Here is a 266,384-nt window from a genome sequence, read left to right on the forward strand (position 1 = left end):
AAGTTCATAAATTTTTTTTGCTTTTAAACCTTTCAAAAAAAAGAATCTAACCACTGTGCGATATTCAATTGTTTCCATATTAAAAAAAATATTCTGATCCGTCAACTTTTAATGGCTTGTTTACAAAGAATTAATTGACAAAACGACTTGTAACTTTACATGTGTTCTCAAGATAGATGTACTAACTTGAGAAAGAAAAGCTTGGAGCTAGTAGTGCTATTTCTTGGTGAGACCAACCAACTTTTCAACCAACCTGTACATACGTGTAAACCAGAGCGCGTACATATTATTACTGATAAGTGATAATATCATGATTTAAATGCATAAAGGTGTACATATGTACATACATGATACATGTGTATATAGGTTTTAAATGACGAAAGGATTTACATAATTACTAATATGTTAAATTTTAAGAGCATTATGATATATAAGAAATTATGTTATATTTTCAAAGATATGAAATCTTTAAAATAGGTCCTATTTTCACATTGACTTCAAATATTGCTTTAAAATAGAATATTAATTTTTAAAATGTAGTCAATTGCACCTGTATTCATATATATACACAAAATAATATTCATATCAATGTATATGATTGCATATACAGGTGTAAAAATATAAGCCAAAAAGCTAACATGCATGCTGCTGTCATATCAAAGTAAGTCTCTGAGCATAATTTTCATATAATGCTCAATTCTGTTCACGCGCCACTGTTAAAATTTCTTTTTTTGAGCTACCTGCATCGTGAACCTACGAAAATCTACGTTCTCTGTTATCTTGCACAATTGCTGACCACTGATATAAATCGAACCTTTCATCTTGTACCATGCACATACATACATATGTATCACATATCACGTATTCAAATCATGCTATCAACTATTTGGATGGATTTATTATTAGCTATTAGTTGCAATGGTTGATTATGGAATAATTTTCATTATCAAGATATTTGCAAATAACCAAGGCATTCTTACGGAACAAAAATTGGAAGTGTTTTTTGCGGACTATAATTCATATATCGATTTCAGCTGAATAAACTCCCGCAAACACCTTACCATGTTGACTATAAGCGTGCAAATATAAAGTATAAGCAGATTTAAAAATAGACGGTAAGGATAAAGAAATTATAGGAACTCTCTCTATTTAATTAAGAAATTCTGATATTCAAATGTTACTGATTTTAGTATGTTGCGCATTGATGTCTATAAAATTGGTATGAATTATTACAAAAATTAATTTCTTGTAATTTTTAAGCTATTGCATAGCTTCTATCGCGGGCTTTGAGCATGGGGACTGAATCAAGAAATTCCGTAACGGAAATAAATCTAACATGATCACAAGTAGGCGTATTTTCGCATTTCTCAAGCGGGACAAATATATTGAAGAGCAGGGTGATTCAAAAATAATAATATTTAAGATACACTTTTTTTAATTGCAAATAAAACTATAAAATTTAATTAATAGAAAAAATTATTTTATATTCGGAGTCATAATATTAGTAACATTATTATTATTTTGGTAAATATCTATCCCACCATTTGGAACAGTATCTCGTTTGACTTGAATAAAACAATTGAAATTAGGTATTTTAATCTGATTATCAATGGTTATAAATTTCTACTTATCTTGGCTGGCGATTTCAACATCACTTCGCTGATAAAATATCAAAGCGGTTGACAACTTTTCTTTCGGAAAAATTGAATTTGAAAACGAATAATGATCCACAACAAAATATGGAACCACCATTGACGCAACATTTTCCAGATATTTAGAGAATGTCAAGTCTAAAACTTATGTTTCCTATTTCAGTTCCCATAAACCTATAGTTTCAATGATAAAAATACCTGAGTAACCTACATGTATTGTAAGATAATAAAAATATTTTAAACAAGTAAGGAAGGGCTAAGTTCGGGTGCAACCGAACATTTTATACTCTCGCAAAGTCAAATGGTATACTCGTTTGAGATTTCTTTGTGGATTGACTGATATTTTCGGTAGAAGGTCAACTATAGGCAATGGGGTCCTTATATTTAGTACTTAGGGGTTTGAACAGTTTTGGTTCGATTTAGACAATTTTTGGCCGCAAGGTGGCATACTTTAATTGCATTATTCACGCAAAGTTTTACCCCGATATAATCATTGTTACCTGATTTGCATAGTGGAAAGTGAAAGAATCAGATGGAATTGAAAATGGTGTTACATGGGAAGCAAGCGTGGTTGTAGTCCGATTTCGCCCATTTTCGCACTATGACATAGAAACATGAAAAGAACGTTATGCACCGAATTTGGTTAAAATCGGTTAAGCAGATCTCAAGATATGGGTTTTCACCTAAAAGTGGGCTGTGCCACGCCCACTGTCTAATTTTGAACGCGGTTCCTATAAAGCCAATTTATATCATCTCAGAGATAAAATTTAATCTCTCTGGCGTGTTTAGTGCTGGATTTATCGCGCTTTTAGTAGTTTTTAACAGTACCGTTATATGGGGAGTGGGCGGAGTTGCCACCCGATTTCAACTATTTTCACACCGTCAATAGAAGTGCTAAAAAAATTTGCTTTTAGTGAATTTTGTTATTATAGCATTAGCGGTTTAGGAGATATGCACATTAAACCTATTAGAGGCGGGACCACGCCCACTTTTTAAAAAAAGTTTTAACTGCAGATGCCCCTCCCTAATGTGATCCTGTGTACCAAATAACAGTCTTGTATCTTATTGCGGAGCTTAGTTATGGCAAGTTATTTGTTTTTGATTAATGGCGTTTTGTGGGCGTGGCAGTGGTCCGATTACGCCCATCTGCAATACCAACCGTCTCACGGTACCAAGAAACATGTCTACCAAGTTTCATAAAGATATCTCAATTTTTACTCAAGTTAGAGCTTGCACGGACGGACGGACGGACAGACGGACGGACGGACAGACGGACGGACGGACAGACAGTCACCCGGATTTCAACTCGTCTCTTCATCCTGATCATTTATATATACATAACCCTATATCTAACTCGATTAGTTTTAGGTGATACAAACAACCGTTAGGTGAACAAAACTATTATACTCTGTAGCAACAGGTTGCGAGAGTATAAAAATATTAACTTCTCATTTATTTAATAAAAGAAAAAAAATTGTTTTCTTATCGATCACCACGCTCAAAAAATATAACTTGAATTAATTTCAAAGAAAAAACGAAAATACTGCATAAAAAATAAATAAATATTTATAATTGCATAAGTTGATAAAAAAATGCTATGCAATAGATTTACCGCGGCAGTCCCCGAGTGCCACACCTACTTTTTTAAATTAAATATATTTATTTCTGTCGCAGGGAACATGTCGTACGGGACATTTTTTCCATCGTAATATTTATGTTGATTCTGCTGTTTTGGTACGGAATTATATAACAACAAGTCTCCAGTAAAAGCTTTTAAAGAAAAAATTCCATACTAATCAAGAGCATTTTAATTGTTTTATAAGATCAACCGGGCTTGCTAATATAAATTTGTTTTTAAACTGAGAGTAGCTTCCATCAGAAAAATAAATATTTTAGAAAAACTCTCATAGGATTTCTTTTTCAGTTAAGAGATTTATCATGAAAGTAAACACGTCGTGTTGGTTATGCTTATCACTTATAACAGCAAACGATTTTGAAACTTCTGCTAAACTGAGCACTCTGTATCTCACTTCGATTTGTATAATTCTAGTCAAAATCTATTTGAATGGCTAGTTCAGTAGAATTTATTTTGCTTTTGTGTTTCTCACAATATCTTTGCTGAGCTCTTTTCTCAAAAAAATTACTTTTAAACGAAAGTAAAGTTTTCTCGACGTCAGCCATTAGGTGAGAAAAAGTCCCAATGGTATTGGTAAGAGCTATATGATTATCTATTTTCCGCTACATATTTACTAAATATATTTCTTGCAATTGCTTGCCATACAGTTTTCATTATTGCAGCAGACATATTTATGAATTTCAATATTTCCTTCAGCCAACGCTTTAATTTTTGCCTAGCTTCGGTGTTCTTTCTTGTTTTTTAATTTATTGTTCTGTAATTTTAATTGATCTTCCTTTAACTTTTCTCTCTACCGCTTGCAACTTTCTTTTTTTTCGATAATGCTTTTGCTCATCTATAAATAAATAAGCAAAAGTATGTATTTAAATACTTAAATCAACTTTGTAATGCAAAAAATAATTTTCCATTTTCAAAATTCCGCACTTACGATGTCGCACGTAACCAATTTTAAGTAGGTACCAAAATCACAAATCTTCAGATTTTTTAACAAGGTTTTTTGTTATTTAAATTGTATAAAAACAAGAAAAAACGTTAACTTCGGTTGCGCCGAAGCCATAATACCCTTCACAAAAACAAAGGCCCCTTACAAGAACTTGATTCCGAACGTTCAATTTGTATGGCAGCTATATGATATAGTGATCTGATCTGACCAATTTCTGTAGAGAATAATTTGTTGCCTTAAGCAATAACTCGTGCCTAATTTCGTGAAGATATCTCGTCAAATAAAAAAATGTTCCATGCAAGCACTTTACTCCGATCGTTCAGTTAATATGGCAGCTATATGCTATAGTCATCCGATCCATACAATTTCTTCGGAGATTAGATTAATGCTTTAAATAATAATACATGCCAAATTTCGTGAAGATACCTCGTCAAATGAAAGAGTTTTCCATACAAGCACTTGATTCCGATTGTTCAGTTTGTATGGCAGCTATATGCTATAGTGGTCCGATATCGGCCGTTCCGACAAATGAGCAGCTTCTTGGGGAGAAAAAGAAGTGTTCAAAATTTCAGATCGATATCTCAAAAACTGAGGGACTAGTTCGCGTATATACAGACGGACAGACAGACGGACATGGCTAAATCAACTCAGCTCGTCACGGTGATCATTTATATATATACTTTATATGGTCTCCGACGTTTCCTTCTGGGTGTTACAAACTTCGTGGCAAAATTAATATACCCTGTTCAGGGTATAATTAATTGATTGTAGTCAATATTTTGCGAGATTTCAGCTTATACTTTCGATGCACTGGTAACAAGTGTTACTTTTTTTAAATTTATGTGCGGTAAATTTGAATATTTTCCTATAGAAATATACAAAATCAATGTACATATATGCATTTATATTGTATTATCAAGCATAAGAAATATTTAAAGATAGGACTTATTTTCACATTGACTTCAAATATTGCTTTGAAATAGAATATTAATTATTAAAATGTAGTCAATTGTACCTGTATTCATATATATTCACAAAATATTCATATCAATGTATACATATACCATATACAGGTATAAAAATATAAGCCAAAAAGCTAACAAGCATGCTGCTGTCATATAGAAGTAAGTCTTCGAGCATAATTTTTATTCAATGCTCAATTCTGTTCACGCGCCACTGTTAAGATTTCTTCTTCCGCGCTACCTGTGGTAAAACACACTCATCGTGCTAGAGTAGCCCTGAAATATTTTTGCGTTCTCTGCATCGTGAACTTTATCTACAATATACGTTCTCTGCTTCACGTTTAGTATAAAAGGGTTGAATAAAATCAGATTTCATCACAAATTGCTTTAGTCTATCGAATTGTCGCAGTAATGAAAGGAATTGCTTTCTTGCTAACATATTTAGTGTATTGTTCGAATATCTATCCGATACGCGCTGATTCGCCGGAGGTATGCTTGGAGGATTCATCCTGTGTGCTCGGAGGATATATGAGTGGCAATGAGATCGATTCATTTGAAGCTTTCTTAGGCATACCATTCGCCAAACCACCCATCGGCGATTTCAGATTTAGCGTAAGTAAGAAGCATATGCCTCGCACAAGCAATGTTTGATTGTAACAGTCTATTTATAATCTAATTAAAGAATCCTGAAGAAGCGGAACTATGGAATGGCACCTTATCAGCTGTATATCCTAAGCCTGTTTGTATACAACGTAATTATCTCAATGTATCCAAACCGATCAGCGGTTCAGAGGATTGTCTGTACTTGAATATATATCGCCCCTTGGTACCTAATATATACTTATATGATTAACGAAATTTTTGTTCCACAATAACACCAATATCTGTTTATTTTTGGCTGCAGCGCGGTGGCGGTGGGGAATTGCCAGTAATGTTCTACATACACGGTGGTGGATTTTTTTACGGCTCACCGAATCCCAACTTTATAGGACCACTATATTTCATGGATACGAGTGACGTAATTCTAGTAGTGGCCGCCTATCGCTTGAATCTATTTGGTAAGTGATAAAGGAGTTTTTAAATACCGGTTTGAAAAAGAGCAGATACCACTTCATTATAAAACAAGTAAAGAACGGCCTCAGTTCGAGTGTAACCGAATATTTTATTCTCTTGCAACTTGCAGGATTAAAGCCGACTAAAACCTTCACTTCCACTTAATTTTGTTAAAATATCACACATTTTGACCAACCTAAGCCGTTTAAAGTCAGGCGACAAGTCGGAAAGCATTATATAAGATATACTGGGGGCAGAGAAATGGAAGGGCTGATTGCATTAGTTTTTAAACTTGCTCATATATACTCGAGAATATATTTTCAATCCATTTTATTAATATATAAATGTAAACATAGAAATATGCGGTGGTAAAGTCAACCGGATGTTGCAAAATCCTAAATACCAGTTATATGAGGGTGGAGGCAAATTTTCGCTCGATTTTATCCATTATATAACAGTGTATCTTGTTATTAAAAAAACATACTCTCTCAGTTTCTTTAAAATTACTAGATTATTAACAAAAATCTTTAAAATAGATATATGGGGGCTAAGGAAAGTATTTACTAGATTCCACCCATTTTCGTTCTTCAGAAATATTATTATCAGGAAAGGGTTCTCTCCGAATTTCAGTTATATATCTCACACATTGACCGATATTTCGCTAAAAAGTTGACTATAGGCACTGGGGTCCACATATTCGGTACCTAAGGACTTGAACAATTATGATTCGATTTGCACAACTATTCGTGCAAAGTTTTGTCCCGTTATATTAATTGGTGCTTTATGTGTATACTGAATATACTGGAAAGTGAAAGAATCAGATGGAATTTAAAATTGTGTTATGTGGGAAGTAGGCATGGTTGTAGCCCGATTGTACCGAATTTGGTTGAGTACGTCCGGAGATATGTGATTCACCTATATATGCTATGCTACAATATATACCACGCTCATCGAACAATTTTTGACCCCGGCTCCAATAAAGCCCCGTTGTATCATCCTGGTTGTAAATTTTAATGTCTCTAAAGTATTTAGTTATTGATTTATCGCATTTTTACTAGTTTTTAACCAAACCGTTAGATGTGGAGAGGGCGGGACATTAATCCGGTTTCATCCATTTTCACACTGTTGATAGATGTTCTTAAAGAATTTGTCCTCAGCGAATTTGGTTATTGTAGCTTCTGTGGTGTAAGAGATATGTACATTAAACATATTAGAGAGCGGGGCGATGCCCACTTTTTTCAAAACTTTTAGTCTAGAGGTGCTCCCTGCAATCTCCCGTACCAAATTACAGTTTTATATTTTAATTTGCAGCTTAGTTAGGGCATTTTATAAGTTTTCGATTATTGGCGTTTTGTGGGCGTGGCAGTAGTCCTATTACGCTCATCTTTTTTCTGCCAAGGAATACGTAGTTTCATTACGAATTTTTACTCATGTTACAGCTTGCACGGACGAACGGACAGACACTCACCCTGATTTCAACTCGCCTCGTCATCGTGGCACTATATGAGTATAGAATCCTATAAAATTTTCGTGATCGACTGAAATATTTTTTAAACAATAGCTATTATTTGAAATTATTTCGAGATATCCAAGAGAATCTTATTATTAATGCCAATCATGCTTTCAACAGGTTTCCTATCTACTAACGATGAAGAGATGACGGGAAATTATGGGCTTAAAGATCAGAAGTTAGCACTCCAATGGGTTGAGAAGTACATTTCGGCTTTTGGCGGTGATCCCGATCGTGTTACAATTTTCGGCCACAGTGCTGGTGCTTCAGCTGTTCATTTACACTTAATGAATAACAATGAAGAGGGTAATTTATAAAGACATAAAGAATGTACGTCATATTTGGAAGTACTGTTATCTGATAAAATTTCCAGGTCTATTCAGTAACGCTATTATGATGAGTGGCACCGCAAACACACCATTCGCTTTGCCATTAAACGATCCAAGAGACCAAGTCGTTAAATTAGCTATAGCTGCTGGTGTAAGAGAAGCTGAGGACCTAAGTTCCGCTGGCCTAGTTCAGGCATTGCGATCAATCGAACCGGAAACTTTGTTAGTAGCTGCTGATGATTTTAAGGTGTGGGCTGACCAACCAGCTGTAATATTCCGTCCGAATTTGGAAAGTGAAACCTGGCCTGGTGCATTCTTAACAAATGATCCATCGGACCCATCCATTCCGTTTGGAGTGGTCACTGATATACCTTGGATCGTTGGTAATGCACCTTCTAAGGGTGAGGGTTTGGTTATTGCACTTCGATTGGCAATCAATACGAGTTTGCAGGAAGAATTAAATGAAAGCTTTAGCAGTAGACTAAGCTTTGTATTGAGTTTGCCTGCTACATGTGACACAGAAGATGTAATAGATACATTAGTAACAGAGTATATGGATGGTAAACACAATTTGAATAATGATACATTAAATGGCTTTTTGGAGGTAAATAAATATGAAATATCCTTGCATGCTGAGGTAGTTATTTTCAATCTTTGTTTCTTTTTTAGCTTTTGGGAGATGCTTATTTCATATACCCAACTTATAAACTTTTAAAATATAACGTCAATTCTAGTCGGAGTGATTTTAAAGGAATAATACATTTTGACTATCGTGGACCCTATTCATTTTCGGGATTATTTACAAATAGCTTAACAGATTTCGGTGTTTCACACTACGATGATACATTGTTTCTGTTTGACGGGTTGTCAAATGGTTATTCAAAGGAGTCTCGTGAGGCAGCTTTGGTGAGACGCTATGTGAGGCTGTATCAGTCTTTTGCCGCAAATGGGTGAGTGGATCTAAATATGTGTCTAAATGTATGTATGTATTAGTGTCATGTTTCCTTTTTTTAGTTATTCAGATGAATTTTCTGACATCGAAGAATGTAATGATTTAAATTTTCCGAATTGTGAATATTTGTCGATCGTAAAAGATGAGAAACCGTTCAAAACTGGTAATACTTGGAATCTTAAACGAATGACAATATGGGAACAAATATATGATATTTGCTAAGTAGTTTTTTTTATTTATATATTATATATATATTAACACAGTCTAATATATGTTAAGTATGACTTTATTTTCAGCGTTATTGCAATATATAGATATATATATAAGTATATATATATGTGTATATTTGCATACACATACTTAAAGTAATAAAGCCGAAAATAAAGTCATACTTATCATATACTTATCTGTCTTAAATCGGATTAGTTACAATAATAATATATATTTTTCGTTCGTAAATAAAAAGATACCCAATTTAGATTTATTTTCACTAGCTTTAAATAGGATTATAAAGGAAGCACTCGAATCATTAGTTTTATAATTGAACTCCGTTCAAATCTATTTATTTAACAAATTATTAATTTTAAAACATTAGTTCCAATTTAATTGAAAATAAAAGTAGTTGTGCTGGACTAGAAGCAAGCCAGCTGATTGTTGTGTTGTGTTGTGCCGTGTGGTGATGTACTGTATGAGTGTGGTGTATTGTAGTGGGTTATACTAGGATGCGCCAGTTTTTACCGAGTTGAATGGTGTGTACATATGTGTAGGGGAGGCTTATCTCACTTAAACATCCTGGGCCCCCTAGGCGAATTTTTTGCCTAGCATTACACATAGTCGGCGTACTGCTGGTGGAGTAGCCTAGGGCGTGGCATACATGCTGTAAACGTTGAAAACGGCTTTGATTTTAAAATTTATTTGGTATGTATTTAGGTGTGCTATCGGTAAGCATTTTTACTGATTTTTAGGAGTTGTCATGTTGATCTACTCTCTACTTGAATTTGTTGTTAATTTTACAACACATGGTATTTGCTCTTTATTTTACATTTTACGGAATTATTAGTAAGGACACAATCTCCAAGGTTTGGCGTTCTTTGGCCTCTTGTTGAGGTCCTTTAAATATTATTTTTTCCATCAGCATCATTAAGGATAGCGATTCCACGACTGGCTCAGGTGTGGCCAAAATGGATGCTCCTTTGAGACCTTAGAAAAGGGATCTTGCGAGAGTTAGATTTGTGATTTTCGCTCACTTTTTTGAAGTGAGATTTACAACTTTTACAAGTGTTTCCCATAAACTACCCGTATGATGAGCGCTTAGATAGTTGCGATAAGTGCGACCTTTGCTTTTTGTAAGCCTGGATGTCTGGGTCACTGTGTCACATTGGAAGTGATCCCTTAACTTTATTTTTGAAGTGTTATATACATAATTATGTAAAATAGAGGTGTCGATTTTTCGACTTTCTTCGGACAATTTTGTTATATGTTATATTAAGTTCGTATGCACTAATTTGGCAAATAGTAGCGCGCCATATAGTTCAAGATTTTTGAAGGGGAATTTTTGTATCATTATTGGCGAAAGCCATCCTGCGGGATCGAAAAGTTATATATGTATGTGTTTTTAATATTAGGGTTGTCAAAGGAAATTCTGACTTTATTTTATATTATTTTTCTGCCAATTCGTGGAGAGTTGGAAAATTGTGGCTTTTGCGGTAGTCGTACGACGTACCGGCCATTATTTGATCGAGTAGTTGTAATTGCTGGGGTTGTAATTGATATGAAGGGGCGTTTTTCTAACTCCCTAAATTTTCTCAATTGTGAATTAACGTATTCTTTTAGGGTTTTCGTCAACTTGAGTTGTTGATGTGGAAACTGGTTCTGTAACTAGTCCACTTAGAATCCAACGAAATATAGTGTTTTGGGCTAGAAGGGTGGTTGACATTTTTTCAACAGCTTCAAGTATTATTTGCGGCATAAAATCGCTGCCTATTAAAATATCTATTTGAGCGGGGGTGTTGCAGTTAGGATCTGCCAGCTTTAGGTGTGAAACCTTTTGCCAATGCTTGCTGTTTGTGTGATAGCTTGGAGGCATGTTAGTAAGTGTAAGACTATAGCTTCTGCTACAATTCGCTTATCCGCTTGGGGGGATATTAGGGTAATGGGGCAGATTTTGTGTGAGTTTTGGACTACTCTTCCGCCTATTTTGATGGCAGTTTTAGCCTATTTTGTGCCCTAGACGATATGAAGGATTTTTGTGATCCTTGGTCTATTAAGGCTCTAAGTTTATAGAGTTCTCCTCGATTTTCGATGGAGACGACTGCTGTGGGTAGTAGTACCCTACTTTGGTTTTCGCTGTGTAGCGTTTGAGTTTTTAACGCCTTTGAGCAACATGGTGTCATTTGGCAATTTTTGGTATTGTGGTTTTCGGGATTTGCAGTTGAAACTAAACCCGTGGTTCTTTTTGTACTAATATATGCGCTCTTTTGGGGTGAGCTGGGAAATGTGCTGTAGTGAAGCATTGTGTGATGTCTTTTTCGACAGTAGATGCAATTGAATTTGCTTTTGCAATTTTTATGAGTATGCGTATGTGACAAGAAAGTTGTACATAATCGTTTTGATCTTACAAAATTGTTTCTTTCGTGAATTTTTTATTTTTTAAATATCTCGCAAGATTTTTGTTTATGCCCTCGCGTACATAGTTCGTATGACGTATGTTTATTCTGCTCGGATGTGAACGATTGCGTTTTGTAAAAGCTTCTGTTTAATTTGTTTTTGCTACTTGCTTGGGGTCTATTGAAGCTTCTTTTTAGGTCGTGTTGAACAATTTTAGTTTTAATTAGTTTTTTATCTACCCTTTCAGCGATTTCTTTCATTTGTTGCCACGTGGGGCATTTCTTTCGTGAAGAGAGCGATTGCTCCCACAAAAGTAACGATTTTTCTGGCAATGCTGCGGTGCATATATTTACCAGAATAGGGTCCCAGCTGTCTGTGGGAATGTTTTGGAAATTAGAAACAGTGGATTGTAGTTTAATAAATTCTTCATTTGTTTCTTTCTGAATTTTAGGCAAGTTTATTAGTGTCGTTACTTGTTTATCGATTAATATTCTTTCATTTTCATATCTTGCTTTTAGAGCTTCCCAAGCCAAATTGAAATTGTCGTCATATTAATAATTTCGGATGGTTGATGTAAACGGCTGTAAACATGTCCCGAAAGGATGGCCTCTTGATTTTGTACTTGTGGCAGCTCTACTCTCGGATGTGGAGTAGATGCAATAGCTTTTATTAGCTTTAACTGATCGGAGATCATAGCTTTTGTAGCTTCGTACTGGTCTAAGCAGTTCTCATAATTGGCGAAAGCCGAGGTTTTAAAATTTTGTGGTAGATCTGATGACTCAGTTTCTACTATGGCGTCATAAGCCGCTTGGAGACGAGCCCAAAAATTGTTAAGATTTTGCTTTTTTATTTCTAATAACGATTCAGAGTTGTCTTGAATCGGTGAAGATGAAAATCGAGTGCAGTATCGTATTAATCTGTCACTCTCAGAACTGAATTTGCAACCTGTTTTGAGCGTGTAGCTGCTGCAGGTGTAGTTTGATTTTCTTCGTCTTTAACCATTTTTGTTATGTTACTTATTACTATGTCAAAGTTGATTAAAATTTTCTCAGTATAAACTGATTTAAACGCAGAGATAAATTATAATTAATACTCTTTTACGTATAGAAGAGTTTTTTTTGGGTTAGATAAATATTTACTTGCGAAATAAATTTTCTAATTTGTTTTTTATTTAAAATATTTTATTGTCAGTGTAATTTTAATTTTCTTAATTCCATTATTAAGAATCGCACTTTTAATTTAACAAAACTTTTTATGTCCTTATGTTGGTGTATTTAGGTACACCCTAATACACGGACTTGAATGTATATATTTATGCGCTCGTGAAATTGAGAGCTCCTTGAAGAGATCAATACACTTTGTACATAAGTATGCACGGACTGTTTGTGTGTATGTGTGTTATTTTCTAATGCAATTGAGAGCTGAGATCAATGTGCTTTTAGTTTTATTTTTGTACGCAACCCTGCTTGTTTTTGTTTGCCAAAGATGCCGTAAGTATATACAATATAAATTGCGCATCTATATTTTTGCAATAGAAAGAGAGCGCGAAAACGAAATTAGTAATATGCAGGTATATCCCGTCTGCACGTATGTATATATATAACACACATATGTACATATAATAATTAAAAGATGAAATGAACACGCTCACTTTGGTTTTCCTCAAAGGGCGTTTATGGAGGATGTATGTACATATGTATGTCTATAAGATCTGTCGCTAATTTTCTTCCTCCTCTCTTTCCCGCTGGTTTTGTCGGTAGTGTTTGTTGTTTGTATTTTTGTGGATAAATTTGTTCGCACGTGAATATGTGTTTTTGTTTAGGTTTTGTTTTAAGGTGCTTTACTTTCGCGCCCAATTTATGTATGTTTTTAGTTTTTAGTTTATTGTTTTTGTATTTTTTTTTGTTTAGGTTCCGCGCCCGTTTGTTTGGGTTTTCGTTTGTTTTTATTACATATCTATATGCATGTAACATATAATGGTAGGTTTGTGTTATTTTTGTATTTGTTTTCACAATTTAAACTTTTTGTTCTTGTTCTTCTTTAGTGCTTTGCTCATTTTTAGTTTTTACTTATTTTTGGTTATTTTACTGTAACTTATATTTTGACTACATATGTATATGTATGTGTGCATTTATTTGTCGAGTTACTGCACTTTCTTTGTTTTACACTCCACTGCTTTAATTTTATTTCTAGGACATAAAATTATAGTGCTTTTCGTTTAGGCTCGAAGGACCATGAATATTTTCGTACACAATTTATTGGGGAGTATACACCACTGGGATATTCACTACACTTACCTCACTTAGAATCGCTTTAATGAGTTAAATGAAAATGCCATTTATTTCGTGCGAAAGATTTTATTTAAAAAAACTAGGTATTATTTTATTAACCAGGTAATTATAAATTATTTAATAAAGGAGGATCGAGTAACTGTCCGAATGGAATCCGCAGTTCTTGTTTTAATTTAGGATTATGGTGGTAGATCCAAGTCTCATCCATAGTTATAAAATGACGCAAGAAATCGGTTTTATTCGGCTTTAAAGGCTCCAAATTATGTTTCGATCCAGTTTTTGTTGAATTGTTAACGGATGCGGCACTAACTTTCCGAACAGCTTTTTTGTATATAATTCTTCATCTACTTCATCTTGTAAAATATGAAGTACTCGTTTGTCTGATGGCATTGGCAATTTCGCCCTTAGTCAAACTGGGATCTTCACTAACAATATTATGAACTTGCTCCTGTTCTTCGCTATTACGGTTTAAATTCACCAGCCCAAAATTCAACGGTGCAATTTGAAGGTGATGACTCCTAGTACACTTCTAACCAAAGTTCATAAATTTTCTTTGCTTTTAAACCTTTCAAAAAAAAGAATCTAACCACTGTGCGATATTCAATTGTTTCCATATTAAAAAAAATATTCTGATCCGTCAACTTTTAATGGCTTGTTTACAAAGAATTAATTGACAAAATGACTTGTAACTTTACATGTGTTCTCAAGATAGATGTACTAACTTGAGAAAAAAAAAGCTTGGAGCTAGTAGTGCTATTTCTTGGTGAGACCAACCAACTTTTCAACCAACCTGTACATACGTGTAAACCAGAGCGCGTACATATTATTACTGATAAGTGATAATATCATGATTTGAATGCATGAAGGTGTACATATGTACATACATGATACATGCGTATATAGGTTTTAAATGATGAAAGGATTTACATAAATTACTATTGTAATATATTAAATTTTAAGAGTATTATGATATATAAGAAATTATGTTATATTTTCAAAGATATGAAATATTTAAAATAGGTCTGATTTTCACATTGGCTTCAAATATTGCTTTAAAATAGAATATTAATTATTAAAATGTAGTCAATTGTACCTGTATTCATATATATTCACAAAATAATATTCATATCAATTTATATGATTGCATATACAGGTGTAAAAATATAAGCCAAAAAGCTAACATGCATGCTGCTTTCATATCAAAGTAAGTCTCTGAGCATAATTTTCATATAATGCTCAATTCTGTTCACGCGCCACTGTTAAAATTTCTTCTTTTGAGCTACCTGCATCGTGAACCTACGAAAATCTACGTTCTCTGTTATCTTGCACAATTGCTGACCACTGATATAAATCGAACCTTTCATCTTGTACCATGCACATACATACATATGTATCACATATCACGTATTCAAATCATGCTATCAACTATTTGGATGGATTTATTATTAGCTATTAGTTGCAATGGTTGATTATGGAATAATTTTCATTATCAAGATATTTGCAAATAACCAAGGCATTCTTACGGAACAAAAATTGCAAGTGTTTTTTGCGGACTGTAATTCATATACCGATTTCAGCTGAATAAACTAACGCAAACACCTTACCATGTTGACTATAAGCATGCAAATATAAAGTATAAGCAGATTTAAAAATAGACGGTAAAGATAAAGAAATTATAGGAACTTAAGACCAACTCATAATTCTATTTAATTAAGAAATTCTGATATTCAAATGTTACTGATTTTAATATGTTGCGCATTGATGTCTATAAATATGGTATGAATTATTCCAAAAATTAATTTCTTGTAATTTTTACGCTATTGCATAGCTTCTATTGAGGGCTTTGAGCGTGGGGACTGAATCAAGAAATTCCGTAACGGAAATAAATCTAACATGATCACAAGTAGGCGTATTTTCGCATTTCTCAAGCGGGACAAATATATTGAAGAGCAGGGTGATTCAAAAATAATAATATTTAAGATACACTTTTTTTAATGGCAAATAAAAATATAAAATTTAATTAATAGAAAAAATTATTTAATATTCGGAGTCATAATATTAGTAACATTATTATTATTTTGGTAAATATCTATGCCACCTTTTGGAACAGTATCTCGTTTGACTTGAATAAAACAATTGAAATTAGGTATTTTAATCTGATTATGAATGGTTATAAATTTCTACTTATCTTGGCTGGCGATTTCAACATCACTTCGCTGATAAAATATCAAAGCGGTTGACAACTTTTCTTTCGGAAAAATTGAATTTGAAAACGAATAATGATCCACAAGAATCCACAACAAAATATGGAACCACCATTAACGCAACATTTTCCAGATATTTAGAGAATGTCAAGTCTAAAACTTATGTTTCCTATTTCAGTTCCCATAAACCTATTGTTTCAATGATAAAAATACCTGAATAACCTACATGTATTGTAAGATAATAAAAATATTTTAAAAAATATTAACTTCTCATTTATTTAATAAAATAAAAAAATTTGTTTTCTTATCGATCACCACGCTCAAAAAATATAACTTGAAATAATTTCAAAGAAAAAACAAAAATACTGCATAAAAAATAAATAAATATTTATAATTGCATAAGTTGATAAAAAATGCTATGCAATAGATTTACCGCGGCAGTCCCCGAGTGCCACACCTACTTTTTTAAATTAAATATATTTATTTCTGTCGCAGGGAACATGTCGTACGGGACATTTTTTCCATCGTAATATTTATGTTGATTCTGCTGTTTTGGTACGGAATTATATAACAACAAGTCTCCAGTAAAAGCGTTTAAAGAAAAAATTCCATACTAATCAAGAGCATTAATTGTTTTTAAACTGAGAGTAGCTTCCATTAGAAAAATAAATATTTTAGAAAAACTCTCATAGGATTTCTTTTTCAGTTAAGAGATTTATCATGAAAGTAAACACGTCGTGTTGGTTATGCTTATCACTTATAACAGCAGACGATTTTGAAAGTTCTGCCAACCAAGCTACACAAGCAAAAATAGTTACTTGGCGATAGCTAAACTGAGCACTTTGTATCTCACTTTTTTGTATGCCTATAATTTTCGGCATAATCTATTTGAATGGCTAGTTCAGTACAATTTAAGTAGCTTTTGGTTTTCCTCAAAAAAGACCCAATGGTATTGGTAAGAGCTATGATTATCAATTTTCCGCCAATGTTGCCACCTATTTCATTTATAAAATATGTTAGAGGAATAAATTGATATTTTGAATCTGTTAAGCATTTCCTGCAATTGTTTAAAATACAGTTTTCATCATTAATATTGCAGCAAACATATTTCCTTCAGCCAACGCTTTCATTTTTGCTAGCTTTCGGTGTTCTTTCCTTGTTTTTTAATTTATTGTTCTGTCATTTTAATTGATCTTCCTTTTAGTTTTCTCTCCACCGTTTGCAACTTTTTTTTTCGATAAGGTTTTTGCTCATCTATAAATAAATAAGCAAAAGTATGTATTTAAATACTTAAAAATTCCGCACTTACGATGTCCCACGTAACAAATTTTAACAACAAATCATTTGATTTTTTAACAAGGTTTTTTTGTTATTTAAATTGTATACAATTGTTATAGTCAATATTCTGCGAGCTTTCTGCCTATACTTTCGACGCACTGGTAACAAGTGTTACTTTTTATAAATTTATGTGCGTTAAATTTGAATAATTTCCAAAAAAATATGCATAAACAATGTACATACATAAGAAATATTTAAAGACAGGACTTATTTTCACATTGACTTCAAATATTGTTTTAAAATAGTATATTAATTATTAAAATATAGTCAATTTTACCTCTATTCATAAATATTCACAAAATAATATTCATAGCATTGCATATACAGGTGTAAAAATATAAGCCAAAAAGTTAACATGCATGCTGCTGTCATATCAAAGTAAGTCTCTGAGCATAATTTTCATTAAATACTCAATTCTGTTCACCCGCCACTGTTAAAATTTCTTCTTCCGCGCTACCTGTGGTAAAACACACTCATCGTGCTAGATTAGCCCTGAAATATTTTTGCGTTCTCTGCATCGTGAACTTTCTCTGTAATATACATTCTCTGCTTCGCATTTAGTATAAAAGAGTTGAATAAAGTCAGATTTCATTCAAATTGCTTTAGTCTATCGAATTGGCGCAGTAATGAAAGGAATTGCTTTCTTGTTAACATATTTAGTGTATTGTTCGAATATCGATCCGATACGCGCTGATTCGCCGGAGGTATGCTTGGAGGATTCATCCTGTGTGCTCGGAGAATATATGAGTGGCAATGAGATCGATTCATTTGAAGCTTTCTTAGGCATACCATTCGCCAAACCACCCATCGGCGATTTGAGATTCAGCGTAAGTAAAAAGCATATGCCTCGCACAAGCAATGTTTGATTGTAACAGTCTATTTGTAATCTAATTAAAGAATCCTGAAGAAGCTGAACTATGGAATGGCACCTTATCAGCTGTATATCCTAAGCCTGTTTGTATACAACGTGATTATCTCAATGTATCCAAACCGATCAGCGGGTCAGAGGATTGTCTGTACTTGAATATATATCGCCCCTTGGTACCTAATATATACTTATATGATTAACGAAATTTTTGTTCCACAATAACAACAATATCTATTTATTTTTGGTTGCAGCGCGGTGGCGGTGGGGAATTGCCAGTAATGTTCTACATACACGGTGGTGGATTTTTCGCCGGCTCACCGAATCCCAGCTTTATAGGACCGCTATATTTTATGGATACGAGTGACGTAATTCTAGTAGTGGCCGCCTATCGCTTGGGTCTATTTGGTAAGTGATAGAGGGATTTTTTAAAAACCGATTTGAAAAAACAAGTAAGGGAGGATATAGTTCGGATGTAACCGAACATTTTATTCTCTAGCAACTTGCAAGGATGAAAGCCGACTAAATGCCTTCACTTCTACTCAATTTTATTAAAATATCACACATTTTTACGCTTGCTCATATATAGTCGATAATATATTTTCAAGCCTGTTTATAAATATTATATGTAAATATAAACATAGGTATATGTGGAGTAAAGTTAGCCGGATGTTTCAAAATCGTGAATACCAGTTATATGAGGGTTGAGCCAAGTTTTCGCCCGATTTGATCCATTATAGCCACAAAGATACACTGTTATTAAAAAATATACTCTCTCAGTTTCATTAAAATTACTAGCGTATTGGCTGGTATACACTGCGGTTCATTAGGTTAGCACATCACGGGTTTAAGCAGTTTTGGTTAATTTTTAGGAAAACTAAAGAAACTATAATTTTAAAATTATTAGCGATTATTAACGCATCAACTATAAAATAACTTAAATAGCATTTAGTGTTTTAATTATTGATTGGACCCTTCCTAATTAAATATTTTTCGTCTGAAAAGGCAACATATCGCCAATCAGACTTTATGACCACTAGTTTTTTTGTGAAAATCAAATACTAATTTTGAATGGGAAAGTAAAAAAAATTTATTTCAAGTATTTACCATTACGAGTCCGATCGATGAAAACAAATGGTAATCGGAAAGTGCCAAGTCTGGTGAATACGGCGGGTGGGGTAGTAGCTCCCAGCAAAGTACTTTGATTATATTCTGAACCAATTTTTCTTTAGTGTATTAACAGTGTTATCAAGTTTTAGAAGGTCATGATATACCACACCCTTCTGATCCTTTGATGCTTTCCGCAAATTATCACTTTCCGGTACAAAATTTGACTCTTTCAACACAATTAAAAAATATGATGTTGTTTGTTCAATAACTGTAAGCTTAACGCTCACTTCATACCGATACATCTGGTATGTGTTCCGGTCTAAAATCGACTCGTGTTTCTTTACGGGGAACCTTAAGTGGTGTTTTTTTCTTTAGTTTTTTAATTGTTTATTAATATGGAGCATATATGGAGCACCCTTTAAATAGTAGATAAGGTTGCTTTAACACCAGCAAATATCCAAATCTTGGCGGTCGAATCATGAGAGGTGTATTCTGTTCTCAAAATTGCTCTCTTGTTACAATGGAAAATCACTTTATTGTTAACGTCTTTATTATTTATTTATAACTTTTCGACTTCTGCCAATTTTTTTTGATATTTCAATTATTGAAAGCTGTAACTCTTCATAAGCTTCGATTATAGCTTTCTTTTTAACCGATAGCGTTTTTCCTTTAGCCATATTATAGAAAATATAGTACTTAAGCAATAAAACAAAATTCGGTGACAATACGTATTCAAATTCGGAAGATAAATGCATATCAAATAGCATGTACTAACCTGATGACGCAAAAATAAAGCATACTTTTCGGCTAAAAAGAACAGAAAAAAGCAAAAATAATATAACGAGATATTTTTATCCCATGTTTTCTTCACCAGTGATTGTTCATACAAAGATGAAAAAATCAAAAAACAAGAAATTGCTGAAATTCCCATTCAAAACAAGTAAGGAAGAGCTAATTTCGGGTGCAACCGAAAATTTTATATATCATATTTTGACCGACCTGAACTTTTTAACATCAGGTGAAAAGACGGAAATCAGAGGGTAGGGATGAGCCAATTACATTAATTTGGAAATTGCTTAGGTATACTAGAGAACATATTACCGATCTATCTACTTTAGGCACACAAATCCCTGCTATTTGTAAAACACACTCACTTATTTTCATTGAGATAACTCATATATTGGCCGATATATGCGGTATAAAGTCACCCGGAAGTTCAAAAATCTTTAAAATAGGTATATGGGGGCTAAGGAAAGTATTTACTAGATTCCACCTATTTTCGTTATTCAGACATACTATTATCAGGAAAGGATTCTCTCCGAATTTCAATTATATATCTCACACATTGACCGATATTTCGCTAAAAAGTTAACTATAGACACTGGGGTCCACATATTCGGTACCTAAGGGCTTGAACAATTATGGTTCGATTTGGACAATTATTGGTCATAAGGTGACACACTTCAAAGGTAATAAAATCCGGTTTCATCCATTTTCACACTGTTGATAGATGTTCTTAAAGGATTTGTCCCCAGCGAATTTGGTTATTGTAACTTCTGTGGTGTAAGAGATATGTACATTAAACATATTAGAGAGCGGGGCGATGCCCACTTTTTTCAAAACTTTTAGCCTAGAGGTGTTCCCTGCAATCTCCCGCACCAAATTACAGTTTTATATTTTAATTTGCAGCTTAGTTAGGACATTTTATAAGTTTTCTATAATTGGTATTTTGTGGGCGTGGCAGTAGTCCATCCTTTTTCTGTCAAGGAATGCATCGTTTCGTTACGATATTTAAGTTTTGACTCATGTTACAGCTTGCACGGACGAACGGACAGACACTCACCCTGATTTCAACTCGCCTCGTCATCGTGACACTGTATGAATATAGAATCCTATTTGTTACTAGATTACTTTTAGGTGATAAAAATAACCATTAAGTGAATAAAACTATTATACTATGTAGCAACATGTTGCAAGAGTATAAATGTATATACGAGTAAACCTTAAACTATAAAGCAACCTTAGTCAAATTGTTATCTTTATATGAACACCTCTTGAAAAATATATTAATAATATTAGTCATCTGATATAAAATCAAGTGCTTCGAATTTTTGTAAATTGGCTCGTTTCCGAAATATTACAAAATTTCGTGATCGGCTGAAATATTTTTTAAACAATAGCTATTATTTGAAATTATTTCGAGATATCCAAGAGAATCTTATTATTAATGCCAATATTATTTTTATTATTGTGTTACTTTCAACAGGTTTCCTATCTACTAACGATGAAGAGATGACGGGAAATTATGGGCTTAAAGATCAGAAATTAGCACTCCAATGGGTTAAGAAGTACATTTCGGCATTTGGCGGTGATCCCGATCGTGTTACAATTTTCGGCCACAGTGCTGGTGCTTCAGCTGTTCATTTACACTTAATGAATAACAATCAAGAGGGTAATTTATAAAGACATAAAGAATATACGTCATATTTGGAAGTACTGTTGTTTGATAAAATTTCCAGGTCTATTCAGTAACGCTATTATGATGAGTGGCACCGCAAACACACCATTCGCTTTGCCAATAAACGATCCAAGAGACCAAGTCGTTAATTTAGCTATAGCTGCTGGTGTAAACGAAGCTGAGGACCTAAGTTCCGCTGACCTAGTTCAGGCATTGCGATCAATCGAACCGGAAGCGTTGTTATTAGCTGCCGATAATCTTAAGCTGTGGGCTGAGCAACCACTTGTAATATTCCATCCAAATATTGAAAGTGAAACCTGGCCTGGTGCATTCTTAACAAATGATCCATCGGACCCATCCATTCCGTTTGGAGGGGTCACTGATATACCTTGGATCATTGGTAATGCACCTTCCAAGGGTGAGGCTTTGGTTATTGCACTTCGATTGGCAAGCAATACGAGTTTGCAGGAAGAATTAAATGAAAGCTTTAGCAGTAGACTAAGCATTGCATTGAGTTTGCCTGCTACATGTGACACAGAAGATGTAATAGATACATTAGTAACAGAGTATATGGATGGTAAACACAATTTGAATAATGATACATTAAATGGCTTTTTGGAGGTAAATAAATATGAAATATCCTTGCATGCTGAGGTAATTATTTTCAATCTTTGTTTTCTTTTTAGCTTTTGGGAGACGCTTATTTCATATACCCAACTTATAAACTTTTAAAATATAACGTCAATTCTAGGCGCAGTGATTTTAAAGGAATAATACATTTTGACTATCGTGGGCCCTATTCATTTTCGGGATATTTTACAAATAGCTTAACAGATTTCGGTGTTTCACACTACGATGATACATTGTTTCTGTTTGACGGCCCCCCCGGATTGTCAAATGGTTATTCAAAGGAGTCTCGTGAGGCAGCTTTAGTGAGACGCTTTGTGAGGGTGTATCAGTCTTTTGCCGCAAATGGGTAAGTGGATCTAAATATGTGTCTAAATGTATGTATGTATTAGTGTCATGTTTTCTTTTTTTTAGTTATTCAGATGAATTTGCTGGCATCGAAGAATGTAATGATTTAAATTTTCCGAATTGTGAATATTTGTCGATCGTAAAAGATGAGAAACCGTTCAAAACTGGTAATACTTGGAATCTTAAACGAATGACAATATGGGAACAAATATATGATATTTGCTAAGTTACCTTTTTTGATTTATATATTATATATAATTTATATATTGTATATATTAACACATACTTGACAGTATATGTTAAGTATGACTTTATTTTCGGCCTATATATATATATACATATAATATATATGTGTATGTTCGAATACACATACTTATTGCAATAAAGACGAAAATAATTTCATACTTAACATATACTTGACTGTGTTCAATCGGATTACTTAGAATAATAATATTTTTTTTTGTCGAATTCTTTTGGGGCTGCAGGGTTGCACATCCTAGCCAGCATAGGTGTGGATTTCTATTCCACTGAATTATTTAAAAGGTAAAAATGTTAATAAGAAGCATAATGTCAAGTTAGAATTAACCAGCTCTTTGTAAATATAATCTCTATCTGAATTAATTTAGGATTCTCCATTATTATATTTTGGTAAAGACAAAAAATTATGACAAAGCAAGTTTAATAAAAAAATAAGTAGTAAAGATATTTAGTTAGATAGTCAGTTATCCGAAAAAATTTCAAAATTGTAATTCTCTATCAATTGTTTTTTAAATGGGAAAAAATTGTATGGAATGTGTCCATTGGCCTTCGCGTGCAATAATTGGAGCTGTTCCTATCCACTTTATTTAAGATTTTGCGAAAGGATCTTGGGTTGCGAGCTTACAAAATCAAACTCGTGTAAAAGTTGAAGCTGAGCGACCTTCAAGTACGTCTCACATTCGGTGAATGGGCCCAAAACAAGATGGCCACCGATCCAGAATTTCAAAAGAAAATTTTGTTCACTGATGAAGCTCACGTTTGGTTGAATGGTTACCTTAATAAAGATAATTGTCGCATTTGCACAAGCCTGTCACTGTTTGGTGTGCTCTATGGACAGATTGAATCATTGGTCCATATTTCTTTAAAATTCAAAAGCCATAAGACCCTAAATGTCGAACGCCGTAGAGCTATGATTAAAGACTTTTCGTGCCTGGATATTGATTTGAACGAAATTTGGTTCCAACAAGTCGGCGCTACATGCCATACAGCCAACGATAGAATCAATCGATTGAAGGAAAAACAAAAAAATCTTGGCTATAATATTAAATTATATATAATTTTTCTTTCTTCCTGGAAAAAACATGCCTAAAAAAACACACTTTACTTCGCAACACGCTATCCGTTGCCGACTCTCAAAATCGGCAGATACTAATAAAAGCTGATAACAATATCACTTACCTTCCTTTATAAATTTTAGAAAAGGTCCGCTGAAAAACTACTCATTTTGCTCTTTATACACGGTGGAGGTTCCAAGTCCCACAGGTCCCGAATATTTGATGGAAACTAATGAGGTTATATTGGTATTACTCGGATATCGTTTGAGTCAATTTTGTATGTGCTTTTTTTAAAGGATTCTGTGTGACAATCTTAATTCTTGATGTCTGTAGATTTTCTTAGTACCAGTAAAGAGCATATGGCTGGTAATTTTGGACTTAAGTACCATAAAATGGCACATAAAAAATATATTGGTGTCTTTGGTGATCCTTCGTATATTACTATTTTTCGCCACAAGGCTGGCAATATTTCTTCGCATTTACACATGTTCAGCCCAGCTTCAAAAGGTATATATGTATTTAATATTTAACCAATTTTTAAGGGTTACGTACTCAAACCACTTTCCCCAGCAAATTTAATGCAAAACTCTGCGCTCTCTAAAGCTTCAGCTTCACTTCGATCACTTCAGAGCGATTATTCGTGAGTGGAATGACTTTCTAGAGGGAATTATGGAGCATAATATATAAGTATACATTAATTTCATCGGATCGGATCGGTGATTGGTTGCTCTGGGTAAAGAAACTCCACACGTGACAATCTAGGCTTTATACCCTCAGCCATCAAATAATACTATATAAAATATTATTATTATTGACATTTCATTATCAGCAATGGCATAGCCTTTAGCAAAATTAGCCCTTGTTCGAAAGATAAGTTTCACCAATCGACGGTTTCCTTTTAAATATCTTGAATATTTGACAGAGATATCAACCTCTCTCGGGCCTTCGTTGCATCTGCTGTGCCTTCTAGGAAAAGCTCGTAACAACACTGAATGAAAACCACAAAAAACTTAAAAAAGATATATTGTATAGAGAAAAAAGAGCTGTTTATAATTGAAAATATAATTTTGAAACTTCCCGTACACGTAGTTGTTTACAAAGCGAGTAATGCTCTTAAAAGGTCACCTTCAACTAAGCAATTAATCATTCCCACAAGCTTTACTTCGGTTTTATACAAATGTCATTAGCTCACAGTTAGCAACCTAACATCAGATATATTGCAACTTCCTGTGAATGTCAAATTGAAATCTGGGAAATATTAATGGAAATATAAAAAAGACTTATCACACCCACAAAACGCCATTAATCGAAAACCAATAAACTACCATAATTAAGCTCCACAATAAGATACAACATTGTTATTTGGTATAATGAATCGCATTACGGAGGGGCAACTGGAGTTTACAAACTTTGTAAAAAGTGGGCGTGCCTCCTCTAATAGGTTTAATATGCATATATCCTAAGCCACTAAAGCTATAATAAGGAAATTCACTCCTATACACTGGGAAACTGGGTGATAACTCCAATTAAGCTTTATAGGAGCCAATACAAGAGTTGGAAAGTGAGGATGACACCGCCCACCTTTAGGAGAAAACCTATATCTTGGTATCTGCTTGACCGATTTCAACCAAATTTGGGAAGTAATATTCCTATTCCTGATATTCCTATATTACAGTGTAAAAATGGATAAAATAGAAAGATTTTCGAACTACCGGCTGACTTTATACCGCATATATGCATAAAATGGATAAAATCAGGTGAAAACTTGCCCCAGCCCCCATATAACTAATATCAGGATTTTCAAACATTCAGTTGACTTTACTCCTTATATATACCATATAAAAATAAAGCTAAGTCAGTCTATGAAACGTAATAAAATAAAAAATTTGATTGAATTCCATTCAGGATTTCGTCGAATAATGAATTTGTAATTCTTTCGCTACAATTTTTAATATTGTCAACACCGGAAGGTATTTAGCCGGCTTTGATCCTTGCAAGTTGCAAGAGTATAAAACAATCGGTAACACCCGAACTTAGCGCTTTCTTACTTGTTCTATTTTAAAAAATGAACTAAACATTTATTATTAATCTATAAATAAAAAATACCAAAAATAAAAACTTATATAAAACTGAAAGTAAAAAAATATGTCTTTAAAAATTTATAAAATGTGGATCAGCTTTGATAATAATGGATAATAACTTAAAAAAGATATTTTAGAAAATAAATGTTTAGGGCACGTACCCTAATGTACAAAATGTGCTCGTTTAGCTAATTTATTTGAAATTATTACGAATATCTGCATAAATTTGTTTATCTGTAACGACGACATATGTATGTTCGAAGAGGCACATGTTTGGAAAATAACACATATAAAATTATGGCCTAATTACTTTTGGTTTAGTATAAAAGTGTTGAATAAAGTTAGATTCACAAAGAAAAGTTAAAGTCTATCGAATTGTCGCAGTAATGAAAGGAATTACTTTGTTGTTGACGTATTTGGTGTATTGTTGGAATATCGATCCGATACGCGCCAATTTGCCGAAGGTATGCCTTGATGATTTATCCTGTGTGCTCGGCAGATATATGAGTGGCTATGAGAGCTATTCATTTGAAGCTTTCTTAGGCATACCATTCGCCAAACCACCCATCGGCGATTTGAGATTTAGCGTAAGTAAGAAGCATATGCCTCGCACAAGCAATGTTTGATTGTAACAGTCTATTTATAATCTAATTAAAGAATCCTGAAGGAGCGGAACTATGGAATGGCACCTTATCAGCAATATATCCTAAGCCTGATTGTGTACAACGTGATTATACCAAAGTATCAAAACCGATCAGCGGTTTAGAGGATTGCTTGTACTTAAACATATATCGTCCTTTGGTACGAATTAGTTTCCCGGAATTTCTGTCCCACATTAACCACAATGTCTGTTTATTTTTGGCTGCAGCACGGTGCCGGTGGGGAATTGCCAGTAATGTTCTATATACACGGTGGTGGATTTTTCGCCGGCTCACCGAGTCCCAAGAGTTTTGGTCCGCAATATTTTATGGATACGAGTGATGTAATTCTAGTAGTGCCCGCTTATCGCTTGGGTCCATTTGGTAAGTGATAACGATGTTTTGGCCAACCGGTTTGAATACAAAGCAGATTATTTTTCATTATAAAATTATATATCTCTATAACTATAAAGCTACATCTGTCAAATTGTTATCTTTATATGAACACCTCTTGAAAAATATATTAATAATATTAAATATCCGATATAAAGTTAAGTGCTTTGAAATTTTGGATCAGCTAATTTCTGAAATATTACAAATTTTCAAGCTCGGCTGAAATATTTTTTAACAATAGCTATTATTTCAAGATATTTCGAGATATCCAAGATAATCTTATTATTAATGCCATTATTATTTCTATTATTGTGTTACTTTCAACAGGTTTCCTATCTACTAACGATGAAGAGATGACGGGAAATTATGGGCTTAAAGATCAGAAATTAGCACTACAATGGGTTAATAAGTACATTTCGGCTTTTGGCGGTGATCCCGATCGTATTACAATTTTCGGCCACAGTGCTGGTGCTTCAGCCGTTCATTTACACTTAATGAATAACAATCAAGAGGGTAATTTATAAAGACATAAAGAATATACGTCATATTTGGAAGTACTGTTGTTTGATAAAATTTCCAGGTCTATTCAGTAACGCTATTATGATGAGTGGCACCGCAAACTCACCATTCGCTTTGCCATTAAGCGATCCGAGAGGCCAAGTCGTTAAATTGGCTAAAGCTGTTGGTGTAAGAGAAGCTGAGTACCTAAGTTCCGCTGGTCTAGTTCACGCATTGCGATCGATCAAACCTAAAACCTTGCTAAGAGCTGTTGATGATTTTAAAATTTTGGCTGAGCAACCAGCTGTAATATTCCGTCCGAATATTGAAAAAGACGACTGGCCTGGTGCATTCTTAAAAAATGACCCAATAGATCCAACCATACCGCTTGGAACAGACATTGATATTCCTTGGTTTATTGGTAATGCACCTTCCAAGGGTGAGGGTTTGGTTATTGCACTTCGATTGACTAATAATAAGAAATTGCGCGAAGAGTTCAATGAAAACTTTAATAAAAGTCTAAACATTACATTGGACTTACCTCTTCAATGCGATAATGAAGAAGTGATAGATACATTGGTAACAGAGTATATGGATGGTAAACACAATTTGAATGATGATACATTAAATGGCTTTTTGGAGGTAAATAAATATGAAATATCCTTGCATGATGAGGTAATTATTTTCAATCTTTGTTTCCTTTTTAGCTTTTGGGTGACGCTCATTTCATATATCCAACTTACAGACTTTTAAAATATAACCTCAATTCTAGTCGCACTGATTTTAAAGGAATCATACATTTTGACTATCGCGGACCCTATTCATATTCGAAAATATTTACAAATAGCTTAAACAATTTTGGCACTGCACACGTTGATGATTCGCTGTTTCTGTTTGAAGGGCCACGCGCGGTGTCGAAAGGTTATTCAAAGAAGTCTCGTGAGGCAGCTTTGGTTAGACGCTATGTGAGGCTGTTTCAGTCTTTTGCCACGAATGAGTAAGTGGATCTAAATATGTGTCTAAATAAGTATATAAATTAGTGTTATGTTTCCTTTTTTTAGTTATTCAGATGAATTTGCTAACATCGAAAAATGTAATAATTCAAATTTTCCGAATTGTGAATATTTGTCGATCGTAAAAGATGAGGAACCGTTCAAAATTGGTAATACTTGGAATATTGAACGAATGAGAATTTGGGAAAAACTATATGATTCGTGCTAAATTGCTTTTTGGTAATAAAGCCAAAAATAAAGTCATACTTATACTTGACTGTGTTAAATCGGAATACAATGTTAATTATTATATACATTGTTCGGATTCATAAGAGCGAGTCATTCATTCAAACCCGCCATCTTTTTGTTCAACCACCGTGCCGTTAGGGTGCTGTGCTATACCATATCTTCATGACAACGAAAATACTTTGTATCTTTGTAACCTTTTTAAGTTATCGCCAAATATTTAACAATTCAAAAAAAAATAATCCATCCATCATATAGTCTTTATTACTTCTGCTCGTAGTATCTGTGGTATGTGGTGATGCCACTTAAATAAAGTCCAAACACTTTCTTGAGGAATATTCAATTGAATTTATTATTGCTTTCAATAAACATATGTTTTTTAATCAATTAAAAATCATATATGGTAAGTCTTTAAACCCCTCTATATTATCTCTTTGCGAAGTTTTTGCTTGTATAAAAATGAGAGATTACTAACAATTAAGTAAACCAAAAATGATACACAAGCAAACTCAAATCTTAAAATTTGGTATTTCCTTGATCCCGTAACCGATTACCAGGAGGACCTCCGGAAAAAACTTTTTGGCGGTGAGGAAGATTTTTCTGCTTAAAATAATCTAAAATCTAAAAACCAAAAATTTTTATTAATATTATTGTAATGATCGCAGAACCAGACAAAATTTTGTTTTTGACAAAATGGCGGTTTCCAAAAAAAAACTCGGGTTTTGTGAAAAAGGTTACACTCCAGAGGCTTCAAAAATTATTATCAAAAACCAGAAAATATTCTCAAATATATGTATGTACATTCGAAATATAATTTACAAGTGGACGTTACATCTCAAGCTACAAACACTTTTAACCTCTAGGGGTGTGGTCTAGCCGCTACCATTAACTTATTAGTCTGACACGTGAATACAAAGATTCACGTTTTTCTCAAAAATAAGGTTGTTAATCAATGCATTCATATGCATATAAATAAGTACATAATTGTACTTTTGACCCATTTATTTAATAGTATTTGTTTGCATTGTAGCCCTTATAGCCACGGTAGTCAAAAGGTGGGCGTTGTAAATAACGTTTCAATGAAATTGCAAATATGGTGTCTTATTTTTACGCATATATGAATATTTATATTATATTCCCTACAAGAACAGGTACAGTCATCTGACCGGTAATATGACAGTCATAGCTGAAAAAATTTTGTAGGCTCGCAGAACAAAGTTTCTATCATTTTCTTAAGAGCCTTGTGCAAAAACTCATGTAAACAAATGTATGTGTGTGAGTTTGCATATCTCTGTAACAGATGTACATACGGATTGATTCACTATACATACCGCCCACTCTCATGTCTTTTTCTGAGTAATTGCTGACCATAAATCGATCATAGCTGAAAGTTTTCAGTTATGACTGTAAATCTATCACAAGTGAAAAATTCTATTCCGCAGTAGATAATATAATTTTTATTTCTTTAATAAATTCAAAACTTGTAATTAAAATTAGTTATAATAATATGCATAAATAAAAAAAATTAGTGCAACATAAATATAATTAAATAATATATTATGGAAAAAAAATTTTCACTTAATTCCATTATTGCTCCTTTTAAAAGCCCTGTTGTACTTGTTTCTCCACTTCGAAAATATTTGGGAATTTAAAAATGACTAAATAAAAATGAAAATTAACTAAGAATATAATTTTATTTGAAACTTACGTATATTATATTTGAAAACAACTCCTTCGTTATTTATTTATTTTTTTTAACACAACAATAGTTATTGCACAGAAGCACGCAACACTTTTGGTTTATCGCACGAAATAACAGCTACATAAGTATTCCACAACTTCTCGAAACCTCTATGGAAATGTATGTTGCCTCTGTTTGACGTATACAGAATTTGCTTTTGGAAGAATAGTTAATATTGACAATTTTTTTACTGTTCATTTGACTGTCAGTACTGACATAATAAATGTGAGTGTATTGGTGAATCCATTAGCAGTTTCTTGTAGGGTTATTAAGAGCATATATACATATGTGTGTATGCGTGAAGCATTTCGGAGTATGTTCAATAAAAATGCGACATTGAAAATTTTCAAGCTCACACGCGCACGCCTTCGAGTAGATTATGCGTGTAAATATAGTATGTATATACTTGTGCATGTCTACGACATTAAGGGCACCAGGCGTTGGAGCATTATCTACAAGAAGGCATTGAAATTTGTATGCACAAAAAAAGGGAAGCCGACAAAATCGCTGTAACACAAATGCACACATGACTACTAAGCTGTGTAACAACGAGTTGATAATCACAGAAGAATCAAAACGAAATAAATAATGTGAAATAAAGTTCATTTAAATGTACAAGTGGTGCAACTGCTTGTGCAGCGATCATTCCGGTTCATATTCAAGGACACGACTTGCTGTTGCACTTGCGATGCGCTTATATTGATGCAATTTTTCATTATTTATATGCTCATGCATTCATCCATACATTCGTCTGTGTAGTAAGATATAATCGGTGATATTATGCGTAGGAGCTATTGAAACTCAGTTATCCGATATGCAAGTTAAGAAGGTGCTTAAATTGAGGTGTCAGAGAATTTGGTCGTGGAGTTTCAAACAAATGTATATACATAAGTACATGTAGGTATATGTACTTATATATGTACGTGCATATACTGCAAAGTAAAAAGGTGTATTCCTGGAAGTATATAACTTTTATTTCAAATAAACCATTGCGACGGCGTCTTGTGAAGACTATTCTGTTGTTTCAATTTTGCACCATTTTCGGTATTATCAGCTTAATTATTAGTTCTCAACTCAGTCTGTAACTGAGTAACTTCTTTTTCAGCATAGTTCATTGACTTTCTCCAGCAGTTATAAGTGTGTAAATAATTATCTAGGTGATCCCACATGCTGTAAAGCTTATTTAACCATTCTCCATGAATTAGCCTTCGATAATTGATATTGAAAACACGAAGACTAATAATGCGTTCGAATAAAAATCCCACCCGACAATAGATTTTTGTGTATGCAAAGGCCCTGGTAAACTACAATCTTGTTCAAAACTATAGCAACTTGTTTACTTTAGTGCTCTTTAAGCTAGAAATGGGTCTCATTGAAGTTAAAAACTAGAGAGGGAACACTCAAACAAGCGTTGTACGTGGAGTTTTAAACCCACATTAAGAAAAGTGCCACGAATATTTTTATTTATGAGTTCTGCTCACCGCCGCCAAACCGCAGACCGAATCAGCTGATACGACCTATCTTATGAGAGCACAATGTAAATGAACACGCACCACCGCATCTACCGTCCGCTTCTACAGACCGTACAGTAGGATAACCACGAAAATTGGATTTTCCCCATAGAAACGAGTGAGCTGATTGCTCTCTTGTTTCCCTAACTTATAAATAAAGCTGTAAATAAAAAAAATAAAATGCTCAAACTTCGGTTGTACCGAAGCTAGCATACTTAAATGAACTTAATTTTGATCGTTCAGTTTGTAGGGTAGCTATATGATATTACCGAATTTCGAGAAGATATTTTGTCAAATAAAAAAGTTTTTCATACAAGAACTTTATTTTTATCGTTCAGTTTGCATGGTAGCTACATGTTATTGTGCTCCGATATCGGCGGTTCCCACAAATGAGCAGTTTTTTTTGGAAAGAAATGGAGGTGCGCAAAATTTTAGAGCAATATCTCAAAAACTAAGGGACGCTAATCATTTATGTTGTATTGTATATATGTCTGTTTTATTGGGTGTTACATACTTCGTTTCAAACTTAATATACCCTGCTTAGGATATAATAATCGTAGCTCCTCCTTACTCAACTAAGTGTTATTTTGTCTCATAAAACGTCGGTTTGGATTGTGCTAGTTATGAAATAATCGCAATATCACAACAGCGGCGTTATCGTATTAGTAGGGAAAGACTAGCATGCTGGTCTAATGATATTACAATAGGAACATTGCTATCTAATTCACTTCTTTCTAATTTCTTTCATTTGGATAATTTTTTCCCACATTGCTAAGCGTTTTATTATTTACTTTATGCATTCCAGCTGAGCACCAAACCTGCATATGTGAAGATAAGACATTTCAAGTAAAATAACCCTACAAGAACAGTGAGAATCATCTGACTGGTCATTTGACAGTCACAGCTGAAAAAATTTGGTCAGCGCGCAGAACAAAGTTTCTATCATTTTCTTAAGAGCCTTGTGCAAAAATTCATGTAAACAAATGTATGTGTGTGAGTTTGCATCACTCTTTAACATATGGGGACTCGGAATTGATTCACTATATATCTATACCGCTTACTATCATGTCTTTTTCTGAGTCATTGCTGACCACAAATCCATCATAGCTGAAAGTTGTCAGCAACAAAAATATAATTAAATAATAAATTATGAAAAGAAATTTTCACCTAATTCCATTATTGCTCCTTTCAAAAGCACTCTTGTACTTGTTTCTCCACTTCAAAAATATTTGGGAATTTAAAAATGCCTAAATAACAATGAAAATTAACTAAGAATATAATTTTATTTGAAACTTACGTATATTATATTTGAAAACTCCTTCGTTATTTATTTATTTTTTTAACACAATAATAGTTATTGCACAGAAGCACGCAACACTTTTGGTTTATCGCACGAAATAACAGGTACATAAGTATTCGACAACTTCTCGAAACTTCTATGGAAATGTATGCTGTCTCCTTTGGACGTATAGAGAATTTGCTTTTGGAAAAATCGTAAACATTGACAGTAATTTTACTGTTCATTTGACTGTCAGTACTGATGTAATAAATGTGAGTGTATTGGTGAACCCATCAGCAGTTTCTTATAGGGAATAGCGCATTTGATAGACCCATATATTTAGAAAAAAAATGTATGTAAAATATATGAACTGTACATATATATGTGCTCATTACAATCTCGTTTATCAAATATTTTGAATTTATAGCGTGTAAATATCTTTAGTGGACATATTTGTGTCAAGCATATGTTGCAGTCAAGTTAGCCAAGGCAACGCTACAATCATCCAAAAAATAGTTCAGATCGAACCACTATATAATATAGTTTCCATATAAACTGAACGATCATAATCACAGTTCTTGTTGTTCTGCAAAAGTTATTGTCCAAAGCAACGCTATAATCTTCGAATAAATGGTTTAGAACGGGCCGATATAGCATATACATAGCTCTCGTACAAACTGAGCGATCAAAATTAAGTTCTTATGTAGAAACTTTTTTATTTATGAAGGGTATTCTACCCAGCAAACGAAGTTAACGTTTTCTTTTATTTTGTCAAGTTTTCCATTTATGATATCGTTCTAGTGTCTTTGAAACTTTTTTCGCTGGTATTTTAAATCATGAACATATGAGTTTTACACTTCTATGATGTTTTTTTGAAAAAGAAAAGAAAAAAAAATGTCATAAGGTACATACTGCCCTAATGAGCATTAATAAGCACCAATATGTATGCTTTGTTTTTGTGCTTAATACGTCACAATTTTTCCATGAGGCAGCTGTTAGAAGTTCGACTTATTCTTATTAAATTTCTCTCCGTAATCTGAACTTTCGACCACAACTCGGAAGTAATGACAATACCATTGAAATTCTACTGATATGACAAAATTCTTTTCTGAGATACTACTGAGCCTCTAAAACATGATCTAAACACTGTTGCAGACATTTGTTGAATCATAACAAAAAAATATTAAGCAAATGTTTCTTTTACAAAATTGTTATCTCGGCATTTTCACAGCTTTTGAAACGCTTATTTTAACAATCCCATAGCTATTGTAGGTCTTAAATTTCATGTTCCCGCAATAGAGGGTTATGCTGAAGAGCACATATGCTCTAACATACGACACATTCATATCTATAGAAAATAGTAACATAAAAAAGTAATCATATGTACAATAAGTAAGAAGATATTAAGAAATTTCTAAAGGCTTTACTACAAGTATCACACTCCTTGTGAGACAGTGCGGTGGCGAGTACTCACAGTTATTGCTACCACTATACCAGAGTATACTCATCTATATGTGCCACAAATGGAGTTTAGCGATAATATGCGCTATGAGTTGGTACTGTCCGATGCCAATGCCTACGTACGTTTCATGCAGACAAGCACACACATGCATAAATCGTTGATCATGATATTCGACTATGCGCTCCAGTGATAAAAGGCCCCAACGAAGCGAACAACTTTTCAGTAGGCAAATTGTGCCCGAATTAACTAGTTTACTTGTTGGAGCAGTTAATGATAACTCGAACTCGTGCCGCTATCGAATGCGCATTGGTTTAAATTTTTCTAATTAATTGGTGAATTGATTTAAGATAAGCACATCTTGAAATTATAGTTGAGTGTGTTAAATTTTGAATTGGATACTAATGTGTATAAATATATTTTTATTTTTATAAAAGTATAAATTACTATCTTCTAATTGTTCAAGAGGTTGTACTTGTGATTTATGTTATGCCTTACTTTTGACCAAAATATCGGCAAAGTGACTTACGAATAACATTGACTTTTTATGATTGTTTATTGAAGTGGAGGCGTTTGCAAAGTGTTAAACAGTGTTGGATTTATTTAAAATTGCACATAAAATGTTCATGTTCTTTAACTTGCAACGCTTAATCCAATTCTCCAAACACTTATATATGTAATATAAGCCTTGGCTGGGATGGCCTTCAGTGCCTGCAGCGAATTTAGGTTTTTGCGGTTTCGGGTCATTTTTACAGCCTCATTCGCTAGATTTTTGGACAATTTCGACATCATTTTCATAAACCCACGTACACACCCCAAAACTCTTCTGTAATAATTTCCCCGATTCGATAGTCGTGATTTCATTGGAAAAGCCAAATGCCAAGCAAACTCCTTGTTAATTTTTTTTCATAGTAAAAATCGCAAGACAGCCTAGCCTAGGTCATTTTTGCTCAAATGGTAGACCATCCTCTATTTGACGTTCGTGTGCAAGCTTAAAGGGTTAGAGATGTATTGCACTTCAAATATTTTCGATTAATGGAATTTTACGGACATGTTAGGGTTTCGATTTTGTCCATTTATATACCTATAATACCAACCTAATTAGATCTATTTATTGTTCGTACTTACTTACGAATAGTATGTATATAATTAAAAATATAAATATTTTTAAAATATTGTATTATGTCATTGCCCAAAAAGCTTTCATGGAATTCCGTTTTCTATATTATGTATAATCCTAGGCTAAATTTTCAACATTTTATCAGACCAATTCCATGTACCAGGGTTTTGAGATGTTAAGACTTTCAAAACTTTTTGAGGTTGGATATTGATTGTTATGATAATCTTTCGTAATGATAAGAATGAACTGGTTTAGATTTTTCTACAAAATTGACGAAACTAACCATTCAGATGTTAAAAACCTCGCAAATAGCTCCTCTACGGTATACAATATACATATCACGAAAACTCTCAACAAAAATACGCTTTAATTTCTCGCGCTAATCTAGAGTGCAATGTCTTACTACTATTTTCAGCTGATTTGACTTTTAGCACTATATTCAGTTATTGTTCTCGGAAACTATGGAGTTAAAGATTCAGAGCTGTTGTCTGTACAGTTTCGGTGAATATTGTAGACTTTTAGTATTCTTCAGGAAAATAACATAACATGTATGATGGAAAGATTGCAAGTGGTATTTCATAACCTATAAATAAGTATAATTAAGAGCTATCGCTTGCTAATATTTTCTCAAACATTCGGTGTTCCGGTGTTCTGCCCGTTAATACTTTCCCGAAAATAACCAACACTTTTTTCATTCGTTTAGTGTGTGAACCTTAAGTTGAAGATCTCCAAAATTAAATGAAAATAGTTTTATGAACATAAAAAAATTATTTAATAAATAATATATAAATTAACATAATTATAATAATAAGTTCAAAAAAATATGTCTTTTCATATAAATACATATGTATATACTTAAGAGTAAATGTTTGCAATAATCACAATAAATTTATGAAAATCATCAAAATTTATTATTTACATGAAATGTATGTAATAATCCGATATATAATTATAGGTATTTAATTTATACCCTTTTATGCTATACGAAATGCACCCTAAAGCCTATTATAGCTTCGGTGCAGCCGAAGTTAATGCTTTTTCCTGTTTAATTTAACAATACTGCCCAAACTGGGGTGCTAACTGTACAAGTAATGAAATTTATTTCAAGATCGATACTTTTTCGTACTAAACGACTTGCAACTCAACTTCGCGTTGAATTTCGCTTCAACACTTGTAAAGTAATGCACGCGCCGACATCCGAGTACATTATTATAACATATCATTACTTTTTACACTAGTAATTCCTCGTTATGTGCATTTCCGCAATAAATTGCCGTAATAAAAATAATTAATAATCCGTAAAATTGAATTATTTAATACTAAGCGCATGCCGCAATTTGTTTACACGTGTTTCCCAGTCGGCATTGCAAGTGAAACTTGATCGATTCTGTCGCACAGTGAGTTTAATTCATAAAAATGCCGATCAATTTTATCTAAAAATTTTGTTGTTTATATTATTATTGATGGAGAATTTGAAGTAATATTGTCTAAACGGAAACAACCGCTTTATATATTGTTATACTATCGATATTTGCAAGATAATATAAATATGGCTATATTTTATTATAAAAATATTGAACTTAACTATTAGTTGTATGACAGCTTAATCTTTGTGATTTGAAAAGATATGGGCCAAAATTTCATATTTGAACAATTAGAGGCTAAAAAGAAACAGATATGTGGGCATAGCTAGACCCACGTAAATTACCTTCCTTAGTGGTTTTGATACAATGTAAAGAAAATCTTATTCCAAGTGCGTAGTCTTTTTAAAAAAATGTAATATATATCTTCTCCTTCCTTATGTAGAATCGAATGAACTTTTATTCTTCGCAGTATAATCTTTACGAATAAGTATAGACCACTATTTGTGAGCAAACGAGGCGAAAGTGACTACTGTTCAAAGAAAGTGCAGCTTTTCGTGCAAGCGGGTGTGAATGATGTATGACTATGAGTTAGAGAGAGGCCTATTCCAAAGCTTAGCACCTAATGAGAGTAGGAAAAAATAATAATTATATTTACTTATAAATCAAACTAATTCCTTTTAAATTGTAATATTATCACCTGATTGTTATAAATAGTAATTTCTTTGTAATATAAATACAAATTACATTAACGCTATAGTATGCGGGTCCGTAGAGCGCTTACGATTATACTAAAAGTAGTAATAAATCTTAGAAAACGACCCCTCGTCAACATTTCATACATACACACAAGTCACACATTTGAACTTACATATACATATACTCACACACATATTAAGTATTCGGCCAATAGCTAAAGGGGCTATTCATTGTTGTCGCCGGTGTTGTTGGTCTATTTTTTTGCTTACTACTGTTGGCGCCTATTAAATACTCAGCAAAATCAGCGAGTTTTTAAATCAGAAGTGTTTGGCTAGCCAGAGTAGACGGTTGCCTTATAAGAGCTACAAGTATAAACATATTCGGTAGAATTGGAGTTGAATCGGTATGAAGGATAACAATATATTGATCTGCAAATTGAACTAAAAGAAGTGCAAACTGTGCTCTGTATACTTTTACTGATAATTTCTTCAAACTATGAAATAGTGCAACAATATTCAACTTACAAGTATATACTTTATAGTACCTGAGCTATAGCTTAACTAGTTTGAATGATGTGAAAAATAACTTCAAGCAGTCAAAAATTAGTTTAAAAAGTAATTATGGAAGGATCATTAATACCAGACGGAGGAAGTAACTCAGCATTCAATACCGACTCTCGAGTATATTTCTCATATGAAAAAACTTATTATGAAATCCATTCAACTAGTGAAGTTTTTCAGATTGCCGGAAAACACTAAGACGGCATCACAAGGGGTAGGGAAGAGAATTGTTTTCTTTCGATTCTATTTCTACTAATGAAGCCTCTTGCGTGGCTCCATATTACATTTCTTAGAGGAAAAGTTACTGACTAAGCTAACTTAACATTTGCAGAGGTTAGATTGATTACTAAGTAAACATAAAAGAAAGTAGAAGCACTATATGTTAGGTTTGATTACGTGACTTAATATTTGAAGCTAGCATACTCAAAAAACTGAAGTGCCATGTGTAATCCCAAAGTGTTATTGTGAAGGATATGGGATACTATATAGAACTTCTTTTAATAGAAACCGACTATTTGTTGAAGCGTTGGCAGTCCTTGAGTTAAGCTGAATTTGAAGCAACTACTTTCGTTAGCAAATTATTTTATTATTGAAATTATTAATATGAAAGCTATATAAGTTATATCGAGTTAAGTAGTAATCCTACTATAATGATTAGAAGTGAGCACTTACACTACGAAAAACCTAGATTCACGACCAATTTTGGTCAATATAAAAGAAGTTTTCTTTAAAGGCGGAGAGACCAGCAGGCATTTTCAAGCTAGTTTGTATATTTCATTCTTGCAGAGTAGGAGCTTTGATATATTGAGTAACTAGCTGTAGCTACGCCCTCAACTAAAATAATTTGAAGGAAAGACATTACACAAAAATTCAATTGATTTTGAATATTTTTATTGAGTTTGTTTATCTATCGAAAATTGATCATACAGATACCTTCTTTGGTTCATACACAACAAAATGATCCAATGCATAGCATACGATTCTATAAAGGACATACAGGCAAACATTCATTAATATAATATATATGTATATAGATACCCAGTCAAAAATAAAGCTGAGATGTAAGCTCAATGAACTATAGCGAAAGTTGTGCAAACAAATAATTGATTGTTTGCAACAAACCAATCCATGTGTTAAGCATATTTCATTCATTCATATTTATATTTATGAATGAGTTCCATAATTAGTTATTTTTCACAAACACCTGTCCATAAATTGTTTCGAGTGCGCACTAATCAATGACGGAAATTTCCGGGTATACCGAGTTGCTAATAATAACAACTAAGTGGGTGTAACGGGTGTAACCGAACATATAATACTCTCACAATTTGTTAGGATCAAAGCCCGGGAAATTGCTTCAGGTGTTGTTGCGTAGGGCGTTCTCTTAATTTCATTGTTATATTTCACAGATTGAGCGGTATTTTCGGTAGAAGGTCAGCCATAGACACTGGGGTTCACATATTTGACATGCGGAAGCTGGAAAAGCGATGATCCGATCTCGACAATATTTAGACGTAAAATGGTATGCCTTGAAGTTATTATTTGTGCAACGTCATTTGCTCCCGATTTAAGTATTAACTGTAAAGTGAGCGATTCAGAGGGGATTAAAAATTGCAATATATGAGAAGTAAACGTGATTGTGATCCCCTTTTCACAATGTAACATAAGAATGCCTAAATAATAAGTCTACTACTTGCTGAGGTATAGGATTTCATCTAAAGGTGGGCGGTGCCATGTCCTTTGTTAAATTTGTACACCGATTTCTTTGAAACCTTTAAGCACCATCTTACTTGTTAAATATAATGCTTCTGATGTATTTATTTAGCGAGTTATGGCGTACTTAGTAGTTTTCAACATAATCGTTACATGCGGATAGTTGTATTATTCAATTTCAACCATTTTCACAATGTCTAAGAAGGCTTCAAAAGAATGGCTTACGAGGTTTTTGCCTAATGCCTATTAGCAGGCGGGGCAAGGCACAATTTTGAAACATTTTCAGCCCACAGGTGTCGCTCACTGCTGCGCTTACCTGTATCAAATTATAACTTTATTTGGAGTTAAGTCATAGCACTTTATAGGTTTTAAATTAATGGCATTGTGTGGGCGTGGCAATGGTCCGATTCCGTCTATCTCCCTCAGTCACATGTGTATCAAGTTCCAGAATGATATCTCTATTTTTATTCAAGTTATCCTTTGCACGGACAGACAGTCAACTGGAATTCAATTCGTCTTTTTATCCTGGTTATTTAATGGATTTCGTAAAAAGCTTGAATATGTTTTTTAATTTTGAAACCGGCACAAAAGTGTATTTGCTAATTTTTCAAAAATATGGGAGGATTTTGAAACATACTTTTTCTGACGTTGAAAACAATCAACTATTTTTAGATCTAAATATTAAAATAGCTCTGGGTAAGCAAATAATATGCGAAGAAAAATGTACTTGTAGGATGCAAAAAGAAAAAAAAATTACTTTAGCTAAACAATAAAAGAGTCTTGAGTGACTTTTTTATAAAATACAATTTTGATTAGTAAGAGATTTGTCTATAAAAATTTGGTGGGCAGATGAGTTAACCACTTTGAAACCATGTAATAGAAAAGAATTTAGCCTGGCTGAACTTTATTTATTGTATGATTTTTTTGCAGCTTGGCGAAAGTGAGACAAAAAGAAGGAACAAAGAGTACATACATATAAATATGGTATAATCCGTTCGGTCAAGACGAACTTGTAGACGCGATCTCGGCGACAATAACGCCTGGCCGAAGTAAAGTGCTGCTGATGCTCAGACGTTTCAAAAACAAAAACCAAAAAAAAATCACATTAAAAAATAAACAGAACATCATGACTGCTTCGTTGGCAGCAGCAGAGGTGTCACTACTACCGAATGCCACCCTGCTACCAACCATACTTCAATCAACGAATTTATGGCAGACAATTTTCATGATCTCCATATTGACAACTATAATATGTAGTCAAACAACAACAACAGTAATGGCGCACACACCACCCACCGAAGCACCGTTGTTTAACCAGAATTCGGCTTTGCCGAAAGTTTGCCTTTACGAAATGGGTTGTATGCAGGGCAAACATATGCCTGGTTTAGGTGCGCACAATTTCGAAGCATTTCTGGGAATACCGTACGCTTTACCGCCAGTGGCTGAGCGGCGCTTTGCGGTGCGTTGAATTAATGCGAGATAAAGAGATGATTATTTTAATGTCGTTGCTTGACTTTTGTAGATACCCAAAGCATTTCCACGCTGGTGGGGTATTTTGGACGCGACCGCGCCGAAGCAGAATTGTGTGCAAAAGAATTACATACTACCGAATCCGGTAGTGGAAGGCGTCGAAGATTGCCTTTACTTGAATATCTACAGACCAATAGTAAGTGAGTGCACCCGAGAAGAGGGACTTTACAGGTTGCGCTGATATTTCATGACAGGGTCTCACATAATTTAGAAACATTGTCGACGAAGTGTTTCAAAAATACGATCGGGGGTTAGAGAAAAATTTCGAAAAATTAGATTTTGATGATTTGGTCGGACTCGAAGTCACGATCAATAGGAATTTTATTTTCAGTCAGTGCAACCTTGTATTGCACCACTTTTGGCTTAAGGAATTTAATTTGAATTAGAAGTTATTCTATAAAATGAAATGTCTTCCCGCTAGCCAGACTCCAAACAGCTGCTGCCGGTTATGGTTTATATGCATGGTGGCGGTTGGTTTAGTGGCACTGCCAGTCCACTATTACATGGTCCTGAATATATTATGGAAACCAAAGAGGTTATCTTAGTCTCGATCGCTTATAGATTAGGACCGTTTGGTGAGTATGGAGCTCTTTTACTTATTAGTAACAGTAGAACTTTCCTTTCTAATATTGACTTTTCTTACTCTAGGCTTTCTCTCTACGGACGATGCTAATATGCCCGGCAATTTGGGTCTTAAAGATCAAAATTTGGCACTTCGTTGGATTAAACGCAATATCGGTGCTTTTGGTGGCGATCCAGAGAAAGTAACCATATTTGGACAAAGCGCTGGTGCCATTTCCGTGCACCTACACATGTTGAGTCGTCAATCCGAAGGTAAGTATGCTCGAAGGCTGCCTACGAGATTATGATCATTATAATATAAGAAAAATCGTTTTTGTTTCAACTTTTAGGTCTATTTCGTAGCGCAATCACAATGAGCGGTACCGCGAATGTACCATTTGCTATTAATGATGCACCGCTGCAACAGACCCGTGACATCGCTAGATTTTGTAATATCAGTAATGTGAAAGAACTGAGCACTGTTAAACTCACGCGCGCTTTACGTGCGTTGGACGCCAAGGACATACTTAATGCGGGAGATAAACTCAAATATTGGAATGTGGATCCCATGACGAATTTCCGTCCAATCGTAGAGAAGCATAGCGACAAGCATGCATTTCTTACACAACACCCGGTGAAAATAATGAATGAGGGTAAATATACGCCTGTGCCATGGCTGAACGGTGGGGTACCGGGTGAGGGGGCAGTTCGTGTGTTCTCAATCTTAGCCAATGAAACGCTAAGACAACAATTCAATGCGAACTTTCATGAGCTGTTCGAAAAGTTGCTCGAATTTCCAGCACAGTTTACGCGTGCGCAGTTAACATTAAAGACGCAGTTGGTCATAAATGAGTACTTTGGTGGACGATCGGTAATCGATAATGCGACCGCGCAGGGTTTTCTTGACGTGAGTATTTGAGATATTCTATGATTTTGAAGTGATCTGAAGAATTTATTTGTGTGTTTGTTACAGTGCATCAGCGATCGCGGCTTTCATCATCCCTACTACAATGCCATCCGCGCTTATGTGCATACAGTCGATGTGAAAAAGTATCCAGTCTATTTGTATAAACTCAGTTACAAAGGTGATCATAGCTTTACGAGCATTTACACGGGTGGCGTGCCAATCGGTGAATTCGATGCGGTACATTGTGATGATCTAATTTATACATTCCGTGCGCCAGTGATATTTGCCGACTTCAAGGAGGACTCGGCAGATGCGGCTCTAGCCGCGCATTTTTCTCGGAATCTTGTTCATTTTGTCAAATATGGGTGAGTTGTACGTTGAATATAATCAAGGTATTTTCAAGTAACGCAGGCAGATCTTGATTTTGGCGTCGCATATAAAATCAATGGTCCATGCTATTGTTACTTGAAGAGATGAGTAAGCTCAAAAGTAAAATGGTTTCACTGCGTTTTCATAAAGTCACCCATAAAAAATTTGATTTCATGAAAATTATGGTAACAGTTATCTTTCGGGGAATCGGTTATATAGGATTGACTTCTTTAAAAACATATTTTTCTGAGATTATAATATTGTTTTTGGATATATGTACCCATCAATTATTACACGCCCCACCTTTTTCTTCCAGCAAACCGTTGAGCGCAGACGCCTTAAAACCTTGCACGGCCACTACATTTGACCAGAAATCGGATGCAATTTGTGATTATCAAGAATTTTCGAACTCTGGCAATGATTCTTTCAGAACTTTCACAAACAACAAGTTTAACGTGAAGCGTGCAAAACTATGGAATGCGATTCTGGAAATAGAGGATTAGTTGAAATTTGCCTGAGGCTCATTAGAGCAATTATTTGTATAGTTTTCACATGTAGTATCTTAAAAAAGTGAGTACACAACTCACGCACGTTGAGATTTCAGTATTAGCATTTAGATTTTTTATTGAACATTTATATATAATATATTTATATAGTTTTTAATGTCATAGTGAACTTTTGTAGAAAAATATGTATTTTCTAATTTAGTTATACTGCATATATCATAAGATAATACATATTTATATACAAATTACATGCACTGATATATACCGTTCTATTGTATTATTAGTTTTTCCTTTGTTTATTTACATATTATAATATGTAAACCCAGTACTCTACTCTAACTACTGATATTTTTTATTGCCATAAGTGTATCTCATAAAAAATTGTTTAAATAAAGCTGCCAAGCTAAGCGTTGGCATGCTTGTATTGACTCGAAAGAAGCCTATTTTGAAGGCGATAATAAATATTTGTATTAAAATACGTAAAAATATATCTTTTTTATCTGACAGGGTCAAATATGATCTTTTCATATTGGTCTCTCTTCTTTTCTCTTCTAACGGCTGATGTGTTATACTTGTATGTTATGGGAAAATTACATTCGGAGTGTAAAACTCATGAGTGCTCCAGTTCTACTACATTACTATCGATAGAAGCATTCACTGAACGAAATAGTTTAAAACTGAAGAATTTTGTTTTTTCATAGAGTTGTATACATTTTCTAACCTCTGTTGTTGTATTCTTAAAGTACACACCGCCAATAGATCCTCTTAAATCATACCTAAATTTAATCGCCAAAGAACCTCTATGCTCTTTAGTAGTCGCATACGTATATGTATATACTTATCTATTAGGACTGATAAAGATTATTACAATCTTACATCTTCTCTTTATCTTCGCTTGATCACTCTATTACTCTCTCTTAAAAGTTTTGTATGTATATTTGAAAGATAAGATATTTCTCGATTTTAATTTTTTATTGGTAATTTTTTCTTATTTTTTATCACTTAAATTAGTTTTAATAAATCTCCTATTTTTGACAATGTTAATTATCCAATATAATTTTACCAATAAATTCTGTTGAATATGCTGCCAAACAGAATACGCCCATGGTTTCACCCTCCCTTGAAAAGCGAATAATAGCAACCATGTACCCCGACAACGACTTACAGGGAGCTTTTTGAATTAAGCGTGTGCTACATTTTAGGAAACGAACATTTATTTCACTGTAGTTTTTTTATCTTACAACCAAATTCGAAAATCGACGTCTTGGTATATACGAAACCACCAAATCAAAGTTTTAAATACATTTTCTTGAATTCTATGTTATGCAAATTAATTGAAATATAGCAAGAAATTCATACAAAATAAAAACCTAATATAAGTATGTTATATGCTATCAATTTCATCGGACAGTTGTGGTATTAATAAAATCTCAAATAAGTCTCTCATTCAATATCAATTTCATCCACACGACTGCGTACGCGATTTTTCTTCTTCGACTTCTTCGTGGGCGACACTGGTGGAACCAGAAAACTTTCTAGAAACTCTATAGTATTCAGGATCGTGTCACGGCTTACATTGCCAATATGATCTCGATCGAAGTAAACTATCGGTTCGTTCGAATTAGCGCAAGTGCAAGGCGTAGAGCGCAGTGGATTAAGCTGCTCAACATCGCTGGTGCTGGTCGTTGCTATGGATGAAATTTTATATTTAATTTTGTGGACAAAAACCAAATAAGGTTTTAGTTTTGTATACTAAGTTAAATTAAGTATTATTATAAATAATTTTGAGTTTTGAAAAAAGAACTAATTAGTGCCTAAATACACTTTTTAAACAAAATATTTAATATTTACCGAAAAGTGGCCGGAAGCACTGCTTAATTTGTATCCACTTTTGGCAGAACTGCTTTATGGCGCTATCGTTTTGTTTGAAAAATGTCCTGGCCGTCGCATCGACGCGTCCTTGCATGAAGGTCGGTATAAATGGCCATTTGCCTTTGGCGGCAAAGAAGCAAACTATATCTGTAGTGATACCTTATTAGCAATAATTTATACTTTTACGTAGCCTTTAAAGCAACCTACACGGTATGTTGAAGAGATGAAAGAAGCCGCGCCGCTGTTCTAGACCAGCTTTCGCTAGTATGCCTCGCTCTTCGGTCTCTAAGCTCGGTCCAAATAAGCGACCTTCCTTTTGACGAGCTTCATCGACGCTTTCTGCCAGGCTAAATGGTATCTCTTCGATGCGAACGCTGCGCAGGTGTGCCTGAGTAAGCGCCAGTTGATAGGAGAGCCAAAGGAGGAAAGTGGGCAACATGCACCAATAAATTTGTTTACCTATTAATTTCATTTTTAAAAAAAATTATTTAAATGTTTTCAAACTTTATTTAAATTCCGTTTTTAAGCGTGATTTGCGTTCGCCTGCAGCGAAATATAAAGTTCAACTGAATGCAGTTATTCGCGAAAGTCCTGTGTTATCCTGCTATACCCTGTTGGTATCTATTGCATGTTATTCACTTTAATTGCAAATGTACGTTGTAGTTATTTACTATGGAAAATGCATGCTTTGCATGTCAGTGACACATTTTTGTTAATTTCTAAGTATGTATAATATACATTGTATACGAGTATATATGTATGTGTGTATGTGAGCAGGGCTTTACATAAATCTCGTTTATGTGCATATAGTTGGAAGGAACAGTCGGGATAAGTTAATGGGACTAAAGAGCAATGAACCGTACGCGGAAATCAGTGTTAGATGTCAAGCATAAATTTGTTATACCCTGAACAGGGCTTGAGCTTGCCACAAAGTTTATAATACCTAAAAGGATACGGCGGAGACCCTATAAACCATATAACCATATATATAACTGATCAGCGTGACGAGTTGATCGATCTAGTCATGGCCGTCTGTCTTTTTCATCTATCTATATATATACAATAACTTAAATTTTTTAGTAATCGATCTGAAATTTTGCACACGTTCTTTTCGCTCCAAGAAGCAGCTCGTTTGTCGGAATCGCCGATATCGGATCACCACAGCATATAGCTATCATACAATCTGTACGATCGGAATCAAGTGCTTGTATGGACAACTTTTTCATTAGACGAGATTTCTTTCCGAGATTTGTTACGGTTCATTATCTTAAGCACTGATGCAATCTGGGAAGATATTGTTCTGATCGGGCTACTATAGCATATAGCTGCCATACAAACTAACCGATCAAAATCATGCTTTTATATGGATTCTTTTGTATTTGTGAGGGGTATTATAGCTTCGGCGCAACCGAGGTTAATGTTTTAACGTTTTTTTGTTTTTTTTTTTAATTTAGCTTATTTTATATAACTAGTGACATTTCGCATTGCAGCGTGTTTGATTATGCATGTGATTCCCATTAAAAGTTAATCATGCGCCCTGTTGCTCCTATTCCAGAACCTGAATTTAGTACATAGTATATATCTGCACAGCACGATACAATTTGTCCATTATCGTAACGCCATGTAATCTATCGTGACAACAAATATTTGAATTTTCTACTAATTTTTCAAATATATGAATATTTCCAAGAGAGTCATCAGATTTATCACTTTTTCGGCTCTCACGAAAATAATGTTCGATAGTAACTAATTAATTTATATTTAGTGTGGAGAAGCAGCAATAAATAAAAAATGCAACGTCTTCCCGAATCATTTCTCTTTAAATTTTCACTAAATAAATATTTTTATAGAATGCCAACTTCACTGGTAAATCTTTTTTTGAAGGAAGTTCGGATCGCTATTGCTATAAATATTTGCTCAAATGACAAAAGTTTACTTGAACCTAAACTTAAAGTAGCATTATATTAATGAAACTTTAGTGGAGCTGAACCTCAATAAGAAGAGACCAGCCTCTTGGTTATCCAGTTTCTATTTTTACTTATTTCTAAAAACCTCAACTAATATATTTAATTATTCTCTGTGTATTTGATTGCATATTTCTTCCTCTTTGTGATGGGTGCTTTGATAATATCCAAACAATGACAGATCCTTCAAGCAAATTTTATAAGACACTTTTTTGTTACAGAAATTCACTCGGTTATTCACATGAGAGACTTTCTATAATAGTATATCATAAATTTTGTCAGCACAGTGATAGATTTTTGAAACCACGAAAATTGACCCGATAACTTTAGGGTGAACTTCAATAAATTCATATACATTTTTTCTAAATAACTCATAGTTTTGCCTAAAATCAAGATAAACCATTTTTAACCCTTAAAAATTCAACCACACGCCACCACTTCCTCTTTCCGACCACAGATCGCTCGTAAATTATTTTTCCTTTCATTTCTGTTAATTTATCTGTCGTTTCCACAGGATTTCAACCTGTTGTGAATATCTTTCACTTTTTACTATAATCAAAGGTTTCTGCAAAAGCAAAAGAATTTTTTTCGAACGCATTTCACATTTATTACAAAAACAATATGATAAGTTTATTATTATCTATATATTACATTTTGCACTTAACATAAATCATAATCATTTAACTTTTAAATTAACATTTCAGTAAATAAATATATTTTGCAGACTTAAATGTTAACCAAAAAAAAAAAAAATAAACTTATTACTTTTTCAAAAAGTAAATAATTTCTGTAAAACTATTTTTTTATTATGTAACTATATATGTATGTAAATGCAGTAATGCAATTAAAGGCACCTTTTCGATTGGCATATTTTGGTTCCAGTTGAAGGAAGCGGTAGTTATTTTTAAATTTTTGGGTTTTTTTCTTTTGCTATTTGTACAGTTATACTTTATATATTTACAAATGTATGTGTAATTTTCTAAACTATCATTTAATTACATATTAATGTACCGTATGTACAAATATTGGCAAATTCACTAAACGAAATGATTTCATATAATATTATTGCATAAAGAAAGAAATTTTACACTAAGCGAAGCTAAGGCTATAACTTTTAATACTTTTATGTTTACACGGTGTGCTAAATGTAAGATGTTCGTAAAAATAACAACAAAATTACATAACTAGGCATGTATGTACATATTATATATATACTTATTCTCAAATGTAGGCACTTGTAGTTTTGGCAAAACGATTTCGCCTTCAGTTCGTTGCAATTCGATATCTAAGTTCGTATTTAGTACGCTTTGGCACCACTTTGCTGTATGGCGAATTTATTTCACAACTAAATTTATTCGAAAGTAAAAGAAAAGAAAGAATTAACTATATGCTACCCGCTCAAAGCGACGCAGCCGTTAAGTAGTTACATATTCAGTGGTTGTTATGGTTGTTGCTGTAGTTGTAAATTAATTGCTATTTATAGAGTTTTTACATCTAAAATTATTCGCTATGTTATTGTTGTAATTAAGCAATTACGCACAATCACAGTCCTGCAGCTTCGTGCGATCGCTTTGACTTTTCAGCGCTAGCGTGGGCGACACTAACGGCTGTTGTTTGGGCGGCAGCGCATTTACTTTAGTTTTAGCCTTCTTCTTCTTCTTTTTCGAATTGCGGCGACAGCAGAACCATGTAAAGACTGTAAATAAAACGGAGGGAAAATTCAATTAATTTAATTGTTTAATAGTTTTTCATTGCTTTTAGATTCGCTTACCGAGTACAGCTAATGCCGCTGCCGCTGCGATCGCCCACCAACGCCAGCTGAGCACTTTGGCAAGTTCAGCCTCTGCCTTACAGCTGTGATATGTCGTTGAGTTCACAGTTTGGTTATATGGATCCGGACATATGCTGTTATCGAGGTCGTCTATAAATAAATGTTGTAAAATTTGAGCAATTAACTGATGGGTTTCGGTTAATAAAGAGAGCCAAAATACATGAAAAATTTACTAATTACGTTAAAAAAGTTTTTAAAAAATTTGTAATTTTATTTTATCGATAATAAAATTAAAAGTAATTATATTGCATTACTGATTACTTTCAACAAAATTGATTTGACTAAATTGCCATTACATATGTATGGGGCGGTAAGTATAAATGCATATGTGTGCTTACACTTCCTTGTGTGAGTGCATATTGTTGAATGGTTGTATGTGTGCGCTTTATTTCGTTTGAAAATTACTCCGCCTAAAAGTATGCAGACCTATAGAGTTGCCAAGATCTGTACGATCAGTAACACAATCAAATCTATTACAATTTGTTGTATGCGTAAGTAATTCGCGCTATTCTGTACCGTACCTTATTTCATATATTTGTTTATTATTATTATTAAGGGGATACCTAGTCTAGCAATAAAAAAAAATTATTTTGTTTATATTCTCAATGTCTAACTATTCAAGAATATGTCTACAAGAGGATTTTTCAAAATTCAAATTATTTTCGGAGAACTGCAACTTTTAACGCGTTTTTCTCGAAACTGTCTTTTTCAAAACGATACCCACGATTTCTCATTTTTTTAGATAGTCTTCTTTATGTTCTGGTCTATGTTTGGAATTATAGATATTCCCACATTTAGGGTTTTTACTAATTTTTTCAAATCAAAACAATCAGATGGTGGTTTATTTTCAGGCAGTCGCCATTTCGTGAAAAAATGTTTCTGACTTTTCCATAGTTCCAGGCAGACATTGCGACATTTTTCTAAATTAATAATTTTGTTTTTTGCTTTCACATTGTTAGGATGGTTTAAATCGTGGATATGGTCATGTGCCAATTTTTTGAGACGCCCCACTTTATCAGTTGCAAATTATACCCTTAACAGGGTATATTAAAATTGCCACAAAGTGTAATTTGAAAATTATTTAATTTTTTTCTTAAAAAAATTTACTGTACATTTTTTAAATATGCTTAAATATGCCCTCAAATTAAAAAGTAATTGATATATTTGCTTATTTTTTAATTCTAAAAGTCGCTTTTTTTAAGCCGTTACACCAGGTGTGCCCCCTAATATATGTGTGTTTTATGTTGACAAGCTTTATGACTTTATGTGCTTTCCAAATGGGGTAGTACATTATACACAACTCTAGTTTTGGACTTCACTGTACTTGCGGTCATAATAAATCGTTGGTGTAAGCGCATGAGTACTCGTATATATATATCAACAACGAAACAAAAACATCTTTATTATTTAGAGCCTTATTAGCAATAGGATTCCAGGAACAAAGCATATGCAGCAAACACAAAGAACATGAAACATTAAAGTTTCGTATAATTTCTTGGTCACCATTACGCAAATCGATAAATTTTTCCGTTATGTTCGGAACCTAATGGAGCTAACTAAAATAAAATGATGAATCTTATGATTCATGGTCTCTTATTTAGCAATTATCAGTTAATATTCTTTTAAGGAAACGCAGGAGATATGAATGTAACTACTTCGGAAACGCAATAATTTACTATATAGTAATTTGAAAAATTACCGGAAGTGTAAGATAGGACAAATTACCAGGTGTAGAAGTTCAGTGCAAAGCTCAACAAACTTAGCGTTTGTTTTTCTTTTTAGGATTATCTTATTTTTTTCCGGTGAACAACTCATAATATTTATTGCTTAGTATTTAATATTTATTTAACTTACCCAAAGATATCGGGACATATTTAGAACTGGCGCCAATATATCGCAAGTATCGATTCACTTGTTGAAGAGCGCATTCACTAATTTCCGTTTTTGTCAGATCCATTGTGCGCAAATTACACATATTGGCTAGTGTTTCCACGGTGAAATCAGTCAGCGGATTGGATGACGCATTAATTTGCCACAGTTCTGAAGATAAAGATGTAAAAAATTGCTTGATAAGTACACGGGTACATTTGATAGATTGATCAAAAGTTGTTTTAAACAATGACTGCAATGCGTATGAGATGATGACTTATTCAAAAAAGAAATAGATGGAGTATGTGCAGATAATTTTGAATCAAAAATAATTTCTATATAATTTATTACAAACTAAAGTTACGAACTAGAACTTATAACATAACTGTCTCCAAAACTGATACTATCGTTAACTGCGATTAACAACGATAAATTTAATTGTGTTTTAAATACGATTGCAGTTTTATCGTGACGCTCTTGATCACCTTCAATCGGCTTATTAAATCATAAGTGAAAATTATTTTGAAATTATATATATACTTTATAACGACATAAAAGTTATACTAGAACTAAGATTTGAAATATTAATTAAACTATTAGTTAAAATTATTTGAACTTGTAAATTATCATATTCATTTTATTAATATTTTGTAAAAATTTTTATTTTGAAACTTTGTAAACCCTAATATATAACAAATTAAAATTTTACTTAATATCGATATTTTCCAGAGCAACTAAAATATACTTGTATATATATATATATATATTAATACTTTTTAATTACTCACTTGGCAAAACACCCAAATCGGGCAGGTTCTCTAAGCCGCAATCGGCTATATTTAAATATTCCAGTGGTGCTTGTATTGGTGTTTCAAGAGCCTAAAGGGAATTATAGGATATTATTTTATTAAACAGTGGCTAAATTGTATATAAATTTTCTGTTGAACCTACATACATATATATAACATTTGGTTAATATCATTAAGAATGTTAAAGAGTATGTACAAACCTGTAGATCGCGGTCCAAATTAAAGAGCTCGTTGCTGTCAACATAAAGATTTCGCAGCGAGGGTAATTGAAAGATTTCCAAAGGTATTGAGACGAGCGCATTATTTGATAGATCGATCTCCTATAAAATTCAACAAAATAAAATAAATAAATATAATTATTTATAAATAATTTATCAATAAATATATTTATAGCCAATATTGTAGATTAAAAAATTAATAAAATCAAATAGATGTCAGAAAGTATATTGTATAAAGTTATTATTGGTTTTGAAATACATATTTATAATAGTTCGATTTTAACTTTAAAAATTCTGCCTCTTTACTTGAAGACGGTTTGAAAAAGTAGACTTTATTTTTCATATTTTTTTCTATATTCTAACGTAGAATTTAAAGATTTACATATGCCACTATATACACGTATATAAATATAAATATCTATAAGTCTAAAAATAAATAATATTCATATATACTTATGTATTTTATTAATACCTATAAATTATAACTAAATTTACTAATTACTAGAACAAAATGTAATCATGCTAATATCACTTATGTACAATAATTAACAGTTACAGCGATGCTACAGTGCACATGCGATGTTGTATGTAAATATACATCTATACAGATGTATATATTTGTAAGTATGTATGTATGCCTGCACTTACCTCCAACGATGTAAGTGGCGCAAATGTGCCCGGCTCCACCGATTGTATCTTATTCTCATAGAGCACTAATATATTAATGCTTGTGTAACGTTCAAATGAATTGTGTTTGAGCTTTTTAATGCGATTGAATGCGAGATCCAGAATCTGTAATTAGGCGGGAAAGCAAATTTAGTTATATGGTAGTTACTGAGCACTGATAAGACGCACAAAATAAGTACACTTCCTGCACGGTTTGCGTGAGCGACGGTACTTAAAAATATGTAGCTGCTCTACTCAGTGTGTGTGCGTATTGCATGTACCTATATATGGAGTTTAATGTAGAGACCCTGATGGAAAAATGTAAAGTCCTGCAAATGAACACTACTTGATTCGAAATCTCTTCTATTTCGATGAACAATTAATCGTATGTATATGAGAATCATTTAAATCAAATTTAAATTTACCAGAACTAAAATATATGTACGTTAAGTTTTTTGTTCAAAGCTGCTTTTGTAGGTTTGTTTTATTAATTTTGTAATAAATTGCTGTATATAAAGATTTAATATATTTTATAGATGTTACTAAATCTTAAACCTACATTCGGTAAGTACTTGTAAGTAATGATCTCGCTTAAGAAACACATCCAAAAGTTTAATATTAATTTTGAGTTGGAATTGATGGTGGATTCTCTACAATTTCATTTGTTCACATTGATCCGAACTGGTCCGTTTACACTGGGCGCGCGAACCGAATTGAAATTTAAGCAGTTGTTTGTTTACGGCGCGAAAAGTTGGTCTGGCGATATTTACGATGGTAAAAATTTAACTATTTTATTTGAAACTTAGTGGAATCATGGCTACCGAATAGTTCAAAATGTCGCCGAAGTGTTTTGGGGAGTCTAAGTTATTACGAATGCAAGTATTTAAGTGGCTCAAGGCATTCAGTGAAGGTCATGAAGTCAACGAAAACTTACCTCATGCGAGTCAACCTCTGTTAATGACGATTACATAGGTAAGGTAAAAGAAACTATGCTTCAAAATCGTGATGTTGGATTGACTTAACCATTTTGATTAATATTTTGAGTATGAAGCGTGTCAATGCTAGACTCGTACCAAAATACCTGAATATTTTGCAAAAACGACGTCGAGTAGCGGTATTATTTTTACCAAGCTTGAAATGCGCAATTTTTCCTACAGGGTACGGTTGCAGGAAGCGCACCTATACTCGTACAAGCACAGCTTAGCAAAAAAGAAAATATAGGTGTATAACAGTACTTGTACATATATATGTATATTTTTTAGGAAATTATCGCGACTTCTTTTGTGCGTTCAATTAAAGTCAATTGAATTTTATTTCGCAGCAGACAGTCACCGCTCGCATACACATGAACACTTGTTGCACTGATGGGAGCAAGTTCCCATGGAAGAAAAAAAACACGCACACACAATTATAATAAATCGGATAAACGGTGACGAATGAGCACTTTATGCGAACCTTATCAAGCTACTTGACACAAATTAACCCTTGCAGATGCACGCCGGCGAATCAGCACAGCAGAATTTGCATTTCAACAAAAGTAAAATGTTGACATTTACAGTTAAACTTATTATATGTTAAATGCTGCAAAGCTAACGGTCGCACTTGAGGTTAATTGATTTCGAATCAACCAATACCTAATCATTATGAATTACTTAAGTAATGTTTTTTATTTAATTTTTCATTTTTTATCACTTTACTCACCTCAACCGATGATTTCAGATACTGCGGCACCTCCCTCAGATTCATTTCGAAGCAACGGATTTTGAGCATGCGCGACGGCCTTAAATACTGACACTTGCGTTCGTCCTGTACGACGCCAACATAACCAAATGGCATCATCATCTTGGTGTTGATTGTGATTAGAACCAATAATGTTATAGCAACCGCATGCAAGTCCATACTAAACGGGAGTGAAACAACGAAAGAGTAGACCAGATTAGTAAAGAGCAAATGCAGAGAACGCGCATGATTGCAAGTTCAAATGAATTAAATAAAAGACAACAACAATGAAATACAAAAACCAATGCAGCGAAAAGAAGAAAGGATTTTTGGTGGAGGACAAAGACCTCAACACTGCCGCGGCTTTGTTTCCACACAAATGATGCAATAATGATTCATTGTGTCGTCTGTGGAGTTCGCGCGAAATTTCATTGATTTACTGAATCTCTGAAATATTTTTGTTGTCATACGATATACTCGCGCGCTCATGTAATTCTATATCTACTAAATTAGTCTGTGCCATTTATTAATCGTAATATGCAATTGTTGTGTGATGTTGATGCGGGTAAATCGGTCAAAGGCTCTGTGAGCATTTTCCGTTGTTAAAGCACTTAATGTCGGACAATTCTTAGATAAATATTCACATATGTATGTAGATAATTAGCGATTAATTGCAAAATAAAGTGGTTCAATGTCTGTTAATGTAGCGTGATATATAATAATAATCCATTTAAATAACAAACAGTCGAAGAGATTTTATAAATGTTCATACACACTAAGTATAAACGAAGTACTAACATGGCTAAACTACATCGAACAGACCATCCCGAAAATATTCTTAACAATGTAACTGAAGAAATGATAAAAAATACTTAAATCAAGTCAAAATCTAAAATCTCATTCAGAATGACTTGCCGATTTTAGTACAGGTCAAAATTTGAAAGACAGCATTTATAAATATTAGATTATAGCAACTGCTTTATTATTTTTATTCACTAAAACTCAAATAAAACTCTTCTCCATTCTCTTACTGTATTCACTGCGTCTTTAATGTATTCTAATCAAACAATATATTCACCAAATAAGCTCCTTGTCATGTACCAGATGATCAAATTTAACCCGGACTGACAAAAAATACAAAATTTTCAAGTATTTTAATACAAATATTTATTATCGCTTTCAAGAAATATTGGGTCCTCAGCTAAGTTGTCAAGCATCTGCATTGGGATCTCTACTCAACGTCATACTTTCAAAAGTTCCAGGTATTTTGGTACGAGTATAGCATTGGCATGCCTCATACCCACAACATTAACCGAAAAGTGTTGAGTCAATTCATACAAGATGTTGAGATCCTCTGCTTTCTCTCTGATGCCAACACCACGATTTTGAAGTATAGTTTCTTTTACTTTATCGATGTTATCGTAATTAACAGAGCTGAATGGACGACTCGCATGAGCCAAGTTTTTGTCGACTTTACGATCTTTACTGAATGCCTTATGCCAGTCAAATACTTGTGTTCGTGATAAAGTAAACTCTCCAAAACACGTCTGCGATATTTTCAATGATTCCGTAGTTGTAATTCCATTAGAAACAAATAATTTAAAGCAAACTCGCTGCCTCATCACATATAAAATTGAAGAACCCAGATGAACGAAGTTTACAATGACCTAAAAAAAATGCTTGAAACTTGAACGCTGAAGATACAAGAGACAACTGCTGCTCTAATTATAGCTTACAACTTTTTTACAGGCGATTTCCATATCGACACCATAAATAATGAAGTTCTGACCAAGACATACGAAATATGTGTCGATATCATTTTGAAGACACGACTTAATCGACATTGAACTATTTTCTTTCTCCATAATTTAAAACGATATAGACTCGGAATGATACAAAGCCCTAGATACGTTTTTATACAATAATCTGTGATCATGCTCAGATGTTTTGAACTGTAAAGCGGATCGCCATCTCAGTAAATGTAGCTGCTAAATAATCTTCACGGCCTATTATATTTCTTTCAGACCTTAACTTGCCGACTTTACTTAAGATTAAGTTTTTGAATTTGTTTATGTTCCACTTGCAGTGGTGGTCGAGACATTCCATCACTCTTGGGCATGACATTCCACAAATATAGCTGGAGGACTAACATTGTGGCTGCCTCCGTTCCGTCAAAGATCTGACCGTTGGTGTGGCAGGTAAAATTTTAAACCTGTACTGAAGGAACTGCTTCGAACGGCCATACAAAGCAAATATTAATTTATGCGATATACAATATATATGCAATAATATTGCACAATATATATGTTAAATTAAATAAAAGCAACAACACAACGATATTATTGTATTATGGGTCTCAAATTGATTAAACAACCAAGAGCATAATATAATGAAATACACTGGCATATAATAAAAATAATTGAAATTTCTATAAACAAATAATTTGAATTCCTAAACAAGATCATTGCCGATGCATTTCGTCACATTTTACAAACATACATACATACATATATGTATGTGTATTTATATGTATCTCTATCGAAAAAGTAAAAATTAAATAAAAATGCATGTTTATAAACAACCGAGCGGCAGAAGCCGGCCATGCGAAGGTGTGACATTCAAACGCCGGATTCCGTCGACATACCCACCCCATGCAGGAGGGTATGCGATAGACAGCTGAGGTCGCCGCGCACAGGTGGGCACGGACGTGCGCAAACAATTGCAATGAAGCGTATCAAATGCGCCCCGGAAAGTTTACTTCACAAAATCACCGCGGCCATTAGCGGCGACGTTGATCGACCAAGTACGAGCGCACGCCACCCACCAAACATTGGCATCATATACACATGTGTGTATGGCTGTGCGTGTGTAAAAGTCAAATAACACTCACATAAACAAACAAACAAGCAAATCAGCCATGAAATGCGCATAAACAATGCTGATCTATTGCTCTTCCTCGTATTATGTCAGCTTAATCGCGCATAAATAAATATAAAAACAAATAAAATGAAACAAAATAAAAGTGATTTTATGTGAAAGCAAAAGGCATATTGAAATCAAATTAACGAAATCATTACAAATGTCAACGTGACAGTTCGTCAAGTGGTACAGCGGTGACAAACTGTCAACTGCCACATGTTTCTATAAACAAATGAAAAGGCGTATGTTTGTTTGTATGTATGTTAATACTCAAATAAGCAGATAATTGCGACAATATTCACTCGCTGAAGCACCGCCGTTGTTTTGCTTGCGGGAAGTGGGCTCGCCAAGCAGGTGTAAGAGCGTGAAACATCAACAATAACTATACATACTCGTACATACGTGCATAGTTTTGTTGCTCTTGTTGTGATTTTGTGTTTTGTTTATGTAAGATCACTTAACTTAAGCTATTAACATAAACAATACGTTTTGTATGTTTGTATATAAGTTGTAAAATAAGCATTCTACTGAAAGTGAATTGACGGCGACAGTCCATTGACTGAAGAAGAACAAAAAAAAAAAATAATAATAACAACAATTGTAAGCTAACCCTGATCTCAAAATGCACTAAATGAATTAGATAAGCTCATCGAGCGTCTAATAAGAGGATAAGCCAGCGAAAAATACAATTTAATACATATATTACGTTAATATGGAAATTAGGTTATGTCAAATAAGACGCATAGATCAACACAATTTGAAACTATGGTTTAAATTAATTTATCCTAGTCAACAAATTTTTAACTGAAAGTTGAAATCCACGATTTTTATTGTAAAAAACGAAGCATTTGGCAATTATTATTTCAAACTGGGTTTCAAGGGTTGAAGACTATCCCTCAGTATTGGTGGATGGAATTTCGAAGTTAAAGCCGTTCGTAACAATTTGGGAGGCAAGATTTAAATTTGCAGTTATTTTGTTAGATAACACAAGACATTGTTCATCATTAGTTATCTGGCCTCTACTTATTTATGAATATGGCAGAGGAGACAGAGTTAACAACGTAAAGTTTTTTTTTTTACATATAATACATATATCGAAGGTACATTGGGTGGGGAAAAAAACGAATAACTTTTTTTAGCTTCGTAGTCTGAAAAATAGCTCTTAGACACCTCTAAGAAAATCTCTCCGAGTATAAGCTATTAAAATTCAAATCTCGCTTCCAACTACTTGAAAAAATATTTCATTTAATAGATTTTGTAGGAAATTGAATGCTCTAGTCTAGTAAAAAAGTCTCATGCGAGTTTTTGGTAAAGCCGACCGTTTAAATATATTAAAAGTTAAGGTTTGACTATTTTAAAGCAAATTTTTTTTTATGAGCTTTATGACTTTACATTGCAAAACACATAATTTTGTAGCAAAGACTCTCTCTCTCTACAAAAATGGTCTCATATAATTTTTCCTTCAAGTTAAGCGTTTTCGAGATATTCATCATCAAACATCAATGCATATCATATATACAAGTATGTACATATATACATATATGTATATTTTTTTATTTTTTTATTTTTTTATTTTTAATTTTTTGAAATTCGAGTAGACCATTTTGTAGTGCAGTATAATATCTTATATTATTTTATAAACGGCTAGGTTTACAAAAAACATCGTATGAGACATTTTTGTAGAGCATTCAACTTCCTACAAAATCTTTGAAACAAAATATTTTTTCAATAGATGGAAGCGAAATTTTAATTTTTTTGATAATAAGAAAAAACAAAAAACTGTAAGGCGGAGAACCTTCCCGCTACACTTAAGAGCTTATACTTGCGGAGACTTTCTTAGAGGCATCTAAGAACCTATTTTTCAGAGTATCAAGCGAAAAAAAATTTTCGTTTTTGACCCACTCTATTATATGTGAATGTGTAAATACATATATATTTATATTTACATATATAAACGTATATAACAAATTTGTTTACTAATGTAGAACAATCTTCAAGTAGTATTAACAGTTTTAGCTTTGTATTGAAAAACTCCACTCACTCACTTCTTTGTAAACATATTCAGAATTAAGTGTATTTTGATTTGCGATTTCGTTTTAATATTTGCAAAAAATACATAAATAATTATTACGAGTACTATTTCACATATCGGAGTTGATTTTGTACAAACTGAAAAAAAAAATCACAAAAATTTAACTCCTAAAATTGACAAAGAAAAACTGCTATATTATGGTACATTGCATTTAAGTATGTATACCTGTAAATAGTTGTACTTTACTTTCCTTCCTCCTTTTTTCTTTATTCTTAGTTTTTTTTTTTTTATACGCGCTCACACATTCACTCTCATATCTTATCAATTAACGCACTTGTAGAGACAGCTTTTATCACTGACACATTTCTTAAACAAGTAGCACTGTTTACTTTTTAACAAAATGATTCGTTTTAATTAAAAACAGCACGTATGTATGTATGTATGTATGTACATACATATGTATGTACAGCAGCACTGCAATGAATTTAGTTCAGGAACCTCCGTATGGAGTTGTAAATTGCCCGCTGACTACTCATATGACTATAAAATGCTGGCAGCACTACCAACCGTACGAGCGCAAGGAATTTGAGCGCACCGCGCAAAAAGCACACCAATAATTGTAACCGTAAATTAAGGAATAGTTGGCTGACATTTAGGTGGGAAAGCGAATTGCAATAAATACCGTTTTCGATGAGTTGGCAGAAAAATTCACTCACTTCATTTATTTGTTTCGAGCTTTTTGGCTTTTAATTTCATATTTTGCAAGCGTTTGACTAGATACTGCATTGTTGAAAATGCATGTCAACAAATTATGCTGACCAACGTTGTCAGCTCGAATATCTGTCCGCGCAGTACTTTTCGCTTTGTTTCTCGTTAAATGATGATGCTCACAGAAGCCGCAGAACAAAAATAAAAATCCCGTGGAAATTAACGATAAATGCAGTGAGCAAATAATTCTCTGATATATAAATATATATATGTATATATATGTTAGCGGATATACATATGTACATATATATGTAGAATTCTCGTGTAAAGTCTAAAGCAATAAAACAACAATAAAACTAACTTCACTTCGCATGCAACAATTTAAATTTCCAAATAAAAGGCGATAATGTCAGTGGGCGGTTTTAGTGTGAAAGAAATTATTAGACAAACATATTAACGGTTTTATGTGTTTGTATGTAGTAATTTGTTGCATGCAATTTTGTATCAATTATGGTTCTTACTTAGTATTTCGTCGGACAAATGGGGCTCTTAGATATTTTTCACTTGTTATTGTACATTACAAAGGGTTAGACACTTTTTGCAAAATACATTTGTGTATATTAGAGCGGGACGATTTTTTCCCTTTAAAATCCCGTATGCGGTAAATGTTCTACGGATCATTCAGAACAATTTTGCCTAAGAGAAAATGGGTCTAAAACCGGTTTCGAGCCAGCGATTTTTAAGTTGAAGTTAAATTTTTCGGGAATAGAAATTTTTCTTCGTCAGTTTTTGATATATCCGAATGCAATTTAATACATAGATATATTTTGATATTCTATTGATCATTTGTCGGAATCAGTCAGATTTTCAGACGTTGAAAAAGATTTAATCAAATAAATATTTTTGCTTAGATATGATATTTTCTATAGCACTTGAAAATTTTCCAGAGGAATATAATAAACATTTACTTCGGCTGCATCGAAGCTATAATTCACAGATGTATTTTTTATAACAACTACATAAACGAGGTGTGTTCAAAGGAAAAGGTGAGTTTTGAATTTTTTTGAAGCTCAGCTCGTCACGTTGATCATTTATATACATACATATATACTTTATAGGTTCTTCGGCGTTTTCTTCTAGCTGTTACAAATTTTGTGAAAAGATCTCTTAACATGCCGCAAAACTCTTCGTTGATGATCTAGAACCTCACTCTTGAGCCTCAAAACATCAAGAAATGGTTAAAACTCAAAGTAGAGATGAAATAATTTTTGTCATTGGTACTGCAGTTGTTGATTTTGCGCAGGAAACATTTTTTAATATATAATATATCGACTTTTTCTGAACCTAAACAAAAATAGTTCTGTTAAAAGAATTCCTCTTCTTAAGTCGCAAATATAGTAAGCGGGTTTTGATACTCCTCTGCTCTCCTTTTATGGAAAGAAGAAAAATAACAACGCAATTTTTTATAGGTTAGCAGAGTTTTCCTGCCTTACAACTTATCGAGAATGTACTGCCCTAGCATGATACAACCGGCCTTTTAAATATTGGCATTCGTTTTAATAAAAAAAAATTACGTAGAATATAACGTATATTTGTGCTGTTGTACTTAAAGCAAATCATGAATTGAATAGTGTATAGGATTTTCAAATAATCTTTATTACTTTATATTATAATTTTATAAATTAGTCATATTAACCGCAAGATAATAAAAATCCACATTTGCGACTTTTCTTTGAATAGATCTTATATAGAATGCTCCACTGTTGTTGGTAAGAGCTTTGGTACGTTCATATACATCTACTACAGCCGAACACTTAAATAACACTAAACAAGAGATCATTGAAGATCTTTGCATAAGGAATTCTATATATATGTCTTTGGTTTATAGTGGAATAAAGTCACCTTGAATCAGAAGTCATATAGAATTGTTCTTTTAATCGAATATTCTAGAGAATACACCACAAACGAGTAACAGCATATACAATAATTTGCTAAGGTTTTAGAGACGGTTGAAACGTATTTTAGACCGCTTGCTTCGAACTTTTTAAAAATCTTTGAAGCAATCTATGGTTAATTTCGTGAACATACATTCCAAGTGAAAAAGTTTCCCATACCAAGACTTGATTTTGATCGGTCAATTTGTATGGCGGCTATATCGTATAGTAGTCTAGAGAAAAAGACATCTGCAAAATTTCAGAACGATACCTCAAAATCTGAAGACTAGTACTTCCTTTGACTTTTTATTGAAAGTTATGATTTGGATACTTTTTTACGCCCAAACACACTGTTTGTTTCATCAACCTCTTGTATATTCAGCCTTTGCAAAGGTTTGACACCACTTCATTTAAACCAACCTCAAACACTTGACATTGAAATTGAAATAAAATATATATATTAATTGATAAAACTTTATGCGCAATAGAAAGTGGAAGTTTGTTATCGGAACCGCTTTTAGAAATGTGCGCACAATGCAAATAACGCTCAAGTCGCAGTTTGCTGTGGCTCTACTTGTCTACTTGTTGCTCCCGTTTCAATGAACGTTTGAATTTCAAAATGTGAAAATTCTTTGAAAACCGCGATTAAAAGTACTTTTTTATAAAATTATGTGATGTATATAAAATACAAAAAAAAAAAAATTTTCGAAGCGAAACCCACTCGTTTTCAAATTGCATATTATGTCACTCCAGCTTGATAAAGACATTTTTATCGCTGTTATTATATATCAATATGTGTATATAAGTATGAATACATAGTGCTGTATATAAATACTTTTGTATATATATATATTTTTTATCATCTTATGCGTCCAACAGCCACACAATTTATTGTTTGTTTTCAAGTTTTATTTTTATATACATAGATAAATGGCAACCATGTTAAGATGGCTTTGTGGCAGCAGGTGCATATGAAATTGATTCATTGCATAAAAACGCTTGCAAATAATTTATTAATGAACAAAAACTTAGAATGTAGGTACTTGTAGTACAACAAGATAAATACCGGCTGCTGATAAGATTTGCAGGCACCTCACTAGGGTGACTAACTTTTATAGAAAGATACATATTCAATGGGAATTTCCGTTGAGTGCAAAAATGAGTGCGACTGAGCGGAAGTACGTAGAATATGATTTGCTAAAAACTTTTCTGGATATATACTTAGTATTTGTGTTCAATTCATGCTCTCTAACAGTTAATCAATAAATATTTTTTTTGTTTGGCATAACCTATATAAAAATATTTTCATGGATTAGGAAAGAGTGTTTGGAAAAAAAGTTTATAGTTACAATTTATAATATTCTAAGTAACTGAAATTCTTATATAATGACCAACAGACGCATCCAAGAAGACCTCAAAAACCTAATTATCGAATATTTTCTTAAGTAAATAATTCAAATTGTCATATTAAAATCAATATTTTGCTAATTGCGAATTACAAATGAAATTGCGCTATTTTCCAAACACTCTACATGACTTATCTGACATGTGGAAGTGTCTTTGTTGACAGATGAAATTTTCAAAATGCACTAACAAATTGACCCCATTTTTCCAAAGGGGAACCAACACCATGACTGCTAGCGCCCATTTATGTGCCTGTATATCTGTATAAATATATATTGTGACAACGACGGGCAGCATTTTCTTTGTGCTAATTTAAATTTCAGTTTTCTAGCCCTTCACACCACGTCAACCTGCTCTATGCACGTACATCTTTCACGCAAATATAGATTTTACCTCAAGACGTAATGCGTTTCGTTCAAATCTGTGGCACCCTTTGGGGCTGACCGGTGATCAAATGCAGTCAGAAACGAATGAAATGGAAAAAAACATAAAACAAGATAAAAATCATATGAACATCAGAATAGTGTACAAACGACAAAGCAGATGTGAAATTGTACAAAATTATGATTTTCTAAAAATAAATCTATAATAATAAACATCGTAAAAGAGGGCCAGTGGTGGTGGGCTGTGATAATAGCGAAAATTTGAAAAATCATTTTCGCTGATTTTTTTAAACAAATTTTCAGTTATTTTAAGTGTTTAATGCCTTTTGTAATTTACGCTTTGGCTGTCGTGAATAACAAAGAAATATATATTGAACACATGTGGTTTCGAATGATTTTTATTAGCACGCAGTTTTACTATTTTTTTATTTATTTAATTTAATATGGAGGTTTTGCAATTTCTTTAAACACATTGTATTGGTTTTATGCTCAGGACTTCTTTTTGATCTCACTTTGAAAACGTGGAACAATTTTAAAGCAACATAGTTGAATTCAGCTAATGTAGAAATTTTCGTTACTAGTGATGATTGGCAGACATTTTTTATCTATATTTTATCGTAATTGGTAGCTTGAAATTCTAGGGTGTTGGGCGAAATGATCCCCTACGTCGTACGTATAAAATAATCTATCAGTATGATACACATTTTTTCCGTTAACTCCATTTGACTTAATTATTTTAACACATTGATAGACATACAGCCCTTACGACTAAATTTTTGAGCAGAACTCCTATTTAGTACGAACGTTCGACAATTGAAAAAGGATCATTCAATATTTCAAGCAGCTATATACAATAGATCTAGAGTACATGAGCATAAAACCAACGTCGAGACTACAGAAGAAACCTCTAAGCTCAGTCAATTTTCATCACTTAATAGAAAAGTATAGTTTTGCTCGTTTGAACCTGATTCCTTTTTTTTCTAGAAACTCGGGATTTCAACAGAAGCCCCATGTGTCGTACATCGACCTAATAAAATTTCAGGTTATAACAAAGATGTTGAATATGAGAGAGTCGTTGAAAGTTGACACCCAAGTTCCTTAAGATTCGTGACTATCTTTCTTTATTCCTTCTAATACTTATCTTTTAATTCATTTTACTCTGCCTACATTAACTTTGCCACGAAGATCAACGTGATCTCCATCCGCCCGCCCGTCTGTATATACGTGAACCTGTTTTTAAGAAATCGATCTGAAATTTTGCACACGTCCTTTTCACCCCAAAGAGCTGCTGATTTGTCGAAATCGCCTATATCGGACCACTATAGTATACAGCTGCTGTATAAACTGGCTGATCAAAATCAATATATGTACAAATCTTTATATACCCTTTTATGCGAAGATTAAAGAGGCACAATATACATATCTCAAATCTTGAGTTTAGTCAAGTCCCTTCACAGAGGTATTGTATTCCTTCGTCGAATTGCTCTATTTTATATACATACATAAGTAAATGTTTGTCTCCAATATGACTGTTATACATTTGCGATTTGTTGGCCAAAAATATACCGAAAGAGAGAGGTAATATAATACTACGTGCCACATGTTGCATGCAAATTCGGTGTGAAGATACATTTTCTTTTTTCTTGTGACTGGTTTGTACGAGTATTTATAAATTTATAGGGGGACAAGCTAGGGCAAAAACCATTTATTGTTCAAGAATTAACCACAATAGTTCCGCATAGCTTCGTAGACATGATTTTAACCCGAAACTCATAAATTCATACGCAAACAGATTTATGTATGTTTTTGTAGCAATCATACAGTATTTTATTATGCTAAGGACAAATGCATATGAGAGATAGTGAAAGGGAGTACCACCAATAATGCGCCGTGAGAGGCAGGAGACATAAAACTGCTTACATACATATTTACAAGCTTAAATATATGCATGTGTACTTATGTATATAACAAAAATATGAATGATTTGCCTTTCTGTGCCCTGTCTGGCTTATTTCATGCCCAGCGTGACCATCTCTTGGCCGATTTTCGAGGATTTATTTGGCGTCCAACCCATAAAAGTGCGTTCTACGAATTATTGATATGCCCAATATTTCATATTTTTTCCAAAAAATACTTTCAATGCATCAGAAGTCATTATTCAATTTGTAATCGAAGTGCTTTGCGTGAGTTTGGCGTCAAAAGTTTAAAATTGTGGTTTCTTTGTTTTTAAAATTCTCATATTTTTTGCTTTTCACAGTTTTCCAAATTTTGGGCTTCACATTTTGGTCAAAAATATTAAAAAAAACTTAAACAAAAAAGCATTAAAAGCCATTTCTCATTCAAAATATGAAATGTTTATAAATCGCCATATGCTCACCGATTCACCGTTTGTTCGCGCAACATTTTCGTAAAGGCGATTTATTTGTTTTGTTTTGGTTTGGTTTTTCATCGCGGTATTTTAATTGATTTGAATCATATGGCATTTTAATGGGTCCCAATGTTGTAATTGCAGTTTATTTATGAATCTATGTTTGTACATATGTATTCACATATTTCATTGTTTATAAGGAGGCACCTTGCTTGCCACTAGCCACCAACGTATTCACCAATCAGCCCATAAATATTGTAAACATCTACAAACAAACAAGTTGATCCATATATTAAGCTAAATGCAAAATTACATTTCCAAATGGATGTGCATGTGGGTGGCTGTGGTATTAGTTTCAAGTATTTTAATCACTTGGTAAATATTTGTGAATGGATTTATGTGCGCTTGTAGTTCGTGGTCGGCATTTGTCAAATTCACAGATTTTGGCAGTGTAATAAATGTCCATTTAACAGGTGCCACTGACAGAGCGAAGATATTGACGCGCGTGCCACAGCTGAGAGGAAAGTGAGCGCGTCTTTCCGGTTGTTCGGAATTGATCATTTAGCGAAACGATGCGCAAGAATGTTGCTTTGTATAATTTATAGAAAAAATGTAATTATGAATTTGTGCATATTATGAAATTTTTAAATTTTTCGAAATCATATACATATATGCAAAATTTCTATATTTTTTCCTTAAATATTATATAAGGTTACGCTAAAAATATTTTGAAAAATTAGTTTTTATACGGAAATTAATATAATTGAAAATATAAAAAAAATTTTACGTGGTTTGCCATTTATATTTCTCAACTTGGATACTTTATATATTATTACAGATGGTGCCTGACAACCATCTGAAGTTTCCTTTAAAATTCGTTTATACCCTGAACATATCTCTGCATGCAACGACGATTGTAATACCCAGAAGGAAATGTCAGGTACATTATAATATATATATAATATACATATATAAATGATCAGCATGACGAGCTGAGTCAATTTAACCATGTCCGTCTGACTGTATATATGCGAATTAAGGTTTTAAAATATCGATCTGAAATTTTGCACACATCCTTTTCTTCCCAAGTTCTTGTATGAAAAACTTTTATATTAGACGAGTTATCTTGCATGCATTATTCCATTCCAATTCCTTTATTCCAAGCAAATTGTTCAGATAGGACCAATAAAGCTTATATATCTTCTCCTTCTGATGAATTTTGTACAGACTGCTGTACTAGATTCTTTATTCAAATTGAGTTGTGCTGCCAGAAAAACTCAATCTCTACGCAATGTGATTGCACTTAATAGTCATGTCACATACAGTGAGAAAAAGCCATCTTTAACTTAATCTAACTGGAAATATATTGTACATTTTATTTATGTAAATAAATTAGTTATTTTCGATTCGTCACGACTTAGATAGTGGCGAATCGAACAAGCAAGTGGTGTCAATCAAGCAGACTGGTATAATCAAATAGGCATTGGAAAGCAGTATGTATGTATATCTTAATAATATTATTTAACTAGCAAACTTTGTTGTTGCTGTCACATATCCATGTTTTTGACAAGAGAACAGAACTCAAACATAGCCGTTATAATAATATGTTTATCGCTATAATTTGGCATTATTTCAATGCAGTACATAATTTTATGCTTTACTTCTAATAAATATCGAAAATTAAAATATAAATATGTATGGACTCGTATGTAGTCTCAAAAACACATTCCTCGAAATATTCAGCTGAACGGAAAAAGAAGATCCATGGATACGAATGAGCATAAGGGCGGATACATTTATCGGACAAACTTATTTCTTATGCAATTAAAAATAATTGTACACATATTTTAAAAATAACAAAATTATCTCCAGTGTTCTTTAAATAAAAAATGTAGGTTTTTCGGAACGGGTCTAGCATTAACGCGCATTATCCTAAAATATTAACCACAAGTTGAGATGCTAATCCATAGATTTGCGATTTTCTTCCCTTGCCGCCTTTTTAGAGGGATATTTTGGCTATCTATGGTATGTTCTAAAAAGAAAAATAACCAAAACACAAGACCCACCCTAATGTAGGCAAAGCGGAGAAACCAACTTAAACAGCGAACGTGTAAACTCATGACTCCGATCGAAAAGAATTTAAGTAGTTTATTTCAATTAAAGCCAATTAAGAGCGCTGCATTCGTAAGCGGCTGCGACGAAGAAACCAAGCAAGTGCCTAAGGAAAGCGCTCCCATATCGTTATATCTTTATATAAAAATACAAATACAAATATGTATGTGCTTTTAAGCAAATGTGTTTGTTGGTATATGAAATTGAATTGAACTAGACTCCAAATTGTAATCGAGCATTGAGTATTCAAACTTGCTGATGAATCAATAGTGGCTATCAGTGAGGCATTAATTTTTATTGAAATTATTTGTATGTGTTTGAATCCTTCTTAAGCTATATTTTAGAGATATGTATATAGTGCATATGAACATGAACATGAAAAATTAAGATTACATAAATACGCATGCACAACGTGTAAATGGGGCATAAGTTGTGACACGGTTGGCCTTGCGCCAGGAACACTCTTAATTCTAAATGCATGTAATCCGAAAAATACAAACAATAAATACATATATAATTAATAAAATCATTGCAAAAAAACGTGTTTTTCTGAAATTTTTTTTTTGAAAACTTTTCAAAAAATAGGGCAGGTTTTGTTTAGTAAAACTAAGGAAGAATTTTAACCATCCATTTTTATAAAAGTTTGATAAAACAACTTATTTCGATTTAGCATGTTTGTGGTATGCTCTCAAATTATGCATCGAACTACTTACAAGGTATAGTAGATTCTATGTACATATCATTTAACGAGCTGTCTTCTAAAAAATCGATTTTAAGAATAATAATTTTTCCTTACTTAATTATATTACTTATAATTTTAAGTTACATAATATTACTTTGATCAAATATTTGTGGTTTCAATTTTTTAATATTAAAAAATATAATATCCTATAGTGTTATAATAATTTTTAATGAAAATACATATACTTTTGTTACTATAAATTAAAATATTTTTATTTGTTTCTTTATAAACTTATTATTTTTCACAAAATATATTTAAAAGTAACATTTTTTAAATCTACTCCAATTACGTTTTTAATACACGTTTAATTTTTTTTTAAATTTTAAATTTTATTCTTTTATTTTCTGTCACAGGTGTCGAAAATGTCTAGTGTACACACAAAAGTATTTTGAACAATTAGTACGATGTCGCAACATTGTGTAGAACATGACATTCCAAGATTTTCTCAACTTTATTTGTGCTTTTAAGAATCAATATTTATTTATATACTTAAACACTGAAAGATATTTATGTGCGCTCTTCCGAAGTGACGTCGCTTCGGAAAAGGCAACAGTTTATCATTTGAGAATATTTTTGTGCTGCTACATTTTTTAACGAATAGAAAAGTTATAGACATAAATTAAATCTTACATTCTACTTTAGTAAATTGTCAAGGCAAAAATAATATAGTAATGCGGTAATGATTTGTAATTGTTATTAGTGATGATTGAAACAAGTGTTTATGTGACGTCATAATATGACAGATGATAGCTGAGATAAGTAATGTTTTCGCTGAGTATCGATGACAGTGATATTTCTAAAGATCACAGCAATCTGAATTTATTTAATAAATATGTATAATTATTATACAAATATATTAGTATTTAACCTCTAGTTTATATTAAATGTGTGTTTTTTTCTTTAAATTTTTTGATAATTACTTACAACTATTCCACCTGCAAGTACCAAAGAAATTTAATTTCTCCAGTCTGAAGTTGTGCGCTAAAAGTATGCATGAAAATAATAGACAAAAAATATTGTTTTAGTCTTTAAATTACTGGTAAAAATGCAATAACACACACCTTTACAACAATCTAAACGATATTAAACATCGATAAGCGGGTTAGAAAATTACAATTAGAAACAAGCATCTAAAATTTTTAAAGCGGAAGTTAGTGCTGCGTTTTACCAAAACTCATTAGTTTCTCAGCTTTTTAAAAGAATGGCTTAAAAGCTTAAATACAGTAGTTGATATTAGTAGGTAATTATCATTTTTGAAAAGAGAAGAAGAACAGTTTTTTAAAACACTTAAGAGCGTAGGTATATCATAGAATTGCCCTGTTTTCCCAAAGCTTTCGACTCAAATAAGGTTCTAAATGAACTATGAAGCCGCACCTAATATTATATGAACTGCCGGCTTCGACTGTTTGAGTACTGATCTCTTGTACAAAAATTTACAAGTGAAGGCAACAAGAAATTTATATGGATACCTTCCCTGAAATTCTATTCCCAGCAAGTTACGCCTACTGAAACTCTAATATATTGATAAAATTTGCATGGCAACTAACACTTACTAACTAAGAAATGTACCGAATTTGACCCGGACTGGTCCATATAAACTGCATATAAACTGTGCGAGCAAACCGACTTAATAAAAATTGTAATTTAAATATTTTTTTAGATGGGCACAAACTTTTTTATGTTCGCCTGAAGTTTGATCTCCTTGTGTCATTTGGTGTGTGTTTGGCAACTGATTGTTTACTACGATTTTAAGGTTTGTCCGGCGTATTTTACCATGAGAAAGAAATTGAACAAGGAGTTTACTTGTAACTTTGTGTTTCCAATGAAATCAAGGTTTTTATGAAAGTGTTTTGGAGAGCCTAATTTATCACGAACACAAGTTTTTTAATGCGTCGAAGCATTCAATGAAGGTTGTGACCACCACGTCTGTTTATGACGATAATTGGCATCAGACACGTAGCAAAGGATCTAAACCTCTCTTATTGATAGACTCAACACATTTTGGTTAATGTTTTGGATATGAAGCGTGTCAATACTAGACTAATACCAAAATGTCTGAATCTTTAGCAAAAACGAAGGTCACAAAAGAGATACAGAGAGGGGACACCGAAATTGTCCAACGATGTAGCGAATAGCGCTCGCAGAATGAGCCGATACCGAAAAAACCAAAACTTGCTGAGGGCTCTGAAGGCCATCCCAGCCAAGGAGTAAGCGTTGACATGCTTATATTGACTTAATAGCCTGTTTTAAAGAAGATGATAAAGATTTGTATTAAAAGACGCGAAAATATTATATTATATTTGTCAGTTATATTATATTATTATTTGTCAGTCCATGTTATATTTGATCAGATGGTATGAACGATCACATGTACACCATAATTTCGATTAAATACGGATACTCAATAAGGCCTTAAGAAACTTATAGAAACTTGAAGATAAATTTTTGGTAGCCTTTTTAGGCAATTAATCAGTAAGTTAGCTTGCAATGTTCCTATTCATAAATGTCTTTCTAAGTCAATTATACCAGTAGCAGTTCGATTCGCCACTCTTAACGGTATGACAAATCAAAAATGTTACTATTTATTATTATATTGTGACTATGTGCACGATGGTATTACATTAATTCGATAATTACAACAAATGCACATAATGATTTATTACTTAACAAAGAAGTGAATTACGTATATAAATTTACATATGTAGATGTATATAAGCATATCATTTTATTGATTATAATATGAATTTCTTTGTGCTGAAATTATTCTTGCTCAATCACTTTGGAAATGCAAAAATTGTGTCAACTACAGGTTATAGGTACTAAGGCAGTACCTAGTACAAGTATAGTAGAGTATCAAAGTACATTCTGTAAGAATCAACTTGCTTAGTAGCAATTATCGCGGAAACTTACTTCATAACGGTAACCAAATATAAAGAAATGTATAAAATAACATTCAGATATTTATAATTACTATTTCTGTATCTGTATCATCTGAGTGGTGAAATTATAAAAATGTTATCGATAACACATTTTTAACCACAAAAATGCTGCGAAATATAAATTACTTGTATGCGTTTTTTAACCGATTACAAAAAGTTGGAGACTACTGTACTATCTGATGATTTTTCCATATTTCATACGCATATTATCAGCTCAACTTGTCCATATAAAGCAACTAAGTTTAGATGGTACTAATTTCTAAAGTAAACAGCAACGTGTAGTCAGAGTTTATAAAATATACAGACATATACATATATCTATTTATCTTGCTATGAGTGTTTAACTTATATATACTTGATTACTAACTTTATTGAAGCTTGTTGTTAGAAATTTATACATCTTATCATTTAAACCAATATACTTATCAAAACACCTTTCGCATTTGTATCTCATGTCGAACAAATTTCAATAGAATCGGCTAAGTCTAACGTCAATGTATAAGGTGACAAATACAATAATATTTGCGTAATTTAGTGCAGCTATTTGAAACTTTCTGGAAACACATCACTAACATTCCAGCCACACGAAAAGGCAATCGCAAAAATACTTGTAAGTGTGTATTTGGTCACAATTTATTATTTTAAGGGGTATTATTGCATAGTTTATGACAACAATAATTCCGGCGGAGTGACAAAAGAACTAACATATGGTTTTTAGGATCATTAATGTGACGGTGTTTGGCCTTCGTTTCTCACCTCTGCCACAAAGGCTCATCATATGTGGCATAACATATCTATAGGGCGCTTATTGTGGCACAACGACGTCGACGACGAATGGAACTTAAGACCGTACAGGTGTATATGTGTTGTTGTACTCGTATATGTATGTATATATGTAAGTAGGCATACTTCTATATCGTGTGTATATTTAGATGCATGATAATTTTAACTATCAAGAGACACTTGTCAATCGAATTTCACTCAGCTGTGCAGCAGATTATCAGCAATAAGAAGAAACTATATATGCTTTCTTGCATTGAATTTGTAGACATTTCGCTAGAAGTACTATAGAAATTAAATATTTGGAGAGCAAAACTAAGAGGAGAAAGGTGAAAATTGATTCACAACTTACTTATAAACGTGCGCCTTTAAAAATTTAAGTCTTTGGGAATAAATTATTATCATAAAAAATATTTAATAATAATCGAAATGACGCACCCATTGTATTTGATGTACTACCGCACTTTTAAGCGAAATTTCGGAGAGCTGGCACTAGAACTACACTAATGATTCACGTCGTTATGCGAATAATGTGAAAAAATTAGCTGGAAGTTTGCAACTCACCTCTATAAGATTCAAAAGAATCTGTAGCCTCAAGTACACTCACCAGTCTGATGCAAGTTTTTCACAAAGAACTCGATTACTACTTTATAAGGTCCAACTGACCGACAATTTTAGGCACATGACAACGAGACTTTCGGTTCGCTCTGTGTGCAGTTAAAAATTAACCTGAATTTGCTTAAAAAATCACCTTTTTGGACGAAGCGTATCATCAACTCGGCAGGTATGACTGAAATGGTAAAACTGCTGATCCCAGAGCTTGGAAAATATTTGCGTATTTATTGGAGGACCATCGAGAATAGTCATTGTATATTGACAAATATTAGCATAATAATGGAAAAGTCAATTTGGTGGTAATAGTAGCTTTTTTATGACACTTGTCAATGTTTTGTTCGCTATAATGCCAACCGCCGTCACCTATACTTGGTTCATTGTACAAGTATATTAATTAATTTTATACCTTATATAGGGTATATTAAGTTTGTAATACTCAGGAGGAGTCCTTATAAAGTATAAAAGTACATATAAAAAATCAGCATAACGATCTGTGGCGATTTAGTCATGTCCCTCTATCTGTCTGTCTGTATAAGTATATACTCGTACTAGTCCCTCAGTTTTTGAGTTATCGTTCTAAAATTTCGCACATGTTCTGTTCTCACCAAAGAGCTGTTCGTTTGTTAAAACCGCCTATATCGGACTACTATAGCATATAGCTGCCATACAAACTGATCGATCAAAATCAAGTCCTTGCATGAAAAACTTTTTTATTTCTCGAGATATCTTCACGAAATTTGGCATGAAGTATTTTCCAAAGCAACGGTACAATCGCCGAAGAAACTGTTATGATCGGACCACTATAGCATACAGCTGCCTTACAAACTGATCAATCAAAATCCACTCCTTGTTTAAAATATTTTGTATTTGTGAAGTGTTCTATAGGTTCGGTGCAATCGAGGTTAAAATTTTTCTTCTTTTAATTTTTTAAAGAAACCACTACATATTAGCGCAACCAGTATATTCTTCATTTATTTTCTCTTTTTATATCAACAAAAGTATGTAAAATTAAAATATTTTTTTGGAATATTTACTTTTCTCGGATTTCCATAAAGTTACGCTCAACTACTATACCCTTTTTAGTTGACCTCTAAGTCAACATTTTACAACCATACAGATAAATGTATTGCATCACACACACATACACATAAATATGTATGACATGAACTTTGTAAACTGCAATGGCGCTCTGCCTTTCATCAAATCAAATTATGTCGTAATCCATTGCAGGCCGACACACGTGGGCCAAAGCCCGAATATTCGTTACAAATAAGCATACACGCACACATGCAGACACCTACATATACATCCGAGCTTATATTGTATGTATGTGTAGCCAAACAAGTATTTGTCTAATGTCGAGCTCCGAATGGCTGGGTATTTGTCCACTTGCTGTGCAAACAAACCGAGCCATTATCTGTGTTTATGCTTTTGTATTGTGCTTATACACACACACACTGACATATGATCACATACACATGTGTACATATTTACATGTTGGTATTGTTATGAGTATGTGTATGTTTGTTTTATGTACGTGCAACATTATTTTAGTGTTTTCATTCATTTACACACACATATATATACATGTAAGTATATGTGTATATAAGTTGACTTTTGTCTGTTTTTTTTCTCCTTTTTGCTTGTATGTTGCCGCTCTTCGCTTTCAATTTAAATCAATTTAACTTATTTTCTTCGTTTGCATTCAACATTCTTTACCCCTGTAGATTTATTCTCCTTACTACGTTGTATTTGTAGAAAATTGTTGACTCTCTCGTGTTTGCTTTGGCAAATGTTATTTATTTTTTATAACAAAAGTCAGAAGATCAAACACAAATATATTATATAGATTTATTGAAATTTTTAGTTTTTTTTCTAGAAAAAAAATTCCGTTTTAGTAGGCATGCTTTTAAATACTTAGCGAGTTCTGTTCTATGATTAGATGTCGGAGATAAAATTTCTTGTATTGAGTTTTGAACATAAATCAAAACATAATTGCATAATTTTTATTTACAATAACATGCCTTGGAGTATATATACCTATGTACATATTTTGGGTAGGTATTCATTTATGACTGTGACTATTCTGCTGATAATATTATCAGTTTGTACTATAACAAATATGAGCTGTGAAATTAAAATTTTTTTTGGGAATGCAATATATTTATGTTTGTATAGCTAGCGTTTAGAAGCTTCTTAAAAAAAATGTTTTAATATGATAATTCACACTCGTTTATTTATTTGGCTGTTGGTTCTGGCTGATTAAACATACGTATGGTATCGCAGGTCAGTAGGTCAATCGTTACGTGATCACGTGTGCTACAAATAAACTTTTGTTAAACGGTTTTAAAAAAGGATGGTATTTGGAATACTCGGTTATTGAACGAATTATAGTAGTAGGGTACTAGAAATTTTCTTCTCAATTAAAACAAGAAAAAACTTAATTTGGTTTGCACCGAATTTTAAACGTTCATATGGCAGCTATATGCTATAGTGAACCGATTTGAATAGTTTGTTCGGATATTGTACGGTTGTCTTGGAAAATAATCCTTGTCAAATTTTGTGTAAATATCTTGCCATACATACATACGTAATAACTTCTTGGCAAGAAAAGACACTGCAAATTTTTAGATTTGATATCTCAAAAGCTGTCTAATATACTACTAAATGGACTTAGCTCGTCACGCTCATCATTTATACTATACACAAATCTTTTATAGGGTCTCCTACGTTTTCTTCTTGGTATTATAAAACTCAGCGTAAAATTAAACTTTCCATAACACCATGACGTTCCCACGACAGTAGGGTCTCCGTAACCGGAACGACCGAAGTTTTTATTCGACAAAACATTGTTAATTAGACAAAAAATTAATATTAATATCCAACAAAATATAAAATCTGTCAAAGTGGCAAGACAAACCAATAGTTACAATATAGAGAATCTTCAGAACTGGAGAGTCGTTTCGATGACACGACTAAGATGACGAAGTAACCTATATCCTATAACCTATATCTAAGACAAGTGTAATATTCTCAAAAAATTTGGTATTACTTAAAATTTGTTACAGATTTATCTAGCCATTCCAGCTATTTAAATCTATTTTGCTTTATATTTTTCCGGTACTATAATTGGTATTCACTGATAATATGCATATGGACGATTTGCTTTAAAATAAATTTCCATAGAAATTGACTAAAATCGAATTGTTCAGAAAAATCTCAGACTAATACTAATTTCTTAAAAGTTGGTTGAGGAAAAAGAGCATAGTTACGTCAGCGAATCTGAACGAAAGCCAAATTAAAATTGTTGCTTAGTAAGTTGCAAAAGCCAGATATTTAGCTATTTCGAAAAAAATATTAAAACTGCTTATTTTTTAATCATAACCTCACAGTTGACACATTGCAAACAAGCATTACTTTGTATGAAAATAGTCAGTTGAATAAATAGTTGGGTTTGTGGTTCACACTATTTATAACAGAACTTATGGCAGGGCTAAGTAGTTAATTTCAGTATATGTTGGCTACTGCCTCTAGCCACCTACCTATATTTCGTTTCTTTGTTCAAACTAACGCTGTTCGCATTGCAAGAGATTAGAGTAAAAGGACATTGAGTTTCTAATACAGGATTGCATACTTACTTCCTACCTAACTGTGGATTTTAGTTGCTGTGAGAGCAAAGTATTAATGTTCCTAAATGAATACAGAATATTATAGAGCATTTTATTCTTTAAATTAATTTAAATATTGAGTTAATCAGCCAACATTTACAAATTTGCTGTAATTAAGTCAAAAATAAAAAAAAATTAGAACGGAACACATTTAAAATTTCTGCAACTCAAACTTTATGCATTTTTATGAATTTAAATACTTTAAAAAATTTAGCTCACCTCTCGCTTATAAGACTGTTTTTATTATATTCCAAGTTAGTACAAGAAATTTCGTCGTTTTCGAAAGTGACATCCTTATCACAAAACTTAAGAACTAAAGACTTTGTCGTGGTTTTGAGTTGCTTTCACTCAATAAACAACTGCACGCACAAAAATATTTTTATACAAGTACAACTAATTATTTCCGAGATTTCAAATTTTTTGATATATTATCACGCTATCATATTTTATTCGAAACACTAATTTAGTTTCACACAATTTTTGTTTGCTGCTTTGTGTTGCCTTCCCTTATTTTATAATTTTAAAACATCAACACTAACTTATTAATTTTCTAAATTTTCCATTTTAGAATTTTCACTTCATTTTTTAGAATTTCTCTCGCAAATGATTCACTAAATATCACTTTTATTTGACTTTAGCGACGGTTTATTCGTGTCGTAAATATTTTTTAATTAAATCCACTTCCCCCACCGACTAGCACTCGCGCCCAAAGCGATCTAATCAAACCGGCAAGTACCGTTTCAAATGTTATATTAAAATGAAAACGCGATCACCGCATCGCATTCGCCACAGACGGCAGAGTCAAAACGATCACGCACACCGAGAATTTTTATTAACCAGTGATATTAACATTCTCCGGCTGAATGAACGAGTAGCCGACAGAGTTGCAGTGAGTGGGTGTGTATGTGTGACGGCAAGCCGAGCGACTGATAAGCATTTGCCGACGAGGAAAAATTACTGTTAGGTCAACTGTTCTTTGGAAAATAAGGAAAATCTCATTGAAGGTTCCGTACACAAACAATAGCTGAATATGTTAGCGTCACTGTTAAGTAGATACGGAATGTTAGCAGAGCATTAGCTTTGGCCAGAGAATGTTAATGAATAGTCATTATCATTTTCATTCATTAACATTCTCTGCTGTTAGTGCTGATAACATAACAGCAGTAGATATGGATAAATATTAGGTGTTAAGCGCTGATAATGGATATGCTTGCGCGGTGTTGCCTCGTTGATCGCATGCCATACGAATCGGCTCACTCTAGCTTACTTGTTCGTAAATAAGTATTCGTTTGTTGTTTTATATAAACATACTGATATGTACATATATTTATATGCAAACATATGCAGTGATTTTGTATTATTTTACGAGAAAACGGTTTCAAATTAAAAATTATTGTCAGTAACGTCATTTGAACTGGTCACGTGTTCAGGTGAAAGTAATAGAATAGGGTACAAATGTGTTGGTAGAGTTATCTTGATACAAAAATTAGTCTGAGTCGGAACAATACTCGACTTTTTCTAAGCAACGCTTTTTTAGACAAAAATGGAATTACATGAGTCAAAACGTCGTCGAAATGAAATAGAGTAGCATGCTCTATTGTTTACAAGGACGAGGATTTGACTAGAATTTGTTGCGTAAAATCGTAAGAGGTACCATGACATAATCAGTAGATAACCAATAAGCTAATCGATCCCACTATAGTCAGAACTTAATACTATCAGACACCTTTTATATATAAAGGATAAGATCTCTCAGCTTTAAATGTCTGACATGATGCATACTGCATAGTTGAGTGTCAATATCGAAAGCGATTAAATCCAGCGTCATAAATGCCGAATTATATTGTTTTAGTTCTGAATGGATAGTCGTCAGCTATTTGCAACGGCTTCCTCAATTTTTTGATATCGGCACTATGTTACAATCATCTTTACGATTGAGTGAATTTTCGCAGATTTTCTCCGAATTTCATATATTTTGAGTACAAACAATGGTAATGCTTAGGTCACGTTTTAAAAATTTCTCGCTTGTTAATGCCTGTTGCAAGATCCACGGAATTGAATTCGCACAATTGCAAAGATAAGTTTTCCTCTTGCGATCACTTACCATAAGCATATAAATATATTTCGAGACTAACCTAGTTACTATAGTACTTCAGTTTCATTGCAATCACTTGCCCAATCAGCATACCATTGTTAAAGCTACATTTTCAATTATCACCGTTATGTTAAGAGAACTTAAAAATTGTACAAAATTTAGAGGCATACTTACACATACTACATATGCATTTGTAGGTAAAATACAATGCACTTATCTCTTTTTATTTCAGGGTATGTGTTTACATATCTATTTTTCTAAAACTTACCTTAATGTTTGGATTCTCTTTGAATTTTTTTTACTGTTTTTATCAGTACGTGTTCATTTTCAAAAGGATATGTAAAAAAAAATAGAAAAGAGAACTGTTTAAATAATCAGAGCACAAGGAGTTCAGAGTTTGGTCGTTGAGTCGTTGTTATTTCGGCTGCTTCGAACCAAAAGGATTACTAGACAGCCCCTTAATTGAGTCAATTAGCCCCTTATATAGTCAATTAGTCACTTAATTGAGCCCATTAGTAAGTTAATATATGTAAGTTGACAATTTATTAAAAGAGTGCTTAAAACTCCTATGACTGGATGAATCTTACGTTTTAATTTGATCCTGAACTTTTTAATAAATTACCAAATTTAATGACTTTGAACCCGAACTTCATATTTTGAAGTAAAAGATGGATTTTGGAGAGGGATGCCGGTCATCTATAATGAAAAAGCATCCCAAAACTGCGATGCACCGAGAATCATTGCATTAGTGAAAACACTTCCCACAAAAATGACCTAACATCGCCAAAAGGATCACTTAATTTCCACCCTGTAAATTTTTGCGGTGATGTCGAAGGTCTAGTATAAAGTCTCCGGGATTGTTCTCTCCCAGCTTTCTGAGGACATTAAAATTGATGAAAAGTTAGTATTAAGCCGAAAAAAGTCTAAATAATCTCCCCAAAATTGTGAATAAAAGCTCTTGTGTCGAAATAAGTATTAAAACTTCGCATAGATAGTGAAAAATCATTGTCTAAAGATCATCACAACGCAATTCTATTTTTAAAAAATATTTAAAATTTATTTATCTAACTATTTTATAAATAGTTTTACCGAGTGCATGCACATGTTACCTCTTGCTTATTCTATTTACTTAGCACTTACATAAATGTCTGCCTGCACACAGGGCTGTCTGCTCGTACCTGTAAAGTAAACATATGCACATGCATCCGCACGTTTACGCCTGCGCAGAACTCTTCTACGCGCTTACGTAAACAAAAAGATTAGCATATTCAAAAACATAAGTTATAGCGGGCTCGAGATACATGTATGTTCGGCAATTGTGAAAGTTAATTCCTTTGTATATGCTTTGAGAATCCGCTCACCGTACCGTCGTTATTTGTTAGAAGCTGATCAATGTGCTAATGCGCTAACCACACAATGGTCGTTATACATATTTAACGCCAACAGCACAATATAAAAAACAAATTATAAAACAAAAATTATACAAAAAAAGTACAAAACAAAGTAAAAAAAAAAAATATATTAAACAATATTGTAATAAAAAATATTAAACAAATATTGTAATAAAAAATATTAAACAAATATTGTAATAAAATATATAAAAAGTAATTAAAAAAATATAAAAAGTCATTAAAAGAATATAAAAAGTAATTAAAAAATATATAAAAAGTAATTTAAAAAATATAAAAAGTAATTTAAAAAAATATAAAAAGTAATTAAAAATAATAATTTAAACATATGTATAATATAAATATTTTTAAAAAAATTCTATTTAACTATTAAATTAAAATAAAACAAATTAATTTAAAAAAATATAAAAAAAAATTAATTTAAAAAAATAAAACAAAAAAAATAATTAAAAAAAAATAATAAAAAAATTATTCAAGATAAATAAAAAAAAAATTAATTCAAAATAAATTTTAAACAATTAATCAAAAAAAAAAATATTTATATTTAAAAAAAAAAAACAATTATTTAAAACAAAAATTAAATAAAAAACAAATTTGTTAAAAAACTTAAAAATAAATAAACAAAAAATCAAAAATAAATTTAAAAAATAGAAATACATAAATGAAAAAACTTAAAAATAAATAAAACATTAATTAAAAATTAAATTAAAAACAAATAAATAATATCTAAAAGTAAATATATAAAATTAAATAAATAAAAATAAATTTAGAAAACTAAAGAAATTTCAAAACAAAAATAAATTAATTTAGTAAAAAAATAAGTTTATTAGTATAAGAAAGTAAAAAAACAATATTAATTGTTAAAAGTAAATTAAAAAAGGTAAAAAAAAATTAAATAAAAGAAATATAAAAATAATATAAAGAAAATTAAACTAAAAATTTTAAATAAAAAATTAAAAGTCCCAAATAAAAATATAAAAGAGTTAAAAAAAAATTAAAAAAGTTAAACATAATTGAATAAAACTTAATAATAATAAAAATAGTTTAAAAAAAGTTGAAATAAATTTAAAAAAAAGTTTTAAAAATATAATAAAAAATGTGTAAAAGTTAAAATATTAAACAAAAGGTAAAAAAAAAAATTAACAATTTTTTAAGCAAAAAAATTAAAAAAGGACAGCAAAAGAATTAATTAAATTAAGAAAATAAGAAATTATGTAAAAACTAAACGTTTAATAAAATAAAAATGAACAGTCGACGTTGATAAAATTTTGAATATATAGCTTAAATGCTCTTCGATCAACGGCAAACCACTTTGCATAAGAATTGATGGTCTCTCATACTTACGTGCGCAAGTAAGGTATTATCCTCACCCTTTCCCCTTCATATAAAACATAGGCATTTTGTTCGTTTTTAGTATAATCGATTTTTTTTGTTTTATTTGCATTTTGTATTTTTTTTTTCAAATTATTTAATTTTTTTTCGCTGAGTTTATATGTATATGATTTTATTATAATTTCAAAGTCACGTATATGTTATAATAAAATCAAATAAATGTTTCTAGAGTTTGGAAGTGTATAAAATTGGTTAATAACTGTCTTAAATGAACATAAGTGAAATATATAAAAAGTGATGCTTGCTTATGGTTTTTTTTTTAGTTTTCTTTGTTTATATAAGAATGCAAGAATTAGAATTGAGGCTACAATAGATTTAAAAAAAATTGCTCAGTTATACATTTTTGCTAAATAATTAAATTAAATATTAATAATTCAAGTGGACGTGAAATTAGGAAATTGAAAAAAGAAAAAAATTCAATTCATTTAGATTAAATATTTTGAAAATAAAAGAAATTAGCAGGCATAAGCAGTTTGAGGCTGCGTATAATAAAATAAAAATAAAATGCATTGCAAAATGTTTGCTGCTCTTAACTTTTTTACCCACCAACACTTTCCTACAAATAAAAATTAAATGGACGCGCTGTGATATTTTTTAAGAATTTTAAAATAATAAAGCGTTTTCACGCCACTCTCGCATTGCAATAGTCGATTTCGCTAGGCGATTAGTAATTATTGCAACGAACTCATACTTCCTCTCTTTTCTTTTCTTTTTTTTGCTGAGCAAATTTTGCTTTTTTCAGCAGTATTGTATTACAACGGTTATACAATGTATTTAGGTGTTTTGCATATAAATTGAGCAAATTCTTCTTTAGTATTATTATTATTATTTATTTGCATGTGTTCATATAAGTATTATATTGCTCGTGTATGTGTCTATGTAATGCATTCTTTATATATTTGTTTATTAATACACTTTGCTTGTTAGCCATTTTTTTTCGTTTAGTTTTTTATCATTATTTTACAATTTTTTTTTTGTTCATTTTCGAGATTTTTATTTTCGTTACAAAATTAACATTGATATTTCTCGCTTGTATTTTGCTTTATTTCTTTTTTGGCTTGAGTTTTACTTTAACAGTATTCCCCATCTCAAGCGCTTTACCTCAACACATCATATAGCTTCTGTCGTAGACTCTACAATGTTCACTATGCGTGCAACATACGCACGTTTACAAAAAAAAAATATGCTTCTTCTATACTTTCAACGATATTTCATTTTTATAAAATTATGAAAATAATAATTCACGTTCTACGTTACTTTTTACGCTCGAAATAAAAGTAATAAAATATCTTGTTTACCGTTTTAATTAATTTTATAAACAATTTCTACTTAAAGGCCTCTTAGAAAAAATATCAAAATTATAAACTCGCTTTTTCCTATTCATTTTACATTTAGAATTTAAATTTCTGCCTAAAATTGACACCTATTTTCTCGGGTTGCCCGCTTTTCTCTCACTCAGTTCGCTTTGTAGCTTAAATATGAGCTATTATCAATTTAGAAAAAATTATTATAATATTTATAGTATATATGTATGTATGTATATCACACAAATGTTGATTTGCTCTCTGCTCACTCTCAATTTCTCGCGAGGTGCAAGTTTTACAATGCTATTCTAGCACCACACCGCTGTTCGGATCCAAACTACGGTTAGTATAGTCAACATCTTGCGTTCGATCGTACGCCAAACGCGTTAGGCAGAAAAAATCAGTTATGTTTCATCTCACTCTGGTTTGCTGGTAAGTCTTGCAGTCGCGCAGCCTGAAACTGTTATGCAAATACCCATGTTACTGTGCCGACTCAACGCCTGTAACGGTGTCTTCAGTCGCTGCATTTTGTTGCACATTCAATACAGCCGAATCCGCTTCGTTTAAGCCATTCGGCAGCGCCGCAGCGGTACCACCGCGACCGTTAGCATCCTTCAACAATTGCAACACTTCGTTGGCTACATTTTTTTCCTGATAAAATAGACGACAGATGACCGGCTCCACGCTCGTTTTGAGCAACTCAACCTGGAATGTTTCGGAGAAACGCGAATCGATGAACTGCGCAAATGCGGCGCTGGCATCCAAATTGCTCGCTAAATTAACATCCAACGAACAGTGTTTGCTGTAGGCCGCCTCATCTAGCATGCTTTCGGGCAGCACACGAAATTGATCGGTCACGGCGTTGTTGCCAAAGTCCAGGTAATGCACCTCACATTTTCCCTCCTTCAACACTTGCACGATTTCCGCGCGGTAGAATGCCAAATCATCGGGAAACTGTGCGGCACATCTGCCGCCTACTTGCAATTCGGTGAATGTTTGAAAATCGGTTTCAGCATCTAAGAGCACATCGGTGATTTTCTCCACGGCGGGCACATTTTCGGCTAATTGTATGTAGAATGATGCCGGCGAGTTGATATGTATGATGGTGCAATTGTGCAGCGTGGGCACAGGTGATAGGGCAGCGGCCGCCTTTTCGGCGTCACCCTTTGACACAGCGTCAGCCAATTCCTCAGCCAAATCCTTGTAGTTCGCCTGCAATTTGACAATGTGTACGCGCTCATTTGTGTCCAGCGCAACTTCGTCCGACTCGATGGTGTAAATCTCACCAAAGTGCGCTTCCAGCAGCGCAGCAAAGCATTCGTTTAGCAGCGTTTCAGGCGCCTCCGGCACGACGTTCAGTTTGCACTTCCACGCCAACGTCGGTATGGCACGCAAATTAGCGGGCAATTCGTGTATAACGGTGGCATTTATGACATTGCCATAGTCGAGCAGGAATACCTCATAGCCTTCTTCGCCGGGCAGCACCTTCTGCACACGACCGCGATAGTAGCAGTCATCCTCAAGCGAATAAGCGCTGCAAACGCTATCCACTTCAACGCTCTGCAGCACCGGCAGCTGTTCGGCATCGGATTTCGTGAGCGCCTTCGACACCAGCTCCATTTGCAGTGAATTGCCCTTCGGTTGTATGTAGAAATGTGTTGGTGAAATCGCGTGCGATATAACGCAGGTATTCTCCGCGATTGGTGGTGTTGCCAGTACGGCTGTCGCGTTTGCGCTAATGGCAGCGATCAGCGAGTGCAAACTTTCGCCGAGATCCTCACCGCCACCGGCTGCATACAACCTGACCAGCAGCGGTATTGTAACTTCCTTGCTTTCGATAAACTCAATTTTCACCAAACCTTCACACTCCTCAATCAGCTGACCGAATGCTTCGATAGCCGCTTGCGCTTTATGCTCGCCAATCTCCTCGGCAACGCCCACCAGTTGACAGTGCCGGGAGAATTCCGGTAGCGCCTGTAAATCATGCGGCAACACGCGTATATCATCTGTGATGGCTTCGTTGCCGAAATCGATGAAGATTACACGATACTGCTGCTTGGCGTCCGATCCAGCAATAGTTTCTAGTATGCGCGCGCGATAGAGCGCATTATCTTCGCAATAGACAGCCGCGCAGAGTTGACCAATCTTCGCATCGGTCAGCGCGTCCATGCCGAGGGCATTCAAACTGCTTGTCATATCTTCCAGACGAATGGTGTCTTTACTAAATTGCACATAGAAGTCGAATGGCGAATTGGCATGCGAAATTATAGCATCGTACACTTTGCCGCTCTCGAAGACCGACGATTGTATAGTCGTACTGAAGCTCATATTTAGTTCGTTTTCGACGGGCTTGTGCTCGCACAGCGGTTCGAGGTCATCGTTGATGTTATGTCCGTCGATTAGCAGATGCACGAGCGCATGATCGCTAGCTGGCTCACATAATTCGACTGTGAAGATGGTTTCACCTTGCGCAGCTATTTCACCGAATTTCTCCTCGGCTGCATCGGACCAAGCCACACAATGCTCGGGCACATGTAGTGCGCACTTCTTCGATAAAGATGGCAACTTGGCAATCTCTTCAGATATCTCACGACATTCGGGACTGATGGATGTGTTGCCATAATCGATGAATAGAACTTCGTAACCACGATTCGGTATGTGTTTCAGTAGTTTAGCGCGATACCACATTTCGTCATCGGGGAAGAGCGCAGCCACAATTTTGGCATATTCGAATTTTTCCAACTTCTTTAATTTCTCGTTTTCGGCCAAATAGATTTCAATCAATTCCAAAGCTTTTGAGTCTTTTTCGTATTGTATATAGAAGTCGGTTATGCTGTTTACATGTGATATGTAACAATTCTCACCGGAATCGACCAATACCAGATGTTTGGCAAAACCATCCTCCACCAGTTTATCGACAATGTTAACGCCATCGATGTAAAGATTTATAAAGCTTCGCTTGTACTTACCACCACGTGTGATGTACTCGAAATTCACCGCTTTGCCGTGTGAATCGCTGAAGATGGCATTGGCTGCGTCGACCCAATCGGCGGTGCCTTTCGGCTTGATCGGCAGTGAGCAGGGCATACAGAACGGTTCGATGTCGTTGCAGCTGCTCATCTCGCGTACGTGCGTCGTGTCGGATACGCAATCCGTATTGCCGTAATCGATGAACTGCAGCACCATAAGCTCGGCATCGATAATCTTGGCGCGATACCATTGCTTGTTAACCGAGTAGTATGAGATGCAGTGCACACCATTCGCCACCACCATTAGTGTGGGCAAAGAGCTGGCGACAATTTGCAAATCCTCTTGCAGCTGACGCAATTCATCCATTTTATCGTAGGGATGCACATAGAATTGGCCGGGATTATCGCAGTATCCAAGTATGGCATGTTCCATGTCAGCGCAGGGATCGATGGATTCAGTTTCGGACTCTGCCACCGATTGCGGCTCAGATGCAATAGCTGCCGGCGGTGGTGTTGGTGTTGGTACTGGTACTGTTTGTGTAAGTGCTGGTTGCGTTGCTGCTGCCTCGATTTTGGTCTCTTGCGGTTGTGGCGGTGTTTGTGGTGGTGTCTCGGCCATTATAGCTGGCGCAGTGACATCAACTGGTTTCTCTTTCTCTACATTTTTAACCACTTCAGGCACATTATTGTTGATTTTAGTCTCCTTTTTCACGATTTTCTCCGCTTGCTTTTTCTTCTTTGGTGAGCTGGAGGTTTTACCCTTACCTGTAGTTTTCTTTTCCGTGTCATCTTCCTCTTCGAGCGTCAAGTCCACCATTTCAATGTATTCAAACATATTTGTTTTGTCCTTCTCCAGTTGCTTACGCATGAAATCCACATCACGTGACTTGATTAGTTGCGTTTGCAGCAGCGCATCCACAATATTTTCACCGCCAGCCAAATTGAGCTCGGCAATCAAATGGTTGTGTTGCACCTCCAGCGCCCGCACATGCACCACTGGTTCGCTCACCAAGACGAGCTGCTTTAATCTATCCACTGCTGCCGCATCAAGATCGGCAGACAGATTTGCTGCTTTCTTCGATTTCGAATTTCGATGTTGCGCATCTGCCGCCAAAGTACGTACTGGTAAATTCAACTCAATGGCGAAAGAGTTGCGATTTAGGTAGAATTTGTCTTCCAATATTTTCAAGTTTTTTTCATTTAATTTTTCCGTGTTTCCATAATCTATATAGTGTACCTCGATGACATCTTTAGTGACTTGCGGTATGATGCGCGCGCGATACCAATTGCCATCACTACCGTGCGCGGCGCAAATTTGTTCCGGCTCAAATGTGCCCAAGGGTGTTCCTAAAATGAGTTAATGAGGCATAAATTGTGATTTCAAACAAAAAAAACATAAAAAAAAGGAATTTTCGAAGCTATAATACACCTCACAGTTGAGTTTCTCATAGCATCAAAGGGTATAAAAAGATATTTATCTTGATTTTGATCGGTCAGTTTGTATGACAGCTTTAAGAAATACTAATCCGATCTGAACAATTTGTTAGGAGATTGTACCGTATCTTCGACAATAATCCATCTCACAACAGTCGCGTCTAAGTAACCGAAACTGACCTGGATTTTTAACCATTCCTCGAAATTACTTCAGAAATATTTTCTGCCACTAAAACAACAACACAATAATAATTTCGTGAATATGTCTTGTGAATATATCTTGTCAAATAAGAAAGTTTCCCATACAAGGACATGATTTTGATTGTTAAGTTTGTATGAAAGCTATATGTCATATTTATCCGATCTAAACAATTTGTTCGGAGATTGTACCGTTTGTCTTTGACAATAATACATGCCAAATTTCTTGAAGATATCTCGATAAATAAAATAGTTTCCCATACAAGGACTTAAGTTGGATCGGTCAGTTTGCATGGCAGCTATATGCTATACTGGGCTGATATCAGCGGTTCCGACAAATGAACAGTTTCTTGGGGAGAAGCGGACGTGTGCAAAATTTCGGATCGATATCTCCAAAACTAAGAGACTAGTTCGCGTATATACAGACATACGAACATGGCTAAATCGACTGACCATTTATATATATTTTTTATAGGGTCTCCGACGTTTCCTTCTGGGTGTTACAAGCTTCGTGGCAAATTTAATTAAATTAAATAAAAAAAAGCGCCACTAACCGTTATGCTCATAGTATTCATACATCTCATTTAGCAGCTCTACCATTTTCGCCTCCATAGCGATCGTATGCACAAACACACGATATGCATTCGCCACATGCACCACACGCGCTTCGAAACGTTCCAGCACAACGGGCTGTTGGCAAATAAACGTCGTCACATCTTCCTTTAACAGCGGCACAAGTGGGCGTAGTAGAATGCTGTAATTGATTTCGTATTATACATTTGCTTACAAAGGGAAATTTCATTAGAAACACATACACTTTGTTGTCATTGACATCCTTTATGTTGACCACACATGATTTGCCTTCGTAAAATTGCTTGAATCTCACCGCTACATCTGGATTGGATTTGACATAGCGCAGATCGTCGTAGGAACTCAACAGTTGTACATGCTCAGGCAAGCCCTCCAACTGTAACTTGAAGTTCAGCATGTCCTTTACGTATGTAATCTTTACACGTATTTGTTGACCTGCTAAAAGGCTCAAGCGTAGCTCTGCAATTGGAAAATAATATTTTGAAGTACATGAAAACCAGTATATGAAAAACATTTTTGTGTTGTTTACCTGGAGCCACCTCGGTAATTATGCCCTCCGATTTTAGCGTCTCCTTAAGCGACACGCCATTCAGTTTGACATTGACATAGTACATCTCCTGCTCACGCTCAATATACTCGCAATTTAAGGTTGCGCCCGCCGGCAAGTATTTCTCCATGCGATCGATTATGTAGAGATGATCATAGTTGGACACAATGCCACTGAAGCTACACAGGTGCGCCATAACGGGCAGTGTGGCGAAACGTTTCTCTACTTGCCAGATATCCTCGGAGGTGACCGTGTACTGATTGCCAATATCGACGAATTGCACTTTGTACTTGCGCAACATCTGATTACAGGCGAGTATGCGCGCGCGATAGAGCAGATTCTCTTTACGATAGCGTGCAATAACGTAGGAGCCGATTTTTAATTGCAGCTGCTGCAGTGATTTCTGCTTATAGAATAGCTGTATTTCGCGCATGAAACGCTCGAATTCCGGGAGACGTGATTTAAGGTGAGTGAAAAATTGATGTGGTGATATCCACCAGCAAATGATGACCTCCTCTCGCGTTGGCGTATCCAAATGTTGTACGGGGAATGCTTGATTCAACGGCACATACTCATCGGGTAACTTGGTGGACGTCGCTTGTACTTGTTGTTCGCTTAGCTCACTACCAGCATTGCTGCTCAGCTCGGAGTGTGTGTCATTGACGCGTGGTGTGTTAGCATTGTTGGCGGCGGCCTTGTTGCGCTGCTGTGAATAACCTTGCGGCGCATTCTGTGGGCGCTGCTGGCGTGGTGGCGTTACGGGCTCCTTCTTCTGTCGTCTAAAAGTGAGAGAGCCAGAAATCGATTAATGACTTTTACAGTTATTATAATAAAAAAATAAAAATATATTTTACCGATTTTCGTTTTGGAAACGTGGCGGTATTTGATTTGCACCGCTACGCGTCTTCTGATTGTGGCTGCTAACGTTGCTGGCGCCACTGCCAACACTACGTCTATCAGCGCCGCCGCTGCTGGAATTACTGACATTCAAGTTCGCTTGCATTGTTGGCGTATGCGGTGCATTGCGTCCTTGTCGTTGTTGTTGCTGGCGTTTACCGTGCTTCAGCTCGCTGGAGCTAGAGCGGGAATCGCGATTATCCATCGAGCTGGCCGAGCTCTGCTTGTCCCACTCCACTGATAGCGTACCTTGTACACTGCTGGTCGGAGCACTGCTTACGGCGTTGCCAGACTTGCTGTTTGTATTGCGTGAATTCGTTTTACGTGGTTGCTGCTGCTGCGGCTGCTGTTGTTGCGGTCTTTGTTGTAGCTGCTCTTCGCTTTGCAATGTGGTGGAGTTGAGTATCGGTGCGGCTTTCTTGCTCGAATGCAGCGATGCGACATCATTTGAGGATGCAATCGATGGTGTTTTATTGCCATTCTCATGACCAGCGCTTTGTCTCTGCTGATGGCCGTTGTGAGAGTGTATATTGAATTCCTCCTTCTCCAATGTTAAGTACTGTTCAAAAGGCATGGATAATTTGTAAAGCTTTTTCATGACGTTCAAATCTTTGGTACACAGGTTCACCAAATGTACACCGTCCGGTTGTATGCGGAAGACTTTGACGGTGAACGAGCGTCGTTGGCGATTCGACTCTTCGGCGAGCATTTCAAATTGATTCGTGGCCAAGTCTTTGCTAAGTTCGTTATTTTCGAAACCCTTCAGGCAGCATTGAATGGCTTGACGGGGCAGTTTTAAATGCTTCTCGGCGATGTTACTCAATAAATTCTTGGTGACTTTCTGTTCGTAACCGAAATCAACGTGGCGCACTATAATGGCGGTCGAGTCGGCACGCATCACTTCAGCACGATACCATTCGTTATCATATTTCACAATGCATGGAGCGCCAAGCGCTAAGTGATTGGGCACAACCTGATTTTTATTATAATACAAGAACATGTCGTCCATGAGCTTCTCGAATTTCGAGATGTTATCCACTTTTTGCACATAGAAATGCTTGGGTGAGTCGATATAACGGATCTCTACAATATCGTTGTTGTTTAAATTCTCCGATTTCGGATATACTAGACGGCACTTTTGTATATCTTTCAGCACATCGAGCACGTTGCTTTTCTGCTGCGTAAAAAAGAAATATAAAAGAAGAGTTCTTGCAACGCTGAATATTAGCACAAGCTTACCTGTAAATATAGCTCGCAATATTGCACTAATGGTGGACCCTCTAATGGCATCACTTTTAGCTGACAATTCTTATACATCATTAAATCCTTGAAAGCCTTCTTCAAGCTCTCGTCGATAGGCTCCAGATCTTTGTGGCCTGAGAGTGTGAAACGTATGGCGAACGCTTTTGCCTCTAGGAACTCATCCGGTATTTCATATAAATCACTGTATTTAACCAACTCTGCATTGCCGTAATCAATATATACCACTTTGCATGCTGTCGTTTGTACGCCGGTGATTAGCGCGCGATAGAATTGTCCGTCTTCGGAGTAGCGCGCAATGCAAGCTGTGCCCAAGACGGGTTTGTCTGCGTATGGCTTCAATTGCACACGCTCAATGCGATTCATCATTTCGGTAAGCTCATCCTGTGCCAGCGCCAACTGCACCGAAAACAAACAGGGTCCATTCTCCACGAAGCTAACGTAAACATCATATGTTTTACCAACAGTTAAATTGTTGGTTTTGAAAGTGGCAGTGGTAATGCGACGCGGTGAAGTGTTCAGCACTTGTTTGCTGCTATTAGAGTTGCTAGCAACAAAATCTTGTTTATGTTGCGATGGATGTGGACGCTGATAGCGCGTATTGTAAGCATTAGTATATGGAAGACCAGACATTGCGTTGGCGACTGTGGGTTGCACAATAATCTTCGATTGAAAACCATTGTAAGCAGCTTGCTGCTGATAGGCTGGCGCAGCATAAGGCACATAAAGCGAACGTAAATTGCCGACGGTGTGTGGCATGCGTGGCTGTATTGGTCGCTGCAAGTTCTGCGCGATCATAAAAAGGGTAGAATAAAATAATATCTAAAAATCGTAAGCTACTTTTCTATATTTACCATTAAAATTTGTGGTTGCATGGCTAAATGCGTTTGCACTTGTTGTTGTTGTTCTAACTGATATTGTTGCAAACGCGCAGCGAGCGAACGTCCAACAGCTGGGTATACACCGCTCACGGCCGCTACATTGTTGTTATGATTAATGGCATAGTAATTGTTGTTGTTGGCATTGCCGCCGACAGCCGGGTACATTGGTAGGGTTTGCTTAAATTGTTGTTGTTGTTGCTTCTGTGACGTTGCTATATGATGACTTTGTGGCTGTTGAGCTGGTAGCGTTGGTGTTTGTTGTTGTTGTTGCTGCTTTTGATTTTGTTGCTTAATAAATTTAGCAAAATTATCACGTAGCAATTCGCTAGCGATAGGTGCACCGATTTTCTTTTGGTGTATTAAAAACTCATCAAAATTGAATTCCTTCCATTTCATTGTAATGAATTTATACTGCTTAAACTGTAAAGTAAAATAAAATAAATTGAACAGTTTTCGCAGCGAAAGTTTCACTTACTTCATGTTCAATGGATATGTCCAGTGTTTGACTCAAAATTATGCGTGAAATCTCCTCCAGCTCTTCTGGTTTGAAATCTTTGCAAATGCCCAATAGGATGTATGGCGCGCATATTGTGGGCATCGAGGACAAAACATCTGGCTGCTTGGGGAAGAGGAGCTACGAATAGAAGAAATGTTACTGAATAATTATTATTTTTATTTAGCATTATACTAATTAAATTAACCAGATTTTAAAACAATCAATAACTACATTAGAGATGACACCACCCACTAACTACCCAACAACACATTACTTTATTTAAGATAGAGCATGACGAATTTGTTAACGAATTTGCATGCATATATTATATTTTAAGTTTCGCTGACGCATACACTTACCTCATAACTGGCTACGAGCGCCTTGCCGCCGAAGTCGACGAATTCCACTTCCACTTTGACCAGCGGTTTTTGTCCCTGCGTCGCATTCTGTTGTCCGCTATTAGTTATAACGTCCAGTATGCGTACGCGCAAAAATTCAAAATCGGCCGGTGCTATACCTTTAGTGCTCTTATAAAGGCATAAAGTGCCAATGCGTAGCGGTACTTGTTGTCGTTGCACCGGCCAAGTCGGATCGATGGCTAGGCATGTGCGTAACACTTCCTGGATTTTATTGCGCAATACAGCCATTGCGTCCGGATTCATTTGGCCGTATATGCGCAAGTACGGACCAAACGCATCGACGTGTGTGATCTGTAGTCGCTTGGTGGTATCTGTGTCCGTAGTTGAGGCGGCTGACCGCGCAGACGCCGCTGAGGAAACAGAACTCATTGTGTTTGTTTTTATAGCAGTTACAGCTTCAGTATTCAAAGCTTTGTATAGTAAGTTGTTTTGTTTCTCTTATGCGTTGTGTTAGATTAGTTTTTATTTGTTTCGTTTCGTTTAATATTTTTTGTGTCGTTATATATATGTTTTTTTTTTTTTTTAAATAGTCACAAAGTCCTTTCGCATTTGTATAAATGCGAAAACTTTTTTAGAAAAAATTTTTTCACTTTTAATAATTGAAAAAATAATTCACTCGTTATTTAAAGCGCCTGATACGGCTTCTGTAATTGAAGAGACAATTAGTTTACACTAACAAAATGAAAAATTAAATAAAATGTAATGAAAGAAGTGAATCGTAAAGACAATATGCAATGTGACACTTGCTAATTTTGGCCTTCACGCTTCATTGAAAGCTAGAATTCCTTATATTTTTGCATTCTTGTAGAGGGTGTAAACATATATATAATATTAGAAAACGCAAAATTAAAGAGTTGCAGCTAAAGAAATTTTATGCAAATGTTCCGTCTTACTTCTCGCGGAAATGGTAAAAAAAAACAACGTTGTCGATAATGTAAACCGTTATTTGCTACGAATTCACTGGCATTTGCAGAAACTGTTAAGCGGCCTCTAACCAACAATGCCCAGCAACATTCGGTTTCTGTGGATCCACAGGCAGCGTAAGGGGAAAAAGTTCGAACATTGCAAAAAAGAAAAACAACAATGGAGAAATTTCGCACAGAAACTAATAAAGACGAAACAAAAACAAATACTTGTGAATTGCCAAAATAAACGAAGACACGTTGAAGAATTTGCAAAGTTTGACAGGGTTGTCGACAGTGTGAATAACTTTGTCTAACTATTATTATAATAAAATATCGACTAAGTTGGAAAAAAAAAACATTTTTGGCTTATATACAAATATTAGTATTAAAAGGGGGAAAACTTTAGTATAACGTCCCACGCTTTCGGGAATAAAATGGGTATGGGCGGATAGAGGAGATCCTCCAGATCAAGAATATATATAGATATAGCCGCGGGAAACTTATAGTTTTCGAGATATTTTTGGGTTTAAAGTTCAAAATTTCGACTATTTAAAGTACGCATTTTTCCCATTTCGAATGAGTTATACACTTATATTTTCCACTTTTATATCCACTAACACTTCACTAATTCGTTTGTACACATTTATTTTACATTATATAGTGCAAAAATAGTTTAATTCAATAATTAAATTATTGTTAAATTCTATTAATTCTGACAATAACAAAAGGGTTGCAAAATTTCAAATAACCAGTGTTACCTTATCGACATCTTTTGTAATTGAACTGAAAGAAATTAAAACAGATAATACCCCAAATACAGGTATCCAAAATCTAGAGAAATAAACTATTACAAAGCATTGATGTTAAGTATTATGTTATACCCTCTATGACAATATTACTTTTTTCTTGTAGAACTTCTTTTTGCGTTGGCGGCCTTCGGCCGCGCTTCAAAAAAATAACCCTGGTCGATCCAACACCGGGGTGTATCAAGGTTTTTTTGCGCAGTACTCCTTTTTGCGTTGGCGGCCTTCGGCCGCGCTTCAAAAAAATAACCCTGGTCGGTCCAACACCGGGGTGTATCAAAATATTTTTCGCGCAGAACTTCTTTTTGCGTTGGCGGCCTTCGGCCGCGCTTCAAAAAAATAACCCTGGTCGATCCAAGACCGGGGTGTATCAAGGTTTTTTTGCGCAGAACTCCTTTTTGCGTTGGCGGCCTTCGGCCGCGCTTCAAAAAAATAACCCTGGTCGGTCCAACACCGGGGTGTATCAAAATATTTTTCGCGCAGAACTTCTTTTTGCGTTGGCGGCCTTCGGCCGCGCTTCAAAAAAATAACCCTGGTCGATCCAAGACCGGGGTGTATCAAGGTTTTTTTGCGCAGAACTCCTTTTTGCGTTGGCGGCCTTCGGCCGCGCTTCAAAAAAATAACCCTGGTCGGTCCAACACCGGGGTGTATCAAGGTTTTTTTGCGCAGAACTCCTTTTTGCGTTGGCGGCCTTCGGCCGCGCTTCAAAAAAATAACCCTGGTCGATCCAACACCGGGGTGTATCAAGGTTTTTTTGCGCAGAACTTATTTTTGCGTTGGCGGCCTTCGGCCGCGCTTCAAACATCGGAGTGTACCAAAGTTTTTACGCGCAGAAATTCTTTTTGCGTTGTTTCCTGTATCTAGGATACAATCTCTCTGTTAATTTTATTTTTCTTCGTTAGCAAAATATATTAGTATGGCAACACTGATGTTTTGACATTCACAACCATTTTGTTATTGTCAAAATTAATAAAATTAAAGAATGATTTAAATATTGAAATAAAGCTATTTTTGCAGCATCTAATATAAAAAAAATTTCTAAAAACGAATTAGTCAAGTGTTAGTGGATATAAAAGTGAAAAATATAAGTGTATAATTCATTTTAACTCGCAAAAATACGTACTTTAAATAGTTGAAATTTTCAACTTTAAACGTAAATATCTCGAAAACTATAAGTTTCCCGCGGCTATATCTATATATATTCTTGATCTGGAGGATCTCCTCTATCCGCCCATACCCGTTTTATCCCCGAAAGCGTGGGACGTTATTCTAAAGCCGACCCTTAAAAGGCATTCATTTCTAATTTTTATCTAACAAAAATGTCTAAATCGAAACAAAACGTTTTTATTTAAATTAAAGAAATATACAAGTAGTGCGTATTAAAATTATTAAATACACGATTTTTGTCTTCTAAAATTCACTTTGTTAACACTTACTTATTCTCAAGCAATACATATGTAAATACTTATACGCCCTCCTGCTGCTTCTTCTCAGTCGTTTTCGCTATCTTGGCAGTCTTGTCTTCAGCGGTCTATTTTTTTGCGTTTCAATTATCTTTTCATTTTTCCTTGTTGCTTTTTTGCTTCAAAGTAGTCATCATCAAATGGATTATCCCCCAGTATTAATATGGAGATTCTTTTCCTTTTTTGTTGTACCTATGTAATTTTCTGCACTTCAATTTCAAGCGAAGTATGTAAGTTTCACCTTTCACGTCGTATTACAAATATATAAACTAAAAAGAATTGCTAATTTTGCTGCCTATGGCTTTTTTTCAGTCTTATAAATTTTCTCTTTCGTACGGGCACGTTATGGCAATATTGATGATGACGATTATGTGGACACAGACGGGCGCTTTCTTCATACAGCACAGCAGCGCACGTTGGCGCAAGAAAGCGCTGGTTTTGCCGCAGAATTTGCACCTATTTCACAGTTACGTATTTTAATAATACTTCTTATGATATTTTTAATATCGTTGCACTTTTCGAAAACCTTTTGCAAGAAACACAAATGGAAAAAACAAAATAAATATTCACCACCCGACTCACACACACGTCTTGCTGCGAATCTCAAATTGGACTGGCGATTTCTAGTCGAATACCTTCGTTGTTGCCGATCATTTCTCCTTGCCGAATAATCGATTTTATGATAACCGTGGTAATATTTGTATAAGCCACTAAAACGGTGCTGAAATCTTATTACTAATAGGATCATAAGCAACAATAGTGTTTTATATTTCAAGTATTAAGAATATGATATTGATGTAATCGTTTAAATCTGATAATTAAAATTCTTAAAATATCTTGAATTGATAATAATCGATATTGCGAATCTCGCTTATAAAATTTGCACATGACTAGAAGGTAGGGTTGCAAAACGCCATATAGTGCATTTGTTATTGTGAATTAAAAATTGTATAAAGAACTTGTTGACAAATATTAAAAACCTTATGAGCTTTTAAATGATTTGAGGCCTACATCAATATATTATATTACTTATATAGATATAAGATAAAGTATACAAGGTAAGAAAAGTTTAAGCATAATTTAAATCTAAACTTATTTCTGGAATAATCTTTGAAGTACGTTTGTATCTTAAACTTGAATATATTCAAATCTGCCTTTTAGAAAAAAAAACTCCAAATATTGTTTTGAAATGTATTACGCTGTTAATTTTTATTAATTTTGTCTTGTGTATTTTTCTTCTTCTTTTTTCTGTCTCAGCTGATGTTAAGCCAACTATCGTAAATTCTCTTTTGCTCAATTTTTTCTTGATTCTTTGTTTTGCTTTCCATATTCCGCTTTAACAATAATTTTCGTCAATATTTACAAATATTTGGAGAAAAGGCGCCCGCAAAATTCCATTGTCATGCGTGAAATAAGGCGTGACATTTACCTGTGTATATACTTACATGTATATTTAGATGAGAGAAGACTGAGCGCAACAAGTGGATTGACTATAGAAATTTTGCACTTACGAAGCGAACTGCTAAGAAATTATTCGAAGATATTGTTGTATTATTGACCTAGTCCCCAGTTTTTTAGATATTGATCTGAAATTTTGCACACATCTTTCTCTCCCCTCCCCAAAAAGCTGCTCATCTGTAGCAACCGCCGATATAGTACCACTATAGCATGTATTATAATTTTTTTCTTTCGATTTTTATGTTCATAAGCAATTTTTTTATGAATTTTATAATTCAACGGTAAAAAAATCATTTTAAATTGCAAAACTCATAACTTTGTAGAAAATTTACTGCTCTGTAAAAATGATCTGTTAGTGCCGTTTCAGACAGGGACTCAAAAGAGTCGCATTTTTTTCAAATTTTCTTTTGGTGTCGCTCTGGGCATTCACACGGCCAAAAAGAGTCCAGCAACTCGAGTCTAGTTTTTCTGCATTCCTTTTCACAAAATGTTCGTAAATATTTGTGCGGTTCAACTGCGCAACACTGCGTGCTGCGTATTTCATTTGTATGTTGAGATGATGGTCACACATTTTGCTTGCAATGAATTACCATGAATATGGTAGAACAATATGCATAATACAAGTACCTACCCGCTAAATAGTTTCAAAAAAATACTAAAAACGGGAATTCCCTAATCCACAAGAATGTATTGAATATCCGCTACTAATATTTTCAAGGCCAAATTTATAATAGGAATTTCCTAATCTTTAAGTATTAAAAACTCATAATTTCTTTACTCCATATTAAAAATTCATAATTTCTTTACTCCATAATCTATATCTTAATTTTCTCCTTATTTACAATTTGTCATAATATTTCTATTATTCTATGCATACGTATTTGCATATTACATACAAAAATAGATAACAGAACTCAAATTTGCGATCGAATTCATTTGAAACCGAGCGCTCTTGCAACCATTCAAAGGATTTGAAAGTGAAAAGGAATGCTGAAAAGGGTAGCAGCGAGCTGTTACGAACAAGAACACAAAGCGTGCCACCCGAACACGAGTGGCACGGTTCCTTCGTCTTTCCTCGTCGTCCCCTCGCCCACAATAAACTGGTATGAGACTCTTTTGCGTCCCTGTCTGAAACGGCACTTATTATTATCTTTGTTTCATTGATGTTTGAAGGTGGATATCTAGGAGAAGCTTAGCTGAAAATTATAAGACTAGATATCTTCATGAAATTTCGAATGGGTTATTGTCCTAGGCAATGCTACAATATCCAAAAAAAATTTTCCGATCGGATCACTGTAGCATATAGCTGCTATACAAACATATCGATCAAAATCAAGTTCTTGTGTGGAAACTTTTTTACTTGTGAAGGATATTCTAGCTTCGGTGCAACCAAAGTTGACGATTTTTCTGTTTTGTTTGTTTCTATGACACTTGTGCATAGTACTCTCCACTGAGAGCAAACGGATGTTTTAAAATATAATAACTGCTATTTATTTCATAGTTTATATGCCTAGCCAAAATCACCTAAAATACCATCACTATAGACAGTTTAAAAACATTACAATAAAATATTTTGAATTTCTTTTTATTAATATTTTTATTGTTTTCATTTTTAATCCATATATGCATGTACATATGTGTAGGTATATGTGTACAATAGTGAAGTCGTTTTTAATTGATCATTCGTAATTGTGGCGTTGGTATACATAATTAACTATAGTCGATATATTCAAATACATATATTTATTTGTTTTTCAAATATGTACATTATATGTACTTATGAATGTACATGTTGTGTCCTGTTTATGTGCTGCATACAAATAAGTGTATATTTGTCTGCCTGTATACAGTTATAACTTTTAATATCTTTCATTAATCACTTTTTTATTACAATATTCACTTTATTTAATAGCGTTATTATGCATAAACTTTAAATAAATCAGCGTTTACATCGAGCGCACAAACAATAGCAATAATAATAATAATATTATTATTATTAATAATATAACCATAAGTTGTCGAGCACGTAATGTTTTCAACATTTTTATTGTATGCATGTATTTATTAGCTGCTATTATATAACATACATATATTTCACAAAATATTTAACTAACTTCACAAAATTTTATTAAAACATTTTTTTTTATTAATTTGCTTCAAGGCTTGTTTTAATTATTACTTGCGTAAACTAGCAAAACAAAATTTGTTTATTTATTTTAATTTTTATATTTTTATGCTGTCTTGCCTCAATCATTAACCTAGAATAAGAAATAAAATACATTTATATATATAGAAGTTAAGTAGAAGATAGTAGTTAAGTCAGCGGAAGAGCAGGAAGAGAACAAATAAGAATTGAAGAATTGTTAGTTTTATACTACGTATATATTTACAAAAAGATATGTAAAAGCTGGATACTTATACACAACAAAAAAAGCAAAGAAAGTACATTGAATGCGCTTTAACAACTAAAATTTAGTTGTTTAAGTATATGTATGTATGTGTGTGTAAGAACACAATAGCAAGGCAAAGCTTATAAGTCTAAATTCACAAAAATGTGTGGTAAATATATTTTTAGTAATTATCTAATATCTTTTTAATGCTCTCAAGCGAATCTGCATATCACCAAGATGTTTTTTATTTTTTATTTTAATTTTGTTATATGTATATACATATTAATATAATTTTTTTCTTCAATTAATTTTAATTAAATTAATCTTTTAAATAAAAATTTTGTTTATTTTGCAAATGCGAAATGTAATTGTATAAGAAAATATGTTTAATTTTAGTCTGGTCAAATTAAATCGAAAATAAGAGGAAGTTACATAAACTTAAAACAAGCTGAAAGTTCTTAAATTTGTTTAAAACATAATTAAAAATAACATGGTAAAAAGGTCAGCGTTTCTGAGAATTTTTTCCTTAATTAATGTTAACCCAATAAATTTTTTAAATAAAAATTTAAATTATTTTGGAAATGTGGAATGTAATTGTAGGTATATATGAAAATATATACGTCTCCTATGAAGTAGTGTACTTGGCGCGTTTTTTATAACTTTTTGAATCATTATATCTAAGTAACGGCTGTACTTAGGAAAAAAGTGCTCATACTTATATTACTTCAAAGTATTATCTAACTTCAAAAACTTATTTAAATTAAAGAAAATTATTAGGAAGCGTTGAAAGGAATACAACATTGTTTACGAGTATACAAAATTTTGGTGGCGAAAATTGGTTATAATCACATTAGGACAGCCTATTTTGTGTTAAAGCGAACTTTAACACATGAAATACGGTTTTAAATTATATTATATATTATGCACGTTAGATCGCGTTCAACTTTTTTATGTCATTGTCATATTTATTTTAAAATAATTATTATTTATATAATTTTAGTTTATTTTTCAATTTTAAATATTTACTTAAAAATTTTTAGTATTTGAAATTATTATTTTTATATTTATTAATTATAGTAATAGATTTAAAATTTTTATAACTATTATTTTGCTATATATTTTTTAAATATTCTACATAATTTTTATTTATTCAGTTAAATTATATTTTTATTACTTTTCATTGTAAATTTATGCTATTCATTATAATTTTTAAGTATTATTTTTAATTATTTACGTGCTTTACTATAATATTTAATTAATCTACTATTAGTATTTCTTCAATTATTTTTAGCATATCATACTTTATTTTATTTTATTATTCATGTGATTTTAATTTTTTATACTACTCTTGAACTTGAATTTCAATTAAAAAATTATTATTTTCTATTACTTTATTCTTACATAAAACAAAAACGAATATATATATAAAGTCTTATAGACTCAGCAATCGGTTACAATAACATAGTTTATATAGACTACAGCACTTAAGTGTTAAAAAAGAGAATCAATATCAAATTCATACTAATGTTCTAGCTTAAATATCTATATACAGTTACGCCTTCAATATAATTCGAAATTTAGACTCACAAAAGTTTCTACTTTTTAATATTACGTTTAGCTACTATATGCATATGTTCTAAAATCGTATAAATATGCTAAGCTCTTAACTTCACATACACATTTACATACATATACGTATGTATGTATGCGTCTTCTGCTGCTTTCGCGGCTAATAGAAAAATTTTAATTTTCAATTGCAAAACTGCCCCCAAAGTTGCAAAATAAGATAACATAATACAACACATTTTACATTTAACGAAGAAAGCTTAAAAGTAATAGTAAGCAAAAACAAAAAAAAAATTTTTTTAAAACAAAAACAAAATGCAATTAGTGCCTACACTGAAGTAACGTGATTGAAAACATTGAAATACAAAAGTGAAGCAGAACAAAAAAGAGAAAAAACTCGAGCAGTTAAAAATAAAACATGAATTATTCATAATAAAGGCAAAAATACAAAAAATATAATTTACATATGAGTACAAAAGTACACAGTAGCAACAAAGTGAACGCAGCAGCTAGCGAACAATTAAAACAACAAAGTAAAAACGCAGTTTAATAACACTTAAGTGAATTTTCGCTTCAAGCGCAAACTATGCAAATATGCGAGCACGTATTGTTTCTATGTATGTGTGTGTGTTTATTTATATTCGTAATTATATCTAACCAAAGTCCAGCAGCCGGTAGACTCGTCGCGCTGATAGTAGCGAGGCCGATTGTCCCGAAACACGGTGATTGCCGGGAATTGATTATCCTGTATGAATTTTATTGTTGCGCGTATCTGTCAGCAAGCAGAAGAAGAAGAAGAAACTATTATATTCATCTTTTCTAGCGATTGATGGCGCTTACCTGCATTGTGAAGTGTGGCGGCTCCACGTCCGGACTCGTTGAGAGGTGTTGCAAGAGGAATTCATCTGTCTGCGATAGCCACAAATCAACACCGCGCAATGGATCATAATTGAAGGGCCCGATACGCAACATGCCCAATGAGGAGTCGTAAATGTCCAAGACCTGTAAGGGTAGAGTAGAATGCAAAGTTATACAGAATATAGAACAAATATGTACATATGTATATGTATGTAACTGAAATAGAGATGATTTAATTAAATGAGATAGTATAATTTTTAAAATTTTGGACGATAAAAAATTAGTTGGCTATCTTCTTTTTAGTTTACTAAAAACATAAATAAACAATTTTTTAGCAAAACAAAAAAATTATATAAATAAAATTAAATAAAAAAAAATTTAGTTATTAACAAACTAACATAACTTATTTGATTAAAATAATATTTTTATGCATGCAGTAAATAAAATACTGTTAAAATAAACTCCATGACATATAGTTATATCAATAATGATATAATTTATTCAAATCTCCAAATATTTTATATTTTTTTTTTATACTCGTATAATATATTATATTTACCGATTGTGCGCCCATGAAATTGCGAGCATCACGCAATTGTCTGTCCGGTCCTCGATCTAGAAAAGTTGCTGGGAATATTTCACCGGTTTTTATGTTAACACCAACACCATATATGATTGGGTAGTTGATATCGCCACGCAGTATGGTGTTTAGCTCACCGACGCAGGCTTGAGTCAAATCGATTTCGAGATGATGTTTATGGAATGATTCTACGGTGAAGAGAAAAATAATAAAATATATGTAGTTTATTATGAAAAATATGTTCATTGCTCGATTAAAAATATAAATAAAATTTAAATATTATATATTAAAAATTTTCATGTGTATATATGTATACCACACATGAAAATATTAATAAAAAAACAATATTATATTACCGAATTTATGTATGGATTATATTATAAAGACATAACTTCACCTACACTCTTGAGATTAATTTCAAAAAAAAAATCCAAAATTAAAATACATCGCTGTTGTCTGCCGTACTCCATTTACCCAAAGAGGTAATGTTCCCATTTTAAGCAACAACCTCCTCGTGAATTATGTTCTAAATGGCCTTTGAACAGTCATTGTTGATGATGAGGTAGAGTTTTTTTTTCCTAAAACTGAGGTAGTCCTTGCCCAATCGCATTTCCAATAGCAGGTTGATATTATATTTACCAAGTATTTGCTCTAAATTTAAAAGAATGCCTTGTAAGCAAAGAATTCTCGTAAAAACTTCCCACAAAAAATATCATTAGAACTTTCTGACCGAAGATCTACTGTTAAACCGGATCGGACCTAACCTCAAAACCACCACTAAAGAGTGTTTAAGTAAGCACTATAACGTCAGCAACTATCAGAAAGTTGTGGTTCATAATAGAAATACCTCCATAACCGAGTCCCGATTTTAACGATTTTCAAGTACTGTTCATTTAGCTTTTAGATGTTATCGTCATTAACAAAGGTGAATGGGCGACTCGCTCACAAGTTTTTGTGGACTTCACGGCCTTGACCGAATGCTTTTTGCCACTCACATACTCGAGTTCGCTTAAGTCTGCGCGCGCAGTTTATGTGGACCAGTCCGGGTCATATTTGTTCAGTTGGTATCTTTTTGTTTGCAAAGAGATACCTTAGGCAAGGTATTACATTCATATATTTTTTCAATGACTAAAAACTTTTATAAAATATCTGTTTACTTAAATGTTTTCAAGGCTTTCTTTGAACACATACACACATTCGTTGAAATATATTCACTAAAAACTGTGTCCGTCTAAGCTCATAGAGATTCAGTTCTTAGTTCAAATAAAGTAAGATATTTTATGTATCAATATGTATGTATGTAAATAAACAATACATGCTTTCTTTATAAAAAATTCCGTCTACTTACGCATTATGCTGTAGAAAACCTCCTCGCCGTATCCTTGTGGATCTCGGTAGCCACCAATTAATTGCAACTCAATACGTCCCTCTGGATAACCTATGGCCAACTCTTGGACGCGTGCAACCATTGTGCAGACAGCCTCGTCTATACCGTTGCCATCGAAGTGCGCCAAAGCCACAGCGCCTGAACCTATGCAACAAAAAGGTACAAGATGTTAAAGGATTAATGATGGCGTCAGCATAAGAAATACTTTTGTTACAAACACAAATGCTACTGCTAAATAAAAGTGCAAGAAAAGTAGTAGCTGATAAAGGAAACGGAACTGGGCATCTTTCATCTTGAGTAAAATGAAGCCAATTTGAACGAAAGCATAAAACTTCTATGTATGTATGCATGTGTGTATTATTACCTGAATGCCTGACCACAACAATAATGCACGTTGTGGCATCGTCGGCGCCAATAATGTTGATGTTCTTGTCGTGCGGCGCAGCAGCGGCCATTTCACGTTGGCCAACATAGAGCAGACCCACTGGGCCCACCGACTTTCTTGGTATGGAGAGTAGTTGTTGGGCATAATCTCTGTAAACGGGATGCTGTAAGAAGAGACTGTTTGTGTCCATTGGACAATCGTCCTGTAAGACACCGTTCAATACCAACACCATTTTGTTGTGTGTTGCTCTTTGATTTTTTTTTTTTTTTTTTGTTATTAGACTCTAAATAGGAGTTCTGATAAGTGCTTTTTGTTTTTGTTGTTGTTTTATTAAGGAAAGGTAGATTCGTATTTCACGTTTCAAAGTGTAAGTAGTAGGTGAGAGAGAGCTTTGTCGGTTTTTGGTCTTGTTCTGGTTTTTAACGATGTTTTAAACCATATTAAATCTGTGAATAAATAAAAAATATGAAAATTTGTGTTAGAATAAGTACCATATTTTTAATAATTTTAAAATTTTTTATTAATATAAGACCTAAACTCATAAAAATATATTTTTTTACTAATATTTAACATAAAGTAATTTGCTCAATATTTTAGAGTTAACACAAAGACCAGAGACCATCATCTGCCAGAGCCGTTTATCCAAATGACATGAAAAAATCGAATTTAATTATTGATGTGGTACACTCGAGAATATTATTGATTTTTATTATTTTCTATGTTTAATAACCGAATGTGACGCGTTGAGTTGATCTGTATTAAGAAACATAACAATTTTAATCTCGGTCAGGTGATTTTTATATGAATTGCGATCAGCTGATTTCAGAGAAACTCAAAATTCAAAAAAGAAGCAGATAGAAAACACTTAACTTCTCATAATTTTAAAAATTCGATAGAAAATATTTTTACTCAATCGGCTTTAATGCCACTTAAAATTGAGAGTTTAAATCACCCAGCTAGGCAGCTATCGATTAAATCACCGGTTAATTATCCAACAGCGCTACCAAAGTTTTTTGTTAAAATTTCTATGAGTTTCATAATGTCAATTGACAATTCTAAACTTTTGTGTACGTGTGATCGTTCATCCTTTGGGTCATATGAGTTGCACGGTGCGTATGTTAGATTCCGTGCTAATTCTTTCAATGTATTGGAGTTTCGGTAGATGTGACTAGGCACCTACCCGACTTTGACAGGTTGAGTCGTGTAGGCTTGACGTTTAGCAATTGCAAAGACTGGAACGTCCAGGTTGACAGTTGACAGATTGAATTCAGTTTATTTAATATTGACAGTTCAAATTTTGGCCGTTTTAATATGCCAAAAAATCACAAAAAAATTTTATACAATAAATTAAATACATAATCATTTTAATCGTAATACATGATGATGAGCCAAAATTACAATTTTGTCTGATCTGGCTACAATGCAAAATGTTGGAATGAGTTCAACAATTTAAAATCAAATTAAAAAAAAAAAAATCAATTTATATGAATAAATGTAACTTTATGAGCTGTCACTACTAAATCCAACACAACACAATTATAAATTCACTCATTCAAGACCCAAGAATAATATTTGAATTGTAGATATATTGTACATACATGCATACATGCAAGAAAGTAGTTTTCAATTTACCTCCTCCAATGGACAACAATGGACACCAACGGTGTAAAAATTGGCTCACACAAGGCACCAGGCAGCAGCGAATTGCTACCGCGAACAAGCGCGCTTTTATGTTAGTGAAATGCCTGAGTATGGTTCACGGCAAAGGATGCGCTGAAGATGAGGCAAGCGCAAAACAGACACAAGAATCCAGGTGCTTATGTAACATAAATTTATTTTCATACTAATGTGCAAACAAACAAAAATACCCGGTAGGAAAAACGTATGTAACTTTTACTAGTAGCATCTGGGATGATTTAAGGGAAGCATTTGAAGATTTTTAAGAGTAAAGCTAAGCTTTGGTATGAATCTCCTCCACCTAAAAACTCGTTAGATATTATAACAGGTTTATATCCGGAAATAGGTTAAATATATAACGTTCAAAAACCTTCCGTATAATTTTAACTTGACTTAAATAACTTTAATTTGTTTTAAAAACGAACAAAATCAATTGGAAATAATCAAATTTCAAAAATACTAATCAACTTAACTTGAAAAAAAATTGAACGACGAATTTGCTTGTAAATTTGTATTTGCAATGGAATCACGACTATGGAATGGAATCGTTGGAAATGTGTCAGAAATGTTTTAGGGAGTTTACTTTATCACGAACACAAGTATTTGATTAGCATAAAGATGTTAGTTAAGGTCGTAAAGTCATAGAAAACTTGCCTTATGCGAATCGTCTATAGTTAAAGAATCAGTGCTTGAAAATTGTCGCGTTGTCATCAGAGAGATAGTAGAGGATCTCAAAATCTCTTATGAATCAACCCAACACATTTTGGTTAATTAGACTCATATCAAAATACATGAATCTTTTGCAAAAACGTTGTTGAGTAGACCACGGAAAAGATATGCTTGAAAAGGTAGCAGAAGACCCTTTACTCATCAAAGAGAGCTCAAAATGTTTGAATTGTTCACAAGTCGAAAATTTGTTGCTCAAAATCTACATAGAGTCTAAAGAGCGAACTGAACCTAATGTTACACCAATTTCTATTTTAAACTTTATAGCATTGGATCAATACCAAGTCATTTTAGGGTATGCATGTAAGTATTAATCTTACAAAATCTCTGTTTTTTTCGCGCTGCAAATAAACAAATACCTATATAATGATTAAACACGGGCACTTGTGTTGAATGTTCTTTGGATTTTTTAAAAATTAAATGGGTACGATTAATGGTAATCAGCTGATCTCAACTGAATTTACAACTCATCAATCAGTGGATGAGGTATAGAAATTCTCTGCAGGGTACGCAGTTCTTCATTTGCATATAAATAATATATATTCTTTTACTTTTATTTCTGCGTTAAGTGCTTGTGTGGTTGTGTGAAAAATTTGTGGCTAGTTGATTCACATGTTTGATAATAATTCCTGCTGCTGTCCATTGTTGCCGCTCTGCGTAGCTGCTGTAGCTTCTGGTAGCTTGTGCCCAGACGTAGTACTTGCAGTTGGGTGTGCATCTAGCTGATTTTGGCGTTCGTATCGTAAATATGTTATGTCTTCATATTAAAAATTTGTCATTGCCTCATATCTTTGTATGGATGCTGCATCTACGGCGTTCATAAACTACTTTGTTGTACAACTCCACTCGGGTTTTGCAATCCAGCTGCACTCCCTCTCTTTCGGAATGCTCATTTCTTTAGCTGAATTATGCCAAATTGAAAACGGCTATGTCCGCAATGGCGAAGTTGGCGTTGAAGATGGTGCGAAAATTTATGTTTTACATGTCGTTGAAATTAAAATTGAATTTATTGTTATATGACAGTAGTATATTGGGTACACACTGGATTCATGTGTACTCGTATGTAAAAAATTATGCTTGTATTTTTTTTTTTTTAATTAAAGAGATAGCGTAGGTGAGGGTTATAACAATTTACACTTTTGGGTTCTGCGAAATATTGCTATTCTTCTTTCTAGGTTTCTTAAGTAAATTAGGTTATGATGTCATTAAAATGCAAATATCTCTCTAAAAGCATAAAAAAACGATTTTGAAGGTCTGAACTCATAGCGTTGAACTTTCAAGAACTTTGGATCTTCACCGATATGGCTCTTGGCATTATATTAGACAAATGTATATAGGTCAATCAAGTATCTGGTTTTTTGTTTGAAGGTCTGAGCTTGAACTTTCAGGAACTCTGGATCTTCAGCGGTAGGGATCTTGAAATTATATTATATTGTAGAAATGTGTAAAGATCAATAAAGTATCTAGTGCTTTGAAGATATTACTTTCTACGAAAGGTAAACTTAATTTTCCTTGGTTATTTTGATGTGATATTCGTTCTCTTAATTCAGCGCTGATGTCATCTATTATCTTACAATTATGTTCGAGTTGTGAGGTGAATAAGAGTCCATCAGTAATAATATATTTTTTTTCAAGAATTATACTTAGTGATTATAAAATATCAAAGACAAAGACAGATCATCAATATTCAAAGCTTTTATATAAGAGCGAACGCCATTTTATTATATAATCTGAGTATGAGCCATCGTGAGCCTTCCTCATGGGTTCGTTATTATACTACATTTAAAAGGGAAGTGAAGTTTCAAGTTGTCCTTCTCTTTTCGAAATGAGTTTAGAAATGATACCAGAACTATGATGTACCGACATTTGTACGAAAGAAAACTCACTCTTCGGGTGTTGATTTCTGATTTTTCAGATAAATGTTCTCTAAATTAGATTGTTACCTACTGTAGGTCAGTATATAACTTTTAAATTTCATGCAGATAATTTTGCCTTCATACAAAGCACTAGTAGGAGTCCAGCTTAGACCAACTTGACATCTCAATTATATTGAAAGTACGTTATTGGAAGCCTAGAGCATAACATAATAGCAAGCTCGAGCGCAATTCGTTCTTCTTTCTAGACATGCTAACTGTGGTACATCTAACACGTGAGTTAGATAAAAAAAAAAAACATTGTCATGATGCAAACAGCCGCAACAAAAGACTCGATAAAAATTTGCAGTGAGCATAGTCAGGCTCATGTCAACAATTTATGGCACAAATGAGCAATAGAAGCACTATATTTACTGCCACTGGAACATCTAACTGCATTTATATATTTAGATATGTAACACCACAGTCTTAGTTGGCATAGAATGTAGAGACAAGTTTGAATATTCGCTCGTCTAGTTCACTCTTATTGCTGCGCGATCAGTTGGCTATGACTGTGCGCCCAACGCAAGCGAGATATGGAGCACGAGCACACGGCGTTTTAATGGGCGCATGTCAGCAGCGACAGACTCATACTTCTCCGCTCTGCATTTGTTCGTTCGTCTATATTGTAAACGCTATATATTGCTTGGGATGTACGTGTGTGTCTGTCTGTCTGTTGGTGGATTCGTGTGTGCCACTGCGCTGCGGTCAATTGTTGCGGTGACATTTTTATTAAATTATTGAAGAAAATTGTTGACTTGTGCTCTTAATTGCTATTAACTGTTCATACGATTGTTGATTTCACCATACACTTATGCATACATACAGACATAGAATTCTACATATGTAGTACAAATAAACATACATATATGCTTGTCTGTTGATTCTTATTCACATTCAGTTCGTGTCACTCGCAGTTGTTGTTGCTTTTTCAATTTTTTGTATGGTGTCATCGATTGACACTTTCATTCATTGATTGTGACAAACATTCGTCCAGTTGGCAGTGCTCTGTAGTGGTCCATCTAAAATGATTAGATGCGTTAATTGGTGATACAATGTGCTAGTTAGCGAAAATCTAATTGAAATTGAGTGTCTACAATGACTGTTATGCCATTTCAATGTATCGCACCCGATAGTTCCCGAGCTCTTAAGATAAACAGTTCGTATTGCTAAGCAAAAATTTTTCGTCGTTTAGACCACTTCGTCTTCGTCTTCGTCTTTACGGAACTGAGCCCGTGTTCGATTCCCTGGACCAGAAGACACGGTTACAAGAGGTAGTCTGATCTCTGCTTTTGACATGTTGTCATAAATGTTAACATGGCTCGACTTCGGTGAGTCGAGACTAGTCTGTAAGAGAATATCTGTTACCGAATCGATTTAGTTCTTATTTAAGGCGAACTTACAATGTCTGGACTCTATGATCCTTCCGTGAGTTCAATATTGACAAAGATCAGTCGTTTCAAAAGTTCAAACTATACAACTATTAAAGCTTTAGTCTCGATAGTTTAGAATATTTTCAATAATATTTGTGAGAATTGAGATTTTATTTTTGAATATATCTCTTCCGAGTGCGATAAGCTGGACCAAAGTACCTTGGCGATCGGGCACAGCAAGTTGTTCTTTTACATTAAATTCTGGCAGACCTAATAAGAGTGTGATCAAAGTTTGTGTCTATAAATTTCTGGAAGGTAGAAGGAAGCGGTTGATGAAGTTAACTCAGCTAAAAGGTTTCGAGCAAAATAATTCGATTTTATTACATTTAGTTAAACGCGCTGAACTAGATTCCTCTTAAAAATATTTAATAATTTAAATTGTAAGCATTAAATACAAACGAGATGGTCTTTGAAGTAAAGGTGCGTTTCTTTTCTGCATTGTGTTAGGCTCATTGGACTTCCTTACTCTTTACTGGGATACAGAAGCAAATCAAATAATTGGGCCTCATTTATCAATCAGCAATCAAATTGAAGAAGAAACAAACCTTACTAAAACCAATATCGGCTGGAGGCAATCTTATATCTATTGGTGACATTTTAACCGCCACCTACTGTTCCAATGCCTACAGCTCACAAAGTTCTCTCAAGCTTCTATTTAAACAATTCTTTGTTCGTGTCTTCCTCACGGATCTGCTTGAAAATTGCATATGACAAGTGCAATTGAATTATTTACTTTGGCGCAGCGTTAAATTGATTGAAATCAAATCGAGTTAAAGTTCAGTGGTAGGCAAAAACAAAATCAAACTAAAATGAGAAAACAAAGACAACAAAAACAAATGCAGAGAAATGTTATATTTTTTTTTAAAGAAAAGGAGATATTTGTGGCGGCTGAAGCAGACAGCATCATGGAGGTTGCAGGTTGGAACCACGAATAAAACCAACTACTTAGCAATTTTCTGCACGTTCGCCTCTTGGCAGATGTGGTGGATTGTGATTGCAACGCTGCGGGACGTGCAGAGCGAGCGATACGCTGATGATGTGGCGTATAGGCTCGAATAAAGGCCCAGTATGAGCGCAGAGTAAATATGGCAATGGCATAAACAACAGTTGGCATCCGCATATGAAGATATTTCTCTACTTATATTTTTATATATAAAAGTGTATTTCATTATTTATGCACGTAGCTGTAAATATGTTAGACGCAGCGATAACTGACGATGCGGAAGAAAAGGAAGGCGGTGTTGGGCCTTCTGAGCTGAGGTGGCGGCGCAGGAGTTGTTGCCGGCAGTAACAAATGCAACAATGTATGACTGCACAATCGCGCGAACGAGTCACAGCAACAGCAACAGCAACATCACCTTCGCCATCAACAGCAGTAACAACATGTTCCCGCAAATGAATTCATATTCGTCCATGCATGAAGAATTGCTGGCAATTGGCGGGTGTGCTGGATGATTCAGCGATGGCTGCTGCCTGCCTGCATAGGAGCGGCACTTTGGCTGAGGTGCTGCCACTCTGTGCGAAACTTGCGGATGGAAGAAGAAGGCGTATAGGCGTATAGGATCCAAGTTAACCCGAGGAACCCAAAGTTAGGAAATTTGTATACGTTTATTCAATTTAAAGTGCCCTTTATTCAATTTAAAGTGGTTCCGATATCAGACTCCTCGGACATGGACATGGATTTTACAAAGATATTTGTAGATACCCAAAATATGTCGTGGATCGATAACATTCATACCTACGAGCATAGGTATGTATATAGAGATTCAGCCTATGAAAGCCGAATAAGTCTTGCGTGCTCGGTATCAAGGATTCCTTAATATCATCTAGTAGCAGATAATTATTGACGGACTTGTAACCTTTTGGTGAATCGAGTGGTATTGGGATCGTTTTCTGAGAGGATGGATTCTGCTTTGATCTTATGAGTTTCCAGGACCTTTATGATACATTCGACCCTGCCTTTCTTGATTGCTTTATCCTAAAGTTACATCACATACGTTTAATAGCCACTTGTTAAGGAATTTTGTAAATATTTATGGGCTTTTAGCTTTATATTACGGACGTTTTAATTAACGTTAATTTAATTCTGTGTATATAATAAATGGTCATACTTCTACCAGATGCTCCGATTTCGACCTTTAATAGAATATATAAAAATAATCCCATAGCAGGCGGTTGTTAGAAGAACTTTTTTGGGATTCTTGCTGGAATTGTGTTTGAACCTATGTCCTTCAAAATGGTAGGCGGAGAGTTTACAGAAAAAACTGTTTAAGAAATTACAATAAGATTTGAAAATTGCGGAATATGCTTAATTTCGAGACATTATGTATTTATAGCAAGTGGAAAAATGAACTTAGAGTTTGGAAAAGGCTGATATTCGAGAGGCCACGAATAATCCCGCTTCGACAGCTAGATGTTGAACTTAGATTAAAATATTCCTTTCTCGTTGTTTAAAGTTTACGTTTAATCTGGCAACACTATCACCAATTAAATCGCCTAAAATCAACAAGCAACAAATCTTCAACCAAATAGAGATGAATTCCTCGAAAATGCAATAGAAATCTAAGGAATTATATGCATACAGCTACAACAACAACGCACATTAAAATATATACGAATATGAAATAGAAGACACGCTTCGCCTTCGGAGGCATGTCAGACAGTTTGCGCCGGCGCACGTACCTTAAAATTCAGACACATAAGTATATATGTATATATGTGTGCATATATATAAGCAAGCCTGTATATTTCTACATATAAGAAGGCAGTGCGGTATCGCACAACACCGTTATAATACCTAGGCTACACAATAAACAATTGTTTAAAGCCCAACAAGTCCGCAATGGACTGATTTCTTCAAAAGTGCAAAAGCAACAACCACTATCAATATACATATGCATGTACATATGTACAACGCCGCAGGCCACAGGCGATCTATGGCAACACAACAATAACATTGGCAATAAAATAACGCGAGTTGGCAACAAAATGTGGCGAGTACACGAATACAACGGCAATAGTTGCAACTGAAGCGGCAGCAACAGCAGTACGACAAGCAGCCGCAGCCGCAACAGCAATAAGCAATAGACAACAACAGCAATTTTGGCCGTGATCATGCATGAATCTCGATTAGATATTCGACGGGAAATAATTTGAAAATGATGACAGTTTGAGATATGAGGACAACAAAAGCGCAAACAAAAACTGACGTAGAGGCTGCAATCAGCAACAACAACAACAATAGGCAACAATAAATAGCGCCGAAAAACCAGCAGCGTACGAGTAAGCTCATAAAAAGTGAAATAAATCTACACGAACGAAGCCAAGTTAAATGGAAGAGACGGCGGCAAGTCGGCAAGAAGGGCTTGGAGAGCAGCAGTGAGGCCTTCAACAACAATATACATGAATAAGTACACACAATAAACCACAAAAATGAAATAATGCCAAATGGTAGCGCAGAGCTCAACGCAAGCGTATAAATGAAATTGAAAAGAGGAAGCAAAAGAGGGCTTGCGCGCATGCGCACAACAATTTGGCATGCAGTCAGCAGCCTGTTGCCAGCAGCCTGTTGCAGCGTTAGATTCTCCATAAAGCAAGCTAGTTGCTGCGCTCACTCCTCAACATCAGTTCATTCCTCCACTATAACCGCAATTGCTTGCTGTTGGAGCAGCGTTTTATCAGTTAGGCATTGGCTTGGTGGTACCTGGAAGCGTTTCGGCATTTCGTTATTACGCCCGCGTGCTACAGTTCGGATCGTGCCACAACAATGGCACTCGTGCAATCAACAAACCACCAATGGCACACGACGTTCGCCATAGCGAAACTTCTCCGAAACAGTGTCATTTTGTGTGGAGAGAAAGATGCATTTGTTTTGATTGCAATAAGCGATGTTGGCGATGACGATTTTTATTTCCTCAAAACAAAAATAATGCAAAATAAAAAACAGAAATCAAATAGTTGAAGGAGGCAAAGATATTTGTGGTCGCCCGCCGTGAACTAGATAAATCGTATTGACAGCCGTCGCGCGGCAAGTTCGTCAGCATTTCGGGCACCCGTTCTGCATGAACAAAGTGAAGTAATCTGAAGCGTAGTCAGCGACGTTTGATAATTGATAGCGCGCTGATGGCGGTCAGAGATTTAATGTAGTTTTTGTGAGTGGGTTTCGAAACTTTTAATGACATCTGCCACGGTAGTTATCTACGGTGCTTTGCTGTTGCAAATTAAGAAAAAAATAAGGTAAGAGCAGTAAATATAAAAATAAACATTGATTTAGGAGTTTTTAGGTTTCTACTTGTATAAAATAATATCCGATCGAATTTGACCCGGACTGGTCTTTTTAAACTGTTACAATACGCTTTCATTCATCAAATGCATCTTTACTGGTGACGAGACGTGGATTTATGAATATGAATTCGAAACTGTCCAAAAATCTAGCGAATGGCGCTCCAAAAATGAAACCGAACCCGAAATAGAAAGCACAAAAATTTCTGAAGGCATTGAGGCCATCCCAGCCGAGGTTTATAATGAGCGAATGAAAAATTGGTATAATCGTTGTATTGGTTCAGAGGCCTATTTCGAAGGTGATAATAAAGATTTGTTTTCAAACAACTGAGAATGTAGTATTAGGCTTTCAGTCAGTCCGGGTTAAATTTGATTAGATGGTTGGCAGTAAGAATTATTGGTGTACACTACAATTCTACAGAACTTAAACTCAAGACCAAGACGAAAAAGTTTCCTCCAATAACTTTAGACCCTAGCGAGGCAATGACAAACTAGTACAATAAAGGCCTCACGGAAGGAAGTTTCTCAGAAAACCAGCAGTCTTTCTGAAGCGGTTTAAAACTTGTAGGACGAGAACGGAAGAATATGCGAAGCTTTGTGAAATACTAGCAAAATATATCTGTTTTCAAGACAGTCTGATGAGGGTCACATTGTGAAGCATGAAACCAACTATAGTTGGATGCCCTGCATCGACATATCACAAATCTTTTGAGGCGTTTTAATTTAAATCCCTCTAGTTCATCCGGGTTCGGGTCTACACAACTAGAAGAAGGATTATTAGATGAATATATACGCTGTCGTATATAATAAGAACCGTACGGATTAGTCATCAAGAAAAAACGAATTCTAAGTAGACTTCGGAACTAACCGTTATTGGATATGTACACATTATATGTTGATTTTTTAAGGTCTCTAAATATTATCAGCTCGAAAATTTTTCTTTCAAATTGGACATACAATATTATTTTGACCTATAAAACAAGGAATTTCTAGAAATCTAAACTGTCCCGTCAAGTTTAGTAAAAAAATCGTTCGTAAACTGTTTAACTGTTTAAGTTTTCTATTACTAAAGTTTTTTTCAGTGGTTATTTGAAGCTGAGTTAAGGATCAGTCTTCAAAACAAAAGTTATAAACTAAAAACATAACGAAAAGCCATACCAAATATAACTACTCCATCGAAGAGCCGAGCAAATATGACGAACTTGGATGTGGACAGCTGAAAATATACCAGAAAAGGCGAATATAAACACGTTTAATGTCTACCTAAGTTCCTCGCTGCACCAGAATTATGCGGAAAACTGATTTCAATTAGTTGCTACTAGAATCAACAGCCTTAGGCTAGAACCATAGTGCATGCAAGGAAGAGCAGGTAATTAAATTGCTGATTCACATAACTTTCTGAACCCAACTCTTGACGCAAGTAAGTACTAATGAAAAATTTGCTATCATCAATAAACAAAAAAATATATCTGACACAAAAATAGACAAATTACATGTGTAGTATCGATGTACTCAACCAGCTAAGGAACAAGTTGAGACAACTAGTTTAACACTAATAGGTACAACAACAAACAAACGCAATTATCTGCCGCAAACCAACCAATCAGCCAGGTGATCAAACGTCAATAAAGCAACGACGATCAACGACAATCAACGACAATCACTTGAGTTGTTGGACAACTTGTGCAAATGATATGTTACTGGCGCTTATGTCTTGTTGATCGAACGCCGATATAACGACAATCGTTACACATCGATCAATTTGTCCGCATCTCGGCAAAAACAAAGGCAGCGGTGGCGATATTTATGCAAGTGAGTTGCGAGTGCACATGCGTGGATGACGACGTTGATCGTACACATGTAATGATCGGCGTACACATGCAGTGATCATAAATTGGCTTAGAGAGGAGCGAAGGCAATTTTTCGCTAGAATTAAATTGTAAATAATTGTAGTAATTTCGGTATGAAATATTTTTTCCAGTATGAAAAAGTCGGTTTCAATTCATTGAGAAAACTACTAGCTGTTTTGTGTCTTCCACGTGCCGTAGTTGCCACACATACTCGTAAATAAATAATCTATTCATATTTACCGACAGCAACTAGCGTTATTAATTAAAATTTGCATGAAATATGCGTACAAAATTGTTTAATAAAGCTTTTCTTATACTCGATATGAATTTATTACATGCTTTGAATTGCCAATTAAAATTAATTTGATGTAAATACTTGTAGTTTCGTATAGATTCGGCGTCTTGACTTAATAAGGAAAATTCACTAGAGTCAATGAAAATTGAGATATTGTGCTCAACTGAATTTTCACTATAATTATTTTATTACTATAATTTATTTTATTATAATTTATTTATTGTCAAAATTGTCACGTAAAAACCCTGAAGGAAGCGTCGGAGACTCTATAAAATGTATATATATTATAGGTATAATTGATCAGCACGACGAGCTGAGTTGATTTAGTCATGTCCGCGTATCTGTATAGATATACAAACTAGTCGCCTAGTTTTTGAGATTTCGATATGAAATTTTGCACTTCAATAGTTGAAACCGCCGATATCGGCTCACAATAGCACATAGCTGCCATGCAAACAGATCGATAAAAATATAGACTAAGATATTGTTATAACCTTTTTTGCTATAAAAAATGCACCTGTAAAGAGTATTATAGTTTCGAAGCAGCCGAAATTAGCGTTGTTTTTTTGTTTTTATTTAAAAAAAATTCGCTTTTTGGAGAGGAAAAATCTTGCTCCCTCATTAATTTCAACAATTCATATTACAAAAACTTAAAAGGAAAGCAATTCCTTCTTTGACCTTGTGCGAATCAAAGTTCCCACAAAAATTAACAAATTAAATATACTCCATGTAGCATGACCATTTAGATTTTTCTCAATTGCTCCACCCCCCATTTTGCTATTACATTCTAGTTGGCAAAATGTTTGGTGGTCGTAAGCGAGGGTATTGGCGTAAAATACACCATTCATTTAAACCTTTCATAAAATTTATAACACGAACTCATAAAGCAGCCACTTAATCAACGACAAGAAATTATTTATTAATATTCGTAATATAAAGTCGAAATGGTGCTATGCTGTGTATAGTACTTGTACTTAGTTATACCAATAGATACCCTGTAGGAAAAATAGTGAGGATTGTCAGGGAAGAATGGGTTATGTTCATATGGAATTTTTGTGTAAGGTAGTAGAAAGTGAAGTAATTAGTTATATTGATTTTAAATACCGGTGAAAAAGGATTGTGATTTTGTGGACTATTTCATAGACTACAAAATTTTAAAACATTTGTATTGATACATATAATGTAAGAAGTAAATATTTTATAAAAAGGAATATTATTCCAGAACATTTTTGACCAAAAGTTTTTGTTATGCATTTGCAATATTTTTTATAACTTTGTTGTTTTTCGAAATTAAGTCTTATTTATATAAATATTATTTTAATTTGGAAAAAAATATTCTTATAGTAATATATAAACACATTTACAGTAAAATGAGGACAAATATTATTTTTCGCGTAAAAATTAGAAAATTATTAAAAACAAACGTTCTTATTGAAATGCGATTTATTGAAGTTGTTGTGAAGAACTTTTACTTCCTTGCCAAAAATTGACTCATTTAAGTATATAAAAAAGTTGCATAACCGTATTTAATAAATTGGTCAATATACCTATGAAATTTTTGAAAAATAATTTTTTTTTCACCCGGTTGCTTATGCAACTCCACATTGATCTGAATTTGTTCAGTTCTTTCAGCATTTAGGTTTAAACCACAGCCACCACAAATCTTCCCAAAGGGCCAAACCCAATGAGCAGATTGGACCGAAATTCAAGGGCTTTCTGCTTTCCGTGGTATTAGGTTAAGACCTTGTAGCCGCAGCTACTGCCAGTTGAGCACCCATCAAACTCAATGACAGGTGATATTTGTCGCTTAAACTTCAAATGTCCTTTCATTAGAAGGAATCTCATACAAAATGTCAATAAAATTTCCTGCAGGGTCTTAATTTTACTCTCACTTTAGCATTTAGCCACCATACCAATCAGCCAGCGAGCTAGCCAACTAGCCACCGCTGACCAATCGTCTCATATTACAACACGGCATTAACTAGCCAACGGCCCGTTGGCTGAACTACTACTATCAATATACACACATACAAGCACATATTTAAATATATAATTATATATATATTTACAATATGTTAATATGTATAGTATAGTAAGCCAGTACGGCCGTAAATAACACCTCAAGTGAAAAATCCAAATCAATTATTCACAGCAACTGCCAGTTTTATTGGCAATTTATGTCAGGCGCTTTTGCATAATTTCTATTAATAATATTGTCAAAAGATTTATTAACTGAGTTATTGAATTGCAATTTTGCATTAACAGCCATACGCACGTACATAAAGCGCACGCTTACATAATATACTACAAATACATATATATTTGCATATATGTATGTATAGTACGGAGACCCATTACAACTAAGAGCGCACCAGAGGACGTCTAATTCCCAGATTAACGAATCACGTTCGGAAGACTTGTAAGTTCGTACATTTTATAAGCGTGGAAAAGGCAAAATGAGATGAATGTTCAAAGCCAACGAGTTTGACTTTAATAGCTTCATTAAAGTGTTCAGAAGGTGGAATAAATGGAAAAGTGTCTAAAGAATTATTGTACATATATTGGTTTCGTATGCGGATTTAGTATGAGTTGGAAATGAGGCTGAGAGTAAAGGGAAATGTGAGGATTTTTACTTAATTTAATATAATACATTTTTGGAACCAATTTAATAACAATTAGTAATAAATAAAAATAAAAAAAATCAGAGAGAGAGGAGAGAGAGAGAGATAGATAGAGTTAGAAATGATGTTCAATCTCACACCATTAATATACAATCGATAGTTATGTAAAGATGTGAGCTTTGGAGAAACCTTTCAGCAACTCTACACATGAACGAGGTGACATGATAACCTTGAAACCCACATCTCATCCAAACTTTCAAGATTATAATTTTTGACTTATTCGGTAGAAACGAAATTCATCATAATACTTTTTTTTCTGTATCGGAACTCCACTGGAGCGTAGAGCCTCAAAAAAGCATTTCCAGTTACTGTTTTTTGCTAGCATTTTTAATTCTTTTCACGATTTTGCGTAGTCATTGATTTATTTTTCTAAGAATTTTCTGAAGTGTGGTCTTACGGTCTTCTCCTCTTTTACGATTTCATTGAGGGCTGCTTGTTGGCAAACTTTTGTAGCTTCTTTTCGCAGTGTATAACCATCCATTGACATTTCCGCAATTTGATATAGTTGGCCGATCCCTCGAGTGGAAATTATTTGGGACCTACCAGCTGCTTGAGTATACCTAACAATATGTATTATATAAAGTTTGCTCTTTTGAAATAGACGAAATAGTCAGGGAGTTGTAAGAACACTGCCCAAACGTATTTGGGCCAATAGAAACCCAGAAATTGGGTGCTGAAAGCAAAAAACCATATAAATATCTGAATATAGCTATAAATAAATACCAATGTATGGAAATAAGTGGCTGTCTATTATATACATAGATGATTTAATAAGCCAACAAAGTATGTATATATATACTTGCTCGCTTGCTCAAAAAATTCCACAATTTTAAAAACAACAAAAAAAAAACGCAAAAAATCTCCTCAATGCATACAGTCATGTGAAAAAACACAACAACAGTAGCAAATGGCAATATTAACATTTTTTTTATAAAAACAACAATCACAAGGTAAAAAACGAATAAATCAGCAATTATACATAACAACCTCTCGACGAATCACAATTGTGATTGCGACATTAAGAATATGATAATTGAAATAACAGAGCAAAAATATGTACAAGTACAACAAAAAGAGCAATATTAAAACAATAACAGGTTTTTTTTTTTGTTTTCTGTAAAAAAAATTAACATACCATATATTTCATATACCCTATCTAATGGAGATTTTTATTAACTTTTTAAATAAAAAAACTGTAATTATGGCTTAAGGTTGGAAAAAAATCATTAATATTTCTTTGTGCTAATATTCTAAATTTTTTTTAAAAATTTAACCATGGAAATAAAAATATTCAATATCCTTACTTACAGCAGATTTTACCAATTATCAAAAAAATCTTAGCAGAATATCAGTATCATATCTAGAAAATAAAAGCATTTTCAAAGGCTTGATCAAGAAATAAACACTTTTTTGTCACAAGAACTTAAGGTCTTGGATCTTTAAAATACGAATGTAGGGTATTAAAGAGCTTAAAAAATCCAAAATGAATAAGCTATTGAAAATACACACGCCGTTTCGCTTATTATCACTTCTCCTGTTTATACCCTGAACAGGGTGTATTAAGTTTGCCACGAAGTTTGTAACACCAAGAAGGAAACGTCGGAGACCCTATAAAATATATATATAAATGATTTAGCCATGTCTGTCTGTCTGTATATATACATACAAACTAGTCCCTCAGTTTTTAAGCTATCGATCTGAAATCGTACACCTGTTCTTTTCTCACTAAGAAGCTGCTCATTTGTCGGAACGGCCGATATCGAATCACTATAGCATATAGCTGCCATACAAACTGAACAATCGAAAACAAGTGCTTGTATGCTCGTATATGATGCTTATCAATACTAAACTCGTATTAAAATATATAAATCTTTTGCAAAAAATTACGTTAAGTAGAGGTCGCAGAGAGATATTTGATAAGGTAACTAAGGACTCTACATTCATTTAAGGCATGATTGCTGGTGACGAGATGTGGGTTTATGAATACTCGTATGACGTCGAAACTGTCCAACAATCGAACGGCGCTCTAAAAATGAGCCAAAACCGAAAAAACAAAATTCGCTGAAGGCACTGAAGACCATCACATCCAAGGCATATAAGCGAATCGAAATTTGGTTTTAGCGTTGGCATGCTTGTTTTGGCTCAGACCCCTAAACTGAAGGCGAAAATAAAGATTTGCATTAAAATACGTGAAAATCTTATTTTTTTTGTTATTCCGAGTCAATTTTGATCCGTAAATGAAAAAAGTGTTGTTATTATCGGATCCCTAAAATTCCGAAAATAACAGCCACTTTTTCGACAACAAACGGAGTGATTGTAAATTATGATCTTTTCATAGTTTCGATTTACGGATATGCTTGATAGCTTCATCAAAGTTTTTGATTTCTGATTAAAGTTTTATGATTTTCGAATGTGATATTACACATAAGGTAATCACTATTTTTCTCAATAGGATAACCAAAAATCCTAACAGATTTATAGGTTGTTAATTACAAAATATTTCATGAGCGGTATATGATGATCTCTCACAATAACAAAAATAAACAAAAACATAAAATCGATATGAAAATGGCGATATGATTGTGACCATTGTTGTAATCTATTAGCTCGTGTTATTGTAGCCTGTTGTTGTACACTTTTTGTATGTGATTTTAATGAATTTAATTTTATTATAAAAATTTGGTTTTAATTCTTTTATTCATATTCTTTTTTTTTTGTACATTGTTGTTGCTTTACTGGCTTTTCTCATTGTTTTGTTGTTTTTCGCTGCTGTGCGTGTATAATTCCAGCTCGTATGAGCCTTTGTTTGCGTTCGTTGGCTGGGAAGCAAGCAGCCATAACGACAATAAAAACAACAAGAGACAACAACTGCAAACCGTTTATGTTAATTAGCTTGACAATCTTTGCATTTGCAAGTCAAATATGTAAATAGTAAATGAAATTCAAATTTCCATCGAACTCAATGAATGCAATGAGTGAACAATTTAAAATTCCTAGAGCACAAAAGGAGGCAAAAAGGAGGAAAAAAAATAAAAGGCTTGCATTTGTATATACACACATATAATGTAAATGGGTAGAATTAAAACAAGCATTACAAATATTCATATATATGTGTGTGTGTGCCTGGGTGTCTCGATTTGCATAAAAAATTCAGGTGAAAAATATCGAGTTTTCTAAACTGTCATTTTCACTTAGAAATCGGCAGAAATGAGCACGCACACACACACTAGCATGTTTTCCATTACAAAGAAATTTCAACCGCCTCACCCTACCCCTTCTGGCCGCCATAACCTCACCCAAAAATGTGGTAACCAGTCGATGAGTAAATAAATTTTACACTGCAACATTTTGGCCATGGCCACGAGCAGCAACAAAAAGAAAATAAAAATTGAATGAAAAATAATCATAAAAAGGAAAAAAAGACAACAACAACAAGAAGAACAGCAGTGGCACCAAAACGTGCCGCTGTTGCTGGTATCAGCAACCGAAAAGGATGTCATCAACCGCCAATTATAAATTGTGTCTTGCGACGATTGTTGTTGCTGTAGTTGTTGTACGTTGATTTTGCATTGCAATGCTGCTGTGTGTTTGGAGTTTTTGGCCAAAGTTTTGTGCGGGAATATACATACATACACACATACGTTTGGTGTGTTGCAGATAGTTGCTTGTAAATGTTTTCGCGGCAAACTTGCATTTGTATGTTAAGCATGCGCAGACTCCTGCTTTGTTGTCGCTGCGATTAGTTTGGGCTTCTCATGAAATTAAAGCTGCGATTTTGTTGCTTTCTTCATTATTTTGATTGTAGTTTCATTTTGTTATTTATTTCTTATTTTATATGTTTGTTGTATTTATATATGTATATACATACATATATCTCTATGTAAGCATGAGCATCCGTGGAATGCAAATTTCACGACGCTTAGTTATTGATAGCTTGTCATCCTACATGATAAGCGTTACAACAACAAGAATATGAAATAATAAATAAATTCAAATGCTACTTCGGCGATTTTATTCGATTTTAATATGAGCTGTTATACATATGTACTTGTAGTTCCTTTTTTTTTAATAGTTTTTTCATTCTCTTTATGTTGACACGATAGAGAAGCTTTTTCTATTCGTTTTCTAGCGTGTTACTTACGAATACAGCACTCAGACTGATTTACTAGAATACACTATATACCACGTTGGAGTGAATTCCGGGTAAAAATTATTTCTTAGAAATTTTTTTGAGCTTGGTTTCATATCCAGGATCAGAGATTTTGTAATTTCTTGATTTTGAACCCATGACTCAACATAAAGATGAATAATAGCTGATTGTAAATAAAAGTAGAAGGTAAGTCCGGATATGGAGGATGGTACGATGATGGAACGCTCTATACACCCGATTTTGATCGTTCAGATTGTATGGCAGCTAGATGCTATAGGGATCCGATTTGAACAATTTTCTCAGAGATTGTCCCGTTACCATGGATAATAATCCATGCCGAATGATATCTCGTCAAATGGAAAAGTTTTCCATACAAGGACTTGGCTTCGATCGGTAAGTTTGTATGACAGCTCTATATTATAGTAGTCCGATATCGGTTCCGACGAATGAGCAACTTCATTTTGTATAGCAGCGATATCTTATAGTGGTCCGATAACGACTATTCCGACAAATGTCTAGCTTCTTGGAGAGAAGAGGACGTGTAGAAAATTTCAGATCGATATCTCAAAAAATTAGGTTTGCGTATATACAGACGAGCAGACAGACAGACGACGTTTCCTGCTGGGTGTAACAAATTTCATGGCAAACTTTATTCACCCTGTTCGGTGTATAAAAATGGGCAACCTGGTTGGGTTAGCCGTAGAAGATCGCGGTCGCTTCTGATGTGGTCAGAATACAAGTTCTTTCATTGTACAAATGTTGCAACTGAAAGTACAGCAGTTGAAGAGTCAAATACTAATAGTGAGTCGAACTTTAATTTGCCTGCAGCGATCAAGATTCTCCAGCACTAAGCCATCATAAATCCTAAAATACTAAATTTGTAGAGAAGAAGTATTTGGAAGCTAAAGGGAACAAAAATCGAACCATTGTGACTAATTTAGGCTTAACCTACAGTTATGGAATATGTAGACGGAGAAAATTTTGCATAGTGGAACCATTACAGTTCACGAATATATTGAAATAAACGTCCAATAAGTCTGATCTCGAGCCTGCAACGCATAAAGACATACGTATCTGGGATTATCAACATGTGTGTTGATACATTTTGTAAGCATTTTAAATGGAACAATTTACGAATTACTTTCAAACATTTTTAGATTGATTTCTAATATTTGCCACTGCAAAAATAGCTATAAATACTTTCGAATCAATAATAAGTAATTATTAAATTTCAATAATAGTTATGTCCCGCTGTTCATTCGAAAAAATTCAAGCTAATATCATTTGCCGGACGTTAACCCATTACGGGTACTACTGAATATTGATGACTACCACGCACACACTTTACTCGTACCTCACTTCACTACAGCTGTGCAACAATGCGATGTATTAGGAACAACAATTTCCGCTGGCTTCCCCCACCCAAATAATTCTCCGGTACAGCTGACTATCCAGTGGAGTTAGAGATAATTTTGAATGAGAGATGAAATAAATAATAAAAAATATTATAAAAAACTATAACAATAACAAAAGTGTGAAGTTTTTATACAAACATCTGCAGAAAATTCTTGACCGCGGCCTTCATTCATAGTTCTAGAGTTATGAGCGCGAATGATCTTGTCAATGTCAACAGTTGAGATTGAACATCATTAATCATGGCAAGGGGCTCTCAATTATGCCATTTTCACGTGCTTTATTGTGTTGAAGACGTTCTTTTTTCATTTTCCATTCAATTTGGAAGCTATTCAAGTAAATAGTTTTTATTGAATTTGTTTGTGTGTCTCTCGTTTGCTGACGAACATAAAAATTAAAAAAGAATATGTTCTTGTAAATGCATTTTACTGTGGAAGATTGAGCTGAGAGCAGAGTTTCTAAGGTAGAACGAATGAAAGTGGTTGAAAAAGGTGGAAAATCGCATGGCTTTGAAAGAAGATTAAAAGAAATAATAATATAAATAAAAGCGCATGTGAAATAAAATGGTAAACATTACACGATCAACACAAATCGCAGATCGCATTCGTAATCAAATGAATTTCCTACAAATTGCAGTCTTACAAATCTTCACCTTCGAGCAAAAGGAGGAAAAAAACAACAACAAGCTACAAGTGAACAGACATGTAACAACACTGAAAGAGTAAAAGAAAAAAAAAAGTAGAAAAGAAATTGCAAATGTTGAGAAGCGTGTTTGCAGCCGCAGTTAACCGATGTTTGAGACAGGGTGACATAAAGAAGTTAAAATTGGAAAAAATTAAAAAAACAAGTTTGAAAAAAAAGTACCTGCTCTAACCGTTTGTATGCAGACATTTTTACAAATAATGTGAAAATCGAAAAAAAATATTATAATTATGTATACAGTGATTTGAAATAGGACAGAAAATTTTATTCGAACTGTTCGGATTAAATTTGTATACCAATATATAGAAACCTAAATCAAAAATCCGAATATGCGAACATAATATTTGCACAATATTTATACGAACAAGTATAAAATGAATAGCTGTAAGATGTTTTGAAATCGATCTATCCTGTATAATTTACAAAAATAGTTATTTATCACACTCGAAAATTATGTTTTTCGAATACCATATCACAAAGGAATATTAATTAGATTATCACTACATTATCCGGATTTTTTCCCAGTTAACGGACGGAATATTCAGCTTTGCATATACGTTCTTATTTAGTTTAGAGTTAAAAACACAAGGATAATGAAAATTCAAATTTTTTACTAATCGAAAATACAGTTTATTACGAACAATTTTAAAAAGATATGTTAATCATATATTCATATTATCCGGATTTTATCCTTGTTTACGTATACTCCTTATAGATATTCGAATATACGGATATATTTCGATTGTGTTATGGACAAAAAAAATATTGGAAATACAGTTTATATTACTGAAAAGTTATATAGTTTTTTTTTGGTTTAGAATTGAACAGAGAATTGTTCTTTAACATCTTTTGAATTAGGTATTAGATTGGTATAGCTTGTTGTTAAATCCCTTTACCTAGCCGTTTTATAATTTCATACTTTTTTTTTTAATTTTTGAAAAAAGATTAAATACTGAAATTTTAAAAACCCTTAACAATTAAATTTTCTGAATTTCAAGGCCAATAAAATTTAACTACTTTTTTTCATAAAGCGCCTCTCAGTTACACACAAACCACAATTATACAACGACAGAGCGTTTAAAACAAGGTACGAGTTAAAGAAAAAATATAATAAAAATACGATCAGCAAATTTAAGACTTTCATTTATTGCAACAACAAGCGTAAACATTGGCAACAAGCAAAGCACAAAGTCAACTGTGACATGCAAAGTATGTAGCAACAACCGAAAAAATCTTACTGGAACATCACGATTCTCAATGATGTTAAAATGGTACTTTCTGGTCAAAACAAAAGGGAAAAATTAACAAAAAATTAAACCAGTTGCTACTACATACATTTTATTGCGCTTCTCTAACACAGTTTTCTTACCTTGTCCCTTCTCTTCTGTATCTGAATTTTCGACTCGATCGCTGTTTAAGGCAAATTCAAATGCGGATCTTTGTTTTCAGACACAAATTGTGTTCAAAGTGTTGGCAGCTTGAGAAATGTGCACATGTGAGTTTTGTTTTGAACAAATGCCTACTTTTCTCTGCATTTTTGCTATTGTTTTTGCGAGCCTCAGTACAAGGTAGCAAGCAAAAAGCAATTCGCATGCGCACAGAAACCCAATTAAAATGTCTGTCTAACTGTCGCCCCGGAGCCATTTGTTTTTCTCGAATGTCTAAATATTTTGTTGATTTGAGTGCGAGTGTGGAAAATTTTGTGTAAAAATTAAACAAACTCAATATACTTCTATGGCAGGAGGCCCATTTTATAGAAAAAAAATGTTATATTATTATTTTTAATAAAAATCTAAAAAAGGCCAATAAAAAAAGTAATAAGTGCAAATGCAGCTGACATCCGGTAAGATGTTCACTTCTACTGTATGAACCCCGATCGGACAGTGTTCAGTTAGAACTCCTACAACCATTAAAAGATAGAATTTGTGGCGAGCGAAGGGTACCCTAGACCTCTACACCTTGCGACTGCACAGCTGCTGGTAGTTGACCAACGCTTGTTGAGCTGGTCTAAGGTCCAATAGTTGTAATAAACCACAAGAAGCCAACTGTGCTCCGACGTGATTCCATTCCGTAGTTATTGAGTCTGAAGTACCTAGCAAGCGCAGCAGCCTTACAGTTTCTTGCAATACCGCTGTGACCAGGTACCCAAACCAGACTAATCATAAAATAACTCGATACTAGAGATAAGGAGTGTAGCCATCCTTTCACTAGTCTTAAGCGCACAGTCAGCGAACTCATGGTTAATATCACAGCCCTAATATCGGAGTGGATAGTCACCACTCTGAAGGAGGCTGCGCTCCGTTGTAGTAGAACTACTGCTAACTTTATGGTAACCATCTCCGTTTGGAAGACGCTGCAGTGGTCAGGAAGCCTAAAACTGGAGCTGATGGAAAGTTACCGACAGTGTTCTCCTCTACCAAAACTTTCCAAAAGCTTTGATCCATGCGTAAAAAAGTTTGACGCCCCTATCCTGTATCGAGTCCTTCTTTTCCATGCCTCCCTTGAAGGTATGTGCGCAGAGAAGCAGCAGCCAGGACTAGGCTCGGCGAACTGGTAATCCAAGTGTTTTGGCACGAAATTAAAGTGTGCGAGGATTACTATTTGTGGAGGAACTTTTTATGGAAATTTTGAGGTTATTTTGCTAGGATAGGTACATATAATTTGAAATAAGTCAGGTCGGAGAAAATGTAAAACCTTAAAATGTAGAAAATAAACTTTTTAAAAAACTCTTAATATATAGTACTGGTTTGTTGATTTTAATAGAGATTCCAAAAAAAATGGAATTTTTAGCTTAGGATAAGGATATATTAAGAAGATACACTTGTTAACCTAGGCTATGTTGGTAGGAATTATCTGAAAGCCATAAATTTGTATGCGAAGAAATATATAAATTAGCGCTCTTAAAGGAGCATTTATCATTTTTACGAAAACTGCCGTGTAACCACTATATTCAAATTTGTTCCGCAGGTCGTATACACAACCTCCGCTATGCTCCACTTTTCGGGCATTATGCAAAGATGCATTTCAACACTATGCTATACACTTACATACATATTTATATATTTATATACGGTGTATATATTTATATTTGAACACGGTGCATGAGTGTTTCGGCACGCACTTCATACATATTTCATAATTTCGCGCTAATTTGCGCTGCCAACACTAATTGCGTAGATATTTTTAAAACAAATTCGAAATTTCCGGAAACACCTTTAAAATAGTTGTAATAGGTAAAGGTGGCATAGCAGCAAAACAAACAAAAACAATTGCCTTAAAAATAAAACAAAGTAAAATAAAAATGGGGAGGATGGCAAAAATGCCAAGCGCGCGAACAGCAGACGGCCCAGTCGTTAAATCAAATAAGCCGAGCGCCCAGGCAGGCATTGCGGCAGGCTGAGTGCCGCTCGTGCGCTTGTGGAACTAAAGGTGTTTGGAAGCGTTTTAAGTGTTCCAGTGGAGGTGGCGTGTACCTCTGCGTGTATATATGAAGAAAATATGTACGATATGAGCTGTAGTTTGTAGCATTTATGGTTTATGAGATTTTCGCCTGCAACACTCCCACTAGCCCAAGTCTTTATGCAACAAGCCAATATAAACGGTTCGGAAAAATTGCTATTTAAAAATAGATACGAAATAGAAATACAAATAGCGCGGAGCACAGTGAGTATTGGGTGAGAAAATGTGACTTTTTAGGTATTTAATTTTTGTAATAAAATTAAAACTTGTAAATTAATATCTTTGAGGTTATGTTAAGTTAGGCAGTCTTAAAAGCCACAGGTTGGATTAAATTTTTAGAAACTCAGTCGCAAAATTATTTTCTAGCCCTGGAGGATATATGTAAACTTATACTAATCAGTACACATTTCAAGAAAAAAAATTTAACGTTAGATTTGTCAGGTAGGGCTGTCTTGTTAGAGCGTAATGGGCCCATTTTACCACCACTTACTACACCAACATAATGTCAAATTTTTTTCTTTTTTTTATATAACTTTTTTCCTTATAACATAAATAAAAAAGAAAGAATTTTGGTCAAATATTTATCAAAACGCTTTTTATGCTATTTTTGAGGTTAGGTTTCCGTGTGAAGTAGCTTTAAAATAAATCGTAAACAACTATTTTCTATTTTTATATCCTGAATTTTCGCAATGTACCTCCTAAAGGCTTAGGTGCCTATAGAATACGTTTTAGTCAGTTTTTGAGATATTGATCTGAAAACTTGCCTAAATTTTTTTCCCCCCGATAATCTGCTCATTTGCTGATACCACCGATATCAGACCACTATACCATATAGCTGCCATACAAATTGACCGATCAAAATCAAGACCTTGTATTAAAAACTTTTTTATTTTACAAGATATCTTCAAGAAATTTCACAAATATTATTGCCCAAGACAACGCTGCAATCTTCAAACATATTGTTCAGATCGAACCACTGTAGCAGATAGTTGTTTCTTCATGCTTGATGTCCATAAAGACTTATAAGTTTTTTAAAAATTAGGAAAGGCGATACCACTGTTCAAACTGCAGGTTAAATGGACCAGGTATCATACTTGTCGTGTTAACAAATATGAATTGTTGAACAAAAATGTTTTAGTTGTCTTACAAATTTGTTGTTGTGAGTAGTATTTCTTTAAATAATAGCGCCTAAAATAGTTGTAATGCGCAAACGCGTTGCCATTTACATTCAATATGCGCACGCAGCAATCATACAAACATCAAAGACGACAACGACAAGAACGACTGTGATAGGTGGGAGCATGTAAGTATGTATGTATTTATGTAAGTGTATGAGAGTAACGACGAAACATATGTGCCGCCAAACGCCTCCTTTTCCATGTAACTGCTCATAATAATTTCTTTTAGCAGCATTTTTTGTGGATATTGTTGTTCAATTTTCCACAGACAAAAGTCGTTCATTGTATGCAACAACGACGTGGTTAGCAACATTTTCTGGCTTTCGCTTACCGATCTCGTCGCAAGCGACGTGGAAGAGTGAAAAGTAAATAACAATAACAACAACAATAATATTGGCAACTTCAAAGAGTGAGTGGTTGTTGTTGTTGGCAATAAGCGCATCCATTTCATGCGGCACATAGCGCACTGTAATAACAACAATAACAACAAAAAAAAACCTTATATCAATAGCAACAACAATAATACGAAGTTAATGTTGGCAACACAGCATCATTCCCTCACAATTATCTGTTTACAAAAAATATTTGCGCATACCGGCACACACACATTTACAATGGCGGCAACCAGTGGTGTGGGCCTGCGCAACCTTACAGCATCTTTAAAGACGCTTGAATACGGTGTATTTACTGTACATAAAATAAAAACCGCAATAAAGCCAAAAAAAAAATTGTTTAAAGTAAACTCACTTGAGCGGGTGGCGATCTCGAGCGAAGAGCAGTCGGCCGCTATGCTGAAACTGTAATTTATATCATTCAGCCACAGCCAACCGCGTCTATGTCTATTGCCACTCAGTTGGTTAGTCAGTTAGTTAGGCGCATTGCAACAGCGCCGCACTATAAAACTTCAAATTTCATTGTATTCACACACAGCGGAGTTAGTCGAGCATGCGCACGCTCGCAGGCTCCAATCGAATTCGAATTCGAATTAGACTTTTTTATGCCAGTTGCTGGCGGTGCAATATAGTGTTTTGTAGCGAACGCCAGAGACACGCCTCTATCGCTGCGCTGCAATCTAGTTCGCCGGTGACGAGCGAGTTTTTATTTGGTGTCTGTCTGCCTAAGTCTATAGCGCACGGTTTTTCGCGTTTGCCTACTTGCCTTTGCAGCCATAGCCATGCACAGAGCCGCTCACAAGCCACGCGATTATTTCGCTTTATTGGTCTACAGCTGATAGCCGGTGGACGTGTGCAGAAGATTCGCCAACATCAATTGCAAAATGCTTACTGATTCTTTTTTTTTTTTTTAATATTTGTTTGGTGAAATTACTTAGAAAATAGATGTGTGTGAGTGATAGGCCTACTAGTGGCGTGTGGATTAGAGAGGAATGCCCTGCGGAGAAAACTTAAATAAGTATGCTCCACTTGTCTGAAGTTTTTGTAATGGTAAGGTACACAAATATGCTAGATGAGTAATCTCAGTGCTGTGAGATCTACTAGATATTAAATAAACCTGTTATACTGACCATTTGTTTTATTATTCAAACTGTATAAAATTTGTAGCTTTCCGCAATCTTCTAAAATTAGTATAAGGGAAAGGTATGATCACTACTTACGCTCACCGCTCCGATGACACCACTATCACAAAAAACATAGTACGTATATCGTGTAGTATATTCTCATACACAGTTACTGTTTCAGCCCAAACGGACCGTCTTAAAGCGAGTTCGAATGCTGATATAAGGTGACTATTCTTTTTCGTTAAAAATTACTTTGAACGTCTGGGTTCTAACATTGACAGACCTCAGATTGAGGGGCGGGAGACAGTAGGCGTGGGTCATGTCCTGTGAGAAATCTCGGGCATATGACAGCCGTTTCGTGACCTTCGGCGAGAATTGATTCAGTAGTATATTCCAAAAATCACGGAACAGTCCAAACAGTTGAGTTTATCCGGCGAACCTGCTCCGAAGAAGGCGAAGACTGGATAATATACACAATTTCTTGGAATTCACATGGTGCGATCTACATCTACTACCAGGAGCAGTGCAAAACGTTCACAGGGCTGTACTATGACGTATTATTGGCGCGTTTTGGCGTGAAATTGCAGAAAAACCGTCTATAGTTGGCTAAGTGCTTTTCCACCATAACAACACACTTTAGATGGGTCGACTGATTAATAGTAGATACTGTTCTTTAAAGTGAAAGATTTTATCTAGATCATTTAAGTATTAAATTTCGAATACACCTATATAAAGATAACAGTGTATCTTGACGCCAATATGTCCGAGTGCTGAATAATTTGAATATATTTTCAATAAATAAGTTATATTACAATATAGAGTGAATTTTCAGCACGAAAAAGAAGAAAGTTTATAAAATTTCGGACATCAAGCGAGCTTTTACCGCCTGGCGTGAGGAATCGCAAAACAGCTAAGAGATTTGACAATCTGACTAATTGTCTCTAATATGCCATTTCAGTATATATTTACAAATACAATATTTTGAAAAATATTTGCTTCTAAGACTATACATATATACTGTTTTAGAACCCTATTCTTCCGTTAGTTATATCAATTCCCCAAATGTATATTTATATATACACTTATTTATGGCCAAAAAATTCCGAATATTTAAATCTTTATCACTAACCTTCCACATCAATTCCGTTTATCGACAGCGGATGTTTCACAACAACACATCCTTCAACTTTTACGCTGCCAAATCTGTTTTGGATATGTCACTGTGTGTTTGCTTGTTGTTGTTTATAGCTGCAAAAAGGATTAAGAAAAGTATGTATGTGGTTAAAACTAAATTTAATTATAAATTCAAAGCACATGTGTTTACACATATACATACAAGATGAAATTTCAAATTTGCTTACAGGAAGCAGGATAATAGTTTGCACGGATTTGAAAACAAAATAAAAATCAATAGTCAATCTGCTTAACAAGAAGTTATTCAATGAATATTTTAACTAATTTCCGGTGGCATATGTACATAAATATGTGGGTGTGTTGTGGCCAACGTGGTGAAAACAGGAAATTAAATTTGATTAAATACAGATGATAACTAAGATGAATAATTTGTAAAAGTAAAGTTAATATTTAGGAGCACAAAGGGGGAAAGAGAACGTGAGAGCTAATGAAGTGGCATTTTCACAATATAACTTTTATAATTTGTTGGAAGTGCCGATATCGGACCACTATAGCATATAGCTGCCATACAAACTGTTATCATCAAAGGATCAAAATCTAGATAAAGATCACTTGTGAAGGGCATTATCGCTACGGTGTAAACGTGTAACGATTTCTTGTTTTAATATTTAATTGCAATTAAAAATAAAAATCTAGGAAAAACTAGAAGAATTTAATTATCTCACTCTTTAATTATCACTAATTTAATTATCTCACTCTTTCTAATCTCATTTTTGCCATCCAACTTGTATGCAAATAAATTTTTAGTCGCTTTGCTGTTAATTACTAATCAAACGGCGCCCATTGTTTGTGCTTAATAAATGTTATTATCATTTATCTACACACACATACAAACAAATTACAGTAAAAATATGCACTTGTTAGTTGCCGCACGTATACAAAGGCAATTATTTAAGCAACAATGCAGTTAGTTTTGTTAATAACGTTGGCTTTATTAGCAATTTGTGGCATTATACGCTTCTATATACTCGTACATATACAAATATATCTAAGCTCGTATCTTTAAGAGTTTGTATGACACTTGTTTGAGCTGCTTCATGTCACCGCTCACTCTATTTACTAGAAAACAATTAGCTGAGCGCTGTCATTGAGAGCTCATTGCGCAAACGCCTGTGATTGGTCGAGCTTTTCGCGGTATACGTACATATTTATGTATGTATGCAATGGATATGTATCCAATCAGATCATTGTAAATATGATAAAGTACTGAGTTAACACAATAGTGTGGTTGTAGAAGCAAAATAAATAAGAACACTGTAGACTATGAACCCAGTGGATTTCCAAAAGAAGTTGTTACGGTTGAAAGAATTTTAAACAAGTATGGAAGGGTTAAGTTTGGGTCTAACCGAACATTTTATACTCTCACAATTCGCAAGAATCAAAGTCTGGGAAATACCTTCAGGTATTGACAAATATATTATTTCTGAATTTCTTTAAGATTACTTACATATTGACCGATAGAAAGGAAATAAAGTCAATCGGAAGTTTAAAAATATTTATATTAGGTATATGGTGGCTAAGGGAAGTATTGGCCAGATTTTAATCATTTTTGGTACAGTGAATGCAGTCATCACAAAAATATTCTCCCCTAATTTTAATACGAGATCTCACAGATTGGTCGAAATGTTCGATAAGAAATCCGCAACATGTACTGAGGTCCACATATTTTATGTCTGGGTCCTTGAAAAGTTATAAGCTGATTTCGACAACTCTTGGACGTGAGGTGAAATACATTGAGGGCACTATTTGTTAATGTTTGATTTGTATAATGTAAAGTGAAAGAATCAGATATATGGAAAGTGGGCTGTCTTCTGATTTCGTCCATTTTCACAGTGCATCATAGGAGTATTTGGGTTACCTCACACACCAAATTTGGTTGAAATTGATCAATTAGTTCCTAAGAATTGGATTTCACCTTATACACCTCTTGTTAAATTTTTACAACCGAACGAATAAAGTCATCTTGGTTGTGAAATTTAATGCTTGTGGTGCATTTATTCAGTGAGTTATCGCACTTATAGTAGTTTTCAACAAAACCGTTATATGGAGAGTGGGCGTGGTCGCTATCTGATTTGAGTCCTTTTTATAGTGTTTGAAGAAATACTAAAGATACTTCTTGTCAGCATGTTTGGTTGATTTAGTTTTAGCGGTTTGGAAGATATGTACATTAAACCATTTAGGTGGCCCACTTTAAAAAATTTTTTAGCCTACAATATATACAAGGTGCGTTCCAAAGGACTTAAAAAAAAAGACAGAACAAATGGTTTTATTGTCAAAATCAATTAATTTTATTCAAAATAGTCTCCTTCTGCTTTAATACAGCTTTTTGCACGGTCCAAAAGCATGTCGAACGAGTGTTTTAGCTCGTTGCCCGGTATGGCCGCCAGTATGCCGGTGCAAGCCTGTTGAATGGACTCCACGTCTGCATAACGCTTTGGAACGCACTTTGTATAACTCTATATCTATCTAGTTTAGTTTTAGGTGATACAAACAACCCTTAGGTAAACAAAACTATTATACTCTGTAGCAATATGTTGCGTGAGTTTAAAAATGAAGCTGATAGAGCTAGCTGATACTCAAACGATATCAAAAGAATGTATTGGACATACCGTTTATAAAAATTTGAATAAGCTCACAATCGATTCATTCAACGTGTTAAAAATCGATGAAAACAGTGGCGAGATTGTTTCGAATTGCTTACGTATCCACCAAATGCTCCAGATCTCGCCAAAAAGCTGTTCTCAGATTTCAAAATGAATTTTGGTCAAGAAATTTAGCGAAATTGACGAGATAATCTTTAAAAACGATATCAAAATCGAATTCTGTCAAAACCGATTTTTTCTCTTTCAACTTTTTAGACACTGCATAATCTGATACAACAGTAAAAAAATTTATTTCAGATAGACCACGCCTTTACTTGATTTAATAACTAACTTATAACCTCTTTTATGCCATTATTTCTGTCTTAACAATGTATGAAAAGCAATCACGAATTTGCCTTTTACGAAGTTAATCGAGTAAAACCAAAAATTAGTTCAAGCAAAGCGCACATTAACACCTTAAGATAACACATACATACTTCAGCATATACCTGTAGGTTCCCACACTAAGTTCGCATATTCTGCAAATACAGTCACGTGTAAAATATTAGAATTGAAACACCTGAGTGATTGCTTCAATATGCTATTCGTTTCCTTGCTGAAATGGTGTTATAAGGGTCCCTTAGGAAAGAAGAAAAAAACAGGGGGTTAGACTGAAAATAACATAGAAAAAACGTTAACTTCAGTTGCTTCGATACCCTTCACAGCTGCATTTATTGTAACATAAAAGGGTATAAAAATATGTTAATCTTGATTTTGATGGGTCAGTTGGTATGTCAGCTATATGCTGTTGTGGTGCGATCTGAACAATATGCTCGGAAATAGTCTATGCCAAATTTCGTGAAGATAGCTTGTCGAATAAAAAAGTTTTCTATACAAGAACTTTATTTTGATAGATCAGTTTGTATGGTAGCTATATCATATAGTGGTTCGATATCGGAGTTTTAACTTACCAAAATCAAACCCAAATATTGGTGCTTTTCTGGTAATGAGAGTTTGTTAAATCTCGAGAACCAAAACTGGTCCGCTATAAATATCGAGTATGGGTACACTTACATGTTCGGTATAACCGAAACTTATAGAAATCAATTTTTTAACTAGGCTGCCATTCCACATAACCGTAATATTGATTTCATTAAATTTGGAACCAATGTACATCTTTTAAGGGGTCTTACAGTCATTTGTAAAAATAAAGAAAACGCAGTACAATAGGATATGTCCATTTCGGATTCATGTCCATTTTCGTATGAATTTAGTAAAATATCCCCAGCTTACCTAGTTTTTACTACAACACTGTACATGTACCAAAATATAATATAAGCCCAACATACACGAGCAACCACTTCTTGACGGCTAACAATCAACACGAGTGCCTTCACGAGTTCTTTTCGCCTCTTTTTGGCGAACAATAATGGTTAGAATGAATGAAAGCGAACAGCATTAATATAGCAAAAAAAAAATATATAATATATATAACATTCATAGAACCATAATAATTTTTTATGATGCGGTTTCAAGCGAAAAAATCGGTAACAAGCTGAAAATGAGTTACTTAGGAAGCTGTGATGTCTTCTTATTGAGCTAGCGAAGGTGAGCTGACGCGAGAAGAAGCTGCGCAAAGCGACGAGCTCTTACGGCCCCAACGTAATTGTTGTAATTACTTGTGCTATTCGCTTTTTTGTTGTGTTAATTTTTGGTTTTACTGCCGAATTAGAAGTGATGCTCGCTTTAATGGATTTTTTAGTTCTAATTTAGTTTGGCGGAGAAATAACACTTTGTTAACGTCTTTACAAAGCTTTTTTGCTTTTATTTTCATATTTTTTTTTTTACTTTTTTTGATTTTTGTTGCAAGTTAATTTTCTATGGCGAAACTTGTCACTGTCGCTTTGAGTCTTTATTACTGTTGTTTAGTAACTATTTATGTTATTGTTGTACGTTTAGTAACTGAATATGTAAGTATTATGGTCTATTGCTACATTCCATCTTGGCTCGTTGACTCATGGAGCATCAAATACTCGGGTGCTACAAATACGTCGGGGTTAAGCAGTGCTACAATTTGTCTTCTTTCTGCCTTATGAAGGTGCCACACACAGCAGTCCGCTATTTAGAAATATAAATTTGTTTGTGCTAACTACATTTTTATGGACCCCCACATAACTGTATTTCATGTAACAGCATCTCTAAGTGCTTGCACCCAGATAAGTTAATAAATTGTATGTCTGTATATTTATTTGGTGCTTTATTGCGTCGTATGCCAAATGTCAGATAAAAATCACCTAAAAACTACTGCTACCTTATTTATTTGACACTCAAAAATTTCATGTAGGGTGCGAGCAATTGTAATAGTCTAATTTATTATGAAGCATACCTGGTTGTCAGTAGTTGAGTTTTTAACTATAAAAATGTTCATGTGTCTGTGTGCGTTTGAGGTTTGGTAATTGGCAAATACACCCCTTTCGAGTAGCTGTCACTCTTATTTCATGCAGTTGCCAAGGTATTTGTAATACAAGTAAAGGTAAATTAATTAAATCGGTTGTAGAGTTGCGTATATAGCCACTTATACACATACATACATATAAGTGCATTTGCTGAACAGAGTTGCCACTTAAACTTTAAAAAATTGCCTTAGAATACGCTTAAAGAAACGTTTCTTGGGTTAAGTTGGAATTAATTGCGAATAAGCGGGATAGACCTCAATGTTAAGATTGAAAGGAGATTTAGAACCGAATAAATAATTTTAAAAAATATCCCAAACTTTGTAACATGTTCGCATGAACCAAAATATAATATAATACTCGACGTACCGAAAAATGTCTCTTATTTCTTTTCTTAAGGGCACACCTAGTTTGAAATTAAATTAACAAAAAAAAAATTAAAATAAAAACTATTTCAAATATATCTTGAGTTACAGCTGTCTAAAGTTTAGCCGCTCAGTTCAATCAGCTCCATCAGTTTGTGTGGAGCGTTTTTCTCGAAGCAGAATTTTTCGAATTTTCTTTCGACTACTATCAATATTTTTTGCATGTTCTCTTCTATATTTCTCCATACAATGACCTTCCAGACAGGGCAAAAACATCCAAAAATTTTATTTCGGACAATATCTTCTAGTTTAACGAGAGTTTTTTATAGATTTTATCCACGGAGAAGACCGGAATTCCTGCAGCATTTTTTTTTAATTCCCAGAAATCTCCTTTAATTAGGCTGACACACTAGGTGTGTCACTTAAAAATATCAAAGTAAGATTGTTCCAGAAATATTGAAAAGGCGACAGCTTGAGTGAAAATTAAACTAAATAAATGTTTCATGACATCTTGTATGCCTTCACAAGCTCTATTTGAGCTCTGTAAATACCAGAAGCTTCGTCGGCTGCTTTCGTGTAGTTGCAACAATTCTGCAATTTACCCGAAGTTCACATTAATCTGTATTAGAACGTCCTGTAAAAATAATTAGTATTCGGCATTATTCTCACGATTTTTGAAACTAATGTTGTCCCTTTATGAGCTTTATAAGTCTGTTTTGAACAAATACAGATTATTATGGCGCGTTTTGGATATTCATTGCCTTCCTAAGTTTTATCGGCAAGTCTGTATAGTTCTTAAACTTACATATTGAGTTTTGAGAGGATTTGAGCCACCTCTGTTTCTAATACAATGTTAGTCTTTTAATAAAAGGCCTTCATTACTACCATAGTTTCTTTAACTAAATGCAAATATCGTACATTGAATAAAATATTTTTTGGTCGAACTGACCTGCAATTATCGGAATTAGTAGATATCACGCTTTCTGACTTTCAGCATCACATTCTAGACGTTGCTTGTCGAAAACCGTCGTTAAAACTTTCCACAAAAATATTTCTCAAGAATTATAGCACTTTCCATCAACTGGCAACTCTAACGTCAGCAATCAAATCCCAAAATCTAATCTTACGAAACTATTGAAATCTCAAACGGCATTTGGCACCCACTCCAAACATCTTGCTATAAAATAGATACTCGTCCATTTGTTGTCCAATTACTTTCAAACTTTAATTTGTCAATGGTCAACGAAGCTATCACACAAGGATACATATGTATATAAGTACGCTGTAGTCAGTGTGTATTTGTTACATCTTGTTCACAGTGATGTCTTCAGGTTGTCTCTCTTAACCCATTCATGTAAACTGTCCTTTATGTAGCTGTCATTCATTTCGCAAGGTAAGGGTGGATGGATGTTTGACTGTTCAGTTTAAGCATATAACATACGAGTACTCGTATTTACAGTTACTTATTAATAGTGTTTGTTGTTGCGGTGAAATTGGTTAGTTTAAAGTTTATTGATGAGCTGGCATTTGTTTGGCTTACCAGCATATGGTTCTCGGTCAATTTAGTCGTGTATTAGAAGAAAAAGATATGGAAGAGGTATAAAGGAGTTTTTTGTAGGTAGATGCTAGTAGACTGAGGATTAATACGAGCAGTAAGAGTGATATATATGAGTGTATATTTTTGGGCATTATGGAGAAATTAGAGAGACGAATAGAGGAATGGACAGTGATATTGTGTTTGTCACCTACCATTGAAAAAAATACGCGCCTTAGAGAACTTATTAGAAATAAAAAATAATCTTTAATGCAGAAAAAGTTTTAAAATTAATACGTTTATCAAAAAATATATTCATGCGTAACTAAATGAACATAATTTATTGTTTTTGAAAATTAAATATATTTTTGTCCTTCCATAAATAAGAAATATATGAAACGAGAACTTATCGAAGAATTGTTATCTTCAAACACGATTTTTAAAAATTTAAAACAATATTAATTAATATTAAAATTAATTACTAAAGAAATTAATTGGCCCAAAACCCCGAAAAAATATCCACAAAATATACATACTTTTTTTTAATACATATGGTACATGTGTATGTATGTTTGCCCTTGCACGGATACCAGACTATTGTTCATAGCAACAATAAAATAATATATACATACAGGTATATTAAAAATATACATATTTATAATTTATGTATGAGCGTGATTTTGCACGAAAATAAACCACTTCCAATGGAAATCAACATTTCGAAAATGATAAGCCTTAAATATTTATAAATTATTAAAACAAAATAATATTTTATATATTGTGCATACATATATGTTTATTTGCTTTACTTATTAAGTATTTATATTTCAATAAAATATATTTATAAGTGCTTGTGTGTAATGATCACATGCTTGATAGGCATTTTAAGCTCATAAAAAGCCGTAGAATAGCTTTGTTAAACGAGCAGATGAAGGGATATACATACATACATATATGAACATTTCTATGTACATGTGTGCTTGTCAATAAACATAAAAATCAAGAAAATGAAAATTTCATAACATTGAATAATGAAAACTCACTGTTAGTGATAACACCAACCGATAGTGGGTGTCTCAATAGTTAATATCAAAACTAAGACACTAAATTACTTCGTCATGATTTTTTGATCCCAGTTTTTGACACATAGAAATATTTTTTTCTCTCTCCGAAGGCTTCTCTGGGAGCACTATAAAACAGCTGAGTACATATGGTATAAGCTATCAGACATTCGGGGACGGCTTAAAATTTGTCGAATATTCTGAAGCCGCACATTACAAAAGATTAAGCAGAGGTTCAACTTCGAAATCTTTATTTTTATTTTAAGCATATTTTTATAATATTTTAATGACGTAGTATAAATCGCAGCGTTTTGCAATTTTGAAGAAAATATAAAAATATGAAACAGTCTGAAAAAAGAGCTTATTTATTCAAAAAAAGTTAGGTTAGGCTGCAATTTTCTGCGATCTGTTGACAAATAAGACACCTATTAAATTTTGGTTGAAACTTCATGAAATTTGCTAAAGGAATTCCGCAATTCTGAACCAATTTTAGGGGCATATCTTGTGTAATAACCTAAAAAAGGCGAGCTTTAGGAATTAAAAAAAATTGTTTGGAAGAAAAAATAATAGTTTTTTGAGTTACACGCGATCTAAAAAACAAAAAAAAAAAAAGTATCACTAGGGTGATAATTTCGGGCATCTCCAGGGATGAAATCTAAGAAAATCTCTACCAAAAATAGTTGAATTTTAACCAAAATTTTGTTATATGCGCCATGCCAAATATGCGCCATGCCATAGTGATCGGATCATTTGTCTCCGACTAATCAATCGAGCAATTTGAAACATGTAATTTTGAGAAAAAAACGCGTTTAAAGATAGACTGATAGTACTGATTAAACTAAGCTGTAACTCAGAAATTATTTGAGATAGCGATTGTTTTTTTTAAGGTATAACCTAAGTAAATATGAGAAAAATCGATTTTTGCAAAGTTACACATTAAGTGCGCTTCTTAAAAGCTATTTACGCGTGTTCAAAAAAAGTTTTCTGGGGAAAAGTTTGTATTTTTTACATTTACGGCTTATATAATATTTAATGGAGGGAGTATAAATAAAGCTAGTTATAAAAGCCTGCATATATATGTTTATATTTTATAATTTATTTAAATATTGATTAAGAAATGTGAATATCACTTTTGTTTTTAAACAGCCAGAAGTGATAAGGATTTTAATGAAAAATTGTTCAACAAAAAATTATTTGATTATTTTTTATATACAAAGGCACATATATACAAACATATGTATGAATATTACATTGTGTATGAACTTCTATACATATGCATGATGAATCTAAACGACTAAACGAGTTTTATAAATCATGGAACTATAAATAATAAAAATGAGTCAATAATTTCATATATAATATTGTAAATAAAAAGTAAATGTTTACATAAAATATGATAAGTAAAATTGTGAAAAACAAGTGGCGCCCGACTAACTCGTTCTAGTCAAAGTTTGGAAAATTCCAACGTCCCGCAAACCCCAACCAAACTTCAGACACTATTTGCACTACTATCAATTAACTCTCCACGATAAGTCGAACAAGTTAATTTTCAAACGATTTGACTTAAGTGAACAAGATTGTCTGCCTTACGCTATGCTCCTCTTTGTGAGCTGCACAGAAATCAAATCAAATCGAGTGAAAAATATTGGAAAAATTGCTAAAAATTATATGAAGCGTGCGACTTGCGATCACAAAATATGATCGCCGCATGATTATCATGATCAGCACAGAGATGATCGACCCTATGCAGCACTTGTAACTATGTAGCGAGTATCTATTGTAGCATCTTCATCAGCGCGCGATCACTTTTGGCGACGAGCAAGGTGCGCGTGCGCACGATCACCTGACTGGCGTACAGCAAACCAATGGAGGAGGACTGGCTAGCAGTACACACATAAACTCGTTCTGAATACTGATAGAGAAAAGCCTGTGCAACAACGCCTGCAACGCTTCATTTCGATCGTAACAAAGTGATTGATCGTCGCGGATAACACATGACGACGCATTACATATTATATGATCGTTGAAAGCTTTTTGTGCGCAAATTGTGGGCTTGCAGAAAAAAATGCAGTTTTTTATTTCGTCACAAAAACAATTGCAATAAAAAACATATTTATTTATATATAAATATAGCTAAGCGCAAAATACAGCGTGTAGAACAAGCTAACTCCGATCATTGTGGCGATCTGCACAATTCGCCAACGCCGATCAACAGACGCAGCAGCAGCATAGCATTTTTTCCGCTACACTGGCAGCAGGAAGACGTGATATTGCTACAGCAGCAGCAGCAAAAAATGGTAAAAGAAAAAGGAAAAATGCGCTCTGCTGATCGCGTAGTGATCGCAAGTTCGACATCGACGATAGCCAGCTGGCTTTGGCTGTTACTACAAAGGCGCATCTCGAGTCCAGATGCTGCAGTTTGCGAAGCAGCCAACTGACCAACCAAAAGTGATCGGTTGATCAATGCTCTCGGCAACATAACAACAAATCTATGTGTATTCGAATTGTGTTGCTGGTGTTGTTGTCGTTGCCGTTGTCTTGGCTGCGGTGGTGGTGGACATTATTGCGTGGTGTCTGCATCATTAATTATCTTAATAACTTGAACATGAGTTTCGTTGCAGGCGAGTGCAGCAACAACGTTGGCCGAGTTGAAGAAAGACAAGGGAATCGAAGAAATTCTTAAAGTTAGTTTTTTTTTTCATATACAAATATGTGAAGGAAGCAGCTTCTTTTAAAGATTATATTATCATAACAATTGTCTGTTGATAAATTTTTATTTAAGGAAAGCAATTGGTATATTGATTTTTATAGTATTGTGATTTGTGGTTATCTGTGGCGTAGAAAATTATAAATTATTTATGGAGAGCTCTAGGAGGACCGTCAAAGCTCCACTAATTTGTAAGTCGTGCTAAAGTTTTGGCATCAAAATGTTATAGATACTGTAGCAGGTTCAACTTTTACTTATGCAGAATCGACTCCGACATACTGAATATATATCCTACGTGCAATGAGTTCCCTTATGCCTCTTTACATGCCATTTGAAACCCACTCATCTAAATCATTTTCCTTCTGGTCCGACCCCGTCGAAATAGCACGTAATAGACCTGAACCATAAATCTAATCTTCAGTGTGGTGGTCGCCCATAAAGAAGTGAGGAAGTAAATCCTCGGAGCCAACATGCTTCATAGATTTTAATAGATAAAGATAAGAACCAGCTATAAAATGGTAGACGATTATTTTTGATATCCGATAACAAATGTATATAATATTCAGAGGGAATTAAAACAGAGTGAATATCGTTTGGGTCTCTGATGGAAGTGGCAAACGATCGATAGCCCATCACATGGATAGTTTTCAAACATTTCCAGAAACATTCTCCATACTACAAATAACTATCGGAACCATTTTAAAATTGCAAGTCCCGGAAAAAGTTATTGCCACAATTTATGGGTAATATTTTCATTTTCTATAAAAGCCTTCAAATTACATGTATTTTAGAGAATACACCTAAAAATGTTTCTCTTTCATGAACTTCGTGAGCATTCCTCTTCATCTTAAAAGATAGTCTCAAGAGTCAAAAAATGCAGATAATCAATCTTAAATAATTTTCTTATAGAATTTGAGTCACAAATTTATAGTAAAATCATATTGTTTAATAAGGGTTAGGGTGGGTGAAAAGGATCAATGAAAGCCTCTGTATAATAAAAAGTATGGCACCAATAAGTAATATTCTTCAAATTAGCTTTCTGGCTACAAAATCTTTGAAACAATATATTATAATAAATTAAATGTGATAACGGTATAACATCAAAGAAATCATGTTAGAAAAAGTTCTAATTTATTACTCAATGAATTTGAAATCTTCGATGAGTGTGTTGCTTCAAAAGCTCGAGTGATTCTCGTGAAATGCTTTATTATCAATGTTTATAATAAATATGTATTTATTTTATATTTATTTATAATGAACATTTTACTTTCCACTGAATATTTTTATTTATTTTTTTTTTTTTTTGGAAAAAACGGTTTTTTTTTGCTATTAAAACTTTTACAGTTACTACATTCGCTGATAAGTGCAGTATTATTTAAGTTCGAAACTAAAAATACATGTGAATGTATAAACAATACATAAAAAAAATTCTATACGCAGAAGGAACACGCTTATCAGTTGATGCTGTGCTGACAATAAAAAAACGCTGAAAATCACGGGTATAAATAAGAAATGTATTGATGTGCAGTAGCCATATAGAGAGACATCCATATGTACATGTATGTATGTACTTATGTGCATATGTGACTACTCATATGCATTATTATCATATGTAAATCACATAAATATTGTGTCAACGCGAGACTTTTTTATGATGGTTCTTTAATGATGCTCAACTGATAAGTTTTATGGGTTCTGTAGGCATATGTTGGTACAAGCACACACATATTAATATATGCAAGATCCATGTACATTTTTAATAAATTTCCATTTATGTACATACTTATATGTATATTGATATATTGCTGTACAATTTCGTTGTCACTTTGAAAATTGGGATTTTTTCCAATTCTACTTTCACCGACTCCTGCTGATGGCTTCGAATGCGGGCATACATAAACAAAGAAGTAGGACGTTGAACTGAGGGAGGTTATTAAGTATGCTAGACGGCGTGGAATTTCCCGAAGAGTGGTTGGGAAAGTGTGTTTAAAATTCATGAATGCGTAAACGATTCAAAAAGCTGAGAAGGTGAAACATAAATGAAATACTTTAGAGGTTTTTGGGTTTAACGGGTTCACTTTGCTACGCAAATACTCAAGAATCTTAATAGGTCCGTATAATATTATAAATATATAGCAGATATTGGCTTTAAGATGAACTAGGAGAAGAAAACAAAAAAAAATTTAAGAAAACAAAAAACACAAACCAGACAACACTTTAACTTTAGGTGTTTTTAGTGAAAAATGCTTTCTAAACCTAAGTGAACTTCGAAATAAATTCGCATGAGAGCTCTCTAAGAAAATTTTACCACAGGATAAAAGAAAGGATCACCTTTTAATGACTCTATATATATGGTAATATATAATACCGTCAAATACTGATGGGGAAAAAGGAGTCTGACTTTACATGGATCAGTTGAAGAATGAAGAACGCTTGAATTAATGGGAATCAAAAAAGAAATTGTGAGAATGCATGTGTTACCATTCCAGAAAGAATGAAAGAAAATAAGGTTTTCAGATGGATTTATCAAAGAAAACTATTATTAAACACTCGTACAACGAAAATTCATAAGAACAAAAAGGGAGTTTTGACAAGATGTTTGGTTCAAGGAATTATATCCACTCGTGAATTTACACAAATAACACGATTTATTTTTATACCCTTAAAAGGTTAAATTGAGTTTGCCACGAAATTTGTAACAGTCAGAAGGAAACGTCGGAGACACTACAAAATATAAAATGATCAGCATGATGAGCTGTGTCAAATTAGCTGTCTGTCTGTATACATATATACAAATTAGTACCTTAGTTTTTGAGATATCGATCCGAAATTTTTCACCTGTCCTTTTCGCACCAAGATGCTGTTCATTTGTCGGAATGACCGATATCGGACCACTATAACACATAGCTGCCACACAAATTGAACAATCGGAATCAAGTGTTTGTATGAAAAACTTTTACATTTGACGAGAAATCATAACGAACTTTGGCATGAATAATTGTCTAAGGCAGTAATGCAATCTCCGAATATACTGCTCAGATCGGATCACTATAGCATATAGCTGACATACAGATTGAACGATCAAGTTCTTGTAAGGAACATTTTATGTTGGTATGGTTATTATAGCTTCGGGGCAACCGAAGTTAACGTTTTGTCTTGTTTTGGCTTCTATATGTACATGTATGTGGTCTCCAAAAATTTAATGTTGATCCGGCAAATAGTTTCGAGGATACTGTGATCGTATTTGTAGGAATTTTTTAAGTTAGAGTAAAAACTCCCAAAATTTTAAACACGATTTTCTCGAGGCTATGTTTTCAGATTATGACAGTAATTTTGAATTTTTAAACTTTTTTACACAAAATCTACTTTTTTTTTTTGGGAAGCCGCCATTGTGTAAAAAACTCCTATTTTGACTAATCTTTCGATCATTGCCTGTATTCATCTATAGCTAATCAAAATTTTTGTGTTTTTATATTTGAAATCATTTTAAGCAGAAAAGTTTTCTATACCGCCAGGCTCCTGTTTCGGAGTTACCTCTGTAGTTCGGCTACAGGAATCCAAATTTTTACAAAATGAAACGCCGATTATTAGAAACCATTTAGATATATCTTTTCTAAGAATTAATAATGATGTATGAACCGTCTACTGTACCGAATAACTGTTTTTTTATGTTGCATAATTGTGCTTGAATACTCACTTAGAACTTTATCGAATTAAAAACAAAGCGCTTCTTTGAGAAAAATATGCCTTACCGGTGTTGTTAACATTATACAAACAACCATAATGTAGGTGTAACGCTGACAAACAATTTACCATATAACACAACAACAACAACAAGACAAATAAAAAATGCAGAAAAACTTGGTTGGGAACAGCGAAAGATATTGAGTGCAGGAAATGGAGAGAACAAACGACAAAAGAGCAGGAGGCGAAGGGGTAGGATGCAACATTTTGTGGCTTCCTTGTTGATGCTGACTTGTTAAATAAATGTTTGTTGCAAATTTTATTTGCATTGTACAACCACGCGTTATTTGCACAACAACAATAACAGTAAAACATATATTTGTTTGCAGTGCAACGTGTTGGCAGCCGCGATGGCCAGTGCAGGAAGAACCGGGAAGAAGGGCCGAAAGAAATCAGCAAAACAGCACAAACTAAGCGCAAACAAATTTGCACTGATCTGCAAAAAGAGCAGCGAACAGGCAGATGGCACGAAAAAAAACAAGGAAAACAAAAGCAACAAAAAAAAAAACAAGACAGATTGGTATAAGAACTGACTAACAGCGAAAGGCTGCGGTGAGGTGAGGAGCAGACTGACGCAGTGCTTGGGAGGCGTGTTGCGCATTCCCAAAGAAATTGCTGCCTTTGTACGGAGTCATGTTGTTGATGAGGAGCTTGTGCAACACTCCAGTTTTGCTTGCCACTTGCTTTTTGTTGTTGTTGCTGTTGAAATTTTTGCGAAACAAACTCTGACAACAGTAATGGAGCGGTAAGAAGAAAGAGACGAAAAATAAAAACAAATTACAACAACTTGTTGCATTCTTTTAGCTGCCTCAGTCGGCTGCAAGAATGAGCTGTTAGAAAAATCTGACAGACTTGCAACATATTTGCAACAACTATAAAAATGCGTGAGCTTCATTAAAGAAGTAGGCGAGCAAAAAAAACTCAAAATATACAACAACAACAATAAGCGCTGTGCACAAATGTGTTGTAAGTTCCACCCACCTCGACAACGCTTCGCACACCAATTGATGAGTTGCGTCGCTGCGGTAGTCATGTGTTGCCACATTCATAATTTCACATACATTTTTACTACATTTCTCTGCTGTTGTTGTTACTTTAGTAACATTCCAGTTGTAATGAGCATGTACTTCTAAGAGCTCATAAATATATATATATCTACACAAGCGCATATATATACATACATATATGGTATCCTCCCTAAATAAATAAATATGAGTTTGTTGTTGTTAATGCATTTTCTACACTTGCTTCGGCCTCTTTTTCCATTTTATACCCTGAACAAGGTATATAAAGTTTACCATGAAGTTTTTAATATTCAGATGGAAACGTCAGAGTCCCAAATTATTCCAATCGGACTACTGTAGCATATAGCTGCCATACAAACTTAGCGATTAAAACCAAGTTTTTGTATGGAAGTTTTTGTATTTGTGAAGGGTATTATAGCTTTTTTCTTGTTTTTGTTGATAATTTTATCAAATTTTTATTAAAAAAAAAATCGGCGCATACTTTTATTGCCTGGCTGCATATGCGCATGAAGGCATACATTGATTGTTGTATGCAACATCACATTTTGTTGTACAATCTTTTAATCTTGCGTTGGTGATCTTTATTACCAGGACATATATCTATAAACATATGTACAAGTATATGCAAATACACATATACACCTATACAGACATACATATATGCATGTCGATCGTTGCTTCTCGGCACTGCCAACTTCTGTCTTCCGTCTTCTGGCTGCCACTGCAGTGGCGGTCAGTCTGTCTGTGCCGGTTTGGCACAATTGCCTCTTGGTTTTGCTTATCCTGCTCGTTCGTTGTCGTTTTTGCATTTTTCGTTGACTTTTATTTTATTTGCTTCTTCATTCATGCATTTTGTTTGTGTGTTGTTGTATTTTTCGCCGCTTGTGGACACATCATTTGCATAATTATTGAGTGAACTGCCGGAACTGTGGGAACAGCGCGCACTAAAGATGAATGAAGTCATTGGACAGTTGTCCAAAAGGCGAAATGCCTTATAAGATATGAGCAGTGAGCGAAGTCTACTGGGCAGACGGAAGCATTTGACAGCGCATAAGCTTGCAATATTTACTAGTTAAGAGGGCGATATTAAATTAACGAAAGTAAGAGTAAGCTATCAACGTGATATGCGTTTGAAGGCTCCGTTGGCATTATCCATGAGAACTCTCGGTTTAATGGCTTCAATTAATTTTGCTTTACAAGATCAATTAAGCTTTGTTTTAAGCCTAAGACATAGAGTCATGATTAAATTAAGATAATTTATTCTACTAATTGACTTACTAAGTTTACAGTGCAGCTCAATAGCTTGGCGATTGGTTCGCCAACGAATCCAATTTCGATGAACTGTTGCCAATATGCGCTAGTTTAGACTGGGAGGCAATTAAGCGATAAAGTTCTCTTCCGACTAACCGATTAGACGGCGCAGGAAATGTATAAATAAAATATTCTGCGACAGTTTTATGTTTATTTTGATATTTGGTTTCACTTAATGTTTCGATCTGGTGATAGTTAAAGAAAAACAAAAAACAAACGAATTGGAACTAATTTTTCATTCCACAGTCGGTTTTATTCGATCGGTTAGCACTGCGTTGTTCCTAAATCGACGATCTGTACTGTCTTTATGTTTCCATTAGGTATAAAAGTTTTTAGAAAACATTTGTTTCGGTACAAAAATCTCGAATAAGAGCTTATGGAATAGCTGGCTGGTAAACGACTCATCTGAGATATCATATGTGATATGAACTCAACCAAAGAGGTTAGCTTTCATATAATGGGTATACCAGAAAAAGGTTAACCAGAAAATCGGAAATTACAATACTTTATAAGGCACATGGGGTTTATACCAAGGTCTAGACCAATTTCAATTCATTTCAGAAAACATGTGAACCTTAAATCATTAAAATATCCTGCGTAATGATGTCGTAGTGTAGTGATAGATTGGGACTAGAAGAAGAACCGATTGTATTAACTTTTCGCACTACTTAAGTATATTCGAGAACATGTTTCCACAATTTTATGAGTATACATAATGCAAACACTTACCGACATATTCGGCATAAAACCTGTCAGAATCATTACACCATATGTAGTACATGGGAGCTGGGGTAATTCATGTACCGGTTTCATACATTTTAGCCATACGTACATTTTAGTATACGTTCACTTAATTTTGCTAAGATATCTTACGTATTGACCGATATAAACATTATAAATCCAACCAGAAGTTTAAACTTCTTATATTAGGTACTTGGGAGCTAGGCCATTTTTGTCACCAATAAATATTATTATCAGAGAAAGCCGTTCTCTGAGTTTAATTAAGATACCTCACAGATTGGCCAATATATATGGTATAAAGTCACTCGAAAGTTCGAAAATATCTAAATTAGATATATGGTGGCTAGAGGAAGTATTGACCCGATTTTACCCATTTTTGATCCACGGGTATATGTTTATGAATGTTGTGAAATCCAAGACAGATTTGCTTAGTAGTCAGAATTACAAACCAATTCCGATTTTCAATGGTGTCACATAACCTAATTAGATTTTCGGTTTTATAGTATATTTTGTTTTGAAATGTTGGGTCATAGCCCCAAGCTTGAGGCCTATTTCCAAATTATTACTGATGATATTATCGGAATTAGCGGGATGGTTGTCGCTCATAGATATTATTAATTTCCTTACACTTTTTCTTTGGCTATAAGCGACTGAAAACCATATAGTCAACATAGGTTAGGTTTTTACGGATAAATACGGTAGGATGATAAAACTGGGAACCGTTGAAACTGAAAAACTAAAGCGGATACCAAAGCTGGTGCATGCTGATTACTTCTATAATGGATGGTAGATAGTTTATTTTTAATGATTATCAATTGCCACCATTATGTCATGGAATGTGAACTTTTCTTGTATGAATTTCGATCCATTAAACCCTTTGGGTATATTGTTAGTGTTAAAAAATTTTGGCTTGAATCGGGTAGGATTGGTGAAGTTAATTTTTTGTTTTTCTAGACACACATGCCAATTTTTTCGGACATTTCGATATTTTGGTAAAACTTTTCCAGTGAAATTTGCTCCAAGCAACATTAAAATAGAAATCTTATAAAAACTTAAGCTGATTTTGCGTTTCTAGGTCAAAATTCATAATAATAACAGTAATATTGCAAAATTTTTGCATAAATTATTTAAAATTTTCACTTACTTTTTTGTCTGAATATTCACACTTAGTAAAATTTAGTTGTTCTATTAAGCTTTCACAGCAACCAGTAAATTTTATATTTTCTGTAATTTATTTTTGCACTTAATTTTTATCAAAAATCTTTTACACAGCGGACACGAAAATTCGCAAACGACGAAAACCCGACGGCTTAACAAGAGTTATCAGCACCGTTTTGGCGCATCAAAAGCTAACTAGTAGTTTTTCCCATAAAATACACGCTTACACTGGACTGCTGCTGGGAGCGTTCAGAGCTACTTAGTCAAAGCCTTAGGAACTTGACGTTTGGTGGAAGAAACTTTTTACATACACACACACACGCGGCTATTAGTTTGTCTTCAAACGTTGCGCTCAGCGACAATTTCAAAACCGGACTGAATTTGAGTGGCGCGCGACTCGAGACTCTGAGCTGGCTACAGCTAAGTGAGCTGACTATGGCTATTGCTGCGGCAACTCAGCGCTTTGGTGTGTGTGTGAGGCTCAGCGCTGAGTCAAGGGACTAGGCGCACGCACACACAGAAGTTGATGAGTTAAATGCATGTGTGTGTATTTGTGGCTTAAGCCAGCAAGCAGTTGTGGGCTCATAATGTTGCAACTGCAACTGTGCGGTGTTTTCAACTGCAACTGCAAAGTCAAAACATACCGGTAGGGATGATAAAACTTTAACACACACGAGCAGTGACAGAGCAGAGCCGAGCGACAATCCAGTGGTCAGCTGGTGGACAGCAGGCGGTTGAATGAAGGAAAACCTGCAGACCAGCGTTAGAAGACGTTGTGTGTGTCCCGAGTGTTGAACGGTTGATTGAGTCACTTTTCTCATAATAATGTATAAGCGTGTGTTAGTGAGCGCTTAGAAAAAGAGTAAGTTTTCACAAGAGACATCATTTGTTCGAAGCCTTCAAGTGCGAGCGAGCCATATAGCTGTGTCTTGGTCTTATCAGTTGAGTAGATTTTCGAGTGTGAGCAGCGTTGATAGCGCGGCATGAGTGTATGATAAAGCGACAGCAGAGACAAGTCGCATACAATCAACAGGCTAACGGATATATCCATTCACTTAATCTCATTTATTGGCTTTTCTCGACGGTAAGGGTTACTACTACTGCGATGTGTCCTTTGGTCAGCAGCAGCACCAGCAGCAACCAGTAATAGACAAGTGTTGCTAAAAGCACAAATACAACAAGCGCTTAAGCGGATAATCAGGATATAGAGGAAAACCGTTGTTGGCTCTCTAAACGAAGAATATAAGTTTTAGTGGGCGTCTATTGGCCCTTTGGAAGCGTTGTAACGGTAAAATAGTATTTTTGATTATTACATACACTTATATATACATATACTAATTCATATATAGATAATACATATTTAGGTATATAAAAGATACACTATTTTGAGTTCACTTTAGGTTAATTAAAATTTGTTGGCAAACTTTTAGCGAAATTTTCAATTTTGTTGATATAATTTTTAACAAAAAATTAAAAATAATGCTTACAAATACAAAATGAAATACTTAAATCTGTTAGCAAAACATTTTTTAATGTTTAATTTTTAAGTGTCGGCATGCGCCGCCTGAAAGTGCGCCACATTTAATCATTAAGCACATTTAATTATGGCGATAATTGCGCACATTAACTGTGGCGACCAATCACAAAAGAAAACAAGAAAAAATGTTAACTTCGGTTGCATGGTCGAAGCCATAATACCCTTCACAAATAAAAAGTTACGAATACAAGAACTTAATTTGCATCGGTCGGTTTGTATGGCAGCTATATGCTATAATGCTTCGATCTGAGCAATTTGTTCGGAGATTGTACCGCTACATAAGACAATAATCTATCCCAAAGTTCATGAAGATATCTTGTCAACTAAAAAAATTGTCCATACAAGAGCTAGATTTGGATCGAACAGTTTGTATATCAGCTATACCCTAAATTGGTCCGATGTCGGCAGTTCTGACAAATGATCAGCTGCTTGGGGAGGTAAGTACATGCGTAAAATTTCAGCACGGTATCTCAAAAACTAAGGGATTTGTTTGCGTAAATACAGAAAGGTAGACAGATGGACATAGCTAAATCGACTCAGCTGTTCAAGGTATAAAAATTAAATAAAATATAATTTACCAACGTGTTTTGGTGCTTGGTCGCGCCATTAAAATTTGGGCGTATGAAACGGGAAACAATAGCGAAAATATGCGCACCAGCTGACGACGCGGAATGCTGCGACGCAAGGAACAAACACAGTCGACTTAGCACATGGCTTTAAAGGTGGTTCTAACATCAAACAAAAAATAATAAAAATAAAATAAATGAACGAAGTTAAAAAAGCAAGCATTCCGCATGACGATCGACCGAATGCCAGAGCGCGCCGCAATATAACCGCGTCGATCTAAAGCGACGTGCGGTCGACCCAGCGTAGACACTTAAAACAGAAAAGAGGAAGATCGTAAAGCTTGCCAAAGCGATAAAACCTCAGTTTTAGCTTTGTTGTGAAGCTGTGGTTAAAACAAATGCGCTCGGCGCACAGTATGGTAGATGGGTGCAAAGATGTATGTAGTAAAAAAATTGAGGATTTTTGTAAGTTGTGTGGGATTTGGAAAAAAGTATAGGAAAGTGAGTCCTTTCAAATTTTATCAGTCAAATTATATATTTTTGCACCAGTTAGTTGTCTTGAGTTCTTATGGAAAATCAATTCAATTAAAGTAAAAAATATTTTTTCACTATACATAATCTAGAGAAAATCGTTAAGTACCAAGGTGTATAAAGTTTTGTATTTTGTTTTATTTGACTATTCAATTGAAACATTATCGGTTTTAATGCTTCCTTAATTAAGAAAATCTTTCGCGTTCTATACATAAATGTAATATTATATTTTATACAAATTTTGCCAATATTCGAGATATAATTTAGTTTATTAGAACATTTTTGGTACATAAATATTCAGATGTAGATAATTTGTTAATTGCCTTAACTAAGGAGCTGTGCTGAAGCCTAAAACTTTAGTTTAGGTTTCTAGGTAATGTTTCTTTTTGTCTCTATTTTTATTATTACAATGACAGGCGTTTGGAATGGTAACTTAATTCAGCCAATTAACACATTTTCTATATAAGCATTAGTATAGATTAGTTAATTGACTAAATATTCGAAAAATTTTCAGAGTTTTTAGGAGTACCGATATATGGGGTTTTCGGTTTTAAATAAAACAATTTTTCTCTAAAAAATAAAGTTTTTGGCTAAAATTTTCGAAAGATGATTTTTTACCACTTTAAGGCTTAAGAGTTGGTTTAGTCGTGAAGATCGTAGATCAGTCAGTGTTGTCCAAGTTACATTAGTGACTAGTGAACTCTTTGCCCGGAACAAAGTGGGACTTTCACTAAGCTGTGGAAGTTTCTTAGACGAACATGGATCGCAGACCTTCAGACAACCAAGTAGTAGGATTATAAATAAAACGCTACCTAAGGCGCTTTCATGTTACACGATCTACAAGTATAGGAATTTTCAAAAAACTGACTTTAGCAGTAAAACTGTGATGCTGATTCAGAGATTAGCCATAAATCTGCGACTTTTGATAATGAATTTAAACTTAGACGTGTTTGACTCATTGATGTATTTAAAGAAAATGCTGCAGAAAACATCCATCTGATACCGTAACATCACTCCAAAACTTAGCAGTCCTGGTCAATAAAGACTACAACCTTTTGTCTATTTGGTAGTTTGTGTTTATTTATATCGCAAAAAATTTGTCGGTCGATTTTCACCTTCAAAAAAAATTTAACAAGTTTGTTAGAAAATCTGTGTTTCTGAAAAAATCACGGCCACGGAATCGTTGAAATTGTTGCTGAGGTGTTTTTGGGGAGTTTAATTTATCACGAACTCAAGTATTTGAGTGTTACAAAGCATTCAGTGAAAGAGAAACACGATAACATTGAAATGGTTAAAAAATAGTGCTTGAAAATATGAAGCGTGTCAATGCTAGCCTCGTTCCAAAATTCCTTGAATATTTTGCACAAAAGTTGTCGAGTAGAGGGTGTAAAAGTGATGCTTGATAGCCTAGCTGAGCACCCTATATTTATCAAATGCATCTTTGCTGGTGGCGAGACTTGGGTTTATGAAAAAGCCGAAATTCGCCGAAGGTACTGAAGGTCATCCCAGCCAAGGCTTACATATACAATACATAAGTGTTTTGAGAATTGGATTAAGCGTTGGCATCCTTGTATTGACGCAGGCGTCTATTTTTATGGCGATAATTTACCTACGTGAAAATGCAGTTTTTTTGTTTTTTTGTGGTCAGTCCGGGTCAATTTTGATCAGATGGTAGGTGTTTCATGAAAGCATCTTATTTGGTGAAGAAACCGCGGCCCATGTATTGTATATGTAACAAAAAATACTTCAATTCGTATCTAATTATTTTAAAATAGGGAAATCCATGCAAAAATGTTCGAAAAATGGTTTAATCGAAAATCAGCCAAAAACATAGACTACAACTATTTGATGGAAAAAAATGCGGAAAAATGCATGCTGTAAAACTGAAAGCTGTGTATTTTGAAAAATAAAAACCTTATTTGTTGTAAATTCTATGTTTTTCTAAAACTATAACAGTTCACAAAATTTGAGATTCAACCGATATATTTCGAAAAATTACCCACTGTAGCACTTAGACTATGAACTGAATTTTTTATAGTCCTTAAACGAATTTTTTAAATGGGGAAATAATTCACCACAGTTTTTTCTATTTCACACATGTTAGTTGTTGTATTGTTTTTGTTTTTGTATTTTGAACATTTGTTGTGAGCCCTTTAAAGCTGAGCGGACACACGTGTTGGTGCGTGCAGAAAATGGCCTCAATGGCAATGCGCGACAGAAACTTACAAAATATAACAACAACAACGTCACACACAAAACCTACAAAGCGGTGTGTTGCAGCAACACCGGCGAGATTTGTGGCATTTAGAGTGTCATAAAATGGCTTAATTGATTTTATTACACCAGGAGACACTAAAGGGAAGAAATTTGTGGAAAATTAGAAAATTTACGACAACGCAACGCAAACTAAAAAAGGAATGATGCAAGCGAAGGCTTGCCCGTGTAGCTACAAATTTACTCGCATTGCAATATGCAATATTTTTAGTGCACTAATATGCACTTACTATACACTTAGTTAGGTGTGTGTGTGTGTGCATTTGGAAATGAGGTTAACGCGCCACGCTGAAGCGCCAATTTCAAACGCCAAGTTGCAGCATCGGGAAAATGTACTGAACTTAACCACAAAAAGGCGATTATGGAGTTATTTTAATGACCTCAGCACTGTGCCACACAATGCCAGCAACAACAACAGCAAATGCAAGCAAAAAACGAATGATAGCAACAGTTTGGCGCTGACTGACAGTTGACAATAGTTGCGACATTCGCCAAGTGGCAGCTTTGCCTTGGCTGTGGTGTTGCCATACAAGGCTCGCCTGAGCGGGTGCACTCCGCCAACCACTGCATTTAACGCCGAAAATTCATACTTGCACACACATCTAAACTTAACTGGTCACTCACCAGCAATCGGCCACTGTCAGCACGTTGCTACGCGGCCCCGTTTTGCCGCAATTCGCGGAGCTCCGCTGACTGACAATCCACGAGTGATGTGAGGGAGTGATTTCCCAAATCGCGTCGCGGCAAACGACGAAGTCAACTTCATATTTGCATATTACTGACTGACTACGCGCTCGTGTGTATTTCGTCGCTTTGTTAGTGTCAAAATTTTGCTGGTTAATGATCGTTTAAACATATCGTTTTGTTGACAGCTGCGTCTGCCGCGAGCGATTGCAGTAGTGATTGTGGAATTTTTGCAAAAGTTTAATTCATAGTTAAACGTACTTAGAAATATATTTACTATTTTCCAATGACTAAAATAGCAAATAATTTCCTATAAAAGTTTATATTGTAGATGAGATAAGAGGAGTTCAGGCATCCCATCTTCGCAGTTTGGGGAAAATCGTGTTACTTCAAGGTTTAGTTTAGTCTGGAAATCTATGATTATTGAAGTAGATAGCCCTTGTAATCTGTATCTCGCTTTGTATATATGGCGAAAACGCAAGCTAGGCGACTGAAAATATCAATAATGCTTATAATTCTAATACTGTAATAGTCAGTCATGCGTAGAACTTATCGGTCTGTCGTGTAAGCATAATAAGGCTAGATTCAAAAAGAAGATTGATGAATGGGTGTCACACGAGGTAACCAAAACAAACCTAATGGATCGAATTCCCATCTGCGAATGACAGCGGAATTGCAAAAAAAAAAGATCTATTTCTGGGGCGCATGGCTTCTGGAAGCGAAAACGGTCGTGGTGAAACCGCGGTGAGCCTGTGGCCAAGTGAAGATTGACTCTTAGGAGGGTTTTACTATGTATTTAGTGGGATTCGCAGGAAATCATCTACTATTAGCTGTTCCCCTACGGTCATAGTTTTAATTCGGAACTGTACTGTCCACAGCTGCTGTCAGCTTTGGCCGATGGAAGAGAAATCATCAGGACACACGTCGAGGGAGACTCGTCTGAAGCTCCTTTAGCTGGTTTGGCGGGTTCTTACAGTGTGGATCTGGCACCAAAAGATTACTACCTGTTACTATATATGGCGAATTAATTTGCTGATGAAAAATTACCCCAAGATGAGCTAGTAAGATTATATTAAAAGGATTCACAAGCCAGTTTATTATTGTAACATCAAGAAAATTTATAGCCGGCAGGACGTACTCAAACTTTGAAGGGATAAATCGATAAAAATCGATATTCATAACTGAGTAAAAAAACGATCCGATTAGAATTTTTTTTAACGATAGTGACAAAACATTTCTTATAGATCAATGTAAATACACTGCAAGATATACCGAAACTGTTTAATTATCTAGGGAATGGCGTTCCAAAAATGAGCCGTAATTGAACCACGTCAAACTCGGTGAAAAATCAAGGTATGTTCATGGTTTTCTTTAATTACCGTAGTGTGTTCTTTGAGAATCACAAATTCGTTAATAATAGGTTAATAAGGAATACTACTGACTTTTTGACCAAACACGAAAGGAGAGTCATCGCTAAGTTACCGTATTCGCCATATTCGGTCCCCTGTGACTTTTTTCTGGTTCCGCTTCGGGGTATGCGCCATAAGTCCACTGAAGTCATTAATATGCATTCGAGGCTTATAATGAGGGAATGGAAAATTGGATTAAGTTTTAGAATGCTTTTATTGGCTCAGAAGTCTATTTTGAAGGCGATAATTAAAACGTAAAAATGTAGTTTTTTGTCTGACCGGGCCAAACTTGATTAGATGGTAAATAGGTATTTTTACAATTTATTTGAACTCAACAAAAGTCTTAAAAAGTATTTAAATTCATACTATAATTTCGTCATGTAATTATGTTATAAGGGTAAATATATTATTTATGAGTTATTGGCTTTGTGAAAGCTCTGTTCAATATGGGTGCCGAGTGAGCTCATTATCGAACGATGCACCGAGTCGCAACTTAATGAAAACGCTGGCAAAATTTCGAGAAGTGAGCTTGAAATTGCTTACATATTCTTATGATCTGGTCACCAGAGACTTTTCACATCTAGATCTCAAAAGAATGATCACTGGAAAAACTCGCCAAGACCGAGGCAAAACACCAATGTTTCCACAAAAATTGTATGAAAAGTTGAATAGCTATAATTTGGAATTTTATATTATCAGACTTAATATATTATTTTATTAATAAAGCAAAATGTTTATATTCTGAACAGGATATAATAAGTTTGCTACGAAGTTTGTAACACCCAGAAGGATATGTCGGAAAACCTATAAAATAAATATATAAATGATCAGCATGACTAACTGAGTGAATTTAGCAATGTCCATATGTCCGTCTTACTGTATATATGCAAACTAGCCCTCAATATCGATCTGAAATTTTGCACACGTCTTTTTCTACCCAAGAAGCTGCTCATTTATCGGAACCGCCGATATCGAACCACTATAGCATATAGCTGTTATACAAACTCACCGATCGGAATCAAGTTGGAAGTTTGTATGGAAAACTTTTCTATTTGACGAGATATCTTCACCAAATTTGGCTTGAATTATTGTCTAAGGTAACGGTGCAATCGCCGAAGAAATTGTTCAGTTCGGATCATTATAGCATATAACTGTGATACAAACAGAACGATCGGAATCGAGTGCTTGTAAGAAATATTTTGTATTTGTAAAGGGTATTATAGCTGTGGTGTAATCGAAGTTAACGTTATTTCTTATAAAAAAAAAATAATCATTATATTATCATTATTTGCATTAGGTAACTTTCATTGAATATTTTGTAGTATAAGCTTTGACTAGTTTAGCATGAGCTTAGTGCTATTTAAAATCTTGTTTATGTGGCACATATTGTATTATTTATTACACATAAAAGCGTTTAATTGCCGTAATCAACAATAAGACGGCAAAAAAGAAAAGAAAAAAAAGAAAAATACCAACTGAAGAAGACCCTCGTGATATTGCAACACAGTAAAATAGTTTTATGCTTTTGGTTTATTAATTTTTTGCATTTTCGTTTAGCAGAGAGACGCCAAACAAAAACAAGAAGATTAATGACGATTCCTACCGTTATTTTTACAGCAAACTCACACACATACATACATATGTGCACACACACAAACACATTGCAATCGCACACTGAACAACAACAATTTTGCATAATAGTTCCGTTTCATGTTTGTTATTGTGGTAAAATGTAAAAAAAAAATTAATGCTAATAATAAAATATCACAAATTGGCATATTTCCGCTGAATGTCGCAAGCCAAAAACAAAAGCAAAAGACGATACGTAAATCAAATTTCCATGGAAATCATAAATGATGAATAAAGCTACTATGTCTATGGATGCGCATTTAATAGGCGAGCTAACTCTCATGAACAGTTACATACAAGAACATAGAAGAATCATATTTATAAATATTAATACATTTTTATAGATTTTGCTGCGCTTCAAGCCGTGCTCGATTGTGCCGTTGTCGCTGGCACAGCATCATCACCCAGGCATGATTTGCTTCAATTAACACGCTTGAACTACATGCTCACAAAACAAACTCGCCATATGTTATACACATACATATATACAGGCACACACATAGCACAAATGAATGAATGAACGTCTGCTAAAGAAATGTATGAATGAAAATGACAATTGTTGAAAGCAATTAGCCGTACGCTAAGTCGTGCAAAATCAAATGACAACTTCCGGTCCACCGACGAGTGGCGATGGAGCGCAACGCGCTGCTCACGTTCGTTGTTTTTGTTGCTTCTACGTACAGTTAGTCGTCGCGTTAATTACACAAACTGGCCGCTGGTTTTACACACACATACATACAAACACTTGTTGCACAGTCCCCGCGGCAATCAGAATTATAATGGAGATGGTGTAGAGATCTAGCCACCAGGCATTGGGTGCCCTCACTTTCCTACCTCCTCACCACTTGCTAATGTTTTTTATGAAAGAAATCTTTAATGCATTGCTCATGCCATCATCACTGGTGCTATTTGCAACAATTAATGCCTATAAAACTTATTGCTGTCAGCTAGCTTCATGCGTCCCCCTTTGGCGCTCAAGAAAATTTTCTAATCAAATTGGCAGCGTTTGTGACATTTGCAATTGCGCACATTGGCGTTGACATCGGAAGTACTTGCGCCCTTAAACAATTGACTTCCATTTAAAAGAAAATCACTATTTTACAGTGGTGAAGGTATAGTGGCACAGTGGATGTCATAAATATTCGGATAGTTTTTTATATGAAAATCATATCATACTCGATAGTTCTAAAAGAAAATCTCTGAAAGTTTCAAGTAAATCGGTATAGTTGATCTCGAGAAATCGTGGATATCGTATTGAAAAAGTCTGGTATGGGAAAAATGCATTTAAAGTTTCACATTAAGTCTTTTGTTCGATTAGACCCAACCGAACTAGTTTGGAGGCCGGGTCAGTAAAATGTCTATATCTCCGAAAATAATTTAAATTTTCAAAAATTCTCTCGTAGATATATTCTTAAATAGTTAAATTTTGAAAATATGAAAAAAAAACCGATTTTATTTTGAAATTCTACACTAGAATACCCCCTTAAATTGTATTCAAACAAGAAAAGAAGTTAACCTAGGCTGCTATAGATAAAAATAAGGCACTTAATAATAAAATAAAATCTCTTATAAAGATCCTTATATTGATTTTTATTATTCAATTTTTATGGCAACTATATGCTATACATAGTGGCCCGATCTGAAAAATTTGTTCGGATATTGTAGCATTGCCTTAGATAATAATCCATGTCAAATTTTGGAAAAAAATTTTGTCAAAAAAAAAAGATTTTCATACAAGGACTTGTTTTTGATCGATTACATTGTATGGGCGCTAGTGTAATAGCGGTCCGATCTGAAATATTTTTTCAGAAATTATAGCATTGTATTGGACTATAATTCATGCTAATTTTCGTGAAGATACCTTTTCAAATAAAAAAGTTTTCTATACAAGAACTAAAATTTGATTGAACTTTTGAACTTTGGTTTGTATGGCAGCTATAGTAGATTTGAACAATATGTTTGGACATTGTAGCGTTGTCTTGGATAGTAATCTACTTGTATGCCAAATATCGTGAATATTTTTTGTCAAATCAAAAATTTTCCATACACAAACTTGAGAGTAGTTCAATATTGGTGTTTCCGAAAAATGAGCAGCTCCTTGAAGAGAAAAGAACATGTGAAAAATTGTAGATCGATATCTCAAAATCTGAGGGACTAGTTCGCGAATATACAGACATACGGACAGGCAAGAGGACATGGCTCATCACACTGATTATTTATAATATATATACATATGTATATGTACTTTATAGGTTCTCCTATGAATTTTTTTGCGCGCCACTGTATGCTTATACAAAGTCAAATACTCTTACATACAAACAAAAAATACATATGTATGTTAGTATATCAAGCAAGTGCAAAATTATTAATTGCTAACTGCCAATTTAATTGTCGGCTGCCATCACCGGAAATTGAGAATGACAAAAGTATACGCAGCTGGCATAGAAAAACTTTGCTTGAAACTTTACAAACAACTTTTCCACATTTGCCAACCAACCAATTTTAATTTGCTACTAAATTCGTGTTGGCGCCAGCGTTGGCATTGCATGCAGAGATTTTTGTTGCCACACTACGTTGCATTGGCAGTTTGTTGGGTTGCATGCTGCTGCCGCTGCTGCGTTTTGCAAATGACCCATCATTTTGCATGTGTTGGCAAATTTATTTTGTGCGAATCTCGGCGTCGGACAACACGCTATGGGCAGTGCACCAAAGTGGCAGCAACAATTCATATTTACGTGTTTCTAATGTCGGTAGGCATCAGCGGTAGGTTGGCCAATACCATCGTCACAGGTATGCATGCGCATAGGTCAGTCCGTCAATTCGGCGAGTGTTTCTCGTCTGTCATTTGTCTTTTTCTATGCATTTGTGAAGATAAATTCACTTCGCAATCGATTTGATCAAAATAATATATATTTTTTTTTTATAACTGGAATGTTTGTGTGTTTGAATATAAGTGGGAGGAACTTTGATTCTTAAGTCTGAAAAAGAGGATATCTAATACAAGGAGATCAATTGATAATTTAGATACATATATGTAGGATCGAAATCTCTGAACTTGCTGGCGATCCAGATTCTGTTGATCATTAGAGTAATTGTCACTTCTACCAACAAAATAAAATTACTTCTGTAAAATTTATGGCCAGAGAGCTCTTAACTTATGTAGGGGACAATTCTGACTCAATGACATCGATGATTTGTTATTTATTACTAAAATATTTAAGATCAACAAAATTGAATATTTTAAGCAATTTTTCATAAGTACTTTAATTACCTCCTTTGTGGTTTTGTGGCGTTTCCCTATAAAGTGTGGTTTAAAATCGATTTTTTTTAACATTTCGATAGTTAATAGAGAGAGGAGACATTACCTTGACGTCTTGGATATTCGGCTTTGCCGTTGACTTGGCTGGTTTCATATATGATTATTTGCGTTTAAGGTTGTTGTAATGGATCCAATTTTCATCACCGGTAAAGCATATCAGAGCATAAAATAACATAACATAAAATATTGGTCATACAAATTCCTTTTTTGTGGTTAGAAGACGCCATCATATTGTGGGTGAAGAAACATCACCAAGTAGCTACTACAAGTATTGTTAAAATTTTCTATTTCTACTCTAATCGAAATTACAAAAATTCTTTCCCAAGTATTTTACCTATATAGAATGGATCAACTGTAAGAAAGTAAACTTGCTTATGCAAATATTTGGAGGAAAGGAAGTGTGAGATAGTTTGGAAGAGAGCTAAAAATGTGCAAAAACATACATACAGACATGATTACTATGATAGTGAAACTAAAAAAGGAAATCAGTTAGGCATGTGCGTACATAACATATATTGATATGTATATATTTTGCATACCTATCCCGGTATCCAGCATAGTCTGCAGTCTGCCTACCGTGCTGCGTCACAGTGTGAGTTTCAATTTGAAAAATGATATTACAAATTATGGACATTAGTCAAATTATGCGTAGCCCTTGGATGGGCACATTGTATTCGGTTACTAATATGTGTGTAGATACAAGTATGTAATTTATGAAATTGTGAGTGAACTTTCGTATAGTGAGATATTAAATTAAATGAAATTAAAATTTTCAATGCTTTTCTTTGAAAAATATTTACAAATAAATTTGTAGAGCGTGGTAGAAGGTCGGAAAGAGAAGTTCTTAAAATTTAAAAGATTCTCGACTGAAAAAAAAATCGAAAATTGGCAACTTTGTTAGAGGAATAATATTATAATATTTAGCAAAGGATAGATAATGAGTTCGAGAAGAAATATAAGTTAGTTGGTGTTTGTTTTTTACTCGTGAGATATCATTGTGATTGGTCGTCTAGTTGGATGTGAGTCTAAGGCAATGACTGGCTGTATCGTTTGGTACATTTTCACTTGTCTTTCGATTTAGTTGCTTAGTCGATGACAGCGTTGAAAAGAGCCGTTTACAATAAATTTCTACGTTAAAATACACTTTACGGTCCCAAAAGCATTATTAAAATTAATGTTAAAAAAATTTCTCTTCTAAATCGCTGTGGTGTCGAAGCGTTCGGGTCCGTCAGCATTTTCAAATCGAACGAAGATAGCACACGAAGACTATTATACGTATTCATTTGGAATATTAACACAGTGATATTATCTAGTAAATATTTTTATAACCTGAACAGAATACACGCAGTCAGTAACACTAAGAAGGAAACATTGGGGATCCTATAAAACATATAAATAAATTATCAGCGTGTCTATCGGTCTGTCTTTATATACGCGAACTTTTCCCTCAGTTTTTGAGATATCGATTTGAAATTTTGTACACATTCTTTTCTCTCCAAGAAGCTGCTCATTTGCTGAAACCACTGAGACCGGGCTACTATAACATTTAGGTGCCATACAAACTGAACGATCAAAATAAAATTAAGTTCTTGTATAGAAAACTTTTTTGTTTTGACGAGATATCTTCACGAAATTTTACATGGGTTTTTGTCTAAAGCAACGATACAACGTACGAACAAATTATTTAGATTAGCCTATTGTAATTATAAGATAAGATTCTAAGCTTTTATGCCATAAAAAATGCACCAGTGAATGGTACTACAAGTATAGCTTCGGTGCAGTCGAGGGTAACTTTTTTTTTGTTTTGACTCGTTTCAGCGAGTGCGAGTTTCTAGAGTCTTCGGTTAGGTCCTCGTAAACAGTACATTTTTTGCTCAATTAAGCTAAAAACAAGAAATTATATTAATTTTCCTTGACTTCTAAAACAAATTTCCAAATTTAGGGCATTTTTGAGGGCTTTACTCTGGCCTAACCCCCTACAATGCATAAATTGGTGATTATTATGTTTCTGCCAAAACTATATACATATATAATATTATAAATACCTATATATATATTAAACCTGTGCACTTAAGCTGTAAACCTATTGACCCATTTTTCGTTCGACAAAGCAATAATTACCATATACATACATATGTATGTTTGTAAATAAATATATTTGTATGTAAATGAGACAACTTAAGTTAATAAAAATTAATTTGTTTTACAAAATTATGATCCATACATGTTATTACTTTTATATAAAGTTTTAGAAATAAAAATAAAATAAACACAAATGCAATCGCAAATGCCGCGAACTTTTCTAAACCCATCATAAACAAGTTTATTTTATAGTTTTATTAATTAAAACGAAGATTTCTTTATTTATTTTATTATTTTTATTTTTTCCTTTTTTTTCAAATGTCAAAAGTTGTTAAATTAACGAGCGACATAAAAGCATTTATTTCTATATTTTCAATTTAAAATTTCATATTTATTTGCCGGTCATGGTATTAAATTACACGCCCCTTTTCAAAAGATACTAATGTATGCCTGCCATTAATTCTTGAAGCTTAGCTAGGCCAAGCCAATGTCGAAGGAGCAGCGACAGCGCTAGAGCTAGCTAGAAGTCGGAGGCTTGACGAGCAAAACGCCAAGAAAATAAAAAGTTTCTATAAAAGTAAAATATCTAGTAGTAAATCCAGTTCTATCATTTCCAAGTAAACGCTTAAAGACGAGCTGAAAAGCTCGTACATATGTATGTACCTCTGTATGTTTGCATGAATAATTTTATTCACCGGCTAATGGGGTAATGGCTGTTTTAACGAAAGCATTAGCCAAAGACACGACAAATAGACGTCCTCAACTCGGACACTCGGACAGACTTATCAATTAGACACAAAGCAATTGGTCAGCCGAGCGAACCAAGTCAAAGTAATTGTTTGTCAACAATATTTATACTGATATGTAAGAGCATCTTACCTCTGGCTTGTGCCATAACATTTAATTAAGTGTAGTAAAACAATTCGGACGAAGGATGTAATACAGTGGACCCAGTAGAGAGGAGCATCTGTGGCCAACTGAGTCTTCGTAAAAGACAACTTACATATGTATGTGTACGGTGAAGAAGCATACTGGGCTGGCCGAGTGACACTATAATTAGCGGCGAAGCAAATTATTTCTCGCACATTAACAACTTTTTCAGTTGGTCGATTGTTGCCACGGAATTGCATCAAATTGAAGAATTAATGCTTGGCAAGCATGCAATAGCCGGAGTTGATGGAGTTGCGAGAGTACAGTGAGAGAATTACTTTTCGGCAATATTCTAAAAAAAATTTAACTTAGAAAAGTTAAATGTGTCGAGATTCGGGCTTTCTAAAGACCAATGAGGCCCTGAGTTTTTTAAATTTGGGGTACTTTGTCAACATAGTCTATTATGATATTTGATGTCTAAAGTATACACCCTAAAGATAACTGGAAGACAGAAATTTGCATATATGTATATACATACATACATTATAGAGGGTTAGACCAAGCTAGTATCAATTTTTGGAATATTAAGAGTTTAATATTTGTATAATATACGACGGAATGCTAAGCGTATTCATCAAACGAAGAGTAGAGAGTCCGCACTATTTGTATATTTATAGTATGGTCAGGAAGAGAGTCCGCAAAAATTCCCAGAGTGTACAGTAACTTTCGAAAAGTGTTATTGGGAGGGCGAACATCGGAGTTGAACCATAAACGAAAAGACATATTGGTGTGATGATCTTGGCCTGGTTAATCTCTCCTTAGCCAAACCGAATGTCGTGAACTATTTCTTGACATCCATATTTACTTCAAGCTTAGTGCGAACGTGAACTGTTCCACAACATGTCATCATACATGTTCCGTACGGATATGCGAGATAAAGCCTGGATAAGTATGAGTTCAAGCTACAACAGTTTTCGAGCGCATTTATGCTTGGGTTAGTAGGGTTTAGCAGAGAACTTAAAACAACAATTCATTTAAGTTTTCTGGTTTTAGTGCCCAAACAGTTACCGACATTCCTCCCTTCCTTACTTACCGCCCGTATCAAACCAAATTTGTCAAAAGTTATGCCCGTAATCAGTTGTTCTCTTTTGTTTTCATTTCACCAATGTTGCCATTGTTTTATTTGTAAACACGATTTCTCACACATTTAAATTTTTAGTTATAATTTTTCATAATGTAAAAGCTCAAAACTAAAATCCAACTATTAAAAATAGTTTATCAATTTATAAATAAGTGTATTCGACTGTGATTTGAGGTTATTTTAAGAACATTTCAAATATATTCAAGTCTATTTTTTTATTACTACAAAATATTGAGACTGGCGACAAGGCGTGGCAAGGGATTGCTCTCTTACTCTCAGCTCACTCGTTTCTACGGAAAAAATCCAATTTTCGCGGCTATCCTACCGTACGGTCTGTTGAAGCGGAAAAGGTGGTGACTGATCATTTACATTGCGCTCTCATAAGATAGGTCGGATAAGCTGATTCGGGACACGGTTTTGCGTCGGTGACTGTTTGAGCCTTTAGTGTTTGACGAGACACCTGTAGTTGTTGTAGCGGCCAAAAACATCCCTGAAGAAATGAGGAGGATTGCTAGATGTGATTTTTTCGAAAGTGACTTAGTTCACATGTAGATAGTGCGGTGTTCGAGGGTGTCTGAAGACTCTTCAACTGCACATTCTTAAAATTTGTACAGTGTATCTACAAAGTAACCATATTCACTTTTTCGCTGCGATCACTTGTGTTAACAAGTTTTATCTTTTATTATTGTAATTTTTGTGGGTCTCAAATATCAGCTTAGAGCCACAATAGTTGGTCAACTAAGTGGGCAGTGGAGACGAAGCAGCAAAGTACGATTATATTGAAATGTTAAATGAATTTTTGATTATATGCGCCTGCGCAGTAATTTATGTTGCATAAGCAAATAGCAACGAAAATGCAATACAAATAAATTACAAATCGCCGAGTAGTTTTCTCGAGGCAAATCAAAAAGTAAAAAAAAAAAAACGTTCTACAAAAGCAATGTGAAAGAGGAACTCTATACAAATCATCAATGAGGTGCAAATCGCAAAATCACAATTTGCACAGCTTAAGGTACAAATGTAATAGCACACATATAAACACATAGTATATATGACAGTAACCGCAAAAAATCATCATCATCAACAACAGAAAGTTGGTTGCCTCGTAGTTACAGGTTCAGGTTCAATTTGCGACCGGCCCGTGAACCCTATCTGCATAATGTCCGTAATGGCTGCAAGGTGCCAGACTCGTACCGCAAATTGTTTAAGCTCGGCCAAAGCACGAGTAGCAATGGGTTCAGGATCAATTCGACTGATGTCAGTTTGGTTGAATACATTTGATTGCCTGGCATTGTGTGGTGGATCAGCGTAGGTTGATGCCGTCTGATCAAAATGTCGGAACGTAGCGCCGCCACGATCACACTGCGATCAATATTTATGCTGCAAACTGTTTATTGTTGCTGTTGTTGATGTTGTTGGTGGTGGTGATGGCACAAATCATTTTGGGGCATATTTCTTCTGTGTAATTGCTTATTATTTGTTAAAGTGGCCAAAGTGCCAAACTGCAAATTGCTTTTTCACTTTGCTGATTTGTTTTTGCGGTTGCGCCCCCAAAACCCGCTCGAAAAGCGACTTGCAACTATCTGCTACAATCGCATAGATCGCGCACAAATACAAAGTGTATATAATCAAAGTATTGACAGACAATTGTAGCGAGCGCCTCCTGTACGGCGTGCCCTTCAGTGCCGTTGGTCGTAGGTAGCTACGCCACGCTCGTTACCGTTGTGTCAATGGGTGCAAGCACTCGAAGGCGCAAAATCAACAATTCATCAGTACGTGTGGTGCACAACGAATGGCCCAGTAAACGCTTGCCACTACTCCACTACACTCGAATCGCTTGCATTTTCCCCCGTTCTTACACAAATTCGCTTAGTCAGCGATCGGTGGGGTGATCGAGTGTCTGAAGGTGTCCCTAAAATGTTAGTTTGTAGCGCTCACCAACTGGGAATGCATTATTTTATGCAGTTTACTAGCGTTATTATGCTCAATGGCTGCATTAATTTTCCTCATTTGTTAATGAGATCGGACAACGATCGCCGCGCGGACGATCGCCTCTTGTTTCAGGCGGCTCATACTTCCGATATACCTATTGCTTTGTTGCAGCGTGTGTATGTGTGTGTGTGCACGGGACCAGGCTGTGTTTTTATGCTTTTCCTTCACTTTTACCCACAAGAATTGTTTGTCTGCGATCGAAGTGGTCTTGGATTTAATGGGTTTAATTAGCATTAAATTAGCTTAATTTAAATATTTCAATTAATCGAATGGGTGAAAGCAAAAGTGACCATGTGAACTGCTACAAGAAGTGGTAAATATAAGAACTGAAGATATATTTGTATTTTTATAAAAAAAAAACATTATCGATATAAAAGTAAATAAATTTTCCATGAAAGCCTAATGTAAATACAAAACTTTTCCCCTTTATAGTAGATTTCTTAAAATTTTTATTCTTCCGGTTCGAGTATAAAAATCAAGTTGGATATTTGATATTTATTATTCCGATGTCGATATTTTCATTTAATGAACAGGAAGCAAATTTTGAGTTGGATGAGCTAGTAGAAAAAGAAATCTGCTGAGACTATATGTATATAAGGTATACTGAAAAAAAGCCATTATTCCATTTAATATACCATCTGCTCAAATATAAACGAGACTTTATCCATAACTCGACAAGGACATGACATATGGCCATACTTTTTTTTGCTTAGGTTGGCAGGACTGTTATATGTTTACATGTCAAATTTGAGCGCGATCTGTCACATAGTTTTTTTTTTACGGCACTATAAACAAGTCAACCTCGAGTGTGTTTTTCGAATTTTACTATGGAAATTAACGTTGAGCAAAGAAAGTTTGTTTGAAATTTTGTTATTCCAATGGAATAAGTGCGACGGACGCAATGAAAATGTTGCAGAAGGCATATGGGGAGTCTTGCCTATCACGTGCACGTATTTTTGATTGGTATAAGTCGTTCAAGGACGGCCGTACATCCCTGGAGAACTTGCCCCATGATCGTCGTCCAGCAACGTCAATAAACGAAAAAACGTCTTTGGTGGGATTGGCTGGGAATCAACTAATCTGTGCTGCTTCTCTACGGCTTAACTCGGAATTCGGACCTGAAGGAACCAAAAGCCCAGAAACGGCCAGCTTTGGCCAATAAGAAAAGAATTGTGATCCATTAGGACAACGCCAGGCTACACACATCAATAGTGACTGGCCAGAAGCTTCGAGAGCTGGTTGGGAAGTTCTTTTGCATCCACTGTAAAGTACGGACCTGGCATGAAGTGATTACAACCGCCTCATGTTTTTGGCGAATGATTTTGCTGGAGAAAAATTTGCTTCAATAGAAGCTTGTACACTCGACTGTCTCAGTGTTTTGACGATAGGGACACGGATTTATGGTCAGGCACAAACCAAACACCACTGTGGGCACGGTACATTGAACGCTACCAACTGGAATCCACAAGGCCGACTCGACCCGCTCTAATCTAGAGAAGAAACTTGGACATCGAATTATCTAAGGTCCAAAAAAATGTTGGAGTCAAATCAAGAGGCATAAGCATAAGAACGAAATATATGTAAGAGTCTCATTGTGGCCCATTGCTCCCCCGCGGAGCTATAGGATACAATATACATATATATTATATATATATACTATAATATATCGTTGACAATTTCGTGTCGGACGTCTTAATATGTATGTATGTAGTTATAGTGTCGAATATTACAAACTTTTTCGATTTCCGTCAGTTGTTCAGGGATAAATCCAACCTGGAAAGTGAATAAATTAGGTTATTTAAGACTAATTTATTGACTTATGTTGAGATTACTTGACTTTTTCACTGAAAATGTCTTTTAATACTTCCGGAATAAGTTTATTTCCAGCAAAACGAAGGTAGCGGATGCATAAAAATAGTTTTCTGGCAAATTATTGTATGAACTAGTATTATTAGCAGATTCAGGCCCAAACAAAGATTTCGAGGATATCAAATATTTTCTTTGGAAAACCTTACCAGAATCGACTTACGCTATTTTATTTTATAACTGGAAAGAGTTTTAACTTTCTTAAACCAAAATTGGTAAGCATTTGGATTGCTTTCGATATATAGTTTCATCTTTGAGTCATTCGCTTATTATCAAATATTTATCAGGATTACCTTTTAAATATGGTCCCTGGTTATTCAAGATATCGCTAAGTTTTAAGAAGATTTTTCGGATAGCCGAAGCTTAGAGTATCCTCAGGTGTTTAATAAGGGTTAAGAAAAATTAATGCAGCGTTTATGGAAATGATAAAAAAAGCTAATAGGTGGCTTAAAACAAGAAAATCTCGATGTTTTTGAAATAGTTTCATTGGCAGAGAATACATTTTTAACGAGTTTACTGAGGTTCTAAATTTGTTGTAGATAGATAGATTGAAGTAGAGTTATGCATCGCGACCTATGGTCAATTGTGTCCTTAAATTTGTTGTAAGAACTTCTGGAATAATTTTAGACTGAATTCACTTCGATATAGTAGTTTCAAACCAAATATCTGAGAGATAATTGTTTTAAGTTCGACAAAATTGGAAACAGAATGATTAGAAAGTATACTAATTACTCGAGTTAGTTAATGGCTCAGAAGCGACGAATACTATATATATAGAACCACAGCAGTCGGTAGATGCGAAGTGAAGAAAGAGTTATGGTAACACTAAAACTTACACATTTTGTCCATATTTTTGAAAATTATGCCCAAATCTTTTCTATTTAATATCCCACAATCCTACAGGTATGGTACCGCACAATTCATTAATACCCGAAAGCAGTGAAATTTTCACCGAAAACAGCACGACGCTCAGCGCCACTGGCTACCACAAGGAAGTCACTGCAAAGCGAATCATCAGCATGCCGATCGCGGCACAGATTCAATCGCAATAGGCATGCGATTTTGTTGCTTTAATGTTGGTTATAGTTGCTGCTGCTAATCATTGTGGAGAAAATACGAAAATTGGCTAAAATAGTTAAAGCGGATCGCTAAAGATTACAGAGAAAATCCGCAGCAAAAGCAAAAGCAATGGGAAGAATTTCCAAAGATAAATAATGCATATCTCACGCACCTTCAGCGAAAAGCCGCTCACACAACAACAACGAAGAAAATAATAATAATGATGCCACATGAAGCCGCACAGTGATCGCAAGGAAATTGGAAAATCAAGAAGAAAATGCTCAATGAATGCCGTTATGTTGTGTATTTATTTACAGCGCAAATATTGCAGACGCGCCGCTGATAAATTTACAAGCTGAATTGTTGCTTTCGTCGGCGTAATGAGCGCAGATACCGAACGAACAATACGGTATTGTACGACAGGAAGGTAGCTGGCTTGGCGTTAGTGAGTCTGTGGGCCAGTCAAGCGGACTGTTGTTGGGTCGGTCGGTTAGTTTGTCCAAAAGCATTGTTCAAATTTGCTGGCTACGGTTAATTTAAGAGTACGAAAAGCGGTTAGAGCGTTCATTAAAATTGAGTTGGCGGAGGCTTACATACATATATACTTATGTACATACTTGTATGTATAAGGTTTAATAAAAAAAAAATTCATTATTTCTCAACAGATGGCTTTAGTTATCTGTATCTCGTGTTGTATAAGTGCGAACGATCGGATTACGCTATACGGTTTTAGAAAGATATGGCCGTGGTCGAATTGCGGTGAGCCGACGCAAAGGGTGGACAATCTAGGTTTGATGGTTAGGAAGGTTTTGAAATGTGTTTTGTGGGACTGGCGGGTTCTCATCTGCTCTGGCCAGTTTTGGCCAATAGCAGAGGAATTGTGTAGCATCAGGACAACGCCAGGCCACACACATCGATAGTGACTCGCCAGAAGCTCCGAGAGCTTGATTGAGAGATTCTTATGCAACCACCTTATAGTCTGGAACTGGTACCAAATGCTACTTTTCCTGTCTGATTTCGAATGATTTTGTTGGTGAAATATTCGCCTCAAGAGAAGCTTATGAAAATCGACTGTTTCAGTTTTTTTGCCAATAGGGATGAGGGACGATGAGATCCGTTCCCATTATCTAAACCAATATGCCTAAACAGCGGAACCTCAGGTAAATGCAAAGCTGGTGAGCTGGCTAGAAAAGTCAATTTAGCTCTGCTATCAATATAGTAGGATCGGGTCGGAGATTGGCTCACCTCATGCGTTCTACTACTAGTTAAGAAGGCTTCGCCGAGGCTTCTCGTACTGTCGTAAGATCCTTTTGGCCCAAAGTGGATCGCAAGCGGTGTAGTGAGCTCTTCGCTTTCATTAAGGCTAACTTTTTCTTAGTTGTAGGGGTTCTAACTGGTCATTGCTTTATCGGTGTTTACACTCTAACTTTGAGAATCTTAATAGCTGCTTGTTGTAGAAACGGTTTGGAAGAAAACGAGGTTGTAATAAGACATTACTTGCTTCTTGATTGTCCACCTAAGCGAGATCAAGGCTAAAACATTTGGGAGTTGAAAGTTTTAGACATTCAGCTAAACTAGTAGGAATAAAAATAAAATGTCTAAGCAAATTTGAAATGGCGTTTTGTAAACTTATAAGGCATAAGACTGTATTAAGTAGTCTAAGTGCGATTCCTGTCTAGACGATCAGTTATCGAAGCTAATCAAACTAACATAGGTGTAAAAAACCTATCCTAGACTCAATTTAAAAGTCTTGCAAGAAATAAATCAGTAAAAAATATATCTATTGATATCGTGACAGGAATATTTGCTAGTTTTTTTTTTTACTGAAATTTTGTTGCCTTCATTTTAAACATACAAAATAAAAACGAGTTTTACTTTATTATTTCTTAATTATTTTTTGCATTTTTATGCCTGCGTATGCGGTTGCACATTTGTTAATTAAAATGCCATAATTCTTCGAGTTGTTAATCGTTAAGTTGCTGCGGCACGCAACATTAACACGAATTAACTGGCAACGGATCTTACAGCTAGACTTAATCTAATCAAATTTTAAGTACTTGTACATACATACGTACAAGTATAAGCAAAATGTGCTAGCGGTCTTGCATTAGACAATTCGAAGGTTGTGACTGTTTACGCAGCAAATGCAATTTGTATTTAAAATATATATGTACATATGTACAAACATGTATATCTATATAGATATTGCATGTAAATATGTGTGTCTCGTAGTGTCTACATAGAAGTCGATGCACTAAGAAACTCACTTCGCCACTTGGTGACTATCATTAAAGTGAGTAGTTGTGCTGAAGTATGGATTTAACCCTATTTGTTGTTTTTGTAACAACTTTTGGACTCATTGCGCTCCTTCGCGCCTCCAGTCTTGTTTAATTGTTTGTACGCATTTGAAGCGTTTTTAATTACTGGTCATTTGTAAGCATTCAAGTGTTGAAATTACAAAACTACACAACATTACCCACACACACACACACACATACAAACAAACTTATTAACACACAAGAAGATTTTAGCTGCACATAACTGCTTGCCGCGTTAATTTAATAATTTAATAAACATTATCATCAAAAGCCATCATTGTGGCAATCAAAAAGGCATCTTGTTAGGGTGACAACAACAGCAGAGTTGCACACACGATATAAACACTTAAGAACTCACAAGCAAGTAATTGCCAGTCAACCTTTTTTCATATTTTAAGAAAAAGTTTTTAAATTTCTAATTGCTTAGAATGCAACTGCAAAGTTTACTTCACTTGTTGTTGTTATTGGTGGGTTTGCGTTCAAATGCGCTGCACACACCACTAATTCGATCTAATTCAGAGAATGCAAAGTGACAGCCTGCAACAACAAAAAACACAATTAATGCTCTTATATTCGTTTGGTGAGTGTTGGTGGGTGCGTTTGACCACAGCCACATCAATTATGATTAGCGCATTGTTAGTGTGATTAATTGCGTGTTAATGCTCAATGAATTACTTGTAGTAAATGCATCTTTACACACATATGTACATACATATATGCATATACATATTTGTTAAATTATGTTGTTTACGGAATCCATTTGCCGCTGAGGATTTCAATCATTTCTTACTTTTATTATAACCTGAACATATCCATCTCTTTATTAATACTCAAAATATTCCTCAACTTCTGAGTTATAAATCTGAAATTTTTTAAACGTCTTCTATTTCTCAAGAAGTTCTCATTTATCGGCTGCTGGACGCTGCTTTTCCATAAGAAGTACTACAACCCTAAGAACAGTTGAAGAAAGGCTCTAGACGACACGTACAATTGTTGCTTTTGTTGCGGATGCAACTGCGTTCGTTGTACCCAATGCACGTGGACCCAAGTGAGTATACAATTTCAAAATGCATGTAATGCTGACGGTGATCCGGCGTATATAATAATATCCTTCCTTAATAACTGCTTGGGATTTCGCAAATTGCTGATATAAATCAACCAAGTTACATATCAACGTTTAGTATCAGCTGCACAAAAACACTAGGTACCTATAACTACCCTGTGTTTTGGTGTAAACATTAGAAATTAAGTATTAATATTTAAACTTCACTAGATTAATGATTTAAAAATAGCAACAATAGATTTTTTTATTAGATTTCTAACCAATTCAACACGATTTTAACAAATTAAACAACATTTTTGACAAAATTACAAAATATACACCGCAACAAAATAATCTTATAAGAGAGTGAGCAAAAGCACACCAATCAATACGTAGTGTTCTAAATTGGATTACCATACAGCTAAATTGGTAATTAAAATTAGTGAAATTGAGTTTACAAATTAGTCACAGTGAATCCTTCTAATCAACATTAACACATATATACACATACATTTGCAAGCATTATACATACATATTTCTTTAATTCACTTATCAACACTTTATATATTCTGTTGTGATTCACTCACCTGGCACCAATAACACACGGAGTGGTCAGTGGGGAGATCAATGAACGAAGCTGGCACCAAATGCCAATTGGATGGACTGGCTAACACGGACGACAGCCATAAGCAGGCAAACAGCTGTCTTATTGTATAGATAATTCTTAGTTTGTGTCCAGTTATGCGACAATACAAATATATTTGTTTATTAACTCAACAAAACGATTTTGTACCAATTATTGTTAATAATTTTGCACTTTTTCGCGACACGGCGCGACAATGTAAATTGGGACGACAATCAAAACACAACAGAGAAAAACTGAGCCAATTTGACAGTTTATTGACAGACTTGTTGATTAAATGAGTGCAGTGAGCAGCACTGTTTGTGCTGTCAAATAGAGTTATTTGCGCGACATCTAACCGTCAAGTATTGATTATGATGGCACAGGGGGCTAATATAAACAAAAATTATATATGTGTGACTCGGGTAGAATGGCTGAAGCAGAGAACGTAAATGAATAGAGAAGGCAGAGAACGTAAATAAATATATATATATATATACGTATATGACTGGTTCAATTACACCACATCAAAAAGGTACCTTCCCCTCATGATAATCGAACTCAACAAACTACACCACTTTAACAAGGAACCAAGTAAATTGTCACCACCTTATAAAGGATCGACTAATATACATATGTATGCGCAGATGTTCTTTGGCATGCGTATTAAAGAAAATTAGAATAACAAAAAGAAATAATATTTTTTAACATTCTCTGCTCTAATGGGATTAAATCTAAATTTTTTTGTGATTTTCAAAAAATCGATTATTTTCACATATAGGTATGTATATATCAAATGTACAGATATCTACGAATATTCTCCGAAAATTTGAATTGATTCGGCAAATAGTTTCGGAGATATGAGCGTATTTGTTCGAATTCTTAAACTTATTGTAATCGGCTATCACAACTTTAAACGCGTTTTTCTCGAAACGCTGTTTTCGGAGCTGTTGAGGAAAATTTCTCTGAAATGGCTAGACCGATTGACTTGAATATTTGTCTGATAATAATTAAAGGATTTTTGATAATAACTTCGATTTTTTAAACCACTCTGAAGTGTTTACACAATAAACGACCTTTTCTGGGTAGCCGAAATTTTGTCTAAAATAAACATTTTGACTATTCCTTCGATCAGTACCGGTTTTTTGAAATTAACAATAGGCTTGTGGGTTAAAAGGGTAAAACTAATTTCGATGATGTTTTTAATAACCAAAACGACAAAATCTACATAGAAACTTTCAAAGAGGCAAACAATTATATTCCAAGGTTTCAACGTGATCACCACACAGCCGTTGTAATGGTGGTAAGTATCCTAAAAAGGTGTTACAATTCTTCATTTCTGTAAAAAAGGGCAGAAATGTACCAGTAGGATGTTTTAGCTAGCTGCAGATGATTGACCGTCTGGAAGTACAGATTTGAAACCATTGGACTACAGTTGGAGAACATGGTCTGTAAAATACCGCACGGAAATTTGGAGAGTATTAAAAAATGCTTAGTTCGAGCATCGTCGTCAATACCAGTAAAACTGTGCGTACTGCTATTGATCAATGGCCAACTCGCTCGAGAGCTTGTGTGAAGGCAAAAGGTGACCACTTTGAATAAAATTACATCGCTCATTTAATATAGGCATTATTAAATAAAGTAAACTTTATTAAAAAATGTATTATAGAGTATATATATAATATAATATATAATATATATATATATTTTTTTTAATGTCAACAATATATATATAATATAAATACAAATTGAGAGGATGATAATACATATGTAAACTGCAAAGATCACTCTGATTTATCAAACTGCTCTCGTAGGTATTTGCTGATATCTGCAAATGCTTATAAGCACTGACGTAAATATATATGTACTATTGCATATTTGTACATATAAATACATATCCATGCATATATGTATGTATTTACCTATGACCGATATTTGTGACCCACTTTACTGTACTTTTTACCACTTTCACTTAAATTTTCCATACGATAATTACTAGCGCTCAATTGTAACAATAAAGAGTCATTATAATTACAGCTTTACATAACTAATTACTTACATACAAACTCATAACCCTTTTCTAAACAATACGCTAAAATATTTGACATTAAATAATAGGCAAGTAATCGACCGCGTTATTGAAAAAAATTTTACTTTTATCTGAAATTTACCTAAAATTATCGCCACCAAAAGAGTAAAAATTTTTTCAAGTTCATTCAACAATAATTACTTTTTGACATTAAAAAAAATACATACAAACTTGCCATGGCATACGATTTTATGAAAATCGTAGAATAAATGAGTAAAATTAACCTTCGCGCATGGCCGCCAATCGCCAATTCGCTGCAGTCAAGAGGCTGTCACTTGCAGCAAACAGCAACGAGCATGTGACACGCAGCAGAAGCAGTGCGGCCACCTGACAGTCAGTGCAGCTAGTGGAGCGTTCTGCGTTGGGGGTTGTAGCTATACTGAGGTTACAGGTTCAACAATATTGGTCATTGGTCATGCGTGGTCGGCGTCGCTAAGTGGTCAAACCGAACTAGTAAAAGCAACAACAAGCAATACAACAAAAAATTGTAGATGATGCGACAGAAAGTCGGTATAGTAATTATTTTAATATTCAGACATAAGTCAATCACGCATTGTTGTTGTTGCGTTAATGCTTTAGCATTTTTTTGTTACTTTTTTTTTCTTTCGATTTCGGTATAAATTTATAACAAATGCGCGCATTTGAATTCAGTCTTCAACAACTTTGTTGCAGTGAGTTTAGATTTTGGGAAACTTAATAAAAAAAAATTAAATAAATAAAATTGTTATTTTGGAAATATATAAAAAATTAAAAAAAAAATTATATAAAAATAAAAAAGTATTTATAATTTATATAAATATAATATTAAATTGTAAGCAATTACATTAAAAAATTAGTTATTACAAATATATATATTTTTTTAACAGAGAATACAAATAAATTTGTTTTTATTTTTAATTATATTTTTTTAAATTAAAAATATATCATTTCGGTAGTGCATCTAACTTATAAAAGCAACAGCGTGTGTTCATTGTTAAATTATTTGCTAAACTCAACAGGTGATGAGCAGTTAATTTTGTGCATTTCGAATATTTTTTAAATAAAAATAATGCTTAAAATCGAATTAGTTTTGCTCTGTGCGTTTTTGTCCTACAGCGTGAGTTCCTTTTTACTTCAAAATTAAATGTTTTTTTAAAAGAAAGTTTACTAAAAGCAATTTTTGTGTTGTTTTTCTCTTTTATATACCGTTAAGTATACGGATGCCGTGGAGATTGACTGCAGTCGACCACCACAATTAGTGGTAAGTCTAAGTGTAAATAAATTCTTATCAAATTCCAATGAAGAAAAAATATGAATTATTTCGAAACTTTTGCATGAATATTTGTTATCTCTCGGCAGGCAATGCGAATGAAATTTTTGTTTTGATGTAAAAAGCCAATTTTGCAATTGATGTTCATTAAAGTAACTAGATTTTTGGTATCTAATCATAATTATTATTTTCTACATCGTTAAAAGCCTTTGGAATTAATTTTTCCTTAAATGGTTCCAAATTACCAATTTTTACTACTCTCGCGTTGTTTGGAGTATCTAAATAGTAACCCTCTTCTATTACGAAATTTTTTTTTTAGCTGTGAGAACTAACAAGCTGTTCCGTTCTAGTGGTTAGGTGAGCTTACTAGCATCATACAGAACCTTGGCTTCATTATTATAACGCCTAATATTTTAAATAAACATATCAACTGTCGGAGCTGGCTTCAAATTTGTCTCCACAGATAGATCGAGGAACGATTGCTCAGATATTTAACAGAGGTCTAAGCGCCAATATATAATAAGAAGTATCCACTCATGATCGACTTTTCTGGGGGTTTGAGTTTACTATAAATTTTAAAGCCATTTTAAAGCTAAGTAGCCACCTAAAACTATGAAACTAAACTATCGATCGGAGGTTTTCTTTTAGGTAACGCCGCCTACTTTGTATACGACCATATTTGTGAGGAGAGATTCCCGCATCTTTCTTCTAAGTCCACATTTACCGAACGAAAAGCCAGACGAAAACTCAGATAAACACTTGATCAGTACATATTTGAAAACCCCAACAACTGACAAAACACGAAGCTTCCTAGAAGAGGACTCCAAATGTCGTTGGTACTCTTCAGTCAGTCAGTTTTTTTGAATCAACTGCAGCCGATTCCTTTGTTTAGTCTCCAGCTATAACGCTGAATGCAATTTGGGCTCTTGGGTTTTAGATCAGCTTGAGTCGAAGAAGGTTGCGATTGGTGGTGGATTAATTCGAAATTTGCAAATAATATAATCGCGGAAACTGAGTAAAATTGAATCTAGCATTGAGAACCTCATTTTTGAAATTTCACTTAGAGAGACTAATTAGCAGTAAGCTGGTAGAATGCAAGTTCTGTAAATGGTGTAACTTTACAACATTTAGGTATAATGGACATTTTTCTTCTCCAAAATTCCAAATTTTTCAAATCCTTTGAATTGTTTATTAATTGCGGTTTCTTTTTCATTAACTCCCCAGCAACCGTCATTTTGTTGTAAAAACGACGAACGTGCAGCAGTCATGGAAACGTGCGCTCAACGATTGGGAATATCTTTTGAGAAACAAAACGGCGCAACGCCTTTGGAGGACGTCACAGTAAGTACTATATAAAGTGAAGTTTTCTACATACACTCTCTCGACTTGCACGACTCTTACCGACAGTGCTTCGCTGAGTGCATCGTTAAAGAGTTGCAGCACTTGTCAGCGCCTGAGGAGATCAACTTTGAAGTTGTGCAAAATTATCTACAAACCAAATCCGGCAATGATACGACCTATGTGAACACTATGATGACAGCCTACAGGAAATGTGAGTCAGTGGCGCAGCAAAGAATGCAATCGATCAAGCAAATGTCGTTCGGTGGTGGCGCGCTCTCGCAACGGCGTTGCAGTCTCTTCTCCGGCATACTGCTCAGTTGTGTCCACATGGAGTACTTCATGAATTGTCCGGCAAATCGTTGGACCGATAATGAAGAGTGCGCTTTGGCGAAACAATTTGTTACGCAGTGTGCTATCGGCACCATATAAATATATCCACCAGTTGTTTATTTATATAATATTTAGTAGGTGTTATGAAAATAACGAAAAATATATATTTTATTTAAGCATATATGTATAGGAACAGGCGTATCACTTGCTAATTTTTGGTAGACAAATAAAAATCAAATCTGTTATAAAACAAAGTATTAAAATATAATTATATATTCAACTTGCTCGATAGATTTAGGTGAAAGTCCTCGGGCAATGCAAACGGGTATATAAAGTCATCGCGATGTTTGCGTAAAAAACGCAGTAAGGTTTTCTCCACCTCATCCGTATGCCCCGCATCGGCCATATACTGTTTCATGAATTGCTTGCGTTTTCGCCGATCCATACCTATGTCCTGTGCACAAAGTATATATTCACGTGTATATGTGTATAACGAAAACGTAATATACTGCCTCCACTAACTCACCAAATTCATAATATCCTTGGCCATTTCCATGCCAAACGTACGAAGCCGGCTGCTCAAACTATCAAAGTTGGGATGCATGATCAGTTCGGTCCAGGGTTCTTCGAAGAATTCAACAAAACTGGTGATGTCCTTGAGATACCAACGCGTGTGTAAATCATTCAGCAATGCCTGATGCTGACCCACAAAATATTGCAGATGATCAAAGCTACGTTTCTATATTAAATAAGAAGGAAATAATTATAAATATTATACAATATAAAATAAAGAATTTCAGTTAAAAAAAAATAATACTTTACTTACATTTCTGGTGACACAGGTGATCTCCTCTACAATGCCATGTTCGTTGATGCGCACGCGCGAGAAATTCCCATCATAAGTGACTAGTGTGAGCATATAATTGTTATCCAAATGATTGGCGATATATCGTTTGGGTAAGATCGCCTTAGCCATATAATGGCCTAATGGTAGTTGCGCTTGAAAGTAAACTGGTTGTAGATATTTCTCAGTGTTTACTGCATCATCATCCTGATGCAGATTAAGGCTTCTAATTAGCTGTGATTTAAAAAAAAGTTTGATTTATAAAAAAGTTTTCATTTGTGCTTTTGAAGTATTAAAAATAATAAAAGTAAGCGTTTTTTTTACAAATGTTTTGTATATTTTTAGTTATCTTAATCATATGATATAAGCTATCACTATGCTATATTACATCATCTCACAGCTACCTTTACATAAAAATTATCCGTAGTTTTTCTTAATAACCAAAAAGATAATTATCTATTCGATTTTTACATAAATATTATCACATGATGTATTATCATAACAAAATACACATGACTGCCTGTTATTATATTGTGGTTACGATTATAAGAATACATATATTTTATAAAAAATTATTACAAAAATATGATGTCATATCATATCATGTGACGTCTCATCACATCATCTCACTTGTCATTTAAGGTACGCATATTCGTTGGATCTTCTTTATACAATTTTATTGCTTAACATCACGTCGAATATATATTATATCACATCTCAACTTCACTTCAAGTCACATCGCATCATTATATCACGTAATCCAACATATAACAGTACATGGTAAAATTTTACCATTAACTAAATCACTTGAAATTGTGTTATAGTAAGTTGAATATTATTTTTTCGGCCACTAGTGAGTAGTTCATAAAGTACCGATTCATCGCCGCTTACCCTGTGCAGAAATAGCAGCTCCAAGGTCGATATAATATCTCAGGGACACTTCCTCAATCATTGCCTTGTTTTGCTCATCTTTGATTACCATAAACTAAAAAACCCATAATTTTTACTTAAATATTATGACTTTGTGTTTTGATGCATCATTTTATAACTGATCACATGATCGTACTAAATCTCAAAATTTTTAAATAACATTAGTATAATTGTTATAGCAAGGGCTCCGTTATTAGTACAAAAGAAAAACATGTTTTTCCTCTTTAATATAATAATTCGACCGCCTGAAGTTAGGGAATAAATATTTATTTCTAACTACCGAAAGAAAATATACCAGATAAACCTAATAGCTTCTGATCATCAACAAGTATTGACAATATCCCCTAAAATATTCTCGATACCAAGATTTTTCTTCTAAATATCATCAATTATAATAATAACTCTTGAAGATAGTAATGTGCACAGAGTCATAGAAACTTAACATCGGATTCCACAAGTAAACTTATATCATTATGGAAGAATTACCATACTAACATATTACTTTAACTCACCTTAGCCGCTTTCTCCTCTTTAGCCACATGAACATATTGATGATTCCGCTTATTTCTCAAACGCGTGCAATTGCCAACGGCATATATATTCGGATCGCTAGTGCGAAAATTTTCATCGACCAACACTAATGAGTCCTCCATATCAATACCGGTGCTCTCCAGTACTAGACAGTGTCAAAATATGTCTATAAATTAATATACTTGTAAGCATTTACAAAGTTCACTCACAATCGACAAGTTCTGTGCTGATAATATGCGGATGAAAGCTGACAAATAGGTCACATGCCATTGTCATTAAGGTACCGTTGGGATAATTTTCGAAAGCTGCATGTGAGATGATCTTTTCATTATAGTAGTATATCCATTTCTTCAATATCCAATGCGCCTCGACCTTGACGCCCAAATCTTCCACCATACCCTGCAATATCATCTCTATATTCATATCCATATTGCTGATGTTATATTTAATGCATGACTCCCGAGACTTAGCGTCCCATGGTATGACCAATGTTATGAATTGAGGCGGTATTTTATGATTAATAAGAAAATTTATAAACTCATAGGTACCCAGATGTGTACCGAATACGATTATATTGATATCATTGGAGTTCTGGTCTTTACGTATGGCTTCAAGTTTGTGATACATTGTGATTTTATCGAAGCGACTGTTGATTTGTATGTAGTTTGTGGCGCGTGGATCGCGTTTGACGGCTGGTGGTTTTCCAAAACGCTGACTCATTGAGAAGATGAGTTTACCATAGTACATTTCACATCCATTGGCTAATACAACTGCTCGATCTTCTCTGCAAAAATTTAGTTTAAACAAAATGTGTGCATTAACTAGTTAAGTTGTGTTAAAGTGTTTTAGCGAATTGTGTGGCGGTTAAGGAGCATTAAATTGATGGCGTTCTTATCATGTTATACTCGTACACTAACTAAAAAGCGGATTATAACAATGCCTCACTAATTTAACCAAGCCTTGTCCGCCGATCGCATAAAAACTACGATCACCACTCATGAGTTTGGGAACAGAGGAAAGGTCTACAAGTATATGGTATATTTGCTTAGTTTTCGTGCCGAAGCTCTTAGCTCAAGCTACCGAGTAGTAAAAACCACCTTATATCTCTATATTATGGGGTTATTCGATATCTCTTTTATGCCGCGCATCAAATCCTAAAGTAATAATTTCTTCTAGAATTTTTGTATTTATAATAAGCAGGTGGTTAAAGAGTATATTACAAGTATATAAATAGAACATCGAAACCACTTACGTTTTGATTTTCTTCACGGTCGAACTGACGAAAGAGGCAAATTTCCGCAGATCCATGCAACGTGTAGTGTCACGTATAAAACTATTGCTGTTCTCGAAATTAACATAACAGTTATTTTGCTCTGTACAGATCTCACAATGAAAATCATTGTCGTAGGCGCTCTCCACCACACCTGCTGCTGCGATGATGACGACGCGTAGGCGTGGCAGGCAACAATGGCAGTTCTTGTCGCTAAGAAGGCAAGAGAAAAATTTAAAGCACTCTATTTACACTTTGCATGGTATAGTATTTATATGCTCACCCAGCATTCTTGAAATTGAAAAGTAATACACGAAGTAAAGCGCGCGTCAAACTATTGAAACCGATTATAATAATTGGCTCTTTATTGCCGAATGCCTTAGATGGCAATAAATTATGATAGTAGAGAGCGACATTTTCATCACCAATACTGGGTATTTGTTGGCTGAGTCGGTCTGATGTTGTCGATTTCGGCTTGTTGTATTTACGGCGATGTAATTGTGCGATGGGTCGCGGTTCAATGGGTTGCATTTGTTTCACCAAATCATTAATTAAGGGTTTGGTATGACTCTGAGTAAATAAAGATATATTTGAAGTCCACATTTTGTCAAGCTCTTTCTCTCTTTTATACTCACCATAGTTGGTGCCACATAATATAGTTCCCAATAACCAGTGGCACAGGATATTTGCCGGAATATTGCATCCGATTCCCAAATGTAATTCGGATGTAACTTTAATAAGACAATTTCACCGGGATTTTGACTCAAAGACACCTCGTGACGCATGAAAACATATTTATACTCCAGTTCATGTTGTCGAATAAAAGGTCTGTTAGGGTGGGATAGTAAAAATCTATGAGTTTTTTTTACTATTTGTATGCGGAAAGGGTTCGCCATACAATGGCCGCTGTAAAAAAGTTTCGAAGAGCAAAGTTCTGACAACCCTAGGGATTGCCGTTTTCTATATTCTGTTGCATCTTTCACATTTGTAGTCGGTTGTTAAGGTATTTCCTCGCCAGTAATATTAATGTTGCTTAAGATCCGACCATAATACTCCACTAGGGTATCCAAATTTTTTGCAAATTACCCACCAAAACTATTTTAGACTAGGGGATAGGGGAGTAGAGGAATATCATTATTCATTTTATAATTACCGTATTATTGCAAACCCCACAATGATATTGTTCTCCATGGCACGCATTGAATCACCACAACGTATTGTTAAGAAATTAAATTCGCTTATGGGATTCTCGAATACGTCCTCTATTATATCACTAATGAGCGTGGATTCGGCTAGTGTTTCGGGTGGTATGAAGAACGATTGCTTCAGTGCGAACAAAGTGTAGGTTGAGGCACGTTTATTAAGCATGGCTCCAGACTTTTTTATGATTTTTTCAATGGTGTAAACATCCTCCGGTATTAAGTTCATTACACCAATATGACCGAAGATTGTGCTGCGATTTATGATATAAACAGTGTCATCGATTCTAGCGCCGGGACGTGGTACAAGGCCCTAAACGAAGAAATAGAAAAATATTTAATATATATATAATATTTAGAACTTTTTTTCCAACTTAACTATTGACCTGAAACCAACCACGTCTGGGGAGAGGGAGAAGTAGTTGTATCGGCAAAGCCGTATGTAAGCTAAGAGGAACTAACACTCATTTCAGGACTTTAAAACACATAGTGAGGAAGACAATTTCCTTAGGTCCAGAATTTAAGATTGAAAACTTTGGTCAAGAAAAAAGGATTCTTGTTCTAAAAAATGGGTCTTAAATTAGTCTTAGATAGGGAAGCAGTTGCCATCTTTTGGAGTTACTTCTGACTTATTTTTAGCGGTCCTATTTTAGGAATCAAGAAGTGCTAATTTGGATTGTGTAGTCAATTAAGAAGTAAAGTCCTCCTTCGACGAACAAATTTCTACTTTTGAAGTTTCTTATTTAGATTGATTGAAGATATAGCGCAGAAAGAATAATGAGGAAGTTCTTCGAGTATCCGGTGAAATATTATGTGAAATTGGCAAAAAGTCTTATCAATAAATCACGATGAACATCCGAAGAGTTGTTTCGTCTACAAGTGACTGCCGATTTTATCGGTCATTCCCCAAGGTATCGTTGTTTAATAGTTTTAGTTCGTAGTGACACTATATCTTCTCTCGAAAATATCATCTTCTAAAATCGTTTAGATAGACTTTATGAAGTATGTTATTTATAGGAAAAAATTTACGAAATACATATGTATATACGATAAAACAACGAAGTAAAAAGCTTTCCAAAAAATGTCCTTATAAAGCCGGAATTAGCCAATGTTTTTATATATTAAGTTAACGCAGTCAAACTCTTGAATCGTACAATTTTCTTTTAAAAAATGTATTGTTAACACTTTTTTAACTCACCACAAACAATCCCAACAACATTTCAACGCTTCTCGATAAACGCATCTTATTCGGTATGGATATAATGCAGTAATCCCGGTCGGGATGTGCCGTAAAAGCAGTCGCAATGAAGCGCGAAGCGAATCGTGTATCCGTCGTTTCACTAATACCCAGTAACTTAATGGCGAACACATTGGAATATGTATCGAAAGGAAATTCACCATCGGTGGCTTCATTATACGATTCCGGTATATTGTAACGGACACGTAACCGTTTACGGAATTGCGTTTGGTAGTGATCGGGACTTTTGAAATCTTTGGGATGACAAGAGGAAGAACAATTAATATCAATAATTACGTGTTGTACCTAAACTTTACATACAAGTATCGATTAGTTCCATTTTGCGATAGAATTCTTCACGTAAGAAGAAATATTTTATGCTCGTTTCGTTTATGCCGTAATTAAAGCTGCCACGCGATGAACGTCGTACTGTCGATATAGTATTGTTGCCCATAACTGTCGGGCATGTAGGACGCATACAGGTTTTATCGCTATTTTATGATTTTATCGACAACTTTAGTGAATACTATTTAGTAAGGCATTTGACATTTACCTCGATTCAGATGCTTTAGCTGCTGAAAGTAGTCTTTCTAATTCTTTTCCGTAAATTTCTTCGACTACTTCGGAGGTGAAAAATTTATAGGCTGGTTTCTTTTCAACGCCCCTAAGGATTTAATAATTCAATTATTTCACATGCTTACTTTTTATCATCATACATTTTTTTTCAACCAAAGATCATACTTACGTTACCGTTAAGCGTTTCTCACCAAAAGGTTTATCTCGTGAGAATCGTATCATATTGCCGAAGCCATCGCATTCGAAATTCTCCACCAGCGTTACTATGCTGACATCATCATTGAGCCAAATGAAACCGACCGTCTGATGTTGTAACTGTAAGTGCATAGAGGAGAACCTAAATTGGTAAATATATTTCATATTAAGACCTGAAAATTTTAAGCAAATCATACCAACGAACGAATTAGCTACAGTTGGATTTCGAAAGCTAAAACGAAAGGCGAAGGCATAACTCAGACTCGAAGAATAAATTTTGCAGACAAATCAAGAAATAAAGCAGATCTGTCAACGGATAACTTTTATTCTATATAAAAACGTAAAAAAGTTAAACTAGAAATCAGAATCCTAAAAAGTTACGAAGCTAAGGTCCTTATATACCATAAAAACCTTTTTAATGAAATTTATATGGTTTAATAATTTTTTGATCTTAATTACTTTTCTCAACCGTTTTAGATTAAATTTTGCAAAGACAAAATTTGTTATCCATAGTTGCACTGAGCTTGAATACAATTGACTGTCTCCGCTATAAAAATACTTTTTCAAGGCTTTAGTTTGAGCTCTACCAGGAATAATCTTCACTCTTTTCTCCAAACTTTATACTCACCTCACAAGCTATAAAGGTGTTGTGTTTATCATCATCATCTATTTCTTTTTGAAGTTCCTCTGCTATATAAAAATCACCATATTCCTCGCGCAAATCTGGACGATCCACATCAATCACTTCTACGATATCATCATTGTCTTCGGGTCTGCAAACAGATTAAATATTTGTAGAGAATTGTAAACAAATTTTTCGTATTGAAGTCGGGGACAATGTGAGTTACATGAGGCAAACAGAAGGTCATTCAATTTGACACCTATGGCTTGAAGCTTTTATAGACTAGTGTGAACAGAAGTTTTCTTTCACCATAGATTAAGTCTAAAAAGACTAAAGCCGATTTCCAATGGTTTAAGACAAAACACCAATCATTTTCTGACATAAAACAACACCCAGAAAAATTTCAATAGGCTACGAACATAGTAAAGTAAAGAACTCGGTAGCGATTAAAAAAAAATAAAGGAATTGATATCAAAACATGTGCTGCCAAGATTCGTGTTACGTTTGAAGTCTGATCAGACTATTTGCTGGTTTTTGATGTTACTTCTTCGCTCCACTGTGTACATAGCCTTATATAATTCGTGTTATTAAGACTATAGATCAGTAAACATATTTTTTTATGAAAATACTCACAAAGCTAACCGGTAACGCATACGTTCTATAACGTTATTTCGGTGTATTATGTGGAGCCGTTGCACATTCCGACATTTTTGAACGCTAAAAGCACGCGGATACAACACTGTGCTGAAGCCTTGCAACATGTCATAACAAGGGGTGTCTGAAAGATATTATTAGTTGAACAAAAATAATTGAAAGAAAGTAATTAAATTTAAAAAGATTATTGACTAAATCAATATAAAACCAAAAACAAAAATTAAAATCATAAGAACGCCTCTAGGCACTCACCTTCCGGTGACAAATTCGGATCGTCCGGCATCTGTACAATCACAATATAACGAATTTTAAATTCACGATGAAAGAATTCAACAAGTATGCGCCGCATTAGCTCGGGATTGTATTTCGGGAAGAACATGAAGCGTGTGAAGAACATTGTATCGCCCCAATTAAGTGGAAATTCCTTGTCCACGCTGTGCAATAACGTATATGAATAAAAATATATGAGAGACAAACCAATTTGCTGCTCACCAAAAGTGATGTTTCAGCCAATGTATCCAACAATCGGGTGGCAAAGCGCTTATCAATGGATAATAACTGAACTCGGCATAACCGATGATGGTTACATCTGCTTGCCGTTTGCGCACCATTATACGTTGCGCCGCATATGTCAAGAAGAAGTCGGCGGCGTGATAAAAACCACGTGGCGATGGACCGAAGAAACGTGTCTCATTCCATCGCAACATTGTCGAAATGTAGCTGAAATCACGTTCGATATCGGTAACACCGCTCATTACGTATAGATTCTCATCCGCTTTGGGGTCCATTTTTGTAGAGCGTTGGCGCGTTTGCATGCAGCTTAATTGCGATTGTAGAAAATATTGATTTTTAGCTTTCAAAAATATGTATACAAAAGAGTTCGTTGGTTTTATTTTTGACTTTCGTAGTGTTTGAAATTCATTCTGCTTTTTGAACTTTTCGATAATTAGATTGGTAATGAAAAAATGGTATGGAATTTTAACGATGAATGCAATCGTTTTTTGCTTCATTTTAATATTGCCTGCATAAGGTAAGCGCTTTATCAAGAGAGAAATGGGACAGAACACTCGCTCAATAATCGCTTGAACTACTATGGGGTGGTCTGAGCATTGCAGTTTATTTCAAGCCGAGGTATCTCAATGCTTTTCTTTTGGTTGACGTATCTAAAATATGATTCTTGTGTTTTAAGATTGAGTAACTATTATTAAAAATATAAATTTTTCAAAAATATAAAGTTTACAAAGTTCGTTAGTTTTACCGCAATCTAATTAAGCACAAAAGTCGGTACAACTCACTTTCTAAGAGTAATTGTGTGGTTTTTGCTTATGATTGGTTTGATTGAGAGAGTCACTTATCCATTTGCAAGCGATTTGCAAGCTCTTAAGCACGTACGAGTATATATTTTCTTTAAAAAAATTAATATAAAATACCCTGTAGGAAAGTAAATAGTTAGATAGGATTGATTCAGTGCTTTGATCCAGAATGAGAGGCTTATTTATTTTAATTCATGAAAACAATAATTAGACCCGAGTAGACTCCGACACTCGGGTCTAATTACACTATTTAACAAATCTGAAGGAAACATTTGCGAGGAGGTCGGGTATTTGAGGTGATCTGATTACGTATTTGAGCTCAAAAATTTTCTATCACGTGCAGCTATTTTTATTATTTTAGTAAATGGTGGTGTTTTGACCACTACACCTCTTGACACAAAAAATCCTACGTGTTAGGAACTTTTGACTATCATTTTCGGTTTAAGCAACCCAAAATTAGCAAGAAACAGCCTCTAACACCACAGTCGCAAAATGACTGTAAACTAGTGTTATTTGCCGCAGCGAAGACTGAATAATATTAGAAATCGATTTTTCTAATTCTTCTTTTTAAGGCAAGCCAAGAAACAGTTTCTCTCAAAAATTTCTTAAAGCTTTTTCTGACATTTGAAAACATGTCAGAACCTTCAGTGGAAGCTTGATAAAGCTTTAAGCGCACGTTATTTGTAATCTCAAGTTATTTTCACTTCCACAATTCCTACACGGCTTTCATATATATCTAAGAACTACATATAACATTTTCATTTAAGATAGTTGCATTAGCATTAAGAACTCATTATGCGGTATTTTAGAGAAAATTTTTGAAGTCATTAAATTGGCCGAAAATCTCTTGCAATTTGGATTTTATTGCAAAGCTGAGAAAAGGTAATTCTCAGAATTGTACAAAACAGTTGTTGCAAATCTACGCTAACTCAATACACACACACACAAGGCTTGTGGCCAGGCGCAATGCACTGCACTCACAGTTGTTGCAATGCTTGTGGTTGTTTTGAGCTGCTTTTGCCTCTTGCAACAAAACATAGTTGCTTGCTTGCCAAGGCCTTAGGTGCTATCCGCCGCTTTGCCAGTAGTTGCCAGTGTTTTGTAGTTTGCATATTTTCAATTTTTTTTTTACTTATTTATTTATTTTATTTTTAATAGTTTATTTTACGTTGCGTTTACCGCCTTTGTTATGTCATTTATTTTGAGTAAATAAAGTAACACAAACGTCGTGACAGCAATAGTGGGAAAAATAAGAAGAAAGAACGAAATAAATTCATAATAATGTCCGCTCATTGTATTGTCAGTGTGACAAAATGACAGACGCGACACTTGTTACGCTTCGCTGGTGAATAGTTGAACTAGTGGAAGGTAAAGGAGTTAAGGGTACAGTGGGTCAATTTGATGGTGCGATTGTATAAAAATAATATCTTGAAATTGAATCTTGAGAACGTTGCTCCACTGAAGTAAATAGTTGCAGGCTACTGTCATTATTATATATTAGATATATGAATATAAAATAATGTGTGCAAATTCAATTGTATTAAGAATTGGAGAATTCAGTGCTTTCTGTAGTCACTTTTTTGTGTCATATTTTTCATTCAAAGCTACTCAAATTATTGGTAACCTTTTGAGTAAGACTTCCTCATGATCATCAAAGATAATTCCGTTCCACTGATAATATTATAGCTTGACCCAAATTTCTCAGAGCATATGGTAAACAGAATTGGAAAAGTAAATTATCTCGCTTATAACAAGTAATAATATCTATATAATATTCAGATAAGTTTTCAAGAATGAATTTATTATTCCTTAGTTACAAGATATAGATAGTTTAAATTAACTGAGTAAGTGTTCACAACGTCTTCTACAAATCGATTAAAAAACATTCGCTAGGCAACTCACACTCTTACGTTTTGAGAAGGAATGAAACATTTTGAGAAAGGAACAAACAAACTTAAAAAAATGTTAAAAAAATAACACACAAATTTAACGGTATTTTTTAAGCTTTTATTTGAAATTAAAAAAAAAATGTACACCGTACACTGTTTTCTGTCCAACGTTTGTAATAAGCATTCCTGTGAAACGCACTTGCAACTTTTTTATTTTGCTTTGAATAGAGATTTAAAGCAAAATTAAAATATATCTTTAAATAGAGACCTTTATTACCTTTATGTTTCCGATGAACTGAGCAATTTGAATAGATCCTTGATAGATAGATCTATCTATCAAAAGTTATAAATATGCAACACCTTTTGGCACTACTGCTCCTTGTAAGATTTGGCCTGCTGCACATGTGACCTCCAGACATCTCGGTCATTTCCGGTTTCTTTGGAATTTTTATGTCAAGCTGGTTAATATCTTCTCCATCTTCTTCATTTTTCTATATACATATGTATAGTTCAAAAATATATTTTTCTAGTACGGATACGAATGAGGATATAGGTATGTAATAGCTTGTAGTTATGTGTCGAATTATGGTTGACCTTGCTTATATTATTTTAGAAATATTTCAACTGAAGGATCTGACTGTAGAGGCTGAGTTCTGGAAAATACTAAAGTTTTTGTACAACACGAATAAATCTTTGTAGCTCTTATTTTAATGTAGATCTTTTTAAGCTCAAATGATGTAGAAGTCTTTTTAAGCTTAAATACCTTCGAAACTATGGATAAGAGGAGAAATATGAATACTGGCACTTTATCTTTAGATGTTATGGTACGGTAATTTAAAAAATGTTATCAAGAACCGATTTCGCATTTTAACTAGAAAGTATACTATTACTAAGTATAATGGTTTTTATTTAATAAAAATAGAAGTGAGAATGATGTCATAATTCTACCATTTTTGCCTTATAATTTCCAACAGATTTGAGAGCGACGACATTTGAAAATGAAATTATTTATAGCTTTCTGTTCTCTTAAGCATGGTATAAAATTATGTTATATTTGAGCTTCAAAGGGAAAAACCTTGATGTGATTTCTTTATTATGTGTGGCATTACGTCAAATTCATTTACAGTCGTAGTCAATCCATTGAAACAGTTGTTATTTGACTTGTTCGCTGCAGATTGTCATTTGAATAATTTTTATCAAAGTAGTAAGACGTTATTAAATTTGACATAATGGAAAACATATAAATGTTTATAAAGCATAATGTATAAATATGTCGTTTGAGGTCCCAATATTCGATTTCATGTTATTTAATGTGTATAAATATAAATCTTAAAATATTCGGTTCTAGCGCTCAGAAAATGGCCTAAGGCTTTTCTAAAAACCGCTTTAAGATGATTCGAACCGAACTAGCAAACATCAAAATTTACATTTTTAAATATTTTAATACAAGTCTTTATTATCGTTCTCAAAATACGTTTAATTTAATTTTCAATACACTTTATAAGCCTCGGCTGGGATGGCCAATTCGGCGGAGTTTTGAAGCATAATTCGATAGATTGTGGTCAGTTTCACCATCATGTTCATAAATCCACGCCTAGTCACCAGCAATGATATGAATGTGGCGGCCTATGCTACGTTGTCAAACATCTCCTTTGTGACCTCTTCTCGACGTAGTTACTTCAAAAGATTCGGGTCTTTTTCTGTTTTCGTAGCATTGACGCGCTTCATAATCAAAACTTGAACCAAAATGTGTTGAGTCGATACAGAAAAGATGTTGTGATTCCCTGCAATCTCGCTGATGCCAACTTAAAGTAGACTTAAAACACTTCTCTGCAACATTTTCAACGATTCCGTGGTGGTGATTTCATTTTAGACACAATCTTTCACGCAAACTTTTTTTTACATTTTTTTTCAAAGTCAACATTTCGTATTATAAACAAACACAAACTGAAAAACACTCAATTTTTAACATACGGATTATTGAACTTCACACGAATATAAGAAAAAATTGCACCAATGTAGGAAAACTCTTTTATCGATTCGGTTTCCAGTTTAAAAGTACAAGCTTGGGTTAAATTTGATCAGATCGTATATAGATTTTAATTTATCGCTTATGTCTTTAACTAAATTCATATAAATTATTTAATATAAAGTTGGAACCGTTTATACCGTAAATATTTTAAAAATAAATATATGCTAATACAAAATTACCAAAATATTTCCGGTGTAGCGGTTTAATATTTGATATGTTCAATTCAAACAGAATAAAATCCTATTAAATGATAAGCAAAATAAATCATAATGTAGAATTGTTTAAATTGCTACTAAAGTGAGTAATAACATATGTACACATACATACATAGTGTATGCAAATACATACTTAACCATTTAGCGTAGTAATTTTTGTATACTAAACGCATGTATAATTGGTGACAACAACATATCAACAGTAGTTAGGCTGTTTGGCGGCAGCTGATGGGCCCTTTGAAGCGCACCTGCCATTGTTGTTGTGGGCGGTTTGTCACTCCTAACTACAAATAAGCCATTAGATTACACTGCTTGCTAACATTTTCAAATGCTTTTCACAAAATATTGTAAATTTTTTATTTTTGAGTTTTGCATGTTTCGCATGTTTGTTGTTTGTATTGTTTTTGTACTTTTGTTGCGTTGGTGATTTGTGACAAATGGTTTTCTACATTTGACATGAATATTCAATGTCGACAGTGTCACAGTAACTGTATAGCTACTACCAGCGATGGTTTACTGGTAGAAAAGCATAAGTCGAGAATATAAAAAAGTGTAGGCAAGCATATTTAATAATTTTGGTTTGGGAAAACTTATGCAGGATAAAAAGTATATGATTTAATATACTACCAGTAGCTTTAAGAAGTACCGTTATTTTATTTTGATACTCTATAAATCATACAAAAGCTGAAAACTGAAATTTTTAGTTTTTTTAGTTACGTCATTATGGTGGTAAATCGAATATAAGTCTGTTCGCCAGTTGGTGCTATCAGCGCGCATATTTTTATTGTTGTTGCCGCGCCAAAAATTAATTTGTTGTCGGTAGTTTTTGTTTTAAAATATTGTTTGACATAGCGTATGAGCAACATTTCAGCAGTCTGACACAGGATAATGTTGTCAATGCATAGTCATGGCTTGCTAGACATATGTACGTACATATATGATGAGTGTACATATAGCGATAGACATAGATATACATTTATTCACATTCGGTATTAAGTACAATACAGCAAATTCTCTCTTTATCTCTTTTTCTCACACACTTGCAACAACTACGAAATAAATTTTAGAATTCTAATTCACAATAATAAAAGGCACAGCGAAATATCAACCAAAAATATGGTAATACCACGTTTTCCGCCGTTTTTGCTCCCGCTATACGCAACACACACACACACGCACGTGTGTACAACAAATTTCTCACGTTCCATGCAAAATTTTCGCAATTTCAATAAATCATTGCCACCAAATTTATGACAGCTCACATTCAGCTGTATATCATCGAGCGGATATATAAAAGGATAACAACTTTTTGATTGAATATTATTATTTTTAGTGTGTTTTTTTTTTTATTAATATTATACACGCTGTCACACAATAATTTATGACAATTTAAACTTTTCCATAAATTACTTGTAAATGTTAACTTATTTAACTGTGGCAAAATTAATTATCCACTTGCGCGGTCATAATTAATGATATGTCAGGCGAGCGGGCAATAAAAAGAAATCATAAAATAATTAAAACCGCACAAACGATTCAATTTTCGCCAGTTTCGGCTTACCGCGTAGCAAACGCGCCGTACGCACGGTGCTGGTGAAGTTCGCCTCGATGCAAGCGGTGAAGGGACGCCGAAAGCTTTTATTGTTGGCGTCACACGGGGTTGTTGAAGTGCGACGCGCTTCGGCTGCGCTGTAACACTTCGTTTGTCGTTGATCTTTGGTTAGATGCTGCTGTTGCACACGATCTACACGCATGCTGCTCGGTCGCTTGGCAAGATAGTCGTTGACATGTAGATTAGAACCGTTGCATAAGTTCAAATTGATCAATAGCTCCTGCAGTTGTGCTTTGAGTTGGGTGTTTTCGATTTCCAGTTTCTTCTTTTGTTGCTTCATGCAGACCACATCGACACGCGCGTTGTTGACACGACGCCAGAAGTTCTCCATCAACATCCAATTGGCATAGTCGTACTACTCGTGCGATGGAATGATAGAAATTTGAGAGGAAAGATAAGAGTTTAGGTTTAATGAGAGAAATATTTGCTATTTTTATATAGACTGGATATACCTCCTACCGAACATCAAAAAAATAGATTAAAGTGAGGGCGTGTTGGGGAAGACTTTTTGGCTTCTTTCAATTTCCGACGTTCCTTCAAATAGCAAGAGCTTTTGTCTAGAATAGAGCTTTTGATACTCGATGTAACACATAATAAAATACATGTGTATACATGAAAATGTTAGTAAAACCAACACCATGTATAGCCTTACTTCGCGATAAATTCATAGCTTAGCTCTTGAGTTACCTTCGTGCTTCTTGGTCAAGTTGATCTCCTTGAAATAACTATATTAAACTTGCAAGAAAGTAGAGAGCTTTTGTTTATCCAAACAGACATAATAATATATTATATTTAAGTTTTACTGAAAACCGAGCCAGTCCACCAAATGACTTGCTAAGCAAATGTGTTATACGAAAACAAAGCGCTAGCGATGTGAGCTTCGGAAATCGACCTATAAGAGTACTAATGGAACGATCTACAGAATTTACATTATGTTCGAATGTTCTTCACGAAAATATACAGACTCTGGATCAGTTCTTCAAAAATTAAAGTTTCTGTAAGGCCATTTTGTTTTAGCGGTTCGATGTGCTCTAGGAATGCTTTCTCATTCGTGGGAATGAAGTTATATTATATCTACAAATTTTCCATCTCTAAGAAGACGGATTAGGAGGTAAAAATTTCGCTTTCACCCGATGTTTGGAATGAAGACAAGCTTATAGAATGAAGAAACAAAATCTACAGAACTATGGACTTGGCTGAACTCAATTCGGAGTTACCAAATCACTACCAAGTTATCTATCCTGGAAGTAAAAAAAAAACTACAAGTTAATTGATCTATGTACTATTCGTCTAGATTTTCGTATACAAGTTATGTTTACCGTATCTTCGACAATTTTTTAAATATATGAAGCTTGAAGCAATATTTAAAGATGTCTGTACGTATAGAATAAATAGAAAGAACAGTAATAACAAACTCACTTCCTTTAACTTGGATGGCTGCTCCGTAACCTTTATCTCTTCTACTTCCTCCTGGGTTTGCGTCTCCTCAAACATCGGCTTGGGAAGCGGTGGCAAGCCCAAAGGCAACAACTGTTCTCGCTCTGTCTCATTTTTGCGACAAACTAATGCCAGTTGTAGAAGAGTTTCACCTTCAGCTGCGATGCCTTTCAAGTGCTGCAATCAGACAGATTTAATTTTGAAGCCCAAAATCATGAAGACAAAATTTCTTCCCCTCACCTTTAGCACATTGTAGCTTACGACGCTCATTAGTTTGAAACGCTGCTCATCGGTTTTCAATTCAGACTCAAAATTTGCTTTCGACTCTGACAAGCGTTGCTGCAGATCATCTCTGAGCTTCACAAAATATATCACCTTAACCTCATTGTTCTCCAAGCTGTCGGCATAGACTAGCTTAAGATGAGCTAACTGATCGCTAGCACGTTCTATTTGATGATAATGATCGCGTATTATATTAGCGCTCTCCTGATCACGTTCCTTTAGATCCATATACTCAGAATAGAAACTCTCGGTGTGGCGCATATAACCGGCGAGCACATCTTGATATTCCTGCCACAGACGTTCGAGTTTCTCCTCGCCACTTTTAGTGATATTTTCAATATAGAGTTGCATCTGCGGGAAAGAAGGAGTTGGAGGGAGGTAGAGGAGAATAATACATAGTGTATGGTAAGCCATTTTTTTTGTTTTATTGTCATAATTTAGTTATGACCTATCTGTTTGACAGCCAAGAGTTTCTGACAGCAAAGCAATTGTGAATACTGCGCAGTTATCGTTTATCGCCGACACTGAGGCGATCGCGTGCCACTTTGATTGACGAGCATCATCTCAAATTGAGCATATATTTTATATAATGCGCGCTCAAAGTGCTTTAAATAGTTGCCTACGTGTGACTTCAGGCAACATGTTGCGCGATCATGTCGACGCGATCGCTTGTTTGCTTATCGTCTGTTCATCTCTGGATTACGGCGCTTTTTCTATACTGTTCTATGTGCTATGCGCTGAAGTGCCGCACGGACGATGGACCCTCCGAATCGGAGCTAAAACGCATTACGCGCAATTGTATGCGTAAGATCGGTGAGAATGTGCATCCGATTGGTGGAGGATCAATGAGTTCCAACAACAATCATAATCATCCTTACGGACCGTTACATCAATCGAATTTCGGGCCACAGCATGGCGGCAATTCACGTTATGATTATAATTATGATTACGACGATAATGTTGATCAATATTATGGTAATGCTAATAATCCAAATAACAACAACTACAATAATAACAATTATAACAACAATAATGGTAATTACGATCGCGATCGTAATGTATTGCAACAACGCAGTCGTGATCGACAGCAAAATAACCGTTCGGATAACAATAGATCGGCTTCTTCAACCTCCTCAAATAATAATGGCGGCCGCTACGATAATAATGATGGCAACGGTAATAGAGGTGGCAGCGGCGGCAATGGCGATGGTGGAAATCGTAATGGTAATAGTGGCGCTAACACTGGTGGTCGCAATTCGGGTGGCAATGGCGGCAGTGGCAACAGTCAACGCGGTTTCAATCAAAATAATTCCAATAATAATAATAATAATAACAACAGAAATGGAAAAAATGACACAGCCGATGTTGCTTGCGTAGTGCATTGCTTCTTGGAAGAGTTGAATATGGTAGGTGGATCAAGAAGTTATGCTAAAAAGGCAGATATATAAATTTTTGTTGGTGTTTTTCATTCTCAAGCTCAACACCGACGACTATCCGGATCGCTATAAGGTGCAGTATGGTCTAACACGTGATCTACGTGATCGTGAGCTGCGCAACTTCTATACCGACACCATACAGGATTGCTTCCACTATTTGGAAACACAGCGTAAACGGGACAAATGCCACTACTCACGTGATCTCATCAATTGCATGACCGAATATGCTAAAGTGAATTGTGACGATTGGCAGGAGTTCAATGTGGTTTTCAATTGAATTATGTTAAGATGATGAAATGTTTAGATGTGGTTAATGTCGGGAAGCTTGTTTTAGAATCAGCAAAGCTATAAAAAGAATTTAGCAAACTCATTTGGATAACTATTTTTCTCTTCTAAAATGTCTTGCCTCGCTAAAAAGTTCTCGAAATTCCATAGAAGATGCCTGAATCAATCATAGAGGGCTTCACGAACTCTTAACTGTTTAGCGTGAAAGCCGAAAATTACTGATTTAGTTCCTTAAATGGTAATGAAGCTGCTTTTATTGTTTACCCAAAACTGTTCTTGTTGTCGTCGAAATATTTAAGCTAATCTTCGTGCACCTCATTATTTTGACATAAGTACTTCGTTAAAACTAAAGTTCTCTCTGCCCCTCTCTTTCGAAGTTGAGGGATGCAAGGAGATGAGGAAATTGTTATTAACATACATAGGGTGCCTTATAAAAGAAGTAATGTTCTCACGATTTTACGAATCAATACAATTTTTTATTAAAATGTTAGACGACGATTAGAGCAAGAATATTCGTAGCTTTGAAATTGACAGTTGTAGTTTCTGCGGGCGATCTGCGGATCTTCCTCAGCTTAAAACTAAGCTGAAGTGAACTAAAAAGTCAATTGGGCCGAAAATATGAATGCTCTGACGGAATTTATGAAATTTTGCCCACTTCCTATAAAAAGTTACGAGTTTGCACAATCGGTTTATTTTTGAAGCAATATTCAAATCTTCACACTCATACAACAATATAAGTGATATCGAGTAGTCAGTGCTCTCAATTTGCGAGATATTCAGAGCTTACAATGAGAGCTTTAAGCTTATAAAGGTTTTTTCTACTTTTCCGTAGAAATGCTTAATAATAATGATAAGTTTTTAAACTCATCATGAACATGATTATTACTCTGAAAAATCATTCAAAGGAAGTAAAACATGAGAATAGCTAGAAACTGCCATCTTGATCAAAACAACATTCTTAATTAAAGATAGTAAATACTTCGCTTTATAGACGGAGACAAATATTATAAATTTCTTACCTCACTCTTCAAGTCGTCCAATTGCTGCAAATGTCTCTCCTCTCTTTCCATTGCGCGCTTTTCACTATCATCTTCCAGTTGATATTTAACACATTCCAATTCATCCAAAGCTTTTAGACGTTTTTCTTGAAACTCGGCAAAATCTTGACTGTATTCTTCAAGAACAGCAGTTTTATTTTGTTCATAAGTATCTTTGAAGAACTGCATACGTTGTTGTTGGATGCCTTTAAAACATAGTTGGGAAAATTTATTATTCAATGATTGGTTTATAATTCAAGAAATCGTATGCCAGTGAAAGTAAAGTTATAAAGTTTTGGGGGGGTCTTTATATACGCTTATTATTTTATTTTATCTATGCACTATTCCTACCAATCATCTTGTTAACATTTTCCATATGTGACTGCTGCAGCGTCGAGTACATGTCCTCAGCTATATCGATATCGTTGAGTAAACGCTTTATGACACCATCTTTACGATCTAGACGCTCTTGAAAGAATTTCTGCAATTCTACCATATCTTTGCGCAGCTCCTGCACTTTCACCTGACGCAAGATGGAACGCCATTCCTGATTGATTTTCGCCATATTCAGGCGACCGAAGGCCTCCTCCTTCTTGAGTTTATTCTACAGCACAAATAATAGCAAGAAAGCATTCAAAAGGGATTATTTACTGTATTGGAAATTTTCAGATTTTCAAATAATTTTTGGGACGCACCTTCATGAAGAGCGATATGAGCTGTACTTTGCGGCGTCGCGCTTCCTCCTCTATATCGGCACGCATTTGCATATAACGCGCCCGCTCCTCCTCCGACATTTTCGCCAATTTATTCGCTTTACTTTTCTTGCCCATTTTATTAAATATTTATATTTTTCAGTGCAAGAAGCTTTTGTTGTAAAATTTTTTGAGTTTTTGGCTGCAAAATTCTCAGCACTACAATTTCTTGTGAATTCTACTGTGCTTTGTTGTCTAAGTTATTTAGCGCTTTGCTATCTTCAACTGCTGCGTTGTTAGGCTGATATTTGTTGATTTCCCCAAAGCAAATAGATGGCAGGATACCATGACATTTTTATTGTGTTACCTTGGTAATATACATACAAATATATGCTATGTCACTTACTTATGTGCATAGTGGCAAAACATAATATTAATTAGTTTTGTAGTTTGAGAAAATATTTAGGAATTATTGATGATTTTGTTTCATTTTTATTCAAAAAAACGGTTTTTCTGAAAATCGACAAAATTAATCATATGTGAAAATTTAAATGATTGGTTGAACGTGAGAATTCGTCATAATACAGGGCAAAGTTTTCTTTAAGATCATGTGTCAGCACTGTAACGTAATAGCCAGTATCATGAGGCCCTACAAAGACTGAGGCCGAATAAGCAACACTGTCACTATATTACTTAGTTGGAATATAGAAAAGGCAGAGAACGACTATTAAACAATTTTTACGACAATGTTATATTACTATTAATGGCGTGCATGTACGTATGATCTAACAACAATTTTTGTTCACAACATAGCTGGAGAATAATTTAATTGTGTACCTATAGCTAGTCAACCGACAATTTCAATACCTGTGGATACAGCAATAATTATTGTAGCTGAGGTAAAATAGGCTTGAGTGTTTATGTCTATTTCTATGCTAATTTTTTGAAACTAACGCCCACATACCCTCTGCAGCCATAAGTATAATTGTGCCTTGCATTGCAATCACATCTCTTTCTCCATCACGGACTTGCCAATATGGTGTCAAGTAATTCAAGGTGTAGAAGGCACTATATAACATATATGTGGAAGATAGGGACAAATTAGACTGAGATCTTTCATTTTCGAATTTTGACCCACTGGACACTAAGTTTCGCTATTTCCACATTGACTTCATCCACAATTTTCAAATACTTATATCGCACTAATTCGGTTTTTCCCAGCTTGAATCAATATCGTCGAAATTGCTTTGGCATACACTTCATGGAAATTCGCTCTGGTGGGGTTTGGATTGACTGCATAAAAAACGGAGCTGCATAATAATGTAACACTGTATGCACTGTCAAGTTGGATTTGTCGAAAACTAAAATTTTTGCTAACTTATCCGATGTTTACTTACCCCTTTAAGTATCTATATAAATGATCAGCGTGCCGATTTGAGTCGCTTTAGCTACGTCCGTCTGCCTGTCCGTCTCTCTGTCTGTCTGTATATAAACAAACTATTCCTTAAGTTTTTGAGATACCAACATATCTAAATTTTTCCATTTTTCTTCTCAAGAAGCTGCTCATTTGTCAGATCAGCTGACATACAAACCGATCGACCAAAATCAACTCCTAGTATAGGAAACTTTGTCATTTGAGAACATATCTTTCCGAAATTTGGCATAGATTGCTGTTCCAGGCAACCCTATAATCTCTGAACATGTTATTTAGATCGGACCACTATAGCATATAGCTGTCATACAAACCGACCGATCCAAAATCAAGTTCTTGTATGCAATCTTCGAAGACAACGTTTTTTGTTTTTTTATTTTTTTACTGTATTTGTCTCGTAACTCAGTTATTTATTTTTTAATACTCTTTAACCCCTCCTACTTCACGATAAAACGAATTGCTGTCTGTCAGCGTAATAGTCGCGGATGTGCACTCAAGCGCAATTGCCAAGGTTAAATTTGTACGCGTCAAGTGCAGCAACAACAACACCACGCTTGTATTGAGTGCGCACACATATGAAGCCATCAAAACTAAGTTGTATAAAAATAAAACTAATTTTTCGAAATTGAAAAACCGACAATATTTTGTTATTTTGCACGCAGCTGTAGAAATGCACACACGAAATACAGCACAACAGATCTTGAAGCCTGCTGCTCGTCATTTCAGCGCAATGTGTTGATTTTGTTTTTGCACATTTCTCGCGCGTGTTGCTGTAGGTGCCGCTGCTTACAAACATATTCAGAGAGAGCGAGTGTTGCCGCAGCCCTTCTCGTCAGCAGCAAAGCAAAGCAGATGAAAAATGTGGGTTGACGCTGCCGTGGACGCTGATAGATGTGCGGACCGTCACTGCCAAGCAAGCGGTTAGGCGCTGCATAGCGCAAAAAGAGCAAAAAGGAGCGAAGTAAACGATATCGAGACGGCAGACGGTGAATCGCTCCGCAGGCTAACTCGGTTTGGCTGACTGATTCTGCTTTGAAGGCAACAACAGTGGCTGCTGTTATTGTGGCACTTGTTGTTATTATTATTGTTGTTGTGACTGTCAAAAGCTTTGCCGTCAAGATTGCTGTCATTTCTCAATGCAACACTTTGCGTGCGAGACGCCCCTCCGTGCGTGTCTACGTGTGCGTAACGTCGACGAGCGCAACGTTTGGCTTGTTTATGCCACACATGATTGCATTGTTGTTGTCTTTATTTTTATTTTTAGCCTCTTTGCCATTTATTGCCCTCATTGCCATGTTGAAGTAAATTGAAAGCGATTTTTTGCGACTTCTTTTGCCAAGAAGAAAGGAAGCCGAAAACATTTACAACGTTTCTGGTGCGTGTACAAGCGCTAAAGGCGGAGGGGTTGGTGTGTGTTTGAAAAATGTTGTTGCTATCTTGTATGCATGTGGGTGACAGCACTCATAAGTGCGCGAAACTCATAACCAATTTTTATTTTGCTTTTCTCATTTACCGTTTCCTTACAACCGTTTGTGCAGTCACCGCCGATTCACGCCCCATCTTGAGTTGTCTTTCTTTCGGAGTTTAATTTTTCTTATTTTCATTTGCCTGATTCCATCATCTTCGCACGTTGTGCTTACTCCGCTTTGTGCGTTGGTGCGAAATCTAATTTTTATGTTGGAAATGATGCGTCGCATATGGGTGTCTGTATATATACATATATTTATATACACCCTCAATCACTCATGTATAAATGTACGCTGTCTCGTTTTGTATTGTCTGCAAATATGTAGCATACTCACAGGCGACTTGCCGTCTGACTGGATAAAAGTCTCTTGATGCTGCCATAATCTAAGGCAATTTAGTTGATTTGATTTGTGCTCGAGGATAATATGGCCAACACTAATGCGCACACTACATGCACTCATACACACACCCTCAAACACCTACGTGTATAACACAGGCACCTACAAGTATGCTTGCTTGCTGACGTATGTTGGTGCTTACGAAAATATCCCTATGCTACAATTTGTGCGGGCACATTCGTTTAGTAAAAGTGGTATTTTTCTAAGCGTATGCTTACGATTTGTGGCATATTGAACATTTTTCTGTCGTAAAGCTTATTCAGGTAGTTTTTTTAGTAACGAAACGAAATGAAAATGAGTGAAAAATATTTTTGGCAGTAATAAAAGTTAAAACTGCTTGGTCTAGAAGTAACATCTATAGACATAAAGAGAAAAAATTTATGCGACATTACGTTTTTCATATGTAAATATAATTAAATTAAAAACGTGAGGGAAATATTTTTTGAATATCATTTTGTTGGCTTAGCAGAGTCTTTTAGCTCTTATATGGATTGACTTTAAAAATTTAGGACTGTCGCCACCGTACTTATACCAAAAAATGTTATTTGCTTTCTAAATGAAGTAATGTATAGATCGGAATAGAGGTGCCTGTCAGCAGCCAGTTCCTGCTTTCACCAGTGTGACTCCCTTTCATTCTTTTAGAGTTGGCCTCAAGCCGTGAAAACAAGTTTTCTAAAGGTAGGCCATCATTGCTGAGACCAAACAAAGTATGTTAACATTGACTTAAACAAGACACATTTAAGGGGCATTAGAAGTTTTCAAAAACGTGGAAGAGATATTTTCAAAAGCCTCGTTCTATAGCATGAAAAAAGTAAGGAAACTGTTGCATATGATTAGGATGATATCAAATAAATTTAAATATAGATAAGAATATATAATATGTATTTAATTTCAATAAGGCGAAGCTATTTTATATGAGTAAGAGAACATAAATAAGCATAAGTCAATTAAAACTAAAAAAAAATCAGATATAAGCTTTCTGTTAAAAAATATTCTTCAAAGTATACATAGATTTAGATATGTTAAAAATAATTAAGAAAGATAAGAAACTAAAATTAAAAGCTATTTTTAAATATGTAGTTTTAAACTTCCGGTTTTGTTTACTTCAGTTAAATAACATCCTAAATGTAGGCAATATTTGGCATAGTAATATAAACTAACAATGAAAAATTTGTATCAAATATTGCCTATATTTTGGTGCAATACTAAAAAAATAAAAAGCAATAACTTTAATTGAAATACTCTAAAAAAATTTATGTATAAATGTTTTAAAATCCTGATATCTAAGGAATTATGGCTGAAATTATACCTAACATTTTCTTATTTAACTATTCCCATACCCTCGCAATAGTTTTGGCTCCACACTCATTTCTCTCGGAAGCGCTCTTACTTATGACTTTTACTTACCAGCAATAAAAAGAAAGAGAGACATACAAATATCCTTCCACAAAAAAACTAAATTGCTGTCTTGGTGCGTTTTAAAGTATTTTCATATTCCCTAATCATCGACTACTCACAAAATGAGTAAAACGCTCCAAGCTCAAGTGCGTTTCTATGTACACTTGATGGCTTGACATTTGTGCAGTAAGCGATAGTATCTTGAAGACGCAAAAGTTTGCAGAAATTATGTGAAAATCTTTGGCAATGCTGTGGAGAGAGATCGACTGGCACTGAGGTGTATTATAAAAGCCATAAAGGCATAACGACGCGTGTGAATTTGAGAAAGGCTTAAAATATGATATATGTTATGTTCTCAGATATAAGTAAATGCGTGAAATGGCTACGGGAAAGAAAATTTACTTTGAATAGGTGACTTTCTGGTGGGTTAAAAAATGTTTGTGAAATTTTTACAGTTTCTTAACCAATTATATTTTTTATATATTTTTATAAAACATTTTTTTTATTTAAACACTTTTTTAATTCATTAAAATATTTTTCGCATACTTGTTTGGTTCAAACAACATAATAGTTGACTAGAATAAATTCTCTGCTAAAATAATAATATCTTTTTGTGGTTTCCGACATGCAATTTTGGTGCCTAAATGTAGGCAACGTTTTTATTTAGATAGTAAGGACAAAAAGAGCGTTGCCTACATTTAAGAGTAATGCTGAGGATCTCAATAGGAAGAGCGGATTTTAAAACTAAATGGTATATTAAAACTGCCAACATATTTCTAAAAATATAATTTTAAAAAAGAATGTTTCCTTAAAAGATAACTAAATCTGCCTATATCTAACCTACCACATCACTTACGTGTCTCAACAAAACAAAAGCAATCAGAGAGTTTCAGACACCATTAAACTATAGATAGCGGCGCTGTTACCACGCTACCATCGCACATTAAACAAGCGTGAGCTTATCAAACAATAAAGAAAGCCATGCAACTGCAATTGCAGGTGTTAACCCACCAACACCGAACATAACGACTGCAGCCAATATATATGGTATATAAACACACAGATATATAAATTTTGGCTTGCCCTAAGACTAACTACTTTCACGCCGGCGATAACCACGACCAAGCGCCATCGTCGGAGGAGCAATCAGCGTAGCGATTACAAGGATTCCAAGAAAATTCGCACCTTTTCCACTTTTCCACAGCTTTGGCGCGCAAATGCACTGTGAGGATGCACAATCATAGAAGCAATTTGAGCGTGTAATCAAAACACAAATAACACACACACTCACAGACGCTTGAATAATAGTGAAAAAGAAAACTAAATATATTGAGTTTGGTACGCACACATCGATGCCCGCCGTTGTCATACAACCGGTATCCCAGCCAGGCCATAAGGTAAAGCATAAATTTCAAGTTTTCAACACATTAATGGCTTTTATGGTCGAAAGCAAGTGGCGGTGAATTGTAAGAAAAAACGTAAGATATTTGTAAAATTATAATGGTAGAAACAAAAAAACAAAAATACGATTTTCGGCTAGACGAGTTTAGGATTACATACCACACACGTAATGGAGGTATTTTAAGGAAAGGTCTGAAGTCATGAATAACGGTACTATTGTCTTAGGTAAACTTGAACTTGAGAGCATAGTTATATTGCCTATATTATATTATATACAATTTCTCATAGCAGTAAAATTTTTTATGTCCAAAATATATCAGTTTATGAAAGCTGACGAAATATTCTGACAGGTACAGATTACAAAGTCTTTGCTAGAATGACGTCAAATCACAAAGTCTTTGCTAGAATGTCCTCTTTTTCTTCTTCAATTTAACTGTTCAGGTCCGCGTTTCTTAACTAATTGTTGGAGTATTAAATTGAAATTATTTTTCATCTGGAATGTCAAATGTCATTGAGGGTATAAAATATTTTGCGAACAGTCGCTACTTTGAAAAATATATTTAAATGTAATCGAAATAGAAACATGGGCGACTCGATAAATTTTCGAAGCTCACACAGATGACAATTCTGCAATCGGAGCTTGTAATTTATAATGCGTACTTTTAAAGATGTTTGAAAATTACGAAAAATATTTTAAATTTGTCTCATAATAGTTCAATTTATTAAAGAAGAAAAAGAAAAAAAAAATGAATTGAATGAAACTCATCTTCATGAAATTAGAGAGTTTTGCAATGGCAAACTTTTTGGAAACTTGATATTTTATTACACTAACGGAGCATTTTTTTTATCCCTAACAACACTTTGGTATTTTTTTGTGCTTAAATGATTTTCGCTTAGTTGATTTCCGAAACAAGTATGTAAGTAGTTTCTCAAGTAATAATTTTAGCATGACAAAAATATTGGGTGCATAAGAGCTTCTAAATTTCACCTGAGTAGTAAGGAGATTTTCCTAAGCTGGGCGTTGGTCACACATTGGGTTGAAATCACGTAAATTTTCCTGGCTTAAAAACACTGTAATACAAAACTAAGGTACCGTTATCGATAAAAAGTATATAACAGCCTGCAAGTGCCATAACAAAATCCAAAAACGTTAAGACACGCTTATGGGTTTTGCTCTCACTTTAAAGTTATTGGCCCTATATAAAAGAAAAATTTGGTAACGTTTCACCAATTTATGAGACAATTCATGTAGAAATGCTGGAAATTTTGTGTTGAAAATGGAATCACAGCTTCTTATTCCGTTGAGAATTTTGCAGAAATATTTTGGGGAGTCTACTTTATCACGAACACAATTATTTGAGAGGTACAAATTATTTGGAAATGTTATTAAGTCGTCGAAAACTTGACTCATGCAAGGCCTCCATCCACCACTGTTAATGATTTTGAGGAGTTAAAGAAATCGTCGTGTTGGTATGAGAGAGACAGTAGATGATCTCAATATTTCTACAAAATTCGCCGAAGGCACTGAAAGGTCATCCCAGCCGAAACTTAGAACAAGTGTATATAAAATTCGTTTAGGCGTTGGCATGCTTGTATTGGCTTAGGAGCCTAGTTTTAAGGCGATTACAAAGAATTGTATTAAAATAGTTGAAAATGTAGTGTTTTTTCGCAGTTTAGCTCATATTTAATATGTTTTATAACTACAAAAGTGATATTTCAAAGTTATGTTGTTCTTCGATATGTGAGGTTAGTTTTGAGTACTAGATCACATTGGATTACGTTAAATTTTTCATAACACATTATATAAATATGTGTATGGAGATTAGAGGGATAGTTATGAAACTAATGTTGATGCATATTTGTCATAATCCTGAGGAATCGACAAGTTTTCACGTTCATAAAAAAAGTTGCTGTGCCGTCAATACTGAGTAGTGTTTTTAATGGCTCCGTTAAGCCATCACTTATCATCATTGTGGGCGAACTTTTGGTGTCCAAATTATATCGATACAGTTTTGGGGATATGTAACGTTAAGTTTAAGACACTCTTTGTAATTAATCGTTTTACGAAATTATGAGTAAATTTTGAAGGTCGAAATCTCTATGTGGAACATTATGATAGCACCTTTAAGCTCTCCCAAAACTATTTTTAAGACTTTCGTTACAAAATCGTCAAAGTAAAGAATACTAAAATTGACCCCAATTGGATTGAGGAACTTGACAATTAGAAAAACTATCCTTAAAACAATCAATCAAAACCTTAATGTCCCAGTACAACTTAAATTCTATCTTTCTTTTATTAGTCATTATGAATAAAAATTGCTGCCTTTCTTCAAATTTAGAAGCAACAAATGAATGCCTTTGGTCAAAATGCACAACACATATCCAATGAGAGATCGCTATGAACAGTGCGGAGCATTGCAGCGCTCTTTATTTGATTAAAATTTCAATTTCGCAAATGTATGATTGCAAGGCGTTGCAAAAGAAATATGAGACAAAGGAAGCAACAGCAAATATTTTTGCTTTTTTTTTGCTTGCATATTCATTTTCTTCTCATTTTTTTTTTGAGGTTAGCATTTCCTAATGCACGAAATCACATGCGTTTGCTGCCCAGACGGTATTTGGCAATTTATACATTTTTTTTGCTGTCTTTTTGCTGCGGCTTTGAGCTGAGAATTCGCACACATAAAGCACTGAAGCTTTAGTTGTGCTGTTGTTGTAAGCAGTGTTGCTGCTTTTGTTAGTATTATTGCTGTTGTTGTTAAAGTGTTGTTGTTGCTGTTAACAGTGTTGTTGTAGTAGCAGTAAACAGCGTTGTGTTGCTGCTTGTTGCCAATGCAATCAACATTTCTTTATGTGCTTTCGTTTGTGTATTTATTTCTTTCGCCGCAGCGTTGCGTTGTTGTTGTGTTTATTATTGCCGCTTGCGGCCATCGCAGCTTGGCTGTGCTTTATGTGCGCTTTTCTCGGGCACAGAGCGCCAAACGAGCGAAGAAATGCACAAACAACCGTTACTCAGTTGCAGCCCCGACTGTTTTATGTTCGGTTGCCTGCTCGGCTGCTGGATGTAGGCAGTTTCGGTTACAGCGGCAGTTTCGGTTAAAGCGGCAGTTTCGGTTACAGCGGCTTGCTTATAAGCCTGGTCTGTGTGTGTGCTTCCTTGTTGGCCTGTGTTGCCGTCTTAGCACTTTCTCAAATTATTACCACTAAATTTGGAATTATTTTTATGGTGCGGCATGAAATTTATTAGGCTTAAGTGCATTTGGCTGTTTACTGGAAGAAGAGCAAAGAAGAAGAAGTAGAAAAAACACAAAAATACTTTACTCTAAATTGAGTGAATTTTTCAAATCGGCCACATCATCAAGTGTGGTCAGCTACTAAATTCCATTTCAATGCCCACTTATTAAGCGTTGCCAGCTGGTGTTTTTTTTTTTGTTTGTTCGCTGCTAAATTTCCTCTTCATTTCACTAACACATTTCTCATTAGCTGCCTTGCTCAGCTTCCAAACCATCTACTGAATATGGTGCTACGTGTGGTATGAGCGACATTTGTACAGCTTGCACCCGCATAGAGAGAACACATCCGCACACAAGCGCAAGCCTTGAACAAGCTTATTATTGTCAGTTGCAGCTGTTCGAAATGCTCCTTAGTTATTGCAGCTGCTTTATTTCCACTTTTGGAATTTGCTTTGCCTTCGCTTTGTTGTTGTTGTTTTTGCTGTTGTTGAAATTATACTCCTTAGCGCTGCAATAATTTTCTTAGAGGAATTCTGCTTCCGGCAGTTTTGCTAACAAATTTCTCTCGCATTTATTTATATGCCGCTGGCTGGATTTTTATTTACCCAACACTCTTGCTATAACAACTAATGTTATTTTTGCTGGTGTTGTTTTGTTGTTCTTCAGCTCATACAGTTCGATATTCGTTACTTGTAAAGTGGGTACTTGTATTTATTTGCTTTAACTTCCGCTTCCGCTTTGTGTGTGTGTGTTTGTAAATTTATGAAGTGTGGCGAATTATTTCAGCAACTTGTTTGGGTATGGGGAGGGACGGTAAGAAGGAAAAGTAAACTGAAATATATTGAATGAATTGATGTAGAATTTCCTTTAGAAAGTGTATGTACAATATACTTGTATATGTACGTGCGTGTGCCTGTTAGTACATACACATGCATACATACAAAAATAAAATCATGCAAAATAAATCTGCATTTCTCTGCTTCCCCACAGCGATGTCTAGCTGTTGCACGTTCTTTTACATACATATTTGTGCCTCACATTCACCTTGGTACCAGCAATTTATTGCCACAATTTTTTGCAACACAACGGAATCTGCAAGGAAATGTCGGTGCAAAGCGCATAAAATAGCATAAAAAACAAAAATAAAAATAAATTTTCACGCTTGCAGTAAATGGCGCTGAAAATTGCAAAATGTGAGCCCTGCAGCTGTGCATGCCGCATGTCTATATGTTAATATTATAAAACATATAAGCGATTTCGGGATCTCGAAAATTCGGCACTACCAAGCTTTTTATAATATAAATATAATTTTAAAATAATAAATATTTCGGGAGCCCGAAATTAAATTTTGCAAATCCTGAAATTTGAAATGTTCATAATTGTCTAAATTGGAATATTGGCAAAATGAGTTCTGAAGTATTTCGGGATCCCGAAATTAAGTTTTGCAAATCCTGAAAATTTTAAACGTTTAAAGTTGAATACCAGCTCAATCAATCCCGAAAATTTCGGGATACCGAAAATGAATTTGGCAATACCTGAAATTTTGAACATATCAAAGTGGTCTATATATGAACAACAGCAGTGTGCATGTGGGTATACATATGAGACAAGTGATCATGACACTTAGATGGAAGTGTATGAAGTTCAAGGAAAATAAAGTTGTAAGTAAATGTATATTCTCATATATGTATGTATGTGTGTTATATTGTTAAATATAATGCATTTCTTTGTAGATACATACATATGCATATGAGAGGTAAACATCTTCAACAAATTACAAATTTACTTTCATCGAAGTTTAAGAATATACTTTATTTATTAAACATATTATTGTAGTATGTATCTAAGCTCTGGACGATAATGCAGGAACATATGACAGTTATGTATGTATTGTCGAAGTGTGTACGGAGGCAGCTGATATCAAGCGTACATTGCCAAAAGCTTTACAATTTAAGGTGACAAGTTTAAATATGGCGAGTTTCCCAATTCAAATGCTTCCCAAACCGAACCGTTGTCACACAAAATAATTAAATTTTTCTAACTGTGCGTCTTACGCTTAAAGCTTTAAACCGTATCAATCAAGATATTAAACTATGGACTTGACTTCGTTAACTTTTAGATGAAGTGTCATTCGAGCCAATGACCTGCTTCCTTCATGGCCTCCAACTTTTGGACACGACCTTAGCTTTCGAAAAGGGACAATAGGTAGGATTAGCTTTTTATAGTTTTCTGTTACATCCCTCGGCTTGTGGTTGCGATGATGGATTTGTGAGAGCAAGGTTTAAGCACTTGGAGCTCACACTTTCAGACATCCCGCTGAGCTGGTGGGAATATAAAAATAAATACCTAAGCTGGTTTGTATTGGCTTCAATGCACCTTGTTTACTTATAAGTTATGATTACAGTGGTTCTATTTTATGGCTTTCAAAGGACTGTATGTAGTAGTACACGTGTGATGCCCATCTTGAGGCTCAGAAATTTATATTAAATGAAAAGATATACAAAGTTACCGTATCTTCAAAACTACTTTACTCGTAACTTCTGTCTTTATAACTTCTGTGTAGAAGTATTGTATAATAAAATATTTTCTGTTATGGGATGAGTGCAGTATTTTTATAAAATCCTAATTAAAGCAAACTCATCCAACACTTATTGGACAACATAACTAAATGCACTGTAACCTTAATTAACATATTTCAACTATAACCTAACCCAACTTACTTCTGTAACCAACTACAGATATAATAGATTCTGTAAATCGTATCTTTTGTCACATTAGAAGTTTGTTTTAATAATTTAAATTGTTCGACGCAGAAAATGAAAAGTGAAAACAAAAATCACGCAACAATAGGACAACTATAAAACTATTAGGTTAACTGCTCATCAGTCATTCATCTGCAGAACCGTGCCCCATACATACATAAGTAGTTGCGGGCAATGTTGCACGAGCCTGCAGTTGTCGTCAGCGCTGACAGTTTGTGATAACATGGAAAAGTTGCGTTTTGTATTCGGTGTATTTGATCGCTTTGTTTCCCACAAAATAACGTCAAAATTAAATTTAACAACTTTGAGTGGTTAAAAAAGTAGTGAAGGCAAAATGAGGAAGATGACGAATGCATGAAACGAAGTCATGAATAGCGTGGGAGATAAAATCACAAACTGCAATTGTAAATATTACTGTTGAGCGACAAAAAGTTTGGCAGCTTTTCAAGTGCTGCTTTTGAATTCGAAATTACTCAACTATCCACAAAACGGAACGGAGCAAAAGAGACAAGAAATAGCATTGCTCCACTGTCAATTGCGATGCGACTTTCCTTGCGGCACAACGGATGGCAAAATCCGAAATCTTTGCTAGGGCAAACACAGATTGTCATTATGCCACAAATTGGAACACAAATTGCCTGCAACAAAGCGCAAAACTAGAAAACTTGTAATTTATTTTTTCTGAAAAAGAGGTGACGAAATAATAAAAGAGGGGGTTTGCAACGAAAGTGGTGACAGTGAATGCAACGGAAATATAATTTAGTTTGAATTAATTTATGTTTTTTAGGGTAGTTAGAAATTTAACATTAGTTGGCAGAGGTGTTTAGGAGGATAGCGCCCTGCCTTCAATTGTCTACCGTTGCATACAATTGGGTGCATGCATTATATAATTTATGCTTTAGCAAAGACACCAACCCTAACAAAGTTGAGAAGAGGTCGCAAAATGAATGCTTGACAAGGTAAGCGAGGAATCTAGTAGATTCACCAAACGCATTATTACTGGTGACGAGACGTAGGTTTATGAATATGACTTCAAAACTGTTTAATAATCTCGCGAATTGCGTTACAAAAATGAGAACCGAAAAAACCTCGTAGATCACCATGGAATCGTTTCATAGCGTCAAATTGTCAATAGGGAATACTAACGGCTATTGTTAGGCATAATCGTAAAGAAATTCTTCACAAATTACTTTTGTGGGTAGAAAATTCATTAAAATCTCACCATCATAAGGCACTTTCACATTCTAGCGTGATTGTGACTAACGTTTTGGCCAAACACGAAACGAAAATTATGGCTCAGGCACCGTATTGGTCAGATTTGGCACTTTGTAACTTATTTCTGTGTTCGAAAATGAAAGGAACGCTCTAGGAAATGTACCATGAGTACATTGGGGCCATTAAAAGTCCTAGCCGAGACTTATAACGAGGGTGTGGAAATTGGATTGAACGTTAGCATGCTTGTAGGAGCATATTTTGGAGGCGATAATAAAAATTGTTATTAAATTAAATTACGTAAAAATGTTGTTTTGTCGGTCCGGTTCAAATTTGATCATATGTATTATAATGAGCGTAGTATTCTTCGATTGAAATCTGTTAAATTTTTCACAGTGTTGTCTAAACTTTCATATTTGGAGGTGAAATTAAACATTATTAAATCGAAAGAGCCAAAACATTTATTAGGGAAGACTCTGATTAAACTAACAGCTATAAAAAAAAAATTGTGTTAGTATTTATATAAATTTCAATCTTTCTGGTATTAAATTTAGAAGTGATTTTACAATTCACTAAACGATCATTTAAATTTTTTACGGTTTCTATTACCATTTGATGTACGAAAGCCGTTTTTTAAATAATAGTCAATGTTTGCTATTTCTTACTGAATCCCAAAAGAGTGTTGCAGTCTTCCGTCTTAACTCAACGATCGGCAGGCCAATTGTAAAATAATTCACGTATTATACAGGCATTTATAACGCCCGGTTTGGGTGCACAGCCAACGCAGAGTGGCTTGGCGGAAGATTGGATCGAACAGAAACTTTGCAGTATTCTCAACTGTTACAAAAGAGAAAGTACTGAAGCAACTTTTTTCAAATCTACCCTACCTTGTACTCACATTTGCCATGACAGTAATCAAATGTGTTTATCATTACTTTTACATACTCTCGATCTACTTTGAATTTGCTTTCGAAGCGTTTGCGTACAGCAGACATATCCAATTTGTCAAAGCGTGTTCCCGTTATGGCATGATCAACCTCGACCATTGCCTCCTCATCGGGTTTGATTTATTTGAAGCCCATCTCCTTGGCACATGTGTCAAAGACCTCCTGATAGCCATCAGGATGCTTGCAGCAATAGTATATGCGAATCTCCCTTATCGTCCCGGGATTGTCGCAATCGAATTTAAGCGAGTTACCAAACTGTGTTCAATTTGCGGTTGCAGGATAGTGATTTTTAGTGAAATTTTATTTTACAAATTGCAAAATAAAATGAAATGTTAGCTTCAATACCAAACCGAAGGACAATATAATCAAAGTCAAATTCTTTATGGCGCAGCTCAGTGGAAAGTCTGATGTCACAATAAATGTTGCCTTCCTTAATTGGCGCAGTTTCGTGAAATTGTTTCATTTTTATAGTGAGCAGTATCCATTTGTTAGCGTTAAACAATGCTAAATCTAGCGAAACTATCTTTATCAAATGAAAGACCAAAGTTTGGTATAAATTTTCCGAAAGCAGTACTTTAAATCTTCCCTTTTATCTACCATAAATAAAGAATCATATCATATGTATTTTGTTACTTCTCTCACGGTAGGGTAATAGTATAGCCGACGGGATAAGTGAAGCTATGCTGAAAGGACTTTCCTGAAATTAAGTAGGAAGCAGAACTAAATTAAAACCTTTTTTGTCCGAACTTATTCTCCGTTTATGATTGCGGTGACAAATTGGTCGCTTCCGACTCCAGCTGACAGAGCTAGTTTTATGACAGGAAACCCTTAGAGGTTTGACATTGCTTACCTCGGCTCGATATTGCTCATATCTAGGGCACAATCACATTCAACTTAGACATACTAGATCTTAGAATCATTGTTACATAAGGTCTGGTAAAATAAATCCATTATTTTTGGATTCAATTCAAGGTTTTATTTGGCAAAGTTAAAATTATCTGGTTTAAGTCAAATATGCATCATTATGTTCGATCACTTGTTGCCATTTTAAATGTTTGTGGTTTTTTAATGCCACTCTCATAGATACCCTTGTCTCTATTAGCAAACAACTGGGACAGTCGATTTTCACATACTTCTTCAATTCACGGGATTTTAACAGGAACAGATAGTAGCTACTTGGTGACAGGTCTGGACTAAAAGGTGGATCTAAGCTCGCGGAGCTTCTGGCAAGTCACTCAGTGTGGCCTAGAGTTTTTGTAATGAAACACAATTCCTTCCAATTGGCTAAAGCTGGCCACTTCTAAGCCATTGCTTACTATAGACGGTCCAACTGTAGACAGTACAGGACGAATTCAATTCGCACGAAATGGATCCATTTTTTTGTGATGCTTGATAACGACCACGATCGTTTTCGCGTGACGTTCACAAAAGTGATAACTAGTAATCCTCCGCTGCAGAAATGGATCCATTTTGTTGCGATTAAGCTTTATCTCATATGGTACCTAAACATTAAGCTTCTTTATGTATCCAGCCTTTTTTAAATGATTCTAAAAGGTTGTTTGTGCTAAGTTTATACTATTTGGCAATCGAAAGAGTGCTTACATAACGACGATTTACATTACTTTTTCGATAAATTTGACAATTGGACTTCAAGAGCGTAGAGCCTTTACTTGAAAATTACTTGAAGGGAATCCACGGAACTTTACGAGTTAATGGCTATTAAAATACTTGGAATATAAATACTATACACATTTTCAGCCGCCTGGCATGCGTTTTCAGCTTTATCGAAGAAAAAATGTAAAATATAACATCTTTTATCTTTACTAGTATCTATCTTTAATTAAGAGACACTATAAAATGGCCACATATGAGGGGTTGTATATAACCCTCTCCAATTCGTTTGAGATTGTAATTTGACTGAAAGCGGTTTCTTGTATGTAACTGAAGATAAGAGCATTTAATTTTTGTACTTAGAATATAAGTAGAGTTTGAGTTTTTAAATAGAAATAATACTAGTTAAGTTCTTCACTATACAATCAAAAAACCTAAATTTACATACATATATGTGGTAGGTATATATGATTAAAAAAAATTATTGTAATAATTCAATTAAAAATACAATGCGGCATACAAATTTATATATATATATATGCTCATATAAAGGCGAATATCCTTGTTTTTTTGTTGTTGTTGATGTTATGACAATTTGTAGCTACAGCATATACCACGTACGATGACCGCTTTGGTAGGCTTTAGCGACAATCTTACTTGAAACAGATGTATACATAAGCCTATAAATGGTTTGCTCTATAAATATATATATTTGCTTACATACTTGTATATACGCATAATGCCCGCTTTAACTATGAGGTGCAGGACTCCAACGTTTTTCTGCTTTACAAATGGCGCGACAAACAATATGATTCAAACACATGCCACCTTAACTGTGTTTATTGAAACGTATGTAGTGTCGGTCTACACGGCGTACAAGCAATGTGTTATGCATTGACAAAGGACACAGTGCCTTCACAGCACACGCGGCATTCCGCTGTTGTCGGCTTGGAGTACTGTCGCGAAAGTGTTAGCGGTGGCATGATAGCATACATACAAATAAACCGAACATACAGGCACATATATATAAATACACATCTGGTGAAGTATAGTCATTGTGGGTACAATCGCACCAAAGTAGGAAATGCCGTTTGTCCTCATATATTTTATATATAACTGAATATTTTACGCAAAAATTTATGTTTGTATAAACATATATAATCTCATACACCATGAAGTAGCGCAGTTCGCTTTTCAACTACACACACACACATACATACAAACATACATACGTGGGCAAATATATTATTTTGCGTGTTAACTGTGGCTAAATGTGCGTGCTTGAGCCGTTGGCCATTCATATTTGTAGGATTGTCTGTGATTGCTTGGCGGTGTGTTGAAATAATTTACAATATTGTGATAAATTTTACTTAATTAACCGCACAGCTCGAAATAAGCTCATTTGCTTGTCGAATGAGTGCCAAGCGACCAACCTAACCCAACCCAGAATTGGCCTGCGGAAAAAAATGGTGTGTTGAATATTTTGTAAAATGAAGCGTGAGCAACACCTTCCTTTATTGAGGTAAGGCAATATATCGAAAATATATATGTACGTGGATGGTATGCGTGTACAAAATATTTACTAAATTGAATTTATAAATATTTCTATGAGTCTTTGCGTTTGAGTTTATAGGAGGAGCTTATCGAAAGCAGCTCAGAATTTTGCTTGTGAAGAGAAGGAGAGATTATATGTTAAATACCGAACAGGTATTCGTTTTATTAATAGACGAAAACGAATATTAAAAGAAGGCTTACGTTAAAATAATTAGAACTTTTGTAAGAAAGGAGTTATGATATTTTTATTAAAAACAAAAAAAAAACTTAAATAATATTAATAAACAAATTTAAAGTTAGGATTATCAGTGGACTTTATATTTTCATTCAAAACTAATTGCATTGCTTTTTGGACCGAAACTTGAGTGAAAAATAATATTTTGTGTAAATGATATAGCCGAGCATGCTTATATCAGTTTTTTGAAGATATTAAGTAAACTAAAAGATTTATCTTACAAATCCTTTTAAATAAACATTAAATATGAAGACCTTATGGATACCAAAATGGCATTGTTCGAGCAATTGTGATTTATAGTAATAACATGGTCAATTCAGAGAGGAAACTCGGATGTAAATTGAAAGCTACTGTCCTGGTGCGTTTTTTTCAGTTTTTGAAGCGTGAACCACAATTTTTTTTCACTGAAATATGTCGAACTTTATGCCTAAAAAAGTTTTTTGTGCGGAATTCTTATTCATTACTTTAATATGAAGAATAGTTCAGACAAAAGTCATCGTATTTGGTTGGAATTTTATTGTGAAAGTGCTTCAGATGAGCGAACTTGCCTAAAGTGCTTTGCGCTTTTTTAAGCTGATGGTTTTGGTTTCGAAAACGAAGAACAATCTGGGCGGTTAAAACAGACTGAAGACGAAGAACTGGAGGCATGACTCGATGAAGATTGCTACCAAACACAAAAAGAGATCGCTGAATCTTTGGCAGTCAGTCAACCAGCTATTTTAAAAAGTAACGAAATTCGGAGCCATATGCATTAGAGCCAAGAGACGTTGAAATAAGATTTTGTCTCATGTAAGAAATGCTGCTTGAACGTCATGAAAATAAATTGTTTTTACATCGGATTGTGACTGGCGATGATAAACTTACCAATTCAATTACGACAATCCTAAACGCAAAAAATCATATATGAATGATCTGAATCTAGGCCAAAACCATCAATTCGGAACGATACCGACAACAACTCATCAAATTGAAGGGAGCGATTGCCATAAAATGTCCACAATTTGCGACGAGATAGCGGAAATAATTTTCCAACGTGACAAAGCTCGGCCTCGTGGCGCAAGGTCAGTTAAAAAGTATTTGGAAAACAGCGGCTGAGAAGTTTTGCCTCACGCGCTTCATAGCCCAAACCTTGTTTCTCTTGAATACCATTTGTTTCGGTCGATGCAGAACGCTCTTACGCGCAGTTCTTTTTGGATGTAATCCAAAAATTACAATGTTATAGGGCAATACTCTTAAAAATACTATTGTACCTGTTTTCTTAAATAAGCGTTAAAATTTAAAAAAGAAATCGCAAGAATATAGTCACAGACTAAATTAATATGAATATTTTTGGTAGATATTTATTTGAAAGAAAATAATTTCTGGAGCACACATTATTAATTTTTTCTCGGGAATATTTTCTATTACACCAACAATAATATGAAGTGAAACTTTTGTTTTGCTTTGTTAGAATCACGTCAGTGATGTTCCAAATATTGTACTTTATAATACAATAGAATACTTGACGAGGAAAATTATTCGTGACTTTTTCAATTTCAATGTTCAGAATTATAGGAGATGCTAAGTCATACAGCGTACCATCACTTTATGCCTGTAAATAAGACAACTAGATCCAGTTATTTAAGTAACTTATAGCGTTTTCTTTACTCGATGAAAATGTGACCTTATTATTTCATTTCCATATTTTATGTGACAAAAGAGCAAAAAATAAATGCCAACCAACTCTTTCGCAATATCCATTATTAAGTTAAACAAAATTGACCGATTCATTATAAATAGCAGAAGAACTTGATTTAAGAAAAATAATTGACAAAAAACATTGCCTGGGCCACTCTCACTTTTGAGTTGTAATATATTGCACTTTGCTTTTTTTTAGAAGGTAACAATCTAAGAAAAGAACACACAACTTTGCAGTCCATGCAGAATAAATTGCAACATTTTTGTGAGAAAATAAAACGCTATTAGACTCTTGGATCGTTATTGGCGAAGTAAGGGTCACTATGCTTGAAAGAGTTAATTGAAACGTCAAGCTGAACTTCGTAAAACGATGTCTCGATGTCCATGTTAACAAAATTCTGTTCACATACTAAATACCTTAAAATGTGCGAGTTAATTATAATAAATCCATAATAAAAGATTGATACCACTAAAGGCGCATCCTTTATGTACCATGATGAAGAACACACCATATGAAATCCTCTTAAAACACTAGAAGTATTCTATGTGCCACAAAGCTGCGTGATATATAAAATGCAAAAGCAAAAGCAAATTAATATATTGCTGAATTTTTATAATCCAGTCAAACCATATGGTTAATTGAAAAAAAGCAGGAGTAAATTTTTGTTGAATAACTAAGGGAACACCATGGAATCTTTTGCTCATTAGTATGAATTCACGATATTTGAAAAGCTTTGAAAGAGTTCAAAAATAAAGAATCCCCTTCCATACATCAATCTTTCGCTACGGAAATACCTTTTATACATTTATAATATTTTCACTAAATTCCGCTTTGAATTTCAACACAAATACCACCCCTGCAGCGCCAACCATCCATTATGCTATCGGCTTCAATTTTTCAACACTGATCGCATTTATTTGCTTATAAATTATTTTTCTATTCATTAGAGTTCAATTTGGGCATTTTGTTTGGAAAAGTTAACTCAAACGCAGAGTAACACACATACAAACACTCACTCTCGCATAGTTACTTGTGAGCCTATAAATATAACCGGTTATAGTATGTATGTATGTGTGCATCTTTTATTCCTCTGGGTAGTTCATCGACATTTATCTTGCCATCCCCCGTTAACTGTATCTTACTGCTGCACTACTACACACCTACATACATATAATAACTACAACCATCTCTCGGGACTTTCGATAAATGAGCAACACACATTTTGCGGTATTTTTCAACTTTTTGTTTTATCTCGCACTACCCCACCTACTCGCCTCTTTTATCTCCTGTCACATGCAATGCTGTCAGTGCTTGATGTTGTTGCTGGTAGCAAGCTGCTGGCTGCAGGCAGTTGACAAATTGTATGAAATTTTTTAACATTGATTATTTTCGATATCTTTCTGCGCCCTTAAGCCTAGTACGGATATTATCAGCTACAGTGGTCGTAGAATAATATTAAAAGTGAGATTATTTCATCAATTGAATTAAAAGATTTTAGAAATTTTTTTCTCTTAGAGTTAGCAATAGGTTCCCCTAATCTTAAGACTCAACATCTGATATCATTTCTTCAGTGAAAACATAACGGAAGTTTGTATTCAGCTTTTTATGGCTCTCCAGTACCTTTTGAGCTCTTCAGAAACTCTCTCAGCAAATGTTAGTGGCGAAAGAATTAGCTGACGCCTGCTAAATGTTTCAATCCCATAAGAATAGATCATTAATATGGGAATTATAAACTACCCAAACCATATGAAATGATGCTAAGATAACAGCTTTCTTTGGTATAAAAACTCAAATCCTTCCTGTTACTTAGATTTATCTTACCTAAAAAAAAGATTTTTAAAAATGATTTCGGACAAGAATAAATCTCAGTCGAGAGGCCTAATTTTCGACCACTTCCAAGGTGTTAATTGTTTCAGGCTTATTTACTGACCGAGCCAACAGAAGTCTCTGTTAGGAACACTTTTTTATTTGACAGGGTATCTTCACGAAATTTAGCATAACTTATTATCCACAAGACAATTTTTGGAGTATTTTTCAAGGCAACGCTGTAATCTTGGAACAAATTAAAAAAATTGCTGTAATGAGGCATTCTTTCAGTTTTGATGTATGAGACCCAAAATAGAATTATCTATTTTCTAGATAACGAGGAATCAGAATTTTTTTTACTTACTTCTTAAGATCCACAAATAATACAAGTTTATTTAGTTTAAATAATTAAATTTTTACAGAATTTTTTTGAATGACTAGATTCAGTTTCTATTAGTATAGTATTATATAGTGTATTCCATATTTATTTTATTATTAGGACTCCCTTTATCATTTTTCTGCAATCGCAATTTTTGAAATCATAATAAAATTTAAGTGCTATTACGTTGCTAAGTAAACCGACACACTGTGCAGTAAAGTACTAAATTTGCTCTTCAAAAACCTAAAAACCCAAAAGCATATTATAGTTTTAGGCGCATTGTGACGTTGCTTTTGCCACAAAATCTATTTTAGTGAAACACTTTGGGGTCCACAAGGAATTGCACACAAAATCGCTTTGGTTCGAACAATCACACCATTGAAAGCATACATACGCTTTATAACTGTATATACACATACATAGGTATATATTGAAAGTGAAAAGTAGAACAAAAACAAAATAAATATGACATTTCCATTGCTAGCAAAGAATAAATTACGAACAACGCCGAAGTGTTGAAGCAGCCGAAACGGTGTGACGAATTTTTGAGAAATGATTTTATTAGCGTGATTTTTATTTGGCCATAATTCATTTGTGGCAGGCATTGTTTGATAATATGCCATAAAAACATGCATATATATCTACTATATACTATATACATACACAGCTAATTCTTTTTTCTACGTGTATTTCCTTCTCCACCAATTATTTATTGTCTATTTTATGTTGTTTGCTCTATTTTTTCGAAATTTGCGCTGAAAAATTACGAAAATATGCAGATGCGATAACGGTATTTTTTCTGTTTCCATTTCAGCGTCTTATCACTCCCTACGCTGCGCTTCATTAATCTGTAATTGATGAAGTGATTCTTATTCGCAGCTTTATCGGCAGTTACTCGAAGAATTTGTGCTATCGACGCCGGAATTAATGTGTTTGCATTGAGAAGCGTACAAAATGACTGAAGACTCGGTGGGTTTAGCTAAGAATTTTAATGTGACCGTCAAATTGGAGCTTAAAATATTATAGGAAATCACTTGAGAATTGTTTGTGTTGTGTCACGACTGAATGGAAGCTGATGATTGAGTCTAAATCTTCTGCTACGTTTAACTTATAAGTATTTCCAGATTTTAGCAATAGATAAACCGTAGTGTGCAGGGATTTTTGGATCCGGTAACTGGCGGATAGTATTAAGACGCATGTGAAAGATACGCCCTATCTCTATCTCTAATGGTGGTCTACACTCTTTCTAAGTAGATTTGTATTATATATGTGCAAACTTGCCAGGAGCTGACAAAAAAAATATATATTTTCACGTATTTAATTACAAATCCATTTTGTCGACTTCAAAATAGGTTCCTGAGCTAATACAGGAATGCCAACGTATAATCCAATTTTCAATAAACATGTTATAAGCCTCGGCTAGGGTGGCCTTCAGTGCCTTCAGTGAACTGTGTTTTTTTTTTGGGTTTCTGTTCATTTTTACAGCGCCATTCGCTTTATTATTGGACAGTTCCGACGTTCCGAGTCTCGTTACCAATAATGAGGTGTTTGATGAATGAAGTGAAATCTGTTACGTTGTCAAACATCTCTTTTGGAACCTCTACTCGTCGACTCAGTGGCTGCTATCTTTAGGTTAGGCTTTTAGGGAACTCTCGGTTGAAAAAGCTGCCTTCCTGTTATTCGTACTCAATGGTTATGTTAACCACAATTTAGTTCCATACTTTCACTCACAGAAGAAGGTTGAGTGTGAAGACATTTGTTGAACTCGCTTTGGTACCGGCACAAGTCTTTTTTTTATCCAATGTTGGTTCGTTCTCGAGTGCTTGAAAATAAACCGAAACTACACTCTAGAGGATGCCACTCGTGCACGAATAGCTTAAAGATCATTATACTGTAGGTTAATAGAACCATAGTGGTGACTTACTTCGATTGGTTAATACGTTAGCCTAATTCAATGATACCGAGAAATGAGTTAAAACATGAACAACAGAGTAAAAAAATTTCCAGTAGTACAAACATTGATAGGAATAATAGGTTAAAGCACCCATTAAAATGTCAGCATAGCGTTTATGGCTTCTTGGTTTTCTGCTAAAGATTTTGGCAACAGTTTTAATAAGAGCCAGGCCTCAGAAATTGGCTTCTACCGATGTTTAGTTGACTAATCTTTTTTTAATTTAATGGTGTGGTTTGAATCGATATGAAGATCTGACAAAATCTCAAAAATATTGAGGCAATTTAGCTTTAGTCGGTCATAGTTTTTATGGGGCTTTACCTGGTATTTTTATATGGAATAGACATTGCTTGTTAGAGAGGGATTTCAAGACTGTCGTGGTTTAACAGATCATCACAGGACCCCTTTTACATTCACACTTGGTTTACTAAGGCTCATGGACTAAAGATAATGCCTTTCGGAGAGGTGAATCTTACCTAATTGTCAATAAAGTGAAGACTATATTTATATTATTATATAATATATTTATAGAAATACTCCAGATAACAACTTATCCGCGCGCAACATGTAAAACAGGGCGTATCCTGACTTCAGATATACCCAGATATGTATTTACTAATATTTATTTGTATGTATCGGACTGATTAATTTCACATATGCAATGCTCGTTGCCACCTGTGTAAAACCTAAAGCCGTTCAATATCAGAAGCTTATTAGGCACATATGTGTATGGATGTCACGGTTACTAAGCAACTTGGGAAATAAAGAAAATGCAATTGATGCTTGTGGCCGTCACATGTGGCAGATAATACTCGTAAAAGTATGTAAGAACTTGTTAGGATACACTACAAGTAAGTGTATATGTATATTTAAAGGTATAAAATATGTGGGGATATGTATGTAAATATGTATTTTGTGCAAAAAATTCACTTAGGCAAAAAACATATGTATGCCCCAGGATTAATTTTCAAAGCCTCCGGCTCATTGTAAATAGAAAAAATGCGCATACGGTATACACGTCTAATGTTCTCCAGAAGGCATTCACACGGTTCAGCTGACAAATCGTGTACTTGATAGTATTCCCAAAATATTTGTTTGCTTGGTTTGGATATCCATAGAAATATGTTATGTATTATATGATTGCATAAGTTTCCATGTTCGAGCCTATTTAAACACTCGCTCGCCAACTTGGTGAGCACTTTGTCTGCTTGCAACATGAGAGCAAATGTCTTGTCAGCTGCTTGCCAGTCTAATCTCCGTTGAGTGTTGCAAACAAAAATTGTCAATTGCCTTCTTACATCTTGGTGATTGCAAATTGTAGAAGTTGGTTGAAATTTTGTTTAGTTTGAAAATTGTTCGTTATTATGTATATTATGTAGCTAGTATGTGAAATTATGAGTACACGAATGCAGACGAAATCAGTAACATATCATAAGTAGAGTATGGTTTTGTAATATCAATTTAATATATATGTATATATACTGAATCATACAAAATTAGTTAAGGGGCACGCCTAGTATGTCAACCTAAAAAATACGATTTTTGGAAATTGAATAAAAAAGAATACTGTATTAAATTATTTTAAAATTTTGAGAGCTTATAAATATTTTAAGAATAAACAGTAATTAAAATTTGTGGTGTTTAAAAAAATGTGTAATTTTACGCAAAAATTTAGCATGCCTATCCAGCTTGATCAGATTAAAAATACTGAAAGCTAATTCTTTGGATTACTATATACAGAACATGCATAAATGCTATTTCGAAAAAAAAATTTTTTAAAAAAATAAACTTATGGGGTAATTGAACTGACAGAGCCATAACTCCAAATCTATTTGAGATGTCGATTTAAAATCGATTTATTTTAATATGTTATTTTTAAAATATCGATTATTTTGGATAGAATTATCGAAAAAGGGTCGTATTAAACCGCTGGAACAGGTCCAACGGACCTGCTTGCTGGGGATTACGGACGCCATGAAAACTACTTCAACAAAAAAGGTTATACTCGACCTCCGACCAATACATATCAAACTTGATCTGGTGAATGAACTCGGGTTAAGCTGGCAATGCGATTGAGAAAAGGAGACCCACGAGGAATTAAATACATAATTTTCATTTCCCAGTAGAGAAGATTGAACCAATGGTGCTGCAATCGACATTTCCAACGGCGATATTTACATATTCAAACTAAATGACTACAACTCAATCTTTCAGGTCAGCGGAGGCCAGGAAATTGTGGGCATAACAGAAGGGGCCAAATGGGGTTTTGCCCTAATAAACAAGTCCATGAGCATCCTAGTGGATGGCCAAGCGCCAATTAAGGCCATACATAAACGCTAATACTAAGTCTTAGTGCAGTAGGTTTTGCAAGCAGGCAACAGCTAGACTTCTAGTAGGTATTTCGGTTAATTTCATCTGCGTATCCGGTCATATAGGAATAGAAGGAAAGTAAAAGGCGGACGAGTTGATCCGCTTGGCAGCAGCTGGAGATACAAATCCCCTAAGCTGTCTCAGGCCATTTAGCGCCTTCAATGGTTGTTTGAAGCAATGGACTTTAGAGGAACATCTCAGGTCTTTGAACACAAGCAACGTAGGGCATTGATGTCATCACAGGGTACCTACCCTTAAGATCCCATCTTCAGAAAATGGAAAAAGTGAACTCGGCGGAATGCAGAGCATGTGCGCAGGATGGTGAGAGGTTGGAATATTATCAATGCAAATGCCAGCCTTCAAGCATAGAAAAAGTACTAAAAATCCTACAACATATGGTATACAAGAAACTTGAAAAACTCCAGCTGTGCCTATGTATCAAAATTATACTTACAGTTTTTTAACCAGTTGCAATAAAATACTATATGTTTGCCTACTTATTCTCATATATAGATACCGCTTGCTGGATTGCCAACTCTGTTATGTAAATTTGTATAAATATTTATGTATGTAGCACTCATGTGCACTGTGTTGCATGATAAAAATAAGAAGGTTAAATAAGGAAGTAAGAAGTGAATTTATACTCAAGATAAATCTACACATATATACATACATACACGATATGCAAGCCTTCATATTATCTTTTCACCAGCAAAAGAGTTGAAATTATAACTTCGGTGTACTTTGTTGTTGTGTATTTATGTACACTGTCACAAACGGCCATTATTTACACATTTATTTCATAATTATGTGTTTACTTGTAGATATGTAAGTTCAAATACTTTCACAGCAAATTTATCCTGTTGAATTTACACTTTACTCAAGTACTTATGCATTTAAGTATATACATAAGTAAATATTTGGTAATACAAATAATACACGAGCACGAGCAAGTCTTCAGTGTTTGTATTCATTTGCTCGGAACAGTGCAAATAATGATTAAAAGTTGCAAGTGAAGATATTTCTATATGTATATAATACATATCTATGTACAAATGTACACACACATATGGGCAAACATTCGAAGTCTGCAAGTAAGTATGTTATTAGCGGAGTTTAGAGCTAATTAGACTGTAAATAGTGTAGATTGAAGCATATAGACATTTTAAGGGAACATAATAATTATTTCGCATCAGCATGGAAAATATATAGTAAATATCTTGATAGTTTTTGTGGATGAAATTATTATTTCTAAAGTTTCGAAAAAATACCTATGTATATACGGTTGTCGCTATATATCGGAATTTGGCAACTTTGGTGTTGCAATCTGGCAACTCACAACTTTAACGTGAATTTCGACATGTTTGATGATATACATACTCAGAACGTTTTAACATACGAGCGCCATTTGTGTTGCTTACAGTAAATAAAAATATTCATCTTGGCCAAAAAATGGAAATAAATCGCGAACATTTTCGAACGAATGATTTTTTGCAACTTTCCACGTGGATTAACTCAGCAACAGTGCATCGTTGAACTTTGTTAAATTTTTGCGCTTAAGCTCCAACAAGGAGCATTGTTTATCGATGGTATGGTGAAAACAATTGAAGTCGTAGGTCACTCCAAATGAAATTTCGTGAAGCTTCTCCAAAATCCGTTGTTGTTCTGGATACTATTGATTACCATGTGACCTAATGTGAGATTGAGAAAACTAAAGACATTCGTGGGACCAGCTAACATTAAATATTGCATGAATATTCGATTGTAAAAATAGTTGTTTGCGTTAGATCCCACACAACTTGGCAATCGGTCATAAAAAAGGCTCGTGTCGAAGACGGTTCTTATTGCATTTGAAAGTTTCAAATTCTGTCATTGTTTTCATTACATTCATTTGTGGGGTCGATTTTCTTTATTTCAGTTTATGGCTTCTTAAATCATGATGAATTAAGATGGAAGGCACACTCGATTTTAGGCAACATAATTTCGTCTGAGCAGGTAAAAGTATAAAACGGGTTCAAAAGAAGTCTTACAGTGAGGAAAATTTTCATTACTGTTGCAATACTTGATAATTTGATGTGTGACTCTTTGCTCTCTGTAAAACTACTTGCTACTAGTTTCTCTATATATTTTATATTTATACACTAATCCTTATCTTATCGCATAATAAAATTGCCGAGAGTTGTTAATGAAAAGGTCATTAACTGGCTACATAAAAAACGAAAATTACCGTTAACCTTAAATGTCCCAGAGGATAATGTATTTTAGCATTTTCATTCACGCATGTCAAACACGCTGCCTAAATTCTTCTAAATTGTTTGTTTTAATTATTACTTTTCACGTTATTGTTGTTGTTTTAGTTAACTACGCTTACTCGCAATTTCCATATCAAATGAATATAAACGAAGAACAGAGTGTAAATTTAATAGAGAAAAGTACATGAAGTAATTTCAGATAAGGTGAACAACATGCCACAGGCAACAACAACAGCAACAAATGTAGTGGCTGGCAAATAGTTGTAAGTATAAAAACAAAAATAATGGCTTTAGTGAAAACAATGCCGACAACGATGAAATAAATGAAAACATGAATGTGGCAAATATGTTGCAACAACGCCAACAATTTGCGCGTGAACAGGCGCAGGTACTACCTTATACATAAGTGTGTGGGTATGTGCTAGGTATATGTGTATGCGTAATTGTAGGTATGCATATAATTAAAGTCACGCAAAATGGTGGCACGCAAGTTGTGGCAGGAAGTGGAAAAAATGTTGCAAGGATAAAGTTAAGAAATTGGAGCAACACGCCAAATTCTTTGTGGCATATGTGTGTGCGTCGAAAAATTCTACCATGTTAGGCAAATAAATATACATATGTATATTGTGAAAGAAGCTCAGCGCTCTTCTAGTTTGTAGCACATACAGGCATACACTCTGAGAGTTATTCACCAACGGCTTATCATAATTACCACCAGATTAACTTAAGTAAAAGCGTCTATTAATGGCGTCGATAAAGAGAATAGCTGTTGGACACACACATACAGTTTGTTTGTTGTTGATTTTAATGTTTTTGTTGCATTTTTTCTTGGTTTCAGTCGCCTGACATAAGCAAGTTGCCACTCGTGGCCAGCCATAGGCTATGAGTTTCTCATTTGCTCGCTAATAGGCAATATGGCATGCTCAGACACGCGGACGGACACGATGACTGATGAAATGTCGAAATGACTAATGAACGCGCTGAAATTTTTTAGATGTCATGGAAGTGTAGGCTTATGAAAATTATTAAGAAAATCTCTGTCCAGTTCGTGGCACATGTAGGGTGGGTCTGTATTCATTAATTTTTTTTATACCAACATATATTAAATTAGCGATGAAGTTTGTTATACTTAGAAGAAAATGTCGAGCACCCCATAAAAAACTTATCAGCATGGCGAGCTGAGTTGATTTAGTCATGTCCATCTGTATAGATGCGAACTCATCTCTCATCTTCTTAGATATCGATCTGAACATTTTTACAGGTTTTATTCTCCTCAAGAATCTGCTCATTTGTCGGAACCGCCGATATCGGACTATTATAGGATGTAGCTTATATACAAACTGATTATTTAAAATCATGACCTTGTAAAGAAAAGTTTTTTATTTGAAAGATTATTTTCACGAAATTGGCAAAGACTTGATTTCTTTTTATACTTTTGATGTTAAGAGAAATGAAACGGTGAAGGGTATTATAGCTTCGTTGTGGTAGAGGTTACTATTTTTTCTTGTTTTTTGAAGATGAGGGTTGTTCGATAAGTTTGCGAATTTCGGTTTTGTATATGATTTCTTCGAAAAGATGATCCCACCTGTTTCATAAAGCTTGGGTAATGCTTCAGCGTTGAGATAAATTAATGAAAACCTAGACCACCTTACTTTTTCAAGTGCTTGAATTCATTTTCAAAACCTTTTTGGCTCTATTTAAAGTGTGTCAATCAGTCGTTCTTAGGTGAACTTAATGAATTTGGTACCGCAATAGACTTAAAAGATGGCTCGAATTCTTGTATTTGTGGGTTTTTCTTCACGTCTCCATTTTTCCATGAAAAATTATATTTTAAATAACTAAAAACAACAAAAGTAATACTAATGTGATTTTTCAAACATCTTTCATAATTATTGTCACTGAAGAAATTTGTCGATAAAAGCTTAAAAATAAAAAAATATTTACTACAGAGTATACAAGTTTTGTTCACCTAACGGTTGTGTGTAAAACTAATCAAGATATATATAAGGTTATATAACTATGTCTTAGTAATCAGAACGACGGACGAGTTGATCTCTGAGTCCATCCGTCTGTGCAAGTGAAAACTTGAGTAAAACTTGAGATAGCGATATCCAAAACTTAGTGCTTATGTTGCTTGGTACTTTCGGGAGGTTTGTGATATAGTTGGGCGGAATCACATATCTCCCATATATCATAGTTTCGAATTCCATCTGATCCAATCACCTTACAGTATATAACTCAACACAGTTAGTGCCTTTTAAGGTATGCCATCTCACCACTAAAAATTGTCGAATACGAGCCATAACTTTTCAAGCTCCCAGATAGTGTGGACCTTAGTGCCTATGACTGAATTTTTAGTCTGTGAGATATGTTGTTGAACTTCTACACATAGGGTACTCTTGTGTCAAAAATAAGTTAAATCGATCAATTTATCAAAATTAAGTAAACGTCTACGCGCAAGGGCATGGTCTAAGAAAAATTCGCACATATATAGTCATTATATATAATTAATTCGGTGAAAGAGGTTAAGAAATTAGTTTTGTGCATTTTCGCACCACATTTCTGCGACAAAGGCTTGCGTGTGTTCACTTGAGCTCAGAAAAAGTCTAAATTGTTTTAATTAATGGCGGGACTTTGGCATGTTTGAGTGAGTTCTGCCTGCTCAAGCGAGTGCGAATTAAATGGATTAATATTAAACACTCGTTTGTGATTAAATTAATATGCGGTCGAGTGCCTGGTAGTAGTAAGAAGCACTTACAAAAGTTTGAAAGAAAAGCTTTGTAGGAAATATACTGAATTCTTCTCGGTTTTCTACGTCCATAATGCTTCAGTCTAACACTGTTGAGAAAACCTTGGTAAATCAGGAAATTATAGGAATTATATTTATCTTTATAAATTCAAACCGAATGTGGACTTCTCACAATAGATGCTGTAGAAAAGTAGCTGGATTCTATATTTGACCTTCTTTTTAAGACTTCCTTATAGCTGCAAAGTAGCCTTATTATTTCGATATTACGGATAATTATATTTACTTTAAATTTCTTACGATATATCGTTCCACGAATCCAAAATGCACTCTTTAAAGCAAGCAGCATTTAATTCTATATATTTTTTTTTGGTTCTGCAACAATCAAGTCATCCAATGTCATAATACCCATTATTTTATTGCAAAGCTAAATGGCAATATCACCCATTGTGGCCCTTAGTGCAACATGCTGCATGTATGTAACGCTATAGTTTTTTTTTTATTGTTGCTGTTGTTGTTTTTTGAGCCACCAGCCGGCAGCGTCATCATTTTGCATTAACCAGCTGAGCAAGAGTCAAAGGAAGGCAAATAAAAAGCAAAGTAAATGGCGGTGAGGGGAAAAGAAACAAAAATATATGAATGTACTTTATGAGAGTTCAAATGTGTGTGTGTGTGCGTGTGGAAACGTGACTTAATAAATATGTAGTAGATGCTATTGGTTTACAAATGTAAGCATATGCTGCAGGTATGTGTGTGTACATTTATACATTGAATAGGGTATATTAAGTTTACCACGAAGTTTGTAACATCCAGAAAGAAAATTTTAGAGCTATCGATCTGAAATTTTGCACACCAACTTTGCTACCCAAGAAGCTGTTAATTGGTCGAAACCATCGATATCGAATCACTATAGCTTATAGCTGCCATATAAACTGGCCGATCAAAATCAAGTTCTTGTATGAAGACCTTTTTTATTTGATTAGATATCTTCACGAAATTCAGCATGGCTTATTGTATAAGGCAGCGCTACAATCTACGAATATATTTTTTAGATCGGCCAACTATAGCATATAGCTGCCATACAAACTTATCTTTATATATCCTTTTATTTTATAAGAAATGCACATGTGAAGGGTATTATAACTTCGGTGCAGCCGAAGGTAACGGTTTTTCTTGAATTTCATGTATTTTTTCTCAAAAGCGATGTGATTTTAATAGTTGCTCCACCACACATATGTACATGATCGCTTTGCCTCTATACAGCACCTGCTGCGTTGCCATTGTAGCAATAACCACCTTGCCGCCTTGCTCTCAACAATTTAAAAACTAACATTGTTATTGTTTTTGTATTTTCCTACTTCAAACACCTTCGAATGCATGCGTTTGCAAGGAAATTTTATAAAAATATGCTTTTAATTTTTTGCAGCATTTCGCTCAAGTAACGCAATGGCTTGTAAGAACTCAAGCAGCGCGACCAGTAGGAACAGCGGGATCAACACCTAAGCGAATGTCATGGTGACAGTGCAATGTGTCGCCTGTGTGGCATGCCACTCGCCGTATGTATGTGTGTGTGTTCGTGTCGTGTAGCTTACAGTGCACTTAAAACGAATATTTATGCGCACTTTATGCACATAATTTTGCTCATTTCTTTTTCCGCATTTTCTTGCAACGCTAAATGTCGGCCAGAGAAAGCAGCGCCATCTAAGCACACACATGCAGACACACACTAACACCCTGTTAGCTTTGACTAACACATGTAAGCTAAGTCAGCAATGCCTTAAGTGCACATCTCATTCACATTCTGCTGTCCTTTGGCTCACAACTGTATTTGTATGCACATATGTTTGGGTCTGTGTATATAGAGCTTCCGATTTCAGTTTCGAGTTGAAATGAAAAAGTCACCGATTTTATGGTTTCCTTTGCTCGGAAATTGAAGTTGAAGCGTCGGAAATGCAGTTTTTGATTTTCATGTTCCGCTCCTTGAATGTTATGCCACACACGCTCGCACACAAACATGCAGGTATTCACACATATTTAGACGCATATGCAATTATATAAAACTTTTCCGTGTGCAAGCATTAAGTGGCTTGTTTGTGGGGCTTGAGATGAGAAGCGGTGGTTTGAGATGCTTGGTTGGCTGTATTAGCGGTGTATATGTTTGTGTGTCTATATATATATATATTAGGGTGGAGCGAAAAATATTTTTTTTGGGCTTATCGTGAGGAAAACATTTGCTCACTCACATAAAGTAAATTTCGAGTTAAAATTTTTATTTCGTAAAAATGTTTTGATAAGTGTTCTAGAAGCTGTGAAGAGTCTTCTTTCTGGACTAGTTATCAACTTAAAAAAAATCGTTTGTGGTCATTATTGGAGTTTTAAGAAAAAGTCTTAAACGACAACATGCTTTCCTTAAGCGCTAAAATAATTTTTTTTTCGCTCCACCCTAATATATATATATGGTTTCCTTTTCATAATTTTCTTAAAAAATGATGCATGTAATACTTTTGTGAAAACTTTTTTTATAATTTCCGAATTGTAAGGAATTAAAAGAGAAAGTGTGGATACTTTAAAACTTCTGTTCCTTAAAAAGTTAGCAATCTTGTCATTTATTGTTCTATATAAACTAAAATGTTATATTAAATTCCATAACATATAATTCTTTTTACGCACAAAATTATATTTAACTCTTATAGTCATTAGCCAAAAGTCTCTTCAGCCTCAATTGTTAGTAATTATTACGAATATTTGTTGAAGGTAAGCAATTTGTATGATTGAAATCAAATATTCATAGGTAGAAGTTTATACCTGACTATTCCTTTATTCATATTCAATTGACCAGAAGTTCAAGTGGTCTAAAAGTCAGTAAAACTCAGCAATCAGTAGAATGATAATACCTAAATAAATAAAAGTCAAAAGTTTTAGTTGAAATCATCTCAATAGTCTATATATGGATAGAAGTAAATGTATAAGCCAATTGACAAAACGAGCGTTTACAAACAGCAGAGAAACCTGGCTAACCAGTGGCAAAGCCGAATATCCATGACGCCAAGATAATGCACTGTATTTGGTGGGATCAGAAGCGTCAGAAGGGCGTACTTTATTATAAACTACTAAAACCAAATGAACCTATTAATAGGTTCCCCACTAATAACAACTCATTAAATTGTAGCGAGGGACTGCTGCTAGTCATTAGGTAATAATTCTTCATGATGACAACGCTCTACCTAAAGTTGCAAGACCGGTTAAAAATTATTTGGAAAACAGAGACAGAGAAGCTTTGCCTCACCCGACTTATAGCTCAGACCTTGCATCGACGCAGAATACCCTTACTGAAATATAGTTCAGATCAGTACAGGGTATTAAAAATTAATTTGATTCATTCCAGTCTGTCAAGTTGGTGCGGTTTTTTTTATATGGAATCCACAAATCCCTTAAAAAGAATGGGAAAATGTTAAACCTTCAGTTGGACAATATTTATTTAGTTAAAAAGGTAGTTCTTAAAGATAGTGTTTAAAAAGCGATTTTTTGAATTCTGAAACTTCGGTTGCTCCGATGCCGAATTTCGTGAAGATATCTTTTCAAATAAAAAAGTTTTTGAAACAAGAACTGAATTTTTAACTTTCAGTTTGCATGGCAGCTATATGATATAGTATCGGCGATATCGGCGATTTCGACAAATGAGCAGCTTCTATAGGAGAAAATTACATGTGCAAAATTTTAGAGATATCTCAAAAACTGAGCGAATAGTTCGCGTATACGCTGAAAATTCATAAATATACTCTATAGGGTCTTCTACGTTTCCTTCTACGTGTTACAAACTTCTTGGCAAACTTAACCTTCGCTATTCAGAGTATAGAGAAGAAAAAAATCTGCACAGCAAAATATTGAAGCTTAAACATATTGAATATGTTAAGAAATAAAAAATAAAATTAAACGATGTATTTGCTGACATTATATATACAAATAAGCATATATGTATATTTCATATGGCAAAGTGCTTCAAATAATTCCATGCGTCCGCTTTGCTGCTGTCAAAATTTGTGCAAATCAAACAATATCAAGTTTTATGATTTACGAGAGTATGACAAGCACAAAATTCAACAAGCTGAAGACAAACAATGCTACACACATGCACATGCACATATATATACATATAAACGGTTGTATCGGCAAAATAATTAGAGCACAACGCATGCATAATATAACAATAACATAACATATAGAAGTAAATAAAGGAAAGCATATACTTTTTATATACATTTTATATATTTATATTTGTTTTATAAGTCAATGAAGAAGCTTTGTATTATGCTAGCACTACAAACTGGTGAAACATTGTACAACTTTTACCGATTTCTGCATATTTTCGTATAATCTCAACTTGTAATGTAATATATGAGTAAAATATAGAATAAAAGCAAATAAAAAAATAAATAGCAACCATAAAAACATGCGAAAAATCAACATCGAAGAGGCAGTCTTGTATTGTGTTCGTATTGCAAGCTTCGAGTAATAACAACGGGAAGGAAGTCTCAGACAGTACACACTTCAGTCGGCACACCAAACTCCGTGTCGCTTCGCTTATAATAATCCTTCCCGTCGCTTTATGCGCCCAACACGCTGCTCTCGCTACGCTGTGTGTTACTGCTATCCGCTTTCGCGCGCATATTACCCTTTCCGCATTTAAGCAGCGCCAAACACATGTAACGTATACGTCCTGTGTACCTACTTCCTTCCTATGTACGACGCTGTGGGTTGCATGGCTGCACATAGTTGTAGTTAGCCACTCATTCACTTGCCACCTACCGTCCCGCCTACAGAATTCATTGTGTTGCCTGCGGCTATTGTTTATTCGGCGCAAACAAACCGTTTGTTTGGGTTCCGTTGTTCGTATGGTCTTACTTGACTTCCTGCTGGTTTACAGTGGTGCGATTGGTCTTGGCGTGTACTCAGATTACGATATATTATATGATTTATGATCACTAGTTATATTGTGGAGCCCCTTGTTCTAGCGTGAAAAGATCGGTTTACAAGCTCACAAACCCGTCCTATATATTTTAGTCTTCGCATGCGGTTTCGATTGAGAGTATAATGTGGAACTCGTGGTAATACTGTTTCTCAGTTTTTCTCAAAGTATTTTTTAATGAACTTGAAATTAATTTGTGAACAGTTTTTGGTGCTTTCTACTTTTTTTACGCCGTAAAAAGAAATGACCAAAACTTAGTATATCGGAACACAATAAAATGGAGAAGTGCCCATTTCACCGCTGACCCTTAAGTCTGTGGACCAGATTGAAGTTATATTGAATGTTCGAAACAATACTAATGTCAAAATTCTTGAAAAAACTTTCTCTTTTTGCTGGCAGTCGGAAAAACAAATGTACTCTTCTTGTACTAGATATTCTACATTGATCCATTTAAAAATCTGATTTATTTGAAATATATTTGTAAATGAGAGATCCAGTATATTTTTTTACCAGTTGGAAGCAGAGGTTTGTATCTCCATCAATGTTCTGGAGAACGTTTCTTTATAGAGCAAATCCAAACAAACCTACAAACAGTTTTAGAATTCTATATTTTTCTAACCTGTTAAAATAGATGTAGAGACTGAAGTTTAAGATCCTTATGTACAATTAGAACAAAGGAAGTTACAGCTTTCTGGTAACCTCTAGTCAGTAACGAAAACATACAGTTGCATGCTCTTGAAACACTGTTATCCATCGAAAGTATGCCTATATATCTTGCAACTACACTGAAATACAAACAAAGCTATTCCTCTTCATCCTTGCACGCTCTCACTCATCAATCCTTTCATTATTTGCTTCGACCTGTTGGCTGTTGGCAGCATATTTTAACGGCCAATAATTTTCGAACAACACTCGAAACGCCGGAAGTACGGCAACCACTGTACAACTGCAACTAACTGCGGCAAACTGTAACTGAGAATGTATTGCCGAGCAGCAACCGCTGGTGAAAAGCAAGAAGTAGCGAAAGAAAATAAAAATTAAGGAAACTTGCACTGAGGGTAAGCGAAGTTTTACGTTAAAATTGAATTTCATTGAAATTGGTTATCGAATTTCTCACACTTTTGCTGCTCGAATGAAACCGAAAATACAGAGTTCACAGCAGTTTCAACATTAAATCAACCAAGTATTTATTTGCTGCGAAATGAAGAAACAACTTCAAATAAACTCATGCAAATGGCGAAATTTTTTTGGGGAAACAATTTTTGAAAAGTTTCGCCCACGTGACGATGTAAATAAAACTTTACTCAAGGATGAGTTTTTAGTTTTCAAGAATCGTTATATATTTATGTACTTATAAGAGAACATTTTGAAACGCTTTGGTGCGCGTCTTTGCTGAATTGATTCAATATGTGACTATTGTTAGTGATGTTATTGGTTTGAAAACTGGATAGAAATTTGATTATCAGTTCTCCTATTGGCAAAACTTGCTGTTTGCTCATAGGGTAGTAGTTTATAGTAGCTGATTTGCTGCCAATTCTAACATACATACATTAAAACCTTTCCCGACCATGACCATTCTCGCTTGACGTTATCGTTAGTGTCCCACTTTTCATTTCCAGTAACTATCCGCTTCAGAAAAGCAGCTATTTGCAGATGGGAGTTTGGTTCAAGAGCTATCGAAGAAAAATTTAAGATGTGACGTATTTTCTCTTGTCTGGTTTCCATCTTTGACATGTGCTTTAACAATACAACAAAAAGACTTTTTAAACAACGTGGCTTCTAGTGACACCATCTGTCTGAATTCGCTATCCCTCAATTGTACATTCTTCAATGTTGTCGTATAAAATTTATATAACAGCTGACTTGTATAATAGCTGAGATATCGCGCTACATGTGACATTACATTTGTAGTGTCGGTCGGAAAATGAGCATCGAACAAAGAGCTAACATTAAGTTTTGTTTTAAACTTGGTAAAACTTTTACCAAAACTCATCAAATGTTGAATCAATTCTATCGCGATGATTGACTATCCCGTAGCCGTATTCACGAGTGGTTTAAACGTTTTCAAGAGGGACGGGAAGACTTGGAAGACGACGAACGTTCTGGCCGGCCAAAAGATGTTGTGAACGAAAAAAACACGGAAATTGTGCGTGAATTCATTAAAAAAGAGCCGAAATCATCGCTTAAATATATGGAATCGGAATTATCAATTTTGACAGAAAATTTGGGCCTCAGAAAGGTTTGTGCTCGATTTGTCCCGCACACTTTAAAACAACACGAAAAAGACCTCAGAATTCAACATTCAAGAGACATCATTAAAGAGGCCAAAAAGGACCCAAACTTTTTGTATTCGATTGTCACTGGTGACGAAACATGGTGCTTTGAATATGAGCCTGAAACCAAGCAAAAGGAAACCGCTATGCTGACGTTGATGCCGTCCAAAAGGCGACGACCGCCATCCTCAACGCTATACCGACAAATGACCTAAAAAATTTATTCGATAACCTTCTTGAACGTGCAAAACGTTGTATTCAGGCGGAAGGAGACTATTTTGAAGGCGACCAATAAATTAAAAAAAAAATAATAATAATATTCGTTTTTTAATAAAAGTCCTGAAACTTTTGAATTGCACCTTGTACTGAGTCAAGCAAAATCTGTCTGAGAAGTTTTTTTAGTACGAAAATTTATCTTTCTACCCTTAACATGTATACCTAAACTTGCTGCGCATACTATTCTCAAATTGTACTACTTCAATGAAAAGGAAATCGTATACCTGACATTTTTCATTGCATTTTATGTTATCATAAAAGTTCGGAAAGCTTATACTTCAAAGCCTATACTTTAATAAATTAAAGCTACTGAAATCTTTCACTTGTACACAATGCTTTCACTAACAAACATTCTTACGAGCTCTTAATAAACGTGGTGGTTCAAGATCGGTTCGGACAAATGGGCAAAATCGATATCTTAAAAACTGTGAGACTAGTTCGTGTATATACGAATGGACAGTCAGACGAATATGGATAAATCAACTCAGCTCATGATGCTAATCATTATAACGGGAGTTTTTTTTTTCGGGGTATAGAAATTTAAGTTGGCATTACTGTTCAAGATGGCGACCGATTTAACAGCTGTCAAGTGATTTATTATCAGTTTGGTTTGGCAATTCATCATGAATAGACTCACGCCTGAACAACGCTTGCAAATAGTGCTATTTTATTTCGAAAATAATGTTCATTTTATCGTATGATGCGATGAAGTGCACTTCTGGTTGAATGGTTACGCCAACAAATAAAACTGCCGTATTTGGAGTGAAGCTAATCCGCAAGTGTATGTCGAAACACCGTTGCATCCAGAAAAACTGACTGTTTGGTGCGCTTTATGGGCTGGTGGAACATTGGTCCGTACTTCTTCAAAAACGATGATGTCCAGAACGTTACAGTCAATGGTGATCGGTATAGAGTCATGATTACTAACTTTTTCATTCCTGAATTCAACAACCACGATGTCCAGGAGCTGTGGTTCCAACAAGACGGCGCAACATGTCACACAGCTCGAGCCACAATCGATTTATTGAAAGACACGTTTAGTGGCCGCCTCATTTCACGTTTTGGACCTGTGAATTGGCCTCCAAGATCTTGTGATTTAACACCGCTAAACTATTTTCTGTGAGGTTATGTAAAGTCATTGGTCTATGCGCATAAGCCACAAACGCTTAACCATTTGGAAGACAACATTTGCCGTGTTATTGCCGATATACGGCCAGAAATGTTGGAAAAACTCATCGAAAATTGGACGTCCATTCGAGCCAGCCATGGCGTCATATGTCAGTAATCATATTTAAAATGTAATGCCACAAGATTATCTTTCGGTTAAATAAAATGCATGTCAATCAAATAATCCATATTGCAATTTAAAGTTCTATACCTCTAAAAAAAGCACCCGTTATATGTACATAATCCATAGTGTTACAAAATTCGTGACAGACTTAATACACCCTGTTTAGTGTATAACAACTAGCAGAAATATTTGTGGTGGGTATTTTGGTAATTTATCGTAGATTATCTATGTTATAAACAACTACAAAATATTTCTGTATTCATGTATTGAACCGTTATAACGACTATAGGTAAGCCTGCATTTATCAAAGGTAAAATATATAAATTATTGCATTAAAATTATGTGAATTGAATGATCTCAAATCGCTGCCAGCTGAATTCTGTCTCCAGCTCAGCACGATGGCAACGACCACGCGTCAAGCCTACATAAATTGTACATATATTCACGTGGCAGTGTTGCCAGTTTAAACATGGGTAGAAATATCAAATTCAAACTCCAGCCGAAATCCAAATACATCAAAAACAGTTTCTCACATTTGCATACACCCAGCTTTCTTCTTATCTTCCTGGTCGCAAGACAACAGCAACTACAACAACAACAATAAAAAACGTCAGCAGCAGCGTGGCTGGTGACTGGACAACAATCGGCGCATTCAATGGACCTGTTTCGGTGGCCAATTGGCGAACTGGTTAAGATTGTGTTGTCTGCGGCACAGCGTGGCGATTGCTTTCTATGCGCAGGCGCGCCGACAAATATACAATCTAGTGTATCGGCTCTTTGGGCGCCAAACTTTGACGTTTCGGGCGATTATTTTCGAACTGTCAGACGCACGCAGGCGGTACGATTGGGCGCAAACGTACAGCGAAGGCAACTGACATGAGTTGAGAATGGCTGCATGCGGCCCACACGCAATTCGATTGCACTAAGCCGCTGGCGTAGATTTTCGAACTGTGTTGTGGTTTCATTCTCTGTGCTTCATTTGTTGTTGCCGTTGTCATTGTTGTTCTTGTATTTGTTATTGTTGAATATTTCTGAATTATTTGCTTCTAATCAAAAATGCAAACCCACTTGTTGGTCGGCAACTTGCCACAACGTGCGCTGTTGCATGCGTTATTGTTATTGTTGTTGCTTTTAGGTGCTTTACATATGCTACGTGATGTGGCACATTTGTTGTTGAACCAGCAAGCACAGCATGCCACAACTGTTAAATCTTGTTGTAGCAGTCATACTTCAGTTCAATCCTTCTATGTTGCTTCTTCTTCTACTTCTACCACTTTGGCATGGAAAAGCAGCTGCCTTTTCATTTGTTGGACTTTGCGCGTTGCTTGTTGGCAAATTAACTGCCAGCAACTTCCTCATTTTGTGCGCCACAAAGCCGCACGCGAATGCGCAATTTCTCAATAGCGCAACAAACGGCGGCATGCATTGTTGTTGCTGTTATTGTTGTCAGCTGCAATGAAATTTTGCCAAATCGTTGATGTGGCGTCTTAATCAAATAATGAAATTGTTTATTTGCGAAATTTATCATTCGCATTAACATTTGTTACCGGCATGAGCCACGCATAACTTGCAACACGTTGCTGCACGCCGCCTATTATGGCTAATGTCAGTGTGGGCGTCCCGGAAAATGTGGCGTTTGGTGTGCCGTTGTGTGGAAATTAAGTGTCTGCTTCCCAGGGAGTGCGTCGCCTTGCAGCTGGAAGATTTACACACTTTTCATGTGGCTGTTTGGGCGATTTTTTATCAGCAAGCCGAACCGAAAATGATTGATATTTCAAGGCGCATGTCCGACAGCTGTGTATAATGACTGTATTTATTGTGAGTTACCAACCGTATAATGGCTCTGGTTCATATATATTTCATAATATATTGTAATTTAAAGAAAGACACAAAAAACCTTTTCTTAAGTCTATTGCACCACAAGTACTATCATCCTGTGTGGTTTTTATGTTCACCGAGTATATTATAAATATATTATTAGAAGTTCAAGTTATAGTGAAAACAAATGTATTATTTTTGCATTAAATTTAATGTTTGATTTAGCAGAGTAAGAAAGATCTGTCGTTATGTCAAATATGCATATTTCTGTATAATAGCTTGTTTCTATTTTGAGCATAATGTCACATTGCCACTATCATAGAAATCCTTGCACCTACTGACAAAAAACTAAGACAGTTGATTTTAACAAGACTCTCTTAAGGCGAATTTTTCATCAAAGTCGTTCGCCAAAGACAAGAACAGATACTAATCACTTGCTGCTACTTTACTGTGGATATACAAATAAGAATCTCCCAAACTTCTGCAGCGAGTCATTATCATTGTTTCTTATGAAATATCGTTTCCTTCCTATTGGCCCAAGTTGCCCGTTTCTGAGCGATTGCTTCCCTCAGACGGTGAAATTGTTGAAAGTATAGGTCAGAATTAAGATTTTGGCCGTAAGCGAACAGCTTAAAGTAGATTATTCCTTGTTAAACTCTCCTAACATATGGCAATATTTTCCTGACAGCTCCGGCTTGACCACGATTTACGACGGCTTACAGCGACCCAATTTTCATTCGTCACAGAAATGCATCGATTTTTTTGTGATTCAGTAGTGATTGACCTCGAGCTTCATTTTGAATAGAGCCTTACTTACCATATATTGCCATATGACTTCTTGTGCGATGTTAAGCTCCTGAACAATCAAAAGATTGCTTACGTGATGGCCGGACTCGACGATTTCCGTTGTTTTGTATTTTCGACAACTAGTCTTTCAGAGCGTATTGCAGGTTAGAAATCAAAATTACCGTAAAGGTACCGACGAAATCGAAATTGAGCGTGGTTAGCTGTTATAGTATCAGGAGCATAAACACTGTTATAAATTTCATCCGCCTGGGGAAGCTTCGATGGAGTTCTTTTAGCATATTATAAATCGTATTTCACTATAACAAGACACCGGCTCAGATCTACAGAATCGTCACTACCAAATTGGTTAAATTATGTAGACAAAACACTGCTACACCATCTGCCGAAGCCTTAGATTTGGCCACAAGACAATTTTCTTTGTTTCCACACTTAAAACAGTCAGCCGCCGTACAGAAATTTGAGGCAAATGAGGAGAGTTTTTTCCGCTTCGGAGACTTACTTCGAGGATCTAAAGAAAACGTATTTTGTAGACGGCTTGAAGAAGTTGAAGCATCGCTGGTCTAAGTCTATCATGCTAAAGGGGATTATAAATAAATTGCCTATTTTTTATTTTGTTACGCTAAGTACTTGTCGGACCGGGCGGTAAACAGTACTACCGTGTTTGTGAAAAGAATATATTTTCGAGATAATTGAAACGTCATTGCATGACCATAATATGAGTGTTATACCTGTGCACAACCTGTGTATTAACATAGATTGTCGCTGCACATAAAAAATTCTCAATGCGAAAATTTTCCCTTAATTCTCTATATATACTATTTTGAAGTTATTTCTATTCCAAACACTCTCTCTTAACGCATTCCAACTCAATTATAGCTCAGTGTATACCATGGCGTATACGTAATACTCGCACATGTATATAATAGCAACCCGCTGCTCTTGTGTCTGTCGGCGACTGTATGCTGCGAAATAGCCAAACTTTTTTAATCAGTTTACAATTTAGTTAATTCAGTTAAGTTTTAATGCGAGAAATAAACATTAAACTAACTCCAAAATGGCTGCAATTTAGTTGGTGTTGGAGTGAAATAATTTTTCGCCAGCAGGAGGCACCATAGATATACATAGATATATATACTTGTATATATCTTATTTATATATATTTGTATATGTATTTACAGACACACATTTTTGTCATTCGAAAAGCATGTAAATAAATTTTATTTTAGCCAAAATTAGCATTGGAAATTCAACTGGATTTATTATTCTTGTTAACTTTCGTGCAACAGACTTTGGCTAGTTGTGACTTCACAAGCGCTTAGTAGTACCGACTCGAATTTATAGCTTTTGCTGATTTGTCACACCACTCAACCAAACGGCAATAAATCCAAAAGTAAGCACTGCTAAGCACTCATGTTGTTGTACAACGATATTAGTTAAGTTACACTATCATTTTGTACTTCTGTTTGTAGATTTTTAGTGACATTTTGCTTTTGATTGCCTCGGCACTTTAATTGCGGTGGGTTTTACAACGTTTATGTGGCAACGCTGGCAGCCTTTTATTGCTTGTCTATTCACCTAAAAACCGGCTAAGTGCAATGGAGGTACATTACTTTTGTTTGGAAAGCATTTTAGTGGTTTATGAAGGCCTATAAAATTGTATGCAGAGCTTGAGTTCATAAATATATATTTACTGATGAGTTGTGATGGAGATAACATGGAAGGTTTGAGGTGTGGTAGTTTGATAGCTTAAGAGAAAAAAGAAAAATCTGCTTTGTAGAGTGAAGAAAAAATTCGAATCAAATAATTTTTAAGAAACTTTTTAAGACTCTGAAATTATATCACAAGTGACTTCTTTGGTCCCCAAGTTGTCCGATGAAGTTTTATTCCTTGCTTTGGTTTACTCTGTCCTTGGCTGTATATATCTACATAGATCTGTTTCGCTAACATAAATGCGTCTACGCTTTGAGATCAAAGAAAATAGAGACAAGTGAGGTAGTTAAATCTATTATATCTATAAATCGTAAAAAACTATTTGTTCGCTACGAAATTTGGTTAAATTAGTAGAAAAAAGTACAAAAAGACAAATTCTTCTTTATTAAGACTCTTTGATGACTGCCACCAATAGAAGAGTTTTGCTGCCACATTTCAAGGACCATATGGTCAATATTCGCTTTAAGACATAAATGGTTTAGAACAATGATTGGAAGGTTGCCACCGGTTTGAAAGCATCAACCCGGAAAAATTATAAGTTAGAAAACAATTGCAATATTTGCACATATAAAGTGTGTTTAAGAGAGTTTTGGTAGTTGTAATTATTTTTTAAAGAGAGCTGCCACCTTTATAAACATTTCAATGCGATAAATTCAATAAAATGAACGATGATTAGAGTATGAATCTCAAAGTAAAGCGATAAAAGTAAGCTAAAATTTTGTAATATAATAGGAAGGTTGCCACCTATTTATTTAATAAAATAAATATAATATAATAAAAAAAAACTGTTACAAATTCGCTAGTAAAGTGAATAGTTGAAAAAAGTTTACAGTTATGCATATTTTTGTAAGAGAGTTGCCATTTGTTTAATTATTGTAATTCAGTAAATATAATAGTATAAACGTATTTTTACGATATGGGTCTTAAAATATAGGCTTAAAATAAAGACTATAGTTGTAAATATTTTTAAGGTGGGTTGCCAGCTGTTAAAGTTTTGAAATCATTTAAAATGTTAAAATAAACGCAATTATTTCAATATTGGTTTCGAACTAAAAAATTTTAAGAAAAAATATTTTTCAGTTATATTGAGAAATAAATGTAATATTAGAATAAAGGTATAAACATAAATAAGTTATTTTCGAGTAGAGTGTTACCACCCAAAATTGTCCAACAATTGGCAAAGTTGAGACACCTTTTAAGAAATTGCATTGAAATAACTTCATTAACTTAAGCCGCTTGTACCCTCTTTAGATTATTTTTTATGTAAAAATATTAGTTAAGAGATATCTGTAAGTATATAACTACAGAATAAAATGTGTATGAGACAGTTTATATACACACATATGTACATATATTTATTTGTGTGTTCAACCACATTAAGTATATCAGAATATCAACACTCGTTTGTGATTTATACGCATAGATTGTATTAAATATGTCGTACATACACACATGCAAACATGTCTAGGCATTGAAATTAATTATATTTTGCACGTACATACATAATTTAAACGACTTGTCGAAACTAATTGAAATTAATTGCCGGTGAACCAAAGCACGCATGCAAATGTATGTTCTTTTTGCTTTTACTTCAAACTGCTTAATGTAAGAAAAAATGCATACATACAATACATTATAGTATTTATATATACATATTTTTATGCGTATACAAATTTTTGTTATGGTAGTGTGTGGCATAAAGCAGACAGATATACATAAAAGCATAGGGTATTTAAGAAAATCAAAACAAATTTGATTGGAAATTCTTGTAATTAATATAAAGAAATTGAGTTGAGTCACAAGGTTATTTGCAGGTAAGAAAAAAAAAATATATATGAAAAAGCTTTAAAATATTGAAGAAGACAAAATTATAAATAGTATCTGTTATTTTTTATATAGCCATATATTCCGGCAGGGAATATGATATACACTAAAGAGGCTTATTTATAAAGCTGTTAACATTTTACACGCATTTAATATAAAATTAACAACTTTAAATCGCTAATTAATTTAGAAAATTACAAGTTGTTTGTCTATTAGGGTGGGACTGAAAAAAAATAAATACATTAACCTTTTTCACAGTTTTAAAATGTCTGGCAAAATTAACTAACACTCTGTTGGACATTGACAAAAATATTAAAACAAAAATCAAATTTTTTAATAAACATATTTGTATATCCTGAACATAGTCTTGTCCCGCGGTTATTGAGATATCAATTTGAAATTTTGCGCATATCTCTTTCTTTCCAAGAATTTGTCGGAATTGCCGATATCGGCGCTCTATAGGATATAGCTGCCATGGAAACTGATCGATCAAAACCAAGTCTTTGTATAGAAAGTTTTTTATTTGGTGAGATATCCTCATGTAATTTGGCATTGGTAATTATTCAAGTAAGCGATACTATCTATAAACAAATTTTTGGATCGAGTCACTATAACATATACAAGTAGTTCTTGTATGAAATTTTTTTATAAAACTGAGCGATCGAAATCTCGATTTTGTATGAAAACGTTTTTATTTGTGAAGTATATTATAGCTTCTATTTAACGTTTTTTCATGTTTTGCAGCGGGTTTAAAAATAAGTTAATACTTTTTTTAATATTAATTTCAAATATATAAAAATTTTCTTCAAACTTTTAGTATGCGAATAGAAATTTAATGAACCACCATGATGCTTTCATATGCCTAATAAACTAACCACTACACATTTTTTCCCCAGCCAATACTTTGTTTATTTTTAACCAAATGTTACATATATTATATAATATACGAGTAATTTACCCGTGTGAAAAAAAAACTTCTGGTATTTGCCAAGTAAATTAAGTCCAACTAATTTGCAGCAATTTGTAATTTTAATTGTCTAACGCTTGTTTATCCACACAGACGCGTGCAGAAACATATATTTTTATAGCCTACTGTAAGTGCGGTGATTTCATAATTCTTATTTATATATATTTTTTGTTGGCTTTGTTGCACACCACAAATTTTATTGACATTAAATTAAGCTAATAAACATTTTTACGACTTTTCCATTTCATTACGCCTAGCGGTAAGCGCATTAAATGCAAGTTAGAGCAAAGGAGAGTAGTAAATTGCATAACAAAGTAGGCGTTGAGTGTTATAATGGACGGAAGTGTTTTAGTACAATATACTTGCCGAAAATAAGTTCCATATCTACAATTGTTTCAGCGAAAATACTATTGGCTTATGATTATAGTTGCTACAGTGTCCAGTAGTGGTAACGGGACTTCATTTTATATGCAAGATTTAATCAAATGTTTTATTGCAATTCTTACAGTCGGCTTTAAAATGACTGTTCACAACAACTGTGACACAACTTTCTTTATGAAATAATTTATTAAAGATGATAAGAAGTTAAATGTGATTAAAACAACACTTTTTTCTTATAAGGGAGCACTGGGAATAATTTCTAAAAACTGTAGAACTGTGTACCTACTTTAACTCTCCGATTCAAGACTTTTGTCTAAGCATAATGTTAGGAACTCATAGCAATTCTGCAATTGAGATCTACTGCACCAATAATATAGCCAACCCTAGTCAATAGTCTTGGCCGGAAAAATTACAACAAAAAAAGCTTTTTCGATAGTATCCTCAGAGGAGTTAATACCACAGAGTTGGAGTTTTAGCAAATTTATAATAATCTATTTGTACAATCTCTATTATTATATCACAATTCATTGCCTATAGTCCTTCTCGTTCATCTCTACGTAGGTAGGTAGGTAGGTAGAGTGGCTGTCCAATGACGCACCTAGGCCTATAGGAGGCCCATTGTGATACCACCGGGACTAATGTTCCCTCACTCTATCGTCTCCTCCCTGAACCAACCTGTGCTCCTGATGAAGTTCATCAGTACAAATAATTTTATATTAGCAACTTCTGATACGTCGTCAAGGAATCCACGACCGATAGTTGCGATTCTTTTCCTATATAGAGCTTTACATTCGCATAGAAGATGCTTTACAGTCTCCTCTTCCTCTGCTTCCTGACAGCTTCTACAATAGTCGTTGTATGGTACACCTAGCCTACTTGCATGTCTGCCAATTAGGCAGTGACCTGTTAGTACTCCTATCAGAGTTCTTATATCACTCCTTTTAAATTTTAGTAGTCGGTTTGTGCGATTCACGCTCCATTCCTGCCACGTTAGTCTGCTGGTTGTGCAGGTTATTGATTGTCTCCACCGAGACTCAGCTATATTTATAGCATATTCGCCGATTAGGTGTTTGCAAGTTGCCAGAGGCATAAAGATACTCTCTTTTTCAGGGGTTAGTTGCAAAGTGGTGCCTGTTCTGGCTAGTTCATCTGCTTCGCAGTTACCAGGAATATCGCTATGTCCTGGAACCCATTGCAGGTTTATTGTGAAGTAGGATGTCAGATCCTCTAATAGATCAAGACAATCTTTCACTAGCTTGGATGAAACCATTGGAGACTTGAGTGATTTCAAGGCCGCTTGGCTATCCGTGTATATATATATGCTCCTTGTTGTGAGCACACTTTTTGTCAATACCACTAGGCTTTCTTTAATTGCTGTGATCTCCGCCTGGAAGACACTGCAGTGGTCTGGCAACCGGAAGGCAATTTTGGTGTTTAATACTGCGCAAAAGACACCACCTCCCACTCTATGATCCAGTTTGGATCCATCCGTGTAGATGCTAATTTCTGTATTCCTGTCCACCTCGCCCCTTTTCCACTTCTCTCTTGTGGGGTAGGCAATATTGTGGACCGAATTTAGCATCCGTTCTGTTGGATTACGGAAATCCGTGGTTTTGGGTAGAAACGGGAATATACTGAGTATCCTTGAATGCCCCTTGTCGCATGCGACTAGTTGGGAGGATTCCCTCAGTCTAAGAGCTGACTTTGCTGCCACTTGTTTACAGAACAGGTCTGTTGGCAGTAAGTGTAGAATGACATCTCTACGTAACAAAATAATAATAAATTCAAGAGATCAAATATCTACTTGTTTCCAGAGAATCGTGAATCTGTTACGGAACAAATAAAATTAGTAAATAATTGCTGTCAGTTTCATGAGGCAAAATTTGAAAGTAACAAAAAGCACTCGACTGGTGTTACTTCCGGCTTATGGTCGGCGTTTAGAGACTTGAATTCTGGATGATTAACTATAGTTGTTACTACCTCAAAATAGAATTGGTGTTGATGAAATTTCTGAATTCAAAAAGGTTTATATGTGCAGCTTCCGATATGTCGTCAAGAAACCCGCGACCGATAGTTGCGATTCTTTTCTTATATATATAAAGCCTTGCATAGTAGATATTCTACAGTTTCTTCTACTTCTACCTCTTAAAAAATTGACCGAAACTTTGGATTTTAATTGAAAAAAAAATGTTTTTTTTTTGTTTGTAATTTATGTATTAGAAATCTCCTCAGCGATGACAAGACAATTAAATAAAACAACGCAAAAATATACAAAAACAAAACAAACTCAAACACGAGTGAAAATCAACAATGCAAATGTTAGAAAACACACTTTGCGTGGCACTTGCAACTGTTGTTGTGTTGCACGCATCGGTGTGGCGCTAAGGCGTTGCCACGGCTACAGAAAAAAGTTGGAAGAAACATGCCACTAATTTCTAATACAACAACAATAACTGTATAGCTTACATATAAAGCTATAGCTGAGCAGTGGTGGGCACAAGTGAACTGGCAGCAACAGTTGCACACATTTTTGATGGTGTAGCAAGCTTAAGCCACTGTAACAACGCCGCAACGTCAAGCATTTCTCGACTGAATCGAGCCTGACATCCGACAAACAAATAAATTTATGTCGTTAATGCAAATTGGCTGTAACTGTTGGTTGGTTGTTTGGTTGACTTGCCTGTTGCACAAGAAAATTTGCATACCCACTTGTGAGCTTACCTAGATATATACACACTTATTTTTTTTTTTCTTCTGCAATTTAGTTGCCTTGGTTGCATAAATGTCTAAAAAAAGAAGAAGACGAAGCAAAGAAAACCAGCGTAGGGAAATACTTCTACAAACGAAAAGCTGTTGCCTCTAAACGCCAACACGTGTCCACATTGCGTAGGGATTTTTCCTCCGGCTGATGGGTGCAGCCACGTCTGATTGCTAGGCGACAAATTTTCACCGACACAAAGGCAGGTTGGCAGCGTGAGATGCGCAGGCGCAGCCAGTTGGCGCACGTGAATTAATTAAGCAGTGAAAAACAATATTATTTTGCACATATCAGTTTGTTGTTTTTTTTTTTTTTTTTATTTTTACATGCATTTTCAATTTTTTCACCATTAAAACGTGTGTGGGAAAAACTGGCGTATTGTCACTTTTGTTTATTTTTTTAGCCGAACAACAACGTTAAGGCGTTGCAACTTGCGACATTGCCACACCAACTGGCCACTTGTAATTTGCGGAGGATTTTCTCTTGCTTTACCAATCTATATGTATGTATGTGTTTGCGTGTGTGATACGGATGTGTTTGCGTATAGATACGAAAATGTGGCGTTTACTTTGACTCCCAAGTAGATAAAGTTTCAGCGAATTACAGTGAGTGAGTGAGTGACTCTAGTGAAATGTTGGCTGGCGAATGGCGGATATGTAAATTTCGATTACCATTCACTTGACTACCGTTATGCACATATCTAATAAGTATGTAAACCTAATCGAAAGTGTTGTATTTGACATATAGCAAGTAAATAATTTTAGTTTAAATTATGTTTGTGAAACTGTCGTGGGATTAGTCTCCTTGTCTTAAAGGGGCACATCTACTGTGACAGCCTAGAATATGGGAATTTTGGGGAAGTCAAAAAAAAAAATACTGAATAAATTATTTTAATTTTTAAAGATCTATTATAACGTATTTTAAGAATACAAAGTAACATTTTTGAAAAAAACGATTAAATATTTTGCAATTTCCACGCGATACGACGATGCTAAAAAAAGGTCCTCCACTGCTATAATGAATCCAGCGCTCTCCATGTATGAAAGCAAAAAAAACTTCTCACTACAAAATATTGTCCCTACAATAACCTACTGTCCAGTTGCACTGAAGCTTTAAAAGCTATAATAACCTTCACAGGTGCATTTTTTATAGCATAAAAGGGCATCCAAAGGTCTTTATATTGATCTTGATCGGTCAGTTTGTATGACAGCTATATGCCCATATCGGATGTTCCGACAGACGAGCAGCTTCTTGGTGAGAAAAGGACGAGTTCAAACTTTCAAGTCGATATCTCAAAAACCGTGGTACTAATTTGCGTATATACAAACAGACGGACATGATTAATCGACATTTTATAGACTCTTTGACGTTTCTTTTTGGGTGTTACAAGCATCGTGGCAAACTGATTCTACCATGTTTAGGGTATAAAAAAAAAAAAATTAAACAAATTGCTTTGTTAAAAAAAAAGTTAAATTTAACCAAAAATTTGGGCGTTTTTAGACTGTCTACTGAACTATATAGAGAACAAGCGGAAGAAAAGAAATTTGGTAGTGATCGAATCATTTGTCTTCGAGTACATATCAATCAAGCAAATTTAAAAAGTAGTTTTGAAAATAACGCGTTAAAGGTTGGTACATTTATGAAGCTTATTGAACGGCGCGATTGCACTTTATGCTAAACTTATAATCTATCGAAGTATGAAAAAAATCGATTTTTATAAATTTCACACTAGGTGTGCCCTTAACGATCGTTATTTTGAGAAGAATAGAAGCCTACCGTCGACAAATTGCTAGTTAGATCTATCTACATTTAATGTTGTTTAAATCTTAAAAAAGATGAGCACAAGTTATGTTTTGCATTTAAAGATGGAGCCCACGAAGCCACTTTGTTGTATATAAGGTTTTAGTAAAGGTTTCAGTCGCAGAGATTCTTAATCGTTTAGGTGAAATCTGTTGCAATAAAGTTAATGATTGGTTTTATTGCTGCTGACGGTCATCAGTATATATCGGGACGACCTTGGACTAAGGAAAGCCGATATTTCACATGTCAAAATGATCAAGCAATGCGGTAACTAGATGTGGTCGAAGTTTTCTCAGATTTAATGACATTTAACTGAACTCGACTTATATCAATTTCTAAGTTTTACATTTATATGCCCTACTCAATTGCCCTCTAGATGGCTTAACTTAGAACAGTCCACTAATAATTATTAGAAAGTCTACGAATGTCAAGATTCTAACAATATAACATATAGCATATTTCTTTTCAAAACATTAGCTGAAGTACTTATCGCTGTCCAAGAATTTTTATTTTAAGTAACTTTCCATATAATTTTTCCGTGTTTATGAGTGTCTTTTTTTCTCAAACAATCAATTGAAAAGCATGATAGTCTCATGTTGCAACAAGTTTTCAATTGCTTCCGAAGTAAATTTAGTTGCCGTAAATTACCGTTATTACCATTTGAAATACCTTCCAAGCAATTGCAAGCTTATACGAGTATGTATATCTGCAGATAAATTTTAACATATAGGCCAACGGTGTTGGCCGGTGATAGCGCCACCTAAACAGTCTTCAAACTTGCCGTCATTTTAGGTGTCTCTTTTGGTTGTTTAATGGTTTGGCTTTGCGATCAAAATAAACATCGAGCTGAGCTGAGCGAGCGACTAAGTATTTGAGTGGCCAATCAAAGCTAGCAAAAGCAAAGTAACAAAGCCAGTAGTTCGGCCAAGCAGTCAGCACCGACTTTTGGGCAGCCAATCGAGGCAGAAAGCTGACTAACTGAATGTGCGGTTCCAACAGTGACTCGCTCGACCATACAGCTCGGTCACTAGTTAGCTTGGCTTGACGCGTTGGCCATTTAGTCTACCGAGCGACGGTATGACGATAAGTTGAATTTATTTGACAATTTAATGTTATTGCAATTTAGCATACCGAATTGTTGCTGTCGATTTGCATTTTTATGGTCAATTGATTGTGAACGCATGGCTGGATGAATGGACGTACGGACGGACAGAGAGACAGACGGACGGCTAGATGGATGGTAATGGCAAAGCAAGCGAAATGAACGTGAGCGCCATATGAAGTGTGTACAAGTACTTCTACGGACGTGTCTAAAGATGTAATGAGGCTGAGTGGAAGTTGTGCGGTTTGTTAATGAAGAGGGGGGTTGGAGCTACTGCTGTCAGCTTAAATATCCGACATGCACCTAGGTGGTAGTTAATTTTTGCTTTCCATTTGCTTCGCTCAATTTCACCGAGTGATCAAATATATTTTGCACTTGATTACCATGGATATCAAGTTGTAGCCGTACATGGATTTCTGTTTCTGATATGTGATTAAAATAAGTAATATTTTGTAACAAAATATCAGAAGTTTTTAATATTATTAAATATCATTGTATATGAGAGCTATTCATATATTTGAGCATGATAAGTAACAAATCTTGGACATTTGAGAGATTTAAAAGAAACTAGTTTAATATTAATTAGTATACTGAAACTATTAATATCAATACCGTTAATTACGAAAAAATATATATATTAAACAGCAGCACTAACAATGCCAGTAAGGTTGTCAATACTAGTATTGTTGCCAATATAAATGCCAGTAACAATATTAATATCAATATCATTATTAATATAAATATTGATACCAAAGACAATACCAAAATCTAGACCAATACACTACCACTATCAATGTAAATACAAAATAATTTCAACACCAGTGCTATTGCTAATACTAGTGACAATACCAAAACAAGTATCCATACCAAAATCTCTATCAATAGCAATACAAATACTAAGCCCAAAGTCATAGGCAATACCAATCCTAATACCAATACCAACATCACACTAATACCAATATTAATACCATTACCAATATTAATACTAATACCATACCATTACCAATACCAATACTAATACCAATACCAATACCAGTACCACTACCAAAACCAATATCAACATTAATACCTATACCATTACCAATACCAATACCAATACAAATTCCAATACATATACCAATTCCAATACAATTACTAATACCAATAACAATACTAATATTGATACCTATATCAGCAGCATTAAGAATTAAAAATTTTGTTAAAATGATTACTGATACTAAAAGCAAAGTCATCAACAATATCTATAACTCCTACATTATCCTAATAACCTTGTAATAATTCCTAGACAAAAGATAAGTTCTTGAATAGAACTAGAACTATATCCTTTCTTAAGCCTAAGATAAAGTATTAACTTGAAATGGAACAGTGTCATGTGCTCACTTTAAGTCTAAGACTATCTATGTAATAAGTACACATGGAAAGATTTGAGACAATATCTCGAGGATATTAGTTCAAAGATATAATTTATTAGCTTTTAATATTTTAGATCACACATATTTAACTATTTAGAATATGGAAATGTGCGGCTACAGAAAAGAAACCAATTCAAAATTTACAATTTTTGCTACTACACACATTCCTAATAATGCCCCTACTTTACAGTCTGTGCAGCGGCAAAAAAGTCAAGTACCGCAACTGTTATGCCGTTAAGCTAAAAAGCCTGCATTCAAAGTGTCCAACTGAACAGCTCTTAACCAAGCTTCAGCTGTCCGACGGTCTATCGCATTATTAATTTTTAGCTCCGTTTTTTTGTTTTATTTTGTTTTGCCGTCTCCGAAACTACACGGACTGCTAGCCCCCACATCGCAGCATTATTGTCCAGGGGAGTCGCGAAATCGCTTACAGCCAAATGACAACTTATTGACAGTGAGCACTTGTATGACGACGACGATTATTGCAACAATGACAGTAATAGCAGTAACTACTGCAAAATATTTGCATATCCATATGCCCACACACATACACATATATATATATATATGATATATTTGGATGAGTGTGTGAGATATGATGTATGTGTATGAATTCGGGGGACTACTGAACGGTAGCCGCATATTGCCAACGCGATCAAAGCAAATGCCAGTAAAGCTCCATTGAATGGTGGAGCTCACATGACTGGCGCTGGTGTTAGCAGGCGAGAGGGGAGAAATATTGAAAATCGTAAATAAAACGAAATCACACATACAATTCATAAACAACAACGATAGCAATAATGATAATATGTAGATATATCAGCTCTGAATGCAAATATTCGTTGACTTTTGAGTGCACACATACACGGCGGTACACACATACTCATTATATGCGTGTACATGATACACAGCCAGTACGAAATTATTTTATAAAAATCATAGTTCAGTATATGGATTTTAAAAGTTCACTTAGGAGCACAACAACTTCCGGAAATATACAAATCTGCTTTCAGGTTTGAGCAATGAGAATATTATACTCATTCTAGAGTAAAACTTAAGAGTTGGTAAATATGATAACTAAAAACTAGCTGTCTCCATAGGAGGGACTTCAAAACAAATAATTAGGTTTATTCTTATAAATTAAAAATAAAAAGGTCAGTAAATGTTGTATCATTCACGAAAAGTTTAACAATTCATCCATTTTTTATTTCCGAAAGCAAACAATACCATTGTAGAATGATAAATAACTAAGGTTTCTTTTCATTTTCATTTTCATTTTTGTTATTTTATCTTAATTTTTCAATGGGTTTCATCCTATTATGATTTCACTCACTATTAATCATTTCCAAAGGCTTCGGCACTGGCTTCTAATTTCAGTATCTGGATTCAATTGCCCCAACGATTTTGTAATTTACTCTTTCCATATGCCCTCCGTTACTGAAAAAGGTAACTTTATGTTTTGGAAATGTAAAAAAGTCGATATAACCTTTGGTTTTTTTTTAAATATTTTATGCAAGGTTAAAGTCGTTCTCTAAAGACTGAGAAATTTTATAGTAATTTACTCCATAAATATAAAATAGCTGAGGGTTCTCAAATATTGAAAGACCTTTATTTAAAGCGATATTTTTTTAAATTATTATGCTACATCAGAGAAGATAATTTAGCAATGCGAGATTAGTAACCTAGTTAAAATTTCTGCTCCGTGCCTTAATTTTCTCAGTGCATTTGAGCAAAGTACTCGAAGTAAGTAGCGAATATTATTATATCCTATAACGAAATTTTGAAGTGGGATCAAATTCCTACCCTTATTTCGAAGTTTAGCTTATTCTTGAAGTTAATGTCACAGAAATTTTGTATATCGAAAGACCTAAGAGTTCAAATAGGGAACTTCCTAACCCTTTGGTTACCAATGTCGTGGAATAATATTATAATAATTATATCTAATTGCCGATTATAATTATATAATTATATACAATTGTCGATATAAGTTATTAAGCGATTTCCTACAGTTTTTTTTACAAAAGCATATATTTATATTCACACATATGTATGTAAAAGATTTCTTGCAGGGCTTTTTTGGATTGCCACCAACATGAATACCCCTACTCTATTTATATGCGAGCATGTGTCCAACTGCCTTTAACTCTTTTTGTCTTTGTATCTTGTCGATAAAATCGCGCCGATATGAATATTTCTTTCTTGCTTTTGCAAATATTTGTCTAGAAACTCAATCAGTCTGTTAAACAATTTTCATATTTTTCCTTTTTATTACTCTCCTAAGGTATATATCACAATATCAATGGTCACATAGAGAAACGTTCATTTGAGCGACGTTGAAATGACCAAAGAACCAACGACTGCGAGTTTGTTGATGACTTATTTCGAGTCGCAGCAATAACTTGGCCTACTCATTGCTATTGCTATTGCCTTTTGCAAAATATTTGTTGCTTTTGCTGCTATTGTTGCGTACTTGTCTGCTGGCCGGTCAGTCATTTAGCCAACTGTTGGTGTGTTGTTTATTGCTCGACAGTTGTTAGCGTTGGCGTTCATATCAGTGTGTGCCAGTATGTGCGTATCAAAGAGTGTGTGGCCGGCTGGTTGTTGGCTAACGGCTAGACTTTTGATTTTGTTAATATTTGTTTATTGCTTGATTTCTTAAAGCCTTACTGCGAAAGCTTTGCTTCAGCTGTAGGCATAATGATTGTAAATATAGTTCGAATTGTTGAAATTTTTCTTTTGTGAGTGGACAGTGGAAATTTAATTAGCAAAATAGAGTACAAATAGTGATATCTTGGCATCTTTCTCAATTTTATGAGGTTCAAAATCCATTAATTCCAATATTTTCTGTGAAATGAACTTGTTTTCTACGATATTATACCTCAAAAGTTACTTCGACCTCAATAACGGCATGCCATATTGACGATTCCTTATTATTGCTCTCCCCAACCGGGTTAGAAACTGGACTCATTGTATTTTTCAGTTAAGAAAAAAAAGTTTGGTGTTGCTGAAATTGGATTCTAATGAAAAATATATAAGTATATACGTTTTTGTTGGATGTCAGAATGTCTTACGACTGTAACCTTCATAACCGTATCTTGACCGTAATTGAGGTTTTTACTGTTCTGAACTAATCTATCTTTGAGATTCTTAGTGATGATCTAAGTAATTATAGTTTTGGAAAGTTAGCTTTTAACAGAGCTTAAGAGCTCAAGTATGACCGCAATTGCTCACATGCCGAAGTTCAACCGGTAACTGAGTATTTGTTTGAAGTATCATAACCAAGAACTATCAAACTGTACTAGGCCAAGCGCTGTGAAATTATTTAGGCTTCTCTATGAACGTACAAGTACATCACAAAGAGTAATTAACAAAAATAATAACAAACGAATTTTTATTGAGTATATTTTTTAAAAACTACACTTACATCCAATCAAAAATATTTGCTTCCTTCCGCGCAGATTCACAGCGTTTCAAATTCAGTACGAAAATATTCGCACCAAAAATCAAAGTTCAATAAAATTTGAATATTTCCTTCCAATCAGGAAATCATTTCGTTCAGCCGCTCGTCTATTGGGTATAGGCGTCGCAGCGAGCCATATCAGTGCCGCTGATCACTTGTTCGGCATGAGAACTTTCCACCTTCACTTGCCGACTTTGTCGGAGACGTTGCAACGTAAAAACCCTGGTATCGTGGTGGGTCCATCTTCAAAGTTGTTTGTCCGTTTATTTGAATGAATGTCAGTTCGCTTGCTATTTCGGCGACTGTCTTCATTGATAGTAAACTATTTATGGCTGAAGTAGAATATGTGTGAGCCATCCCTTGTCACATTGTATACTACATCATCCGTTCGCTCGTCTTTCCGTTCGCCCGATTGTCAGCACTCCTTGTTTAACAAAAGTAGCTGTCAAATGAAGACATAATACCGTGTCTTGAATATGCGCCATAAGCGTACAAGAGAAAAAGCTACACAAAGTTAGCAGCCACTAAACTAGAAACTATTTGCGACAATTGTCATGACCAGCCGGATAGATATATGTATGTACATAGATATAATATGTATCCTCGAAGCATATTTCTAAAAACTAAAATAAAATCCCAAAGGGAAACATAAAAAACGACAAACATAAAGATATCGCTGCTTTGATCGATTTCTTTGTCTGCGAATTTTCGTCTGACTTGCAATCTCCCCATTTACGAACCCGCAGTCACAGTTTCAGTTGTTTCTTTCATTTTCTTTGGTTTTTCTTTTTCGGCATTCTTTCGCTTGTCTTCGATTGTTTCTTACGAAAATAGTTAAATCGAATTGGAAATCAAAAACAAAACGAAAGTAGCAACAACAAACGGAGTAAAAACAAAAACAGATTAAGGAAGCAAAAAAATAGAATGCAAATTCGATTTGCATACAAAGCGCTGAGGTTGCACTCTCCACCCGTCGGTCCACCTAGTTGAGCTTCTCTGCAGCTGTGGCGAATTGAGTTTAAGTGCACGTAGGCTATTTGTCGTCGCCATGCAACAGTTGTATGTTGCCGCTATGCATTGCGTTGGAATATCATCAACATCATTGCAACGGATGTCAACCTTGCCACGGAAAACTCTTCGATTTCGGTGACTGCATTAATGTAAATGCAGAAATGCAAATTTCCGCTTTGACAGCGCACAAGCGTAGTGCACCGAGTTATGGTAGCTCTGTTTATCTGACAACAGTGGTTGCTCGGTAGTGGAAGTGTGATTGAGAGATTCATAATTCAATGATCCAGGGCAGTTTTTAACTGCCACACTCCCCAGCATAGAAGGAAACTAGTGCTAGCAGTAAAGAAACGAGGAGAGAGATCTCTTCGGGTTTGGAGGTCCAATTAGAGATGTATTTGACCGAATTTAAGTGAATTTTCGTAGGTGCTAGAAATAAGGAGAAAAAAGCAGAGTCTTTCATATATTTCCAATCTCAACTCAGTCCTATGAGTATTTGATACATATCAGAGCTTTCTGAGATATCCGAGTTTTTAAACTTTAAAGCTTAAATGAGGTATGGTAATGGAATAACTGCCATTACTATTAGTCATGATGGAGAGGAGAACGGTTTAAATTTTTTGCGATCATTCATAATTATTTGAATTCCGTTTCAGATCTTTCACTTTGTCTCAATTAAAGAAGCTCCTAAACTAACTTTATATGATCCTCATGCTTTTTTCATATATTATTATGTAAGCCTTCAGTTATAAAGTCACCTGAAATGGCCTTAACTTGTTTAGTTGCGATTAATGAAAGCAGATCTTGCAAGCATCTCTATGGATATTAAAAAGTCCAAATTTTTCCATATTCAAATATCTGGTGGCAAGGTGTAAAGGAGTAGTGAGAGAAGGACGAAGGAGGATTTTGGAAATATCCGAACTTTGGTTAGATTCAAGGTTGACCCGAGGCATAAAGTCACATGAAGCGTCTTAAAGTTCCTCAGTTTCAATTAATGAAAGTAGAGGGTAACAGAATCTCTATGGAGTTTGAAATGTGAAAATTTCTTTCATGGTAAAATGTCTGATTTATTAAGTTGTAAAGAAATAGTGAGAGAAGGACGAAGGAGGTTACAGAAAATATCCGACCTTTGGTCAGATTCAGGTGGGTTCAGTATATAAGTAATTCTAAGAAAATATTCACAGTGAAGTTATAATGATAGTTTTAGGTTGAGTACAGTTTTACAATAATCTCCGGATATTTTAAAAAAGTACTACTGGTTGTTTACTTTGACTTCTCAAATCTCTCTCCCCAACTTCGACTAAGAGATCTCTGCACTACCACAAATACTTAACTTGAACCTCGATAGTGTAGATAAAATGAAAGTTAGGCATAGTCAGTTGCTTAAAGGGCAAGATAACAGTACAAGTGTACCGACTATAATTTTTATACTACTTAAAAGCTAAAAGCGAAACTAGATGGATACCATCCTTGAGCCATCAAACGACCCTCCGTCGGCAAACACAAAATCCACCGAATGAGCGCCTTTATTCGCACTCGAATTTCTACAGTTACAGCAAATGTCTGCATATAAACAAAATTGCGCGAGCGTGTGTATTTCTGCTAATAATTCAGTTTCATCGACTGACGTGTATCACAGGTGATCGCTTCACCTGAAGCATCAGTCATGCGACAATACGGTAGCAAGAAATATCGCACAAGTAAACACAACAAACAATAAGTAGGAAAAAATGTTGCATGCGTTGCATTGGCGGCGACCTCGGCTGATGTCAATAGTAATGTTACCCCTTCATTGTTGTTGTTGTTGCTGTATGATTGTCATCGCAACTCAATGACTGGTGTGTTGCCGCTGCCAGCGCATTTTATTCTTTAATCTTAAGCATATTGTTGTTGTTGTCTTATGCATATATTTTAGTTTCGTTGCATTTATTTTATTTGTTGTTATTGTTTGTCGTTTGCCATGATAAAGACGACAGGTACAGCTGTCAATGATTGTAATGAAGACTTTATGTCTTTGCTGTTAGCAGAGTTAGCCGACGCTTCGATTGGCATTTGTTTGCTTATTACAATGCTAATCTTGTTATTGTTGTTGTTGGTATTGTTGGTACGTACTTGAACGTGAACGTGGACTAGGTTGACGACAACTGGTTTATGTTTATAGATTTGGCGGATTATTGTGGTCGATATTGGTTTGTGCGCTTATTGTTGTTATTGTCAAAGTGATTGTTTTTGTTATGTATTCTTTTACTGTGTCGCTTGTCGATTGTGTATCGTTTTGTTGCCGCATGTCCTGTTAATAATGCCACTGGAAACATCAGTTACTTTGGCGAGTCAATGTCGCTGTTATTTACATATCCACAAACATTTGTATATGTGTCTGTTTGATGTGGATAAGCTGGGAATGTTGTAGAAATGAGGTTGCATGAATTATGCAAAATATTCGGAGACATGAAAAATGTAAATATTTTATAAAATGCTTTTGTCAAATCTACTTGGAACAGAAAATAATAAAAGTAATCGTGTCCACGAATTGAAGAAAAAATGTAGTTCTAGATGCGCAAATGCGAGAATGCAGATCTTATTCTCGAAGCTCTTTGATTCATTCAAGTCTTTGAAATTCTATTGGTACTATAACTCTATTCATCTAATTTATTTTTTAAAAAACGTTATTGCTTACTTAAGAAAAGCATGCGCAAGAGCATTGGTCAATTTAAAGCTGTAACATTTTTCCATCTATCTGGCAATTTGTTTATTCCAACCGAAAAGAACTGCGCTGGCTTGGCGGCTGCAAATGAACCCAATTTTTGTTACCCGGTTCTGATGTGAACCGTATTCCAGGTAAGGCGTTCTGTATCAGCCGAATAGTAGTCGAAAGGGACAAGATCTCGATTAAAAAGCGGGTGAAGCAAAAAATTTCAGTCACGCTGTATTCCAAAAAGTTTTTAACCGGCCTTGAAACTTCAGGCTGAGCGATGTTATGAGGGAAAATGATTGCCTCGTTTGAGTGACACCCACATATTCTGCGAGCTCTTTTTGCTTGTTTGGCCGCCTAAGATGTTCTTCGTCTTCCAAACCAAAACTATCACTGCTAAATCGTACAAATAACTTCCGGCTTATTCTCTCAACTAGATCATATTCACCATAAACTTCCACTAAAATACAATGACGTTCAGCTAAGATTTTCATTATAATTATTGCTCCATGAAGAAATTTCGGGTAGTTATTGGACATAAGGTGGTTTTCTCTAATTCCGAGATTATTAACATGTAAACACTCAGGCTTTAAAAGACCATGCTTATGGTAAATCTGCAAAGCTCCACATTTTATCCACTCAGTTGTATGACGTCAAGTTTGACCTTAGCAGGGTCATTAACCCTTTTGTGTACCTCTAGCGAGGTTGTCCGTTAAATATAAAAGAAGTAGGCATTAATCTCACCTCAGAAAAGATTGGTCACTAAATGTCATTGGCCTCAGGATGGGTTGTTGACTTCACTAAAGGTAGAAAGAGGTCATCAGAAAAGGTTCATGACTTCGCTAGATGAAAACAAAGATGTTATTGATCTCACCAAAAGTCATTACCTCAGGATTGTCGCCCTCTCTAAATATAAACAAAATGCTCAAAGACTTAACCTCAGAAAGGGTTGTTGGCTTCGCTAAACGGAAACAAAGGGCCATTGACTTCAGAAAGGGTTCCTGACCTTATTACATTATAGGTAAGCAAAGAGGTCATTAATCTCATCGGGAAAGTTTCGCATAAAACTTTCCAGAGATCCGTAATAAATTCAAAATATTTTAGTCAGTGCTTCGAAAGCCTCCAGAAGCATCAGACATTTAAGCCCTGGTTCCCAAAGTGCTATAGCCGTATATCAGAAGAATATGTTGTGTATTCGGTAGAAATGTAATATTAATAACTTCTGTTGCTAAAGTTCTTATGATTCATGTTTCTTTAATATTGTTCAGTGTATCGTTTTTAGTTTTGGAGATAATATGTTCTATTTTTCCCATTCAATCCAGGATTTTATTTTAAATTTTCAAGCACAGTAAACGTAAACTATTACGAAAATAAGGGATGCTTTATCGAAACTTTTACCAAAAAAAAAAATTATGGTTAATTGAAGTGCTCCCAGCAGGTCATCAGTTTTCCGGAACCCTATGTGCAATGAAATAACGGTATATAGTGAAAGAGAATAAGATAGACTGTACAAAGGGACTATCGGTATAATCGTTAACAGTTTCCATTAGCTTTGATTCCTGCTTATCCGCAAAGTCAGCCGCAACCGCAGAATTGATTGCTTACAATGCTAAACAACTCGAGTGACACTAGAAAATGGCCTAAGCGCAACAAAAAGCAGGAAAGACAAAAGTAACAAATGGGTGAAACCTACTTGACAACCCGAACAAATTAATTCACTGCAATCTAGAGCAATTTGTTGCAAATTTGTTGCGTCCTGCTGGCCTCCCACTTTCGCTGCCCTCAATTTATTTGCTCTGGAGGCAGCAGGCAACGCAACGCAACGCTGCAGTTTACACTGAAGACAGTTGGGACAGCATTAAAAATGAAATCAAATTAAATCAATTCACTGTGACTGCGTAATCGATCGCGTGCAGCGATAAGGTTTCTGTGGTCTTCTGCGGCCAACCCGCCACAGGGGCATGCAACAACAATGCCAGTGCAGCCGCCACCAGCACGAATGCTACAGCACTTCACTTG

The 266,384-nt window shown here is 34.5% G+C and overlaps 13 protein-coding genes and 3 long non-coding RNA genes across 33 annotated transcripts; 8 read left to right on the forward strand and 8 right to left on the reverse strand.

Annotated features, from left to right (window-relative positions):
• The first annotated feature begins 5,559 nt into the window (after positions 1–5,559).
• Positions 5,560–9,277, forward strand: LOC138857193 (juvenile hormone esterase-like). Its single transcript, XM_070109056.1, has 7 exons — positions 5,560–5,805; positions 5,876–6,019; positions 6,098–6,251; positions 7,877–8,062; positions 8,130–8,689; positions 8,755–9,035; positions 9,100–9,277. Exons 1-7 carry the CDS (start codon positions 5,605–5,607, stop codon positions 9,257–9,259), a joined length of 1,686 nt encoding a protein of 561 aa, XP_069965157.1. The 5' UTR covers positions 5,560–5,604; the 3' UTR covers positions 9,260–9,277.
• Positions 9,278–16,542: 7,265 nt separating this feature from the next.
• On the reverse strand, positions 16,543–25,328 carry LOC118682202 (uncharacterized). 2 transcript variants are annotated; one of them, XR_011396217.1, is made up of 3 exons: positions 25,282–25,328; positions 24,323–25,207; positions 16,543–17,393 (listed from the first exon to the last, which is right to left on the reverse strand). It is a non-coding gene; the product is annotated as an uncharacterized lncRNA (long non-coding RNA). The 2 variants fall into 2 exon arrangements; XR_011396218.1 differs by having other exon boundaries at positions 24,323–25,186; positions 25,282–25,325.
• LOC106627811 (juvenile hormone esterase) lies at positions 18,065–23,506 on the forward strand. The gene is made up of 7 exons (XM_014248086.3): positions 18,065–18,304; positions 18,375–18,518; positions 18,597–18,750; positions 21,719–21,904; positions 21,972–22,531; positions 22,597–22,886; positions 22,952–23,506. Exons 1-7 carry the CDS (start codon positions 18,104–18,106, stop codon positions 23,109–23,111), a joined length of 1,695 nt encoding a protein of 564 aa, XP_014103561.2. The 5' UTR covers positions 18,065–18,103; the 3' UTR covers positions 23,112–23,506.
• A 1,291-nt stretch (positions 25,329–26,619) lies between the features above and the next one.
• Positions 26,620–29,384, forward strand: LOC106627843 (juvenile hormone esterase). Its single transcript, XM_014248126.3, has 7 exons — positions 26,620–26,866; positions 26,937–27,080; positions 27,148–27,301; positions 27,638–27,823; positions 27,891–28,450; positions 28,516–28,805; positions 28,870–29,384. The coding sequence occupies exons 1-7, from the start codon at positions 26,666–26,668 to the stop codon at positions 29,027–29,029; spliced, it is 1,695 nt and encodes a 564-aa protein (XP_014103601.3). The 5' UTR covers positions 26,620–26,665; the 3' UTR covers positions 29,030–29,384.
• A 5,859-nt stretch (positions 29,385–35,243) lies between these two features.
• On the forward strand, positions 35,244–44,842 carry LOC138857192 (juvenile hormone esterase-like). 6 transcript variants are annotated; one of them, XM_070109053.1, is made up of 9 exons: positions 38,547–38,619; positions 40,186–40,298; positions 41,420–41,948; positions 42,012–42,155; positions 42,441–42,594; positions 42,668–42,853; positions 42,931–43,487; positions 43,554–43,852; positions 44,173–44,842. In XM_070109053.1, the coding sequence occupies exons 3-9, from the start codon at positions 41,553–41,555 to the stop codon at positions 44,357–44,359; spliced, it is 1,923 nt and encodes a 640-aa protein (XP_069965154.1). In that variant the 5' UTR covers positions 38,547–38,619; positions 40,186–40,298; positions 41,420–41,552; the 3' UTR covers positions 44,360–44,842. The 6 variants fall into 6 exon arrangements, with proteins under 6 accessions (XP_069965155.1, XP_069965151.1, XP_069965153.1 ...); XM_070109054.1 differs by lacking the exons at positions 38,547–38,619; positions 40,186–40,298 and adding an exon at positions 35,244–35,408 and having other exon boundaries at positions 42,012–42,159; positions 42,445–42,594; XM_070109050.1 differs by lacking the exons at positions 38,547–38,619; positions 40,186–40,298 and adding an exon at positions 35,248–35,408.
• A 709-nt stretch (positions 44,843–45,551) lies between these two features.
• Positions 45,552–46,766, reverse strand: LOC106627853 (uncharacterized). Its single transcript, XM_014248137.3, has 3 exons — positions 46,442–46,766; positions 46,214–46,381; positions 45,552–46,050 (listed from the first exon to the last, which is right to left on the reverse strand). Exons 1-3 carry the CDS (start codon positions 46,704–46,706, stop codon positions 45,806–45,808), a joined length of 678 nt encoding a protein of 225 aa, XP_014103612.3. The 5' UTR covers positions 46,707–46,766; the 3' UTR covers positions 45,552–45,805.
• A 2,014-nt stretch (positions 46,767–48,780) lies between these two features.
• Positions 48,781–78,721, reverse strand: Lapsyn (Leucine-rich repeat activity-regulated protein at synapses). 8 transcript variants are annotated; one of them, XM_036369885.2, is made up of 9 exons: positions 78,134–78,721; positions 70,837–70,893; positions 55,293–55,491; positions 53,574–53,717; positions 52,908–53,027; positions 52,687–52,777; positions 51,884–52,069; positions 49,970–50,119; positions 48,781–49,894 (listed from the first exon to the last, which is right to left on the reverse strand). In XM_036369885.2, the coding sequence occupies exons 3-9, from the start codon at positions 55,488–55,490 to the stop codon at positions 49,731–49,733; spliced, it is 1,053 nt and encodes a 350-aa protein (XP_036225778.2). In that variant the 5' UTR covers position 55,491; positions 70,837–70,893; positions 78,134–78,721; the 3' UTR covers positions 48,781–49,730. The 8 variants fall into 8 exon arrangements, with proteins under 8 accessions (XP_036225778.2, XP_036225774.2, XP_036225770.2 ...); XM_036369881.2 differs by lacking the exon at positions 70,837–70,893 and having other exon boundaries at positions 78,134–78,720; XM_036369877.2 differs by lacking the exons at positions 70,837–70,893; positions 78,134–78,721 and adding an exon at positions 60,978–61,124.
• On the forward strand, positions 61,118–62,875 carry LOC118682203 (uncharacterized). 2 transcript variants are annotated; one of them, XR_011395900.1, is made up of 4 exons: positions 61,118–61,203; positions 61,917–62,015; positions 62,088–62,366; positions 62,439–62,875. It is a non-coding gene; the product is annotated as an uncharacterized lncRNA (long non-coding RNA). The 2 variants fall into 2 exon arrangements; XR_011395899.1 differs by having other exon boundaries at positions 62,088–62,875.
• Positions 78,722–82,816: 4,095 nt separating the features above from the next.
• tud (tudor domain containing protein) lies at positions 82,817–97,296 on the reverse strand. Of its 2 annotated transcripts, none has more exons than XM_036369888.2 (10): positions 96,951–97,296; positions 93,747–94,450; positions 93,367–93,525; positions 92,865–93,311; positions 91,990–92,796; positions 90,708–91,924; positions 89,836–90,632; positions 89,531–89,765; positions 89,270–89,469; positions 82,817–88,430 (listed from the first exon to the last, which is right to left on the reverse strand). In XM_036369888.2, the coding sequence occupies exons 2-10, from the start codon at positions 94,173–94,175 to the stop codon at positions 84,595–84,597; spliced, it is 8,127 nt and encodes a 2,708-aa protein (XP_036225781.2). In that variant the 5' UTR covers positions 94,176–94,450; positions 96,951–97,296; the 3' UTR covers positions 82,817–84,594. The 2 variants fall into 2 exon arrangements, with proteins under 2 accessions (XP_036225781.2, XP_036225780.2); XM_036369887.2 differs by having other exon boundaries at positions 90,708–91,927.
• Positions 97,100–97,829, forward strand: LOC138857013 (uncharacterized). The gene is made up of 2 exons (XR_011396004.1): positions 97,100–97,207; positions 97,290–97,829. It is a non-coding gene; the product is annotated as an uncharacterized lncRNA (long non-coding RNA).
• Positions 97,830–100,001: 2,172 nt separating this feature from the next.
• Ntan1 (N-terminal amidohydrolase 1) lies at positions 100,002–177,943 on the reverse strand. 3 transcript variants are annotated; one of them, XM_014248111.3, is made up of 8 exons: positions 177,657–177,942; positions 134,005–134,123; positions 105,581–106,047; positions 105,178–105,360; positions 103,809–104,017; positions 103,232–103,393; positions 103,050–103,163; positions 100,002–100,693 (listed from the first exon to the last, which is right to left on the reverse strand). In XM_014248111.3, exons 3-8 carry the CDS (start codon positions 105,831–105,833, stop codon positions 100,682–100,684), a joined length of 933 nt encoding a protein of 310 aa, XP_014103586.1. In that variant the 5' UTR covers positions 105,834–106,047; positions 134,005–134,123; positions 177,657–177,942; the 3' UTR covers positions 100,002–100,681. The 3 variants fall into 3 exon arrangements, with proteins under 3 accessions (XP_014103586.1, XP_014103584.1, XP_014103585.1); XM_014248109.3 differs by lacking the exon at positions 100,002–100,693 and having other exon boundaries at positions 102,842–103,163; positions 177,657–177,943; XM_014248110.3 differs by lacking the exons at positions 100,002–100,693; positions 177,657–177,942 and adding an exon at positions 152,737–153,123 and having other exon boundaries at positions 102,842–103,163.
• Positions 177,944–180,811: 2,868 nt separating this feature from the next.
• LOC106627806 (uncharacterized) lies at positions 180,812–182,836 on the forward strand. The gene is made up of 4 exons (XM_036369891.2): positions 180,812–180,876; positions 180,973–181,020; positions 182,254–182,370; positions 182,437–182,836. Exons 1-4 carry the CDS (start codon positions 180,829–180,831, stop codon positions 182,797–182,799), a joined length of 576 nt encoding a protein of 191 aa, XP_036225784.2. The 5' UTR covers positions 180,812–180,828; the 3' UTR covers positions 182,800–182,836.
• A 20-nt stretch (positions 182,837–182,856) lies between these two features.
• Positions 182,857–191,651, reverse strand: LOC106627880 (cilia- and flagella-associated protein 61). The gene is made up of 17 exons (XM_014248198.3): positions 191,251–191,651; positions 191,011–191,192; positions 190,738–190,882; positions 190,111–190,255; positions 189,457–189,602; positions 189,265–189,375; positions 189,033–189,202; positions 188,673–188,965; positions 187,429–187,787; positions 186,911–187,103; positions 186,559–186,845; positions 186,258–186,488; positions 185,215–185,789; positions 184,987–185,150; positions 183,527–183,778; positions 183,227–183,439; positions 182,857–183,154 (listed from the first exon to the last, which is right to left on the reverse strand). The coding sequence occupies exons 1-17, from the start codon at positions 191,571–191,573 to the stop codon at positions 182,969–182,971; spliced, it is 3,975 nt and encodes a 1,324-aa protein (XP_014103673.2). The 5' UTR covers positions 191,574–191,651; the 3' UTR covers positions 182,857–182,968.
• A 5,985-nt stretch (positions 191,652–197,636) lies between these two features.
• On the reverse strand, positions 197,637–203,248 carry LOC106627805 (dynein regulatory complex subunit 2). Its single transcript, XM_070108488.1, has 7 exons — positions 202,992–203,248; positions 202,648–202,900; positions 202,279–202,502; positions 199,497–199,889; positions 199,126–199,433; positions 199,048–199,060; positions 197,637–198,174 (listed from the first exon to the last, which is right to left on the reverse strand). Exons 1-7 carry the CDS (start codon positions 203,124–203,126, stop codon positions 197,725–197,727), a joined length of 1,776 nt encoding a protein of 591 aa, XP_069964589.1. The 5' UTR covers positions 203,127–203,248; the 3' UTR covers positions 197,637–197,724.
• Obp59a (Odorant-binding protein 59a) lies at positions 200,128–201,344 on the forward strand. Its single transcript, XM_036368440.2, is given in 3 exon segments — positions 200,128–200,160; positions 200,162–200,944; positions 201,015–201,344. Coding segments are annotated over 3 exon segments (1,053 nt in total). The 3' UTR covers positions 201,252–201,344.
• Positions 203,249–216,945: 13,697 nt separating the features above from the next.
• On the reverse strand, positions 216,946–220,150 carry Obp58c (Odorant-binding protein 58c). Its single transcript, XM_070108490.1, is given in 4 exon segments — positions 216,946–217,068; positions 217,070–217,128; positions 217,190–217,493; positions 220,082–220,150. Coding segments are annotated over 4 exon segments (555 nt in total).
• Between the last annotated feature and the right edge of the window lie 46,234 nt (positions 220,151–266,384).

The sequence above is a fragment of the Bactrocera oleae genome, chromosome 4, assembly GCF_042242935.1.
Source record: "Bactrocera oleae isolate idBacOlea1 chromosome 4, idBacOlea1, whole genome shotgun sequence".
Classification (NCBI taxonomy): domain Eukaryota; kingdom Metazoa; phylum Arthropoda; class Insecta; order Diptera; family Tephritidae; genus Bactrocera; species Bactrocera oleae.

Bases quoted from the DNA above. Each gene is read 5' to 3' on its own strand.
- LOC138857193 (XM_070109056.1), top strand. From the start codon at position 5,605: ATGAAAGGAATTGCTTTCTTGCTAACATATTTAGTGTATTGTTCGAAT. The intron at 6,252-7,876 runs GTAAGTGATAAA...TGCTTTCAACAG, and splicing joins CTATCGCTTGAATCTATTTG to GTTTCCTATCTACTAACGAT. The intron at 9,036-9,099 runs GTGAGTGGATCT...TCCTTTTTTTAG, and splicing joins CAGTCTTTTGCCGCAAATGG to TTATTCAGATGAATTTTCTG.
- LOC106627811 (XM_014248086.3), top strand. From the start codon at position 18,104: ATGAAAGGAATTGCTTTCTTGTTAACATATTTAGTGTATTGTTCGAAT. The intron at 18,751-21,718 runs GTAAGTGATAGA...TACTTTCAACAG, and splicing joins CTATCGCTTGGGTCTATTTG to GTTTCCTATCTACTAACGAT. The intron at 22,887-22,951 runs GTAAGTGGATCT...TCTTTTTTTTAG, and splicing joins CAGTCTTTTGCCGCAAATGG to TTATTCAGATGAATTTGCTG.
- LOC106627843 (XM_014248126.3), top strand. From the start codon at position 26,666: ATGAAAGGAATTACTTTGTTGTTGACGTATTTGGTGTATTGTTGGAAT. The intron at 27,081-27,147 runs GTACGAATTAGT...TTTTGGCTGCAG, and splicing joins TAAACATATATCGTCCTTTG to CACGGTGCCGGTGGGGAATT. The intron at 27,824-27,890 runs GTAATTTATAAA...TAAAATTTCCAG, and splicing joins AATGAATAACAATCAAGAGG to GTCTATTCAGTAACGCTATT.
- LOC138857192 (XM_070109054.1), top strand. From the start codon at position 41,553: ATGCTCAGACGTTTCAAAAACAAAAACCAAAAAAAAATCACATTAAAA. The intron at 41,949-42,011 runs GTGCGTTGAATT...TGACTTTTGTAG, and splicing joins TGGCTGAGCGGCGCTTTGCG to ATACCCAAAGCATTTCCACG. The intron at 42,160-42,444 runs GTGAGTGCACCC...CCCGCTAGCCAG, and splicing joins TATCTACAGACCAATAGTAA to ACTCCAAACAGCTGCTGCCG.
- LOC106627853 (XM_014248137.3), bottom strand. From the start codon at position 46,706: ATGAAATTAATAGGTAAACAAATTTATTGGTGCATGTTGCCCACTTTC. The intron at 46,382-46,441 runs GTAGGTTGCTTT...GTATCACTACAG, and splicing joins TCATCTCTTCAACATACCGT to ATATAGTTTGCTTCTTTGCC. The intron at 46,051-46,213 runs GTAAATATTAAA...TTTCATCCATAG, and splicing joins GTGCTTCCGGCCACTTTTCG to CAACGACCAGCACCAGCGAT.
- Lapsyn (XM_036369876.2), bottom strand. The intron at 52,070-52,686 runs GTGAGTAATTAA...CTTTATCTTCAG, and splicing joins CGATTTGGGTGTTTTGCCAA to AACTGTGGCAAATTAATGCG. The intron at 49,895-49,969 runs GTAAGCGAATCT...TTTTATTTACAG, and splicing joins AGCGGCATTAGCTGTACTCG to TCTTTACATGGTTCTGCTGT.
- tud (XM_036369887.2), bottom strand. From the start codon at position 94,175: ATGAGTTCTGTTTCCTCAGCGGCGTCTGCGCGGTCAGCCGCCTCAACT. The intron at 93,526-93,746 runs GTAAGTGTATGC...TTCTATTCGTAG, and splicing joins CGCTCGTAGCCAGTTATGAG to CTCCTCTTCCCCAAGCAGCC. The intron at 92,797-92,864 runs GTAAATATAGAA...ATGATCGCGCAG, and splicing joins TGCAACCACAAATTTTAATG to AACTTGCAGCGACCAATACA.
- Ntan1 (XM_014248109.3), bottom strand. From the start codon at position 105,833: ATGGTGTTGGTATTGAACGGTGTCTTACAGGACGATTGTCCAATGGAC. The intron at 103,394-103,808 runs GTAAATATAATA...CTACCCTTACAG, and splicing joins ATTTCATGGGCGCACAATCG to GTCTTGGACATTTACGACTC. The intron at 103,164-103,231 runs GTAAGCGCCATC...GCTTGCTGACAG, and splicing joins CGCCACACTTCACAATGCAG to ATACGCGCAACAATAAAATT.
- LOC106627806 (XM_036369891.2), top strand. From the start codon at position 180,829: ATGCTTAAAATCGAATTAGTTTTGCTCTGTGCGTTTTTGTCCTACAGC. The intron at 180,877-180,972 runs GTGAGTTCCTTT...TATACCGTTAAG, and splicing joins GTGCGTTTTTGTCCTACAGC to TATACGGATGCCGTGGAGAT. The intron at 182,371-182,436 runs GTAAGTACTATA...TCTTACCGACAG, and splicing joins CGCCTTTGGAGGACGTCACA to TGCTTCGCTGAGTGCATCGT.
- LOC106627880 (XM_014248198.3), bottom strand. From the start codon at position 191,573: ATGCAAACGCGCCAACGCTCTACAAAAATGGACCCCAAAGCGGATGAG. The intron at 186,846-186,910 runs GTGAGTATAAAA...TTATTTACTCAG, and splicing joins ATTATGTGGCACCAACTATG to AGTCATACCAAACCCTTAAT. The intron at 183,155-183,226 runs GTGAGTTAGTGG...CTTTGTGCACAG, and splicing joins CCAAGGATATTATGAATTTG to GACATAGGTATGGATCGGCG.
- LOC106627805 (XM_070108488.1), bottom strand. From the start codon at position 203,126: ATGGGCAAGAAAAGTAAAGCGAATAAATTGGCGAAAATGTCGGAGGAG. The intron at 202,901-202,991 runs GTGCGTCCCAAA...TTTGTGCTGTAG, and splicing joins TCATATCGCTCTTCATGAAG to AATAAACTCAAGAAGGAGGA. The intron at 199,434-199,496 runs GTGAGGGGAAGA...GTCTGATTGCAG, and splicing joins TAAGCTACAATGTGCTAAAG to CACTTGAAAGGCATCGCAGC.